The following is a 288,358-nucleotide window of genomic DNA, read 5'->3' on the forward strand; positions in this document are numbered from 1 at the left end:
GCCACACATGAGCATATTCGAACATGTTTAATGGTAGTAATTAGCTGTCGAAATTGGAGGCCTTAATCAATACTGAGCAGCTATTGATTTGCTTCCCGATAAAGATTTGTCACAAATGACATGTTATTTAATAATAATAATAATAAATTTTATTTATACTGCACTTTATATTCAAGAATCTCAAAGTGCTTCAGAGAAAAAAATACCAAAAAACTATTAAAAAAAGGGTGAACCTCAAAGAAAGTTTAGCTGAATGCTCTTTTAAAGAGATGGGTTTTGAGGTTCCGTTTAAAAAGAGCTGTAGTCTGTGGAGCCCTCAGGTGGTCAGGGAGGGCGTTCCATAGTCTAGGGGCAGCAGCAGAAAAGGCCCGATCACCCATGGTGCACAGCTTCGTATGTCGGGTTTGGAGGGTGTGAGTGGATCCTGAACGGAGTGTACGTGAGTTTGTCGGGGGGGTGAGGAGTTCCTGAAGGTAGAGGGGGGCAAGTCCGTGAAGGCACTGGTGGGTGAGGAGGGAGACCTTGTACTCAATTCTGAGTGAGACAGGGAGCCAGTGCAGTGATTTCAGTATGGGGGTGATGTGGTCATGCTTGCGCACCCTCATCAGGACCCTGGCAGCACTGTTTTGAATGTATTGGAGCCTCTGGATGCTCTTGCCAGGGATCCCAATGAGGAGTGCATTGCAGTAGTCCAACCTGGAGGAGACAAAGGCATGGACGAGCTTCTCTGCATCAGCCAGGGTGAGTGATTGGCGGAGTTTGGCGATGTTCCTGAGGTGGTATAAAGCTGTCTTACAGAGGTGTTTGATGTGGGTGTCAAAATTAAGTTGTGGGTCCATTTTAACACCGAGGTTGGTGACGGATGTGGAAAGGGGGACGTTTTTGCCAGAGAAGGTGATATTGGTGATGGTGGGGGAGCGGAGCTGATGTGGCGTGCCAACAAGGATGGCTTCCGTTTTATGGCTGTTAAGTTGTAGGAAGTTGAGCTTCATCCACGCCTCTATCTCCTCCAGGCAGGTGGTCAGTGTGGATGTTGGCAGAGGGGCAGAAGAAGTGGGGGTTGTCCTGATGTAGAGCTGTGTATCATCAGCATAGCAGTGGTAAGACAAGCCATGCCTGCTAATGACACTACCCAGGGGGAGCATGTACAGTGAGAACAGTGTGGGGCCCAACACCGAGCCCTGGGGGACACCGCAGGTGACGTTGTTGGTGTGTGATTTTGCTTTGCCCAGGGCAACGTGCTCAGATCTGTCAGTGAGGTACGAGGTGAACCAGTTCTTTACATTTCCTGATAGTCCAATGGTATATTGCAGGCGGTGAAGGAGAATATTGTGGTCAACCGTATCAAAAGCAGCTGTTAAGTCCAGGAGGATGAGGAGAGATGGGGAGCCGGTGTCTGCTGCCATCAGGAGGTCATTTGTGACCCTGACCAAGGCTGTTTCTGTACTGTGGCCATAGCGGAAACCAGACTGGAATTTTTCAAACAAGTGATGTTGTATGAGGTGATCCTGGAGTTGTGCTGCAACTGTTTTTTCCAGAACTTTTGACAGAAATGGGAGATTTGAGATGGGCCTGTAGTTGGAGAGGACTTCTGGATCAAGGGTAGGTTTTTTTAATGTTGGTCTGATGACAGCAGTTTTTAATGCAGATGGGATATGGCCGGCCAGGAGGGAGTGGTTAATGATATTGGTGATGAGTGGAGAGACAGCAGAGATGTTGGCCTTCAGCAGAGCTGTAGGGAAGGGGTCTAGTGCACAGGTGGATGGCTTTATTTTCCTGATGACGTCCTCCACCTCTTCCTTTGTGATGCTGGAGAAGGAGCAGAGGGTCTGGACAGAGTCAATCGGTGGGTCAGCAGTTTGAAGGGGCAGGGCAGTAGTGATGGAGAGGTGTGAGCGGATGTTATTCACTTTTTGTTTAAAAAAGTTGATGTGCATGTTGCACCTCTCCGTGGTGACATCAGATTGGGATGGTAAAGGGGGTTTGAGACAGTTGAAAAGAGCTGTTTGGAGTTACCAGGGCTATTGTTGATTATTGCGGAATAGAACCTGGACCGTGCATTATTCAGGGCTTCAGCATATGCCCTCCTGTGTTCCCTGTATGCCTGTTTGTGAACGGTCAGACCAGAGGCCTTGAGTCGCCGCTCAAGGACACGCCCAGCAGCCTTCATTGTACGTAGTTCACTGGTGTACCAGGGTGCGGAGCGCGAGAAGGAGACTGACCTCGATGTTAAGGGGGCGTGGAGATCCAGGAGACTGCTCAGGGACTGGTTGTATAAGTCCACTGAGTCAGCAACAGAGAGGGAGTCAGTTGAGCCAGAGGAGAGATGTTGAAGGTCCAGGGCCAGGGCATCCATGTTGATATTTTTCACATTCCTGAAGTGGATCTGCCGCTTTGGTTTGGTGTGGGAGGAAGGAAAAGGGAGCTCCATTGACACAACTCTGTGATCCGAGAGGCCAAGATCATAGACCTGTAGGTTGCTGATGGGGGCGGAGTTTGAGATGACTAGGTCAATTGTGTGTCCTCTGGAGTGTGTGGGGGCATCAACATGTTGTTGTAGGTTGAGGGAGTCTAGCAGCTGAAGAAAATCAGCAGCGGGCTGGCATGAGGGGGTGTCAACATGAATATTTAAATCACCCAGAATGATGGTATTGGCAGAGGTAGTACAGAGTGTTGTGAGGAGATCAGACATTTCCGGGATGAAAGCAGAGTTGGGTTTAGGGGGCCTGTATATGAGTAGAACAGTCATGGGATGGGGGGGCTTGAATGTGAATGCAAGACATTCAAAGGAGGAAGTTGTAGGCAGCACCATGGGGGACAACTCCAGGTCCTGTTTGTGGATGACAGCTAGGCCACCACCGCGTCCAGTTCTGCGGGCTGCCTCCAAGTAACTGTAGCCTGGGGGACAGGCTTCGTTTAGGGCAGAGTAAACCTCTGGCTGGTGCCAGGTTTCTGTTAGACACATGAAGTCAAGTCCTTTTTCCCTGATATGCTGTTCAATCAAGCTGGATTTATTATTCAAGGATTGAGTGTTGAAAAGTTCAAATTTAACCAGTGACTGTGGAGTTATTCTCTGTACAGGTCGCAGAGCCTTAAAATCCACTCCGCGCAGGTTGGAATCCACTCCATGAAATCTATCCAGCCGGGAGTGCGGGGATCTCGCGATGTTACGTCTTTTGCCCTCAGCCGTCTCAGCGGACCTAATGGATGTGATGAAGCCGGCAGGCTGACCATAAATAAAGTTTCTCCCTGAGCCTCTGTGGATATATCGAGGTCTACGCAATAGTCCTAGCTGCTTAATGGTGGAAATACAGGGTGGGATGGAGCGATTGTTGTACTTCAGCAGCTGTGGGGCGAAGTACGTCAACATCGAACCTGATGTTGAGTGATGTTTGCCTGTTAGCAGCTAGGTACGGACCCGACGCATCTGGGGAAGAGCTGGGAGGCAGTGCAGAAAATCCACGAGACAGTAGAGACAGCTTAGCAGGTTGACCAGGGCATATTCCTCACCAGGATCGCCGAAAAAAAAAAAACGCCAGCAGTGACCAGGAAAATGTCACATCGGCTACTTGTTTTTAGCCGTTGTTTTTAGCCGTTACTAGGGAAACCAAAATAACAAGTGAGCTACACGGCTCTTCACAATAACACAATAACACTGGAACAACTAAAGACAGTCCATAAGCTTGCTTTTCGTCGCTGATGTAGCTTGCAGGGAACCAAGTAGAGATAATATGTCAACAAAAAATCACTTTTTAAGTAAAATTGGCCAAAATTGGCCCAAATATTGCTTGGAAAAGCGGCGAACAGACAGCGCCAGCGTCCTCTCCGTTTGTTGCCTAGATACAACATCTACACGTTGGTAGATGTTGAGAGTCAACCAACACTTCTGCTGCAGCCACTTAAGGTCTCACTCCGAGAACCTTAAAATATGAATCAATCTATTAGAAGTATGAAAATATCTTCCCGGTGGTGCAACAGAGCAAACAAGGTGTCCTTTGACATCTACGTTTCGAGACGATTGCAACAGTGCCACACATGATCATATTTGAATATGTTTCGGGGTAGTAATTAGCCGTCGATTTTGGAGGCCTTTATCAATAATGACCAGCTATAGATTTGCTTCCCGATGGAGATTTTTGACAAATTACATGTTAATTAGCATCTACACGTTAAGCTGAGTCCAATGAGATCAAGCTCGGCCTCTTGCTACACCGAGATCATGTCCTAGACCTAGGTGTACCATGTAAAACACATGTTACCATTAGCTAGAGTGTCGTTCTTGGTGTCATTGGACTCAGCTCAACGTGTAGATGCTAAATAACATGTCATTTGTGACAAATCTTTATCGGGAAGCAAATCAATAGCTGCTCAGTATTGATTAAGGCCTCCAATTTCGACAGCTAATTACTACCATTAAACATGTTCGAATATGCTCATGTGTGGCACCGTTGCAATCTCCTGGAAGCGTAGATGTTGAAGGACACCTTGTTCGTCCTCTTACGCCACCGGGACGATATTTACATGCTTCTGATTGACTAATGAATTGATTCAGCTATTCCCCCAGAAGTCTGGGGTCAAAAGGTCAAAAGGAGACGGCACCACGCCGGGGTGGATCCAGATCTCGGGCAACAGCGCAGGGTTGCCAGGTCCTGCAAAAAACGTGCCCCCCACATACCGTTCAAAATCCACCCAAAATGTCCTAGAAGCATCCCAAATAAAAAATGATATTATTGGCCATTTTGCCCAACGTTTTGAAAGTAATAATATTTGAGGGAATATTTTTTTGTTGTTGTTTTAGCAGCGAAATGCACCGTGTGCGTGTGTGCGTGTGTGTGTGTGTGTCTGTGTCTGTGTGTCTGTGCGTGCGTGTGTGTGTGTATAACACGCTATTTTATGTTGAAATGCGACGTAATCCAGTGTTCACGAAAAGTACACTGTCAACGTATGCTTTTGGCGACTGGGTTGGCTCTCAGATATACGTGTTTCTAACAAGATGATATCATTAAAAGTTACATAAAGTAACAGTTTAATAACACAAACGCAGGAAGCACGTGAGCTGCTAGTTTAGCGAAAGCAACCTGACGTCGTTGAAACATGCGAGCGAGCCGATCAAATCCTAATAACTAGAAAACTAAAGATCAGACACAATCACTGACTGAAGATTATGCAAGTAAAAAGTATATTTCTCGCTAGAAATGTTATTAGAAACACGTTTAACGGTGAATCGGTCCTAAAATATTGCATTTCCCATTCAGATAATAAAGATTAATAAAGATCATACACATTCACTGACTGAAGATTATGTAAGGAAAATGTACATTTCTCGCTAGAAAAGTCATTAGAAACGCGTTTAATGGTGTATCTGTCCTAAAATATTGCATTTCCCATTCAGATAATAAAGATTAATAAAGATCATACACATTCACTGACTGAAGATTATGCAAGGAAAATGTACATTTCTCGCTAGAAATGTCATTAGAAACGCGTTTAATGGTGTATCTGTCCTAAAATATTGCATTTCCCATTCAGATAATAAAGATTAATATAAACTACGCCGTGTTCCGGAGCCGCGGGGGATTCTGGGAATTGGGGTTCTCAGTTGAGAAATGGGGCTTTTGTTAACTTGTTTTGTTGTTAGGATTAAGTGGGGTTAATGGGTTCGGGATGTTATGTGGTTGTGTGTTGTTCTATTAACATTGTTCGTGTGTTCATTATTGTCGACACCGTCACCGAGAGTGACGTGACCATCGTTTCGTGCAGCTGTTCCGTGTTGAAGTCTCGTTCAATAAAAACCAACTCTCGTTGTCGAGCGTGCCCCCCCCCCTACAAACGTGTCTCCCCCCCCCCCCTCAACAAACGTGTCCCCCCCCCCCCCCCCCCCTTCAACTAACGTGTCCCCCCCCCCCCTTCATGGGTCTGATTCGCCGATTTCCCATGCTGATATCCCCGAAGATTCTCGGGCATCTTCGACAATTTGGCTATAGATTGTCTCATTACACGCTAAATAATATAATTATAGCCTTGTAGTGACCGTAACATAATTCACCTACAGTATTTCGTTATGTGTTGTTCTTTCAATTGTGTTGTTGTTTACTGCATGTCATTTACGTTCTTGGTGGTTCAGGGATCGCGGTCCCTAAGGATTACGTGCGTCTCATGACGTCACAGACCATGCTGGATTTGTTTACCTTCAGCACGCTTTGTTTTCCGGTTTTATTTTTTACAAAATAAACGAGTCACACGGCTGTGTGCTCAACGTGCGAAGTTGTGTTCTTAACTTATTGCAATTTCCACAGCCTAATTATATATATAGGTTTTGGCATAAACATAACTAGGGTGCACTGTACTATCTGCGCACACCCTTTCTGAAGCCTCTCTCTCGCTCTCTCTCTCTCTCTCTCTCTCTCTCTCTCTCTCTCTCTCTCTCTCTCTCTCTCTCTCTCTCTCTCTCTCTCTCTCTCTCTCTCTCTCTCTGTCCCTCCCGCTCTCTCTTTCTCTCTCTCGTACCGTTTTGTGGAGCACGTTAATTGTCTTAGAACACTCCCATTCAGAATGCATTGGTTTACATTTCGTTTTGTGTAACACGCAAAAAGTCGGACTATCGTGCTCGGGAACACGCTTCAATAGATTAACGTTCGTGCGCAGGAGCACGCAATTGCGTGATACCGGGTTGTATCAGTATAGGTTTACTTACATGTTGAGAGTCATCTTCACGCAGGTTGCTGAAGCAGCCATCCGTGAAGTGGAGGCGACACAGAAAAAGGCTCAGTAAAGTCGGTGGAATAGGGTTAAAAATGAAATCTAGCCAACGGCTACGTGAAGACTCTGCCTTTGGCAAACCATACAAGGGAGAGGTCCCTTCACAACCAAGAAAACACCTTCTAGCCATTATTATATATATATAATATAGTATTATGTCTTTCTGTCCATCTACTTCTCTACTCAAACTCTTGTTTTACGATCCATCCCCCGACCCCAGCGTGTCCAGGAACGCAGCAAAAGGTCATTGATGACGCTCTCCCATTGACTCCCAGCAAAAGTACATGCTTACGTCACCATGTACCGGAAGTAAAAGAAAGCCGCGGAGAAAATCCCAACGAGCCGTTTCTAGGTAGCTCGGTAACAGTGATTTGCGGTAGTCATTTACTCCCCCTTGCAGGAATTTTATGGTATTGTAACTTTGCCAACCATTTATATACCCCGAAACCTATGTAAAGCGCAATAGGAGAAGGAAAAAACGGAAAAGGATAATAGGCCCCCTTTAACATTTGGGTTTTTACTGGTCCTGATTCAATACCTCTAACCGTGAACACCTCCCAATGATAGGCAATAGCTAACTGATGTTTTAATGCTAAAGACTTTGTCACATTTTTAAAGTTTTTAATGCTAGATTTGAAAAATCTGTGCTTCGCTTCATATCTCATGGTCCAGACATGAAGTAAAGGACCGATTTTTCTAATAACAGAGGGATAATGGATCATTAAATGATGTTTGGGAATAAGATTGTCTCATCTCATTTTCGTCCGCTTATCCGGGGTCGGGTCACGGGGGGAGCAGCTCAAGCAGGGGGCCCCAGACTTCCCTTTCCCGGATTGGGAATAAAATTGTGTGTGGGGTAAATTTGTTTGAATAACGTATGATGTTCGGCAGTGGCGGACTGGGACAATAATTCAGGCCGGGAATTTGATGCCATTCCAGGCCACCCTTCTCATGCAGACCACCATACCTCTAGTTGTGTATTCTAACACTATTTGATAGTTAAAAGAGATTTAGGAGTGACCGATGAGTTATCTATTTGAATATATGATTTTCATTGAAAACCCTGTTTTCAAATGTTATAGCAATGGATGAATACTCAAAAACTATTGAGGACAGCAGCCATAGGATACACAAATGTACAAGGCAAGACACACAAAACAATGGGCCTATATTTGTAAAAAGAGAGAAAAATACTAGCTTGGATGTTCAATAATTAATGACATTAATTTCTTTAAATTTAACAAGCAACAATGTAAGAACAACAAAGAAGAACTTAGAATACAATATTCACTCATTAGTGTCAATAAAGTAGATCACTAAGAGTAACCAGTCAGCGATTATCCCTAGTAAACCAGTAGGCGGCGCAGTAGCTCACTGCTCTCTGCCATCTTGTCAATAATGTCCTCTTTGTCAAGTGCCATTAGAATCTCCTTCTCTGTTGCCATCAGCATGAATGCTTCTAAGTTCTCTTGATTGAGAGAGGTTCTCAGGCGATTCTTCACAAGTTTCAAATCCGAACCCGACAAAGTCTATTCATATTTCATAATATTGTAATGACCACGGAAGAGGCAGTGAATGAAGTGATTAGACAGCTTAGATACCTAATAAACCGTTGGAACACGCAAGACCGGTCACCATAGCAACGCTGGGAAACAAACCCTCGGAGCTCGGCTTTTGGCCGAGTTTTATACCATATAAGGAATGAAGACATTTAATGGTCCAAAAATATTATTAATAAATATTCGAATATATTCGAATATTAATATTAATAAACATACAAACTTTTATCTTTGGTATACTACTGTGACTGCTTGATAAACGAACATTCCAGGTCGGGGAAGGGGGAAAATCAACAGAACTTGCGGTGGTTTGCGGCCATCCTGAACCAGAGCTCCCGGGTGTTTTCTTTTTAAATGCTCGTGTATTGCCGTAGTGCTGCTGTGGTACGCTAATGTAAATTCGCATAGTCTGCAAATAACCACCTTGTTGGGAGCGTTGAGAGTGAAAAAATCCCACACTTTTGAACACCTCAGTCAAGTTTTTTTTGCTGTTGGAGCCTCTGTGCTCCCGCTACTACTGCTTGCCGCCGCCATTGTTATGATTAAACGATTGGCGACTAACGTTCTGGTGCATATTTACCGCCACGACTGGACTGGACTGGGGGGGGGGGGGGGGGAGGCGACTAGTCGACGCAAATTATTCGAGGGCTTTACGTTCTATTTCATGTAGGCTACGCCGTCTAGGCTTCGCCTTATGGGCTTGTCCCCTGAAAATTCAAACTATGCACCTATCAGCGTGGGCACCGCCCACATTTCCCACGGTATCGTGTCTATATAACGCGGTGTAAACCGTCCCTCATCCTCCCTTTTCTTTCAGCACTTGTGCTTATCAGCGAGAAATTGAGAACTACAATTAAGAAGATGAGAACTTCAACACGGATCTCCCAAGCTGGTGGCAGCGGCTCGGGCGAGGCCGCGGACAAACGGCCCTTTTCAGGGCCACCTGAGAGCGCTCCTAGAGCTAGGTCCTTTTCAGGACTCCTATGCGCCTCCTGTCCCGCCTCCCTGGCACCGGGTGACGGGCACTTGGCGTGCTTTTGGTGCCTCGGCGCCGACCACGCCGCGGCTGCTATGGCGGCCCCCGTCTCCTGTGTCGCCTGCCGGGAGCTGCCTGAAGAGGGGATCCTCTCCAGGCATCTCTTCTTTTCCCCTGCGGTGGAAATGGCTGACGCCATCGACCTGTTCGGACCTGACGTCGACGATGGCATCATCGACGCCTCCCTGGACGACGTCTTCGGCGACTCGGCGTCCGGTTTTTCCCGCTCTCGGGTTACAACCGCCACCGTCATACAACACGAGGGTCCGCGCCGGATGCCCGATCTCTTCCGGGAGATCATGGGTGAGGCGGCGGCCATCAAAGGGATTCCCATGCCGGTCCAGCCTCTCGCCCCCGTATCTGACGATATGCAGGGTGAGTGCTTTCGCACCCCATCTTTTTCCCGGCGGGTTACCCAGTGCCCCTTGTTCCCGCCTTTGCAGCACTTGTTTATTGCTGCCGGTGAGGACCCTTCGACCCTGAAGGCTCCGGTAAGATCCTACACGGATTTCACCAACGTGGAGGGGTGGGCCGATACTCAGGCGAGGGGGATCCCTCGCCTGGAGCCTCCCCTGGCAGCGCTTCTCTGTCCGGGCGCCGGGCTCCTTAACGAAAAGCCGCTGCCCCCCGACCGCCTCCAGAAGCAGATTGTCGGCCTAACGGACAGGGTGTTTGTTTGTGCCTCTCAATCCGCGGCGGCGGTCAACAACATCGCCCTGCTCTCCTCTGCCATGGTCTCCTTGTCGGCTGACAGGGAGGCCTACGGCCCGGAGGAAGCCGCGAGATGGCTGGCGGTTTCCCGCTTTTCCAGCGCCATCCTCCAGCTATGCCAGCCGATAGCCGTTTCGGCCGGCCAGCATATGGCGTGGGCTACCATGATTCAAAGGGTCATATGGCTCTCCCACACTGCGGTGCCGGAACGAGAGCGGGCCAGCCTCGTCCAGGGTCCACTAGCGCCGGATGGCCAATTTGGTCCCAGGTTCTCCGAGGTGCTCGCGCACCAGCAGTCAGTCCGTGAGAATCGTTCCCGGTTCGGGACGATTCTCACGGGCTCCTCCCGCCAGCAGGCTGAGAGGAAGCGCGGTCTAGGCCGGTCCCAGCGTTCCATGGGACCGCCTCCGACTCCAGCCCCGGTGCAGCAGCCGCAGCCGCCGCGCACGGGGAGAGCAGCAGCGCCACGGACCGGGAAGTTCCGGACGCTTGCTCCTACTTTTTCTTTCCCTATTAAAGAAAAGAGTAAAGACCGTTCGGCCGAACGGCAGTACATGGTACCTAAAGAGCGATATTCCCCAGGCCACCTGCGTCCTACGCTTGTGGTGCGCTCCTCCATGTTGCCTATTTCCCCCTCTCAGCCCGGTGGCTGTAGGGTGACGGTCGGACGGCGTGTTCACATGGCCTCTGGTTCACCTGCTTCTAAAAAGCGGCGTCCCTTGGAGCCTCATGGACAGACTCGTTGCACGAGCCCGTGGATATGGCCGCTTGTACCGGTCTCCTGGTTCCCCACATTATAGGTGAGGAGATGGGTCCGCGCGCTGTGGCTACAGCCTGCGGACAGCGCATGCGCACAGGTGCTGCGGCCGGACGGCTCGCTCCCTGTTCAGCGGGCACGAGCGCGACGTCTAGACAGCTCGTTGTTTTTACAGCTGCTAGTTCTGGTACGTCTCCTACGCTCGCTGAGCCTCCTCCCTTTCGTGGGAAGCCCCCCTTGGTTCACACGCAGTGTGGAGGCGGTAGGGGCAGAGGAATACGGGTTATTCCTGGACGGTCTTCTTCAGCTGTCGACTCGCCCTCTCTCCAACCGCTATGCGTGTTGGCAAGAGCGGTGCGTTCTGCCATCGTGGTTGGACACCACGTTGAGATGGGGCCATCCCATACAGTTCAAGCGTCGTCCCCCACCCTTTATGGGGTTGGTGGAGACCACGCTACGGGACCCGGCTGCGAGCACGGCTCTGGCAGCAGAGGTGGCACGTCTCTTGGTAAAGGGGGCCATCACTGTTGTTCCCCCCCACGAGTCTCACCTAGGTTTTTATTCCCGCTACTTCCTGGTTTCCAAGAAGTCAGGGGAAATGAGACCTATTCTGGATCTTCGCGTGTTCAACAGATTCGTTGCCACGAGGAAGTTCAGAATGCTCACGGTCGGAGCATTGTTCCGGTGTGTGAGAGAGGGCGATTGGTTCACATCCCTGGATCTCAAGGATGCTTACTTCCACGTCCCTGTTCGGCAGGCGCACAGGAAGTTTCTCCGCTTTGCCTTTATGGGGATGGCGTACGAGTACCAGTGTCTGCCGTTCGGCTATTCCCTGGCTCCGCGCACCTTCTCGAAGTGTGTGGAGACGGCGTTGGAACCGCTCAGACGTCAGGGAAAGAGGATTCTCTTCTACCTAGACGATCTGCTTATTCTGAGCAACTCAGAAGAGACCGCGAGAGGGGACACCATGTTGGTGATAAACCATCTCTCCTTCCTGGGTTTTGCCATCAACTGGGAGAAGAGCTCCCCGCTCCCCAGCCGGCAGACAGTCTACTTGGGGCTTTGCCTAGACTCAGCCACCATGACTGCGATGCTTTCGCCTCCTCGGCGAGACGCCATCCTGTCGGCGCTCTCCCGTTTTCACGTTCGCAGAAACGTGACCGCACTGTCCACCATGCGCCTGTTGGGGCTGATGGCAGCTGCCCACCCCGTGGTCCCCCTGGGTCTGCTTTTTATGCGCAGACTCCAGCGGTGGTTTGCTCGCCAACGGTTGGACCCCAGGCGACACAAGCTCAGGGTGCTCCTCGTCTCCCGTTCGGTGTCGCCAGACCTGGAATATTGGAAAGGACCCTCCGCCCTTCTCAAGGGTGTTCCCCTGGGCAGGGTGGCGTCCTACGTAGTGGTCTTCACGGACGCCTCGTTGACGGGTTGGGGAGGAACGTGCCTCTCTCACTCGGTCGGAGACGAGTGGCGCACGCCCCCTACAGCACACATAAATGTGTTGGAGCTCGACGCTGTGAGGAAAGTGCTGTTGCATTTCTTTCACCTGGTGCGCGGCCGCCACGTTCTGATCAGGACAGACAGCGTGTCGGCGGCGGCGTACATCAACAGACAGGGGGGAGTCCGCTCCCCTGCTCTCCACCGAAAGGCGGTCGAGCTCTGGCTTTGGGCTCATCAGTATCTCCGCAGTCTGAGAGCCCTGCATATCGCGGGCGCCCAGAACTTTGGGGCGGACCTCATGTCTCGAGGCGGTCCCCGCCGAGACGAGTGGCGGTTACATCCCGACATTGTCAGACTGATCTGGCAGAGGTTCGGGACAGCGCAGGTGGACCTCTTCGCGTCCCGGGAGAACACGCACTGCAGGTGGTGGTTCTCCCTCAGCCCTCGGGATCTTCCCCCGTTGGGGGTAGATGCGTTGGCACACACACCTTGGCCGCGGGCTCTCTTGTATGCGTTTCCCCCGCTCCAGCTGATCCTTCCTCTTCTGGAACGGGTCAGACAGGAGAGACTGTCCCTGATATTAGTGGCCCCGGAGAACCGTTCAGCTCTGTGGTTTCCAGAGCTGGCCGCGCTCTCGCGGTCGGTGCCTTGGCCAGTACCATTCAGGCCGGATGCGCTTTCACAGGCCCACGGGACGGTGCACCACCCGCCCGATGTCTCGGGACGGCTGTTGGTTTGGCTCCTGAGAGGTTGATCCTGCAGGGCAAAGGTTTGCCTGAGACGGTTATCAACACTATTCAGAGTGCTCGTGCGCCTTCTACTTCTTCCCTCTATGCGGCGAAGTGGTGCGCCTTCTCTAATTGGTGTGAGACGAACCACACTGTCCCATCTCAATGCGAGGTGGGAAGCGTGCTTTCGTTTCTGCAAAACTTATTGGAAAAAGGTTTGGCCTTCTCCACTATCAAGGTCTATGCGGCAGCCGTTTCGGCTGGCCATGCAGGCTGTGATGGTGGACCGATCTTCAGCCATCCACTGGTCAAGAGATTCTTGCGTGGGGCTAGACGGGTTAGGCCTGTTTCACGCGTGCTTACACCACGCTGGGATCTCCCCACCGTGTTGCGCGGATTGTCCAGGGATCTCTCAGGCCCCTTTGGATGCCCTGTCATTTAAGACGGCGCTCTTGTTGGCCTTGGTTTCTGCCAAGCGGGCCGGTGAGCTAACCGCTCTGTCCGTCAGCCCGAGTTGCTTGCTAAACGAGGACAGCTCCTTCGCGTTGCTCAGACCTAATCCTGCGTTCCTCCCGAAGAACATTAATAGTTCTTTTCGGTCGAGGGATATTGTGCTTAAGGCTTTTCACCCCCCGCCTCATTCTAGTGAGGCGGAGGCGGAGTTGCATCTCCTGTGCCCGGTTCGGGCGTTGGCTATGTACGTGAATCGCTCGGCAGCGTTCCGCTCCACACAACAGTTGTTTGTGTGTTATAGCGACGCTAGCAGGGGCCGCGCTCTCTCTAAGCAGCGGTTTTCTCGCTGGGTATGTGAGGGTGTTTGCCTAGCCTACTCTCGGCAGGGCTTGGCGCCACCGTTGGGCGTTAAAGCTCACTCCACACGGAGCGTGGCCGCTTCAACGGCTCTACTCAAGGGCGTTTCGGTGGAAGACATCTGCGCGGCTGTGTCTTGGTCTTCCCCCGGCCCCTTTGTCCGTTTTTACATGTTGGACATGTCCAGGGGCTCACTCTGCAACTCTGTGCTAGAGTCCGGGACCCCTTTTAAGGCTTAAGAATATAGACATGTTCTTTAAAGCGTCGTGGTTGGATTTCCTCTCGCCGGCTGGCGAGTTGGACTTGATTACCAGTCTTACTCCCCCACCTTTTTTCAAATGAAAAACAGGCTAGGGGGTTTTTCTATTGGCTCGCCAATTGTCTGGTGGTTTTGTTTACCAGTGTGGCACTCCCGCCGTTTTCTTCAAATAAGAAACGGCCGAGAGAGTCCCATTATTGGAGAGCCGAATTCCGTAGCTCCGCCCCGGTGGTAGCGGACCTAATGGAAACCTAGTTGCTCTGGTTTTTCTTTTCCTTTCATGGGTTCCATGAAGCACGGAATAGAGCCGGAGTCTTTACAGACTCACTTTTTTCTCCCTTGATCATTGCCTTGCTTGATCTAGGAGGAATTAGTTTTTTATAAAGCTGTTGTGTTTTACACTTCCTTGGCTTTTTGAGTCTTAATGTGTTCTGGTGACTTAGGTCTTTTTGACTGGGGTCCAGCAGGAGTACATTGATCGGGCTCCGCTCGCAGCTTCACCTTAGCCCATAAGGCGAAGCCTAGACGGCGTAGCCTACATGAAATAGAACGATAGTTATGTTATTATAACTCTAGTTCTATGATTGTAGGCGTAGCCGTCTAGTTTCCCACCTGCTGTACCCTCCAATTGCTGAAAGAAAAGCTTGGAGGATGAGCGACGGTATACACCGCGTTATATAGACACGATACCGTGGGAAATGTGGGCGGTGCACACGCTGATAGGTGCATAGTTTGAATTTTCAATAACATAACTATCGTTTTCTGTCCCTCTCTCTCTCTGCTCCACCTTTCCTCTTTTTCTGACTCTCCATTCCTCTCGACTACTGGAATGAAGACAGCGGAGCTAATTGGTTGTTGTGTTACGCCGACAGGTCGCCGAGCGGCGTTATTACGTAACTAGATGGATCGATTTGATTGGCCCGGGCGTCAGTCACTCAGTCCGGTGACTGTTCAAGTCAGGCCAGGAGGACCATCAGGCCACCGGGAAACGTCCCGGTGCTCCCGACGGCCAATCCGCCACTGGCTCAAGGTGATCTTGGCTCAGCTTGTAGGTGAGGAGGTAACGGCAAGGTGCATTTGGCTGGATGACCACTTCAAGGAAAATATTCCATGAACTTGCGCAACTGGCAATAAAGCCAACTACACACGTTTTCCTGGGGCCTAAATGCACCAGCTTGCCTTTGCTGTCTTTCAGTTCCAAGAGTGACCTTTGAGCCTTTAGCAGGATTTCCTGTACCTCAGGGATGGGCAACTGGCGGCCCGCATCCTCACTCAGTGCGGCCCGCATCCTCACTCAGTCAGGCCCGCACATAATAATAAAAAAAAATAATAATAATATATATATTATAATAATAATAATTGATCGAGTTACAGAAAACTCGGTCAAGAAAGATGAGAAGAATTCATAGAATTCGAAGGCAAACCCATGCGTCTAGTTTGCTTAGAAGCGATATCAGTCATTAAAGATATCCACTTAAGTCGCCACTACAACTACTACAACTGCTTGTTGGGTTTGAGTTCATTGAGTTGTTGCACTTAATGTTGGGCCACTGTTTTTCAGTTTTTTGACTTCATTGAATGATGATGTATGTGAGCCCTTTGCACTGATAAAAATACTGACCATTCATGTGGCTGTTTGAGCATGGAAAACATGAAATGAATGTATGTTGGTTCAATTAACATACCGTACATAGGTTATGATTCTGGATGATTTTTTAGGTAGTGGCCATCCCCAAAATGCACCAGAATACAGGAAATAATATCTACCAAATTCAAAATTGTGTAGCTTCTCTCAGCTCACGTTTAGTTGAAGTGTGCAGTCAGGCCCTCCGATGGTTATGATGAAAAATGTGGCCCTCTTTATCATGAAAGTTGCCCATCCCTGCTGTACCTGGTCTTTGTTGGATGTCCTCATTGGGGCTTTGGACCCCTTCTTCAAAGGGTTCCTGCTGTTAAGGACATCGAAGGCGGCATCAATGATTCTCAGGAACTTCACTGTCTCCTCGCACCCGCTGAACTGTGGAAGATGCAACTGTGTGTTACAGTACTCAAGGGCATCTGCTACACTGCTGCTGAACACCTAAGCTGCAAGCTTCACCTTCATCTTCTGTTTCTCCCACCGTACATGAGCCATTTTTAACTTGTTTCCAAGTCGTCGTCCCTCCATCTCTTGAAGTTTATTCAACTCCTCAATGTATTTCCAACGAATTTCTCCGTTTGGAGTAAACCCCCGTCAGCCAATGAGTTTCTGATCAGCTTCAACATATGGCAAACATCCAGCAGCACATGGACCAATTATGATGGGTCAGCAGGATGTGCAAAAGAGGATCTCATGTTATTGACATCCAATTTTGCTCCCAGGGCTCTCATCATGGAAAAGTGGCATGATGGTCCATCGCACGTCAAGGAGACTGTACGAACTCCGGTGGCATGGAGTCGATGAAGGCATTCCCTGATGATGTTGGCACGCTCTTCACCATTCATTCCATCAATGAGGAAATAGGCAACAGGGATTTTCCAGGAGTCGTTGATGGCTACAACCATGAGGACCAAGGCATCTTTGGCTGGTGGTAGACTGTCATCAACAGTGCCACAGCCAAGGTCCACATATCCATGGAATCTTCCAGCTGCATATTCCACGTGCTTTCGAATGGCAACTTCATCCAACATGAGAGCACACAAGGTCTCCTTTCCTTCAACTTTTCTGTTCTGCACATGACATGCAAGAGCAGAAAAGGCAGGCTTTGTAAAACCGGGATCTGCAGAAATTTGGCTGTACCACGTCCGGATGGTTTCGGGGTGAGGCAGTACAAGGTCAAAAACTTTACGCATAAAACTATAAGCTTTGGCGGAATAGAAGTGCAGAGTCATCGCAAATGAACGCAACTCCTCCAACACTTTCGATCTTTTACCTTGCACCTTTCTGGAGAGCAAGGTCTTATGGACTCCACTGAAGGAGTTCTCCAGCATCTCTGCACAGCTACTAGAAATGAGCAGCTTCTCCTTGACAGAAGTGATGACCTGAGTTAAGCAGGAAACTTTTATCTTCAATTTCCTACTATTCTGCTGCACCAATCTAAGTTTTTTTCTAATAGATCCCAGTTTATTTTCAGCCTGCCTTTTGAAGGATAGTGGAGATGCCTCCACTGCATAATTATGCTCAGCACTGTCTGATGCTGTGGCTTCAGAAACATTCACCTGTACCTCATCAGCTTCATCAACATCTAAAGAGACTTGGCAGTAATTGTGCTCTTGATTCATATTACTTACCTCTGCCCTTACCTTACAGGGTGCTCCAGGGTTGCCGAAAAGGGTGGGGACCGCATCTGGTTTGAGGCTGCGGTCGATGGTAAAGCAAAAGTCATCTGTGAAATGCCTGGCACATAATCTGCTGCAGGCATTTGGTACCCAACTCTTGCGGTTAATGTTTTTCAACCACTTGTTGAGCCTTTTCTTCTTTCGGAGCGGGAAGCTGTGGAGAAATTATGTTTATTACCTTCAAGGATATTTCAAAGTAAAAAAAACTATAGGAAGGAATGCTATCATGTAGTTAGTAGTAGCTTAGCTTGAGGTCATTGACATAGTAGTACAAATATTATTAGTGCAATTTCAAGTCAATAATCATCTACTTTTTTTTTTTTTAATCCTGCCTCCTCTAAAAAGACACCCGTCTCTTGTTGTGTGAAGCACTTTGAGCTGCATTCTATGGCATGAAAGGTGCTACATAAATAAAGTTAAGTATAAGGACAATCCAATTCGACAATTCAATTGCATATGTATATCAGCTTGTAATGAGGAGGTAACGGCATGGTGCGTTTGGCTGGATGAAAATATTCCATGCACTTGCAATAAAGCCAACAAGTTTACCTCAGCATTCTTTAATATGTCCATGATTCTGGTAATCCCCCAATAGTTTACAATGGTCATTTGTACATCACTTCAATCTAAAGTTTAAAATTGCATTGCTAACATGATCGCTAAGCCTAACAAATTACTTAGCTCTTTAAGCTAATTAACTTTTTTACTAATTGTATTATTATAAAATATAAATTATTCGTTTAGAAATAATCGTTCACATACCTGTAACGTGATATATTGGAACCCGTTCGATGCACGCAGTTGATAGCAGCAAAACCACCACCAGGCATTTTCGTATTAATCGATGATTATCTTCAAGTGAGTTCGGTGGAAAAGGGAGAATGTTCGCATGATCATCAATATAGAGGTAGGGTTGCCCATCCCCCACTCCGATCCACCGTCTCTTCAATAGGTCCATGTTCCATGTGCGCAGCATCGGCTCATCGAAATCGTAAGTTTAGGCTTAAAATTTTAAAGTTTTGCATAAAATATATTTCTTAATAGACATCTATAATGTTAACTAATGTAAAACATTACAGCTCTCCAGAAATATTAAAGTATGCTACCATTGGATGTCTACAGTGGATGTTTGCTAGGTACCTTAATCCTTTTTTCTTATATTTATATTGTAGCTATTGCAAATCAAATGGAAAAGACAAGGGCTGGAGTACCAGGGCAACCCCCTATTAAAAGTAAGTATTTAGCTTGACTAAGGAGAATATATTCACAGAACTTCATTTTGTATTGTCTGTGTGTCCCCTAATATGACAAATGATTAGAATTACATGTTTACTGAATTCATACAGATATTGCATATGACATAAGCTAATGACTGTATGAATAGGATATATTAAGCTATATTGTTCTATAAGTTAATAGTCCCCTCACTCTGTATTTACATGTATAGTAATCTGTGTTTTGTAATCTTTAGGGCCAGAAGTGTGGATTATCGGGGACAGCTACGTCCGCCGTGGAGAGGAGAGAGCCAAGGAAACCTGTGGCCCCCACCTTGGCCTAGAGGCCAGGGTCAGTTGGTTTGGCTGGGGCGGGCTGAGATGGAAGACCCTCATCCCTTTCTTCCTGCAGTCCCTGAGAGGAAGAACAGCCCTGGATGTCCTGCTCATCCACTGTGGATGAGCAGACTAGCTTCCGAGTCTCATATGAAGAGCGCAAAACACAAGTCGCATGCCCTTCACAGCCAGCCGCCCATCACTCAGTTCTGCACCATGGCACAACCTCCGAATGCACCTGTAAGCACTAGCGCTAGCCACTTGACCACTGCCGAAAGACACCAGCACCGACCGAGCCAGACTTCATCGCCTCGAACAGCAACAGCACAAGGGCCAAGCAGTGGGGCCTGCCCGTAATTCCGACGCCTCATTGTTCCGACGTCTCAATGTTCCGAAATATTTCCCATTAGATCGACATGCCACTATTCGGACGGTTCAATGTTCCGAAAACTAAACCCATTGGTCCGAAGGTCCGTTCGTCCGACTTTTCAAAAAGGAGGCGCATTAGGCCGACGGTTCAATATGCCGAATAGGAAAAAGAGTTTTATACCTCGCTCGCTCCCTCTCTCTCACTCTCACTCTGTGTGTGTGTGTGTGTGTGTCCTCGTATTCATCACTGTGTGGGGACATCGTTCTGTTTACACAGTCACCATGTGGGGACCGCTGACAGTCTGGGGACCAAAAATGCGGTCCTAAAAGCCTCCAGGAGGTGTTCTAAAGGTGCCCAATTGATTTTTGGCCAAGGCCCAAAAAGCATGTTTTATCACAATTACTTGAGTGAAAGTGTGTGAAAGTTCCCCCCCTATATGTCTTTGCATGTAACTGCACTCACCGCTTCACACTCACACACCTTCCAAATATGGTTGGGACCGCCCACTTCCTGGTCCCCATTAGGGAGGTTTCAAGGAGCAAAGGAAAATGTATGCTTTTCAATGGAAATTACATTTATTACTAGTAATTTAGTCAAATTACAAGTGTAAAACATGAGAAGATTAGAATAGAATGTGACAGATGTCAACATGGAAGTATGATATATAATGTATTGTATTCCAAATGAAAATTACTAAAGAGCATTTGAAGATAAAATGATCAACACAGTCATTTGTGGACACTAAGTTTCTTTTCATTTAAAGGTGCAATCTATGATGATGTTCAGAAACACTTATACTGGGTGAAATGGTCCTTCTCTCCCGATAGTCGTCAATGCAATATGTGATCAGAAAAACTAACAAAATAAATCTGACCATGGTGGAAGCTGCAAAACATTAAAAACATTGACCAGTCGTATCATTCAGTCCGACTCAGGGCCCCCTGTGCCCCGCATGCACACGTATCAGGTTCACTGTTGCTGGAAATGCTCGCTGCTTAGCAGAGACACCGGGTAGCAGGAGAACACCTTCATTCGGACACAATGGCAGAGAAGAAGCAGCCAAAACTGGTTTATTTTCCTTTACAAGGCCATTATGCATCAACTACCAGCCTATTTGTGTTCGTTACTGACTCAAAAGCCTGTTTGTAGTCTAAATCTTCGCTCTCATGGACAAATCTTGTATCAAATTCCTCGAACTCGATCTGCTTTTGGGGAAAGAGCTTTTAGTGTCGATGCTCCAACTTCCTGGACTGAGATCCAGGCTCATTTTAAACTTGATCACTGTATCAGCTTAGACAATTTTAAAACTAGAATTAAGGATCACTTAACCAGTGTTTGCACTTGTTTCATAAATTAGCAGATGATGATTTAATCCTGGATGTAATCTTTTATGTTTGTTATTCAATGTGTGTCATTTCTGTGTAACTTTTTGTGCTGCCTTCTTGGCCAGGATCCTCTTGAAAAAGAGATTTTTATCTCAATGAGAATTTCCCTGGTTAAATAAAGGACAATAAATAAATAAATAAAATAAAAACACCTCCAGCGCCCGTGAGGGCTCAACTCCACAACCAGGCAGAGAGAAGAGACAGACACAGGCAGGAGAGGCTGCCATGAAGAAGGTTGGAAGAAGCTGGAGGACAAAGAGGAGCCAACATGGCAGCCTCCAGCTTGCAGCCTTACCTGAACTTTTTAACGTGTCTTTGAGTGTTTCTGAACAATATTTCTCATTGTTACAATAATAACTAGAAAATTCCACAGGAAATTTTGATATGTGTGCTGCCCATCTGCTGCCGCTCCCCGCTTGCCAATTGTGATGGAGATGCAGCAAAGCATCGGTGCACTACAGTCTGCTTTTTGTTTTTCGGAAGTGTGGACATGCAAGATCGCCACTGAGTGAGACATGTACACCAATGAGCCCACTCTCGAGACGTGTCAAATATGGTGTGGATACGTCAAAGCATTGATGAATCAGTGCCTACTTCCTGTTTTTTGGCTGTTGGGACATCCAAAATGGCCCCCGAGTGGGACATGTTGTGAGAGTGGGCTCATGAGTGGATGTGTCAAATATGGTGCAGATACAACAAAGTGTCAATGATTTGGGGCCTTTCTCCTGAATCTGACTCGACACACAAGGAAATCAGGTTGTCTGTGTTGTGATGGCCTGTCCTTTGAGTAGGAAACATCTCACAGGTGACACTCATTTTGCTCCACTAAGCCTCAGCCCTTCAGAAGGGCCTGAACAGACAGAGGAGACAGGAGGAGACAGAGGTCAAATCACATTTCTGCCTCAAGATATAACATCACAATCCAGCTCCTAGTACAAAAAAAGTGTAACAAAGTACAAAACCCCAAAACCCAAAAAGCGGCTCTGTGCCGTTAAAAATAATTTTACAAAAAAATACGGTCGCGTACGCGCGCATTTCCTATTTCCGGTTAAGTGATTTTATTGTGAAATCACACAGGAAGCGCGCAGTACGGTTGACAGCAGCTTAACAGCAAACTCTGTTCTCTCGGTGAAGTACAAGTCCTGTAAGAAGCAAAAGTGGAGCAGAAAGGCGATTTTGTTAGGTAAGTACCGCAGTATTTTGGTTGGCAATTCATGGTTAATATGAAGGGAGTTTTTAACCCTCTGAGACCCATTGTGGCGTATGCGCTACAAATAATCATGTTTTCTTTAGAGTGTCATAACTCTGTAATGGTTTACGCTAGAAAGATGCGGGTAATTTCCTCTTAAACTAGAGAAACGGGGCTAAACAACGGTACCCTGCTTGTGCTGATTCTGGGGATGTGTATAACTTGATGATACACAAAAAAATGACTTTTATAGGCAATACGCAAAAGTATGACAAGACAGAAAGTTCTCTATGTGGGTCTCAGGTGGACATCGGTTGTACTTCGAGTGGAGTGACTCAATGAGTCGGCCGCCGCCTTGAACTTAATGCTAGCTGCTAGCTAAGTTGGACTACCATGCTAGGCGTGTCCCCTAAAGTCACGTGGCCTGGAACACGCTCGTGTACATTGACTTTGCGTATAGGTAGACACTAATTTGTATTATTAATGAACCAACATTATGCACTGTTATCTCGTGATAACGACTTATTATCTCGTTTTCTCGATATAACAAAGGTCGTTTTCTCGTGATAACGAATTAATTATCTCGTTTTCTCGATATAACAAAGGTCGTTTTCTCGTGATAACGAATTAATTATCTCGTTTTCTCGATATAACAAAGGTCGTTTTCTCGTGATAACGAATTAATTATCTTGTTTTCTCGATATAACAGACAGACTTTTGGCGCTGGTTAATGTGATCATGCTGATTTCAGCCTACGAGAGCTTCCACTGTCTGATCCAGGTGTGTCCCAGGGAGGTGAAAATGGCAGATCACATTATTGATCAACGCATCAGGACCTACTTCAACCAAGGTCTAACACAGGCAGAAATTGCATTGTGCCTTTCTGTAAGAGATGGCTTTCAGAGGGATTATCTCGTTATCACGAGAAAACGAAGGGGAAAAAATATCTCGTTATCACGAGAAAACGATCTTTGTTATATCGAGATAACGAGATAATAAGTCGTTATCACGAGATAACAGTGCATAAAAAAATAAAATAATCGATGGCCGTTCTCGGCTTCCGTACTTAAGTGAGTAATATTGGACTACCAAACAGAGTTGGCATTACATTTTTGTCAAATTAAGTTACATTTTGAAATGTCAGGTGCTTTCATTTTACCTGTAGTAGCTTTTTACCTGTTCTGGTTCAGTTTGACACAATGTCAGTAGCAACAACTAGATTAATGATAGTTTTCTAAGTTTGGCAGATTGGACAGAGATTTTCTCAAAGTTGTTGAAATTTGTGGTCCCCGTTTTTTATCAGTTGTCAATAAGAAATGTATTGTTGTCAATAACGCTATATATATTTTTTTAGATGTATGTCTGCAGTTTCAAATGCCACCAAGGCTCAGTCCGACAAGTGATGCCATCCGTCATGTTCTCTCAAAGACGTACAAAAAACTTCAAAACTGGAAGTTAAATACATAAATGCAGAGAAAGGTAAAACATTGATGTGTTTTTTGCTTTTTATTTTCTCCAAGTAATTGATAAGTTATGTTGATGCTCTTTCCTGTACTATTGAACATATCTATTGTTTTTTTTGTTGTTGTTTTTTTCTTTAAAAGGACGAGGAGTATTTGCCACAAGCAAATTTCCCAGAGGAGAATTTGTAGTGGAGTACCGGGGTGATATGATCAATGATGTTGAAGCCCAAAGAAGACGAAAGGTTTTCCACCCATCGTGTACTGCCTTTTTTTTTGCTTTCAAGTGGCGAGGGAAATTTTGGTGGTAAGTTGCAATTAAACTATACTTGGCACTAGGGATGGGCGATATGGCCTAAAATCCATATTGCGATATACATGCAACCTATTGCGATAACGATATATATCACGATATATAAATCATAATAGAACCATTTCAGAACAGGTTACATAGACTCTAAGGAAAGCTAAACTGCTAAATGTATGTCGTTTTGAGAACATTTATTGTGCAAAACTAATCATACAACATAATGTTGTAGCTGCAGACTTTAAAAAAGAAAAAAGTCTTCTGTGTAATGACGTATACTTAATGAAATAAAAATTGGTGGTGTCTTGTTAATAAAGAAACTGATACTGTGAATTAGGGAAATACGTCCAGTATTAGGCATGGCTATTTTAAATAAAGAAAAATCTTCCAAGTGTGTGCACAGATACTTGCTATTAAAACATAAAACAATAAGTGCAAAATGAACGAATATAATTTTGAAATGAACATGAAATGAGAGCAATCACCAGCTCCTCCGTTTTCGCTTTCAGCCATATTTATTTAGATGACGATGATGCGTTGAAGCCGGTTGGAGCTCATGGCTCTTTAAATTCCGCGGGTCGCGGACGATGCGTTGCAGCTGGTTGCAGCTCGTGGCTCTTTAAATTTCGCGTGTCGCGGATGATGCGATGTAGTTGGTTGCAGCTCGTGGCTCTTTTTAAAATTCGCGGGTCGCGGACGATGCGTTGCAGACGGTTGCAGCTCGTGGCTCTTTATATTTCGCGAGTCATGGATAGATCGCGTCAAACATACATTATCGCGATAGAGCAATATAACTAAAATCTATCGTAGGCCATTTTTTATCGTTTATATCGTATATCGTTTATATCGCGCATTCCTACTTGGCACACAAAACACCAAACTCCGTATATTCAGAAGAACAACTAGGAGAATTATTAATTAATCAAATTGTACCATATGTTAACATTTATGTTGATTTGATTTCTATGTAGAGGAACGGCATGTATTAATATAAAATGGGTTTACTCGCAATACCTTCTTTTCTTCTAAGCATTGATGCCTCAAGAGAGGATGAATCATTGGGGCGACTTCTTAATGATCAGCACAAAGGCCCTAACTGCCGAATGAAAAAGATTGATGTGGATGGGATGCCGCACTTGTGCCTATTTGCTATCAAAGACATAAATGAGGGGGATGAAATCACCTACGACTACGGAGGGGATGACTGCCCATGGAGAAGTCAAGTATGTGGAAAATTGTGGTTCTGCACAATTTTCAAATCCAGAATAATTTTATACTATGTGTCTGAACTTTAAAAATGATCAATTGTATTTCATGAATTGCAACAATTTCCATGTGAAATACTTGCAGGCAAACACACATGCTAAACATGACCCTCGTGTGGATGGCTCCCATGCTGATGTCCCTCCAGGGCCACAGGTGGATGATGACTCCACATCCAATCAACAGGTACATCATGTGGAGCACTTAAGATTAATTCATAGACATCCAGAGTCACCACTTGTTGTTTTTAGCCTCATTCAAGCTGGTAGACAGAAATGGATAAGTGTATAATCATGGACTCTAAAGTGAATCTGAACGGTTAGACACTTCAATATGAGACGCATAGATGGCTAATGATAAATGGATGATCAGGACACAATTTTAACTTTGTGGAGATTTTACAATTGACAAAAAATCCCTCTAATGTACCCCCCACAACACACTTTCTTACCAGTTTGAGTTTGCAGGTTGTGTGAGGTTTTGAGTAGCTCTTTGAGTCTGGACACCCGGTCCCCACAAGTGGTGACTTGACTGTGTTTGACATGTCCCCATGAAGCTTGTTCATTCAGTTGGTGTGACAGCAGATGCTGCTTAATGAAACAGGAAGAATCTCTGCAGTTCAACTTAATGTCTTTCAAATTTGGTTTCTCTGTATCCACACATCCAAATTCATAGCTGTACCCTTGACCTGAAAATGATGATTATGGCTCATAAATTGCAATAATTTCCATGTGAAATACTTGCAGGCAAGCACACAAGCTCAACATGACCCTCGTGTGGATGGCTCCCATGCTGATGTCCGTCCAGGGCCACAGGTGGATGATGACACCCATAACGTCATGTCCATAGAACAGGTACATCATGTGGAGCACTTAAGATGAATTCATAGAGACATCCAGAGTCACCTCTTGTTGTTTTTTAGCTTCATTTAAGCTGGTGGACAGACATGGAGAAGTGTATAATCATGGACTTGAATGTGAATCTGAACTTTTAGACATTTTAGTATGAGATGTGTTGATGGCTAATGTTAAATGGATGATCAGGACACAATTTTAACTTTGTGGAGATTTTACAATTGACAAAAAATCCCTCTAATCTGGGACATGTACGGGGTCCCCACAACACACTTTCTTACCAGTTTGAGTTTGCAGGTTGTGTGAGGTTTTGAGTAGCTCTTTGAGTCTGGACACCCGGTCCCCACAAGTGGTGACTTGACTGTGTTTGACATGTCCCCATGAAGCTTGTTCATTCAGTTGGTGTGACAGCAGATGCTGCTTAATGAAACAGGAAGAATCTCTGCAGTTCAACTTAATGTCTTTCAAATTTGGTTTCTCTGTATCCACACATCCAAATTCATAGCTGTACCCTTGACCTGAAAATGATGATTATGGCTCATAAATTGCAATAATTTCCATGTGAAATACTTGCAGGCAAGCACACATGCTCAACATGACCCTTGTGTGGATGGCTCCCATGCTGATGTCCCTCCAGGGCCACAGGTGGATGATGACACCCATGACGTCATGTCCATAGAACAGGTACATCATGTGGAGCACTTAAGATGAATTCATAGAGACATGCAGAGTCACCTCCTGTTGTTTCTGGCTTCATTCAAGCTGCTGGACACACACTTTTCTATTGTTGTGAGTTGGCAGGTTGTGTGAAGACTAGCTCTGGATGTCGGTCCCGACAAGTGGTGACAAGTGGTGACTGTGTTTGCCATTCCCCCATGAAGCTTGCTCATCATATTAGTGTGACAGCAGATGCTGGTTAATCAATATTCTTCACAAATATCTACATTTTTTTCAGTGTGTGTGTGTTGTATTGCTGTTCTTCACAGAGTGAGACAAAATTCCAAAATGAAGACGAGATTGCTGTCCCAAGACTTAGACGGACAAAAAGTATCATTGTAAGTACTCAATTATGTTGGTGGATCAGTGGCAAACTGATTAAAATGTCATATGACTAGGGATGGGAATTGATAAGAATTTCACGATTCCGATTCCGATTCTGCTTATCGATCCGATTCCTTATCGATTCTCATTGGGTGAGAAAATAAGTATAAATGTGTTTGTTTGCATTACATCTCTTTAATATCTGATCAGAAGTGCTTCTAGTATTAGGAAATTGTACATTTTCAAATCAATTGGTCTAGACGAAAAAATATATCGCTTTTTAAGCCCAAATGCCATCATTATGTGCCATACAACTAAAAACACAGACTGAAAACAGCCAAGTAAGAGCTTGTGCCTTTTGGAATTCTAACAGTGCTCATTTGCATTCAACTTGTAACAAAATTAAACTGACATAAACAAAATGAAGCATTGATTAGACAGGGATTTAAGATGGGCCTACCTAATAAACCGTTGGAACACACAAGACCGGAAACCATAGCAATGCCGGTAAACAAACCCCGAGAAGCCCAATCCCTATGAGAGCTCCCCACGCTACGGCCATCCGGAGGCGACAGAGCTGTTGGCCGTGATATTATATATACAATTATAATATAGTATATAATATATTATATACTATTATATATAGAGATCCGGGAGTCGCAAACTGCAACAATCACTTTCTCCTCCATTCCGCGGTTCACCCGGACTGCACTGCACTGAGTTTGACGGCTGAACGCTGATTGGCTGTTACGTTACACATGTCACTCAGTTATCACGCTGTTGAACGCTGATTGGCTGTCATCACGACAAAAACTTGTCGCCGGTTTTCTCCCGCGACAAACTCGCCCTTATACGCGTCTCTACGTTCACTTTGTATGGGATCTTGTCGCCCCGTCGCGTTTGGTTTGAACGCACAATGCGATTCTTCCTCGGCGGCGACATGTTTGCTGCGTTCTGAACCAAATCAAAGCAGCGTGTGTGTGACATCACGACGCATTTGCCGCGACCGGAACCGATAAGCGGAATCGTTAAGCAGGCTTGCTAACGATTCCAAGGAATCGGTTGACTCGGAACCGGTTCTGAACAAGAACCGGTTCTCGATTCCCATCCCTACATATGACGATGCACCTAATGTCACAATGTTTAAACTGTGAATTGGGTGTCCAATAATGTCAACTATCGATCTATCCTCTAAGTTAATGAATTTATTTTCAGATGATAAACACAGATTTTGAAGACTTGAATGAGTTATACGACTCTACATCAGAGAGTGGCAATGAGTATGTGCCAGATTCCACATCTGAAAGTGACGAAAGTGATGTCAGCATTTCAACAACTGAAAGGAAACAAAGGTGGCCAGTGGGTGAATTATTTTCTGTGGTGACTCCAGTATGTGACTCCACAACAGTAGGTGACTCCACGACACCAGACCTTGAAAACTTGAGAACAAACATCAGTACATGTGATGTCAGTACAGACGAAGAACCCTGCTCAAGTCAAGATGCAACTGACACCATACTTGTGCAAGCTTCACAAAAGAGGCATGGAAAAAGAGTTTACAACAAACGACAGTATTGCTTATATTGCAAAAAAGCAAATGCAAAAATGGCCAGACATCTAGAACGTGCACACCACGATAAAGTTGATGTGGCTCAAGCTATAAGTTTACCAAAGGGTTCCTTGGAGAGAAGAAAACTGCTTGACTATATTCGCAACAGAGGCAACTATGCCCACAACGCTGCTGAGCTGGAGTCAGGGAGAGGAGAGTTGGTTCCATTTAAAAGCCCGAATAGAGATGCACAGGGGAAGGATTTCATGCATTGTGCATACTGCCAAGCTCTTTTCACACGAAAAGTCCTGTGGCGACATAGGCGAATTTGCAAACTTAAGCCTTCATCGATACCTGTCAAACCAGGAAAAAATCGTGTTCAGTCTGTGTACATTCATGCAGCCTGTGCCATCACACATCGGGAAACAGATGTGGGGAGTTATCAGTGCCATGGTTGCTGATCCGATCACTGATGCTGTGAAAAATGACAATGTCATCATCCATGTTGGGCAGCACCTGTTGAACAAGGGTGGGATGTCAGCCAAGAATCAACAGTGTGTGCGTGACAAAATGCGACTGGTTCATAATGCCAGAAAAGTTACCCCCTTAAAAACAGTGGAGGATTTCATAAATCCAAAGAATTACTTGCAGGTGATCAAAGCTGTCAAGGTGACTTGTGGCTATGACAGTGATTCTCACAAATTCACAATACCATCACTTGCCAAGAAAATTGGCCATACATTGGTCAAAGTCAGCAAACTCCTAAAAGCTCAGGGCTTGATCATGAACAACCATGAACTTGTGAAAAATGCCACTGAGTTTCAGGAAGTCCACAACGAAAGGTGGAATGAAATGATTTCTGCGACAGCACTACGTAACCTCAATGAAGCAAAGTGGAATGTTCCCACTCTGATGCAGTTCACAGAAGATGTGCAGAGACTGCACCAGTTTCTCAGTCAAAAGCAAGAGGAGTACTGCAAAGAACTCTCTGAAAGTCCTTCCACAAAGACCTGGATAGACTTGGCAAAGGTGTGCTTAGCACAGATCATCCTCTTTAACCGTCGCAGGGAAGGAGAAGTGGCAAGCATGCCCTTGTCTGCATTTTTGTCAAGAGACAAGTCTGATCATCACCAGGATTTGGACTGGGCACTGTCAGAAGTAGAGAAAAGAGGTAGACCGGTTCCTATTCTTGTGACTCAGAAAATGCTCAGTGCACTGGAACTCCTGGTTTCAGAGAGAGAGAGGCTTGTGAGGTACTCAAAGAGAATTGCTACATGTTTGCAAGACCAGCTGCTAAAACGCATCTCCGTGGTTCGGACTGCCTCCGTGCTTTTGCAGTAGCATGTGGTGCAAAGTGTCCCAAGGCACTGACCTTCACCAGGCTGCGGAAACATGCTGCAACACTCTCAACGGTTCTCAACATGACGGATACAGAGATGGACCAGTTGGCTAACTTTCTTGGGCATGACATTAGAGTCCATCGTGAGTTTTATCGACTACCTGAGAAAACACTGCAGCTTGCCAAGGTTAGCAAGCTTCTCATGGCCCTTGAGCAAGGAAGATTGGCTGAGTTCCATGGCCAAAACCTGGATGAAATCACAATAGGGCCAGATGGTATGTTGTTTTGTCATTTTTCTTTTGTCCATCATGCTTTTGTTTATATTTGCTAATAAAGTTTTTTATATCTCCTCTAGACAGTCATTTGTCCTGTTGAGACTGATGAGACAGCTAAAACCAGGGGACGACACTATTCATCTCAAGGTATATATTCATTTATCTCAAAAGAAGTGTTTACTGTATGTGTTTCTCAATGTCCTGTAATCTTTGTCTTTGGCAGAAGAGACTCTTCCACTGACAGAAGAAGAAGGCCCCCCACTGACAGAGGAAGAAGGCCCCCCACCAACACGCAAGAGAGATACACCATCAGCAGCAGAAGATGACCGTGTCGGAGCCGCAACACCTGTTGAAGGTTGTTTTTTTAATTCCTTCTTTGATTTTAGCAGAATAAGTACAATGGACACCAGAAAATTACAAAAAATATCTCAGACATGGCCTTCTCTTCATCAGAAAACAGCAGCCCAACTATCATAAAGGTGAATATAGCTTTGGCCACTGTAACTGTAAGCCTGAATGCATTAAACAATGGCTGGGTAGACAGTGAAAAATATCTGATACTGCTGGTTCTGTAATTCTGAACATCGACGTGTCCCTGAATCGAGATCGAGGGTCCATTTTCGATTAATTGCCCAGCCCTACTGGTACCTGGATGCACTTTATTTTTTTTATTTTTTTACCTGCTCCTTCAGGTTTCCACAAAAGCAGCCTCGTACTTTATAAAAAGTGACCTCGACACATTGCAGACACTGATTGGTTCCGAGTTTTGTCACAGACAATAACCACGCACGGGGTAAAAGTGTCTAGGCGTCAGTTGCAGCAGCCAAAAAGGGCACGCCATGCTCTTTGGGGGAGCTACAAACCTTCATGTTGCTCACTCGCGAAACGACAGAAAGGCTGGATGACTCCACTCATATCTAGCAAGTGGACCAGCAGCTTTATGGAAGTCCTGTGCGTCATCCAGGGGGTACTATTTTTGCAGTGGAAACTGACCCCCCAAAAGGTACCAGCTTCCAAAAGCGAGTAGAGCCAATACCGCGAGTGGGAACGTGGCTTAAAGGAGAGATTGAAAGGGATAAGATGTGACTTAAATAATAGAGAAATTACAACATCAGAAATTAAAGGCATATTGTACGATTTTCAGTGATATGCACTTTTTAATATGTTGTTGAAATTGGTTTATACATCCAGACAGCAATAAATAACTTATGGGCAATGAAAAAGAAGCGAAAAAAAAAAAGAATTCTGTATCTGCTATAAACCTGTTAAAATGCTTACCAATCGGAGACATTGTACCCGAATCTAAAGAACCAATCACAAGCCTGCGCGTTCTCTCCCCTCTGTGTACGAGCCTGAGCCGGCCTGAGCGCGTTCACGGAGGGCAAAGAAAGCGTTGTTATCATAGTAGTTCATGACAGTGGACTAGACCTAGTGAGCCTACAACGTTAACACGATGGAAGAAAAAAAACAGAAGTTACCACTGCCACCGTTACTTGCCCCGGTTCATCCTTTTAAAAAGGCAAGAAAAGGAAAGACAGAAAATGAAAAGGCAGCAACAAAAAAAAAGTTGGAGAATGCTCGAGGAATAACGAGAATAAATATTGGATTCGCTTTTCAGCGATGGCGACAGCTGAGGGAGTTGAATGGCCTGAAAAGTGACGCAATGGTTGCCGTTGAAGTAAGCCGTAAGCAGCATTAGCGCTCGTGCACGGCTCTGTGTCGAGGGGTTGGGGCAGGGTGTCCTGAAGGGTGGGGGAGGAGTTAAACGGAACTCCGAAGAGAAGCTAATTTCAAATCATGCTAGCTCTCTCACATCGTACAGTATAGCTTTAAGTCCACATCTTTCAATCTCATCAAGCATACAATGAGTCCCGCTGCACAAAGGCATTTCCTCTCATGTTTGTTTCCTTGTCTGTATATCTAACAAATATATCATTCATCTATTTCATAGAATCATCAGCAGAGGTGAGGAATGCAGTCCCATCAGTGAGCAAGAGGAGCAAGCCACTTTCTGGAGAGGATGACCGGCTCACAGCTGTGATGTCTGTCAAAGGTGATTTAAATATATATTTTTTTCATTACAAATCTGGGGCCGTATTCACAAAGCATTTTATCTTACCGCTAGGAGTGCTCCTAACTCGCGCTAAAACATTTTACGTAGGAGTTTTTTCTTAAAAGTTATTCACAAAGCCGCTGAGACCTACTCTTACTAAGGATGAATCACAAAGAGTGAACTAAGAGTGACGCGCCGTTGCTATGGATTACGTCAATTCTCATGCACGAGTTTAGAAGCAGTCAGTTCGGTGATTGGTTGTTCAGACGAGCCCACTGAATCACCGAAAAACAAGGAAATAGCCTAGGCTAGAAATGAATTCCTATTAAGTAGTTATAGTGCAGTTAGCAGAATACACGCATGATGACAATTTTGTGCAGACCACGATAATGACGTTGTAGCCTGCACGTTCAAGAGAGAGAAAGCAAACAATACAAATACGTACAATTTAAAAGAAAATAAATGTGTTGACTGATTTGTGCCAAGGTGTTTACCTAAAATGTGTTTTCAAAGTGATCCCTAAATGCCGGTCCACTCGGTTCCACGCGGCCAAATTCATTGTCATGTTGATCGCCATCATCATCATCATCATCATCATCACCATCGTCTGGCTGTGGAATGTTCCTCCGCTTGCAGAGGTTGTGTAGAATGGCACATACAGTAATGACTGTGCTTGCCCTCTCTGGGGTGAGGCGTATTTCGCCGTGGAGGACATGAACCGACGTTTCATCTGCCCAATTCCTCTCTCCACAACATTTCGTGTATGTTTGTGTGCTCTAGCATATATGGAAGAAATCAGTAAACAATAATAAATATGGATTCAACAAATAAAAGGCGTCAAAGAGCCAATACGATGTGTTTTACACGTAGGACTAAGCGTAATATGCGTAATCACTTACATGTTATACTTTAACTGTGCTCCCGGTTGTGGATTGAGGTAGGGTGTCTAGAGCCACGTCTTGCATGGATAGTCACTGTCTCCCAGCAAGTGACACCCAGCTGGTACATCTCAAAAAGCTGCCTCAGACCGCTCTCCATTAAAATGCGCGAATCATGGGTAGCTGAAGATCCAGGCCACTTTGCAACAACATCCAGTAGGCTATGTTAAAATTTGCATCAAAAACAACCTGCGTGTTGATGGAATGCACTTTCGTCCTATTGACGAACACGTCCTCGTCTTTTGATGGCGCAATTATTTTTATGTGCGTCCCGTCAATAGCACCGGGCATACCTGCAATTGACATGAAGTTGGCTTTGATCCTGTGTAATTGTTGAATGTCCAAAGGAAAGTTTATGGCACGGCTGACTGATGGTTGCGATATTTTTAAATCGTCGGCATTGCAAAGTTGCATTTCCCCTGTTGCTAAATAACGTAGTGTGGCCAAATTTTTTATTTCGGGACTAATCTGATTATTCCTGTTAGTCGGGGATGTTATTGCATTGCGATTAACTCCACAACAAGTTTAATACCCTAACATTTCGTCTCGCAGGCATTTACGATTCTTTGTGAATAGGTCTTACTGAGTTAGGAGTCCTCTTGAGGACTTTTAAGCTCTCCTAGACTTAGGTGCTACTTTTAGGCCTAAAATACTTTGTGAATTGCCCTTAGTGAAAAAAGTTAGGAGTCCTAAATTTAAGAGCGACACGCCCATTATTTTTAGGAGTTACTCCTAAATTCGCCAGTTAGGACCTACTTTTAGCCCTAAAATCCTTTGTGAATACGGCCCCAGATCAACTCAAATGTGAATTGCAACAGCAGTACGCTCTCAGTGCCACTGCTTAAAGCTAATGGGTCTGGTGATGTTCCATGGTGGCATAAATCACTGGGTGCCAGAACACAGTAATAATCTCTAGGCCTGGGTAAAAAAATCGATTTAATCGATTTTGGATCGATTTCGTTTAAATTTCACGCTATCGATTCACAGGGCATGAGATCGATTTTTTTTTTTTTTTTTTTTAGTAAATATGTTGAAAAAATATGAATTTAAGGAGTTTTATAATACTTGAATATTTTATCTTAAATGGTATAATCTTTACAATGGTTATATTTATATATTTTAGGAAGATGGAGGCAGTTTTGTTTATAGTTGCCTGGATTGTCATTAATGTAGCCTACAAAATAAAAACATGTCTTTTGCAGTGTGTTGCATGGAGATAATTTCATTAATATATTGAATTAGGCAGGCCATCACGTTGAATAGAATGTAAAATCTTGCTAAGGATGTTAATTAACAGTCGCAACTACAAGATTTTAGTCACAATTAATGATTTTAGTGATGAATTAATGATGATAGCCTATAAAGAATATTTCCTTACAACTTAAGAAAATTATCATTCAATCTAGGAGCAGATGGAACCGATTCGGATCGAATCGAATCGTGATTAATCGATTTAAAGCCTTCAGAATCGAAATCGAATCGATTCAGGAACTTGGCCGTGATACCCAGCCCTAATAATCTCTGAACATCGATGATCTTGTGTGATCAGGTAAACAAGATATGTACTACATAAGTGTAAGGTCTATGTGTTGACATTTTTTTCACCCACTCACAGGTAAAGCTCCCAGGAAAAGAAAACCAAGGCAGGACGAAGAGGTAAAAGCCGTTGAAAAGCATATGAAGCGGTTCATCACTTCATGCATCGTCCCTTCAAAGAGAGACTGTGAAAAGTGTCTAAGAGCTGAGCCAGCAGCTCTCAATAATCGGGATTGGCAAATGTTAAAATATTATGTATACAACCGCATCACAGCGTACAAAATGAAAGTCCAGCATTCCTAATGTTTAAAAAAGGCTGATTCTGCTAGTTTTGTGAGCAGTGCTTTGCTTATGTCTTATGTTATGGTTATTTTCACTGTTTTTCTTAGCTTGATACTTGAAAGCTTAAAGTTGGGGCCAACGTGGCAGGCCATCTGTTTATTAAACAGTGACAATTATTTCAATTGATCGGGAGTTGGTCCTTATTGATAGTCATTACAAAGAACTACATCACTCAATGATGGTTTGAAGCAATATCACATGAAGAGGTCATTATGTGCTAAATACTACTGTATTATTATTCTGTGCTATTGCCATTATACAGCGCATAAAAGAGTATAAAGAATTAGGACAGAAAAGATTTAAGTATTTTATTTTATGACAAACAAAAAGGTACAACCATTGGTTACTTGACGTGGCTCCATCTTTTCCTGGAGCCTCCAGTACCTCCTCCTTGCTCTCTAAGCCCTGCAAGACAGTCTTATTTGTTAGGTCCAACTATTATTGGTTCTAATAAGATAGTATCACTAATTGACATTATGACTCTACAATTATGTAACATTTGAAGCAGCGTCTTACTGTCATGAATTCCCTTGCTTCAAGTCCTTCATCCAACAGCTTCAATGTGGTGATGGCCATGAGGCTGTGGTTGTTGCGAACAGCTGCCTTCTTGCTTTTTTGTACAACCTTGGAAGCATCTTTGCAGTGGACCACGCACCATCATGCCAGTTGTGAGGTACAAGGTTCTTGCGTCAAGTGAAAGGTTGCACAGTAGTTTTTTTTCCAGGGAAGTGACTGAGGAGATGCCTGACTCTCCTACATGGCACCTCTTCCATTTTTTGTCCTCCTGATGTGTCCTTGCGGTTTTTAGTTGATTAAATGTACTAATTTATGGTTTGAGTATGGCATATTAAAATCAAAAGTAAATTTAAGATTTTTTTAATGATAATAACTGATAATAATAACGATGGACATGACTTTTTGGGTACCAGTATGGTCCCCAAAAAGTCAAGTATGAAGGTGTGAATTATGTAAATTCTTTGCAAATTCATGCAAATTCGGTCCCCTATCAACACATTGACTTGATTTTTCAGTGGTCCCCATATATGATGGGGAAAACATTTTAATGGAAATTTGCAGGTTTTAAGGCATGTATAGGCTAACTAAACAGTAGTGAGTGTGCTGAATTTTTTTCACACCTCTAGCACCTCTAGAAAGGGTGGTCCCCACCAGTGATGATTAAAAAGTTGGTCCCCAGTAGCCATGAATACCAGTATGTGTGTGTGTGTGTGTTCGTGCCCGTGTTGAGAATTAGACCTCCGCTCTCTGTCCATGGTGCTGCAACACCGTGTCGAAATGAAGTGAAGCGTTGTCTTTTTGCCCTCCAAAATTCATCGTGAACGTGATATGTAGGCCTAGGTTGTATTTTGGAGACAGAGAGAGAGTGAGAGTGAGAGAGAGAGAGGGAGCGAGCGAGGTATAAAACTATTTCCTATTCGGCATATTGAACCGTCGGCCTAATGCGCCTCCTTTTCGAAAAGTCGGACTAACGGACCTTCGGACCAATGGGTTTCGTTTTCGGAACATTGAACCGTCGGAATAGTGGCATGTCGATCTAATGGGAAATATTTCGGAACATTGAGACGTCGGAACAATGAGGCGTCGGAATTTCGGCATGGCACCCAAGCAGTGGCGTGATACATGTCAGTGCCACTGGAGCCCCGACACTTCGGGCAGAGGTGTTATGGATTCTAAAAACAATTAGCGACCACCACTCTTATAGCTCGAATGAAGGGATAAGCAAACTTTTCAAGGCTATGTTCTCGGACTCTGAAATAGCTGCAACGTTCACCAGTGGCAAGAACAAGACCTCGTACATAATAAAATTCGGGCTGGCTCCATACATTACGAAGGAGTTAGTAAAAGAGGTCAACGAGGCAAGTGGTGGATTCATTGAAATGGTTGAGGAAATTTGAATGCTGAGAAACTACAGCAATTTGAAAAGAGTTTGTTTGTTTATATTTTATATTGTGTGTTGAAAGTTTGATATTTAAACCAAAAATACAGCTACACTTTCACACCATCACTTTGTGTATTGTTTTTTTAATCTTTTATCATTTCTGGGTACATGGTCTTAAGAGACATCAGGGGCCGTATTCACAAAGGATTTTAGGGCTAAAAGTAGGTCCTAACTGGCGAATTTAGGAGTAACTCCTAAAAATAATGGCCGTGTCACTCTTAAATTTAGGACTCCTAACTTTTTTCACTAAGAGCAATTCACAAAGTATTTTAGGCCTAAAAGTAGCACCTAAGTCTAGGAGAGCTTAAGGCCGAATCTCGATTCTTCCCCTTGCCCCTTTTGCTTTGTCTTTGTCTTTGACAAAGACAAAGCAAAAGGGGCAAGGGGAAGAATCGAGATTCGGCCCAAGTGAGCTCTCAAATCATCTTAAAAATAAGGGGTTCATAGCACTCAATCTTATCCCTTAATCTTGATCAAATTGGGTATTGAGACACCACTAGCTCTCACATGAACGCGCAACTTCAAGGGTAAGGGGGAAGATAAGGGGTAAGGGGAAGTATTGAGATTGGGCCTAAAAGTCCTCAAGAGGAATCCTAACTCAGTAAGACCTATTCACAAAGAATCGTAAAATGGCTGGAGACAATGGAAGACTGTGTTAATGAAGAGATATACGCGTGGCTCTTGACGTGGCTCTTGACACCCTACCTCAATCCACAACTGGGAGCACAGTTAAGTATAACATGTAAGTGATTACGCAGATTACGCTTAGTCCTATGCGTATAACACATCGTACTGGCTCTTTGACGCCTTTTATTTGTTGAATCCATATTTATTATTGTTTACTGTTTTCCTCCATATATGTTAGAGCACACAAACATACACGAAATGTTGTGGAGAGAGGAATTGGGATGAAACGTCGGTTTCATGTCCTCCACGGCTAAATACGCTCACCCCAGAGAGGGCAAGCACAGTCATCACTGTATGTGCATTCTACACAACCTCTGCAAGCGGAGGGACATTCTACAGCCAGACGATAATGATGATGATGACGACGATGAAGAGGACGATGACCACGATGGTAAAATGGTAAATGGTCTGCATTTATATAGCGCTTTATCTGTAACCAGTGGCCACCCAAAGCGCTTTACAATATTGCCACAATCACCCATTCATACACACATTCATACACCGACAGCGGAGTCAGCCATGCAAGGCGACAGCCAGCTCGTCGGGAGCAGTTAGGGTTAGGTGCCTTGCTCAGGGACACCTCGACACACGCTAGGAGGAGCCGGGGATCGAACTAGCAACCTTGCGGTTACCAGCCAACCCGCTCTACCTCCTGAGCAAGTGCCGCCCTATACTATGATGATGATGGCGATTAACATGACAATGAATTTGGCCGTGTGGAACCGAGTGGACTGGGATTTAGGGATCACTTTGTGAATACACATTTTAGGTAAACACCCTGGCACAAATCAGTGAACACACATTTGTGTAGTTCATAACATTTTTCTTTAAATTTTTCAATTTTACGTATTTTTATTGTTTGCTTTCTCTCTCTCTCTCTTGAACGTGCAGGCTACAACGTCATTAGTCTGCACAAACTTGTCATCATGCGCGTATTCTGCTAACTGCACTATAACTACTAAATAGGAATTCATTTCTAGCCTAGGCTATTTCCTTGTTTTTCGGTGATTTAGTGGGCTCGTGTGAACAACCAATCACCGACCTGACCGCTTCTAAACTCGTGCCCGAGAATTGACGTAATCCATAGCAACGGCGCGTCACTCTTAGTTCACTCTTTGTGATTCATCCTTAGTAAGAGTAGGTCTCAGCGGCTTTGTGAATAACTTTTAAGAAAAAACTCCTACGTAAAATGTTTTAGCGCAAGTTAGGAGCACTCCTAGCGGTAAGATAAAATGCTTTGTGAATACGGCCCCAGGCCTCTAGGCTTTGAGTTAGGCCCTCAGTTTGGCTCTTTGATTGGTGAGTGCACACTTATCCTTTGGCACATTCATTAATGTATTGACATGAATGTTTCATATGTTCCAAAAAAACATGAATAACATATGCACTGGTGTTTTACGACCGCTTAATGGGTGCGATGTAGGTCTTAATTTTCATTGAAGTGGTCTTAAAAAAGTCTAAAAAAAGTCTTAAATTTGGGTTGATCAAACCTGGGGAAACCCTGCATAATAAACTGATACCTTCCAAAATCAACAATGTCTGTCAATTGCATGTAATCATGCATAAAAGCTATTCAAATAGACATTTTTAAAGCATAAATGTGGAAACGAACGTTTGTTAGTGCCTTTCTTATCACTCCGCAATTAGTCCGGTAACTTATCAACCCCAGCGTGTCCGGTTTTTAAGCGACGTCAACGTCTTTGGTGGACTATTTGGCCGGCGTTCTGTACTTTATCCCTTACATAACAGCACTCTCTCTCTCCCAACAGTCTTCGCTGCGCACTCTCATCCAAATACGTATTGTTTGCGGCGGAGGAGGGGGTAGATGTAAAGACCGGACGAGTCGTTGTGCTGTCCTTCTTCTTGATTGAAGGAGCAGGCAGAGAAAAGCTCTCCCCTGCTGGGCTTTCATTAAAATCAAATACACAAAAATGTTGCAGCCAGTCCTTATGTGTCAGGTGTGCGCGAGAGACACACGAACGTACGCTTACCACTTTTGTAAATGCCATTCGGATCGCATGATAGGAATACTTACTGATAGGAAATCTATCCCGATTAGAAATCGGATCAAAAGTGTCCATATAAACGCGGCTAGTGTGTTGGATTCATGTTAATGTGTATTTAAAGACATTTCAATTTGTGAAAAAAATTGCGGGGGGAATATAAAAGAATTGTCTGATCAACCAAAACTTTCGCGACCCCCCTGCAGTACCTCCGCGGACCCCCTCTTGAAGACCTCTGAAATAATGAATTGTAATACACCAACATTGTTAACTGTCATACATAGCTAACCATAACCCTGTCATACATAGTTAAACAAGCAAATTAAAATGAAATTCCTACCAACGCAACTGAAATGTTAATATTAGACAATTAACAATGTTATGAAAATTACGTAGATCTCCCATAATCATTCAGGTAATCAATACGTCCGTGCCTGTTACAGCTATTTCAATGATATGTGTGTTATATATCCGTGTTCAACGCCATTCATGTTAAGTAAAAGGACAAATCTCAGACTTCGGAAGTTAATGGAGTTATTGGAAGTTAATTTGGAATTTAATTCGGAAGTTAATGGAGCCGTGCACTTCAAAATAGGTCCATAGCAAGGAGCTTTTTGTTTCTGTTTCAGTACGACTCCTTTCAGCTGCCCACCCAGCAAAAAATAAATACATAAAACTGCTAATAAAACGCTTGAGGAGGCGTTTTGAAAAGAAAAAACTTATATTTTTTTAGAACATGGTAGAAATATAATTATGAGCCTTTGATTGATATCCAGACATTTTTTGCGGAGACACAATCCTGTTCCCCACTTGTATTGGAGTGGACGGCGATATCTACTTCTGGGCCACATGAAATGACGGACCCCCGTCCACAGCCAGCTTAAACAGCTGCAATACCAGGCTTGGCCTCTTAGCACTGGTGGATTGCGGAAGTATGCACTGCTCCTTGGGGCCTGGCACCGCCGCCCCTGAAAAAGCGCTTTTTAAAAGCTGGTTTGTACATCCCGGGTCCCGTAGGCACCTCCATATCTACCCCTCACCACTGGATGTCGCCCTCTTTCGTTTGTGAGAAACAATTACGAGAATGGACGATGAGAGACTGGTCGTCGAGGTGGAAAAATAGGTTGAATTGTATGACCAAAGTTCCTGTCATTACAAAGACAACTCCAAAAAGGACATTGCCTGGCGAGCTCATAGCTCTGGAGATTGGCCCTTCAGGTGAAAAATCAACAATGGTGGACTAAGTACCCAAACCATTTACCATAATGGGAAATAGACGATATGGCTAATCATACCATGTAGGTAGAAACCAGATTACTTGTAATATATCTTTTTTTGTTTAAGGCAAGGCAACTTCATTTATATAGCACTTTTCATACATGAAGCAGACTCAAAGTGCTTCACATAGAAATACAATAAATATACAATACAATAAAATAGATAGGCTAAGTAAAAGAAAACACAGGCAAAGTTAAAATGCATTGTTAACTGTCTCTGGGTTTAAGGAAAAATAACATTAAGTGTCTTGAGCACTCAACTAAAATAGACTGCTGAGTCCAGCACAGCAATAACATCACTGTATTTATCCCGAGGGATCAAATATATGTATATATACGTGTATATATATATGCAAAAGAGTATTTATACCAGAGAGGGATAATAACTAAATTATAGGTCATCATGACTAGGCTACACCATGTGGTTCTGCTTCCTAGTGGCGAATTGAAATATTGGCGGTGCCTCTCAGGATCTGCACGGAGCTCCTGGACCAGATTGTGGTATACCCCCTGTTCTTGTCTCCGTTCATTGATGGGGTGCACCCAAACCCTTCGTCTTCTCCTTGCCTGCCTACGGCGCAGCAGAAGAAGGGCAACCACCCTCTGTCTGGCAACAATTGTTCTGTTGAAATAAAAAAACTCAATAAAATGTAAAATAGCTTGTGTTCAATTAAAATAACTACTGGCTGCATACATGTAAATGTGTGGCTATGTTAAGGCTATATAGATGGATAGATAGATAGCTACTTTATTGGTCCCAATGGGGACCAATAAAGCCATCCAGTAGCTCAATACAATAAATATACGCAATAACAATTGGCCTTAAAAGGTGTCTGCACTATATACTAAAAAGGCGTAATAGAAGGTCCTGCACTTATTGAGATTGTTGATGCATTAGATGAATAAATATAAAATAAATAAGAAATGACAGTAAATAAAACGATAAAGTGCCCTACAAACTAAGTTGGTAGATCTGCTGCTTGAAAACATACTTTCACTGCGCAGATTATAAATTTTTCAAATTATTCAGCCAAAAAAATGGAAAATAAATAAACTAGAATACAATAGGCTACTCACCCATTGCGTTTCGTCTCTCTGTTGCGGTTGATTGACAGGTGACTTCCTGGTTTTATATTGCAGCGCGACCGTCGCACCGCCTCCTGTTGGTGCTAAGTGCGGCTTTTGACGCGCGTGAAATGCGCGCCTCTGCACTTCGGCGCCGGTGTATTTAGGCCTTACTGACTAAAGGCTCGATTCCACCGGAGGCGTACGCGCCGCGGTCACCGCTGCAGATCGCTTCCACTCTAATCAATGAGACCATTTCCACCGGGCGCGCCGCGGAACGTTTCAGCAGCTTCCCAGGAGCGGCGTGCCGTGGCGCGCCGCTATCTTTCCGTCGCACTTCTATTTTTGCCGCGAGCCGCTGCTAAACCGCGTCAATTTCAACAGAGCAGATCGAGCAGGGCAGGAAGTGAAAAAGTAAAAGCCATAGAGCATCCGGTCAATTTTCAAAATAAAACACAATACTCAGCTCATGTAACTTCACATCAACATTATTACGTCATGACCGGTGGCACCAGGTCAGCAGTCAACCAATCAAAGGGTCTCAGAGGGTCGGCAACATGGACGACGAGAGACTCATTGTTGAAGTTCAGCAACATGAAGTCATTTATGTACCAAATCATCCTTGGTACATCAAGGAAAATGTCAGAAAGGACAAAGCGTGGCATTTAATTGCAATAGTTTTGGGAGTGGAAGGTGAGTACATTAGGTTTAGGATTATCGCGTGATCTCACGTGAATACGGCTGGCTCGCAAGGCAGCGCTACGCTGCCGTTCCGCGCCCGGTAGGAATGGACGCAGGGCAGAGGACGCAGCCGTTCCGCGGCGCAGCCGTTCCGCGGCGCAGCCGTTCCGCGTCCGGTGGAATCCTGGTGTAATGCTGCGGTCGAGTATCCTCGGAGCTCAGAAACTCCCGCAAATGAGGGACTAAACTGGGTGCTATCCATTTGTGTGGTACGCCCACCTGTACGAGTCGTAAGGTGTGAATCTCCCAGCTTTCCGCATTTCACGGAGGCACGCCTCCTTTTGGTCGTAGTATAAACCTTCCCACTTGTAGTTCTGAGAGTATCAGGGATGGGAATTGATAAGAATTTCACGATTCCGATTCCGATTCTGCTTATCGATTCTCATTGGGTGAGAAAATAAGTATAAATGTGTTTGTTTGTATTAAATCTCTTTAATATCTGATCAGAAGTGCTTCTAGTATTAGGAAATTGTACATTTTCAAATCAATTGGTCTAGACGAAAAAATATATGTTTGGCTTTTTAAGCCCAAATGCCATCATTATGTGCCATACAACTAAAAACACAGACTGAAAACAGCCAAGTAAGAGCTTGTGCCTTTTGGAATACTAACAGTGCTCATTTGCATTCAACTTGTAACAAAATTCAACTGACATAAACAAAATGAAGCATTGATTAGACAGAGATTTATTAGATGGGCCTACCTAATAAACCGTTGGAACACACAAGACCGGAAACCATAGCAACACCGGTAAACAAACCCCGAGAAGCCCAATCCCTATGAGAGTTCCCCACGCTACGGCCATCCGGAGGCGACAGAGCTGTTGGCCGTGATATTATATATACAATTATAATATATTATATACTATTATATATAGAGCTCCGGGAGTCGCAAACTGCAACAATCACTTTCTCCTCCATGCCGCAGTTCACCCCGGACTGCACTGCACTGAGTTTGACGGCTGAACGCTGATTGGCTGTTACGTTACACATGTCACTCAGTTATCACGCTGTTGAACACTGATTGGCTGTCATCACGACAAAAACTTGTCGCCGGTTTTCTCCCGCGAAAAATTCGCCCTTATACCCGTCTCTACGTTCACTTTGTATGGGATCTTGTCGCCCCGTCGCGTTTGGTGTGAACGCACAATGCGATTCTTCCTCGGCGGCGACATGTTTGCTGCGTTCTGAACTCAAATCAAAGCAGCGTGTGTGTGACGTCGCAACGCATTTGCCGCGACCGGAACCGGAATCGCGGAATCGTTAAGCAGGCTTGCTAATGATTCCAAGGAATCGGTTGACTCGGAACCGGTTCTGAACAAGAACCGGTTCTCGATTCCCATCCCTAGAGAGTATTGTGCTATCCATTTGTTTGCATGCTCAACTGTACGAGTCGTGAGGTGAAAAAGTCCCACTCGGGATTCTGAGAATCTACTGTGGTGGATTTCTATTAACGACTTTTCTAATTCACTTCGACTAGCTATATGCAAGAGGAATCGGAGAGTTCAGGTCAAGTATAGATGGAGAGTTTATTGCCACCCGCAAACGAGAGACAACAAAGCCGAGTGGTATCTGCAAATACACACCAGAATGACTCCTGTACTGCTCCTTATATCCCCAATCCTTACACAATACAAAGTTGGACTTTCATCAAATATTGATGTGCATAGCATGTTTTTCTGGGTCATACTGTGTGGATGTCAGCTTATTCTCATGTCTTAATTCTATCGTATGGGTTTTCTGTTGACAATGTGTTCATTGAGCACAACCCTGGCTCGATGACACAACCCGCTCTCTCAGGCAGGCTTGTCGACGAGCTGAGCGGAAATGGAACAAGGATAGACTTACCATCTCTCTTGACATTTACAGGAATTCATTAGCAGCCTTCCAGACAGCGGCTAAGAAAGCCAGAGCCAAACATTTCTCAGATATGATTGACAAACACGCCCACAGACCGAAAATCCTTTTTAGCATCTTCAACTCAATTATTAACCCCGAAGTGTCCCCAGAGGTCGAATCATCCACAGGGATTTGTGCAACTTTTTAAAGGTTTTTTATTGATAAAATAGAAAACATAAAAACTGTCTTTTACCCCCTCTGCTTCCATCACTTTACCATGTCCCCCAGATGTTACAGCTATATTTGATCATTTTTCACCGGTGACCATTGTTGACCTGAGAGATATTATCAAGCACATGAAACCCTCTACATCTCCCAATGATGCTATCCCCTCTCAGATAATCAAAGACGCCATTGAAACCATCGGTCCAAGTATTCTGATTATTATTAACACATGCCTTGTCTCTGGCACTGTTCCCTCTTGTTTCAAGCACGCGGTTGTCCAGCCGTTGCTTAAGAAACATAACCTGGATGTTAACTGCCCAAATAACTACCGTCCCATATCTAAATTACCATTCATTTAAAAAATTCTGGAAAAGGCAAGTACTCTCAAGTACTGCCATTTCTCAACTCTGCCAATGTCTTGGAGCCCTTTCAGTCCGGCTTTAAGGCACGCCACAGCACTGAAACGGCTTTGCTGAAAGTGTCTAATGACCTACTCCTCACGCTAGACACGGGTGAGAATGCCATCTTAGTCTTATTAGACCTAAGTGCTGCCTTTGACACTGTAGACCACCCCACTCTTCTAGCCCATCAGTGGGTTGGTATTAGGGGCTCAGCTCTGCAGTGGTTCTCCTCCTACCTCTCCCATAGATCGTTTTCAGTGTCTATAGGTCAGCACTCCTCCTCCTCGGCCCCTCTGTCTTGTGGGGTCCCCCAGGGGTCCATCCTGGGTCCAATCCTGTTCAGTTTATATATGCTCCCACTGGGGAATATAATAAGAAAATATAACCTGTCGTTCCACTTCTTCGCCGACGACTCAGTTATATCTCCCTCTGGGATCCAGGGGCTGCCTTCAGAAGCTCCTAGAGTGTCTCAAATAGATAAATTACTGGATGGGGGATAATTTCCTCCAACTAAACAATAGCAAAACAGAAGTTATCATCATTAACCCCTCCAAATTCAAAAAACCCATCTTCACTGACCTAGGTAGTCTAACCTCATTCCTTAAACCATCTGCAAGGAACCTCTGCTTCTACCAGCTCAGAATCATCTCGAAAATAACGCACTCCTTATCATACCACAATCTGGAAATAGTCATCCATGCTTTCATAACATCACGGCTGGATTACTGTAACTCCCTCTACCTTGGTCTCCCTCAGTCCCTCATATCACGCCTCCAAAATGCAGCAGCAAGGCTGTTGACTGGGTCAAAAAAGTGGGAGCATATCACTCCTGTTACGTATTTTAAGAATCTAAGCTACCCACACATAGACCCAATGAAGCAGGACCAAACATATAAGCCGTAAATACTATACATAGCCACAAGGGGAGCAAGACCTTATTGAAGGCTGCTCCACCACAGAAGGCATCACCTTTAGTTGGGTGAAGAAGCCGAAGCCATTACGTCACTTGGCCACGCCCACTGCATAGGCCACGCCCACTTGACGGTCTCTACCTGTGGACTCGAGGTGGAGAGCGCCAGAGATTTTCAGCCCCACCCACGGAGGGTCACGGGCCTTTGCCCGTGGCTCGAAGTAGCTAAAGTTATTATCTCTCACACGTGTTAAACACGATTCCTCGACTTTCGTTCCATAGTCAGTTACCATACCGAAACATGCCTACTTTAACAATAAAGTGAGTTAAAAGCAATCCCGGATTTGAACCCTTTCCTTGAAGAACTATTCAGCACTCCTGTTCTTGCTTCCCTTCACTGGCTGCCAGTACAACAAAGGATCATTTTCAAGACTGTTCTTATGGTGTTCAAAGCCATACATGGTCAGGCCCCATCATACATATCAGACCTTTTACACCCCCATTCAGCCACCAGGTCCCTTAGATCCTCTAATAAGGGTCTTCTACACATCCCCCGCTCCAGACTGAAACAAAAAGGTGACCGGGCCTTCGCTGTAGCTGCTCCGCACTTGTGGAACCAACTGCTACCCGACATACGTGATACCCCCTCCATTTGGTGGTGGTTAGTGAGGTCCCCCCTTCACTTTAGGCGTCTTTGAGTGTTATTAATTATTATCATTCTTCATGTTTAACCTCTGTTTTCCTTTTATTCCTAGTCTGTTTTACATAGTTTTGAATGATGACTATATGCTCTGTAAGGTGACCTTGGGTGTCTTGAAAGGCGCCTCTAAATTAAATGTATTATTATTATTATTTATGCCTTTAAATCAAGGCTCAAAACCCATCTGTTTTGCCTTCCCTCCCCATTAACTACCTGACCTCTGCACTATTGCCTTTGTTGTGTGTGGATGTCCGGTTTCATGTATTTTAGTTGTATTTTATTCTGTTGTTATTTTGCCATATCTTTGCCTGCTGAATGCACTATGTACAGCACTTTGGTCAGTGCAAACTGTAAATGTGCTTTTATAAATTAATTTTACTTACTTTTTACTTACTTACTCTAGGTCCCAACTGTGACTTTTGAACATATATTATCTTTATACAAACAGAGATGATGCACACGTGTGAATGTCAGCATTGTCTTCAGAGAGTACATCAGATAGGAATAGACTGGACCCACTCACTGGTGCCACATGGCACCTAACATCTAGGGGAAAGGTGATCAGCTATTTTCCACTATTAAAGTATCTATATGATATGTAGGCCTAATAATAATCATAGTTTAACATACAATGTAAGGTTAATTTCTACCACACTACCGACCTCAGTGATGCTGTACGTACAACTCGACAACAAAAATGGCTGCACCGTAAAGAGAATTAGTTTCTTTGTAGCAGGGGCGCAGATGGGATTTTTGAACTGGGGGGGGGGGGGGGACCAAGCTGTCAGCAAATGATTTCAACTGTGTAATTTGGGAACTAGCGCTCAAGTAGGCCTAGTTACTTTCGTAATAGCCTATGGGCCAATGGTTTGCACTGAAACGCCATTGGAGAATTCTTATTTGAAATCATGGATAAACAACAGTGAACTGTAACATAAATCATACATTCATACCTACAGGCCACATATGCCCTAGAGAGGCTTCTTTCCCATCCTAGTGAACCGTCCGGCCCATACAACAAGCCATTCATTCATGTACCAATTCTAGAGATACGAGCGACCCATGTCTTCGAGAGACCCAGCAGCTCTGGAAACCACAGAGCTGAACGGTTCTCCGGGGCCACTAATATCAGGGACAGTCTCTCCTGTCTGACCCGTTCCAGAAGAGGAAGGATCAGCTGGAGCGGGGGAAACGCATACAAGAGAGCCCGCGGCCAAGGTGTGTGTGCCAACGCATCTACCCCCAACGGGGGAAGATCCCGAGGGCTGAGGGAGAAACACCACCTGCAGTGCGTGTTCTCCCTGGACGCGAAGAGGTCCACCTGCGCTGTCCCGAACCTCTGCCAGATCAGTCTGACAATGTCGGGATGTAACCGCCACTCGTCTCGGCGGGGACCGCCTCGAGACATGAGGTCCGCCCCAAAGTTCTGGGCGCCCGCGATATGCAGGGCTCTCAGACTGAGGAGATACTGATGAGCCCAAAGCCAGAGCTCGACCGCCTTTCGGTGGAGAGCAGGGGAGCGGACTCCCCCCTGTCTGTTGATGTACGCCGCCGCCGACACGCTGTCTGTCCTGATCAGAACGTGGCGGCCGCGCACCAGGTGAAAGAAATGCAACAGCACTTTCCTCACAGCGTCGAGCTCCAACACATTTATGTGTGCTGTAGGGGGCGTGCGCCACTCGTCTCCGACCGAGTGAGAGAGGCACGTTCCTCCCCAACCCGTCAACGAGGCGTCCGTGAAGACCACTACGTAGGACGCCACCCTGCCCAGGGGAACACCCCTGAGAAGGGCGGAGGGTCCTTTCCAATATTCCAGGTCTGGCGACACCGAACGGGGAACGAGGAGCACCCTGAGCTTGTGTCGCCTGGGGTCCAACCGTTGGCGAGCAAACCACCGCTGGAGTCTGCGCATAAAAAGCAGACCCAGGGGGACCACGGGGTGGGCAGCTGCCATCAGCCCTAACAGGCGCATGGTGGACAGTGCGGTCACGTTTCTGCAAACGTGAAAACGGGAGAGCGCCGACAGGATGGCATCTCGCCGAGGAGGCGAAAGCATCGCAGTCATGGTGGCTGAGTCTAGGCAAAGCCCCAAGTAGACTGTCTGCCGGCTGGGGAGCGGTGAGCTCTTCTCCCAGTTGATGGCAAAACCCAGGAAGGAGCAATGGTTTATCACCAACATGGTGTCCCTTCTCGCGGTCTCTTCTGAGTTGCTCAGAATAAGCAGGTCGTCTAGGTAGAAGAGAATCCTCTTTCCCTGGCGCCTGAGCGGTTCCAACGCCGTCTCCACACACTTCGAGAAGGTGCGCGGAGCCAGGGAATAGCCGAACGGCAGACACTGGTACTCGTACGCCATCCCCATAAAGGCAAAGCGGAGAAACTTCCTGTGCGCCTGCCGAACAGGGACGTGGAAGTAAGCATCCTTGAGATCAATGGATGTGAACCAATCGCCCTCTCTCACACCGGAACAACGCTCCGACAGTGAGCATTCTGAACTTCCTCGTGGCAACGAATCTGTTGAACACGCGAAGATCCAGAATAGGTCTCTTTTCCCTTGACTTCTTGGAAACCAGGAAGTAGCGGGAATAAAACCCTAGGTGAGACTCGTAGGGGGGAACGACAGTGATGGCCCCCTTTACCAAGAGACGTGCCACCTCTGCTGCTAGAGCCGTGCTCGCAGCCGGGTCCCGTAGCGTGGTCTCCACCAACCCCATAAAGGGTGCGGGACGACGCTTGAACTGTATGGGATGGCCCCATCTCAACGTGGTGTCCAACCACGATGACCAGCGAGCGTAGGAGACGTAACAGAACTAGCCACTGTAAAAACAACGAGCTGTCTAGACGTCGCGCTCGTGCCCGCTGAACAGGGAGCGAGCCGTCCGGCCGCAGCACCTGTGCGCATGCGCTGTCCGCAGGCTGTAGCCACAGCGCGCGGACCAGTCTCCTCACCTATAATGTGGGGAACCAGGAGACCGGTACAAGCGGCCGTATCCACGGTAGGGATGGGCGATATGGCCAAAAATCCATATTGCGATATACATTGCAGCTATTGCGATAACGATATATATCACGATATATACTGTAAATCATAATAGAACCATTTCAGAACAGGTTACATAGACTCTAAGGAAAGCCAAACTGCTAAATTTATAAAACAAAAGAAGAAAGAAACTTAGTATGTCGTTTTGAGAACATTTATTGTGCACACATACAATTTTGAAATGAACATGAAATTAGTATAATACATTTTTTGAATAAAGAATACACTTCCAGTATAAGGGACATATATGTCAACTAAAGAACATGTTTACTTTCAAGTATAAAATTTCTTAACAGTAGTGCCATAGACAGTAAAAAGTGCAAAAACCGTGCAGAACGCACCAAATGTAGGTAAAAAAAGATGCAAAGAACAGAAAAACAACAAACCTTAGGAATGGGAACTCACTGAGATTTTGTGTTTACACCGTTTTTCAGTTGTTACAGGTCTAAAGATTATTCGCCAGGAACACAAGCTTGTCCACAGTCTCTGGCTTCAACAGAGACCGATGGCATGTGACTATGTTACCACCAATGCTAAATGCCCTTTCAGAAGGAGCACTTGTGGCCGGGATGCAGAGATATTTCTGGGCGAGTCTTGCCAACCTTGGAAAATTAGTTTGGTACAGCCGCCACCAGTCCAGTGGGTCAGTTTCTCCATCAACCTGCATTGTCTGCAGGTAACTTTTTAGCTCCACTTCGATGGCCTTTCTGTCAGCGAGAGCGGCTGTGCCATCGGAGGCCTTTTTGAAAAAGCTTCCCAGGCTCCGTTTCACCCTCTTGGCTTGCCTCTCAACAGGTACATCAGCAGCTTCAGCACCGTCAGCTGCAACTTCTGTGTTTGTGTGTGGCTCTGTGACCATTGGAGCTTGCACCTCCAACAGTGACTGAATTTCTGCCACCGCTCTGGTCTTCATGAACTCCTGGCGGTCATCAGCTATATATGTATCTTTGAACCGTGGGTCGACCAAGGAGGCCATATCCAGAAGGTCAACCGTTTCTGGGTCCGAGTACTTCTCGTTGAGGTACTCCAGGATGATTTTTTTCATGTCCTTGGTCAGCTCAGTGTCATCTTCAGCTGCAGCAAGAACAGTGTTATTAAAAAGATGGAGAACAGGTTTGATGTAGGACACACTGACATACTGTTCCCCAGACAGCGCGTCTGTGAATTCCAGCAGTGGGCCGAGGGTCTTGCTTACAGATTCCAAGACATCTGTATCTTGCCAAGTGGGTACCAGGTGCCTGGTTTTCCTGTTTGCCCTCAATACCTGTGATAGGGGCTTCTCTTGTTCTAGCACCCTCTGGATCATCATCTGGCGTGAACCCCACCTTGTTGGTGTTTCTGTGATGAGTCGATGTAAGGGAAGATTGTGCTCTGCCTGGGCTTTCTTCAACTCTTTTCTTCTATTCCAAGAGTGTGAAAAGGAACTCACAATCTTCTTGCACAAGGCTACCGCGCGGTCGATTCGGGGGTCTTTCACGCTTTTTTCTGTTGACAAATTTGTAAGATATTAGTTAATTTAATCTATAATCCACACCCACACACGCTATTTAAATGCAACATTAAAATAGCATTGGCTATACAACTGAACAGAGGCATAATCTACATCTCTCAACGCAAATGCAACATTACTATTAGAGCTATAACTTTTGAGAAAAATTGCGGCTCTCTTTTTTTATTCATGATGTTAGCTGCGGTGGAGAACACGCGCTATTTGCGGACTATTTCTCTGCTGATCATCACTACGAATGGTAATTGTAAAAAGACACACCGTGTGAAGATATTTTTTCGTTTTGGCAATTAGCCTTGTAATAAGCGGGATAATATATAGAACGTCGCCGGTCTTTATCGAAAATAATACCCTTCAGGGTGAAGCGCACCTCCGCTGCGCGTCGGGGTCCGGTTCGCCCTGTCAGTGCTTATTTTCCCGATAATGACCGGCGTTCTGGACAACATTATCCCTTACATATATCATATAAGTCAAGACCAACATAACAGCGCGAGAGACATACGAACGTACGCTCACCACTTTTGTGAATGCCATAGGCCTACAGTAGCTTACATTAAGATTGATTGATAGGAATAGATCTATTCCGATTAGAAATATAGGCCTAATCGGATCAGAAGGGTCCATTTAAATTTTGCCATCTCATGTTAAAATATTATTATATCATGGACAAAATGTTTTAACCTACCGATGGCAAGGTGCAACCTGTGTCCGAAGCATTGCAGCCTGGTCCAATCATTCAGAGACGCGGCCTTGACCACGTTCGATCCATTATCTGTAGTGATGCACACTTGGCGTTCTTCTTAAAAACCCCATGACTCAAGCGCTTCCTTGAGTCCTTGTCCTATCTCCTCGGCCGTATGTTCAGAGGGGAAGTACGACGTCTGCAAACACCGGCTGCCAAGATTCCAATCGTCCGTTATATAGTGAATGGTCAGGCTGAGGTAAGGCTCCATGGTACGGCTCGACCACAGGTCTGTTGTAGTGGCGAAGTATTTCAAGTCACACAGCTCTTTTTCAACCTTTTCGCGGAGCTCGGCATACAATTTTGGCATCTCTGTTTCTGTAAAGTATTTGCGGCTAGGCACCTCGTATCGTGGATCAATAGCTCTGATCATGGCGTTAAAGCCGCGCCTCTCTACTGCTTGAAAGGGGACCATGTCCTTACACAAGTAGACAATTATGGCCCTTGTAATTTCCATCCATCGCGGGCTCTTCCTATTGTAAGGTGTTCCCTTTGAAAATGATTGTTGGATGGAGGACTGGATCGGTTCCTGTTTTTTCTTTACTGCATTCTTCAGACTTGAGCTTGGGGTTGGCTGCATTGCCTGGCTCTCATGGTATTCACCGATATGTTTCGTTTTGAGGTGGTAAAACAGGTTAGTCGTGTTACCGCTCTTAGCCAGAATTGTTGCCCCACACACTCTACAGAGTATAGCTTGCTGCTGCTCGTCGGTCCGCTTAAATCCGAACCAATTCCAAATGATGGAAGTTGCACCTTTCTTTTTCACCAGCTCCTCCGTTTGGCTTTCAGCCATATTTACTTAGATGATGCGTTGATGCCGGTTGCAGCTCATGGCTTTTCAAATTTCGCGGGTCGCGGATGATGCATGCAGCTGGTTGCAGCTCGTGGCTCTTTTTAAATTTCGCGGGTCGCGGACGATGCGTTGCAGACGGTTGCAGCTCGTGGCACTTTATATTTCGCGGGTCATGGATAGATCGCGTTAAACATGCAATATCGCGATAGAGCAATATAACTAAGATCTCTATCGTAGGCTATTTTTTATCGTTTATATCGTATATCGTTTATATCGCGCATTCCTAATCCACGGGCTCGTGCAACGAGTCTCTGATCCGTCCACGAGGCTCCAAGGGACGCCACTTCTTAGAAGCAGGTGAACCAGAGGCCATGTGAACACGCCGTCCAACCGGCACCCTACAGCCACCGGGCTGAGGGGGGAAAAGAGACAACATTTGAATCATGGTAGCCCACGCCATATGCCGGCCGGCCGAAATGGCTATCGGCTGGCATAGCTGGAGGATGGCGCTGGAAAAGCTGGAAACCGCCAGCCATCTCGCGGCTTCCTCCGGGCAGTAGGCCTCCCTGTCAGCCGACAAGGAGACCATGGCAGAGGAGAGCAGGGCGATGTTGTTGACTGCCGCCGCGGATTGAGAGGCACAAACGAACACCCTGTCCGTTAGGCCGACAATCGGCTTCTGGAGGCGGTCGGGGGGCAGCGGCTTTTCGTTAGGGAGAGCCCAGAGAGAGAAGCGCTGCCAGGGGAGGCTCCAGGCGAGGGATCCCCCTCGCCTGAGTATCAGCCCACCCCTCCACGTTGGTGAAATCCGTGTAGGATCTTACCGGAGCCTTCAGGGTCGAAGGGTCCTCACCTGCAGCAATAAACAAGTGCTGCAAAGGCGGGAACAAGGGGCACTGGGTAACCCGCCGGGAAAAAGATGGGGTGCGAAAGCACTCGCCCTGCATATCGTCAGATACGGGGACAAGAGGCGGGGCCGGCATGGGAATCCCTTTGATGGCCGCCGCCTCACCCATGATCTCCCGGAAGAGATTGGTCATCCGGCGCGGACCCTCGTGTTGTATGACTGTGGCGGTTGTAACCCGAGAGCGGGAAAAACCGGACGCTGAGTCGCCGTCCAGGGAGGCGTCGATGATGCCATCGTCGACGAAAGGGCCGGCCCTGAACAGGTCGATGGCGTCAGCCAGTTCCACCGCAGGGGAAAAGAAGAGATGCCTGGAGAGGATCCCCTCTTCAGGCAGCTCCCGGCAGGCGACACAGGAGACGGGGGCCGCCATAGCAGCCGCGGCGTGGTCGGCGCCGAGGCACCGAAAGCACGCCAAGTGCCCGTCACCCGGTGCCAGGGAGGCGGGACAGGAGGCGCATAGGAGTCCTGAAAAGGACCTAGCTCCAGGAGCGCTCTCAGGTGGCCCTGAAAAGGGCCGTTTGTCCAAGGCCTCGCCCGAGCCGCTGCCACCGGCTTGGGAGATCCGTGTTGAAGTTCCTCATTTTCTTAATAGTAGTTCTCAATTTCTCTGATAAGCACAAATTCTGAAAGAAAAGGGAGGATGAGCGACGGTATACACCGCGTTATATAGACACGATACCGTGGGAAATGTGGGCGGTGCCCACGCTGATAGGTGCATAGTTTGAATTTTCTGCGCGCGCACGGGACAAGCCCATAAGGCGAAGCCTAGACGGCGTAGCCTAACCCTAACCCTGAAATAGAACAACTGTGATTCCCGCACATAGCCACAAACCAAGTTGCAATGCCATTGCCAACACATAGCCACAAGAGAGAAGCATAGAGAACACATGTGGGTATCCAGGAGGCGGGAGTGCCATGCTTAGCCAATCAGAGCACATAACTGAGTCCACGCCTGCCCAGTATTAACCCATTTATGCCTAAAACGCCTGCTAAAAACGCCTGCTAAAATCCTATGCTATTCTAGGAAAAAGAACCTCATTTCCTGAGGGTTTTCTGAAAAAATAGTAAGAATTGTCAACGTCTACATAAACCTTAATATCTAAGCCTCTGGAGCACCTAGAAACATGAAATAAAAAGCATTGTAAAGGTAAGAACTACAGGTTTTATTAAAACATGCTCCCTGAGCACAACCATAACAGCAACATTTTAAAAACATTCTCAAAACAAGATTAAGAAGAAAAAACAGTATAAATCAATGATATAAAATACAACAAATAACATTTTAACCAAAGCATTGTAAAGGCACACCCCTGACCTACAGATCCAGCAACAACTTCACGCTGGTGTAAAAGTTTGACCCAAAATACGGTTTAGCCAGGTCTGACACAATCCGGTAAGCCTGTCTCGGTCTTGCCTGCAATGGCCCCTGTGTAAACTTGAAAATTGTTTACGTAGCCTGTATTGCTCTCTGCCATGACCCACACCTTTATCCCCCACTTCACCGGCTTCATGGGGAGGTACTGCCGGAAGGCAAGGCGTCCCTTGTATTTTACCATGGACTCATCCACGCTCACAAACCCATTGACCTCATAGAGGGCCTGGAACTGATGCAAGAGGAGGTCCATGAACCGCCGGATCTTCCACAGCTTATCGGATTTATCCAAGGCAGGGTCCAAGTTATCTTCTAGATGGAGATATCTGAAAATGCATATATGACAAAGAATTTGAGCCTGACATTTATTTCCATCATTGTGTTTATTTGTATTATGTTATTTATAGTATTTATATTTATTCATGATTGTATTACTATTTATTCATTATTCCATTATTGTATTTATAACTAACATTATTGTATTTATTCAATATCAACCATCATCACCGTTAGTAATTGCCAGGGCCGGATTAGCAATTTTCTGTGCCCTGGGCAACAAGGCTCAAGCCCCCCCCCCCCCCACCTCCCCAAACCCTCTCGTAATCTGTCCTTGTCCCCGTATAATTCTTTATGTTTTAGTATATGTTACATGTCTGTCGCACGTATCTGGGTTTTGTCGTGTTATGTGGTGTCTGTAGATGTATGTTTGCACTTTAAAAAAATAAATAAAAATAAATGTCACGGGCCCTGGGCAAGTGCCCAGTTGCCCTAATGGTTAATCCGGCCTTGGTAATTGCTATAGCACCACTATCATTACTGGCCATTCCGTTTTCTAAGAGAAGAGAATGGAACTCGGAAGAGAGCACAAGAAAAGAAAACATAAATAATTACCTCCAGATTATGTCGAAACGGTCCCTTGACATTTGTTTGGTAGAGCCACTTAGTTTGCCTCCAGTAATCGCGGCGTGCTGGTATCTTTAAAATTCCAAAGCAAAGACACAGCCCGAGGAATGTTTTCATTTCTGTTTTCGGGACCGGGGTCCACTTGAGGTCGTGGGGGTCTGAGCTCGTACCTGTTCCGCGTACCGATTCGTTTCGGTCAATAACGTGTCCCACAGCTGATCGGTAAAGATCCTGGAAAACACATCGAGTGGGCTAGCATCCAAGGGGATCGGTTGTTTCACCCCCGGTGTGCGAGAGAATGTCTTTGTTTTCCGAGGCTGGTAATTGCCGGTTCTCCAGTCCACCTGGAATCCCCGAAAGTCATCCTCCTCCTCTCCTTCGGTGTCCAAAAATTCCCACTTCTGTGCCCGATCCAGTGGATCAACCGGCACAAAATCATTCTCGTCCTCATTCTCATACTCAAATCCCTTGAATTCTATGTCAATATCACTGCCATCGCTATCAAAATCCTCCATGTTCATTGCAACTTCTCGGTCGCCAGCTAGACGCGTCGCTAAAAACAAAAATAGAAAATCACGTGTATATCTGATTGATTGACGTGATTTTCAGCCAACCAAAGTGCATTTTGGTGGTCTCCTGATCTTTACCAAAGCCTTAAGACCCACCCCATGTGTATTTTTAACCAACCAGAGTGAGTTATATGCTGCATTCGTCATGAAAACAGCACGTGTACAAAATGCTGCGCTACGCAGCAACCGGCAGGAAAGCCTATGTTGCGCTATGCAGCAACCGGCAGGAGGGGCTATGCTGCGCTACGCAGCATCCGGCGCCAAAGTCCCGACACATAGGCTGTGTCCCAATTCCTAGGACGCATCCTTCGAAGGCTGCATTCGAAGGATGCGTCGACGCCGATTGCGTCACAGCGACGCGCCAAGTGCTGTCCCAATTCCAAGGGTCCTTCAAATGCGGCCTACGAATGCAGCCTTCTTTTCCCGGATTTGAAGGATGCATCGGCTGTATCCTTCGCGGCCCAACGTATCCCAAGATCCTTCACGGCCCAACGTATCCCTCCCAAGATTCATTGCGCATTCAATCCAAAAAATAAAACAACAATGGCGGAGAATGTGGATTTGACTTTTTCATTTAAATGTAAGTATTTGGTTTCCAGTCACTCGAGTATTTAACGATACAAATGTTAAAATACTAATTTGTATCGTTAAAAACACAAATAAGTTATCCTTAAAACTTATTTCATTAAAGTAATAGGCAATATAAGTAAGGTAACAGTTAGTGAAGCTGTAACGGTAACTAAGAACACCCGTTAAGCCCTATAGTTTTAAATTTAAGCGGTCAAAATGGTTTTATTTACCGAAATTGGGGCGATTATATAGATAATTTGCTATTCTGTAACGTTAGATAAATGGACCAACGCGAACACAGGTTGTGGACCCTGGTTTTCAGACCGTAACGTTACAGACGTTGGGATTGATTACACAGCTAACTTGGTTATTTTGCTATTTAAGCTGCTTTTGTTTGTTAGTGTAAAGTAAAACTAATTCTAACATTTGGTTTTGCTTTAGGGAGCAAGGAGCATACTGCTCAATTTATCAAACTCAGGGGGGAGAACGACGAGCTCTTCACCGGGGTGAAACATTCGGCGAGTGTGGCTTGGGGGTAAGGAAACAATCGTTTATTTATATCGTAAGTTAGTTTATAAAAATTATTATAGGCCATTTGTATATCTACATTTGACCATCTTGTAAAGGTTAGTTAAATTAGCCCTCATTGAAAAGCAGGACAGATACAACATCCACAGAAATCGTTTACTACGATGTCCTATTTTGGGTTATTAAAGACAAAAAAAAGTCACAGCTCGCATCAGTACTAGACAGCACTCGAAAAACACACAAAGAAAAAGGGTGTTTTGACTTCTACTGGTTGTCTTATTATTATGGGCTTCATATAGGATGAGGGCTAATTTAAATGTAACCTTTACAAGATGGTCAAATGTATATATTATAAATGGCCTATTGTTAACATGGGCTATTAACATGATCGATAAATGTGTCTCTTGTTTTCTCTGATTAATAATCTCTCTGTGTTTAGGACAATTCTGGAGAAAATAGGCCTGCAGGGGAATGTGACTCCCCTGCAGGCAAAGAAAAAATGGGATAATTTAAAAAAAAATATATAAAGTATGTACAGGTCATTTTAAATATACATTATTTGTTTTAACCATGCAAGTTAATAAACACTTTTGCTGAAATTTATTTTGATACTGCTGTTGTTGTTAACTGCCATGATTGATTTCCTCTGCCTTAGGATTGCAAGTATCCAGGGTCAGGAGAGGGGGTAGGTGGGAAACCCACTGCTGCCACTTGGCCCTGGTTTGTCCTCATGGATGAGGTATTGGGACAGAGGCATTCCACCAACCCCCCTGTCCTAATTGCCTCCATCCCTGAGGACACACCAGGGCCAAGTATGGCAGTGGTGGATTTGGAGGTGGATGATGAGGAGAGCAGGTCCAGGAGGAGGTCCAGAAAGAGGGACAGAGAGGACGAAATGGTCGAATTGATTAAAGAGGACATGAGGCTGAACAGGGAGGCAGAGGAGAGAAGAGCACAGGAGAGCAGGGAGAGAATGGACCATTTTTTTTTCAATTTTGGAGCGTATTGCTGACAAATAATTTCAGTTCTGTTAACATTGTTTATTATTATTATTTAACTTATTTTACTATTTATTATTTAACTTATTTAACTATTTATTAACTAACTTTTTTATTAACTATTTATTATTAACTAATTTATTTGTATAAAACATGTATAAAACAATAAAACTATTTACAACAAAACATTCATGTTTTGTTGTAAAGGAGAGAAGAGCACAGGAGAGCAGGGAGAGAATGGACCTTTTTTTTTCAATTTTGGAGCGTATTGCTGACAAATAATTTCAGTTCTGTTAACATTGTTTATTATTATTATTTAACTTATTTTACTATTTATTATTTAACTTATTTAACTATTTATTAACTAACTTTTTTATTAACTATTTATTATTAACTAATTTATTTGTATAAAACATGTGTAAAACAATAAAACTATTTACAACAAAACATTCATGTGACTATTTACAACAATTATTATAAAACTACTATATAAACTTATATATATATATACTATATACTTGGAAAACTACTATATACAAAAACAATGATTCAGCAGAGCAGGGAGCCCCTGGTGGTGCTGCTGGACCCGGATGGGCTGCCACATTAAAGACCCTGGTGTCTCCTGTCAGTGGGACATCCAGGGTTGGTCTCCAGAGTGTACTGGATATGCCTCTCCACTGTCCACCGCACCGAATGGGTTTGCAGGGCTGACTCAATCAACGGCTGCCATGTCACTAAAATATATTTGGAAAAGGGCAAGAATAAGAGTGCATACTAAATACTACACAACCTTATTTTGACAAAAGAAATCTTGCCACAAATTATTTGAACGGGTAAAACTATTCTACAAAACATTTTAAATAAATAGAAATAGCTTTTCAATTATATTACTTGCCTGTATATATTGGTGGTCAGGGTGGGCCTCCTCCAGGGCAGACACCTCTGCAGACAGCTGGTCCCGCCAGGGAGCACCACTGACTGCCTCCAAACCATCGCCCCCCTCATCCTCCTCTACATCCTCCTCAGGCTCATCCTCCTCCTCTGGGGCCATGATGTCATCGGCCCCAAGGCAGATGTTGTGGAGGATGGCACATGCTGTTATGACCTGAAATGGTAAAGAAAAGAAATGAAAAAATGATATATGCCTCCTGAGAAAATAATAAATGTTTTTTTGATTTACTCTTAGTATTCTAAAAAATCCTGTTGAGTGATTACTTACGTGAGGTACGAAGGTGTGGTGCACCTCCAGCGCTTGCAGGAAGATGGCCCTGAACCTGGTCTTCATCATTCCAAAAGCACGCTCTATAATGGAGCGTGCCCTGGAATGATGCCAGTTGAAGCGCTGGGCTCCCACACCTCGCACTGGCCTCTTGTAGGGAGTGATGAGGGGTAGTGGGTGTTGGAGGCAAGGGTACCCGCCGTCTGCAAGGATGAAGTGCCCTGGAGGAGGGTAGAGTGACCTATACAGTGGGCTGTGGCGGAGGACTCTGGAGTCATGGACTGATCCAGGCCAGCCCACGTACGTATCAAGAAAGCGGCCCTGATGGTCACAAACAGCCTGCAGAATTATGGAGGAAAACAGTTTCCTGTTCCTGTAGCAGTGACCATCAGGGCCGCTCGGTGGCTTGATACGGACATGGCAGCCGTCGATTGCTCCCGCTGCTTTCCCAAAAGCGCGGTGTCTTACCAGCCCTGCAAACCCATTGGTCACTGCCACCAGGTCTTCAGGGGTCTTCGGGAGGTGGATGACCTTAAGATAGGATAGGATAAGATCAACTTTATTATCCCACACAGGACATTTACTTGTTACTTGTAACTCAAGAGTCAAAGATAGAGGAAATTAGTGATAAAATAAATATAAATATACTTTGTGGCGAATGGCCACCACCTCCTCAGTGACCCTGTGGACGATGCGGTGGACAGTGGAACGAGGCATCCCGAACACTCTGGAGACCACCCTGTATGATGTCCCACTAGCCAGCCAGAATAGAAACACCAGGGTCTTAATGGTGGCACCCCATCCATGGCTCCGCTCCTGGCCGAGAAGGTCCAGCAGCACTGCCAGGGCCTCCCTGCCCAATCGGAAATCCGTTTTGGTGTCCTGGCCATTAAAATAACGGTCCAGGACAGGAACCGTTGGATTGATCCTGCAGTACACGGGTCTGGGCTGTTTAGTGAAAGAAACAGAAGTAAAACTGTTGAACAATAGCTGGATATAAAGTGTGGAGAGTTTAGATAGATAATGCTTAAATATATATGTATATATCTATCGTTATCTATCTATGCAATATATATATATATATATATAATATAGTTAATAGTTATATATCAATCTAAGTTACTCAACCTTTATTTAGCTGATTAATGACAGAATTTAAGAAAGGTAAAAGTAAGGTAACACAGCTTTACCAATCTGTGGTCGTCTCTTGCTCGGAGCCGAAGATATATCCCCCGTCGGCTCCGGCGGTGAATATTCCCAAACTCCTCCAATAAAAAATAAAAGATAAAAAATGAAATTATAATTTCTGGCTCCATTTCTGTTGGTTTCTTTGTTAGTTTATTGGGTTTCTTTGTTATTTTTTTTTCGCGCTGTCCGGTATAACTTCTGTTTACTAACAGGTCAGGTCAGCTGTCAGGGTGGCGGTGACAGGAGCAGCGCGTGGTGGTCACGTAAGGTAAAGGGCGGTAACGGTTTGTTACGTAAACCGGAAATGCTCCGAAAGCTAGACCGTCCCATTTCTTCGGCCTTCGGAGTGTCCTTCGCGGTCTACGTAGACCGCATCCTTCGAAGGACGCGGTCTACGAAGGATGCGTCCTAGGAATTGGGACACAGCCATAGCCCAGGGGGTCAGAACGCTCGAAGGTAACACATCTATCAGATGCCCTGCTAAGTGTATCGCCATGCGTGCATGATACAATTCCTCTACTTTTGCTTCATAGAGACTATTCCAAACCTTTACCAAATAAAGTGAGTTAAAGCGATCCTGACTCGGCAGACTTTTTCCAAAAAGAATACAGCAGAACATTGTTAAACAAAGGCCTACTTATCAACACTAGCCAATAGCCATATATGATGAAACTGTTATTTGTCTGGAATGCCAATCACCCACAAAAACGTCATGCCTTATGCACAAAATGTTTTATTTAAACATTTGTGTATACACTCAGAAGTGTAAACAACAACATATATACATAAATGAAAAAAACAAAAAAAATGTTTACTGTCTTAGCAGACTCACTGAAGGACCCCAAAACATCTCTCCTTTCATTACCCTGAACATACTGCTGGGCAATTTCTTGTCTGTCCAGTCTGTCAATACTCTCTTGGTGAATATGGCAAACAGCAATGCCATTGAGTCTTTTTAGTGTCATGGTTGATCCCAACCATGTCTTCAATCTGCGTTACCCACTAACAATCTCTAGCTAGCTAAAGAGAATGACAAGTTTTTATTATATGGGCCGGAGCCAGGCACACTCAACATTTCTTTAGGAATTGTCTAGTTAAAATAAGATTATACATAAAAATAAAAAAACAAAGCTATTCTACGGTGGCGCTGAGCATTCACCAAGTTGCACACCTTATGTAGCCGTTAGCACACCAGGATCTCATAATTACGAGATTTTTTTTTTTTAAATCCGAACTAGATGAGAAATTTGGGATTTCAAGGTTTTACCTTAGCACAAAGTGTTACACAGACATATCTGACACAGACAAGGAAAGCATAGATAGAGAGAGATGGTGACACTAAAGGAGAGCAGTAGAAAGAGACTGATTCTGATGGGGACCAGGAAAAGCCAGCTAGTATTGTATCACTCACAGAAACATCTGGTAAAGCTGAAGACTCCACTGTTCCTTCAGCTGCTGGTGAAGTTGATCTTACCTCTCAGTCTTATGATTCAGAGGTGTTCATCGGGGGCCTACCTGTTGTATCCTCTGCAGGGCACCTTGATGACACTATTCCAGTTTTCCTTTCGTAGAGGATATCATCAGTGTTGCTTTTTCCACATCAACTCTTGTTTTAGGAGATTGTGCTGACCATGCTTTCCATTCAAGTGGTAATACACACTATGATGCACTCTCGGAGGTCCAGCTGGATGACGCTGTTCCAGTTTTTACAGCTGAGGAAGTCATCAACGTTTCCAACTACACATCAACTCCTTTCTCAGAGGACCATACTGACCATTCAGGTTTGGATGCAGGCTATGAGCTACTTTATGTCACTATTAAACTTCACAGAGTAAATCTTTTTGAAGAAATGATTTCTCAGTTCAAGTATGAGTCGATTCTTAACTTATCTCTAAAGTATAGCTTTATTAATGGGAAAAGGTGCAGATGCAGATGGTGTGGCCAAGGATGTTTATGCTGCATTTTGACAGAATTCTTGGATTGTGCAGCAGAGGGGACAGAAATGAGAGTGCCATGCATGTCACCAAAATGGCAAGAGGAGGAGTGGAAGGCTGTGGGAAGAATATTGGCAAAGGGATTAATGGAGCAAGGATACTTTCCTTCGCGCCTTGCCCCAGCATTTACCACAGCACTTATATTTGGAGAGCATGCTGTGTCTTCTGATATTCAGTTTGAATCTCTGCTCTTGTACCTGAGTCATTGCGAGAGAGATCTTTTAGCCACCACTTTGAAGGAAGACATGGACAGTGATGGCCAGGATGAGTTGTTAGATTTACTGGTTTGAATGGGAGTGAAAACAGTTCCATTGAGAGACAACCTCAAAGCAGTCCTCCTTCAAGTGGCACACAAGCAGTTAATTCAGACACCAAAGTATGCTCATGACAACATGTCAGCTGTGGCAGGAAAAAACCTGAGAACCAACTTAACTACACCTGAAAAAATACAGTATGTATGCTGCAGACAAGAAACTGCAGAGTGGTACTATGGAGCAAAAGGAGAGGAAGCGTGTTGAACACGTGTGAGAGATATAACGTGAGCTACTTCGAGCCACGGGCAAAGGCCCATGGCTCTCTGTGGGTGTGGGTGAGATCTCTGGCCTGTTTCCTGACTCTAGTCTGTTTTGTTCAAATCCACGCGGCCTTTGGGCAGTGGGCGGAGCCGGTGTGACGTAATAGCCTCGGCTTCCTCACTTGTCTGAGGCATAAGCCGTTTCTCAATTCCTAGCACACGTACTACGGACTCGATGACTTGCAAGCACGTACTTGGCAAGTCTGTACTTCAAGCACAGACTTGCGGAGTAGGGTCCGACTGCGTCCTGCAAGACGGGGGCGTGTATTTTGAGGAGGCGTGTTTTGTAAGGAGGGCGTGTATTTAGTCGGCCCTGATTGGTCTGATTCACGACGGCGTCTGGCGTCACACATAGCCTCGTGCAGAGCCATAATCTATTCTATTTGACATTTGCGGATCTCTTCTCTTGTCGAACCTAGAGAAGACCACGCCCGACCTGTTTGTATTGACTTGATTATCATCATTTCGCCGTGTTACCGATTTGAAGTTGTCATCCCATGGCTATGTGGTTAGCCGCTAACTAGTAGGAGCGGGAAAGGATCTGCACACTGCTTGCAAAGGACTTAATTAGATCAAAGATGCCTGAGGAAGATCTGTCTGTTTGTGTGAGCCATGTTACAGCATCTATGTCTCACCCTCTTCTCCGTCCCCTTAATTTTGTACTTTTTTTTGTGTTAACTTATACCTGCCAATGCCTCTTGTGTTTCCCATTTTTAATAATAATTGTATCCCTTAATGTTATTGCACATATTTTGTATTTACTTTTTTATTTACTTTAAATGCTTTGTGTAATGACCTTCCCTTTCTCTATAATAAAAAAATGTAGCCTACCCTTATGGCCTGAGTCATGTTTCCCTTACTAAGAATTCCCTATCGTATGCATAAGTATTGTCTGTAAACAATACAAGTGGAATAGGGGCGAAAATGTACAATTCTAAGGCTTGTATCCTTTAAGTAACTTTACTTTGTACCTCTGTAAAGCCAAGTATATGCATTTGACATCACAGTTATCAGTAAATGCAAATTTGGTTTCTCTTCATTACTCTTTGGTCAGCCTGACATTTTCAGAGTAAATTCCAATCAATATTTTTGTGAATATTAAGAGCCAGAATTTAAATGACACCGCCCATGAGCAAAATATTACGCTAACTTTTTAACTCCACTGTTACAGTAAATTGACTCCCTCCCGTAGCCTACAAACACCAGGCAATATCTGGACTTACAGAAGTTAACTGAAATATTGAAACCCCATTTTGTGTACCTATGGTGTGGCAGGCTGTGTAGCTGTATGGCAAAGATAACTACGTTTTGTAGGTTTTGACAAAAACGGAACAGCTTCGTAACAGAAGAGTTAACGATGTTGTTGCTCAACAAGACAACTGCTGGAGCTCCAATAAAGTTGCTTACAAATAAACTCCAACATCAGAGTAAGGAAGGACGGGGGAATCGCTATTTTTTACCCGTCTCTGCTACGTTGGAAAATTACGTATTACGTCATCACGCTGAGATTGGTCAGTCGTTGTATAGGCGTGTATTTCACACGAGGGGCGTGTATTTCACACGAGGGGCGTGTCTTTGTACACGGGGCGTGTCTTGGCAGGAGGACGCAGGACGCAGTCGGACCCTATTGGACTTGCGAGTACGTACCTGCAATTGGAACAGCAGCGGACTCGATGACGTCACCACCTCTGCTCGTCCGTTAACTGTGCTACGGCCTCATTTAGGCATATACTACTGAACAATAGTATGTAAATATTCTGAATGAATAAAAATTGAAAAGATATGCGTGTCCTGTCATGTGTATGAGCTATACACACACGACTTTATATATATATATTTATATATTATCTTATATTATTATTATTATATTATATAAATATATATATAAGTTAAGAGTAACTTAAGCTACAGTTGTGCGTCTTCTCCATATTGTCCGCCATCGTACTGCTGCGAGTGCGAAATGCATCCTGGGATTTATAGCGATTGCAAGCACACACGGGCTGTTTCCCAAAGTGAAGGCTGCAGCCTTGCTAGGACGCGTCCTTGCTAGTCGCGTCCTATGGAGATGAGACTAGAGTGCTAGCTCGAGTACTTCCTAGCGTTTGTAACGTTCAGACTTTGGAACGACTTGGTAGTGTGGAAGCGCTTCCGCTTTTTAATACTGCGTGTCCGCTTGTAAACACATGTGCGCTTATGAATAAAACATGGCAGCAATCAAGCTGATCGATATTTATTTGACTTTTGTCTGTTATGAATGCGGTCATGTCTCCTTCGCATGGAGCCTCTTTGGGGAAGTCACAAAAGCTTTGTTGCGGTTGATAGAATCGTCTTTATTAAAATGAATATCCATTCAATTTTTATAAAACTAAGTGAAATTGTCTGAGAACTTAATTCATGCATCACATTTACAGTACGTTTGATTACTATTATGCAGGGGGCAAAAAGACAAAGAAAGAGATGATAAACATGTATTTATTTGGATATATTATTTAACTGATCTGATTCATTCATTCATATATGCCTACAATCTACCAGTGGTTTGAACACATAAGTATATCATATAAAATACAATTATATACGTTCATTAAAAATTACAAACATTGCAAATGGGTTGTGCATTAATTTTACAACATTGGATAGTGGCACTATCCCTTCCACCGGTAAACAAATGTTTGTGCGCCACCCTAAGGCGCACAAAAGCCTCAGTTTGCTGGGCTGACCCTAAAAAAAAAGATTCAACACAAACATAAATAGGTACCGTATTTTCCGGACTATACGTCGCTCCCGAGTATTAGTCGCATCAGTCAAAAAATGCTCCATGACGAGGAAAAAAACATATATACGTTGCATCGGTGTATAAGTCGCATTTATTTTTAAACATTTAAACAAGAACGTTTAGTCTGGAGAGACTGAATATAATTGCAATAGCAATATAGGCTATTCGCCAGTCCCGGCTTTTCGCCAGTCCCGGACAAGTTTTTCACTCACCCCAAACTTTCTTTCTGTTGCTCGATTGCCGTTTTCGGCTGCATACTTTATAATCTGCAGTTTAAATTGTGCAGTATAGCTTTTTCTTTTTGGCGGCATTTTATTTTGTGTTCTCTTTTGTTTTGTCTACGTCCTCATCCTCATCCTCATCGTCATCCGCTTATCCGGGGTCGGGTCGCGGGGGGAGCAGCTCAAGCAGGGGGCCCCAGACTTCCCTTTCCCGGGCCACATTGACCAGCTCTGACGGGGGGATCCCGAGGCGTTCCCAGGCCAGTGTTGAGATATAATCTCTCCACCTAGTCCTGGGTCTTCCCCGAGGTCTCCTCCCCACTGGACGTGCCTGAAACACCTCCCAAGGAAGGCGCCCAGTGGGCATCCTTACCAGATGCCCGAACCACCTCAGCTGACTCCTTTCTAAGTAAAGGAGCAGCGGCTCTAATCCGAGTTCCTCACGGATGGCTGAGCTTCTCACCCTATCCCTAAGGGAGACGCCAGCCACCCTTCTGAGAAAACTCATCTCGGCCGCTTGTACCCGCGATCTCGTCCTTTCGGTCATCACCCAGCCCTCATGACCATAGGTGAGGATAGGAACGAAGATCGACCGGTAGATCGAGAGCTTTGCCTTGCGGCTCAGCTCTCTTTTCGTTACAACGGTGCGGTAAAGCGAACGCAATACCGCCCCCGCTGCTCCGATTCTCCGGCCAATCTCACGCTCCATAGTACCCTCACTCGCGAACAAGACCCCTGTTTTGTCTACGGTCTAGTTTATTTATAATTTATTCGGTGGTGCAGTAGGCTTGCAGCGTTCAGTTGTAGGCCTAATGAATGACGGTGCCATCTTGCGGCCAAAGATTATGTACGCACAATTTTGGCATATAAGTCGCTTCGAAATATAAGTCGCAGGGCAAGCCAAACTACAAAAAAAACGCGACTTATAGTCCGGAAAATACGGTATACATAAATAATGTAATCTTGTGAGCGAGTAAATTGACATTGGTGACAGTGGTGTTTAACACCAGCTACGTCCATGCAAAATATAGCAACGTATCATTAGGTTGCAAAAACGTTTGAAAAGTGGCACAGGTCTTTAGGCTTGATTATTTGCATTAACATGATGAATCTATAAAAAGCAATACGGCACAAAATATTTCTGAAAACTAATATAACTTCACTTCATTTGAACGTGTACTGCGCTGCCATTTTCAAGAACCCGCCCAGTGAACGCAGAGGATTGTGGGTAGTTTTGGCTCGTCTAGGATGCAGCGATGCATCCTTGAAAAATCTCGGAATTCTCAAAAACAAAGGACGCAAAAATGGCGCGGCTTTCGAGTGTCCTCAACATTGGAACAGTGCTTGTCGGCGTTCTATGACGTAGCGTCCTTAAAAGGGCGGCCGTTGAGCATGCTTCCTTGACATTGGGAAACAGCCACGAGCCACCTCCGATGCATGCTCGGTGAAACGGCGAGATCGAGCACGCATCAAGAACACTTCCGGGTTTTACGACAGTACTCGCTTGATGCGTGCTTCGAATTGGAACAGTGCTCGGGCAACGACTGATGACGTTTCACGAGTCCACACGAGCACGCACAAGTACGCGAATTGAGAAACGGCTATAGACATCTAATGATACATAGGGATACGCTTAACAGAATCAGGCCCAAGTCATTTCACCAAAATTATCCTAAAGCTACATGCATCATTGACTGTACTGAGGTCTTTGTACAAAGGCCACGGAATTTAAGAAAAAGATCACAAACTTATAGTAATTACAAACATCATAACACATATAAACTCCTATACTGTATTGCCCCCAATGGCTATGTCATGTTTGTATCGAAACTTTTTGGTGGAAGGGCCAGTGATAATTTCATCACAAAGAACAGTGGTTTTGTTCATCACCTGATCCCTGGTGATGAGATTTTAGCAGATCGCGGATTCACCATCATGGATATATTGCCTCCAGGAGTGAGTCTAGCTCTTCCTGCATTCACACGTGGACGTAAGGAGCTGTCTGAAGTTGAGGTGACATCCACGCGACGCCTAGCGAATGTCAGAATTCACATTGAGCGAGCAATTCGAAGGCTGAAAAATTTTAAGATTTTGTGTAATGTTATGTGTGGTAGGGTGCAAAGTGTTGATGAGATTGTAAGTATTTGTGCAGGGTTATGTAATTTGCAACCTCAGTTAATCCGTAACAGTACTGAATGAAGAAGAAACACCTGAACTGTGTACAGTATACCAAATATAAATTTGTGTTTCAACAGAAAAATCAACAGAGCAAACAACAGTTTCAGACAACAATGTAATTAGTTAAAATGTACAGGTTTAAACTGTGAACAAATGTCAAACTCTTTATGTGTATTACCGGTAAGAGCACATATGTAGAGCACATATGTATATATATGTGTATGTGTATATGTGTGTGCATGTGTATATGTATATATATGTTTATTTATGTTTACATTTATTTATTTATATTTATATTAATCCTCTATACAGTTCTCTACATTTATCTTTTATTTTACTTGAATCCTGTTTTACTTCTATTATCATCTCTACTTTCTATATTAGCTAAGGGTTTATTGTTTACTGTTTTTGTTTACTTTTTATAGTTAGTTAGTTAGTTAAGGGTTTATTGTTTATCTTATATTATTATTATAATTATAATTATTGTTTACTGTTTATTTTACTTTTTATAGTTATCTAAGAGTGTATTGTTTATCTAATATTGTATATAATTTAATATTGTGTTGTGTTTCTTTCTGTTAACTACTGGACAATCAATTTCCTTGAGGGAGTCATCCCAAAAGGATCGATAAAGCCTAATCTAATCTCTAATCTAAAGTGTAATAGCTACTTGAGCCCACAAACTTTCATGACCCCGTGTGCAATTCTTGTTGCTACTGCTGGTAGCAGATGCTGAAAGTACACCCTCTTCAGGTGGCAGATTTTGTTCATTGTCCACTCTTCGTTGTAGGGTACATCTACGATCACATTTTCATTTGGGGTCCACACCATAAATTTACAATTCCTTTTTTTTGCACAGTGCATTGCCACCTGGACCTGATAGTAGTACCCTAACCCAGATGCTGTTTCCCTCAGAATGTACTTTCCATCACTCAATCTAACATCGTATTTGTTGGAATCTATCATTTTTAGTAGACTGCCACCATGTGCTTCAAGCTTTTTTGCTGTGGGACACTTAATCTCTAGAATAGTATCTCTGACAGTATCTTTGATTATGCCATCGAGACTGGCACCAAGCCAATTTTCTTGATCATGCACAACCAGGCCTGTAGTCTCCACTGTAAACCCTGTTGTCTGCTCGAAACATTGTCTAGCCAAAGGCTCAGCTTGTTGACCGTACCTAGTAGCCTCATTTCCAGAAAACCTTGTGTTCAGTTTTCTTTCAACCCAGTTTGTTGGGTCTGCCTTTTTTGGTACCTCAGATGCCTCACTACTGGTGATTCTTACTTGTCTTTGGTCGTTTCTAATCTCTGCCTGTCCTGTTCCCCACATTTTATATAAGTTTCAAATATTGTGTTGCAAAGGGTGCATTTTTGTTCTGCACACATTGTATGCTCAATAGGTGGACCTATTGCAGTGTGTGCAGTCTGTGGCTGAGCAGTAAACACATGATTCAAAATGGTTCCAGGAATCATACATAACCCAACCATGTCTGGTGCTGACAAATGTGCAATAACATGTTCATCTGTCTCAAATGCAGTAGAAATTACACTCATACATTTTCTGGGACCTGTTTGCATATTTTCCACAGTCTCTGGCACTACATTGTCACAGGTAGACCGGTTCCAGGCACATGCTGTGTCTGTGCAGGCCAGGCCTGTGAATCCTCTTGCTGTTGCATCTTTAATTTTGTACAGTAGTCCTGCTGTATGGCTACAACACTTCCCTCGGCCGGCCACGCAGTCACACACACATTCAAGAATTTTGCCATCTTCTCTCTGTATGGTTACTGATACCTTATGGTACGAGTTCACTGCCTGTGAAAACCTCACGACACATTTTAACATGATGAGCTGATCTGCGATGACGTGTAGTATCTGGCCAATCCATCCGGAGCTCAAATAATTCTGACCTTCAATCAGTGCCCTGAAGTTTGAGTTCTGCAGCCCATCGCATGCCAGACGATTAATGAAATAATCCTGAATACCTGTAAGAACATGTATTTTATTCCTACAACTGCTACAACTGGTCATGGTTAGCTATTTGCAACTTGTGAAGCTTGTGAACATATTAGCAAACACAGTTAATAATGGCAGCTAGGTTTTATTGTTGTCATCAATCAATACACATCTTAATACATTACGTTGTCAATAAATTACCTTCATCGGTAAGTTTTGGCCAGTGCCTGACATCATCTACCCAATTGTTCATGTTGTTTCCACCTGTCACTACGAAAATTCCCCGAGCAGGATGCTTTTCACTGAAAAACCGTTAGAGGGCAGCGGCAAGTAACATTCCAGCAACGCAGCAATGGCGACAGGCAAAGATGGCGGCCCCCGTAGATTTCGCGGCGGATTAGTGTATAGCATAGACGGAGCATTTGCTGCTGGGACGCGAGAAATACGGCCGCCATCTTGGAGTGGTCAACCGGGAGCAGCAACAGCAGCAGAAACAGGATGCTGGGCTGTTGTTCAGCGTATTCCTGCTCAAATCGGCGGACCATCCACAATAGTAATCAGGGGATTACTTTTCACAAGTAAGATTTAACATTAACGCACTATTGGTATAATTGGTATTGAATAATAAAACACGCCAAACCATGTTGCCTTTATCATAGCTACACGTATAACAAAAAACTGCATGAAAATCAGTGGTATTCAGTGAGGTATGATTAATTAAATGCGCTGACAGTTCATTGCTCCAGCCAAACGGATTACACTGAGTGGGGCGGATGACCACTCCAAGATGACGGCCCCGCGTCTCGTCAGCGCCAGTCAGGCCCCCAGGATAGGCGCATACTTCCGCAATCCACCAGTGCTCAGAGGCCAAGCCTGGTATTGCAGCTGTTTAAGCTGGCTGTGGACGGGGGTCCGTCATTTCATGTGGCCCAGAAGTAGATATCGCCGTCCACTCCAATACAAGTGGGGAACAGGATTGTGTCTCCGCAAAAAATGTCTGGATATCAATCAAAGGCTCATAATTATATTTCTACCCTGTTCTAAAAAAAATTAAGTTTTTTCTTTTCAAAACGCCTCCTCAAGCGTTTTATTAGCAGTTTATGTTGGGTGGGCAGCTGAAAGGAGTCGTACTGAAACAAACGGCTCCTTGCTATGGACCTATTTTCAAGTGCACAGCTCCATTAACTTCCGAATTAAATTAAATTCCGAATTAACTTCCATTAACTCCATTAACTTCCAAAGTCTGAGATTTGTCCTTTTACTTAACATGAATGGCGTTGAACACGGATATATAACACACATATCATTGAAATAGCTGTAACAGGCACGGACGTATTGATTACCTGAATGATTATGGGAGACCTACGTAATTTTCATAATATTGTTAATTGTCTAATATTAACATTTCAGTTGCGTTGGTAGGTATTTCATTTTCATTTGCTTGTTTAGCTATGTATGACAGGGTTATGGTTAGCTATGTATGACAGTTGACAATGTTGGTGTATTACAATTCATTATTTGGGTAGGCTACTCCAACTTCGTTGCTGGTCGATATGTAAACATTTACTTTTATATAAATTATTGATTGCATTTTTCGTAAATAGTTAGTTGGAAGGAATCTGTTTCTTAAGCAATAACATTGAACTGATTTTTTTAGGCCTACATACGTTTACTATGTTACTATGGTATTATATGGAGCAATCTTACATATTTATGAAGTTTCCAGATCAATAAAGTTCTATCTCTTTTTATTTGAACTGCCTGTATGTCCTCTTGATTATAGTATTACAGTGTGTACCTTGGTTATCAGCTATCATAGAATGGTATCCAAATGGCTGCATGTGTAAGAAATAGGATTTGAACCAAGTGTTACAATAAAAAAAGCTTTTATTACAAGACCCCCCACCCCAAATTTTAACAAAACACTTTTTTTGGCTGTTTGGCTGGGGCAGAAGAGTGGAAGGGGAAACAAAGACAGGTAGCCTAAAGAAGAAGTAAGGAAAGGAATGAGAGGAAGAACAGTGAAATGAATGAACAGTGTGATAGACGCAAATGATTACCAAAAAGGTTATAATTACTGATTTATCAAATACGCAGAGAAGAGCATCATCGAATAAAGATTAAGGACCTGGATTATATTTTACAGTATTGAAAACTGTTGAAATTACAATTCAGAGTGGAGAAGGCTGAAGGCATTGGTCCTAAAAGTGTCAGTTTCTCTGGATTATCGCTTCAAGAGACTGTGAAATGCTTTTTAAAAAAATGTCATTTCCCCTATTGGTGAAATGAACCTTGTCTTTTAAGTATAAACCACAGCAGTTAAACCTTATTCCAGGATGCTCTACGCTGTTGCCTCCTAGCTCTACACTAACAAATGCGTTCATCACACTGTTCACCCATTTCCTAGCGTGATTTAGCTTCCCCCGATGGTCAGCCCTCCACCGGCGTCTCTCGTTGACGTTAGAGTAGACGATCTGCATTGCTGGGAACTGCAGGTCCTGCTTCATTGCGGCAACAACCTCAACTCCCTCCAGGCGTCCAAGGTCGTTGCCGCCACAGTGGATGAGCAGGACATCCGGGGCTGTTCTTCCTCTCAGGGATTGCAGGAAGAAAGGGATGAGGGTCTTCCATCTCAGCCCGCCCCAGCCAAACCAACTGACCCTGGCCTCTAGGCCAAGGTGGGGGCCACAGGTTTCCTTGGCTCTCTCCTCTCCACGGCGGACGTAGCTGTCCCCGATAATCCACACGCCCTAAAGATTACAAAACATGTAAATACAGAGTGAGGGGACTGTTAATTTATAGAACAATATAGCTTAATATATCCTATTCATACAGTCATTAGCTTATGTCATATGCAGTATTTGTATGAATTCAGTAAACATGTAATTCTAATCATTTGTCATATTAGGGGACACACAGACAATACAAAATTATGTTCTGTGAATATATTCTCCTTAGTCAAGCTAAATACTTACTTTTAATAGGGGGTTGCCCTGGTACTCCAGCCCTTGTCTTTTCCATTTGATTTGCAATAGCTACAATATAATTCCAGCCCACCATGGAATATATGGCAATGAAATTGCTGATAAATTAGCTAAAAGATACTAACCTAATTAGAAGAATTTAACCTTAAGTATATGTATATATATTTTTTATTTATTCATTTCTTTTGTTAGTTTGTTTTATTTTGTTTATTTTGTTTCGTTAGTTTGGTTTTTTCTTTGAATTTATTTTTATGATTTAAAGTATCATTTGCCAACGTCCTTGTCACAAACTCCTGTGTAGTAGTCCAGTAGGTGGCGGTATATGGGGAAAAACTATGATCCTCCACTAAACTAGAAGAAGAAGAAGATCTCTGCATCCGGTACGTCACGGACTAGAGCTGTGTTCGAAATCGTTCCCTATCATGGATGTAGTGCACTAAATAGGGTGCACGCCATTTTGTAGGGTGTTCGAATTCTCAGTGGTCCACTATATAGGGCACTATATAGTGGACTTAAAATAGGGTACATACGATGTTCCCTACATGTTACTCCCGTATACCACAATGCAATGCGGTTGTATTTTTCCAGGGGAGAAGAAGAAGCCGAATGACCGCGAAAACTAATACATTTAATGATGGAGTCTCCTGCTTTCGTTTAGAAATGTCAACAATTTATTTGGGATTTGACATAGAATATTGAACATTAAAAATTAATTAAACAAGGAAATGTAACATTCAACATCAATACAACCTCCAGCTTTCGTCGTGAGTGCCAGGTTTGTTTACATGATGTGGGCGCATCTGTCTGCGTCACACAAATACCCGGCGCATTTACTGACGCAAATGACGTTTAGAAATGTTCAGCGTAGTGTCCGAATTCTCGTTCCCTATTCCCTATATAGTGCACTATATCATGTACACTATATAGGGAATAGGGAACGAGTGTATAGGGAACGATTTCGAACACAGCTTAGGTCACGTGTCTTGGCCCCATAACGCGGAAGCAAATCGCTCCTGTATGTTACCCTGCGCCACTGAGCAGTTTGTATAGGAATGAATGGGCGGCCATTTTCCAGTCTGTGGTCCATCCTTTATTATGTCCATGGCGCCAGTAGGCGGTAGCATTCGATGCTCCGTCTATCATATAAGATGTCTATGGTCTGAGGTGCTGCCTTCTGTGGCTAAAGTAGTTATTGCAGCTTAAGTGTTCGATCCTGCTTCCTAGTGGCTATGTGAGGGTAATGCAGATTGTGTGTTTGAATCTGCTTCCTAGAGGCTATGTGGAGGCAGCTTATGTTCTTAAAATACGTAACAATCCCTCCTTGGTCATCTCAGATGACCATACAATAATATTTTAAATCATAAACACCATTTACCACACCGAAAACATAGTCAAAGTAGGATAAATCATCAACACCACCAACCGAGTGGAAAAAACTCCATATTAGAGATAAACCACCACGGATTACCATAATACTGAAACGGCATTTGCCTTGATGGGTCTCATAGGTAATACAAGTCATATTAACAATACAACAATGAACATATATCCTGGTTATCATACAATCATATGGTCAAACAGCACATAAACAAAAGTATCCATAGAAATCCTAAGCTAATACTTTTTGGTTATGTGTAACAAGGTCATACATTTTCAAAAGTAAAGTACAAAATTAGTAGTCATAATAAAAATTTAAAAATTTCAAGATTATTGATGGGCTAGCATGGATTTGGGTGGTTCAGGTGATCTTCGTGTATTGGTGCGCTGTTGCATGTGGGTGGTTTTGGACATTGTTATTATCGCAGCCATTGTTTCTTCTGTCGCCGTCGGGGCCTGTAATTCATGAACCCAAGACTCGTCCCTCCTTGTCAAGGGCTCAGCTCACAGAGAGGTTACTTTCACATCATGGGAGCCTCCTTCAGGCGTTCAATCGTCGTCGTGTCAGCAACAGGAAACCTGTAAACAACTGTCTCAAAGAAGATCAACCGCCCCATTATCAATGCAGTGATACAGAAATAACGGGTTGCACTCGCAACCAAGCAACACCACACAATAACAAACATAGTCTGGTATGGTTGTTTAAAAAATTGTTATTCAAGTAAATCCGGGATATTGATTATCTTATATACAGGCGCTTCTACTAGAATAGTATAGGTGTTGACTATTCTACATATTAGAACCTGAGGGATTGTAATCATGCCAGCGCCCTGGCCACCAACCCGTCCGGAACTGTGTTATTGGGGATAAAAGTATAACATGTTGTGCCTATCATCGCATTCACCCCTCCTTGCTCTGTCAATAACATATCCATATCTATATATATTCCTTTTAACCTTATCTGGTAAACTGAACGAACTGTTGCTGATTATGATACATGTAATTTATCCAAACAATATATGTATACATATCATTTTTTTTTTTTTTATATGGTGGACAACCAAAACAGAACCGATTCAAATCCTGCCGTTATTTGATTTCCTCATGTGACGGTTACTCCTTGCTCGGCGGACGTAGTTTGTAGGCTCCGGGTGTGTCTGCATCTGGTTCTGGAACTTTTGTTTATTGTAGAAATACAAACTCATGTTTGTGAACAACTCAAGTTGTTCAAAAACATATTTCCTTTAATTCTATTTTTAATTGTTCGAATGGAAGTCCATTATGGGACCCTTGAAATGTAAGTGTAAGCATGAATCTAACCGTAAGCATTGCGTGCAAAGTTAGCTGTGTCAGAGTGATACACGGTACTCATCTTGCTTCTGGAAACATTGGACCTGCACTGCAAAAAGTCGGCTTTAAAAAATAAGAAAAAAAAGTAATAAAATTAGGAATATATTACTTAAAATAAGCAAAATTATCTGCCAACAGAACAGGAAGATTTGACTTAACAAGATTTTTAAAAACAAGTGAATATATCTAGCCTTAAAAACCCAGGGATATCTTAAAACTAGTGTGTTTAGACTAATAACAAGTAGATTTGTATTGGTTCAAGGAAAATATTTAAGAATTATTTTCTCAATATGTAGGACAATGTGCTTAAAATCAGCATATGCTAGTGCCATCATCTTCAAATAAGGTTTCATGCAAGTAAATATATCTTAAAGTCAGTACAGCCAAACTTCAAACAAGTACATTTGTCTAGATAAGCAAACCAAATTTAAGAATAGTTTTCTTGATATATAGGAAAATATACCTTTTATTCAACATATGCTAGTATTATCAGCTCCAAACAAGGACTTATGTTAGGCAACATACACTGCAATCAAGTATATTCGCCTAGATAATGAGAACAATTTAAGAATTATTTATTCTAGTATGTAGAACAAAATCACTTAAATTTAGTATCCAATGCTGCTGTAAAATTCTTTAAATAAGAGTAAATTCCCTAACACTTAAGGGAGAAAAAACATTCATCAGGCTTGGTACTTAGTTAAACAAATACATGAATCTAAATTTTTTTTCAAAGTCCGTATTGCCTTTCAGTAGAAACAGTAAAAGCCTAAACTTACTATTACAGGAAAAATCAGACGATTTTTCATATAGTTCTCCGTTTTGAGGTCAAGGAGTACTGTCGGTACGAAAGCCCCCCAAAAACAATCGGTTTTACCTAGCAAGAGTTGCATCAGCCAGCAGCTAACACAGACAGGCAGCTACAGCTCTTCACTCTGGGGGCATGGCAGCCTCCATGTACATGCAACTCTTGCTAGGTAAAACCGATTGTTTTTGGGGGGCTTTCGTACCGACAGTACTCCTTGACCTCAAAACGGAGAACTATATGAAAACTTGTCAGATTTTTCCTGTAATAATATGTTTTGAAGATCATGTGCCGAGCTGGAGTGTTTTATTGGAGAAATCCGACGAGTTTTTACATAGATCTCCATTTCAAGTCACAGAGTACTGTCAATACAAAAAAAACAAAAAACTGTTTGGTCTTACCTAGCTCGAGTTGCATCAGCCAGCAGCTAACACAGACAGGCAGCTACAGCTCCTCACTCTGGGGGCATGGCAGCCTCCATGTACATGCCCCCAGAGTTTAGCACTGTAGCTGCCTGTCTGCGTTAGCTGCTGGCTGAGCTAGGTAAAACCAAACAGTTTTTTTCCGTACTGACAGTACTCTTTGACTTGAAATGGAGATATGTAAAAACTCATCGGATTTTTCCAAATAAACACTCCAGCTCGGCGCATGATCTTCAATGAAGATTTTTTAAAGAGCAAACTAAAAAGTGAAAAACATGCATCTATCTACATGAGGAAGTCATGTCCTGGCTGTGGATAGTATCCAAGAGAACTTGCGCAGACAGAAGTGTGCACACTTAGGATATCTAAGGTGAAAGATAATGCATGCCATTTTACATTGTGCTAACATCAATATCCTCTTTTGGGAAGGTCATGCAGCTGAACTTAACAGCAAACTAAAAAGTAAAAAACACGTAAGGCAAAAAAAAAAAAAAGCCACAGCCTCAAAACAAACCAAAACAAGATTATCCACTCTCATTTCCACTTTAAGCTAAGAATTTCTTCCACTCGCCTATAGCCTTCCTATATGAGGAAGTCATGTCCTGGTCGTGGATGGCATCCAGGAGAACCTCGGTCTGCAGCACAGACATGAGTGTGGCAACGCACTTGGGATATGTAAGGTGAAAGATGTAATAGCATGCCATGAGATACATTACGCTAGCATCGATATCCTCTTTTGGGAAAGTCAACACAGGCGTGGTTCCAATAGATAGTATGCAGTTAGTTTCACTGACAACAACGACCGGGCTGGAGAGTGGTCTTGCTCGTAGAAAGGTGTTGGGGTCTTCTGTAGGCTGACAAACACAAAAAGAAAAATAAATACCACAATGCACTTTTTGTATTGTATGGTAAAGTAAATGTGAAAATTCTTATGCATATACATTTTCTTACCTTAAGGATGTGAAGCAAAGCCTCACTTGCATGTCCCAACTTCTTGGGTAGAGCCACAGGTGATGGAAATAAGTCTGGCAATGCCTTCATCAGGGCGATTGACTGCTGTGCTGTTAAAAAACAAGACAAAAAAGTAATTTTTAAAAAAGTAGTTTTTCTGCAGCCAGTTATTAAACAAACATTAATACTTCTGTGGGATTCTCAATTGTTATGTTCTGTAATAACCTTTGTCCAACAGTGGAGGCCTCATGACCTTCTTGAAAACACCATAAAACTGTGCCCTCTCAAAAAAGGTCGCCCGCCGGGTATTTAGTTCAGGTAGGAAGTGGGGGTTCCCTTGATCGAGGATCCGCCGGAGTTCATCCATTAGCTAACACACAGGGAGACAAAAGATAGAGAAGAGATGTAAAAATTAAAATTTACATTACAATTCAAATCTAACAGATTTAAACTTTAACCTTCGGATGAGACATTAAACCGAGGTCACGACTCACTGTGGTCATTAAAGATCCCATGGCACTTATTGCAAAGAGTAGGGGGTTCCCCAGTGTCCTGGCTAAATTCCCAACCTGGCCCCCTAATCATCCCCTCACTCTAATTGACTCATTCAGATCCTCACTCTCCACCTCAAGCTGGTGTGTGGTGAGTGTTTTGGAACATAATGGTTGCCGCATCACCCAGGTGGGTGCTACACATTGGTGGTGGTTAGCGAGTGTTGTAATTCCTAGGCTTAGGAAGCAGAGGGCTGCATAAAATGAATACATATGCTTACATGGTCTAATCCAAAGCAGGGATACGCCTCAAGGATCTTGACAGGCCTGTCCTGCTCCTTAGTCACATCGGAGTCAATGAAGGCGCGTCTTGACTGGAATTCAAGGTCTAGGAGCTGGGCAACATCCTTCTTGTTTGGCCTGGCCTTGGTTTTATACATGTCCTGCAGAGTTTTATAATGTTTTGCCTGATACTGCAGGCTGTCCGAAGTGTCTGATGCTAGAAAAACTAACTTCATCAATTAACATTTAAACATAGCCATACCAAACATTAAAGCTGCCGTCGGCAGGCCTTCAAAATTTCACGCACGGAGAATTTTCGTGCGCATGAATGGGGTGCGGGCTCGATAGCAGCGTGTGCACAAGCTGTGATTGACAGGTAGCAATTCCTCCCCCCTGGTTGGTTAAACAAAACCAGGAGCTCTCGATTTTTGCAAGCACGATTACAGGCTGATTACAGGCTTTAGAGGGAGCTAGAGCATTCGGGATTTTTTCTAAACAGCCTATTTAATATTCTACTTCCAGAATCCCATTACAGTTCAAGCTAATATGACTCAAAACATGCTGCCGACGGCAGCTTTAAGACCATAATTTCCATTTCAGACATTACAGGTTAACTGGGCCATTAACACGCAAATACACACGTCACCATTTTATAAAATTGGATTATTCGCCATCTCCCCTAGAGTTAGATAAGTGAACAAAAACATTTTTGTCTCCGTGCATGCATTGTTGTAGTGTGGCAGCGCCCCCGCTAGGTTAGCTTATGCAAATTTAGACGAGGCGAAGTCAATACGTGCCTAGGAGATCACCTCGTCTTAATCTACATTGCCATTTGTACTGGTTGTGAAGACAGAGGCTCACTTTTACTCATGACATACTATCTGGCTACAAAGGATTCCATTCACTATGCTAAGCTAAGCTAACCTAGCAGGTGCGCTGCCAGACTATGACATTGCATGCACTGAGACAAATGCGTTTGCCCACTTATTTACCTCTAGGGGAGACGGTGAATATCCCAATTTTATAAAACGGTGGCGTGTTCCTTTAAAAAAGGACACTAATAGATGAATAATCCAGAACAAAAAAGGTTTGAAATTGCATGATAACATTGCTGAATTTACTTAGACATGGAATTGTCCTTGTTCAAAGTAATAATAGAAGCTCCATTAATACTGAAAAAAATATCCACCATTTCAATTTGTGCACTTACCATACGATTGTTCAATCTCTGGAGTGCTACAGCGTGGTGGTGATCTCTCCAAGATCACAGTAGAGGTGGTGGAGTCATCAGTCTCATCAGTGGACGTCTCCTGTCTGGACTGAAAGCTAAGTCTCTGTGCCTTCTTTCGCAAAGGAGTTGCTCCCTGCTGCTTTTTAGGAGTTGAAACATTTTGGACTCTTTTTAGGAGCTGTTTCTTCAGATATTCCTGACAAGACAGACACAGAACAGGTTGTGTAATAAATAACATTAAATAAAATCGTATACAGTAATGAAGGCGTACAAGCAGACACGACTGATGAATAGTGTCTTACCCACTCAGCCCCACTCTTGGCAGATTGGTCCCGAAGCATTGGGTAGTAGTCCACGAGGCGCTTTGCCATAAATGTGAGCTCCCGGTTGCATGGATATTTAAAATCATCCTCTGTTGCTCTTTTGATTGCAATCATGCTTGTGGTGGTATTTCTTATTAATCTGCAACGAAGATCTTTGGACAGGCTAAAGTCTCCCTCTTTTCCAGCACGCTGTTGGTCAAAGAAGGCACTCCTTGCAAGCTCTAATTCTGTGTCTGTGTATATGACATACGTTGGGCTGACAAGTTGTACCATTCTGCCATGTTGGGGTCTTGGGCTTGGAGAGGGGAGGGAGGATGGAGAAGAAATGGGGGATGGAGAGGGGAGAGGGTTGGAGGAAGACAAAGAGGAAGGAAATGGATGTTGGGGAAGAGGAGGTGGGTGGGTGGGGCTGAATTCACTGCTTCCTGGTCTATGCAGCTCTGATTCTTGACCCTGTATAAAAGATACACGTATTTATTGGTAATTATAAAAACAAGGAGCTGACTGACAGCCTGACAGCCACCAAACAAGAAATCTGAAATCTGCTGAAATCTATCATTACCTCATTTTCATCATGACTGAGTCTCCAAATGGTTCTCCTTCTCAGGAAGTGTTCTGGACCAGGAAAAAGGTCACGCAAGTCCTCCTTTGTGAGGCTTGGCAGCATATCTTTGCTTATATTAGCAGCAGAAAAACAAATATTGCCACACATTAAATATTTGTTAATGAATTTGCTAATACGTTGTCCATTGAGAAAATATGTCATATGAATATTGTTAAACTGTTTTTAAAACGCCTTGCGTGTTGCGTGAAAAGTAGGCAAACTGTCCCATTTCTAGCATGCACATGTTTTTGTTGCGCGTATCACGCAGGCAGCGTGCAAACACTCAAACCTGCTAACATGGGAGCCGGTGTCGTGCCAAAAAGTGATCGTCTGCCAGAATCTGATTTGTGGCCGCGGGAGCGCACACAGCAGCCCGTTGAGCGGTAGCGCTATAAAACGTCTAATTTTCTTTTGATTAAACGGTCATAATATGCATACACAAACAATTATCACACATTATCACAACTGTGGCCAAAAGAAGTGTAGTTTGTCGCGAAATAAGGCATGGCAATTACGTGATAGACATGTCTCTACAGTATGTTTGATTTATGGGTGTGTTTTCAATAAAGAAATGATCACTTTTGCAATGATCCTCGTGACTATGCATAGTTTTTTATCTGATCTGGGCCCTACGTAGTATTTGCTTCCCATGTTTGGATGTGTTTTGTATATTTAATATTATTGTTTATGCCTACTATTAAAATAACAAACAGTTTTCACCTGCCAAAAATTGATTGGAAGCCAAATGCATTTACTGAATGGTTATTTCTGCCTAAATATGACTTGATCTCATTCATAAGCTTCATAATATAAACACTAGAGCTCACAGGACAGTTTGGAACTCTTTTAAAGGACCATTACAACACAAAATGTGCATTTTCACCTGCCAAAAATTTATTGTAGGCCACATACAGTTACTGAATGGTTATTTCTGCCTAAATATGTCTTGATCTCATTCATAAGCTTCATAATATAAACTCTTTATATTATGAAGCTCAATGTAACTGTATGTGGCCTACAATAATTTTTTGGCAGGTGAAAATGCACATTTTGTGTTGTAATGGTCCTTTAAAAGAGTTCCAAACTGTCCCGTGAGCTCTAGAGTTTATATTATGAAGCTCAAGAATGAGATCAAGTCATATTTAGGCAGAAATAACCATTCAGTAAATGCATTTGGCCTCCAATCAATTTTTGGCAGGTGAAAACTGTTTGTTATTTTAATAGTAGGCATAAACAATAATATTAGATATACAAAACACATCCAAACATGGGAAGCAAATACTACGTAGGGCCCAGATCAGATAAAAAACTATGCATAGTCACGAGGATCATTGCAAAAGTGATAATTTCTTTATTGAAAACGCACCCATAAATCAAACATACTGTAGAGACATGTCTATCACGTAATTGCCATGCCTTATTTCGCTACACTACACTTCTTTTGGCCACAGTTGTGATAATGTGTGATAATTGTTTGTATATGCATATTATGACCGTTTAATCAAAAGAAAATTAGACGTTTTATAGCGCTACCGCTCAACGGGCTGCTGTGCGCGCGATCACTTTTTGGCACGACACCGGAAAAAAACTGACACGCCACGCAGCTGACACGCTCATGCCATGCACTCAGTCTGAATTAGCCCTAAAGATTCTTTATTTTGACCAACTGAAAATAAGAACCTGGCAAACTGCATGTAATATGTATTATATAACTATAATAGCTACCGGAGAAATCAACAAACAAATACATCTTACTTTATTCTTACTTTAAATCATTAAATATTAGTAGGGGGGAGGAAAGTCTGCATCTTTACAAAGACAGGTTACCTTAATTTCAGAACAGCCACTTAACCTTGAAAACTTAAAACACAGATATCCCAATCATACTAACGTCAGAAAATGTCACCGAAATTAGTTTCACTAGTTCACAGTAACGTTAACAGTATATTTTAAAAGTGATAACGTCAACGTTAGAGGTTGATAATAGAAAGGGCGCCAGAGAGTGCTAACGTTACCTCTAAGCTAAACAGAGATGTCCATTATCGAAGGCTAATTGAAAATAATTTGCACCATAACACTGTTTCTGGCATTAAAACACAATTAATTACGTCAACTAGTATCGTTTGTGCTATTATTAGCAGTTTACAGTGGACATTTAGGGGCATACGTTCTAGCTAGCTAGTTAGTTAGTTTGTTTAAATTAGCATGTTGACGTGAATGTGTTGACCAATGTTCCAATTCAAATAAATGTTAACTTCCAGAGGACAAGTTTGGATATAAACGAACATACAATACCTTTTAGTATTTCAGCTGCTACTTTATCCATGCCCGCTTCGTCCATAGTGTAGGCTAAAACAAATTGCTCTGAAGTATTTGTGTGTCAACCTTTTCCCAATTTCAAGTCTTCCACACTCCCAGACTGCTTGGTCACATCCAGTATTAAAGTGTTTTAAACATCCATCCCTAGAAAGGTCTTCAAAATTAGGTGCTAGGTAGAGAGAGAGAGAGAGAGAGAGAGAGAGAGAGAGAGAGAGAGAGAGAGAGAGAGAGACCGCGTCTCGGTGGCCGCGAGTCCCAGTCCCGGGACTTTCCAAGAACGTCCAGGGTCACCAAATTGCAGAGTTCTTCCAAGAAAGTGTTCCAATCCAGGATAGCTTTTAACAGTACTTTATTTGTTAATCTGTTAAGCCCTAGGCCTATTTCACAGGCCTCCTGCCCGAAATGACATGCCCATAATGAATAGAGCATGCCTCCACAACTACAAGGGCTATATATCAAAAAGAAGGTAACACCTGTGAGGTGGCTGCAGAAGTGTCAGAATCAATATAGATGTTACTGTGTCAGAGTAAATTCAGCTAGAACATAGTAATAAATGTCAATTTTCAATTTTCGCCTAGAGAAAACACATTATTTAGAGTGAATACCACCTTGAAACTATGGGATAGTAGCCCATAACCTTTAGGGAAACATATAACAACATCTGATGAGTACCCTGTTCCAGGATAAATGCTAATAAAGTGAATAAAGTGATTTTAGAGAGGTTTTAGTACAGGTAGGTCCAGACGGACTAAATGGTGCCATTTGGGCACTTTTGGGCACCATCAGTGCCATTTGACCTTTCTAAGGTACCAGACTGTAAAACTAATTTTATTTCACTGACATATCACTATAGGTATTCATTTCATCCAAATTCAACAGTTTTGACTTGTTTTGAAAATTCAACCAGACCTCTATACATTTTCCCAGTCAAAGAAAACCATACAATCGAAATGAAGTTTGACTCCAACTGGAGCAGATATATTTGAGAACAACATATAATAAAACCAAACTGTAAAAACACAGCTAAAACTACAATCACTAGGGATAAAGATATATATAATATATATATACATATATAATTATATATATAAACAGAGGTGGGGGGGCTGACGCTGGAGCAGGAGCAGTCTATGAAGGTGGCTCATAATCAGCATCATCATCACTGTGGAACCCAAGAAGAAGAAAGAAAAGAATGTAACTTCAAACAGACAAGTAACAATATGTTGGGGTAAACAAGACCTGTACTGGGGAAGTCAACTAACAATCCAGTTTGCACCAGTTTGAGTGTGTGCATTTACTAAATTCATTGCAGGATAATAAATCAAATCCAAGTTTATTTATCACTTGCACAGCAATGCTTGGTTTGCTAGGTCCTCTCAACAATGAAAAAATGAATAAAGAGAAGAAAGGATAGAGATAGTATCAAATAAACTATGCACAAAATATTGATAATGATAATTGATGCAAATAATATCATGAATATAAATATAAGGCAAAGAGTACCGGTAGTGAGTTTGTGGAATGAGTAGAGTGAGTAGGTTGATCGATAGATAGATAATATCTAATAAGGTGATAGATCGTCAATTTGACACCAAATCAATAAGTAATCGAAAACAGAGATTACATACCTTTCAGGTGATGGAATTCGATATTCTGAATCACTGTTGTCCGTGTCCAGTTCTGGCAACAGCAAGTCACTGACGTCAGACGACGACTCGAGAGGGACTACAGTAGCCCCACTGTCGCTAATGATAGCGAATGCCTCCGCAAAAGTATAGGTCTTTCTCCCGCCTGCCATTATTTATTTTAAAATAATAACAAATAGAAGAAAAAGGCAAGAAAATACAAAATAACTAGCTAACTACTAGCTAACTAGAAATGCAAACAATGTAATAAGCGTGTAGTAGGAGCGTATGTCTCTATCTAGCCGGAGTGTCTGAAGAGTGCTCAGAAAGTTCTCTGCGCTTCTGGCGCGAATTATGCTGACCTTCCAGTCAAACCCTGGAAGATATCTTGGGTATCCATTGGTCAATTTGGATGATTGACCCCTCTATCGAACCGTTAGAGCCAATAGAGTCGAGGGACAGTCAAATCGAGGGACCCAAATTCATGCAAAAAAACACTATTCGCCAATCAAAAGTATCACATTGTATAACGTTTTTTATTTGTTTATTTATTTTGCTCTTCTTTGGCTGCTAGTTCAGTGGTTTTCGTCGTAGAGTGATGACAGTGATATCATTGAAATCTGTGAAGCCTCAGCTTTCATATGACATAGAGTTTGTTTGGGTGGCATGAAGTAGCGAAATCGGCGGTGGCCAGTATGAGCGCATGCACGTTTTGCGTGTTTTGCTATGGGCTCATTTAGTTGCTTGATGTTAGAATTGTATTTTGTTTAGGTAGAAATGGTTATCATGGGCTTTTAGCCGAGCTTCTTCCCGTTACGTGGGTATGCACCATGGACATGTTGGAGCATGGTGGTGCTGTTTACAGCTGTTTACAGCACACGTTGGCGCAGCTGCCCCCGCCCCCAGGGGCGCTCGGGTTTAAGAGGTTAAAGTATTTCGGTATGGTACTATGGAGCAAAAGGAGAGGAAGCGTGTTGAACACGTGTGAGAGATATAACGTGAGCTACTTCGAGCCACGGGCAAAGGCCCAAGGCTCTCTGTGGGTGTGGGTGAGATCTCTGGCCTGTTCCCTGACTCTAGTCTGTTTTGTTCAAATCCACGCGGCCTTTTGGCAGTGGGCGGAGCCGGTGTGACATAATAGCCTCGGCTTCCTCACTTGTCTGAGGTGCTGCCTTCTGTGGCTAAAGTAGTTATTGCAGCTTAAGTGTTCGATCCTGCTTCCTAGTGGTTATGTGAGGGTAATGCAGCTTGTGTGTTTGAATCTGCTTCCTAGAGGCTATGTGGAGGCAGCTTAAGTTCTTAATATACGTAACAAAACCAACCTGCAGGGAAGTTTTAAAGCTGATAGACGCTGAAGACCCCTTCACTTCGAATCACCCGCTAGAGGCCGTCAAGTGGGCGTGGCCTATGTAGTGGGCGTGGCCGGGGTGACGTAATGCTCCGCCCCTGTCTAAAGGTGCTGCCATCTGTGGTTAAAGTAGTTATTGCAGCTTAAGTGTTCGATCCTGCTTCCTAGTGGCTATGTGAGGGTAATGCAGCTTGTGTGTTTGAATCTGCTTCCTAGAGGCTATGTGGAGGCAGCTTATGTTCTTAAAATACGTAACAATCCCTCCTTGGTCATCTCAGATGACCATATAATAATATTTTAATTCATAAACACCATTTACCACACCGAAAACATAGTCAAAGTATAACAAATCATCAACACCACCGATCGAAGTGGAAAAAACTCAGGTTGATGATGCAAGCGATGGAAAAGGGTCCAACAAACCTGGGAGCCAGCTTGCAGTTCTCCACCTTTAGGGGCAGGTCACGGGTGGAGAGCTAGATCCTCTGGCCAACATGGTAGGCAGGAGCAGGCGTACGGTGCTTGTTTGCGGCGGCAGCGTAGCAGTCAACCGACTTGAGGAGAGCAGTACATGCCTGATCCCAGGTACGCCGGCAACAGTGAACGAATGGGCATGCAGATGGGCTTGTGCCGATGGGCAGGCAGCCTCCCTCTCTTGGTTGGCAAATAATGGGGGTTGATACCCATAGGCGCACTGGATGAAAGGGTGAAAGTCCAGTGGAAGAGCAGGTGAGGGTGTTGTGGGCATATTCTACCCAGATCAGTTGTTCAGACCAGGCCCTGGTTCTTTCTCTCAGTCTGCCCATTTGACTGGGGGTGGAATCCAGAAGACAGACTTAGACATTGTCAGTGGGCAGTCCATGGGGACGAAAGATGTTCTGGAGAACCAGTTCAGTTGTCTCTTTGGCAGAGGGAAGCTTTGAAAGGGGAATGATGTGGACCATCTTGCTAAAAGGATCGACAACTGTGAAGATGGCAGTTTGGCCTTTGGATGTAGGTAGGCCAGTTACAAAGTCCAGGGAGATGTGAGGCCATGGGCAATGAGGAACAGGCAATGGGTGCAGGAAACCGGCTGGTGGAAGACAAGAGGTCTTGTTCTGGTTGCACACAGGACAGGCGTTGACATAGCCTCGGACATCCTCCTCCATTGATGACCACCAGAAGCGCTGCTGCAGGAAGTCTCGGTCCGCTGAATGCCAGGGTAGCAGGTGAGCCGGGAAGCATGCCCCCACTGGAGAACATCGGAGCAGAGGTGGGCTGGAACAAGGGAGAATAGGGGACAGGAAATAGGACCAGGCTGGTCCTCAGTGGCAGCCCGCACCCTCTCCTCTATCTCCCAAGTGACAGAGGCAACGAGACAGGAGGCCGGGACGATGATCGAGAGCTCAACCGTTTCATCAGGACACTCTCTGGGGAAAGTGCATCTGGTTTAATGTTACGAGACCCGGGTCGATAGGACAGTGTGAAGTTGAACCTGTCAAAGAACAGTGACCAGCGGGCCTGTCTGGAATTCAGTCTCTTGGCAGATCGAATATATTCCAGGTTGCGATGATCAGTCCACACAATGAATGGCACCTTGCTCCCTGTTACCAACATCATAGTTCCTCTCTGTGGGAGTTAGGCGGCGAGAGAAAAAGGCGCAGGGGTGGATCTTCTGGTCGACGGAGGAGCACTGAGAGAGAACCGCCCCCACGCCGGATGCGTCCACCTCCACAATGAACTGACGCTCAGGTTCGGGGATCTGGAGGATGGGGGCAGTGGAAAAGCGAGTCTTGAGGGTGTCGAAGGTGCCTTGCGCTTCGTCAGTCCAGCGGAAGGATGTCTTGGGTGAGGTGAGGGCCGAGAGGGGAGAGGCAATGGAGCTGAAACCTCTGATGAAACACCGGTAGAAATTGGCAAACCCCAGGAAACGCTGCAGTTGCTTGCGTGTCCCCGGGACTGGCCAGGAGGTCACTGCTGAGACCTTAGCTGGATCCATCAGTAAGCAGTCTTTGGCAATGATGTATCCCAGGAAGGAGACTGAGGGTTCATGAAATTCACATTTCTCTGCCTTGACCTACAGGGAACTTTCCAGTAGGCGGTGGACGACAGATCTGACATGAGTAACATGCTCCTCCTGGTTGAGAGAAAAAATCTGGATATCATCCTGGTAAACGAAGACAAACTTGTTCAGCATATCCCGGAGCAGGTGATCAAAGTTTGGTCAAACCAAAGGGCATCACCAGATATTCATAATGTCATGTTGGTTTGTTGAAGGCCGTCTTCCACTCGTCTCCCCCCCGGATACGGACCAGATGATAAGCATTCCTCAAGTCGTGCTTGGAGAACACTTGCCCCCTGGAGCAGGCTGTGGAAGGGGGTAGCGGTTCTTAACTGTAATGTCATTAAGTCCACGATAGTCTATACAGGGCCACAGAGACTTGTCCTTCTTCTTCACAAAAACCCCCCCTGCATCAGCAGGTGAAGAGGAGGGACGGATGATCCCTGCCGCTAAGGAGCCTTGTATGTACTCTTCCATGGCCTCTCTCTCAGGGACAGAGAGAGAGTACAAGCATTCCTTGGGAGGCGAAGTGCCCAGGAGTTGGTCTATGGCACAGCCATAGGGGCGGTGAGGTGGCAGGGAGGTAGCCTTAGTTTTGTTGTACACCTCTTTCAGGTCATGATAAACTGCTGGAACTCTGGTGATATCTGAGGCTGGAGCAGGAACAGGAGAAGCAGGCGACAGCGATGGTGTCATGAGGCAAATCTGCTGGCAGGTCTCTCCCCACTCCCGGACGGAACAGGTAGTCCAATCGATGTTGGGGTTGTGCCTGCGAAGCCAGGGGTACCCCAGGATGACAGGCTGGCTTGTTGTAGACAGGAGCAGGAACTGGATGGTCTCACTGTGGCCCCCCGGCAGGAGCATACGCACAGGGTTGGTTTGTGACGTAACCCTCTCCAGCACATGTCCATCCAGGGCACTGGCAGAGATGGGCAATGATAGTTTCTCTGGGTTGAGTCCAAGCCTGAGAGCGAGGGTCTGGTCCATAATGCTCTCGTCGGCCCCTGAATCGACGAGGATGTCGATGGTGTGGGAGCCGGAAGGCAGCAGGAACTCACCGGAGAGGGTGGGTCTTTCAGGGGAGGCAGGGCCAACGATGGAGCTCACCAGTATGCCTCCGTTCACTGGTGAGCTCTGGCTTTTACTGGACACCGGCTGACAAAGTGTCCTGGCTGGCCGCAGTACATACAAAGGTTTTGTCTCTGCCTTCACTCCCTCTCCTCAGGTGAGAGGCGGGTGCGACCCAGAAGCATAGGCTCAGTATCCTCCACACTTACAGGAGCGGTTGAGGCAAATGAGGCGGCAGTTCATAAGCTACTAGTTCATCCATAATGTACCCAGCCAGCCCCCGCATAAAGACATCACGGAGAGCGGCCGGGATCCAGTCACACATGGGGACCTTGGTGCGGAAGTCTATGACACAGTCCGTGACTGGGCGGCTCCCCTGGACCAGATCCAACAACTCTCGTCCAGCTTCGGCCCCCAGAGGTCCAGTACCAAAGAGCCTCCTGAGCTCGTTGGCAAAGGACTGGAAAGACAGGCAGGCATGGCTCCCCCTCTGCCACTCAGCTGTGCCCCAAAGACGCGCTCGCCCAGTGAGATGGTTAATAGTATAAGCCACCCTGGCTTCCTCGGAGGAAAAGGTGAGCGACTGCAGGGTGAAGATGATGGAGCAGTTGCAGAGAAAGGCGTTACAGGTGACAGGATCGCCATCATAACACTCACGTGCTCCTACATTAGGGTCACGGATGGAAGGGAGAGGAGCACCGACTCCTGCCGAGGAGGCCGCAGTAGCAGCAACCAGCTGATTTAACATGTCCTCCATCCGAGATATCCGGTCGTCAATCTGAGCTGGGTCCATTTCTGGCCAGATTGTACTGTAATGGGGCGTGAGGTTGGACCCAAGAACAGCACAGACCGAGACCAGTGTTGGAACAACAGTTTTATTGTCCAAAACGGGAATCCAAGTTTACTGGAGAGAGAGAAGGGGTGAGCAGACAGAGGGGTCAGGGACAGAAGGCTGTTCAGGTTACCAGGGCAGGAACGACGAGGACGGGTCAGGGACAAGCAGGGTCGAAGCCAAATAAGCAATCCGGGAAATAGAACTAGAGAGCTTTGCATGCTGCTAAGACAATCTGGCAGAGACTGAGTGGAAGGAGTGGGTTTAAATAAGGTGAGGGAACACAGGTGAAGGTGGTTGCACTGATGAGGTGGGGAGTGGCAGGCAGGTGATCCGGAATAGTACTGGCAGGCCTGGCAATGGGATGGAAAGCCAGGTGCGGATCGTGACAGTTATCCTCCATCTCTCACGTCTCTCCCCATTCCGCAGTCGTCTCAAACTCTCACCCCGACCTCTTATTGGTTCTTACTCCAAGTACATGAATACAAACACATTTGTAATGCATGTAACCATTATTTAAACGTATGTAGCATTCATAAAAACACGTATGGAAGTAAAATAAACAAAATAAAATAATAATAAAATAAAAAAGATTGTTAAGGAAATACCCCAAATTCCCATAGGGTTACATCCTCCCCTTACTAAATGTTTTCATAAGACGTAAAACACACTCCCAACATTACAACTACTGTATAAAAGCAAACTATTGTAAAGCAGAGCTCTAAGTTCCTATCGTGAACTAAGGATTAACTAGATTTTACCTTGCTTGATGATAATGCCTCTATGAACTATGGTAACTGGTTGCTCACTGTCCTTTCCAGGTTCATCATGAGTTATACTTAATACTGGTTTTACTTGTCTTTTTTCTGTTGTTCTTGGTCTAAGTACTCTATTTACTTCTGTTTCAGAGCTCAGTTTTTCTATCGGTGCAATTTTTGTTTTAGAGCTCAGTTTTTCTTTTGGTGCAATGCCGACATCTCTTCTGGCATCCAGATCTGTTTCGGAATCATAGGAGTCCGACTCTGCATTACCTCCTTCGTCTCCTCTGTCGGCCTCCAGGTCTTCAGCTAACTGGACAGGACTTGGATCTATGGCGTCTTTATATTCTGAGCTCACAGAGAATTGATCTGACTTCTCTCCTCTTCAGTAGGCTTTCCAGATACTCTCGGTTTTGTCTACGAAACTGGCCACACTCCACATAAGACGAGGAATCTTTCATCTCTAGGGCTTCTTCTCTTTGACTTGTGAAACGTGTTCTTGGTCTCACAGGGGTTTCTTCACAGGCTTGATCAACTGGTATCCTGACAGACTGCCCGATAGGTAAGATGTGGTTACGATGGATGGTCCTTACTCTGCCTTTGCCTCCTTCAGGTTTTACACGGAATACAGCTAATTTCGGCATCTTTCCGACAACTGAATGTGGTATGGAAATCCAACGGCTTCCTTTTCCCTTTTAGTCCTAGATTCATCAGAAGAACACGGTCCCCTTCCTGTATGTTCTGAAAGCTGACCTCCTGATCATAGGCTTTCTTGTTCCTCAAGTGAGTCTTGTCTACAGTTTGACTAGCAATTGGTATGCTCTTTGCAGGTCATGCTTCAGGCCTTCCACATAGTGGAAATGGTTAGTTTCCTGAGTTCTATCTTTGGAGATTTCAAAGCACAAAGGAAGGCGATAGGACAGCACACTAACGGTAGTCTTGCTTCCCTACCGAACATCAAATAATGAGAGTATCCCGTCGCATCACTTTTTGTGCTGTTGTAAGCATGCACTAATGAAGGTACATGCTGACTCCAGGATCTCTTCTTCTCTTGGCCTAAAGTACCAAGCATGGAGAGCAGAGTACGGTTGAAGAGCTCTGGCTGGGGATCCCCTTGAGGATGATACAGAGTCGTTCGTGATTTCTGTAGGCCCAAGGTTGACAGCAGCTCTCTTATCAGTCTCGACTCAAAATCTCTCCCCTTGTCAGAATGAAACCTAGCAGGCAAGCCATAGTGGACAAAATACTTCTCGACAAGGATTTGGCTACCATCAGAGCTTTCTGATTCTTTGCAGGAAAGGCTTGAGCATATCTGGTATAGTGATCGGTCACGACCAAGACGTTACAAATGTCTCTGGAATCGGATTCCATTGACAAAAAGTCAATGCACACCAGGTCCATAGGACCACTGCTGTTGATCTGATGTAAGGGAGCGGCTTTCTTGGCAGGTGTTTTGCGAGTGATGCACCGCCCACAGTCTCTCACATATGCCTCTGCATCATTAGACATTTTGGGCCACTAGAATCTTGCTCTTAGGAGTTCAGTGACCCTTTCCACTCATAGGTGGCCCACTTCGTCATGAAGAGAATGCAACACTACTTCTCTAAACTCTGCAGGCAGCACAAGCTGCAGTGCCCCCTCTGCAGCTTTCTTGCTTCTTGCAGAAGTCCATCTCTCATCACAAGTTTGCCAACTTCCCTCTTCATCAGAAGCATCTCTGGGTGTAGCTCTTTGTTGCTAGTCCAGACTCCCTGTTTCACTGCCTCAATCACACGTCAGATCACCTTATCCCTCTTCTGGGCAGCCATCAAGTCAGCTTTTGACAGTTTCTCCAGTGAGTTCAGGTGTATCTGAGACGGAAAGGCATACACATCGGGAATACAGGCTGGCAAAGCTCCTAATTGTTCCACATATCTGGGGGAAGTATACAAGGATTCCTCAACTTGTATCCGCCGACATATGGACTTCACCACGTTTGGAGACATGCTATCCCACTCCTCACCATCTTTGCGAAAGTTGCGAGAGAGCAGGTCAGCATCTATGTTTGCTTTACCAGGCTTATACTTTACGTCAAAGTCATAGGTGGCCAGGGCTGCAAGCCACCGATGACCTGTCGCACTGAGCTTGGCCGTGGTAAGTACGTGCGTCAAAGGGTTATTATCGGTGCGTACCTTGAACTTGGCTCCATAGAGGTAGTCGTGGAATTTATCCATGACAGAAAAAATTAAACACCTTTTTGTATTTTAAAACAAAAATCTTAATCACAACTACTTTTTTAATTTATTTTTCTGTTTTTCTGTTTCTGAAATGAGAATCAAATGACCAAATATAAACACAGACCCATCAGATCTGAATGACGGAAATACAATTGTGAGAATTTTTTTATTTCAATATTCAGAGGAAATCCGGCCTACTGTATGTAAATACGATTAAGGATGTCTAGGTAGTATAACTGATAACTGTATAATAAAATATATTTCATTTATGGACACCTTTCAGGCCACTTAAGGACACCTTACATGTATAATTAATAAAAGTTTAACCAACACTTGCACAACATCAAAACAGAGCAAAGATAAATACAAAGCAATAAAAACGCAATAGACTAAAATACTAGGAATTACATAGAATATGACAGTTTGGATATGTAGGTTTTAAGACCTGATTTGATTGTGGGGAGAGAGAGTCAGTGTCACGGATGGAATGTGGGAGGGATGTCCAGAGACGGGGGTCTGCGCGGCTGAAATCTCGGGATCCCCATTGATGACAGCCGTGCAGGAGGTGTGGTGAGGAGCATGGAGGAGGAAGAGCGGAGAGTACCGGTAGGGCTGTAGTTCTGGAGGAGGTCAGAGATGTAAGGGGGGGGGGGGGGGGGCATGACATGGGGCTCTTAAAAATCAAGGAGGAGAGTTTCATACAGTAGAATTGATGTAAATACATATATGCAGTTTTGTGTTTGAACACTGAGTGGAGCATTACCAAAGGAAATGCTAGGCGGCTGCATATATGAAAAAAAAAACCTAACCTCAAAGAAAATTCTAACAAAAGGTTTCTCAGCTATTTCTTGTAGTATTAGGTGTCCTTTGTAACATACTAAAAGTTTACCAAAGTTTGACCACTAGAAAGTTGTACATTTCAAGATGGCGTCCAAGATGGGCAGGAAGTCCTTGAAATATCCTAACTGCTTCATTTTTTTTACCTAGCAAAGTAATCTTGGTGTCTAATCCCATGTTTTTTGGGTCTAGGAATTCATTGGACTTGTTTAAATTGCCCTGGCATAATTATATACCTATGGAATACATGATTTTATGAGATTACTAGGGCTGTAACGGTACACCAATCTCACAATTTGGTTTGTATCACAATGTTTGACCCACAGTTCGATACATAGGCCTACCTTAATGTTTTTTTTTTTTTTCTTGGAAAACATTGGTATTGAGGTGATCAGTCAACTTGAATGGAAGAGTTTTTAACCAATGCTAATGATGCTAACCGGATTTAATAGCAATTGGCTAGCCGTCTTTTATATGTCCTTGCTTTCACGATTGTGAATGTTTAAATGTGCATGCTGTTTAGGTCACAAGGTAATACTATTTCTCCTTGGGACAGGCCCAGTCTTGGAAAACATGTTTGTTTGGGGTGAACCAGAGATGTAAATGATTTAGCCTATGTCATGTAACTCCTACTCAGTACGTGTTTTTAGACATTTACCTTTCTTTGCTAAAACACAGACTTGACATTCAATGTAAAAAACACTCAGTCCATCAAACAAGCATTCAGAAAAAAACAGGCAATAAAATAACAAAATACTAATTATACTGTATTACAGCACACATGTCTTATTCTCAGACAAATGCTTAGTGTCATTTTATGGGCGTGTCAAAAGAACATTGGACAGATTTCCAACACATGAAAAGGGCCAGTGTGTTAAGAGAGGATGGCATTGTTGAATTAGTTTCAAAGAGTACACTCCAAATGCAATTTTGACCATGAGTCACATAAATCAAGAAACTTGCCCCATTTGCAGTAAAAACTTAAGCGATGGCTCTGATGTGGTTGAGGTTCTCCAGAAGGGAGCTGATGGGATCAACAATGCAAGTGTACAAAGAGGCGACAATGTACACATTTCCGCTGGTGAAAAAGTACACTCAAAATGTCGACAAAAGTACATAAATAAGAAAGACATTAAAATCCAACAGGAGATTAAAGCTGAGCCACCAAAAAGAAGTTCCAGAGTAGCAACTGGTCCTTTCAACAGCCAAACCGATTGTCTTTTCTGTGGGACTACAATAATACATGGAAGTAAAGACACAAGTAGTGTAAAGACTGATACGCTCGCAGAGTCGATTCTTGAGTGTTGTGACAATCGTGCAGATCAATGGGCTTTCACAGTGAAAGGCAGGATTGAGTATTATGGCCGTGATCTACATGCTGCAGACTGTGTTTACCACCACTTATGCAGTAGTAGTTTCCGTAACGGATATAACATACCGATACAGTTCCATAAAGACCCAGAGGCAAAGCGCAGAAAGTCTGGCCGGCCCATAAATGAAGATCAGGAGCAGGCATTCATGAAAGTTTGCTCTTACCTTGAGAGTAATGATGAGGAACAGTTGGCAATTACACATCTTCGAGACATAATGAAGGAATCCTTGAGAAACCCAGATTCTGAACCATATGGAAATCAATACCTCAAGAGAAAATTGAGAGAACAGTACCAGGACAATGTACATTTCACTGGAGGGAGCGGCCTACATGACATTGTGACAATGAGAGAGAAGACATCACAAATACTACGATCTTATTTCAGCAACCAAGAAAAGGATGAGGAATCCCAGAAACAAGCAATCATTCAAACAGCTGCACGATTGATCAAAAGTGATATCAAGTCCAATGTTCAGTCCATTACGGATCACTATCCGAGCACAAAGTCACTTGAGCTTGACTCTGCCCTTTCGTTTGTTCCTGAGACTCTCCGTACACTTTTGAATGGTCTTTTTGTGGGTGAGGAGACAAGCCGAAAGATTGCAGGAATAGGACAAGCAATTGTCCAGGCAGCACGACCACGTGCTGTGGTAGCTCCATTACAACTTGGCCTTGCAGTGCAGGCACATCATATGTATCGATCACAATTCCTGGTGGATACCCTTCATGGAATGGGATTTGCTTCATCATACAAGGAAGTTTTGCGTTTTGAAAAGAATGCAGCAGATTCAGTTTCCCCAGATATGTTAGCGGATGACATAGATGTGTTGGACATGACACTTATTTTTGCTGGTGACAATGTTGACCACAACATCCTTACTATTGATGGTAAGGGGACCTTCCACGGAATGGGAATCATAGCAGCAATCACTCCAGGGCGAAAAAAGGACCATATCATTCCAAGGAGACACATTACCAACATAGATTTTGCAGGGCAAAGTAAAATCCCAATCATCGAATATCGCTTTGCGAAACATGTGCGCCAAACCATCGCGTTCAACAACCTCCCAACACTGATCAACTGTGACAGAACAGTTGATGTCCTGTGGGAGCTCTCACTGAACTTCAAACAAGAAACCCCTGGGTGGCAGGGAATGATGCATATCATTCATCAAGGACTAGAACATCCAGGCCAATCATCAGTTGTGTTCCTGCCAATGATTGACCTGTACTCTGGAGACAAAACGTGTATTTTGTCCACCTTGGATTTTGTTTGTGACCTGGCTATCAAACACAAAGCTCCAACCATTATTACGTTTGATCAGCCATTGTACTGGAAAGCAGCAGAGATCATCATGGATGCACCACAGAGTAGTCCCCTGAAAAGCATAGTCTTAATGCTTGGAGGTTTTCATACTTTTTATGAACCTACTTGGTGCAATAGGCACACTGATGGAAGGAACAGGACTCAGGAATATTATGGAAGTTGTCTATGGATCAAATGCCGTCCAGCACATGATGACTGGAAAGTCAGTGCAAAGAGCTTTTCGTGGACATTTGCTGGTGGACAGATGTCTCAATCACATGGTTGTGTCAGAGCTGCAGGAGGATGACTCACAGTTTGAGTCCTTGGTGAACCAAGCTGAAGAGATGTATTCATCCATGGTAGCGAAAGAAACAACTTTGGAGAGTGCTGCAGCATCAGATATGCTGAACAAAATCAAGGAAAAGGTGGACACGAAGAGGTCAGACCTTAGCACAAGGTCAAAAACCAGCCGGCTGTGGGTGAACTATCAGAAGATGCTGCAGACAGCCCGAGCTCTGATTAAAGCAGATCGTACAGGATCTTGGAAGATGCACTTGCGCACAATGTTGGACTGTCTGCCAATATTTGCCGCCGCTGGGCACTACAACTACCTGAAATCAGCATATTTCTACCTCCAAGAAATGTGCCAACTCGACACCAGACACCCTGATGTACTTGACAAGTTTTCCAGGGGTTTCCATGTGATCCGCCGCAGCAACCAGTTCTGGGCAGGCCTTAGCTCTGACCTTGTCATCGAGCAGACACTGATGAGATCCTTGAAAAGCAGTGGAGGCTTGACCCATGGAAGTGGAATGACTGATGAAATGCGAGCATTGTGGACCATGTCTACACCCATCACATCGGAATACAACCACGCCATGCAGGAATTTAATGACCTCACATACACGACCAGCGAGCAGCACCGAGAATCCTCTGAAGCAAGGATAAAAAGAGATCATTCTGATCTAGAAAAGATCAAGGAAAAGCTTAGCTCTTGCACACCATTCTCTCCAGACCCATCCCTGAGAAACATAGTAACTGGTGTTGTTGCCAAAGAGGAGGTGAATGTGCATGAGTTGGAGACTGTTGGCAATGAGATCATTGAAAAGATGATTGGAAAACCTGTTTTTGGAATATCCTTCAAACGGAAAGACCGGGCAAAAACCCTTGCAGATGACTCCAGTGTCAAAGTTGCCCAAGACCGAACCATTGATCCTGCTTTGCTGTTCCAACGGTTCACTGGAAGATGTAATGAGCTATGAGCTCTGCTCATTTCCTGCAGCCCTGTTTGAAGGCAGGGAAATCTTCCGTAAAGCCAACAAGCCCGAACTAGAGCAGGCTATCATTGAGTTCTCAAGCAAGAAATCAAACAAAACGGTCCTGGATTCCATCCCAGCAACTGAGCATTATGTCCTTGATGGTGGTTCCCTGGTTCACCGCTTGGCATAGAAAAAGGGTGACAGTTACGGTGCCATTGCACAGTCATATGCAGACTTTACCATACGCCTTTACGGTAAAGCAACAGTCGTTTTTGATGGTTATAGAGAAGGTCCATCCATCAAAGACAATACGCATCAGAGACGTGGTGAAAACACTCACCCCATTGTTAACTTCAATGCAGAGACTGAGTTTGTGGGAAGAAAGGATGATTTCCTTTCCAGATCTTGCAACGAACAAGGACTTATCCATCTTATGACCGAGGAGCTGGAGAAGAAGGGCTGCTCTGTTATCAATGCTCCAGGTGACGCAGACGTGGACATTGTCAAAGCTGCAGTCAAGGCCTCAGAACATCAGCCCACAACCTTGATAGGGGAGGATACAGATTTACTAATTCTTCTCCTCTTCTATGCTGGGACGAAAAATAGAGGCCTCTATTTTCGTTCAGACAAGTCCAAAGCTACTAAGGTGTACAACATCAGTGAGATGAAACAAGTCCTGGATAGTGACTTGTGTTCCCAGTTGCTGTTTGTTCACGCCTTCACAGGATGTGATACAACTTCACGCATTTTTAGTGTTGGCAAACAGACAGCATTCCAGAAACTCGTGAATGGCGAGTCAACCATCCAGTCCTGTGCAAATGTGTTTCTGCTCAAACATCAAGCAAGGAATGTCATAGAGGACCATGGGACCAAGGCAATGGCAGTGTTGTTTGGCGGAAAGAGTAGCGATTCACTTGCCTCTTTGCGTTACAATCTTTTTAGCAAGAAAATCGCCACTGCCAAATCATTTGTTGGCCCAGAACGTCTGCCTCCAACTGAGTCCGCAACCAAATACCACTGCCAAAGGGTTTACTTCCAGATCATGGTGTGGATTGGAAAGGAAGGTGACCTGAACCCAGTGGATTGGGGATGGAAACTGGTGGACAACCGATTCCTGCCAGTTATGACTAGTAAGACTGCTGCCCCAGAAAGCCTCCTGCAGATGATACACTGTAATTGCACAACTGCCTGCAAAACACAACGGTGCAGTTGCAGGGCATATGGACTACCATGCATGCCTGCTTGTGGACCATGTCAAATTGGGAATTGTGAGAATCACTATAATCAACCTCAATGGGAGGAAGAGTGTGACGACTAATGGTGAATTAAGGTCACACTAAGGTGTATAAATAAGAAAAGTATTTAAAAAATATATAAAAGACAAAAAAAAATGCATTATAAAAAAGGTAAAAAAAATATATAAAAAAATAAAACACACAAAATGAAAAGGGGTTAGCGGTACTGAGCCTTCACGTGGCAGCCCTGTTTTGACTAATTTTACAGTACCACACAGTTCTTATTAGTTTAGTGTTTATTGGAAAAAAAAAAAATGGTTATGTACCACAGAAACCACCAACACAAGGCAAAACAATATGAAAAAAGAGAAATATGCAATTACTTAAGGGGAATTTGACTTATTTTTCGCATATATATGCTTGTAACCAATTACTTTAATAAATAAATGTACTTGTTTTCACTTATCTATCATGCAAATATGCTAATTAGAATATTAAATGGCCAAAACATGTATCAGGCACCAGTATTCCTGGTCTAGGAGGTTAACAAAGGAGTAATGGTCATTTTAAAGGACCTGACGGCGGCCATTTTGAAAATGGGGCCTTTCTTGGAGTCAAACTTTGGTAAACTTTTAGTATGTTTTTAAGTACATCTGATACTACTGTAAACCACTGAGAAACCTTTTGTTAGAATTTTTTTGAGGTCAAGTCATATTTGCAGCTGACTATATAGTTAATCACCTGGGGAGGTACAGGTGTGTTTTACCTTTATGTTTGCCACTTTTGTGAAAGAGCTGGAGTAACGGAATATGACTCAGCTGGGCATAGCACTGAGGGGTGATGCCTGCACACAGCAACTATCCCGGCAGATGGTTTGGCCAAACCTCCACGATTCTTCAACAGAATGAAGGGATGTACGGTGGATGAAGTAAGAGCGTCAGTGCTAGGATTGCAGGTATGCCTTTCCTTTAGCTTTTTGACCACAAACCCAGCAATGTAGTTGATTGCAGTATCTTTGTCGTCGGACAAAGTATCAACATTTGGGCAGTGCTGGTATTCATGGACAGCAAGCTCCACAGGCTTCAGGTCAAACCTGCGCAAGGTGTTTTCTGCAGCAGGTATGACATCAATGATGGTGGTATTATCACGTAGGATGCAGTGGCCTGTTCCTGTCTTTACTTGTGTAGGCAGCTGTAAACTGTGTTGACGTGGGATTGTTGTTGAATCCACCACGTGCTCTCAGATAGGAGAAGAACAGATCAAGGTGATCTTGGCTCAGCTTGTAGGTGAGGAGGAAACAGCATGGTGCATTTGGCTTGATAACGGTGCATTTGGCTTGATTCCATGCAAGTGCATGGAAAATATTCCATGCACTTGCGCAACTGCCAATAAAGCCGACTATGCGAGTTTTTCTCGGGCCTAAATACACCAGCTTGCCTTTGCTGTCTTTCAGTTCCAAGAGTGACCTTTGAGCCTTTAGCAGGATTTCCTGTACCCGGTCTTTGTTGGCTGTCCTTATTGGGGCTTTGGACCCCTTCCCCTGTTAAGGACATTATAATAATAACAATGATAATTTTATTTAAAGGCACCTTTCTCGGCACTCAAGGACACCGTACAGAGGTACACAAAAGTAATTTGAGAAGAGCACAATTAAAAAAAAACACAGACATAGTAATTGGCATCAGGTGGAATAGGCAGTTTTGAACAGATGGGTTTTGAGATGTGATTTGAAAAGTGGAAATGAAGTGATGTTTCTGAGTTCGGGTGGTAAAGCATTCCTGAGATGGGGAGGAGAGCGGCTGAATGCTCTGTACCCCATGGTGATGAGACAGGCAGAGGGTACAGTCAGGTGTACGGAGGAAGAGGATCTGAAGGAGCGGGAGGGAGTGGGTACGTGGATCAGGTTGGACAGATATGGGGGAGCAAGTTTGTGGATGGCCTTAAATGTAAACAGGAGGACTTTGAATCTGAGACGGAACTGAACCGGGAGCCAGTGGAGCTGCTGGAGGACAGGGGTGATGTGGTGGATGGATGGGGTTCGAGTTATAATGCGGGCAGCTGAATTTTGGACCAATTGGAGCTTATGGAGGGGTTTGTTAGGGAGGCCGAGAAGGAGAGAGTTGCAATAATCTATACGGGAGGTGACGAGGCTGTGGACAAGGATGGCAGCAGTGTGGGGGTTCAGGGAAGGGCTTTTCTATGGTCATTGAAAAGCTGTTTGTTTTTGATAGGGTAGATTTTGTGCCAATGAGTAGAACCTCGGTTATACTGCTATTTAATTTGAGGAACTTGAGAGTGAACCAGTTTTTTATTTCAGTGATGCAATTAGTGAGGGAGGAGAGTGGACCCTAGTGGACTAGGGTCTAGTGGTGAGGTAACAGTGGAATTGAATCTTACATTTACGGAAGATATTGCCGAGGGGAAGGAGATACATGATGAAGAGGAGGGGTCCCAGGACAGAGCCCTGGGGCACACCTGAAGTGACGGAGGAGGGGAACGACTTCAGTTGGATGAACTGAGTGCGGCCAGATAAGTATGATTTGAACCAGTCCAACGGAGTGTGGGTGATGGCAATGGAAGCTAGTCTGTTGAGGAGGGTGGTGTGACAGAGTGTATCAAAGGCTGAACTGAGGTAGAGGAGGGTGAGGATGGTGAGGAGTCCAGAATCAGCTGCCATTAGGAGGTCGTCGGTTATCTTGATGAGTGCTGTTTCAGTGCTATGGAGTGGGTGGAAACCGTACTGGAACTGATCATATAGGTTATTGTGGGATAAGTGAGAATGGAGTTGGGAGGCAACTGTTTTTTCAAGGATTTTAGAGATGAATGGAAGATTGGACGGAAATTGTTGAAGTTGGAGTGGCCGGCACCAGGTTTTTTCAGTATTGGTGTAATAGCCGCGGTTTTGAAGGTTGTAGGGAAAGTTCCAGTGGTGAGATTGGAGTGGATGATGGCAGAAATTAGGGGGGCCAGAGAAGGGAGGCAGGCTTTAACTAGTTGTGTGGGGAGGGGGTCCATTTGACAAGTGGATGGTTTGGATTTTTGGATGAGTTCTGTGATTTCTGAGAGAGTGGGGAGCTGGAAGGAGGAGAGTGAGAGTGACGATGGGTGAAAGTCTGTCGAGATGCTGAGGTGAGGGAATAATCCAAGGTGCTGGTGGATATTCTAGATTTTTGAAGTGAAAAATAGAATAGAATAGAATAGAAAGCTTTATTGTCATTGTACAAGTACAACGAAATGCAATGAGCAGCTCCATACATGCATACATGTAATCGAATATAAATATATAATAATTACAAAAGCAATGTATAATATAAATAAATAAATAAATAAAAATTTAAAATACACAGTAAAACTTAAATACACAGTAAAGACTACCAACAGACCGAAAAAAAAAAAAATTAACATCAGTGCAGAACTGAGTTCAGTAAGGTGACAGCTTTAGGAAAGAAGCTGTCCCTGAGTCTATTTGTTCTGGCATATATGGACCTGAAGCGCCTGCCAGAGGGCAACAGGTTGAAGAGATGGTAGCCGGGGTGGGTGGTGTCCTTCAGGATGCCTCTGGCCCTGCTGAGACAGCGGGAGCCGTAGATGGTGCTTAAGGAAGGCAGAGGGCAGCCAATGATTTTTTGAGCAACGTTTGCCACCCTCTGCAGTCTCTTCCTGTCGGCCTCCGTGCAGCTGGAGTGCCACACTGACACAGCGTAGGTCAGCAGGCTCTCGATGGTGGAACGGTAGAAGGTCACCAGCAGCTGTGCGTTTAGATGCTCTCTCCTGAGCACCCTCAGAAAGTGTTGCCGCTGCTGGGCCTTCTTGACCAGCGCTGAGGTGTTGACCGACCAGGAGAGATCAGCAGAGATGTGGACTCCGAGGAATTTGAATGACTGCACTCGCTCCACACCTTCACCGTTGATGTACAGGGGGGCATGGGGGGCTCTGTTCCGTCGGAAGTCCAGGATGAGTTCCTTGGTCTTGGTGATGTTCAGTGCCAGGTTGTTAGAAACACACCACTCACCAAGTTTCAGGACCTCATCTCTGTAGGCCGCCTCGTTTCCCCCTGTTATAAGGCCCACCACCGTTGTGTCATCAGCAAATTTAACAAAGATGTTATCTGGGTGGGTGGGACTGCAGTCTGATGTGTAGAGGGAGTAGAGTAGTGGGCTCAGCACACAGCCCTGGGGAGAGCCAGTGCTGAGAGTCCGGGAGGAGGAGAGGTGAGGACCCAGTTTCACCTGCTGGGGTCGGTTGACCAGAAAGTCTTTAATCCAGGAGCAGGTGGATGGTGGGAGCCCCAGGTTGATTAACTTGGGGATCAGAATGTCTGGCATTATGGTGTTAAAAGCTGAGCTGAAATCAATGAAGAGCATCCTGACGTAGCTTCCCTCTTTCTCCAGGTGACTCAGTGCTGAGTGGAGAGCGATGGCTATTGCGTCGTCGGTGGATCTGTTAGTCCGGTATGCAAACTGGTGTGTGTCCAGGGTGGGGGGGAGACAGGCTTTGATGTGTCTCAAAACCAGTTTCTCAAAGCACTTGGTGATGACTGGGGTGAGTGCTACGGGGCGGAAGTCATTGAGGCTGGTAGTGGGTGACTTTTTAGGGATTGGGATGATTGTGGCAGATTTCAAGCAGGATGGGATTACAGCTTGTTCCAGAGACAGGTTGAAAATGTCAGTGAAGACCTGTGATAGCTGGTTGGCACATGCCTTGAGCACCTTCCCAGGTACTCCATCTGGGCCTGCAGCCTTCCTGGGGTTAACTGCACTGAGCACCCGCCTCACGTCCTGTACCTCAAGAGTGAGTGGGGGGGTGCTGGAGGCTGATGGGGGTTGTAGTGGTGGTTGGACTGATGTGACTGAGTGCTGTGTGGAAGACTCAAAGCGGGCAAAGAAGCTGTTCAGCTCCTCTGCCAATGCCGCATCTGAGTCCCCGGGTGTCACAGCACAGCCTCTGTAATTGGTGATGGTCTGTATACTCTGCCACACCTGCCGGGGGTTGTTGAGCTGTTCCTCTATCCTCCTCTTGAATTCTACTTTGGTCCACCTAATGCCTCTCCTCAGGTCGGCGCGAGCGGCGCTGTACAATGCTCTGTCACCTGATCTGAAGGATGAGTCACGGGCCCGGAGGAGCGTGCGGACCTGGCTTGTCATCCATGGTTTCTGGTTTGGGAACACCCGGATGCACTTTTCCACAGTGACATTCCCAATGCAGTACTTGATGTAAGACAGTACTGTGTCTACGAATGTAGCCAGGTCTTCATGGTAGAAGGCTTCCCACTGTGTTTGTTCAAAGCAGTCCTGCAGTCGGGGGAGGGCATCCTCAGGCCAGGTGGTAATGGTCTTCTTTGTGGGCTTTGTTTGTCGACAGAGGGGGGTGTATGCGGGGGTGAGGAGCAGTGAGAGGTGGTCTGACCGGCCCAGGTGGGGGAGGGGTACGGCTCTGTATGCACGCTTGATGTTGGAATACACATGATCCAGAGTGTTTTCTTCTCTTGTTGGGCATTTTACAAATTGATAGAATTTTGGTTGAACAGTCTTGAGATTTGCTTTATTGAAGTCCCCTGCAATAATGTGGGCGCCATTGGGGTGGGCGCGCTGGTGGTTATTGATGGCATTATGCAGCAGAGAGAGAGCCGTGTTTACATTAGCGTCCGGTGGAATGTAGACTGCAGTGACGACAACAGCCGCTAGTTCTCTAGGTAGAAAAAAGGGTCTGCATCTCACTGACATGAACTCCAGGTCAGGAGAACAGTGTTTGTCCAGAATAGTGCTGTTGTTACACCAACCTCCATTCACGTAGATGCAGAGCCCTCCTCCTCTGTTCTTTCCGGAGTCTCATCTCATCTCATTTTCGACCGCTTATCCGGGGTCGGGTCGCGGGGGGAGCAGCTCAAGCAGGGGGCCCCAGACATCCCTTTCCCGGGCCACATTGACCAGCTCTGACGGGGGGATCCCGAGGCGTTCCCAGGCCAGTGTTGAGATATAATCTCTTCACCTAGTCCTGGGTCTTCCCCGAGGTCTCCTCCCCACTGGACGTGCCTGAAACACCTCCCAAGGAAGGCGCCCAGTGGGCATCCTTACCAGATGCCCGAACCACCTCAGCTGACTCCTTTCTAAGTAAAGGAGCAGCGGCTCTAATCCGAGTTCCTCACGGATGGCTGAGCTTCTCACCCTATCCCTAAGGGAGACGCCAGCCACCCTTCTGAGAAAACTCATCTCGGCCGCTTGTACCCGCGATCTCGTCCTTTCGGTCATCACCCAGCCCTCATGACCATAGGTGAGGATAGGAACGAAGATCGACCGGTAGATCGAGAGCTTTGCCTTGCGGCTCAGCTCTCTTTTCGTTACAACGGTGCGGTAAAGCGAACGCCGGCCAATCTCACGCTCCATAGTACCCTCACTCGCGAACAAGACCCCGAGGTACTTGAACTCCTTCACTTGGGCTAAGGACTCATTTCCTACCCGGAGTAAGCAATCCATCGGTTTCCTGCTAAGAGTCATGGCCTCAGATTTAGCGGTGCTGATCCTCATCCCAGCCGCTTCACACTCGGCCGCCAGCCGATCCAGTGTGTGCTGAAGGTCACAGGCCGATGATCCAATGAGGACCACATCATCTGCAAAAAGCAGTGACGAGATCCTCAGACCACCGAACTGCAACCCCTCCCCACCACGACTACGCCTCGATATCCTGTCCATGTATATCACAAACAGGATTGGTGACAAGGCGCTGCCCTGGCGGAGACCAGCACCCACTGAGAACGAAACTGACTGGCTGCCGAGAACACGAACACAGCTCTCGCTTTGGGAGTACAAAGATTGGATGGCCCTGAGGATAGACCCCCTTACCCCATACTCCCGCAGCACCTCCCACAGTTTCTCCCGGGGGACCCGGTCATACGCCTTCTCCAGATCCACAAAACACATGTAGACCGGATGGGCATACTCCCAGGCCCCCTCCAGGATCCTTGCGAGAGTGAAGAGCTGGTCCGTAGTTCCACGTCCGGGGCGAAAACCGCATTGTTCCTCTTCAATCTGAGGTTCGACGATCGGCCGAACCCTCCTTTCCAGCACCTTGGAGTAGACTTTACCAGGGAGGCTGAGAAGTGTGATGCCCCGGTAATTGGCACACACTCTCTGGTCCCCCTTTTTGAACAGGGGAACCACCACCCCGGTTTGCCACTCCTTTGGCACTGTACCCGACTCCCACGCGATGTTGAATAGGCGTGTCAACCATGACAGCCCCTCAACACCCAGAGCCTTTAGCATTTCTGGCTGGATCTCATCAATCCCTGGGGCTTTGCCACTGCGGAGATGTTTGACTACCTCAGTGACCTCCACCAGGGAAATTGACGACGAAACACCATCAACCTCGAGCTCTGCCTCCAACATAGAGGGCGTGTTATTCGGATTCAGGAGTTCCTCAAAGTGTTCCTTCCAACGTCCGACGACCTCCTCAGTTGAGGTCAACAGAGTCCCATCCTTACTGTACACAGCTTGGATGGTTCCCCGTTTCCCCCTCCTGAGGTGCCGGATAGTCTTCCAGAAACACTTTGGTGCCGACCGAAAGTCCTTCTCCATGGCCTCTCCGAACTTCTCCCACACCCGCTGCTTAGCCTCCGACACGGCAGCAGCTGCAGCCCTTCGGGCCTGTCGGTACCCTGCAACCGAGTCAGGAGTCCTCCAGGATATCATATCCCGGAAGGCCTCCTTCTTCAATCGGACGGCTTCCCTGACCACCGGTGTCCACCACGGTGTCCGAGGGTTACCGCCCCTTGAGGAGCCTAAGACCCTGAGGCCACAGCTAGCCACCGCAGCTTCAGCAATGGAGGCTTTGAACACTGCCCACTCCGGCTCAATGCCCCCAACCTCCACAGGAATGCCAGAAAAAATCCGCCGGAGGTGTGAGTTGAAGATACCTAGGACGGGGGCCTCCTCCAGACGTTCCCAGTTCACCCGCACTACTCGTTTGGGCTTACCAGGTCTATCCGGAAATTTCCCCCATTCCCTGATCCAACTCACAACCAGATGGTGGTCGGTTGACAGTTCCGCCCCTCTCTTTACCCGAGTGTCCAAAACATGCGGCCTCAGATCAGATGACACGATCACAAAATCGATCATTGATCTTCGGCCTAGGGTACTCTGGTACCAGGTACACTTATGAGCACCCTTATGTTCGAACATGGTGTTTGTTATGGATAATCCATGACTAGCACAGAAGTCCAATAACAAACGACCGCTCGGGTTTAGATCAGGGAGGCCGTTCCTCCCCACCACGCCTCTCCAGGTGTCTCCATCGTTGCCCACGTGGGCGTTGAAGTCTCCCAGCAGAACTACGGAGTCCCCTACTGGAGCCCCATACAGGACTCCATTCAGGGTCTCCAAGAAGGCAGAGTACTCTGAGCTGCTGTTTGGTGCATACGCACAAACAACAGTCAGAGTTTTCCCCCCTACAACCCTTAGGCGCAGGGAGGCGACCCTCTCGTCTACCGGGGTAAACTCCAACACCGCGGCGCTCAGCCGGGGATTTATGAGTATCCCCACACCCGCCCGGCGCCTTACGCCCTCGGCAACTCCGGAGAAGAATAGAGTCCAACCCTTATCCAGGAGTACGGTACCAGAGCTGAGACTGTGCGTGGAGGTAAGCCCCACCAGATCTAACTGATAGCGCTCCACTTCCCTCACAAGCTCCGGTTCCTTTCCCCACAGCGAGGTGACGTTCCATGTCCCCAGAGCCAGCTTCTGCCGCCCGGGTCTAGTCCGTCGAGACCCCTGACCTTCGCTGCCACCCATGTGGCTGCGCACCCGACCCCAACGGGTCTTCCCACAGGTGGTGGGCCCATGGGATGAAGAGAGGGGGGGTGCCACGTAGTTTGTTCGGGCTGTGCCCGACCGGGCTCCGTGGCAAACCCGGCCACCAGGCGCTCGCCATCGAGCCCTCCGTCTGGGCCTGGCTCCAGACGGGGGCCCCGGGCTTCCTCCGGGCCGGGTCACATCTCCTCTTATTCCGATATTCATTCATATTCAGCACAAGGCTCCAGACAACACTGCCCTCAAGTTTACAGGGACACGCAAACCTCTCCACCACGATAAGTTGACGGTTCCATGAGAGGAACCGTCACTGTCCGGAGTCACTGTTCCTATCCCATCTGTGTAGCGCGCGTCCTGCTAGTTGCACCGTGGCATCAGGGATTTGTGTATGTAGCCATGTCTCTGTGATGAGGAGCACGCAGCATTCGCGGACATAGCGATTTCCAGCCAGCTGTATTTCCAAATCGTCCGTTTTGTTTACCAGGGATCTGGCGTTTGTAAGGTAGAGGCTCGGCAGTGGAGGTTTGAGAGGCTGTTTCCTTGGCCTATTCAGTAGCCCAGCCCTGCAGCCCCGTCTTTGTTTTCTCTCACGTCGCCGTCTGCGTCGCCTGCCAGACCCGATAACAATCCACGGAGATCCCGCTGGTCTCGCTATCTCTTTAGGAATGTTGTGAGTGCGATGAAAGTCACTGGAGATGGTCATCTTCTCCATAAACTTCAGTTGGAAACCGATATCCAGTAAATCCAGACGACGGTAGTGTTTAGTAGAGAAAGTAACCGCTGCGTGCGCCGCCATGGCAACCAATTTGCAACAATTTGCAACTGATTAACCGAAAACCGAAAAGACAAATGTGATAAATGTGACAAACCGACGGGCGCCCTGCAAAGGTCCGCTCCAGAAACCGATATTCAGTAAGTCCAGACGACTGTAGCGTTTAGTAGTGTTGGGCAAAATAACCTGCTGAGTACATCACATGTACATTATAAATATAGCTAACTCCTACCCTAGCCTGATGAGCACATCACATGGCAGGCACATTACAATATAGTCAACTCTTGCTCTAACCCAACGAACACATAACACAAACATGATAATATATAGTCAGGTCAAGGCCAGAGCCGAAGGCCCCATTTCTCAGCCAGGCAAATGGTGGACACTCAGACAATGCACCAGTCATCCTCAAGAACGGGAGAGCCACATTAATTTATCACACAGGAGACACTTCGAAGAGCTCTCCCCCGTTAGGAGGACACATGCATATACCAGGGCCTGAGAGCCAAGGTCAAGCAAAAACACACAGAACCACACACACCTCAAACGCACACACCTCATCGAGAGGAGGATACAGCATAAGACTGTATCACACAGGGACTCTTGATCTTCTTCTGAAGCAGACCTTCCACGGAGGCGAAGCTCTGGACGAACCATCAGCGCTGATTAGGGACTTAGACATATTCGATCTCTCACGCTTTATGACTCTGTATAACCGTTGCCACTTTACTTAATAAATCCAAGGTCCTCGTGCCGACAGACTTTATTACCTCTCCGTCTCATTTCATCTGGTCCAGTAACTAGACAGACCGTTTTTCCCCTCAGTAGAAAAAGTAAACGAACACACGAAAAAAAACACAAAAAAGGCGAGAGTAGGGAGAGCTGTGAGCCGCTGCGTCTGTGTGTGTGTGTGTGTGTGTGTCTACACACCGCCATGGCAACAATAGAAAAAAGGACTAGTAAGGAATAGTAAAAGGACATAATGGAGTTACAGAAAGAGGTTGTGTACAGGTGAGGGGGGAGAGAGTCCTGGGGTTTAGTGATATTATTGAGTAGGGAGAACCGTGAATTGGAGTTTCCTTTATTGGCAGCGATTATACTGGAGTAGTAGTGGGTTTAAGTGCTGGCAATGGAGTCCTTATAGTCTAAGATGTGATTATTGTACATTTCTTTGTGAATGGTGAGGCCGGTTTTTCATGGAGCCGTTCAAGTTGCCGACCTTTGGCTTTCACATAGGCGTCGATTACGGGGGGGACGGGGGGGACATGTCCCCCCCACTATTTGAAATACGAATTTTGTCCCCACCAGTTTTAAAAATGTGCAAATCAATTGCGACTGAAAAAATCCCCACATACTAAACCGGAATCGTCTAGTCTAAAATCATGCGATAGGCGCGCTCGAAGACATCATTTATTAGATAGGCCTACCTAATAAACCGTTGGAACACACAAGACCGGAACCCATAGCAACGCCGGTAAACAAACCCCGACTCCCGAGAAGCCCAATCCCTATGAGCTCCCCGCGCTACGGCCATCCGGAGGCACACAGAGCTTTTGGCCGTGATATTATATATACAATTATATTATATTCTATACTATTATATATAGAGCTCCGAGAGTCGCAAACGGCAACAATCACTTTCTCCTCCATGCTGCAGTACACCCCGGACTGCACTGCGCTGAGTTTGACGGTTGAACGCTGATTGGCTGTTACGTTACACATGTCACTCAGTTGCCACGCTGTTGAACGCTGATTGGCTGTCATCACGCGAAATTCGTGTCAAAGTTTAAATTTGTCGCGCCACAAATCCTCGTGAACGCGCTCGCCTGTGCACGGCGAAAGTGTGGCGCGACAAATCAAAAAAATTCGCCCGATACGCGTCTATACGTTCACTTTGTATGGGATCTTGTCGTCCAAATAAAGTTTTTTTGAATTTGAATTTTGAATTTGAATCGATATGGATACGTCATCTAGCCTGCATGTGGAGGGCCACATAAGGTAAGAAATTGGTTTACGTAAACTTTGCTGCTGGTTCTGTTTGCTCGTGAATCGTGATGACCTGGCCAAAGGTTACCCACGGTCCTAAGCGATTTTGATCTGATTCTGGTTGGTGCTCCAGTTAGTATGCATTGTATATATATGCATGCATTGTATATATAGATTGCAGCTAGTAGCAGCTACACACGATGCGATTGCTATGCCAATGTGGTTATAGTGGGTTTTGTCTGATTGAGATATGTGACGACTTGGAGCCCGGTAGGCCTATCCTGACATAAATATGTTCTCGCATAACCTGTGTGATTATCCTAAACTGAAGGGGATTTTATTTGCGGACAATTTTCTTATGATGTTGTACGAGTGAAGTCTACATTGGTCCTTCGCAAGTGTTTACTGGTGGTCAGGATTTGGCAGATGCAATTCTCTGGGTGCTTGTATTTTTCTTCTTTTTTTAATGCAGCATAACATATGCTACCAGCAGCCCTTGCTCGTCTTCAAAAGGCTGATGCTCAGTACCTCTTTTCATTTCGTACCCCCTTCACAGTCTGGCATTGTTTGTCTGGTAAACGTTGTTGAAGTCAAGATAGGTGTTAAATTGCCAACACTGTTCTTTGTCCTGTGTGTATTAGTATTAGGCCTACATATCCCGAGCCAATACCCTGGTGTTTCCAACGCCGTTTTGCAAAACAAGCCAAAACACAAACTGTGGTTTTCAACTTTTATTGTTCGAATAGGATCTTCATAGGGCTGGCCCGAATGCCATTTTTCAGGCTTCGAATACTCGTTGGTTTTTAAGTGCGAATATTCGAATACTCGTTCCAGAAAAAAACACCATCAAAAACAACATTAATAATCCTTATATACTCCCTGGAACCGATTTTGACAGTATCTGCATATTTTGTTGAAGATTTAATAGCTTTTGAACATTAATTAGTAGGCCTAAGTAGGTTGAAGTTCCTTCGTTTTTCCCCGTGAAAGCGAACAGCTGTTGCTCCGTTCCAAATCAGCTGTTCTCTGCCATCTCAGCCCTTAGAGGAGCTTTTCAATTCATCCTGGAACGTGCATCTTTTCAGGGAATTTGTACAATAAATCCATAACAAATACCGAATATTGATTGTCTTATGTGTCCATATTATATCCATTATATTGACCGGGTATTCCCAAGACGCTCACGCTCTGCAGCAAGCCAGTCACAGTTGATTGGCGCGGTGCTGTACAGCGAACGTAAACAAACAACTAAGCTAAGGTTTTAAGTATTACTTTTCCTCCAGAGATCCCGCTAATGTTGTGTTATAAAGTAAAGGGAAACAAGATATCTATTCTTCCTCCACCTCTCTCACTTCTCTGCTTGGTGTCGCTGACGCTTATAGTTTGCCTCCCTCGCTCGCTCTGGTAAAGTCACGTACGTGAAAAAAAAAAGCTCTGAATACTGATTTAAGCTTCAAATACTAATTTTCCGAACCAGTATTTGAATAATTTCAACACCTGACAATACACTGTACAGCATATTGTAATGCAGCGTTGAATGGATGAATAGCTTACATAAGGGTACCCAGCACTTTTCAGACCACACTCAAGCTTATGGTTAGTGTCCCCACCACTTCTAAAAACAAACTGACGCCCTTGGGCTTTCAGACGAAGGTTGGGGGTGAACCAAGGGGCGGAGACAGAGAAAGAAACAGATCTGTTTTTTAACGGAGCAAGAGAATTGAGAATATTGTGGAGTCGAGTGTTGCAATGAGAGACCAGATCATCAGGGGTGGATACGTTGTGGATGTCAGTGAGGCAGAAGGAGTGGATACTTGAAGTGAGAGTGGCAGGGTTGATGTTCTTTATATTCCGGAATGAAATCAGGCGTGGTGTTTTAGAGACGGAGAGAGTGAGTTTCACTGTGAATGACAGGAGAAAGTGGTCAGTTATGGGGAGTTCATCAGCTGTAAGATCAAGAGGGGTGATTGTTGAAGTTAGATTGAAATTGGTCATACGAATATTTTATGTGGTAATGTGTTTTGCATAGATGGTCAATGATGTTCTTCAAAGAAATCCAGGAGGAGAGAAGATTATTGTGGAGTATCATAAAACACAGACACTGTGCGATGCAACCAGAAGACAGCTTGTGAATATCTTGGTTGCCGACATGTTGGAGGTGCATGGGTATGTTTCAAGAGCTTTTGACGGTTAAAATGCCTGTATGATGTCCCAGTACCTTATTTCAACGTCTTATACTTGTATCAGGCAGATCTCTTCCAAGGCTGTACGAGTGAAATGCGCCCAAGGCATTGTGGCCTTATTTCCATATCTCAAGGACCCGATTTCAAAGCATGGATATGTAAATTTGTTATTTTAATCTGAATTGCAGTTGTTTGCCTAATTATGAATGCAACTGTAATCTGAAAGTGGAGTATACTCCTTTCCCCTATAGTAGGGTGACCAGATTTGAGTTTGTGAAAAAGAGGACACTTCGTCGCGGGGGGGGGGGGGGGGGGGGGGGGGGGGGGGATAATGTCCGAAAACCGGACATTATCATCAATCAATAAAAAAAACCCGGACGCCCCGGATGGGACGTAAAAAGTGGACATGTCCGGGGAAAAGAGGACGTTTGGTCAGCCTACCCTATAGGAACACTTTTATGATCCTGCATCAGGCTCTGGATACATTGCATGGCACATTAAAAATGTGCAGCGAAGTCAATCTGACTACCCAAGGTCTCGGATAGCAGTGGAGGAATTCAGTGGTGGTCCAAAGGCTGCAAGAGACTCACCTTCTTCTACCATAGAACAATCGACCGGTGAAGAGTGTGAAGTGGCTATGTCTATGAAGAATCATTCGTCTGACAAAGCCTTAGTCATGGACAAAATGAAGGCCACATTTGAACACAGACAGATACTTGTTCGAGATCACGAGAAGTCAGTAGATGTTCTGGACACCATCCCAAGATTTCTCGAAATACCTGGCCTTGTGAGTTTACAGTCTTGGTGAAATATAATTGTGTCAATTGTAAATATATGCCCAGACATTTCAAATTGACACTGTAATGCAAATGTTTCTGTTTGGTAATGCTGTAACTAAAGTATCTATCTATCTAGCTCTATCTATTCCATTAATGGTTGGTTTCTGTGCGAAGTGTGGGTGTGTAATGTCATGATTGTATGTATTTACCATTATATTAATGTTGTACTGTTTTGATGTTAGATTGAGCAGGACTTTATGTGTAGCCCTGTGCTATATTTTCCTTTAATTTTCTTTAAGTTAAAAGGTGTTAATAAATGTTTAATGGTTTTGAATGCATTATGCCGAATGGTTTATTTTCCTATGGCCTGTATTTTATTTTCATTTGAGTATGTACGTTTTGGTTGTTTTCTTAATGTCACCTTTGAACCGGAGGGTTCAAAGGTGAACCAGGAAGAGTACGGACGGCTAGTCCGAGCTCGTGATCCATGTACCTTAGATTTATACAGGCGAATAATACTCTGTCTAGGATATAGACTAGAGGTATACTGTTTCCGGTTGTCGGTTAGATAACCACCAGATCAGTGATCGTGTATAGTATTGATGTTCTTCTGAGGTTTGCTGGAGATGCTGAACCTGCCTCCAGACGTGGACCAGAAGGCTGAGTGCGGCTAAGTGAGATACGTGCCCAAATAAGGATCTTGCCGGTCGTTTTGGATAAAACGCCAGCGTGGACCAGTCGACACGAGGACCGCGACTTTCCGCTCGCTTCCACACGCACACACACACGCCTCCAAGTGAGGTGAAAGGTACATTTGATTGTTTGTTTGTTTGCTCCTGTGAGTGAAGCGGCCGTTCTGTTTTTGGCCTCCACGTACCCAAGCGACGACACAGGCCTGCAACGTGGGGATAAATAGTTCGTGCCGGCATAGGACTTAAATATTGCTTTGTACATTATCTTTCCAAAATGCATTTGATTCCTTGTGTGAATTGGTTTACCTGTGGGTCGATGCACAGAATGATGATTCATGTTGATGTTTAACGTGTTAATACAATGAAACCTTTCTTTCATACTAAATGATGTGTGTTTTTATTGTAATTACCATGCCAGTGATTCCTGTTCATTAGGGGTTTAGTTATAAAATACTCTACGAGACACTACAATATAACTAACATAAAATCGTGTAGATTACCACATAAAGCAAAGTTGCAAACTTGTCGCTTTTCGGCGACAATCGCCGTTTTCTTGGTCAATTTGGTCATTCACGTGAATCGTGTAGAACCGGAGAGTTTTGTTTATGGGGGGGTCCAGAATTGCGAAAAATTATTGGATCATTCTTATAATTGACATTTCTCTGGGCCAATCGGAATCTCAGCACTTGCTTCAGAATCTTTCTTATAATTGAAATTTCTCTGGGCCAATCGGAGTCTTGAAGCACACAGCTCCAACTGAGCTCGCCATTGGATGAGACGGTCGCCTGGCTACCGCGCATGCGCATGCATGCGGCCAGACAACGCAAGAGAGCTTGTTGCGAAACACTCGTCCAGACTAGGGGTGTTCCACAAACGGAGGTTTAACAAACACTGAGTTAACGCTGAACTCTAGTTTGATTTACCCTGTGCCGACTAACCCAGAGTTTTCGGTTCCACAGCAGCGGTTATGCATTAGTTCAATCAACTCGGGGTTGGTTAACACAGGGTCGTGCGCGTCACCGCCAAACCTAAAAAGACGTGATGTATGGATCATGGAAACCCTGATCGAAATGGTGAAACGGGCCGCTTATTTCAATGAAATGGAACTTCAGGTTCTCCTGGAGAGCTATGACGAGGAGAAGGACATTATCACAAGAAAAGGGAACGCTAAAGCCTCTGCAACCCGGAGAACCAAAGCCTGGCAGCGGATCGCTGACCGCGTAAATGCGTTAGTTACATGTCAAAAGATTAGATTAGATTCAACTTTATTGTCATTGCACAAGTAAGGACAACCAGTACAACGAAATGCAGTTTAGCATCTAACCAGTAGTGCAATCAATAAAACGTTTTTGTTAAAGCAGCGCTATAAGAATAATAATAATACATAAAACACAGATAGCAGATAGCAGCTGGTCAACAAAGTTAAAAATATCCAGTCCGTTTTTAAAGTGCATATAGCTCTGAGGGTCCATAGAATGCACTATGAATATAAAGTGCAAGTAATACATAAATGGTTAATACAGTTGATCCACATTAATTTTAAAGTGCATATAGTTCTGAAGGGTCCATCGAATGCAGTATGAATATGAAGTGCATAAGTAAAGTGCATATGTGACCGGTTCGTTCTGCGTTGTCTTTCTTTCTAGCAATGAATGACGTGACCCACGATGTGTCTGGACTCGGGCACTCCGACGTCCATTTATTCGATCTGAATACACACATATACAAATAGCTTCCTTAGCCCTTGTGCCCTTACTCCAACTCTCTTCCCAAGGGTATTGCAACAAAGGCCCAACTACATACAATATTACAACAGAAATGATTGAAATAAAAGGAATAAAAGACCCTTGTGCCCTTACTCCAACTCTACGAAACACACAGGGGGGGAAGGGGAACTAGCATGACTACACGAGGGTCAGTTATATGCTAGTACATCGCAACAAAACACAAAGTTCCCCATAACACAGAAATCTATCTAATAACTATGGATAGATTATAAACCCCAGACTTCCAATTAAACAATATATAATCAAAATAACTAATATAAATAATGATAAATTATATGATGGTCAAAGATTTGATTACAATATAAATGTACACACGTCTTCCCAAGGGTATCGCAACAAAGGGAAGAGGGCAGGGGGCGCGGGAAACTTATCGGGTTCTCTGGAATGTGGGCGGGAGTATAGAAGGAGGTGGAGCCAAATCAAAAAAATAAATAAAATAGAGCTTAAGGCGGCATGGAAAGCTAAACTTCAGGTAATACAGAAAAACAAAGGCAATTGTGTAATTATAATTTAAAGGATATAACACACCCTGTTACACATAGGTAAAGTGCATAGGTGGTTTGAGGTAGTCAGATTGACCATAGTCCATGTTCAAGAAGAGGGGGGGGGGGGGGGGGTGGGCTAGTGTAGGGTCTTTGTGTTGACCAGTGTTGTAGTGTTGTGGAAAAAGCTGTTTCTGAGCCTGCTGGTGCGACTCCTGAGGCTCCTGTAACGTCTCCCGGACGGGAGGAGAGAGAACAGGGCATGACTGGGGTGAGTGTGGTCCTTGATGATTTTGTTTGCATGTTGCAGACACCGAAGATCAGTGAGGGCAGGGAGTGATGTGCCAATTATTTTCTGAGCAGTTTTAACGACTCGCTGTAGGGCTTTCCTATCAGCCATAGTGCAGTTACCATACCACACCGTGAAGCAGTTGGTGAGGATGCTCTCAACGGTGCAGCGGTAGAAGTTCCGGAGGATCTGAGAGGAGAGTCCAGCTTTTTTCAGTTTTCTGAGGAAGAAGAGGCGTTGTTGAGCTTTCTTGATCAGAGTGGAGGTGTTGAGTGACCAGGAGAGGTCTTGTGAAATATGGACACCCAGAAACTTGAAGTTGGTGACCCGTTCCACTTCAGCCCCGTTGATGTGAATGGGTGTGTGTATGCTTGCCTTTGATTTCCGGAAGTCAACAATGAGTTCTTTGGTTTTGGTGGTGTTGAGCACAAGATTGTTACTAGCGCACCAAGCTGCCAAGTGCTGAGGCCTGTTTCAGGTAGCTGGTTTAACATACTCTGAGTTTAATCCTGCGCTCTGAGTTGGTTGACTCAGAGTTCAGGGTTGAAAAGCAACTCTGGGTTTTCGGTTTCAGAACAGAGGGGTGTTCCACAAACTGAGGTTTAACAAACACTGAGTTAACGCTGAACTCTAGGTTGATTGACCCTGTGCCGACCAACCCAGAGTTTTCGGTTCCACAGCAGCGGTTATGCATTAGTTCAATCAACTCGGGGTTGGTTAACACAGGGTTGTGCGCGTCCACGCCAAACTTAAAAAGACGTGATGTATGGATCATGGAAACCCTGATCGATATGGCGAAACGGGCCGCTTATTTCAATGAAATGGAACTCCAGGTTCTCCTGGAGAGCTATGACGAGGAGAAGGACATTATCACAAGAAAGGGGAACGCTAAAACCTCTGGAACCCGGAGAACCAAAGCCTGGCAGCGGATCGCTGACCGCGTAAATGCGTTAGTTACACGTCAAAAGCATGATCCTTAATATTTGAGCCATGAATATATAAATATCCCAGTTAAGCATTCTTAAAGATCCTACCACATAACCCCTTTCTTCTAAAACAATATGTAGCCTACTCCGATTGCTTCCAAGTGGTCAGAGGATCAAGTATAAAAATGAAGTATAAAAAACATACAAACTGGTAAGCTTTTCCCACCATCGTATTGGTATAAATTTAAATAAGCCATTTTTTTAAGCCAATCGTGAAAAGGCCGACAGTCGGCAGACTGGATCTGGCCCTCAAATTGTCTTGACCCCGGTGGAGGAGCTGTTAATAAACATAAATTCAGGGCGCCCTGGCATGGAGGGGGTACCTGGAGGTACCTACCACCTCAGAGAGTCATGGGCCATACCCCACACTGGTTGAATGTAGGTTTTTGTGTTTTCTTGCATTTTAGATTTTTTTTGCCTTCGAAGTAACACATGCAAACCGTGTGCTTGCCACAGCGCATACTATTCCAAATGTTTCTTTTTTTGGTAACTGGGTAGAAAACCTAAAAGTGACAATTCATCGACTTCACAGATCAAGATGGATCAGTGCTTGTAATGAAGCCGCCGGCTACGATCGAACATTCTCCAGTGGATGCAAGTCCGTTGGGACTATTTTATACTTTATGTTGTAAATGCCTCTCGGCATAGTACTCAGACAATATTGCTCTTTGTATGATAGGAGGCCGATACAAATCTTGGATGGGTCATCTGAAACGACTGTGATGTGCTCAGCATCTCCAGCATTATAGCCATTATAGCCTATAGATAAAACTACCATTTGAAAAAAACGGAGGGCTACGCAAATAGTCTGGAGTGAACTGAGGCCAGGTCCTCGATTGGTAGTGTTGGCTATGTAAGGCTATTTAAATATATTAAAGATTTGCGCGAGAATCTATATCTCTCCACTCCAGCAAAAAGTCATCCAATATGCCAAGATGTCGAGCCGTGGTCTTATCAATCGCTCCCGGTGGATTGCACGTATAATTTGCGCTCTGATATCAGCAGTTCTTTCATCAAAAGGGCATGCCATTGTGAACACATGAAATCTGCGGTGAACGCCGGTGGAAATACCCAAAACCGGGTTATGTTTCAAACTTAACCTGCGCAAAACCTGGTCCGACCAGGTTTGATTCAGAGCATATGTTGCTATAGCAACTAACATACCGTGATCCTTTTGGAACGGAAAACCTAGGGTTACAGCAAACCCTGGGTTAAAGGTCCCATGACATGCTATTTTATGTATTCTTTAATATAGGTATTAGTGGGCAACTAACACAGTATTCAAAGACGTTCCCTAAATTCAGCCGTGGTGCAGAGTTACAGCCACTCTGAGCCAGTCGCACATTGAGCTTCCCCCAAATGCGCTGTTTCGGTGGGCGTGTCAAGGAGGAGGGTGGGGGTGTGGCCCTGAGCAGCTTGCAGCCACCATGCGCTCTGTTTACAGTGGATGTATCACAATGGCGAGCCGCACACAGCCTTTAGCCGTGTTCTGTAAATATTCTAGAACACACAGGAGTCCTGGAGCTCCATATCTAAATATTATCATATAGCCTACACATATCTATATCATATAATATATATTATCACGGCCAAAAGCTGTGTGAGCCGATATTATGAATCTCAAACGACCGCGTTGGGTTCTCCAACGTTCCTGGTTCTTCAACGTCCACATCAATGTGAATACACACACTGTAACGCAAGTGTTTCTTGTCGGTTCTTTGACGTGTCTTGTATTTCCACAACGAGACTGTCGTGGGGGTTATCTGAGCCATGGTTGAGAATGAATTGGGGGGAAGGAACTTTGGCTTTGACTCCCTCAAGAACATGAACCACGACATGGAGGAGAAAGGGATTGTTGGCGGCGAATGTCTCCCGCTTGAGCCCCGCTGAGGGACCACCGCCGGCGGCGGAGGTGCATAAGCGCTGCCCGGCAAAGATCCCTTTCTCCTCCTTGTCGTGGTTCATGTTCTTGAGGGAGTCAAAGCCAAAGTTCCTTCCCCCCAATTCATTCTCAACCTTGGCTGAGATAACCCCCAATACGAGTCTCGTTGTAGAAATACCAGAGACGAGAGTCCGACGTGTTATGAGCCATCACACCAACAGCAGAACGGTTATCCAAATAACAAGGAAGTGTACAACACTTGCGTTACAGTCCTGGAGCTCTATATCTAAATAATATCATATAATACATAGATATCTATATCATATAACATATTGTGTGCGCCTCCAGACGATATTATGAATCACAAACGACTTTGTCGGGTTCAGCGACGTCTCTGGTTCTTCCACTTTCACATCAACCTGAAGTCGACTGAACCGCGCGCTGCCTGCGGCCGGCTGCCCGCTGCCGGGCGATGGTGCCTCGCGGCAACCGGCGGCATGTCGCAGTTCATGTACTTCAGCGAGTCAAACCAAAGTTCCTTTCCCCCAATTCCTTCTCAACCATGGCTTAGATAACCCCCACGACAGTCTCGTTGTGGAAATACAAGACACGTCAAAGAACCGACAAGAAACACTTGGTTACAGTGTGTGTATTCACACACACACATGTGGCGCTCGCACGGTCGAGTCTCATTGGCGGGCCAACGTCTCTGGGCGGGCCAGGCAGAGTAAGGGGAGGAGCTGAGATTCCTCATGACGTCATGAGCACAGATTTCCAAATCAGCGCGCTTGAGCCTCCATTTTTTCAAAGGCGAGCAGAACAGCTAGTGCTCGTTTTACACCAAACGCAAGTTTTAGCCACTGGGGGACCATAGGCAGGCTAGGGGAACTCATATTTATGTTAGAAAACCTCATAAATTGAGATTTTCATGTCATGGGACCTTTAACTTACCCGGTTATGTGATAAAACCGGCTTTGTGGAACACCCCACAGGTGATCAGCATTGGGTTAATCAACTCTGAGTATGTTCACTCTGGGTTGAGGGCGTGCCTGTGGGGTGTTCCACAAAGCCGGTTTTATCACATAACCGGGTAAGTTAACCCAGGGTTTGCTGTAACCCTAGGTTTTCCGTTCCAAAAGGATCACGGTATGTTAGTTGCTATAGCAACATATGCTCTGAATCAAACCTGGTCGGACCAGGTTTTGCGCAGGTTAAGTTTGAAACATAACCCGGTTTTGGGTATTTCAACCGGCGTTCACCGCAGATTTCATGTGTTCACAATGGCATGCCCTTTTGATGAGAGAACTGCTGATATCAGAGCGCAAATTATACGTGCAATCCACCGGGAGCGATTGATAAGACCACGGCTCGACATCTTGGCATATTGGATGACTTTTTGCTGGAGTGGAGAGATATAGATTCTCGCGCAAATCTTTGATATATTTAAATAGCCTTGCATAGCCAACACTACCAATCGAGGACCTGGCCTCAGTTCACTCCAGACTATTTGCGTAGCCCTCCGTTTTTTTCAAATGGTAGTTTTGAGGCTATAGGCCTAATGCTGGAGATGCTGAGCACATCACAGTCGTTTCAGATGACCCATCCAAGATTTGTATCGGCCTCCTATCATACAAAGAGCAATATTGTCTGAGTACTATGCCGAGAGGCATTTACAACATAAAGTATGAAATAGTCCTAACGGATCGTAGCCGGCGGCTTCATTACAAGCACTGATCCATCTTGATCTGTGAAGTTGATGAATTGTCACTTTTAGGTTTTCTACCCAGTTACCAAAAAAAAGAAACATTTGGAATAGTATGCGCTGTGGCAAGCACACGGTTTGCATGTGTTACTTCGAAGGCAAAAAAAATCTAAAATACAAGAAAACACAAAAACCTACATTCAACCAGTGTGGGGTATGGCCCATGACTCTCTGAGGTGGTATACCTCCAGGTAGGCTACCCCCTCCATGCCAGGGCGCCCTGAATTTATGTTTATTAACAGCTCCTCCACCGGGGTCAAGACAAAAGACTGTCGGCCTTTTCACGATTGGCTTAAAAAAATGGCTCATTTAAATTTATACCAATACGATGGTGGGAAAAGCTTACCAGTTTGTATGTTTTTTATACTTGATCCTCTGACCGCTTGGAAGCAATCGGAGTACATATTGTTTTAGAAGAAAGGGGTTATGTGGTAGGATCTTTAAGAATGCTTAACTGGGATATTTATATATTCATGGCTCAAATATTAAGGATCATGCTTTTGACGTGTAACTAACGCATTTACGCGGTCAGCGATCCGCTGCCAGGCTTTGGTTCTCCGGGTTCCAGAGGTTTTAGCGTTCCCTTTTCTTGTGATAATGTCCTTCTCCTCGTCATAGCTCTCCAGGAGAACCTGGAGTTCCATTTCATTGAAATAAGCGGCCCGTTTCGCCATATCGATCAGGGTTTCCATGATCCATACATCACGTCTTTTTAAGTTTGGCGTGGACGCGCACAACCCTGTGTTAACCAACCCCGAGTTGATTGAACTAATGCATAACCGCTGCTGTGGAACCGAAAACTCTGGGTTGGTCGGCACAGGGTCAATCAACCTAGAGTTCAGCGTTAACTCAGTGTTTGTTAAACCTCCGTTCGTGGAACACCCCTCTGTTGACTATAAAGAGCCATCATCAATGGATCTCTGATAACATGATCAAACATGGAACAAAAGCGTAGATCCACTTACTTTTCCCCCACGGAATTGGAAATTCTAATGAACGCGTATGCCGAACAGTTACCCATTTTAACAAAAAAAAGCAATTCCGCCGCGGCAGCGAGAGCGCGAGAGAGAGCTTGGCAGTAAATAGCTGAACAAGTCAATGCGTCAGTAAAATAAATTAGTAAAATAAAAGAGGAAAGTTTAATATCTTCCACTTATTCAATAAATCTAATTGAATCTTAGTCTAATCATCTGATGGCGTCATCGCCCTACTTGAACCAGATGCCCTCACCAACTTCCATGCAATTGTAACAATTCAAAAGATGCAAAAGGATGCTTTGGAGATCCAAATTTTGGAACATAAGTTAAAGGTGGGGGAGGTGCAAACTGGGATACTGTTCCCTGCTCTTAAAACATACCCAATATAAATTACTTAATTTTTTTTGTGCTTTCAGGAAATAAAGGAATCCTCATAATAAGTAGATTGTCTTTATTAGAACACGGGCTGTGGTGGGACAAGTTATTTTGTTGAACAGTTTACTCAAAGGGTTTTATTTCAGTGAACAATGCAGACGATTATGCTGAGCATGTGCATGTAGAGAAGAACAGCATCTGGTTAAAAGCAGTACCAGGGTCTTTTCTGCCTTGCATTCTTAAAATGAGTTTCTTGACTTGCAGCAGTTATAGGTCCGTGGTTAGTCAGCTACTCTGATCATGGGAAAGCCACAACGTTGAAGTGACTGTACAGAGCGGGTGGGATGCACGGGGCGGATCATTCTGCACATGCGTTAATTGCGTTAAAAAAACAAAACTTAAACTTAAAGCATGCCCCCGGTGCGTTTGACAGTTAACATGGGGGCTGAGAAGGTGGTTTAAATAAATGATCGATTGCGCTGAAAAACGATAGCGCTCGGGAAGAAAATTATCAGGAAAATAAATTATATCCAACCGGGGTCTTAATAATCGTTCCTCACGGAGATTCCTTCTGAGGATCGCAGCCTCTACGTCCACAGGCTCTCGTAGAAAAGGACATGCCATTTCTAACACTTCCTTCTGTCGGAGAGCTGCCTTCAGCCTTATAGACAACAAACTCAGAGTAGGTCTAACCACCTCCCGAGCAGGTTAGACCCACGGCGTATGTTGCCGCAGCAACTAACTCTCGGTTGCGCTGAACCTGCTACCTGAAACGGAAAACCCAGAGTTTCCACTAACTCAGAGCGAACAAACTCGGGGTTGCCTCAAAACCAGCTACCTGAAACAGGGCTCAGGTGATCAGCGTTGGGTTAATCAACTCTGAGTATGTTCACTCTGGGTTGAGGGCGTGCCTGTTGACTATTAAGAGCCATCATCAATGGATCTCTGATAATATGATCAAACATGGACCAAAAGCGTAGATCCACTTACTTTCTCCCACGGAATTGGAAATTCTAATGAACGCGTAGGCCGAGCAGTTACCCAGAGAGAGCTTGGCCTGAAATAGCTGAACAAGTCAATGCGTGAGTAAAATAAATTAGTAAAATAAAATAAAATAAGAGGAAAGTTTAATATCTTCCACTTATTCAATATGTAAATTGTGTGTATGTGTGTGTGTCAATTTACGCAACCCCGAGTTGCCCCAAGAGGACTTGGCAGCAAATGAAGATGAAGTACAAAAATATAGTTCAAACAGGTAAACTAATGTTGAATTGAAATCAAATCAATTGTGCTGTTTTGCCTGCTGTACCTAATTTAACAGCTATATTCAACATGTGATGGGCCTTTATTTAAGCAGTAAATGTAAGTAGTACATTTCCCAGCCACCCCCAACAATGCCAATATTTAATAGGATTTAGATATATTAGAAGGCTACACCTAGGCAAAATGCATTATATATATATATATATATATATATATATTGTCTTCAAAATAGCGCTTACTGAATATTAGGGTAACATTTTCCTCCATGTTAGCAAATCGAAAAAAAGCAGAGGCCCGGAAGAGTGGAGGGGGTCCACCTCTGCAGCCCTCACAGAGGCTGAGGAGATGGCCCTCAGACAACAGAGTATGCGTCCTGTGGCTGAGGGCATCCCTGGGGGGAGCTCCTCTGATCCCCCCCCACCCCCCAGGATAGAAGTGCCTTTATAAGAGGTTGGTTATTCAAAATAATTAAATATGTACACGCAACCCAGCATGTTGCAAATTAGATGGGGCAATATTCTGCGCTCAAGTAGCCTAATAATTTCACTGTCTAATCATCTTCTTCCAGTTACTGATGGCGTCATCGCCCTACTTGAACCAGATGCCCTCACCAACCTCCATGCAATTGTAACAATTCAAAATATGCAAAAGGATGCTTTGGAGATCCACATTTTGGAACATAAGTTAAAGGTGAGTGAGGTGCAAACTGGGATACTGTTCCCTGCTCTAAAAACATACCCGATATGAATGACTTTTTTTGTGCTTTCAGGAAACAAAGAAATCCTCATAAAAAGTAGATTGTCTTTATTAGAACACGGGCTGTGGTGGGACAAGTTATTTTGTTGAACAGTTTACTCAAAGGGTTTTACTTCAGTGAACAATGCAGACGATTATGCTGAGCATGTGCATGTAGAGAAGAACAGCATCTGGTTAAAAGCAGTACCAGGGTCCTTTCTGCCTTGCATTCTTAAAATTAGTTTCTTGACTTACAGCAGTTATAGGTCCGTGGTTAGTCAGCTACTCTGATCATGGGAAAGCCACAACGTTAAAGTGACTGTAGTAGCCTACAGAGCGGGTGGGATGCACGGGGCGGATCATTCTGCACATGCGTTAATTGCGTAAAAAAACCCAACTTAAACTTAAAGCATGCCCCCAGTGCGTTTGACAGTTAACATGGGGACTGAGAAGGTGGTCTAAATAAATGATAGATTGCGCTGAAAAACGATAGCGGTCGGGAAGAAAATTATCAGGAAAAGAAAGTATATCCAACCGGGGTCTTAATAATCGTTCCTCACGGAGATTCCTTCTGAGGATCGCAGCCTCTACATCCACAGGCTCTCGTAGAAAAGGACATGCCATTTCTAACACTTCCTTCTGTCGGAGAGCTGCCTTCAGCCTTATAGACAACAAACTCAGAGTAGGTCTAACCACCTCCCGAGCAGGTTAGGTCCACGGCGTATGTTGCCGCAGCAACTAACTCTCGGTTGCGCTGAACCTGCTACCTGAAACGGAAAACCCAGAGTTTCCACTAACTCGGAGCGAACAAACTCGGGGTTGCCTCAAAACCAGCTACCTGAAACAGGCCTCTGGACTTCCTCCCTGTTGGCTGATTCATCATTATTCCTGATCAGGCCGAGCACTGTTGTGTCGTCTGCAAATTTGAGGATGGAGTTGGAGTTGTGAATGGGGGAGCAGTCATGGGTGAAGAGGGTGTACAGTAAGGGGCTGAGCACGCACCCTTGTGGTACACCAGTGTGTAGAGGAAATGTAGTGGAAGAGAGGTTGTTTAACCTCACCGTCTGTGGTCTGTTGATCAGAAAGTCCAATATCCAGTTGCAGGTGGATATGCTGATGCCAAGCTTGTGTAGTTTCATGATCAGATCAGATGGTATGATTGTGTTGAAAGCTGAGCTGAAGTCGATGAATAGCAACCTAGCATAGGAATTGCTATTGTCCAGGTGGGTGAGGGCAGAGTGAAGGGCTGTGGATATGGCATCCTCAGTCGATCTGTTGGCACGGTATGCATACTGGTGGGGGTCTAATGCAGGAGGAAGGCTGGGCTTGAGGTGAGCTAAGATTAGCTTCTCAAGACACTTGGTGATGGTGGGCAGTGGCGGCGCCAGAAATAATTTGTTGCAGTTGCTTAACAGTTGCTGTATGAATTCAAGAGGTTGCTGGTCAAAAAAAAAAACCTTGATCAAAACACCTGAATTTGGCAGAGGCACGGCCGGGAAGACATTTTCGGCACGGGTTGGGGTGGTTGCGGTCCCGTACGAGGCAAGTTTACAGTACAGTAACAACACAGACTAATCGCACCACTGTGATTGAGTGTGATCGTATCATTTGACAGTGCGCTATCTTTCTCCCTCTCCCTCACACACGCACAGACATAAAGACGTAAAGACATAGAACAATATAGAGGAAGATCTTTAAGAAGGCCAACATGAAAATAGCCCAGCGGCATGTACACATTCACTGCTAGTCCAGTGGCACTGCGGCCACACGACGTATAACAAACAACATAGTGCTCTCAATCAACAGCCCGTCAGCAGTCCCCCAACTACAAGGTTAGCTGTCCTGTCAATAGTGGTGAATTGCACATCTCAGACCCACCGTCGCCACGGTACATTCCAAAGCATTCACATTAGTTGCGCGATACGTCTCAAATGTAGGCCTATGTGGAACATTAATACAATAGTTGCTATTATTGTTGATACTATTATACTTCATAATACTTCTATTAAGGGCGGATCATACCAGGCTACGATAAACCCATCCTTTGGCATGAGCCAAACCTAGAATCTAGTTCTACTTCAAAACAAAATCACATGGGCCCCAAGTAATATGCTGCGACGGGCAAACTTAATAACCAAACGGCCTACCTTAAATCGATGTCTTGATCACAGGACGTCTTGCAATATTCCACTTTAATCCATACGGTTTAACACACCAACATTGCTAGCAAGCATGTGCTAACATTGTATTGCTAATTCAAAACTGTGTAGGCTACAATATTTTCTTCCGTTTCTTCAGACATTGCCCACATCCAAAATGTGTCATGTATAAATATATAAGCCTATGCTAATTATATTATTTTAACTAAAAGGAGGTACCGTATTAAAACAAATTAATATATCAAGACACATCGTGTGATTCACAACACAAAATGAAAAAATAACTGTTAGGAGATCTCGCGGGAGTAGACTGGATGACGATCAATCCTGTATTTAAACACCAACTAGTAGGTTTAGTTGAACTTATTTAATACCATTTTATGGAAAATGGCATTATTTCAAATATGTTGTTTGAGTTTGACAAAAAATCAGGGGTTGCTCTGGGGTTTCTGAGTAATTGCTTGGAGTTGCTATAGCAACGGCAAGCAACCGTTTGGCGCCGCCCCTGATGGTGGGGGTCAATGCTACCGGTCGATAGTCATTCAGACACGCTGGGTTAGATTGCTTGGGCACGGGGACGATGGTGGTAGTCTTGAGGCACACGGGAACAACAGCCTGGGTCAAAAGCATGATCCTTAATATTTGAGACATGAATATATAAATATCCCAGTTAAGCATTCTTAAAGATCCTACCACATAACCCCTTTCTTCTAAAAAAAGATGTACTCCGATGGCTTCCAAGCGGTCAGCGGATCAAGTATAAAAATGAAGTATAAAAAAATACAAACTGGTAAGCTTTTCCCACCATCGTATTGGTATAAATGTAAATAAGCCATTTTTTTAAGCCAATCGTGAAAAGGCAGACAGTCTGCAGACTGGATCTGGCCCTCAAATTGTCTTGATCCCGGTGGAGGAGCTGTTACTAAACATAAATTCAGGGTGCCCTGGCATGGAGGGGGTAACTGGAGGTACCTACCTCCTCAGAGAGTCAGGGGCCATACCCCACTAGTTGAATGTAGGTTTTTGTGTTTTCTTGTATTATAGATTTTTTTTGCCTTCGAAGTAACACATGCAAACCATGTGCTTGCCACAGCGCATACTATTCCAAATGTTTCTTTTTTTGGTAACTGGGTAGAAAACCTAAAAGTGAAAATTCATCAACTTCACAGAATAATAATAATAATAATTTTTTGTCTCTCCAATAATAAGAGACAAAAAAAAAGATTGACAGTTGTAAATAAAATATTTTTTATAAGACTAGGATGTTTTGACATTGATTTTTGATAAAGTATGCTGAGTTTTGTTAAGTCACGCTCAGACTAGTGTCATTTGTATATTACAACAAAAAAAAAATCCCCCAGTGACACTGTCACCTTTTTTCCTCTGAGGAGTTTGCAGGTCTGATAAAGGGTGTGGTCAGTTTAATATGAACTTGGGAGAGTCCCAGGTAACTGTTTGGTTAATTAGAAGATCATGTCCATAGCCATGGCATGGGGGCGCTACATATGCTTTTTGGCGAAGGGACTTCTGGGAAGTTCCTATCGAAATGGCCAACATTTTTCAGACCACACATCACTGGGGATGCCAAACGGCTAGTATCAACTTATCATGTCGAAGGGCTCCTGAGTTCTGCAGAAGGCAATGATGGTGGTAAGTTTAATTAATTGAAGATTTATGTCAGTCTTTATATTTGGCTCTACACTTGTAACACTACTAAAATTTGCAATGTTAAACTGTTTAGGATGGGGCCGTGACATTGCCTCACTGTGCTTGCTGCTGCATCTAATTCCTCCAACATCAAAGGGAAACAAAAAGTCTGCGAACATCAGTGCCCTCCAAGCAGAGGTGAGGTATCTGTAGGTATCTTCTTGATGTTAACAGTTCTTATGAGAAAATATGCTTATCAGAGATGCTACCCTCTCACCACCTCTCTGCACTCAAGAGATGCAGGCCTTACAAAATAGCAATTAGTTATTTACAAGTAACAATCTGTCTGAAACTCAACCTTCTCCTGGTGCGTGGTATTTCAGTGTACTGTATTTGCCACATGTGTGCTTCCTCTTGAACTCAATAAGTCTTCATAAAAGGAAATATAAGGGATTTTCCAGTAATCTTACATGGGCCTTGCAGAATTTATTGATTTGAAGGGAGAGAAGTATCATAAAAGTAATATGAGTTAAATATTAAGTAATAAAGTTGAGGTAAACATATCTTAATGCATAGGGTGTATTGTATGCATAGATTCATTTTAAAGCAGCTAACACTTTTTATTATTTTGTTTTATTTGTATTTAACAGGGTGGTGCAAGTATTCCTATCTTCTTGTCCAGTCTCAAACCTACTCAGCCCTTCCTGCTCTGCGTAGGCCAACAGAAAAACAAGATCCAGAAGTTCTACGTCATTTTGGATGGCAAGGCAATTCCATGCAGAGCACAAACATAAGTCGCTGCATTTGACGGGCTGTTTAAGACACACTTTGTTTTTGGAACGTCATATAGTGAGGCACTTGATGGTTTCTACACATTCGTACAAACAGCTGTGCACAACATCGATGTTGGTATGATCAGAGAAAAGCGTGAGGGAGCTTAGGGCTAGGTTTCTTAATTTGAAGAAGTAACCTGCTGTACAATTATCTTTACTTGTTATGTTTGTAAAACATCACATCCAAATTCATATTTCATTTGTCGGCATTTGAAATTTCATCACAGCCTTTATCCTGGAAAATACTTGTGCTTGAATTGTGCAGAGAGCGGATGTTCACCAGTGTTTGGAACTTACTCTGGCTTTAAAAAACATTTAGTTCAGGTTCATGTAAATAAGGTTCTGTCCAGTTCTAGTGACCTAAATGAAGGGAGAAAGGGAATGAGGGTCCCTCTGAGTTGCACAGTGTATGTGATGCTGACCTAGTTCCATTCCACATGTTATTGTAAGCGTTAAGAGTTTGTTTTACTATGAAGCCTTTGATAAGCAATATGCTTACAATTCTGAAGAAAACATGTATTTGATCCCTCACTGTCACCTTTTTAATTCTGTGCTATTTTGGAACCTTCATTTTCCAATAAATATGATGGTTGACAGCTAAACTTGTATGTTGTGTCTTTTTAGAGCTAACTAACAATTATTTTCATTAAACATAATTAATTGCATTCATTATTTTTGGACCATTGCAAGCTTTTGGTGGAAAGCATGACACTATTTAGAGTTAAATTAACACTAAATGTGATTTCAAGTTTAACTCTTCACACTAGTGTAATGACTTAAACCAACACTTGCTGTTGATCTTTTGTAACTCTGAACAGATTCATTTTTAACACTATGTCAGAGTTACTTTGTTAACACTCGATGCGGTGTTAACACTGACGAGATAGGGACAAAATAAACACCAGGATAGAGTTAAAATTTACTCTGACAGATTCTTTACCTTTCTTTGTTTCCCCTTCCACTCTTCTACCCCAGCCAAACTGACTAGTGTTTTGTTAAAATTGGGGTTGGGGGGGATTTTTGTAATGAAAGCTTTTTTTATTGTAACACTTTTGGGTCAAATACTATTTCTTACACATGCAGCCATTTGGACACCATTCTATGATAGCTGATAACCAAGGTACACACTGTGATACTATAATCAAGAGAACATACAGGCAGTTCAAATAAAAACCAAATAATGAATTGTAATGGACCAACATTGTTAACTGTCATGCATAGCTAAACAAGCAAATGAAAAATGAAATACCAATGCAGCTGAAATGTTAATATGAGACTGTTAACAATATTATGAAAATTACGTAGGTCTCCCATAATCATTCAGGTAATCAATATGTCCGTGCCTGTTACAGCTATTTTGATGATATGTGTGTTCCATTTCATGTAGGCTACGCCGTCTAGGCTTCGCCTTATGGGCTTGTCCCGTGCGCGTGCTCGCACGCACTGAAAATTTCAACTATGCACCAATCAACGTGGGCACCGCCCACATTTCCCACGGTACCGTGTATATAAGGCGGCGCATACCGCCGCTCATCCTCTCTTTTCCGTCAGCAATTGTACTGATCGAACGATGGTGTTTTTTTCTGGAACGAGTATTCGAATATTCGCTCCAACAATCATTGAAGCCTGAAAAATGGCATTCGGGACAGCCCTAATGGTAATTAAACATTAAAAAACCTGCGGTTTATAGTCCAGTGCGGCTTATATATGTACACATAATTAAATTTATCTGCTGCGGTTTATACTCCGGTGCGCCTTATAGTGCGGAAAATACGGTATATATTACATGAAAAATTATCCTCTTATTCCAACAGTCCAAAACATATCATTCTGTGACTAAAACTCGCAAATAACAACTTAAGAAGAAACGTCCCCTTTTCTTTTAACAACCAAAAGTGATTTTTGTCCACAAAGTTGATTCTGATCGAATAAAACCACCATAAACAGATTATCCAGTGTCTGGGCCAAATTTTGCAACTAAACATGGTGTTTTCAATCAATGAATAAGAGAAGGTTTCTTAGGAAATAGGTAAATTGCCTACAATCAGAAAACATATTCTTCAGCGCAATCTAGTGGCCATATATTTATTTGCGAGTGTTTGGCTTGGTGCATTCGATTATATTTGCCCTGAACTTTAAATAGAGGTATCAAGTGTCAAAATTGTAAGATATCTACCTTTATTTATGTCTCATAGTAAGACAGCGCTCCCAACTGATAACGACCAACTGATAATTATTTCAGGTGGAAATGTTATCTTCCACTTTATTCACCTTAACCAAGTATTATCCCCATTGAATATTTCACTTGCACAACAATCTTTCTTTTGGCACAAAGATGACATTATCGCCCTTGCAGTTGTGGAGATATACTCTATTTACTTTGGGTATGTTCTTTTCTAAAAAAAAAAATTCCCCTGATATCGAAAATGGTATAGAATATCGATATTTTTCCAGGTATAGTGTCAAAGTTAGAAAATCGAGTATCGTGACTGACAACACTGCTAGAAACGTGATTGTGATTATTCAGTTAGAGCTACAAGAAACTTGAAAGTTAAAAAAGGCATATCTTTGCTACTACCTCTGACATTTAGTTATGTACATTTGCATAAAATCAGGCAGGTCTACATATAACTTGGTGTGACCGGCTGAATCTGCGTTGTGTTTCTTTTTTTAATGAATGACGTGACCCACGATCTGTCCGGACTCGGGAGCTCCGACGTCCATTTATTCGTTGCCGAATCTGAATACACACATGAACAAATAGCTTCCTCTTAGCACTTGTGCCCTTACTCCAACTCCTCTCTTCCCAAGGGAATCGGAACAAAGGCTGCACATACAATATTATAACAAAAATGATTGAAATCAAAGAAATAAAAGACATACCTGAACACACACATGAACAAATAGCTTCCTCTTAGCACTTGTGCCCTTACTCCAACTCCTCTACGAAACACACCGGGGGGGAAGGGGAACTAGCATGACTATACGAGGGTCAGGTGCATGCTAGGACATCGCAAAAAAACACAAAGTTCCCCAAAACACTGAAATCTATCTAATAACTATGGATAGATATATACCACAGACTTCCAATTAAACAATGTATAATCAAAATAGCTAATATAAATAATGATAAACTATAAGATGGTGAAAGATTTGATTACAAAATAAATGTACACACCTCTTCACAAGGGTATCGGAACAAAGGGAAGAGGGCAGGGGGCGCGGGAAACTTATGGGGTTCTCTGGAATGTGGGCGGGAGTACAGAAGGAGGTGGAGCCAAATCAAAGAACAAAATCAAATACAGCGTAAGGCGGCATGGAAAGCTAAACTTCAGGTAATAGAAAGAAAAACAATTGTGTAATTATAATTTAAAAGATATAACACCCTGTTACACTGGCGATAGCTTTAATAGGTTAGTGGACTGAAATCACTTCATGGGACGATGTGACCCCTCGATAAATAAGTAAACAAAGATATTTTTTATTTTTTAAACACAACATGTGTGGAAGCTAACATTCAGCTTCAGTCTGAGCTAGGATGATTTCTCTGCGCCCCCCCAAAACCAGGCCGGGTGCCTGGCAAAAAGAGGCCCGTTCACGATTCTGATTATAATTTGGGCAAGTGAACATTACATTCGGGCAAGTTGAACCTGACCTGTACTTTTTTTCAAGTGCTGTTGAAACCTTAGTGTCAACCCCTGTATTAACCCCCATTTGCCACAAGGCTTATTTTTCAAATATATCATTTTAGCAATTTTCTACAATTAATGTAAAATAAATAAATAAACGTATTATGTTGCTTGACCTTTTGACCTCAAGATATCAAACCAACTGTATAACACAGATAATAATAACCCCCATGTGCCACAAGGCTTGTTTTTCAAATATATCATTTTAGCAATTTTTTACAATTAATATAAAATAAATAAGTAAACTTATTATGCTCCTTGACCTTTTGACCTCAAGATATCAAACCAACTGTATAACACAGATAATAATAACCTCCATGTGCCACAAGGCATTTTTTTTTAATATATCATTTTACATACGACGAAAACAAAATATAGAGTTACGATAGAGATCGTCAATGTTACATTTTGATGTGATTTTGAAAATAATAATAAATTAAGAGAAGGAAATGTCTGATTTCTTAGCCATTTATCGGAACTCAGGACAATCAGCCCAAATAGAAAAGGATACTTTTAAAGCCATGTGCAGAGGGTGGATAATAAGTTATTGAACTGCAAAAAATAAGAAAATGCTGGACAAAAAATAATCTTATTACTGAATTAAAGATTTTAGTAACTCAACCAATGTTTCCAAAAACGTGCTACACTATGCAACTTCGGGAATTTCTTCGCTGTTTTCTTGGTTTTGGCACGCACATTTCTCTACACAGTGCCCCCTACAGTTTCGTAGTCGATATTTCACAACACTGTCGTAACAACTCGTTGACGACCCTTCCCCATGCACTTCTACGCGAGCCATGTGCATTTGTTTTCAAAGAAGCCGGCGAATGCGTGGAGCCATGTCCGAAGTAGATGTTCATAAAGTGTAGGCAAGGTTATACATTTTTAAAAGGGTGTATTTGTATTGCAATAAACATAAATCCATCCTTTTTTATAGTTGACGGGGAGAATTTATATCCTAGATTATAATTGTTTTATCTTAGGTTGAACAGAACAATCAGTGTAAGAGGTTTGGCCAACATAATAATCGAAATAAACAAGAACCTGGATTCGGGGATTCAGTCTGTATCTGGGGGACGAGACAGACGAACAGCAAAACACCCATGGAAACAAAGGTGTTTATATGGTTGCAACCAGGCAAGCTAGAAACATACAGGGCTCACAACAAAACGGTCGATAAAACAATTTTTACAGGGCTCACAACAAAATGGTTGAGCAAACACATTTGTACAGAGACTATCAACATCAAGAATACCACGAAGACAAAGGCCACCCAAGGGTACTTTCAATTTCAAAAGCAACACGGCCGAGTCGGCGTCTGATTTGCAGTCTTCTTTTTCTTTCAGTTCAAGCTATTCCTGAAAAGCTTGCCCAACGTTTACTCGTGTCTGGCCTCTCTGCCGGTCAGTCTCCCTTTTCTCTTCTTCTGTTCCTCCGACATTGGGTTTCTCTGTCTCTTTTTAGTCGGCTGATCTATGATGAATATAACAATCCCTTAGTGACTTGTGTTGATATCGAGCCGGTTCCGTGTTTGGGGGTCTGTGCCGTAAAGCAATTCGTTACTTCGCGAGACTCCCGCGAGAGTGGGCGGCGGGTCGTAGATTGTAGTTTCGAAAGCATTTTCGAAACTACAATCTGACTATATTTTCGAGGATAATTCCGCTGCGTCACATCCGGAATGTCCCGGTCCGAGCAGATCAAGTTGCATATGCGCTTTTTCACTGTAGAGGCGACATGGGAAAATGACACACCCACCAATCGACCCAGAAATGGATGCAGAACCATCAGCATAACTCTCAACCTGCATACTTAAAGGTTGGGTATGGGATTTGCGAAACGCCAGCAGATTTTGAAAACACACAACTCAAATGGTCCTACCCCCTCTCCTTCAACGCTGACTCTGACTCCACCCATTCCAAGTACCTGGACGCGCAATCATGCACGAGCGCGAACAGAGATGCGCGAGAGCGAGCCAGGCTAGCGTAGATTTTCGTTTAACAACATGGCACTACATTCAGCTGTAAGTTGCACCCAGTACCGCGGGAAGTAGGGGTGCTGGGGGTGCTGCAACACCCCCTGTCCGAGGCCCTGTCTTATCACAGAAAACGATCATTTCTAAAAACTCCGGCCAAAGTGGAGATTTCTGAAAACGCCGGTTATGTGTTGTCGTGTCAACGGGGAGAAACGGGAAGCGTTCTGAAGCGTCACATTATGCACCAGGAAATGCTTAACGTCATGTGAGCGCCCGCTGTACCGTATTGGTCCGAATATAAACACAAACCCCATTGTAAGACAACCTATATTTGGAAAAAAGATTTGAAGACCAGATCTTGTTTTTAAGAATAAATAAATTGTATTCATTGAAATAATATACGAAAATAAAAAGGCATAGAATAAAACACTGCATTGCCACTAAACAGTAGTGCAAATAGGCCGTACCAGAGCCCGTCTACGAAGTGCCTGGGCACTCCCTATACGCCCCATTGTACCGATTTTGGTTGTAGTTCCATGAGACATCCACTGGGGGTGATCGCGGGCGAGTCCAGATTGAATGGGAGCCTATGGGGCTAAACGGCTAATTATGCCTCTTTCACCTGCTTGTCGTTGAAATATCGCAAATTTTATTGTAGATTCCGCAAGTTCAATATAGATTATGGTTCAAAAGTCAAATGAGTGAGTACTTATGTCCTTTCGATTTCTTACAGTTTGGGCCGTTGTTGGCCATACACGCTAGCATTCTGCTAATGAATGCTGATTGGTCAGGGACGGACTTGCGACTGATTACGACCAGAGACCCCTCTTACGGCATCTGAAGCTGAAGAGCAATCAGAAACGTGTTAACTCAATTTTTGAGTACTGTATTTATATTTTCCTGCAGGTCCTTTTATTTTTTAGATAGTATGTATGGTGAAAGTACATGGGCATAAATGGAATTTCTTCGATTTCTTGTGTTCAATGTGTTATATACATGGTCGGTACGGTATGACCACCTTAAATAATACAGTCAATATCCCGCTCAATATCATTTAATCTGTCATTGTCTATTTTTCGAAAATAAAGATAGTTTAAAAAAGAAATGCCTCGTAAATGTGCAATGATAAACTGCACTTACAGTGGAAACGGATTGTCCGTCTTTTCGTTTACCAAGGACAGAAAAAGGTAACGTTCTTGCTTGCTCCTGTATGAATGGTCCTAGGCTACCTGAGGCTTCACCTGGTAAGGAAAGTTGCGCTGGAGCCCGGGTAATATCACACATGGCTTATTCAAGTTGCGCGCTAGACATTCTCTAAAGTGTCGAGACTCAAGCACTTAACTTACCTTAACCGATTGTTCCATACAAATGGTTAGTTAATGATTTAACAACTTCAACATCTGCTATTACAGTCGTTATTTTTTTGTAGGACTTGGGCTAATGACCTTGCACAGAGGGAAAACCATCTACACCACTTGTCATTGATTTCCATGCATTCACTGATCCTTACAGATGGGTTTGTTTTAAGCCATTGAATATACCGTAATTGCTCTGCCATGCAACACATTATAAGCTACACATGTTTGTTAAATGAGAAATATGGTCTGGGTCACATTGAAACAGTAACAGTTGTATAACAGTAATTATACAAACATTATACCAACATTGCAACAGGCAAGTTTATTCAAAAATCACACTAACAAGAACACAATAAGAACAGTAACTAATAAAAAAAAAGATGATTTAACAACACTGAACATACTGAACAGAGGCAGGGGAAAAGGACAGAGGAAGAAGACTTGTCCGTTGTCACAGCATCAAGGTCCGACTGTAGAGATCAAGAAAGGAAGAGGCATGAGGAGAACAACAGAACACTGCTCTCTAGCAGATTGTTTACTGATGTAAACTAAATTGATGCAGTCTTAAAATTATGATTCTAATCCAGGTTTCTATTTTAGGAGAAAGAAATGGCTCATAATTGTTACTAAAAAAAAAAAGCTTTATCATCGGCACTAGTGAGGATTAGAAAAAACACTCTGTAAGTAACATACATATGTAAAACATTTGCGCATTTCTTTTTTTTTATATTAGCTCACTAAAACTCTGTAACTAGGGCAAAAAAAAAAGCCTTACCTCCAACAGCTGGTGTTATCGTTGCGGGACAAGGGAAGTGCTTTAGAAACTGCCGTAAAGCAGTACCTCTGACAGTATTACAGTGTGTGACGTCATCGCATGTTTTTAACGCCTTTTTAGAACAGATACGTGACCTTAAAAAATGCAATATTCAGTTTATTATCTTAGCCCCACCCTTTGATAGCAACTTTAAAATTACTTGACAAAAAATTACATTGTGAGAAAAGTGGATTCTGAGGATAAAATCCCGTTGGCTCCCATTCATTCTGGACTCGCCTACGAGCGCCCCGCGTGGTCAAAGATTATTACTGCAACCAGTCCAGAAAACCGGAACTAACCCGCGAGTGCCAGTTCTCCTCATATTAGACATTCTCTGGCCGTACTGATGTGTACACCAAAGACTAATCCTGACACTCCTCTGCCCCGCTGTGTTCGCTCTGGCTGTGGTCGCTCCGAACTGTTTCGGCCCGTGGCAAAGCGAGTCATCCTCGCTGCTGTCCAAGGCATTTTGAGACGCAGCATTTATTTAATGCTCATATGACCTAGTGCTGAAAAAAGGTTATTTTACATTAAACGGTCACATAAATCATTACTATTTTTAGAAAATGTATGTTTGTTTCATATAATTGTATTGGAAGTCCTGGTTTTCACTAGGGTTGCCGCGGTGTGGACATTTTACACCGAGTAATACACTCGTCTCAACACCGGTATTACCGAGTATAAACGGTATAAACTTTGAAACTAGGTCAAGCGCCACACAAGCATCGGTTTTTAGACCCTTCTCGTCCTTCAGTTGCCGCCAACGTTCGAAAGCAGCGCCTAGGATTATTCTTGATTTCAGTTTTTCTCTTTCAGCGTTTTTATTATCAATTACTCTCTGAAAAATAGTTTTCCTTCTCTTTGCTGGTGGTGGTGGTGGTGGTGGGGATGGTGGCGTCTTGTCTGCCATGGAAATTGTCTTCTACTGCTAGGTCCAAATGTGGATTAACTAGTTCCAGTAGCTACCGCAGGATAACAACAAACAGGAGCTTGCTCTGGGTCACGAGCACTGCACGAAGGGGTCGCGCGCGGGGCGCGGGGGAGGGGGAGTGCAGTACGACCGTTTCATTGACGTACTTACTGTCCAATGCAACTCGGTGGCAATGCAAATGATTGGCTGGAGTTTTTCGAGCCCTGCCCGTTCCACAGATGATTGACAAGTTTAATTTTCATGTCAGTACTTCTAACTCAGTGGCTGTAAGCGGGTTATGATAAGGATTTCAAGTAATTTTGCAAAAATGGCCAAAAAAGCGAATTCCATACCCAACCTTTAATGTAATTTTGGCTAAAAAAGTTGCATAGTGGGCCGATTTCACGATTACTGACAAGATCCGCCTTGCAAGCAGTTTTACATGGGAAGTGAAAATTTACTGTTTCAACTTGGCATGATCCATACTACCCACATACTAAAAAGCTGAAAAGATATATTTTAAAAATAAGCCTTGTGGCACATGGGGGTTATTATTGTCTGGTTTGATATTTTGAGTTCAAATGGTCAAGGAGCATAATACGTTTATTTATTTATTTTATATTAATTGTAAATAATTGCTAAAATGATGTATTTCAAAAATAAGCCTTGTGGCACATGGGGGTTAATATTATCTGTGTTATACAGTTGGTTTGATATCTTGAGGTCAAAAGGTCAAGGAGCATAATACGTTTTATTTATTTTATTTGTAAAAGAATGCTGAAATTATATGTTTGGAAAAATAAGCCTTGTGGCACATGGAGGTTATTATTATCTGTGTTATACAGTTGGTTTGATATCTTGAGGTCAAAAGGACAAGGAGCATAATACGTTTATTTATTTATTTTATTTGTGAAAAATTGCCGAAATGATATATTTGAAAAATAAGCCTTGTGGCACATGGGGGTTATTATTATCTGTGTTATACAGTTGGTTTGATATCTTGAGGTCAAAAGGTCAAGGAGCATAATAAGTTTATTTATTTATTTATTTTATTTTAATTGTAAAAAAAAAATGCTAAAATTATATATTTGAAAAATAAGCCTTGTGGCACATGGAGGTTATTATTATCTGTGTTATACAGTTGGTTTGATATCTTGAGGTCAAAAGGTCAAGGAGCATAATACGTTTATTTATTTATTTTATATTAATAGTAGAAAATTGCTAAGATGATATATTTGAAAAATAAGCCTTGTGGCACATGGGGGTTAATATTATCTGTGTTATACAGTTGGTTTGATATCTTGAGGTCAAAAGGTCAAGGAGCATAATACGTTAATTTATTTATTTAATTTGTGAAGAATTGCCGAAATGATATATTTGAAAAATAAGCCTTGTGGCACATGTGGGTTATTATTATCTGTGTTATACAGTTGGTTTGATATCTTGAGGTCAAAAGGTCAAGGAGCATAATACGTTTATTTATTAATTTTATATTAATTATAAAAAAATGCTGAAATTATATATTTGAAAAATAAGCCTTGTGGCACATGGGGGACATTAATCTGTATGTTGAACAGTTGGTTTGACATCATTCACTCAAATGGTTGAAGTGCATAATAGGTTTGTATTTTGAATGTTAAATGAATGTTGAATATTAAACTTAATGCCGGTAGCTTTACTGTGGTAAAATGGCGGCCTATGGTGACGTTCTAGACGCCGCCGTAGGGCATGTAGTTAATATATATATCTATGTTCTTTCCCATTAAACAGTAAACATGACGTCAAGCGGTTAAACTGTTGGTTCACGTTGGTCCCATAGAGCAGTGATTTTCAACCTTTTTTGAGCCACGGCACATTTTTTACATTTACAAAATCCTGGGGCACACCACCAACCAAAATGACACTCTAACACAGTACATATAATACATATTGTAGTGGCGATTTGTCCTCAATAAAACAAACTTGAAAATTAAGAAATCAAACAAAGCACCGTAATCAAAATAGCCACTGAGGCACCAGGGGGGACGAATCTTACGCAGAGCAGGGGAAAGAGTCAACTGTCCAGTCATGAATTTAGATTTCTGCAGGTTTATTTTTTCCTATCTTCCAAGATGTTACGTATTTTAAAGAATCTAAGCTACCCACACATAGACCCAATGAAGCAGGACCAAACATATAAGCCGTAAATACTATACATAGCCACAAGGGGAGCAAGACCTTATTGGAGGCTGCTCCAGCCACAGATAGCAGCACCTTTTGATATATGAAGAAGCCGAAGCCATTACGGCACCCCGGCCACGCCCACTTGACGGTCTCTACCTGTGCACTAGAGGTGGAGAGCGTCAGAGATCAATAGGTAGACGGCGCAGAAAGCTAAGCCCGGGGGGCTTGAAGTAGATCACGGTATTTTCCTCTCACACGCGTTAGATACAATTCCCTCCCTTAAGCTTCAGTCACCATACCGAAACATGCCGACTTTATAACGAATAAAGTGAGTTAAAGCAACCCGGGATTGGACAACTTTCTTCAAGAATATGCAACAAAGCAAACAAAACAAATGTGCAACAGTGTGAACTCCTTTGTCTCTCTCGTACAGCTGGTAAAAAACCATGACCCTTCCCAGTGCCTGTCTTTGCTATGCCCGCCACCTATGCCCGCCACCACCATAAATAGGCTAGTAATAACTTCAAAACAAAAGCATAAACAAACTCAAATTAACTAATTTATAGTACAAACGAGAAAATAAACATAAAAGTCATATTATTTTATATTAAGCAAACAAACTAAATAAATGTTTTACAATTAAATCTAAGAACTGCATAGCTCAAACACATATAGTTAATAATATAGTTTCTAAATGTATTTATACTCACTTAGTGTGAAACCTGGGCCTGTTTCGATTAACACAAAATGGATATCCTGGCAGGAATGGTAGAAAGACACACACGAAGCTCTTCCTCAACAGCTCTCAGTCTCTCTCTGTTTTAATGTTTAATTACCATTAGGGCTGGCCCGAATGCCATTTTTCAGGCTTTGAATACTCGTTGGTTTTTCCGAGCGAATATTCGAATACTCGTTCCGGAAAAAAACACCATAAAAAACCACATTAATAATCCCTATATACTCCCTGGAACCGATTTTGACAGTATCTGCATATTTTGTTGAATATTTAATAGCTTTTGAACGTTAATTAGTAGGCCTAAGTAGATTGAAGTTCTTTAGTTTTTCCCCTGTGAAAGCGAACAGCTGTTGTTCCGTTCCAAATCATCTGTCCTCTGCCACCTCAGCCCTTACGGGAGCTTTTCAATTCCTCCTGGAACGTGCATCTTTTCAGGGAATTTGTACAATAAATCCATAACAAATACCGAATATTGATTGTCTTATGTGTCCATATTATATCCATTATATTGACCGGGTATTCCCAAGACGCTCACGCTCTGCAGCAAGCCAGTCACAGTTGATTGGCGCGGCGCTGTACAGCGAACGTAAACAAACAACTAAGGTTAGCATTTCGTCAAGTATTACTTTTCCTCCTGAGATCCCGCTAATGTTGTGTTATAAAGTAAAGGGAAACAAGATATCTATTCTTCCTCCACCTCTCTCGCTTCTCTGCTTGGTGTCGCTGACGCTTATAGTTTGCCTCCCTCGCTCTTGTAACGTCACGTGCGTGGGAAAAAAACAACAGAGCTCCGAATACTGATTTAAGCTTTGAATACTAATTTTCCGAGTGGCCGTTAGCTGTAAAAATCCATAGATTAGCCGCACCGTTATATAAGCCGCAGAATCGAAAATGGAAAAAAAGGTGCGGCTTATAGTCCGAAAATTACGGTACATTATCTGCGACACACTATTACAGCACAGACACCCAACAATGGTTAATTTGGTGATTTTAGAAAATTTCCCACGGCACACCTGACGATCTCTCGCGGCACACTAGTGTGTGTTTTTACATATGTATGTAACTTACAGAGTGTTTTTTTTTAATCCTCACTAGTGCCGATGATAAAGCTTTTTTTTTAGTAACGATTATGAGCCATTTCTTTCTCCTGAAATAGAAACCTGGATTAGAATCATAATTTTAAGACTGCATCAACTTAGTTTACATCAGTAAACAATTTCCTAGAGAGCAGTGTTCTGTTGTACTCCTCCTCATGCCTCTTCCTTTCTTGATCTCTACAGTTGGACCTTGATGCTGTGACAATGGACAAGTCTTCTTCCTCGGTCCTTTTTCCCTGCCTCTGTTCTTTATGTTCAGTGTTGTTAAATCATTTATTTTTTTGAAATTATTTACTATTAGTTACTGTCAGTGCCGCTGCTAGCTATTTTGGGGCCCTAAGCATAACTCCTTTATGCCCCCCCCCCCCCCCCCCCCCCCCCCTCCCCCCGAATTCCCCCTACCAGCCCCCTGCGCTGAATTGTTGACGGGGGGACGGGGACGGGAGGGTGGTAGCAAACAATTGTTGACGGGGGGGGGGGGGGGGGGGGGCATACATGGCCGTGTGCGACTCCTAACACTATGGGCTGGTGGATGATTCAATATATATATTTTTTTTATTGCCAAAGGCCCCCCCTCTGCCTTGGGCCCCCCCACAACTGTCTCACTTTCCCCCATAGTCCGTCGGCCCTGCACACAAGTATTGGAATGTCCAAAATCTTTTAAATTAAATAGTTATCCATGAAGGGTTAATGGATAACCCTTCACAAACTTAAAACCAGAAGTATACAAGTAAGATTTATTTTTTTATTTTTTTGGGGTCCCCCTCAGGACTTGAGGCCCTACGCGCAGCGCGTAGTGCGCGTTATGGGAGCGGCGGCACTGGTTACTGTTCTTATTGTGTTCTTGTTAGTGTGATGTTTGAATAAACTTGCCGGATGCAATGTTGGTATAATGTTTGTATAATTACTGTTATACATCTGTTACTGTTTCAATGTGACCCAGACCATATTTCTCATTTAACAAACATGTGTAGCTTATAATGTGTTGCAGGGCAGAGGAATTATATTCAATGGCTTAAAACAAACCCATCTGTAAAGATCAGTGAATGCATAGAAATCAATGACAAGTGGTGTAGATGGTTTTCCCTCTGTGCAAGGTCATTAGCCCAAGTCCTACAAAAAAAACAACGACTGTAATAGCAGATGTTGAAGTTGTTAAATCGTTAACAAACAATTTGTTTGGAACAATCGTTTAAGGTTAGTTAAGTGCTTGAGTCTCGACACTTTAGAGAATGTCTAGCGCGCAACTTGAATAAGCCATGTGCGATTTTGCCCGGGCTCCAGCGCAACTTTCCCTACCAGGTGCAGCCTCAGGTAGCCTAGGGCCATTCATATAGGAGCCGAGCAAGCAAGAACGTTACCTTTTTCTGTCCTTGGGAAATGAAAAGACAGACAATCCGTTTCCACTGTTAGAGCAGTTTATCATTGCACATTTACGAGGCATTTCTTTTTTAAACTATCTTTATTTTCGAAAAATAGACAATGACAGATGAAATTATATTGAGCGGGACATTGACTGTATTATTTAAGGTGGTCATACCGTACCTACCATGTATATAACACATTGAACATTGAACACAAGAAATGGCAGAAATTCCATTCATGGCCATGTACTTTCACCATACATAACTATATAAAAAATAAAAGGGTCTGCAGGAAAATATAAATACAGTACGCAAAAATGAATTGCGACGGAAAGTTAAAAAGTTTGTTTCTGATTGTGCTTCAGCTTCAGATGCCGTCAAGAGGGGTCTCTGGCAAGCCCCCAGGAACACTGCATACTTCCGCAATCCACCAGTGCTCAGCGGCCAAGCCTGGTATTGCAGCTATTTAAGCGGGCTGTGGACGGGTCCCTCAAATCAAGGGACCCAGAAGTAGATATCTCCGTTCACTCCAATACAAGTGGGCAGGGACGTGCACAGGGGGGTTGCTCAGGTTGCTTGGGCAACTGCCCATATGCCCTCCTCGACTCACGTTGCCCTTCCGAGAAAAAAAAAAAAAAAAATTTAATCATTTAATGGATGCAGAATTCCATGTAGGCCTAGATAAAAAAAAAATCGCCACTCGAAACATTTCATAAAGTAAGCGTAGCCTCATTCAATTCCGTTCGGGCACTGAGAGTGAAAAAGTCAGTAGGGGGAGGGCAAACTCTGCCGCGCGGCAACAGCCGCTTTTGCCGCCTCCCCTCTGCCGCCCATCCCTCATTGAAAAGAATGGAGGCGGCGATTTGCCGTAGCTGCAGCGCTGCACGCGACCGGAACACCGGCACCTGTGAGACGACGACCTTGATGTTGTCGGAAAAGGTGAATTTGAGATGTATAACAAACAAACAATCATCATCATGTTTTATGAAATGAATTACAATCTTCATAAATCCAGGCTCAGTTTGCCACGTAACGTTTAGCCTAAATAATCAGACAGCTAGCTAGCTTGCAGACAAGCAGCCCGTTATCACTATAGTCTACACATTGTTTTTTGGTAGGCAAACTAAGCTACATGTCTGCTGATAGTTAGTTTCTAACATTTCGTTTTAACAAGAAGAATAAATGATGGAAGTAATGCATCACATGAATTCTTTCATTCAAAATGGTTCATGCCTAAATCTTATCACTATTTTGGGTATTGCTTGTTATTGTTAAGTGAAGCCGAAATGCCCAGTGAAAAGAGGAGGATTCAGGAGAGAGAGAGACAACTAAAGGAGGCAGCAAAGAGGAGCACATCACTACAGGGTTGGCTACGAAAAAGCCAAACAGCAGGTGGGACAGAGACTTTGCATGGTGATAAAAAAATTATACTGTGTAGGTTAATTGATAAATTAATCAGACTCATATTTTAGCCTACTAATGGCAATTTTTCATAATTACATTACATTTAAGATGAGGAGCAGCCACAAGCCTCCAGACACTCGGAAAATGTGGACCAGGAGGAGGCACATAGGGCAGGTAGGCCTAAGTGCTGATCACCATATATGAGAGGACCATGCTAGAAAGTACAGGGTTAAATAGCTGCATGGGGGGGGGTGCCCTTTTTTCCAGGTCAGAGCAACTGCCCCTCAAAATTCCTGTGCACGTCCCTGCAAGTGGGGTACAGGAATGTGTCTCTGCAAAAAATGTCTGGATATCAATCAAAGGCTCATGATTACCTTCATGCCATGTCCTAAAAAAATGTAAGTTTTTTCTTTTCAAAACGCCACCTCAAGCGTTTTATTAGCCGTAATCTCTAATTATTTTTTGCTGGAGAAGAGGGATGTGCAGCTGAAAGGAGTCGTAGCGAAACAATGGCATACGAGAGGGCCTAGTTCAGTGCTCCGTTAACGTGTCCGATTTTGGCTGAATCCGAATACTGATACTTGACTACTATATAGTATGCATTTTGTAGTACGCCAAAAATATAGCGCGTCCGAATGCTCAGTACGCATTGTGTAGTACGGAAGACGTTTCCGAATGCGTACTACCGCCGGGCTGCATCCGAATACCTAGTACATACTATTTATGTCTAGTGTCTACTACTTGACCATACTACACTTGACTGTGTAGTACGGTCTACAGACATGCGTAGAACGCCGCCGAAACTTCACCGGATGTTTGGAGATTACGTATCTCCCCCCAGATGGCGGCAAAATGTACCTGTTTTCCGTCTTGTTATCGTTGCTATTAAATAAAAAAAATTCTCTTTCTACGCGAATGGCTCTTGAAATGGATATCTCTGCTAGAAGGCGTCGTCGTCGGTCATCTCGTAGAGCGACTTACCGGCAGGTTATGTTTATATATATGTGGACATTTGGTAAGTCATTTTTTTGGAATAATAATAATACATTTACAGTTATTTGTTACTCCGTGAAAAAGACGATTGAAGTTAATTTTTCCTTTTTTATTGAACACACACACACACACACACACACACACACACACACACACACACACACACACACACACACACACACACACGCGCGCGCACACACACACACACACACACACACACACACACACACACACACACACACACACACACACACACACACACACACACACACACACACACACACACACACACACACACACACACACACACACACACACACACACACACACACATAAAAAGCCGCTGTTGGTGGTGTCGGGTCAGCCATCTCTTCTTCGTTTGTTACCAGACTCCGGTTGCATTGTGGGATAGTGTGGTCCGTGGTACACTTTGGCGGTAGTATGCATTCGGAAACGACTTCCGTACTACAGAATGCATACTAGAGTATTCGGACGCGCTAGATTTTTCGCATACTACAAAATGCATACTATATAGTATGCAAGTACGAGTATTCGGATGCAGCCCGGGACTCTCTAAATCGACGCCACTTCGACCTGGGCGGGACTTTACGTCCTACGTCACTCGCTATGGGTGTGCATGTGTGCGAGTAGCCGTCACTCGCGATGGGTGTGCATGTGAGAAAGGTTTTGGCTTTTAGTGTCTATGGGTTGGTAATAACGGTTCTGATGATTTTTCTGATGGAAAAGTGGTCTTTTATTTCCATAATCTTTGTTCAGTGATCGCATAAACCTGTTTGTTAGTTAGCAGTTAAACAAAATGCGATCTCTTTGTTTAGTTACCAACGACCAACGTTTAAAGACTGATGATTGGGGGTTCGATTCCCTAGTGATGCAAGGTTTTTTCTTTCATTTTGGACTGCACAAACAACGCGAGTGAGTCTGACGGATACTCGCACAATGTACACACATCACTGTCTTTACAATTTCTAGGCAACCGAAGTTTAAAGATTGTCAAGTGGTTAACTCTTGAATCGCATGTACTAAGACCTGATGGGTTAGTGGTCAGAGAACGACTCATTAACGCGGGGATAAGGGGTTTGATTCCTTAATGAAGCTAGCTTTTTTCTTTCATATTGGACTGGATGTTTGCATGCCATTTTGCGTAACTTGTAGTTTATGATGAAGAAATGTTACTGGGGTTAAGGTTAGGGTAACGGTAAGGGTAAGACACAAAGTGTTTTTGCAACACAATATTTCTTACAATAACAAAGATGACTCCAGTAGGAAATGTAAGATACCTAGAGAAAAGTCAGCAGTGTGGTACAGGGTGATCATTTCTGATATACAGTACAAAAGCTGAAACTATTAGCCAGGAGTGGGAAAGATGCAGACGCAGACGTGGGAAGCAATAAGACACACCAACACACAGTACCCTGTTGCAAAGTGGTTCAGAGTTTAATAGAAATAGTTAGGGTTAGCTGGTATGGCGTTATCTGGTATGGCTATAGTCTAATGTTAGCTTAGTTCGTGTTGTTTCGTCATGTCATTTGTAGAAATATAGCCTATCATCACAGAATGTAGGAATGTCACCCACCCTCCATCGCGTACGACACTGACGCTCGTAATCCTGTAGTGCAAGGGAGTTCGTGCACAGATCCCTGAGACAAACGGCTACACGCACACATGCACACCCATAGCGAGTGACGTAGGACGTAAAGTCCCGCCCAGGTCGAAGTGGCGTCGATTTAGAGCAGGGGTCTCAAACTCAATTTACCTGGGGGCCGCTGGAGGTAGATTCTGGGTGAGGCTGGGCCGCATCAAGTTTTCCACAAAAATTTACAAATATCCAGTCTTCTCAAGCTTTACTATATATATATTAACAGTTCTGTAACATGAATGCTTTTTTGAACATGAATGGCTCTTTTGAACATGAACGACTTTAAAACATGAACCTTCTTCAGAACATGAAGTGTCCTTCTGAACATATGGCTTTTCTTGCCTACTCCTTACTGCCAGAGACCTGGCAGCGCTTCCTCTCACACAGCTGAGCCACATTTGGCTTGAGAGAGGAAGCAGTTGAGACCCTCAGGATGGCTTGAAGATGCTCATCAGTAAGTTTGGACCTGTACTTTGACTTATTGAAGTTCATGGTGGAGAAGAGCTTTTCACAGATATGTGCTCCCAAAAAGGCACATGGTCCGCTTGAGCAACAAAGCTCAGGGAAGGTGGGGGGCAATTCTCTCAAAAATTTTCCAAGCTTGTCTACTTTTCCACTCACCTCCCTGAACTTGGCTTTGAGTTCAGAATTGCACTGCAGGTCAATGAGCTCCATTTGAAGCACAGCAGGGGCATCTTGCACATCGAAAGAGAAGGGGTCAGCAAAAATTTGAAAAGTGGCTCTGTGTGTCTTGAAGTCTGCAAACCTTTGATCAAATTCCTCCTGTAGTTTCCCAATGGCATCAGCATACTTCTCAACAGTGAATAGCGTGCCCTCATCCATGAGTGCCTTGCATGCTGGGAAATGGCAGAGGTTTGTCTGAGAGAGCTGGGCTTTCCATAAGACAAGTTTTGTGGAGAATGCTCTCACGTTGTCATAGGCAGCACTGACAAGCTGCCCCTGGCCTTGTAACTTCTTGTTCAGTACATTCAGCTCCTGTGTGATGTCAACAAGAAAAGCTAAGTCCATGAGCCATTTGGGATCACTTAGCACAGGAACAGCCATCCCAACCTTCTCCATGAAGGCAATCACTTCTGCTCTCAACTCAAAAAATCTCTTCAAGACGTTTCCCCTGCTGAGCCAACGTACCTCTGTGAAGTAGAGCACATCCTCATATGCTGACTCTATTTCCTCCAGAAAGGCGCGGAACATCCGGTGCTTTAAGCCCCTGGATCTGATATGGTTGATGCATTTCACAACCACAGACATCACATTGTCAAACTTCAGGCATTTGCTGCAAAGGGCCTGCTGATGGATAATGCAGTGCAGAGCAATGGCCTCCTCCACACCCTCCTCTTCCAGTTTTCTTTGGACAAGGGCCACCAGTCCATTTTTCCTCCCTGTCATTGATGGCGCTCCATCTGTTGTTATCCCCGCAAACCTCTTCCATGGCAAACCAGCATCAACAATGGCATCACACAGCTGGCGGAATATATCCTGAGCAGTGGTCTGGCCATGTATTGGAATCACTGTGAGCAACTCCTCCATCACTTCAAAATTATCTTCAACACCACGGACATAGATCGCAAGCTGCGCAGTGTCAGTGATGTCTGTGCTCTCATCAAGAGCGACTGAGTATGCATGGAAACGTTTGGCTTTCTCACGCAGTTGATCATATATGTTACTTGACAGGTCAGATATGCGCTCTGCCACTGTGTTGGCAGAAAGGCTGATGTTGCTTAACTGACCCTTCTTTTCCGGACAAACTATACTAGCAGCCAGTAACATGCACTTTTTGACGAACTCGCCTTCTTTGAATGGTTTTCCCGCCTTAGCAATCAACTCACTCACCAAGTAGCTAGCTTCAACTGCTGCATGATTCTCTTTGGTGGATTGCCTCAGTAGACATGTTTTAAGATTTGCGACCCTTTTCTCTCTCTCCTCTCCCTGGTGTTTTGAATACTCCTCAGCATGTCTAGTTGAGTAATGACGTCTGATGTTGTATTCCTTGTGCACCGCAACTTTCTCTGTGCATATAAGACACGTTGGGATGCCCCTGTGCTCTACAAAAAAGTATTCCGTCTCCCACTTTTCCTGAAATAGTCTGTGCTCGTCACTAACCTTTCTCTTCACGGCAGGTTTTGAGCAAGACATGACTGGGGCTGGAGAACAGGATATATTTTCCTTCCACTTTGTGTCACTCCGGAATCACGTTTCAACCTAGCGACTAATGTTGCTTATTCGCGTTAGCAAACTTGACAACAAGCCCCTCCGGAAGGGGTCACAACCCTTTCACAGCAAAGGCTTTATTTAAAAAAAAAAATATATATATATAAAGCCCATGCAGGGCTTTATATATATATTTTTTATAAAGCTTGCTGCGCCCAACAACCTTGCGAAGACGGGGTGAAATGTGCATAAGCATTTTTCACCGCAAACGTTGGTGTGTGTGTGTGTGTGTGTGTGTGTTAGGGCTTTGACTTTTGCCCAAAAATCATATTCGAAGTTTGTTTGTTTATGAATATTAATATTCGAATATATTCGAATATTTATAGGTCTTTATAGGTTTCGTGAGGTTTGTTTATCGGCGTTGCTATGGTTACCAGTCTTGCGTGTTCCAACGATTTATTAGGTTTCTAATAAATCGCTGTCTAATCAATACTTCATTCACTGCCTCTTCCGTGGTCATTACAATATTATGAATAGACTGTGTCGGGTTCTCCGACGTCTCTCCCTCTTGGCCTGCCCATAACAGGTTCGAATATTAAGGGCTGTCTAATATTCGTTCGAATTTTGATTTATTTTTTGATATTCAAATTATATTCGAATAACGAAGCTCGGAGTCAAAGCCCTAGTGTGTGTGTGTGTGTGTGTGTGTGTGTGTGTCAAGCCCGACCCGGCCCGTGCACGTTCTGTACGAGCCCGGCCCGGCCCGACACATTAACTGTAATTATGAGCCCGAGCCCGATTTCAACCCGAATTTTTTTTTAATACATGTGTAACTTATGATATATACATTTTGATTAATATGTGTCGGCCTCAACTTGACACTCTGTAACACTCTTTCACACGTCGATATTTCCTCTCCCACTGGACACACAGGAACACACACACACACACACACACACACACACACACACACACACACACACACACCTACCGACGTATCCAGGCCCGTGCAGTTATAAAATGCAATCAAACATGTCAGAAAATAGACATTTTCTATAAATAGCCTACCAACGTTTGCAGTGAAAGAAAAACTGACGCACATTTCATGCTCAGGGATATGAACTTCAGGAACTCGGTTGCTAAGCGGTTAGTTTCAGATGCTTCAGTAAGATCGAAATACATCAGAGGAGTCACACAGGAGAGAACCCGGTCAGGTGCATGGTGTTTGGAAAGAGATACACACAGAAAGGGCGTATCTCCAGCGCACACAGACTTTGGGAGAAGCCATACCGTTGGCCTAGCACATTTCACCTCCGTCTTATGCAAGGTTTTTGTGCGCAGCAAGCTTTATAAATGAGGCCAACGGGCAAGCGCAGCGACTCGGCAAAAAATTTTTTTTGAACAAAAATATTAAAACGTGCGGGCCGCACAACTTTGATATCAAGTAGAGGGCCACAAAATATCGTCCCGCGGGCCGCGAGTTTGAGACCTCTGATTTAGAGAGTCACAAAGTAAACCACGGAGTTCACTACGCTATCCCACAATGCAACTGGAGTCTGGTAACGAACGAAGAAGAGATGGCTGACCCGACACCACCAGAAAGACGTCGTAGAAAGCGGCTAAAAAAAGAGACATTAAAAAGAGTAAAATAGTAAAGTAAGTAATTAAGTAATTCATTTACATTTTTAATTTAATAGCAACGATGACAAGGGTTAGACACATTGTTCAATTGTAGAGTTGGAGCTTGCATAACGGAGCACAAGGCATAGTTTAATAGTGCATTTCTTTTTGAACAGCACATCCGATCCATGATCTCTGTAATTTTTGTACATTTAAATATATGCTGCCCATCACTAACTGAGTTTAGCTTTATCTATTATTACTTTTATTTTCTTCCCTTTATTAATGTTATGTGTATTTCGTTTTTAAGATAAAACAAGAGAAACCCAAACATATCTTATGGTCTCGTATTTATGTAAATGTTTCATGCATTTATATGTTTTTTACATGTTGTGACTGTCTGAGTTTGATGTCGGGTCTATGGGCTCGTAGTTATGTACATGTTTCATGTATTTATGTGTTTTGTTCATGTTGTGACTGAGTTTGTGATGCGAGTCTTTATTCTATGTTCCCACTCTTGGCCTGCACCTTGATGTGGTGAGTGGGCTTTAAACTAAGACTTAGTTTTATTTTTTTGTTTGTTATTGATTCTCACAGTCTAGCTTATTAATGATACAAGGCCTTAACTAAACCCCTTCTCTTCTGTTTGCAGAAGAGAAACTTCAGAGTATATTTTATCTTAAGTTAGAAAATCTTTGTTTCCTCATCAGATCCCAGTCCATCATGCTCCCCTACTTGTCTGCCGTGCCACCATCATGCCTCATGCATCACTTCTTAGCGCCCTGCCCAGCTGCATCTTATTCCGTTACTCCAGCTCTTTCCCATAAGTGACAAACACGCCTTTTTAATATTTTATTAATTATGCATGTAAGGTGTGCTTAAGTGGCCTGAAAGGTGCCCATCAATAAAATGCTTATTAATATAACATTATGGCTCCATCAAAAGCAAAGTACACCTGCCATTTACAGTTATCATTTATACTATCCTAGGCTGTTTCCCAAAGTGAAGGCTGCAGCCTTGCTAGGACGCGTCCTTGCTAGTCGCGTCCTATGGAGATGAGACTAGAGTGCTAGCTCGAGTGCTTCCTAGCGTTTGTAACGTCGGACTTTGGGAACGACTTGGTAGTGTGGAAGCGCTTCCGCTTTTTAATACTGCGTGTCCGCTTGTAAACACATGTGCGCTTATGAATAAAACATGGCAGCAATCAAGCTGATCGATATTTATTTGACTTTTGTCTGTTATGAATGCGGTCATGTCTCCTTCGCATGGAGCCTCTTTGGGGAAGTCACAAAAGCTTTGTTGTGGTTGATCGAATTGTCTTTATTAAAAGGAAAATCCATTAAATTGTTATAAAACTAAGTGAAATTGTCTGAGAACTTAATTCATGCATCACATTTACTGTACGGTTGATTACTATTATGCAGGGGGGAAAAGACAAAGAAAGAGATGATAAACGTGTATTTATTTGGATATATTATTTAACTGATCTGATTCATTCATTCATATATGCCTACAATCTACCAGTGCTTTGAACACATAAGTATATCATATAAAATACAATTATATACGTTCATTAAAAATTACAAACATTGCAAATGGGTTGTGCATTAATTTTACAACATTGGATAGTGGCACTATCCCTTCCACCGGTAAACAAATGTTTGTGCGCCACCCTAAGGCGCACAAAAGCCTCCGTTTGCTGGGCTGACCCTAAAAAAAAAGATTCAACACAAACATAAATAGGTATACATAAATAATGTAATCTTGTGAGCGAGTAAATTGACATTGGTGACAGTGGTGTTTAACACCAGCTACGTCCATGCAAAATATAGCAACGTATCATTAAGTTGCAAAAACGTTTGAAAAGTGGCACAGGTCTTTAGGCTTGATTATTTGCATTAACATGATGAATCTATAAAAAGCAATACGGCACAAAATATTTCTGAAAACTAATATAACTTCACTTCGAATTGAACGTGTACTGCTCTGCCATTTTCAAGAACCCGCCCAGTGAACGCAGAGGATTGTTGGTAGTTTTGGCTCGTCTAGGATGCAGCGATGCATCCTTGAAAAATCTCGGAATTCTCAAAAACAAAGGACGCAAAAATGGCGCGGCTTTCGAGTGTCCTCAACATTGGAACAGTGCTTGTCGGCGTTCTATGACGTAGCGTCCTTAAAAGGGCGGCCGTTGAGCATGCTTCCTTGACATTGGGAAACAGCCCTAGACATCTTTAAACTTATTTACGTAGGCCTGATTTCCTCTGAATGTTTAAATAAAAAAATTCCCTGTCCATGTCAGATCCCTGTCCATCATACTCCTGTTGTCTTCCTGCACACCTGACTGCCTCCTCCATCGATTGCGGCCACAGCCCTCTCTCTGTACAATATTTCATGTTAAATACATTTCAGGATCAAGTTTGAGATTCAGTTTCAGTATTACTTGTTTTTGAAACCTGACATGGGGCTGGCACCGCCACCATCATATCTGTCTTATTTATTGCACCCACACATAATAGGTCCATGATACCATGTGGGGTCATTTCAGACTCCTTCGCTTCCTAACACCTTGTGAGTTCTCTGGGTACACCAGCTGATGGGTCTGTGTATATATTGGGCATTTGATTCTCGTTTCAGAAACAGAAATATATTAAACGAGTGGTAATTATTTCTGTTTTAACATTCAAAAAGGTACATACGTACATGCTTTTCTTATAAAGTCAAAAAGTGTCAAACTAATCTAAAATAATAATTGTTAAACATATAGAGAATCATCGGGGGATTAGTAACCTGTACTTCCATGGTCGGTAAACAATGTGACTGCGATCGCTCAGACCTCTCGCTTTCAGGGTAGGCTATATGCAGGAATCATAGAGATGAATTTACTACCTTTTACTACCTCCACAATATTTTTTACTACCAACACGACATCAAGCAGCGGGGCGGGGGGTATGCAAAGCACCACTTACTACTTACTATAAGGTATAATGTGACACTGCCGTGATCCCTGTAGCCCTAGTGCTGCTGCTGCTAGCACCGCAAAACAACGACATAGAGAGTAGAGGTCTTCACTCCTGCGGGACTCAACGCAAAATAGTGCAGCGCGGAACAAAGAATTAAAGCTCATTGCGGGGGCGGGCGGGATGATAGAGGTGCATTTGCGGGTGCGAGATGATACACTGCACTCCCGCAAATCAAATATGAGGGTAAAGTAAAATATACAAATTATCATGAAGCCCTCATCAATAAGCAAAACCTACTTTTCCTTCATGGTCGAGGCAGCAGCTGATTCTTTTACCTTTCATTTTTCATTTAGACGTGCTGGTACTGACAGAGTTTTTAGTTTTTTAATATGTGACTGTTTCAGTTACTGAGGCCTATTTAATGTTTTGTATGGTTGAAAACATGCAGGCTTACCAATAAATATGTTACCAATACTGGTAGCCTAATGAATTATGTGCGCGCTCGTTTTTTCTAAGCAAATGGACAGGCCTTTCCTGAGACAGAAAGTAAACATCCATCATTGCGGGGCCACGTGAACTTGTCAGTCTTGTCAGGTGATTCAATGACTGCAATGACCACTTCCCTGTTCTTTTTGATGGAGGGCACAGTTGAGGTGGAGGGGGGCACAGTGGAGGGGCGCACAGTTGAGGTGGAGGGGGGCACAGTGGAGGGGCGCACAGTTGAGGTGGAGGGGGGAACAGTTGAGGTGGAGGGGGGAACAGTGGAAGGGGAGGGGGGAACAGTGGAAGGGGGACCAGTTGAGGTGGAGGGGGGAACAGTGGAAGGGGGACCAGTTGAGGTGGAGGGGGGAACAGTGGAAGTGGAGGGGGGAACAGTGGAAGGGGGACCAGTTGAGGTGGAGGGGGGAACAGTGGAAGTGGAGGGGGGAACAGTGGAAGGGGGACCAGTTGAGGTGGAGGGGGGAACAGTGGAAGGGGGCACAGTGGAGGATGGCACAGCGCACTTATGTGGAACCCTAGGCTTCTCCTCCAATTTCCCCCCTTTCTTCTGCTGGCTCCTCACATTTAACCTCCACACTTTCATCCCTATCTTGTAGATGTTGGTGGCCTTCACTTTATTTTTAATGTTTTAATTGTCTTTGTTTGAGGTCACTGTTTTTGATTGCATTTTGAAGGACGTCTGACAACTTCAGTGCCTCTTCAGTGACCTCTTCCACAGTGTTTCAGCTGGTAATAGACACTGGATGGGATATGATCTATGTAATGTTATACTCATGAATGTTATCAACTCATTTTAAGGCAAATAAAACATTTCAGTACCAAGAGAGGGCTTGAGATAATTTTCTGGCAGGAGGGAAAAGACTGAAATGTCTTATATTTGCCCATGTAAAGGTGTTTCAGCTGGTAATAGACACAGGATGGGAAACGACTACAATGTGTCATATTTTCGCTTTAAAACGTATTACAGCTGATAAAAGAGACTTGATTTGTTCTTATCTACCCCACATAGCCCACATGAATGTGATAGTGTTAGTTTGAACCCTAATCTATTGAATGTGATAGGACCTATTCATGAATGTTATCAATTCATTTTGAGAAGAACAAAACTTCTTCTTGAAAAATCTATAAGGTGGGAAAATAATGCATAGTAAGAAAATACATGTTTTATTGTATAAAAAAAGACACAGATATAATTTCGATTACAGTGGTTTAAAAACATAAAGAAGGATAATTGACTCATGGACAATAGTGCTGTAGTACTATTGACTAGTATGACTGATTAGACGTCGATCCCCGTACAACGTCGATGTCTTGTCACCTTAAAATACATATCTGTGTTAATACAGCGGACAATAGTCCTGTAGTGCAATTGACTAGTATGACTGATCAGACTTTGCTGCCGCACACACGTTTCGAGGCGATATAGCCTTGCTTTAACAAGCTGTGCGCGCTCCCGCGGCTGAAATCACTTTCTGGCAGCTGATCACTTTTTGACACAACACCGGGTCTCGGTATTCACGAACGTTACGCACTATCTGCGCGGTTCAAACGCAAATCACTAATCGCTCCTACTCGGTGTACACACTAATGAGGGAGAATGGAGTCGTTACAGTCAGCATCTGGTCATTACACATTGTTATGACGAAAAACAGGTAATGAGCGTAACAATATTTTAACAAGCGATGGAGGGAATACTACATAAATGGACCAATTACATAAGTGGTAAGTCATTTGAAACACGTAGCTAGCATGTAGCTGTTATCACTTGTGATAGAGTTTAGTTACGTTACCAAAACCAGCAGCGAGTTAATCCATCGAGCTAACGGCCGCTACGACTAAAGCACTACCTCGGGTTTAATCGACTATCACTGCCAAGTCAGCGACGTTATTCTCTCACTATTTATTTATTTATATATATATATATATATAGAGAGAGAGAGAGAGAGAGTGAGGGAGCGAGGGTTAGCTAGCTCCCACCTGTCACTGAACTCAGTCTGTTGTACATTAGAATACATCAGGGGTGTTCTTTTGGCGACATATGGAGGATTCAAAGGAGTTGTAGAAATCGAACGTCCTGAATCAACACCTATATACCTGGTTAATAGTTAGTCTGGTCTATCTGCGTTGACATACAGTCCAACTGTTAACATGGTATATCTGTGTTAGCATACCAGCTCACTGTTAACCTGGTGTATCTTTGTTGATATATCAGCCTGGTATATCTGAGTTGAAATACCAGGCGGCCCCGCATGAGAAACATTGTGGCAGTGTCAAACACAACCATGTCTTCCCATAATGACAAATCGCTTTACGATGAATACTACCATATTATATGATCTGATTTCATGCAGGTTGGCAGCCTCGGTGGTTTGTTCTGGATGGAGGGACGCTGTCTTACTATGATTCTCAAGAAGACGCTTGGAAAGGATGTAAAGGCAGCATTAAGATTTCAGTGTGTGAAATCCTAGGTTGGTAGCTTGCACTTTCCTGTGATTTGTATATGAGACCACACACTTTGTAACAAATCAAGTAACAAGACTTACTTTGCATTTAATGTTCACCACTATGGTATAGTCCATTCCACAGACATTACCCGCGTTGATCTCACAATACCTGGAGAGCAGTACTTTTACCTTCGAGCCATCAATGCAGCGGAGAGGCAGAAGTGGTTGGTGGCTCTGGGAACAGCAAAGGCCTGTCTCACAGACAACCGGACAAGGAGAGAGAAAGGTAACCTAAACGCTACTACAAGTATGTTTGAGATGTACTGTTGACTTTGTATGATCATCTTGTTTTCTATACCTTTCAGAGCTTCAAGAAAACACAGAGGCAATAAAAACCAAGATGTCAGAACTTAGATTGTACTGTGACCTCCTCCTCAAACAAGTGAACAAGATCAAGGACAGCGAGGAGCGTGGAGACTCGGCAGAAGTAAGGTTTTTTGATGAGCTAGAGAAAATAAAAGAGGCAGACGGTAAAGGGAAAGCTCTGTGGTCTACAGACGCAGTAATAAGACTAGCTCTTGCCATGTATGTCATTATGTCCGCAAACATTTTCTCCATAAGTGACCCATCACCACTGCCATGAACTTAGCATTATACCATACTAAGGCAACAACTGATTCTCTGCGGTTTTTGGATGTTAGCCTTGTGCATATGTGTACTAATACCAAGATGGTTCCTGCAGGCAGGTGAGGATACTGGAATCATGGTTAAATCCACATGCACCACATTCCTCAAAACTCTTGAGGAGTGCATGCAGATAGCCAACCACACATTCTCGTCAGACATGGTGTCACAGAGTCCACCTGGCTCTCCCCCAGTAGCTGCCATCAAACCTCAGAAGGTACACTGCTCTGGCGCTAATTGCTTCTTCGACAAAGATGTTGTGAAAATTCAATATTTGGATGTTGCTCAACTCTAATGTTAATGGCCGCTCCTCCCTCCAGATCAAACCGCTCTGTCACCTGAAACTGAATCTGGGAGAAAAGTAGGTCACACATACATGTGCCTCCAATTTTGTTCATTGACTTTAAAATATGCATGCAAGTTGTATTTTTTGTAAGAGTGAACAATAAAATGTGTAGATGTACTTGACTGGGGATCTATTGTATCTGTTCCAGATTGAGAGAGTCAGAGGAAGCACATGAAAACCAGAGCCAGGACTCGGGGCGAGAGGGAGCAGAGGAACCTGAAAAACCAGACATACCCTCCCACAGAGACCAAGCACCCTCAACAGGTTAGACGTCCCCCATTACAATGCAAATGTCACAAGTCATCAGATGGTCGCTGTCTACAGCTTTGTAATAATGATTGCCAGGCTAGTGACCAAGGATGAACATCTGGTTGCCTTCTCTGGAAAGTCAATGAGTGGATATCAACAATCTCCTGTAGAAATTAATTAGTGCAAATACAGCATACGTTCCTCAATGTGATCTGTTTTACATTATACAATTGATCAGATCTCCTGGGAATCGTGTGTGTGTGTGTGTGTGTGTGTGTGTGTGTGTGTGTGTGTGTGTGTGTGTGTGTGTGTGTGTGTGTGTGTGTGTGTGTGTGTGTGTGTGTGTGTGTGTGTGTGTGTGTGTGTGTGTGTGTGTGTGATGGAAATACCAGCCACTGGTGAGTCGTATATGCCAACTAGGTTACCAATGCAAACTTATATCTTTAATCTTTGGAAGCTTATGTCATATCCCAGAAAATTGGTTGGAGGACTGTGGTTGGTGGGGTTACATAAGAAGGAAGCCAAAAGATTGGAAAAATGTTGCTCTGTTTCAGCCACCATAGGTAGTATGCAAATCTGGAGACAAAGATGTTTTTGATTTCTTTTATCCATAATTGTTCGGGGGAATATCTTATCAACTTATCATGTAGGTCTTGTAAAGGCATGTAAGCTTTGAACCTGTTACATTATTAATATTTCTTCCCAAAATGTTTGGATCCTTTTCTCCTTCTTTGTAAATTTGCATCCAAATAAAGCTCTTGAGGAGGACGATGGGCCTCCAGCCCCTTATACTGCTGGACCTGTGACTCAACTGGAGGGAGAGGGGAGCAATCCTGAACAAGAACAAAAGCACAACATGGACCAAATCAAAGAGGATGGAGAGGATGAGGTGAGCCGAAACCAGAGGGAGATGGTCTCTGCCCTGGACCAAATCCTACCTCCTCAGGATCCTCTGCTGGAGGAGGAGGGCGTAGATACATTCTTCAGCACAATGAGTCACAGGTATGGAACTTCTCTACAAGAGGCTCACATCCTTTAAGATGATAAAACAGCTCAATGGGACATTTAGACTGATTTGAAGCTAGCCCACCCAGTGTTTAATTCTCTTTTTTTAGTACCCTCATTGTCTATACTGTGTGTTTTATGTATGGAGAGTGTGGGTGTGTGTGTTCAGGTGTTAATTCAAACGTCATATGTCTTTTTTGCACTTGCTATAGATGTTTCACACAATAGGATTATATATTTTGAAACGATGACACATTCATAACCAGTGATTCTCTCTTGGTCACAAAACACATACAGAGACGCCCTCCTCAGATTTTTCGGTTTGTAAAGTTATATTTCCTTGTTACAATTTCACTCTTTTCAAACCTAACCTCCTCTTTTAATTCAAATTTATTTATTATCCTGCCAGTGTTTACAGTGTTGCTGGAAAATATGTGAAAAGTATGATTTTACTAATTTAATTATGTATTATAATATGCTATAAATATTTTTTTTGATTTAACTTACTTTTAATTTTTTTTTTTGTCAGTTGAATGAAAGAGCTGTTAACGATTAACATTGACCAGCTCTATTACCGGTTGTTACTGGTTTGCTGTGATGTTGATACTGCATGACTCTGTCTGAACCATCCTTTTGACGCCTGTACTTTTTTTTTTCTTTTTTATGACCCAATAAAAATACTTACTTCTGGAATACATCATTTTAAACATATCTTCATGTTTGTATCTTTTCCACCTTTTTCTTTTTGTTATTTTTAGATTTAGCGATATAAGACTGGAAGACGACAGGGGTATCCCCACCCAAGACTTTTTGGACTCATGCTATGCAATAGTGCCTGTCTTAGGTAGGCCCCCTAGTTATCTCCTCGGCTCTTCATCCTGTTCTGTCTGTCACTTATTCCTTCCTTGTGTTTATGAAGCTTATGTCTGATCATTGTTCCTGCCTTTGATCTTCCATAAGTGCTTTATGATTCACGAGGGGGGAATGCATCTGTTTGGCCGATCTAATACTTGCATTCTTCCAGCTGCATGCACTTCTTTTCATAATGGTTTCATTATTTTGGACTTGGCTCTGGGATGCGTCCCAGGCAAATAATTTGCCTCACAACCCATTTCAGAGTGAAATTCTAATTTAGCATTTGTTGCTTCTTGCTTATTAAGGTAAAATATGTCAAATACCATTGTACTGCCTCTTTCTTACTATGTATTGGTATAAGTATTCCATCAGAGCAGTCAAGTGGTATTTTGTGAGGATGAATTTCACAGTGGAAGCTGCTCACTAGATTTGTATGGTTGTAAAGTATTGTAAAGTCATTTATAATGTAAAATGTTTAATGAAGAATGTTGTCCTTCTCATCTACCTAGAATCAGACCTGCTAATTATTCATCAGCTACCATACCTCAATGCAACTTTCCTCCCATTCCATTCATGTAATGCATGACCTAGATGGATAGATCATCTCTCAAAGTCATCCACAGATCACTTATTTTCCTCATGTGTGGTCGTTGTATTAATATTTTTCTTGCACATTCAAGAGGTATAAAGTTCTGATAGAATTAACCAGCAACATGAACTGAGAAGGTCCTCTCTCTCCATAGACAAGCTGGGATCCACCGTGTTCGCTCCAGTTAAAATGGATTTTGTTGGAAACATCAAGGTAGGTGTAAATGGTGAAAATACTTGGCTTGATATCTGCTTTGATATAACTTATACAAAACTGTTCACGTCCATATGGATACCTGTCTTTTTATAAACTAGTCAGTCCCTCCAGAAAAACGTGATTATGCGATCGCATAATTCAACGCATAATCAGCCTAAGTCTGCCTATTCATGCAGGGGCTGCATTTTTTCAAATATGCCGCACTTTCACTGCATAAACTGCCAATTTCCACGAAAAAAGCACCCATTTCCCCCTGTTGCCATGGGAACGTTATGAAGTGACGTAATTATGGGACGTGAACGTCATCGCAAACCCCGCGACGAAGGCAAGTTGAAGCGGTCTCATTTGCCAACAAAGATAAGTGCAAAAGACCGTGCAAAGCAGTTTCCCGGATTGTTACACGACAGTGGGGGCAAATTATTTTGCACTCCGTGCAACTGCGTGTTGGACCACAGGCGGAAGTCGACGCTGGAAAACCACTTTGCCGCAGCCAAACATGCAAGGATGGTTAAAGAGATGGACGTTGAGGGAGAGGGGATGGAGGATGAGGAATGATTGGCTAGTGTTAGAGGCTGCAGTTAGTTTTCATTTGGACTGTTGTAGTTTCATTCAATGAGTGGATTCAACTTTACAGTCGTAAGATTGCACTTTTTTGTTACTCTTTTGAAAAGCTTCCTCTGTAAAACAGGAACATTTATTTATATTTTATTTATTCATTTTTACATAAGTTTTAGCAGATTCTTTTTGTAAAGCTACAGAAGTTGTACTCAATGTTTTGTAAGTTTGAGCCATGTTTTAAGGTCTCAAATAAAACAAGACTAGAACTTAAATATTTCAATTTACAATTAGGGCATTTAGCAGATGCTTTTATCCAAAGCGACTTACATCGTTTAATACACACATTGACACACAGACGGCAGAGTCAACCATGCAAGGCGACAGCCAGCTGGTCAGGTCAAATTGTAAATTGTAAATATTCAGAGCACTTTCTGTGATGTAGTATGCTTGTTTTTCATAGAAAGTAATAAGAAATGACTCTTTACATTAAGGTAATAGCCTAGTGAGAATAGGGTGTTGGGGGAATCACTTTTTCCCCCTCTTTTTCAAACCCCAATTTTCGCCTAGTGAGAATAGGGTGTTGGGGGAATCACTTTTTCCCCCTCTTTTTCAAACCCCAATTTTCGCATGTTCCCGCATTTTTTGCAAGTTCCCGCATTTTTTCGCGAGTTACCATAAATTCATCGCATAAAATTGCATAAATACGCTGCATATTTCATCACATTTTTTAAGAAAACGTGCCGCATAATCAAGGATTTTTGGCCGCATAAATCACAAAAAAACGCCGCATTTTTCTGGAGGGACTGACTAGTAGGCAAAAAAAAATGACACTTTGACTGATAATCTTTTTATATATTTCTAAAATTAAACAACACTTTTCTATATCAGAGCCGCAGTGTATAATAAGCTAATATTAATTCACCAATAATCTGTTCGGTTTAAAACGGATTTAATGAATCCAAAAATTATTAGATTCATTATTCAATTATCTATCCAAATATTACAATTGTAATGAACGTATTAAGTGTTATTTATGTCAAGTAAAAATAAATGATAAATGATTTCAGTGTCGAGCCTTACTTTGATGATTGCCGAGTTTTTTTCTGGTCAGCATTTTAGCTGTATGCAATAGACTAATGTGATAAAAAGGGAAACCATGTTTCCTAAAGCACAAGTTAATTTCTCCCTCAGACTGTGCTAACAAACAGGTTCTGTTTGGCAGGTCTAGAAGCACGTTTATCTAGCATGAGTTTCTTTGCTAAACAAAACCGGAGAAGGTGAAATGTTGTAGTCCAGAACATTAATTGACGGGAATGGTTACAACCCAGCTATTTTCTTAGTGCATAGTATATTTATTTAAAGAACAGAGAGAATAGCAGAGCATAATTTCATGACTGCCTGGAACATACCGATGGCAGGAATAAAGGGGGCTGGCATGTGGCTCAGGAGGTAGCGCAGGTTGGCTGGTTACTGTAAGGTTTCTAGTTCGATCCCCGACTCCTCCTTGCTGAGTGTCGAGGTGTCCTTGAGCAAGACAACTCACCCTAACTGCTCCTGACGAGCTGGCTTTCACCTTGCATGGTTGACACTGCTGTCGGTGTGTGAATGTGTGCATGAATGGGTGAATGTTAGGCAGTATTGTAAAGGGCTGTGAGTGACCACTGGTTAGAAAAGCGCTGTATAAATGCAGTCCATTTACCAAAGGGAAAAAGTAACCACCACTTCTTTAGCCATTTGGTCAGCTTGACCATTTGTTTTTTCTTTGTTTTTTTGGCTTTAGAAAATTAACCAGAAGTGGTTGTCAGACCCCAACAGCTTCCCGACCCTCCAGTCCATCGTGCTGCACGAGCTGCAGACCGCTACAGCACAGGTGCGCAACTCGGCCACCGAGGCGCTGCTGTGGCTCCGACGAGGCCTCCGCTTCCTTAAGGAGTTCCTGTCTGAGGTCCACTCTGGGGAGCAGGACATCCATGGGGCCCTCAGTGAGTTAATGCTTTGTCATAGATCCATGTCCTTCAAGGGCAGATAGGAGCTAGGCATCTACAGGTCTGGGATGATTGGGCATCAAATCCAGTATCCCCTAGCCACAAAACTGTCTGGCCCTGCAGTGGCTCACAGTGTCTTATGGACACTGTGAGCACATGTACCATATGCAAATACTTGATGATCCATGGTTGATTGAGATGGTATGCCACATAAGGTCTCTTCTTTCAATCAGACAACGCCTATGGAAGGACGCTTCGCCAGTACCACGGCTGGGTCGTACGAGGCGTGTTCGCTGTAGGTATCATTTCCACTCTGGTGGCTCTTCTTAGATCAGCCCCATTGTGTTCATGACTGTAGCCTGACTGACTGTAACCCTTCCCTCCAGTTGGCCCTGAGAGCCTCCCCGTCCTACGAGTCCTTCACCGCGGCCTTAGTATCCCAGGAGGGGGACCAGCTGAAGCCGGGCTTCACCAGCGGCATGCGGCGGGACCTTAGTGTGTACCTGCCCGCCATGGAGGACCAGCTGGGCATCCTGGACGACCTGTACGACGAGTACAGCCTGGAGTCTGACGAGGTGGTATGAGACTCTCGGGGCCTTCCTGCTGCACAGAGACGGTGTTGACGTTGATTTGCTTGCAGCGAGGCATTGTGGATTGAGAGACAAGGAAGATGTAGTTTAAATATCTTGTCAGGCCTGAGAGCCGGTTTAGTTAGCTATAACCTAAAAAGCGGGTGTGGTTCAACAAATTATGCTAATGCTAACGTATTCGTTTTAGTGTATTAATTCAAGAAACCCAGAGAATCCATCTTTTCATTTTCTGGCTAAAGAGGATGGTGGTTAATTTATTCCCAAGACATTCCTGTTTGCTCGGGTTTATAAAACGGGTTGATGGATAGGCCTGCCGCTGATACAATGCACCATATTGACCAAGCTAATGTCAGGTTGTTAGTTTTTCTTTCCCCAGTATATGCCTTGAATTTGTTATTGGTTCTAATAAGGGACAACTATTTTCTGATGTGTGTTGCACTGAAGTTGTCCTATGTAACATTTGTTACTGAATGGTGTTCATCTGGCTATAATTGTAATTATAAGGCAATAGGTTTGCATTGGTTTCCTTAGTGTAACAGGTTAACAATGTATTGTCTGTGTTCTGTATAAAGACTCCATGGGACCAATAAGTGACGGACATGAGAATGCTGTTAGCGTTTGCTTTCCATCACATCAAAGAAGAATGCAATGGAGCTGTTCAAGTGTTGGCAATTGATCAACTCAAAATCAGCATTTTTGCACAAACCTATGCACAGTTTGCATTGTTATTCTGACTCTGACTTTATATATTAGCTCTAAATGGTTCACATTTTGATAATCTCAATCTTTGTAGGTGAAATATATTGGTATTTGCATCCAGCAAGAATGGATTTAGATTGCATGTTTAAATGTAACAATGGTGCCATAAGTAAAAATGAATACACTCTTACACAAAGCTCTGAATTTATTAAATGTATCGCATTTATATTGAACCATTTTCCAACGGAATGATTGGCACCATGTCCCAAAATAGAAGTTACTTCCGGTTTATTAATTATGGACCCAGATGTACACTTGCCATATATACTCTAACTTTGTGAAGCAGGATCCTCCTTGACGTGACTTTTGTAAATGTTCCTGTAACGTGCCAGTATTTAAAAGTCTATCTGGTCAATACTTTGAGTTTGCAACGTGGGTTTATTTGTTGTTACAATAACATTTTCTTCATCTCCTGTACATTAGCAAAAAGTCTTGTTTACAATTCCTCTATCAGAATAATACAATGTTGTATGTGGATAATGATAATATGCTTTTTAAATGATGAACATATAAGGGGGTATTTCATTACTACTCAATAAATGGTAATGGTTTTGAATTGGCAAAGTCATGGTCAGCTATGACATAAGCTGTTAATGTTTTCTAGTTGACTGACTTTAGACTGCATTTACGCTTTAGACCGTTCCTAGCTCATTTCAGACCAATCAGGGGATCTCTTCCATGATTGGTTTGAGGGATCCATCTGGCATGTCAATCACAGGTGTGTGAAATGCATCACTTTTCAATGGCGGAGAAACCTAGGGAGGGGTGAGAGCAGAGGGGGAGGGCAAGTTATGGTGTGTTCAAGGGTTAGGGTAACCCTGTTCTAGGCCCTGTCCACACGGCTACGATTTTTGTGTATAAACGCGGAACGACCGCCTAGAAGGACACGAGTTTTCGGTGCATGAAAACACATTCTTTTGATACAATGACCCAGGGTGAAAAAGAGAAAACTAGTGATTGGTCAATTGTGACCAAATCAGTTTGAATGACCGAATCTTTAAATGTCCCATGGCATGCTACTATATGGATGCTTTAATAAAGATATTAGTGGGCCCCTAACACATTATTTGAAGACATTCCTGAAATTCAGCCGTTGTGCAGAATTACAGCCACTACGAGCCAGTCGCACATTTATGGAAAGCCAAGAAGGCTAACTGACTGGCCCTAGAATGGCGCGGTGAAAGTGCAAAACCGCACGGAAACCGTACGGAATCCGTATATGGAAAGCCAAGAAGGCCACTAACTGGCCCTAGAATGGCGCGGTGAAAGTGCAAAACCGCACGGAAACCGTACGGAATCCGTATATGGAAAGCCAAGAAGGCCACTAACTGGCCCTAGAATGGCGCGGTAAAAGTGCAAAACCGTAAGGTTTTTGAATGACTAATAGCAGCGGCTATTAGTTATTCACTCCGGCTATAGAGCGGCGAAGTCACGCCCCTTCCGGTAGAGCTCATGGGACCTATGAGATCGAAAAATATGAATGGGTGTCAATGGAGAGAAAATAATTATTTTCTGGTCCCAGTCTTTGTATGCCCTGGATTACACATATGTTGTTTGTGGATTTAAATGATAATTTTTCATGCAAAGAAAACTAAAAAAATTTGTGAAGAAGTTTGATAATTATAGGTTTTATGTGAGGCCGCTTTGTGAACTACAGCTCTTCGCTGCTCTCGACGCATATGATACACGTCACCACACCCGCACTTGGAACTCGGCACAAAGATGGCGATCTCTGCTCCACTTCACCACATTCTTTCAAGGCGAGGATAAAAGCATAGAAAGAGGTGAAAACCACTATAAGTCGGGGCATGTGGAGAGTTTTAGTTATGTGCCATCTCTATGTGCCATCTCTGTGCCGAGTTCCAAGTGCGGGTGTGGTGACGTATATCATTCGCGTCGAGAGCAGCGAAGAGCTGTAGTTCACAAAGCGGCCTCACATAAAACCTAAAATGATCAAACTTCTTCACGAAAATGTTTAGTTTACTTTGCATGAAAAATTATCATTTAAATCCACAAACAACATATGTGTAATCCAGGGCATATAAATACTGGGACCAGAAAATAATTATTTTCTCTCGATTGACACCCATTCATATTTTTCGATCTCATAGGTCCCATGAGCTCTACCGGAAGAGGCATGACTTCGCCGCTCTATTAGGTATGCAGAACGAGCCCCTCCCTCTTCTTTGCTTGACCACTAAGTTTGAAGGCTGTCTAACCCAGTGATTTTCAACCAGTGTGCCGCGAGAGATCGTCAGGTGTGCCGTGGGAAATGTTCTAATATCACCTAATTAACCATTGTCGGGTGTCTGTGCTGTAATAAAGTGTCGCAGATAATGTACTGTAATTTTCGGACTATAAGCCGCGCCTTCTTTTCCCATTTTTCGATTCTGCGGCTCATATAACGGTGCGGCTAATCTATGGATTTTTACAGCTAACGGCTACTCGGAAATTGTATTCGAAGCTTAAATCAGTATTCAGAGCTTCGTTGTTTTTTTTCCACGTAGGCCTACGTGACGTTACAAGAGCGAGGGAGGCAAACTATAAGCGTCAGCGACACAAAGCAGAGAAGCGAGAGAGGTGGAGGAAGAATAGATATCTTCCCACACAGCAGGAGACTCCAAGGAGTCTACTAGGAGTCACCAAACCCGCGTTACTGTCACATCCGTTTTTGCGCCGCCCAGAGGACCCGTGTCGGATCCGCGAACACGGATCCAACGCGCCTTTTACTGCTGAAAGTACACCAAGAGCTGAGAGATCATATAAATTGAGATTTTCTTAGCTGGAACACGGTTGCGTAAGCTATGATTTATTATTGATTCATTATTATTTGATTTATTTATTTGATTATTTATGGATATATTGCGGATCCTGAGCGGTGTCGGACCCGTGTCTGATCCGCGAACGCGGACGCGCCATAACATTTGAAAGCCTATCACCAAGAGCCGAGACGATCATATCAGTTTTCTTTGCTGGAACACGGTTGCGTAAGTATGATTTCTTATTGATTTCTTATTAATATTTGATTTATTTATTGATATATCTCGGATCCTGAGCGGACCCGTGTCGGACCCGTTTCCGATCCGCGAAAGCGGACGCGGCAACACGTTTGAAAGCCTTTAAGAGCAGAGACGAATCAGACGATCATATCAGTTGAGATTTTCTTGGCTGGAACACGGTTGCGTTACGTAAGTATGATTTATTATTGTATTTATGTAATTGTTTCTTGATAGATTGCGACATTCACAGTAAAAATTGGCCTTTGTGTTTTTTTAATCATCATTTACGTTGTTTGATATTAGATATATTGTTTGATATTAGGACTAGCAGTAGGCCTAAATCCTTTTTCAGTTAGGCTATCATTTTTTTCAACAGGCTATTGTTAGCTGAGAGGCGATAATCATGTCAGTCTGTAGCCTATTTGATTTAAAATGGAATAGCAATTTTGGCAGAATGTTATGGTAGTTAAGTTAAGTCATCCTTCATTGTCCCTTTTTGGGGGAAATTCTTTCGCTGCTTTTGACTCATCTGGGAGCCGGTGAACAAACAAAGGGGCTTATTTTCGATAGGCCGATAATGACCGGCGACGTTCTATACATTATGCCGCTTATTACATGGCTACTTGCCAAAACGAAAAAAATAACTTCACACCATGTGTCTTTTTACAATGTATCTGTTACCAGTACCAGTAGGCCTACTCTGGGGTTGATAAGCTACCCGTAGGCCTACTTGGGGAGTGCTACGAAAGACGTTTTTTTCTGAATAAAATAGCTTTTGAGTAGCTTAGCTCTTTCATTGACCAAGTAGGGTTAGTGTTACGTTAGACATTTCTGCAGCAGCAGTGGCAGGTGGTGATCAAAAATTTTGGTGATGCACAGTAATAGATTGTACCGGCCTACGTCATCCATAGTAATCCATTCCAAACCTGCCTGGCAACAGACGATCGCGTCGCCCGTTCGCGTCGAATGACATGGGAAGGTTCTTGAACATTTACCTCGTTGCAAGCGAGAGCGGGAAATAACTTCGGTCGCACAAAACATCATTCGCGAGAGGCTAAGGCTGTTTTGTGCGACCGAAGTTATTACATGAGTGCTTTATGGCACTAATGTGTCGCCATACGTGGGAAGGTTCTTGAACATTCGCAAACTCGTTCATTGAGCGCGACAAGACAGATAACACTTATTTTACAAATTACATTTATTAGCGTTCCTAACTTTATATTTGTATTGTATTGCATTGTATTTATCTGTTTCCCTACACAGTAATAGCTAAATGTTATGGGGATAACGTATATAATAATCATAAAAAACATTTACCAGTTTTATGCCTGCTCACCTATCTACCCATCTATCTACCAATCTATCTACCCATCTATCTACCTATCTATCTATCTATCTATCTATCTATCTATCTATCTATCTATCTATCTATCTATCTATCTATCTATCTATCTATCTATCTATCTATCTCTCTCTCTCTCTCTCTCTCTCTCTCTCTCTCTCTCTCTCTCTCTCTCTCTCTCTCTCTCTCTCTCTCTCTCTCTCTCTCTCTCTCTCTCTCTCTCTCTCTCTCTCTCTCTCTTACCTATAATCTATTCTCTAAATTAAATTAAGGAAATTCAATTAACACAAGCTAGCTAGATTATGATACACATTAAACACTCAGTTTACTAGCTAAATTCGATTAAACAATTTACAAATATACAGTAAAAACAAGTGTTATCTAGCGATCCGTTATCTGTGTTATATTATTTCGTCTTCGGCAACATGAGCGCGATTGGAACCTGCCTGGCAACGGACAACCCCTTACGTAATCTGTTGTCCGTTGCCTGGCAACGGACAACTGATTAAGTACCCGGTACAATTTTAACGTGACACCTGTCATCCTCTCTTTGGTCGGGGAACTACTCGGACCGTTTATTCTGCGCATGATCACATGACATTTACAGCGCACGCTCAATGACGTCTATGTGTAGGCTATTTAACATGGCTTTGCACCTGCACTTATATTCAGTAATATAGGCCTACTTAACAGTTAGGGTTAGGGTTTGGTTTCATGTGTAGTGGTTATCTGCCATCCTCTTTATACTGAAAATTTGCCATTTTAATCACTGTTTAAGTCGGTTCAGACAACTAATGGGTATCTGGATTTGACTGTTGCCCAGGGGTTGACACTAAGGTTTCAAAAGCACTTGCCCATCGGGCAAGTACAGGTCAGGTTCAACTTGCCCGAATGTAATGTTCACTTGCCCAAATTATAATCAGAATCGTGAACGGGCCTCTTTTTGCCAGGCACCCGGCCTGGTTTTGGGGGGGCTCAGAAAAATCATCTGAAGCTGAATGTTAGCTTCCACACATGTTGTGTTTAAAAATTAACAAACTTCTCTTTGTTTACTTATTTATCGAGCGGTCACATCGTGCCGTGAAGTGATTTCAGTCCACCGTTCCAACCTATTAAAGCTATCGCCAAGTTATATGTAGACCTGCATGATTTTATGCAAATCTACATAACTAAATGTCAGAGGTAGGCTAGTAGCAAAGATATGTCTTTTTAACTTTCAAGTTTCTTGTAGCTCTAACTGAATAATCACAATCGCATTTCTAGTAGGGTTGTCTATGGAAGCATATATGTAGCAAAATTCAAATGGCAATGCAATTTGGAATTACATTATGCATTTGACAATGCATTATGCAATTTTATAATGTAATTTGTAAATACGTTATTCAAAGTGTATTTTAAAATGCAAAGTGACAATGCAATCCTCAATTAAATTTGCAAAAGTTCTAACAATACAAATAGAATAACATTTTGTCAAATTCTTTGAGTTCCTTGAAAAGCTATAGCGTCCCCGTGATTGCAATCCACTTCGCCACGCTCCGTGTGTTGCGATATTCAAATGACATTTCAATCCGCAAAACGGAATCCAAAACGGAATCCAAAGAGGGAATCCAAAGAGGAATCCAAAGAGGAATCCAAAAAGTCAATATGCAAAGTGGCAAACGTATCAGCCAATCAGCGTCTGGGCGGGAACTACGTCACTTGCTCGTAATTTCCTTGTTCACTTCTAGTTCGTATGTGTCAGGTCCATGGTCACCAATGGAGATTATTGATACGCTCCGAAGTTTGGCCGATGATGTGGAGAACAATCGTGTTGAAGACACAGATGCAGTAGATAGAGTGCGTGTTCTGGGAGATAGGATAGACGACTTATCCTCACGGGTACGTTTTGACGCCAGTGTGGTAAACACAAAGATTTCCAAAGTGCTACAGGCACTGGGTGCGAAACATAGGGTCGGGAGACCCACCGTCTCCACCCACTCCTCACCTACAAAGCTCTCCAGAACCTAGCCCCCAGTTACCTCTGGGACCTCCTCCAAGAATACACTCCCTCCCGCTCCCTCCGGTCAACCTCTGCTGGACTACTATGTATCCCCACATCACGACTCATTACGAATGGGTGCCCGGTCATTCAGCTGTTCAGCACCCAGGCTCTGGAACTCCCTCCCCCCACACATAAAACAGTGACACAATAGAAAGTGACGTAGTTCCCGCTGGTGGCTGATACATTTGCCACTTTGCATATTGACTTTTTGGATTCCTCTTTGGATTTCCTCTTTGGATTCCGTTTTGGATTCCGTTTTGCGGATTGAAATGTCATTTGAATATCGCAACACACGGAGCGTGGCGAAGTGGATTGCAATCACGGGGACGCTATAGCTTTTCAATTTGAATAAAGGAACTCAAAGAATTGGACAAAATTTTATTGTATTTTTATTGTTATAACTTTTGCAAATTTAATTGAGGATTGCATTGTCACTTTGCATATTAAAATACACTTTGAATAACGTATTTACAAATTACATTATGAAATTGCATAATGCATTGTCAATTGCATAACGTAATTACTTATTGAATTGCAAATTGCATTGCCATTTGAATTTTGCTACATATATGCTTCCATAGTTGTCAGTCACGGTACTGGATTTTCTAACTTCAACACTATTCCTGGAAAAAGATCGATATTCTATGCCATTTTTGATATCAGGGGAAAAGTTTTTTTCAGGAAAGAACATACCCAAAGTAAATAGATTATATCTCCACAACTGCAAGGGCGATAATGTCATCTTTGGGCCAAAAGAAAGATTGTTGTGCAAGTTAAATATTCAAATGGGGATAATACTTGGTTAAAGTGAATAAAGCCATGGCACACAGCATAAGTGGAAGATAACATTTCCACCTGAAATAATTATCAGTATCAGTTGGTCGTTATCAGTTGGGAGCGCTGTCTTACTATGAGACACAAATAAAGGTAGATATCTTACAATTTTGACACTTGACGCCTCTATTTAAAGTTCAGGGCAATCGAATGCACCAAGCCAAACACTCGCAAATAAATATATGGCCACTAGATTGCGCTGAAGATTATGTTTTCTGATTGAAGGCAATTGACCTATTTCCTAAGAAACCTTCTCTTATTCATTGATTGAAAACACCATGTTAAGTTGCAAAATTTGGCCCAGATACTGGATAATCTGTTTATGGTGGTTTTATTCGATCAGAATCAACATTCTACCTAAACCGTTCACGGAGGTGCTGCACTTGAGATGCTAGCTGTGTTGGCTAACCTTTAGCGAATCACTGCCAGAGACCGCACTGCGAGTGAGTGACAGAAGGCGGGGCTACATTCGCACTGAAGCGATGCGTGTCTGTTAACTCGCTTTCCGAGAGAAGAGAAGACAGCGCGCTGATCAATTGCAAATACTTCTATTTTGTGTGGTTTTGAGGAACAAAAGGTTGTTCTGCAGTTTCTAAAAACATTTGAATAAATAGCTTTTATATTAACATCCACCCAAAATCCACTTGCCCGTTCGGGCAACCAGAAAAAATCTCAACTTGCCCAAACATTTTTTTTACTTGCCCCGGGCAAGCGGGCAACCGTTGGTGTCAACCCCTGGTTGCCCATTGACTGTTCGCTTAATCAAGTAAGATACTTTCTGGTTTCTTAAAATGTAATGTTGCTGACACATTTTCTAGCAGTTGGATCATTTCCTGCAGAAAATGCGGTTAAATGGCTTAAATCAAGTGAAGGGATTCGGTTCATACAACTAATGGGTATTTGCGCCCGTTTCTGATTTCTTATGCTACTGTATCTGGTCCCCATCTTCTATTTTGTGTGTTCTGCAGCATCTGGATTTGACTGTTGCCCATCCCCTACAATTGCCTCCGCTGGGTTCGCTTCATCAAGTAAGATAATTTCTGGTTTCTTGAAATGTAATGTTGCTTACACATTTTCTAGCAGTTGGAGCATTTCCTGCAGAAAATGCGGTTAAATGGCTTAAATCAAGTGAAGGGATTCGGTTCATACAACTAATGGGTATTTGCGCCCGTTTCTGATTTCTTATGCTACTGTATGGTACTTGGTCCCCATCTTCTATTTTGTGTGTTCTGCAGCATCTGGATTTGACTGTTGCCCGTCCCCGACAATTGCCTTTGCTGGGTTTGCTTCATCAAGTAAGATACTTTTTGGTTTGTTAAAATGTAATGTTGCTTACATATTTTCTAGCAGTTGGAGCGCTTGGCCATAGAACAAATAATGATACTACTACTACTACGACTACTAATAATAACTACACAATGCATTTCCTGCAGAAAATGGCAACAAATAGCTAATGTGATCAAGTTTGAATACATTTGAAATAAAATATAGAATAGTTGTGCTGTTCTGTTGGCAATTTCCAGCTGAACTATAGACTGAAAACCTTTCAATCAACCAAAAACCCACCCAAAACGTATATCGCCTGACATCGGATAAATCATATACTTAAGCTTGACTAATATATCATGAATCAAATCTCTATTTCTATGTTCTTTTCTAGTTTGTAGCAATGAAACAGACAACACCACCATTCAACAATGTGTTTATTTAAATACAACAGTAGAAACAATGATCAATAATACATTTTACTGTCTTTTCTTTTTTTCTGAAATGTCTTTTAGAACAAAAATGAATAGAAAGACTGTGCCCGTCTCTTTATCAACCTTAAGACGAAGGACACGTGCAGATGTTCAAAAAAGGCTTAATCAAATTAGGACAGACATGACTGACATGACAGGAATAGGGGCAGATGACAGAGTTCTTTCTGAGAACACTGCCCAAACCTCTTCAGCTGCACATGCAATGCCAGAGGTGCAAGTTTTTGCTGAAGGGGACATGGAATTGGAGGCAGATTTTGATAATGTGTATTCGGATGGGTGTGATGGGGATGGTTCATCAGGTTCAGATTCTGAAAATGATGATGACCCAACATCACTTTCCGATAACATTGCCAACTGGGCAGTGAGTTTTGGTATTTCCATGGTTGCCCTGACTGCACTGTTGAGTATACTCCATATAACCCATCCCAATCTGCCAAAGGATGGTAGGACCCTTCTCAAGACAAAAATGCATTATGCTATTCAGGAGAAGGCTGGGGGGAACTACCATCACTTTGGCATCCTTTCCTCCTTGAAGTCCACCCTAAGCAAATATGCCAAAACACTGGCAGAGGGCATGACATTGGGGCTGCAGATTAATATAGATGGTCTACCTTTATTTAAAAGTTCCACTGTACAGCTGTGGCCCATCCTTGGCTTACTGGTTAGCGTCCCCATGAAGGAACCTGTGGTCATTGGGGCTTACTGTGGACCAAAGAAACCTAGTTCGGCCACAGAGTTCCTATTTGATTTTGTCAGAGAACTACAGGAGCTAGAGGCTGGGTTTTGTTTTGGAGATAAGAACCTGAAGATTCAGCTTCCCACGGTAGTCTGTGATACCCCTGCACGGGCCTTTGTGAAACAAACAAAGGCCCATAATGCTTACCATGGGTGCGATAAGTGCCTACACCCAGGGAAATACCAGAACCGGCATATGTCTTTCCCTGGACCAGAGTACCCCCTTAGAACTGACATCTCATTCAACCTGAAGGTTGATGAATTACACCACCATGAGGGGCCACATCCATTTCAGAACGTCAAGATTGGCATGGTAACACAGTTTCCCTTAGATTATATGCATCTAGTGTGTTTGGGCATTGTAAGGAAACTGCTCCAGACCTGGCTCCGGGGTCCGTTAACAGTAAGACTGCCGGCATTAATAGTGGACAGGATGTCAGGCAAACTCCAGTCCATGAGGCCCTACGTGCCAATTGAGTTTGCCAGGAGACCGAGGTCGCTTAGGGAGTTGGACCGTTGGAAGGCAACTGAATTCCGACAGTTCTTACTGTACACTGGCCCTGTGGTGCTGGCAGGATTCCTGGACCGGAACATGTACCACAATTCCATGCTCCTGTCAACTGCTATATCCATTTTGGTGAGCCCTGAACATCTCAACCTTGCTGACTATGCTGGACAAATGCTAAAATCTTTTGTAAACCATTTTGGTGAGCTTTATGGGACAGACCAGATTGTGTACAATGTCCACTGTCTGGTCCACCTGGCAGACGAGGTGAAGAGGCATGGCTGTCTTGACTCTTTTTCAGCGTTCCCACACGAGAACCACCTCGGGAAAATAAAAAAACTCATAAGAAAACCTGAGTTCCCTCTAGCTCAGCTCATTCGGCGCCTTTCAGAGGTTACAGCTACCAAATTGGATGCTGATGCGGACATTATCCTGAAAAGGGAGCATTTTGTGGGCCCAATTGTTGTTGGCATGGGAGTTCATGCGCAATATGGGGAAATGCGATGTGAAAGGTGGACAATAAAACTATCAACAGGGGACAACATGTTTCTGGTGGGGGATTAAGTCTGCCTTATCAAAAACATTATCCAAAATGATAATGGTGTGTATGCTATTTGCACTGAATTTTCCCGGCAGTCTCCATTCTATACCTACCCCTTCAACTCTGACAGAATGAACATATTTGTTGTAAATTATGCATCTGATGACCTGAAGTCGGTTGAGGTGTCAGCACTGTCACAGAAATGTGTAGCCTTGCCGTACAGGGATGGTTTTGTGGCCATACCTCTCCTCCACTAAATTAAACAAAACAACAAAAAAACATAAACAATCAGTTCAATCATTTTATCAGTTTAAACAATCAGTTCAAGTTAAAAAAAAAACCTCTAATTATATAGTTGACTACTGACTATGAATCAGTTCAATCAATCAGTTCAAACAATCAGTTCAAGTTAAAAACTTTAATAATATAGTTGACTTCTGACTATGACTTCCATTACTCTGAATGAAAATTTGCTGTAAGTAATTCACAAAGGTTGGTATTATTCCATGTATACACTACACCCATAATTTCATGTTTTCAATGCTGAAATTTTTATGCTGAATTTAACAAGCATTGATACATGTCCCACGTTTCTTGATACCATGGACTGTACATAGTCCACTATAGTATACTATTTTAGCATTATGCAATGATTTGTGAGATTATGAAACACCCAATCACACTGCCAAAGAATTGCAATAGTACCCTACTTTACGGTTGAACTGAAGTTCTGCCTGACTATTATTATGACCTGTACTTTTACCTACCTTCTTCCCACCTTGGGGCACCATTAAGGTTAACTTTACTTGCTTATTTGTAAACACTGTACACTTGTGCATGCTTTATTTTTTTATTTCTTTGACGATGAATAAATACCCCTTTTCTTTCTTTCTGCATTAAGGATGCCTTTTCATCTCATTAAATTCCTAATAAACGGGGACATTGCTGTTGTCCCAAATGAATGGTACGATGACGGGATGGCGTACTGGCCCAGCTATAAAAGCACTGAAAGGGTGAAAAGGGCAGCTCTTAATGAGGAGAAACCAGAGCCAAACTGGCCAATATACGACGTCAATGTCATCCGAACTTGTGGTATGCCAATTCATACAATTCTTGTTTAAATATAATTTCATGGTTGCTTCTCCTTCTGCTTGGAATAACCTATTCTATATATGTTCTGAAAAAATGCACATGAAATTCTCTTTGCCTTGCATTGTTTCATTTATACTATTCTTGGCCAGGTCTCTCTTGTAAGAGAGAGACCTGAGACATCATCATCATCATCATCAATAATAATAATATTCTGTGCAGCTCTACAGCTAATTTGAAACTCATCACTTCATTTTAACATAATTAAAATTCTAGACAACTACAAAGATGCCATGAGAATCTTGAAGCAGTATCAGAATGGCTGCAACACCTCAGATCTACAATCTGAGGCAGAGCTTGAGCATGAGGTTGAGCTGCCAGATAAAAGGAACAGGAAGCCAGTGTAAGTGTGTTCTGTCTTGTTTTTGTCATGTTTCTACAGTAATAGAAAGGTTATTTCCCGTAGCATTCAAAAATAGACCAGAGATGCTTGACCTATATGTATGTTTGGCAATTTTGAGATTGCAATAACCTTAATGATACGGTTACTTAACAGCCATCGTTTCGGAGACTCTGACCAGAGCGAAGAAGAAGTGGAAAATGGTGACGTAGTGTCTCAGTTCGAAGCACTACCAGTTCGAAGCCCAAGCCAATTGCCCTGGCAGAGTAAGGAATAATCTCTTAACATCTTAATAACAAATATATTAGAGATATGGTTAACATTCGTAGTACTAAAGACATTCCCCTGACCGTGTATCCATTCCTCCAGCTCCACCATCTCGCCGAGTGCCAGGCAGTAGATTCACTGCTCCTCAACCTGGAGAAAACTGTCTAGGTAAATACAAATAATAATTTTGAATACAGTGGCCCCATCTATCGTAACACAGCAATGGTCATTCATCTCAGATCTTCTGCATACTCTATTGAAATTGCAACTTTCAAAATCTCAGCCAAATATTTTGTCAGCTAAAAACTTCTGCATTCATGCAATATTGTGAAAAGTCTGAAAAGTCTTAGCATCCAGCATGTAATATCAAATTAATCATTTATCAGTATCAAATTGTATTGAAACACATTGTCAATCCATTCATGGGGTTGAAATAGGTAGTACATACCAAAATGAAACATACAAATTAATGTTCAGCATGACCAGAGATTATTTGTTTACCATTGTTTGGCCCTGTAGCTCGCAGCCTACCATGGTTAACAGATCAAACATTTAATACCAATTTATCTCCCTTAGCATCTCAGCATAGGGCAGGACTGCATCACCCTATATCCTTTCAACTCCCTGCACCCGCATTTAACATGCAGAGAGTTGCTCAAGGTAGGGACTGATATATTGAAAACTGAAATATTAATGAATAGAAAGGCCCCATGGGTATTATCAGTCATGGTTAACAGATGACCATGACTCCTGGAACCGTCACCTTATCGTGGTGGAGAGGTTTGCGTGTCCCTGTGAACCTGAGGGCTGTGTTGTCTGGAGCCTTGTGCTCCTGGTAGGGTCTCTCATGGCAGAGTGGTCTCAGGTGAGGGGCCAGACTAAGAATGGTTCAAAAATCCTCAATGAATAACGGAAGAAGAGGAGATGTGACCCGGCCCGGAGGAAGCCCGGGGCCCCCGTCTGGAGCCAGGCCCAGACGGAGGGCTCGATGGCGAGCGCCTGGTGGCCGGGTTTGCCACGGAGCCCGGTCGGGCACAGCCCGAACAAACTACGTGGCACCCCCCCTCTCTTCATCCCATGGGCCCACCACCTGTGGGAAGACCCGTTGGGGTCGGGTGCGCAGCCACATGGGTGGCAGCGAAGGTCGGGGTCTCGACGGAACAGACCCGGGCGGCAGAAGCTGGCTCTGGGGACGTGGAACGTCACCTCGCTGTGGGGAAAGGAACCAGAGCTTGTGAGGGAGGTGGAGCGCTATCAGTTAGATCTGGTGGGGCTTACCTCCACGCACAGTCTCAGCTCTGGTACCGTACTCCTGGATAAGGGTTGGACTCTATTCTTCTCCGGAGTTGCCGAGGGCGTGAGGCGCCGGGCGGGTGTGGGGATACTCATAAATCCCCGGCTGAGCGCCGCGGTGTTGGAGTTTACCCCGGTAGACGAGAGGGTCGCCTCCCTGCGCCTAAGGGTTGTAGGGGGGAAAACTCTGACTGTTGTTTGTGCGTATGCACCAAACAGCAGCTCAGAGTACTCAGCCTTCTTGGAGACCCTGAATGGAGTCCTGTATGGGGCTCCAGTAGGGGACTCCGTAGTTCTGCTGGGAGACTTCAACGCCCACGTGGGCAACGATGGAGACACCTGGAGAGGCGTGGTGGGGAGGAACGGCCTCCCTGATCTAAACCCGAGCGGTCGTTTGTTATTGGACTTCTGTGCTAGTCATGGATTATCCATAACAAACACCATGTTCGAACATAAGGGTGCTCATAAGTGTACCTGGTACCAGAGTACCCTAGGCCGAAGATCAATGATCGATTTTGTGATCGTGTCATCTGATCTGAGGCCGCATGTTTTGGACACTCGGGTAAAGAGAGGGGCGGAACTGTCAACCGACCACCATCTGGTTGTGAGTTGGATCAGGGAATGGGGGAAATTTCCGGATAGACCTGGTAAGCCCAAACGAGTAGTGCGGGTGAACTGGGAACGTCTGGAGGAGGCCCCCGTCCTAGGTATCTTCAACTCACACCTCCGGCGGAGTTTTTCTGGCATTCCTGTGGAGGTTGGGGGCATTGAGCCGGAGTGGGCGGTGTTCAAAGCCTCCATTGCTGAAGCTGCGGTGGCTAGCTGTGGCCTCAGGGTCTTAGGCTCCTCAAGGGGCGGTAACCCTCGGACACCGTGGTGGACACCGGTGGTCAGGGAAGCCGTCCGATTGAAGAAGGAGGCCTTCCGGGATATGATATCCTGGAGGACTCCTGACTCGGTTGCAGGGTACCGACAGGCCCGAAGGGCTGCAGCTGCTGCCGTGTCGGAGGCTAAGCAGCGGGTGTGGGAGAAGTTCGGAGAGGCCATGGAGAAGGACTTTCGGTCGGCACCAAAGTGTTTCTGGAAGACTATCCGGCACCTCAGGAGGGGGAAACGGGGAACCATCCAAGCTGTGTACAGTAAGGATGGGACTCTGTTGACCTCAACTGAGGAGGTCGTCGGACGTTGGAAGGAACACTTTGAGGAACTCCTGAATCCGAATAACACGCCCTCTATGTTGGAGGCAGAGCTCGAGGTTGATGGTGTTTCGTCGTCAATTTCCCTGGTGGAGGTCAATGAGGTAGTCAAACATCTCCGCAGTGGCAAAGCCCCAGGGATTGATGAGATCCAGCCAGAAATGCTAAAGGCTCTGGGTGTTGAGGGGCTGTCATGGTTGACACGCCTATTCAACATCGCGTGGGAGTCGGGTACAGTGCCAAAGGAGTGGCAAACCGGGGTGGTGGTTCCCCTGTTCAAAAAGGGGGACCAGAGAGTGTGTGCCAATTACCGGGGTATCACACTTCTCAGCCTCCCTGGTAAAGTCTACTCCAAGGTGCTGGAAAGGAGGGTTCGGCCGATCGTCGAACCTCAGATTGAAGAGGAACAATGCGGTTTTCGCCCCGGACGTGGAACTACGGACCAGCTCTTCACTCTCGCAAGGATCCTGGAGGGGGCCTGGGAGTATTCCCATCCGGTCTACATGTGTTTTGTGGATCTGGAGAAGGCGTATGACCGGGTCCCCCGGGAGAAACTGTGGGAGGTGCTGCGGGAGTATGGGGTAAGGGGGTCTATCCTCAGGGCCATCCAATCTCTGTACTCCCAAAGCAAGAGCTGTGTTCGCGTCCTCGGCAGCCAGTCAGTTTCGTTCTCAGTGGGTGCTGGTCTCCGCCAGGGCTGCGCCTTGTCACCAATCCTGTTTGTGATATACATGGACAGGATATCGAGGCGTAGTCGTGGTGGGGAGGGGTTGCAGTTCGGTGGTCTGAGGATCTCGTCACTGCTTTTTGCAGATGATGTGGTCCTCATTGGATCATCGGCCTGTGACCTTCAGCACTCACTGGATCAGCTGGCGGCCGAGTGTGAAGCGGCTGGGATGAGGATCAGCACCGCTAAATCTGAGGCCATGACTCTTAGCAGGAAACCGATGGATTGCTTACTCCGGGTAGGAAATGAGTCCTTAGCCCAAGTGAAGGAGTTCAAGTACCTCGGGGTCTTGTTCGCGAGTGAGGGTACTATGGAGCGTGAGATTGGCCGGAGAATCGGAGCAGCGGGGGCGGTATTGCGTTCGCTTTACCGCACCGTTGTAACGAAAAGAGAGCTGAGCCACAAGGCAAAGCTCTCGATCTACCGGTCGATCTTCGTTCCAATCCTCACCTATGGTCATGAGGGCTCGGTGATGACCGAAAGGACGAGATCGCGGGTACAAGCGGCCGAGATGAGTTTTCTCAGAAGGGTGGCTGGCATCTCCCTTAGGGATAGGGTGAGAAGCTCAGCCATCCGTGAGGAACTCGGATTAGAGCCGCTGCTCCTTTACTTAGAAAGGAGTCAGCTGAGGTGGTTCGGGCATCTGGTAAGGATGCCCACTGGGCGCCTTCCTTGGGAGGTGTTTCAGGCACGTCCAGTGGGGAGGAGACCTCGGGGAAGACCCAGGACTAGGTGGAGAGATTATATCTCAACACTGGCCTGGGAACGCCTCGGGATCCCCCCGTCAGAGCTGGTCAATGTGGCCCGGGAAAGGGAAGTCTGGGGCCCCCTGCTTGAGCTGCTCCCCCCGCGACCCGACCCCGGATAAGCGGACGAAAATGAGTTGAGAGAGAGGTTAACAGATGACTCTCGCACACCGCCCATCTCACTATGGGCCAGGAACGGCAGTCCCTCCTCAACTCCTTCCACCCCCGGCACCAGCCCTCAACATGGAGCCTTCTTCAAGCCTGGCCTACAGACCAACATGGCGAGGGGGAAGAATGGCCGATACCATTCCCTGCTCTGGTGAGCAATAACCGACAAATACTGGAGGGTCATTCTGTGCCACAGATTTTGGAAAAAATTCTGACAACCATCACATATTTTCCTCAAACTTTGTCTATAACTTTTGTCATTAATTAATGTCAATAGCTAATGTCGGTATTATGAGTAATGAGGATAAACACTGAAACGTGATATATTTGATATACTACATTTTAGCTATATTTCATGTTTGTCAACAGCGGCCGAGTTCCAAATCCTTAGCTTGCTGGAAACCATCAAACAGCAAAACGACCAGCTTGTGGCTAAGGTAAACCTGCTCACCAGTAGGATGAACAGCACCCCGGGGCCAGATGTGGAGATGCCAGACAGCATTCAGTTTCCCCTGGAACAATTGGAGGCAGTGGAGGCATTTGAAATGTTTTTAAAGGAACCGTCAAATGGCCCAGCTCGACAGAGAGTTTTCTTACTTAATCTGAATGGTGCCATTAGGTTTATTGATTGCACATGATTATTGCAAAAATTCTATTTAAGCAGCCCTGAACCGGCCTGTCCTGAACCGCCTTTTCCAAGTGGACAGTCAGTGAGTGACAATCTCCCTGGTTTGACATTGTGTGTAAAGGTGGCACAGGTCCATGAGGATGTGAGCCAAGTACATGTTTAGATTTTTTTCAGTTTTTCTACATTTCTGGAAGCTTTCAACAGGAACAAAAACATTTTAAATGCAACTAAGCTCAGGAATTTTTACCTACCTGTCTATTTAAAAAAGATGTCTTTGCCCTTTAGTTTTCATCTTTGGCCACCATTGGAGGCCAGGATGTGAAGAGGGTGACCTGGAACATCCTGGGCAGGCTGTTCACTGATGAGGTCTCCCATCAGATCAATTGGAAGGGTGTCAACAACAAAAAGCCTTTTAGTAGGATGGCAACAAAGACCTTGCTTTTCAGTAAGTATATAATTCACAGTAATATTAAATACGCTCCAAGTCAAGTTTGTTGGGGCAGCCTTAAAAATCGTAGCAACCGTCATACCAATATGACCGTGTAGCCTTTTTTAGACTGTAGGCTACTATACCATAGACCTTTGACGTTTGATGTCTTTTTTTTTTTACTCGAAATCAAACATAGTATGACCATGACACCCTGAGCAGCTGATGGCTACTCTACCTACGCAAATTTTCAGTCAGGTAGGCCTATGCCTGATGTTATGTTTAACACAATGCAATAGATAGCGCGTCAGTGAAAACCTGACACGGTCACTTTTTTAGTAGGGACAATATGCTAGTGAAAATGTTCCTGTTTACTATCAGACCGTGCAATAATGATAATAGCAAAAATCCTACCTTTCTGACATGCACCCTGCTGTGTGACTTCCTCTTTTTTGATTCCTTCAGTTTCCTTCGGCGTTGACCATGGGTGCGATTCTAGAAAGTGGATATGCCAATTTGGCACAATCCTGGGCAAAACAGTGGTGTACACTTGTGCACTGCTAGAGCGCGTCAAAGTTTGGTGATTGGAATCACAGTGGATTATCATGTCAAGAGAAACGCACCCCAGGTGTGGGCAACAGGCCCATCATGTTATAGAAGTAAACACCCGCAAACGTATTGGCTGCCTGGTGGTTGCGATAGCTTTCAATAATAATTCTCGGCCGTATCAGATAATACCAGCTTCGCTTTCTCGCTCTCTTCTCTCCGGCATGTTTCAAGGTGCTTGCTCAAGTAGTCTTCTCCTTGCTGCTACAGTAGACATTAATGCAGTTGACATTAATGCGCCCTGTTGTTCACCACAAATGTGTAAAAACCTATTACATAAAATCTGTCTGTTTGATTACAGGTGCTGTGAGGAAAAACTTGGTGACACGGTCAGCCACGGACGCGGAGGTCACCAAACATGCCATCAGGTGGTTCAACCTGGCGGCGGATCGGGCGGCGAGGAGACGTGTCCCTCCTCCATCCACTCCTCCACCCATTAATAATTAAACAATCTTTTGATTGAACTTCTTGTCGTTCACCAGTTATTCATTTTCTGATATTTTATATTCTAGTGACAGTTTTTAGTTTTATCCGATAGTTTAGTTTATCCTATTTTATCCTACAGCAAGAACAGAAGGGATTTTGAAAATAAGATTAACGGGTCCAAAACGGACCCGTGCCAGATGAGCCAGGATCTTTTTGAGTCCGTTGCGGTTCCGCTGCGGATGTCTGTATACATTTGCGGGTCCCAAACTGACCCGCCACGGAGGTAAGGTTTTAATCGCGGGTCCGGAGTGGATGCAGCACGGAGCCACTGCGGATCCGCGATCCGTCTTCGTAGCGGATCCGTCACTGAGGGCAAGTGGACGCCGATACGCGTCCGTTCCGCGGGTCCGTTCCGGAAGCCGCAATACCTCCACGGTGGATCCGCCGCGGAGTCCTTTTGCTGTGTGGGTTGTTTCCCTTTACTTTATAACACAACATTAGCGGGATCTCGGGAGGAAAAGTAATACTTGACAAAATGCTAACCTTAGTTGTTTGTTTACCTTCGCTGTACAGCGCCGCGCCAATCAACTGTGACCCTACATGCCCACTGCACCGTCAGTCAACGGACGTGGGAAGGCGTGGCTGACTGATGGGGGAGTCGTCTTTGCAGAGGCATCCGTCAGCCAATCAAATCGCTTCGCCGGGTTCTTCCCGCTTCTTCCTGCTTGTTGCGATGCAAGATGACCCGCTTTCCAGTATCGTCAGAGCCCGAGTCGCGTCACAGTGCTTAAATTTGCATACGCGATCTGATTGGATGACGGATCCGTCGCTGCCGAAAAAGTTGAACATTTTTCAACTTTCTGACGGCGCCGAAGGCTCCAACGGAACGGACGGATCCACAATGCATTGCGCGTCCGTCCCCATTCAAAGTCAATGGAGATCAGTCAACGGACGGAGGTAGTGGGCACGGGGCCTGACTGGCTTGCTGCAGAGCGTGAGCGTCTTTGTCAGGGTGTGGGTGTTTCCCTGTGTTTCCCTCCTGTGTTGATTGCTGTTCCCTCCCCTAATGTGTCTCAGCTGTTCCTCGTTGTGTTTGTTATTTAAGCCCTCGTCTTTCCTTTGTTCCTTGTGCTGTCATTGTGGTTTGCTGTGGTTGTTTGTGGTTGTTAGTCCTGCGTGTCCCGAGTTCCCTGTTGTCTCCCGAGTTCCCTGTTGTCTCCCGAGTTCCGAGTTGTCTCCCGAGTTCCCTGATTCCTGTGCCTTAGCCTTTAGGCTTGAATAAAGTGCCGTTTCCTGAAATACCGTCTGCGTTTGGGTCCTACCTGCCTGCCAGCACCCGCAGCTCTGTAACAGAATGACAGCACCACTATGGGACCCAGCGGACGCTCAATTTGACCGTAAGTTGGAGGATTTACTAGTCAAGATAAATAAGGCAATAGATCGCTGGGAGGGTTTGGGGTACCACCCGGTTCCTCCTGGTACTCCAGCTCCCGCACCGACTCCGGTCCCCGAGCCCTGTCCTGTTCCTGAGCCCACTCCTAGCCTTCCAGAGGGGGACCGGCCTCTTCGCCTGCTTGAGGTGGTCCGCCCTCCGCTCCTGCCTGAGGGGGCCCGCCCTCCAGACCGTCCAGGGGAGGCACGCCCTCCGCTCCTGCCTGTGGGGGCCCTCCTCCACTCCTTCCCGAGGGGGGTTCCCCTTCAAGACCTTCCACCAGAGGGGACCCGCCCTCTACCCTGTCCACCAGAGGGGACCCGCCCTCTACCTGGCCTGCCTCCTGAGGGGACCCGCCCTCTACCTGGCCTTCCTCCTGAGGGGACCCGCCCTCTACCTGGCCTTCCTCCTGAGGGGACCCGCCCTCTACCTGGCCTTCCTCCTGAGGGGACCCGCCCTCTACCTGGCCTTCCTCCTGAGGGGACCCGCCCTCTACCTGGCCTCCCTCTTGAGGGGACCCGCCCTCTACCTGGCCTGCCTCCTGAGGGGACCCGCCCTCTACCGGGCCTTCCTCCTGAGGGGACCCGCCCTCTACCGGGCCTCCCTCTTGAGGGGACCCGCCCTCTACCTCGCCTTCGCCGGCCTCCTGAAGGGTTCCGCCTTCACCGCTGCCGGCCTTCTGAGGGGGTTCTGTGCCACTGCAGGTCTCCTGAGGGACTGAGCCCTCATCGTCCTTGCCGCCGGCCTCCTGAAGGGTTCCGCCTTCACTCTGCCTCTGCTTGCCCCCCAGGCCGTCCGCCTGAGGCTCCCTGCCATGCCCTGGGGCAGTTTTCTGGCCGCCCGCTTGACGTCCCTCGGCTCTGCCGCAGTCCATTTTTTTTTTTGATTCCCCCCTCCTGGCGCCCCTCCACCCACCCGTTTTGGGTTTGACTTTCTTTGCTTGTCGTGGGTCGCCTGGGAGTCGACCCTTAAGGGGGGGGTACTGTCAGGGTGTGGGTGTTTCCCTGTGTTTCCCTCCTGTGTTGATTGCTGTTCCCTCCCCTAATGTGTCTCAGCTGTTCCTCGTTGTGTTTGTTATTTAAGCCCTCGTCTTTCCTTTGTTCCTTGTGCTGTCATTGTGGTTTGCTGTGGTTGTTTGTGGTTGTTAGTCCTGCGTGTCCCGAGTTCCCTGTTGTCTCCCGAGTTCCCTGTTGTCTCCCGAGTTCCGAGTTGTCTCCCGAGTTCCCTGATTCCTGTGCCTTAGCCTTTAGGCTTGAATAAAGTGCCGTTTCCTGAAATACCGTCTGCGTTTGGGTCCTACCTGCCTGCCAGCACCCGCAGCTCCGTAACAGTCTTGGGAATACCCGGTCAATATAATGGATATAATATGGACACATAAGACAATCAATATTCAGTATTTGTTATGGATTTATTGTACTTCCCTGAAAAGATGCACGTTCCAGGATGAATTGAAAAGCTCCCGTAAGGGCTGAGATGGCGGAGGACAGCTGATTTGGAACGGAACAACAGCTGTTCGCTTTCACGGGGAAAAACTAAAGAACTTCAACCTACTTAGGCCTACTAATTAACGTTCAAAAGCTATTAAATATTCAACAAAATATGCAGATACTTTCAAAATCGGTTCCAGGGAGTAGGCCTATATAGGGATTATGAATGTTGTTTTTGATGGTGTTTCTTTCTGGAACGAGTATTCGAATATTTGCTCGGAAAGAGAGTATTCGAAGCCTGAAAAATGGCATTCGGGCCAGCCCTAATGGTATTAAACATTAAAACAGAGAGAGACTGAGAGCTGTTGAGGAAGAGCTTCGTGTGTCTTTCTACCATTCCTGCCAGGATATCCATTTTGTGTTAATCGAAACAGGCCCAGGTTTCACACTAGGGAGCGTGTCTATGTTCCCCGGGTCCTATGTTCCCCGGGTCCTATGTTCCCCTCTTTGTATGAGACTGGGGAACATAGGACCCTTTTTTTAAAAAAGGGTTCTATGTTCCCCGGTCTGTTACTTTTTCTCACCATTACTGCAAAATTCCGGCCGAGATAACTACCATTGCATGTCTTTACCTTTTGTGGAAGAGGGAGAGACGTCGGAGAACCTGACGCAGTCTATTCATACGCCGGTAGTCAAACCCCGAGAAGCCCAATCCCTACGAGAGCTTCCCGCGCTACGGCCATCCGGAGGCGCACAGACCTTTTGGCCGTGATATTATTATACAATTATATTATATTATATACTATTATATAAAGAGCTCCGGGAGTCGAAAACGGCAACAATCACTTTCTCTTCCATGCTGCAGTTCACCCCGGACTGCACTGCATTGAGTTGGCCGGTTGAATGCTGATTGGCTGTTACGTTACACATGTCACTCAGTGGCCACGCTGTTGAACGCCGATTGGCTGTCATCACGCGAATGTCGCGTCAAAGTTTAAATATTTTTGAAGATTGATAGATTGCGGGGAACATATCCCCGCTTTTCCCAAAAAGGGCCCCATGCTCCCCGGTATGTATGGCTAAAGGGGAACATAGGACCCTTTTTGGGAAAAACGGGGAACATAGGACCCGGGGAACAAAGGACCCGGGGAACATAGGGATGACCCCTTCACACTATAGTGAGTATAAATACATTTCGAAACTAAATCATTAACTATATGTGTTGGAGCTATGCAGTTCTTAGATTTAATTGTAATACATTTATTTAGTTTGTTTGCTTAATATAAAATAATGACTTTTATGTTTATTTTCTCGTTTGTATGATAAAATAGTTAATTTGAGTTTGTTTATGCTTTTGTTTTGAAGTTATTACTAGCCTATATATAGAGGTGGCGGGCATAGTTAAGACAGGCACTGGGAAGGGTCATGGTTTTTTACCAGCTGTACGAGAGAGACAAAGGAGTGAGGCTGCTGGTTCACACTGTTGCACATTTGTTTTGTTTGCTTGGAAGATCGGAAAATAAACCTGTAGAAATCTAAATTCACGACTGGACAGTTGACTCTTTCCCCTGCACTGCGTAAGATTCGTCCCCCCTGGTGCCTCAGCAGCTATTTTGATTACATTGTTTGATTTCTTAATTTTCAAGTTATTGTTTTATTGAGGAGAAATCGCCACTACAATATGTATTATATGTACAGTGTTAGAGTGTCATTTTGTGTCATTTGGGTTGGTGGTGTGCCCCAGGATTTTGTAAATGTAAAAAGTGTGCCGCGGCTCAAAAAAGGTTGAAAATCACTGGTCTAACCAATCAGTGAAGATAAATTCCAGACTAAAGTAACGCATTGTCGAGAGCTGAAGTGCCTCCATGTTTCGCCGTAACATAAAGCTGTGTTGTCTTTATACTAGTTTCACTACAATGTAATGACCACCACTAGCTAGTGAAAAATACATTTTGTGTCTAGTACAGTGATATATTTGTATATGTTAGGCTATATATTGAGATGGCAGTGTGCGAAATACCCGTCAATATTCGGGGATGTCCTCATCCCCAGATTGTTCTCGATATGCAGTAGCCAGCTAGGCCATAACATTACAATATTTCATGGATGCAAGCAAGCCAAGACAATCAATCTGATCTATAGCCTACATGACAACACACACACACAGACACACGCACACACTTTAAACACACTGGTAAAGCAATAGGAGCCTGCATTGGCTAAAGTTGTTGGGATGCACGTTATTTTATAACAGGGAGAGGCAAAGTTGTGCATTACAATGCAAACACGACAATAATTGGCACCATTCTTGCGCACTCAGAAGAACATGAACTGAATAAATGCCAGGTATATAGCATATCGGAGAAGGGCACACAATCAGTGCACTTGCCATCTTGTGCCATTATTTAACCATCCATCTACAGCTAATACAATCAGACAGATACAACATTGATCACATATAAGCCCACAACAAGCCCAACATCACCACGGCAGGTGCGCTCTGTCTCGCAGATTCACACAATCACTCCAACTTCTCCAACTCCAAGGCAAGGTTGTTTCACTAAGACCACAAACAACCACAACTAACCAGCCTAGTGAGCCTACATATCCACAACAATGCACAACAATCAGTAGCCTACATGACAACACACACACACACACACGCACACACACACGCGCACACACACACACGCACGCACACACACGCAAACACTTTAAACACACTGGTAAAGCAGTAGGAGCCTGCATTGGCTAAAGTTGTGCGTGTGTGTGTGTGTGCGTGTGTGTCTGTGTGTGCGTGTGTGTGTGTGCGTGTGTGTGTGTGTGTGTGTGTGTGTGTGTGTGTGTGTGTGTGTGTGTGTGTGTGTGTGTGTGTGTGTGTGTGTGTGTGTGTTGTCATGTAGGCTATAGAGCTCGTAAGTCGCCATTGCTCATGGGACCTATGAGACCAAAAAAAATGAATGGGAGTCAAAGGAGAGAAAGTAATTATTTTCTGATCCCAGTCTTTATATACCCCGGATTACACATATGTTGTTTGTGGATTTAAATGATAATTTTTCATGCAAAGAAAACTATAATTTAGCGGGTAGGAGTTTGATACAGTTAGTTTTTGTGTGGGGCGCTTTGTGGACTACAACTCCCGCTGCTCTCGACGCGTATGATATACGTCACCACCACTCGCAAACAGATCCCGCAGTCGGAACCTGGTCGGAACATGGCTGTGTCTTTGGTGCACTTTACCACCTTCTTTCAAGGAGAGCACAAAAGCCTTGATCGAGGTGAAAACCACTACAAATCTGGACATGTGGAGAGTTTTAGTTTTAGCACTGTGAGTTGAGAGGTGGAGGGAATGTGTATTGATGTGACGTCACATATGCGACGTGTAGTCTTTCTCGTTGGGGTCTTTTCCACAGCCTTTAGCTGAATAATCATACAATATGCTGAGTGGTGGTGTCACCACCACTCAGCTCGTAAGTCGCCATTGCTCATGGGACCTATGAGACCGAAAAAAATTAATAGGAGTCAATGGAGAGAAAGTAATTATTTCCTGATCCCAGTCATTAAATGCCTTGGATTACACATATGTTTTGTGTGGGTCTAAATAAAAAAAATTCACGTAAAGATTTTGACAGTATATTGTATGATTATTCAGCTAATAATCAGCTAATAATCATGGTGGTGACTTATGTCACCACCACTCGCAAACTGTTTGCGAGTGGTGGTGACGTATATCATACGCGTCGAGAGCAGCGGGAGTTGTAGTCCAGAAAGCGCCCCACACAAAAACTCACCGTATCAAACTCCTACCCGCTAGATTATAGTTTTCTTTGCATGAAAAATTATCACTTAAATCCACAAACAACATATGTAATCCGGGGCATATAAAGACTGGGATCAGAAAATAATTACTTTCTCTCCATTGACTCCCATTCATTTTTTTCGGTCTCATAGGTCCCATGAGCAATGGCGATTTACGAGCTCTATAGGGGATTATCACGCTTCCGGGTTCCGTTGGCACTTCCGGCGCACAATGGCTGAAACAAAGGCTAGATGTCACTGCTCTGTTCCACTTTGTATATCTAACAAACAACACCAACCCTACTTAAGTTTTCATGGATTCCCGACTGAATTGAGTCTAAGGAAGAAGTGGATTCAAGCGGTTCGCCGGGATGAAGGGCCAAACTTTCAAATAAAACAAGGTAGCACGTTTGTTTGTAGCCGGCACTTTAGTGAATCAGACTACACTAATGGCGCGTTTCCACTGCAATGTGCGGAACGGATCGGTTCGCAAAGGTGCGGTACGGGTTGCGTTTCCACCGCCAAAAGTGGGCGTGACCCGGACTTAGCCGTACCCGTTTTGGCCTCGTTTTCAGGACTCCTCCGTTGGGGTACTGAAAACGAGACTAGACGCCTGAAAGGGTAAATTCTAGCTACACACCCCCTCCGTTGATTGGTCGACAGAATCATCACTTCCGGGCGACGTGGGGATAAAAACAAACAAACAGTAGCCTCGAGGTATTATTCTTTACAATTAACATGTCGCGTAAAACGCTTGCTTGGGCGAACAAGGAGGTGGAGACGTTCGTCTGCATTCTTGGGGAGGAAGACGTTGTTTACGATGTTTACGTAGCTGCCGCGGCGATCGACATCCGGCCTACCTTAAAGGGTACTGTCGGCGGTGGAAACGCGACCTCGGAACTGATCTGGGCTATACCGCCCCCTCCCTACCGCACCTTTGCGAACCGATCCGTTCCGCACCCTGCAGAGGAAAAGCGGCATAACGCTACAGCTAGCAACCAACCGGGGTCACACCAAGCGACTGAAAATCGGGTCTGTACCCTCCCGTTTCCAGTGGAACAACTGGGGACTGCCAAGAAGGGGGTCTGTTTATAAAAGAGCATCAACTCGCTTAGGCCATGACGTTCACCCAGCCCTTCCTCTGGAGGAGCAACCGCTGCCCTGTGAATAAGAGCCGATGGAGGAGATCGCAGCTTCGGTGGTGATGACAGAACATGATTTCGGTTCTGCTCCTAAACCAGGTTTGTCAGTGTTTGTTAGTGTTCTGAAATATTGGCCTACTACTGACCACATACTCGGGCACAAAATGTTTAGTCTTATTGATGTCCCAGCATTTGAATAAACCACAATGTGAAAAGCTTCATCACAAGTACACATTTTGCATTTTATATCTTACTTAATTAATTGTAAAGGTGAATATTGAGCTATAAAAAGCAAATTTTAAAAGCAATATTGAGCTACAAAAAGCAATTTCTTTAGAGGTCCAAACTGCTTCCAATATGCAAGTCACAGCCAAAATCTTGGTTAGATGTTTTATTTTTTTTTCCTCATCTCATACAGGTGCACTGGATGCTGCTGCTGTATGCATACAGCAATTGGAAGAAACAGTCAAGGAGCTGATGAGAGCTGTCACAGCTGAAAGTGGTTCAAGTGCCTTCTCACAGATTTTGTGTCTCAGACAAGGACATCCTTTTTTACACCAGATTCACATCAAGAGATGTTTTTTGTGACTTCTGGGAGGTTATTCAACCATCTGCCCCCATGTTGGTTTATTGGTCGAAAGCACAGAAAAAGAAACAAACATTTGAACCCATTTCTCCCAGGCCAACGTGTAGACTGCAACTGGTTGAGTTTTTTCTCTTCTTCTGCAGGGTTGCTGCAGGCCTGCAAGAGAAGGTGCTGGCTGACATGTTTCAGGTCAGTGTGTCCATTGTCTCCCATGTTGTTATACTGTGGGCCAACTACCGTTACCTGCTTCTTGGCTCCCTCCCCATCTGGAAGAGTAAACAGCAAGTCAAGAACACCATGCCAAGCAAATTTGTGCAGCACAGTCCAGATGGGTAATCATCGACTGCACATCGGTGCAGTCGATGATTACCCGAACATCATCTTACAAGAACACAACAACCTTTAAGGCCTTGATTGGGATTGCCCCTTGTAGTGCTGTGTCTTTTGTGTCAAGTCTCTTCACCGGCTCCATCTCCGACCCAGAGCTGACCGAACGAAGTGGACTGCTGGATTTACTGGAGCCAAGAGATGGCTGCATGGCAGAGGGTTTCACCATCGAGAAGCCACTAGCTGATCGTGGGGCAACGCTGATTATACCACCCTTCAAGATGACAGGTAGGCATGAAAGGAATGAACATTTCAAATTAAAACTTTGACCCAAATGTGACCATTAAGATATGTAGACAAATGTTTAAGATGGACTGAAGCACTCACAATAATAATACTAATTAACTTATCTCTAACCACTGCGCAGTTCACCGAAGAGGATGCTCTGAAAACACAACCAATCGCCCAACTTCGAATCCTCGTAGAAGGAGCAAAAGGCAGAGTCAAGGAATACTGCATCTGGGAACGCACTGTCCTTTCACCTTGTCTGCGACAGTCAACCAGCTGTGGACCGTCTGCTGTGTGATGACCAACTTCCAGGGACCACTTGATTTAAAAGGCTACATCCCTGTTGAATAGTGTTTCTACTCAAACATGTAGCTATAAATATTAAATATAATATATGAATATTAAAACTAGAGGCACTGAACATTTGGAGTGGTCCCTTCATTATTTCCGGAGCTGTAATTCTGTAAACTGAAAACATTGTATATTTTGAATGACATGTATGTAATTGAATGAGAAGTCTTTCATCTATAATCAATTTTAAAGTCCAGTCAGTCCATCCTGAAAGTATTCAAAATAATGTTAACATATAATGTAGTAAATGATGTACTCAGAAAAAGGGAATGAATTAAATCCTTTTATTCTTTCAGTTCCTTTATTCATTCAGTTCATTTCACATTCATTTCACTTTCTGCTGAAGATACACATTCATATATGTACCAAAGAAGTACAAGTCTACCTTATTTTTCATCTCTTTTATCATTTCATCATCCCTCTGGACTGAGCTGTTACGTATTTTCAGAACCTGACCAACCCACACATAGCAACTAGGAAGCAGGACCAAACATATAAGCTGTAAATACTATACATAGCCACAAGGGGAGCAGGACCTTACTGAAGGCTGCAATAACTGCTCCATCCACAGAAGGCAGCACCACAGACAAGGGAGGAAGCCGAGGGTAATACGTCACACCGGCTCCTCCCACTCCTTCCGGGCCATGCGGATCAGACCATAACAACATTCACATCGGGCAAGCTCCTCAGAATCTTCCAGCAGCGATTAGATAAGGGTTAATGTTTATGATCAGCTAGGAGACGCTCAGCACGTGCAAAGACACGCTTCCACCTCCTTTTGCTCCATAGTATTAGTTTACCATACCGAAATACTTTATAACAAATAAAGTCTCTTAAAAGCTATCCCGGATTTGATCACTTTCCTTGAAGAACTTCAGAAACAGAGCTGACGCCAAACTGACGATAGCATAAGCCAACCTACCTAGCATAAGATAGCTAGCAGACACTCACATTCGTAGTCGATATATTTCTCGAAAAATAAACAATCCCTTGTCCAGTTTGGAGCGGGCTGTTATGGAGTGTTGTTCGGTAAGTCTGTGAATGTCTGTGATGTCACAGTGCACAAAGAACACCGAATGCGGAAGTATACGTATCAGCGTGATAATCCCATAATCCCCCCAGTGGCGCAAAAAGTGGGTATGCACTATATGCGGCGCATAGGAGCGCCGCACCAGAGGGGGCGCCAAAGCGATAGAAGTAAAAAAAAATTAGTCGTCATTTTCTGTATTTAACAGCGTTTGTGTACATGATATGATGATCAATAACTGAGGAAGGAACGACACTGATAAGGCGCTGTCAAGCCAAATTTGTACCGGGTGCCAAATTTGTACCGGGCACTTCATCCATACGTAATCCATTCCAAACCTGCCTGGCAACGGACGATCGCGTCGAATGACGTGAAAGGTTCACGAACATTCGCAAACCTTCTATCTAGCGATCCGTTATCTGTATTGTGCTATTTCGTCCTTGACCTGCTTTAAACACTCAGTTTACTTGCTAAATTTCATTAAACAATTAAATACAATACAAATATAAAGTAAAAACAAGTGTTATCTAGCGATCCGTTTTCTGTATTATGTTATTTCGTCTTTGGCAACATGAGCGCGAATGTTTTTTGAAACCCGCTTTAAACACTCAGTTTACTAGCTAAATTTGATTAAACAATTAAATACAATACAAATATAGAGTAAAAACAAGTGTTATCTAGCGATCCGTTAACTGTATTAAGTTATTTTGTCTTTGGCAACATGAGCACGAATGTTTTTTGAAACCTGCCCGGCAACGGACAACCCTTAGGTAATCAGCTGTCCGTTGCCTGGCAACGGACAGCTGATGACATGCCCGGTACAAATTTGGCACCCGGTACAAATTTGGCATGACAGCGCCCCCCCCGCTCCTTCACCTCCCTCCCCCCCTCATCCCCACACGGCGCTTCAGTGTCTCTTCATTTGAACCGTATTGTCATCTGATGACACGTACCTCAATATGGAGAGGCAGAGAAGAAAGCCCTCAGGGTCACAACATAGAAAAAGAAAGATTGGGAAGGAGAAAGGGTGCGCAGGGATGAAAGAAAGCTTTTCAAAGTGGTTGTAAGACAGTCGTTTTTATGTCAGTGTATCAAGAGGAGGCTTGTAAATATTCAGGTTAGCTAAATCTACTACTAGTAAAACAACAGGTTACTGTTGTCTTGCAACTGTGTACTGATCAGAATGGAGCCTATATATATATATATATATATATATATATATATATATATATATATAATATATATAATAACAAGAAGAATAAAGGAATTTGTTTGTGGTTATTTTGTTTTACTTCAATCTCTGCAAGTCTTTGTTTTATGTCAATAGACCCAGTAAAAACGAAGTTATAAAGTTTATACTTTACAACTCTGTTAATAAACCAAAAGTTAATAATTAAAAAAAATAAAAGATTATTATCGTATCTGATTCGAGACTGAATCGTTCTACACAGTATTGCGATGCATCGAAGAATCGATTATTTTTCCCACCCCTTGGGTTAATGTACTCGAACAGTGCTAACAGTCTATTGTTTTGCATGTAAGCTTTTTGGTGAAGCTAGAGTTGCTGACATGCGCTTTGTGGTGTGGTATAATAACTGGCAGTGTCTTTCAAAGATACTGAAGCACCATGAAACAAGTGGTTACTACATAAATGCTTAGCTGATGTGGAAAGAATTGGCATCCCGCTTATGCCTAGGTAAAACTATTGATAGCGAATTGCAGAGAGCCTGTTGACTCGAGTGATCGACTGCATACTCTTCCTTGTAGAAAGAAAACTGCCACTGACGGGGACAAAATGCAAAATTTTCTGGGTATCCTTGATCTCATAGCACGGTATGATGTTACACTGGCAGAGCATCTTGGAAAGGTTGCCTCTAAAAAAAAACACCGGATATCTGTCCTGGTGCACTCAAAATGAATTTTTTGATTCAATATCAGAGTGTTTTAGGTCAAATTTGTGCCCAGATCAAAGGGGGGAGGGGCGCCTGCTATGTGTCTGCATACCCCCCAGAAAGTAGGAAGTTGTGCCCTATAGATATAGATTGATTGTCTTTCCTTGCTTGCATCCATGAAATATTGTAATGTTATGGCCTAGCTGGCTACTGCATATCGAGAACAATCTAGGGATGAGGACATCCCAGAATATTGACGGGTATTTCGCACACTGCCATCTAAATATATAGCCTAACATATACAAATAAATCACTGTACTAGACACAAATGTATTTTCCACTAGCTAGTGGTGGTCATTACATTGTAGTGAAACTAGTAAAGACAACACAGCTTTATGTTACGGCGAAACATGGAGGCACTGCAGCTCTCGACAATGCGTTACTTAAATCTGGTATTTCTCTTCACTGATTGGTTAGACAGCCTTCAAATTTAGTGGTCAAGCAAAGAAGAAGGAGGGGCTCGTTCTGCATACCTTATAGCCGGAGTGAATAACTAATAGCCGGAGTCATTCAAAAACCGTACGGAATCCGTACGGAATTTCTGCCAAACCGCAAGGAATCCGTACGGATTCTGTACGGATCCGTACGGTTACCGTGCGGTTTTGCACTTTTACCGCGCCATTCTAGGGCCAGTTAATGGCCTTCTTGGCTTTCCATAATCTGCTGTCGGAGCCACTTGCCAAACACGCCCATTGATCTGCCAAACACGCCCATTGCTCTGCCAAACACGCCCATTGCTCGGCCAAACACGCCCATTGCTCGGCCAAACACGCCCATTGCTCGTTCTGCGGTGGCCATCATGGGGGAAAACAATAAACAGCGCCACAGCGCTCCATTCACTTTGCACAGCGCTCCATTCACTTTGCACAGCGCTCCAATCACTTTGCGTAGAATGCAAACAAACTTAATAAAAACTTAATAAAACATGCCTTTCACAAATACGTTACTGTGTTTAAAGCCACGACTCTTGTCTGTCTATACGAGCAGTTTGTGTTAAAAAATAATCCACCCATTGACATCTTAACTATCCACTTTCTGTCTCAGTGATGAATTAAAAACGCAAATCGTTGAGACCATGGACCTATGGTTTAGACCTGCTGCAAACGGTACCGACCCCGAAGTCCCTTCCCATGAATGGACCTGAGTCCCTGCCCCATACCCAAATACCTCTACTACACATATAGGGGTCGTAAAGTTTTCCTCCACTTTTGTCATGCAGGCTACGGATCCTTGTGCCTCTCTTCTTATCCAGCGTTTCCTTGTTAATGTATCACAGCTTTTTCTTAGGTTTACAAACCGTTTTAATATTTGAATAACTTTTATTGAGTGTGCAGCTTAACACACAACAGCTTTTAGGAATGTTGTGACTGGTTGTGGATCAACCTGCAGCATGAACTCAGACGCAAAGAGCTTCTCCTCTCCTTCTCCTTAAGGAAAGCCACATAGCCTCTGTTAAATCTGTTAAAAGCATGTTTTTCTTAATTTTGTAAGCTTTGTAAAAATCTCATGGTTTAAGGGTGCACTCACACTAGGCCATCTGGCCGTGGCCGTGGCCGTTTTCACACCTAACCGTGCTGAAATCTGCCAGTGTGAGTGTGGCCAGTCTGGCCAGGCCAGGCCAATTTGGCCACTTGGGAGAGGTGTGCTGCTACGGTACGGGCCGCTACGGTATGCTAATGAGCCGACACGCGCACACGCACGGCTACGCAACCTGAGCTGGATGACGTATAGTCCATGCGACGACCACGGACATAGTAAAGGGGACGAGCCTTCTTTCCCATTAAACGGTAAACATATATCCAAATAAGCAACAGACAAAGTGGGAACTGTGTTCTCTGTGTTGTTGTCCATTGTTGTTAGAACTCTGACTGGCGGCAGACTTTATTATGGTCCATGCAGCGGACGCTTGGTGATGACGTATTATTTACGACGTGATGACGTATGTACAAGAGCCTACCGTGGCCAGGCCACAGTTGCAACGGCCACGGCCAGATGGCCTAGTGTGAGTGCAGGCCAGAGAACAATTGGGCCATTTGAGCACGGTTAGGTGTGAAAACGGCCAACGGCCACGGCCAGATGGCCTAGTGTGAGTGCACCCGAAGACATTTCAGACTATTTCTATCTAGAAAATAAATAAAAGTAAACCAGTGGCAACAGAGAATCAGTACTTGGACCCTTATTATTGTATTGAAAAGCTCCCAATAAATCCAAAAATATGTGTGGTAAACCACAACTCGAACATTGTGATGATACATATTGGCTAAAGGTGAAGACAGCCGATTGCACTAAAGACTTTACATGCAGATGCAGTAGCATCGTATTCTCACCTCCAAATATTGGCATAAACCTTAGAATATAAAAAGCTCCATACCAAAAGTATTTTTATTATTAAAGCCTGTAACAATAAATGACTTAATGGTTGGTTAAATGAGAGATGCGTCTTCTTTGAAGCTGAAGACATCTTTGTCCATGGTAACTCCACTGCCCTAAATGGATTAACAAATTCACATAAGTACAGCTCTGATTGGTGGACATTGTCTTTGTATGCAATTAACTTTATACTAACCATCTCCTTAGAAGGAAAGCTGTAAGGCCTCTTATTGTAAGCATGGTCCTCGTCAGAGTCCAATGGCATCTGTAATCCAAACATCATTATTGCGCCATCATGTTTAATATGCAAAGGTTTACCACTTGAAATAGCGATCCAGGTTGGATTCAGAATGACACAGTACCATGGACGCTGGAAGTGGGGGGGCTGGGGGGGCTGCAGCCCCCCCTGGTGGCGAGAGGCTGAATGTGAAATGCAAAAATCCCCGTGGAAATAAAATAAATACATAAATATATTAGACTATTATTATACTATTGTCATTTTATTGACATAACTCAAACAACATATTTGACTATAAATGTCACAAGCAGCATAAAAACCCTCACTGAAGTCCGTAGGTTCACGATACAAACCCCCCCCGCCTCTACAGACAGTAGAGGCAATCCTTCAGATTTTTTCAGATGGCCTATGGTGTTTATGTGCCTTATTACATAATAGCTCAGCATACTATACATAGTAGTTTGTATTAAGTGTCCCCGTTGTTAGGATTCTTATTCTTAACTCCATTGTTCATATTATTAATACGTGTCATTCATTTCCATGGCTGATGTCAACTTAATTTGAATGAATCAAAGTGCGGGAGGCAAAAGCTAAGCTAAGGTAAACGGGTAATGTAGTAAGGTAAATGTAGTAAGGCTAATGTAGTAGGCTAAGCTAAACGGGTAATGTAGTCACGATCTTGAGAAAGCCTAAAAAGGAAGGTCTAATTTACATTCAAGTGAAATTGTTCTTACCTCCATTGTTAATTTCCACTGAATATCAGCGGCGGCCATATTAGTTCTGTAGCGTTACGCACACGCAACGAGCTATGGGCGTGTTTGGTAGAGCATGGGCGTGTCTGGCAGAGCAATGGGCGTGTCAAGCAGAGCAAAGGGCGTGTTTTGCAAGTGGCTCCGGCTGCAGATAGACCCTACTCGATATTTCTGCCAATTTAAGAACGCATCAATACAAGAATACTTCCGGGTTTTACGACAGTACTTGTGCCGTGTTCCAATACCCGTACTTCCATGAGTATACTTAAAGGGGACCTATTATGCTTTTTCGACTTTTATGACCTATAAACGTTGTTAGAATGATTGATCATGTTTAACCATGCACAAAAAACGATGTAGATTTTCGGGAAACTCTTCCTCTCATCTGGGCGCTTTCAGCCTTCTCTGTTAACGCTCGGTTTCGTCCTTCTCCGCCCCCTCGCCCCCCTCCTGCCAGCCCAACTCCGTTGTGATTGGTTACCTTCCTTGGAACGCGCACGCGGGCAGATTTGACCAGGCATATGGGGGCGTGGCAGGAGTACGTCTACGTAGATGTTTCCCGGAAATGTGAACAAGTGAATCGCAATCGTTGTCCCGAGTGTTTAGCGCTCTGCACAGCCACCCCAGACTGTCAGCAGGGAATACGTCGAAATGCATGTACGTCATTATTTGACAATTTAGTATGGTTAAACATGACTATCAATCATTATAACAACGTTTATAGGTCATAAAAGTCGAAAAAGCATAATAAGTCCCCTTTAAAGGAAGTATACTATCCGTACTCACTGAGTACGTTAATTTTTCAGATGGTGAGTGCTGTTCCAAATCGAGTACTCCGTGGTGCACTTACCGGAAATGACGATCGCGACAGCTCCGCCTCTTCCGCTACGTAGCTAAGATGGCTGCCGTTGAGTACGGAAAGAGTCCTTCGATCCACACTTCACGATTAGCCCGTTTTGAGTACGACATCCGGGTCCTTGAAGTATACTTCTTTTCGCCGGATCTGAATTGGAACGTACTACGTACTCAAAATTTGGCTACTAAGTACGGATAGTACGGGTATTGGAACACGGCACTGGCCTGTGTACTTTGAATTGGAACATTACTTGGGCAACGACTGATGATGTTTCACAAGAACGCAAGCACACAAGTATAAAAAGAACGCGAATTGAGAACCGGCCGACAAATTGCCTCAAATAGTGCTCCCACTGCAGAATCATGTTATTTGATACCGCTACTCACCATATGTACACTGTAAGAATGTGGGGATTATATTTTCATATATTTTGTTTATAGCGTCTTTATTGAAGATTTCAGGGGTGGATAGACCAATACATACAATAAAATGAATAAATATTTATAGTTTTCTTTTATCACAGACACATATATTGGTAGATGTTATTTTCTTTACCTTGTGACACTAGGCCACATATTTAATATTTTAGGATACGCTGTAAAAATATTACCTGGTTTCAATATGTAAAGAATTAACAGGTATAATGTGGTGATCCTAAAGTACTGTTCCTACCTTAATGTGTACCTGTGGCCTTATATTTATATGTATTTATTTTATATTTATGACTGTTATTGTTTTCTGACCGGGGATCGGTGTTCCGCAAATCAGCTGACGTGCCTGTCAGCTGACGGGATGAGGTTCGAGAGGTTTTAAATACAAGGAAATGAATGAATGGGGGGGGCGGAATGAATGGAGGGAGTCTGAGAGGGACCTCTAACAAACGCCAGTCCAACGGAGAAAGCTTAATAGTGGAAAAGCTTTCAGAACCACTGAGACAAAGTCGACAACTCTTGCCGACTCTTTGGATACGTCGGTAAGAGCGATTTATACTTTTTGAAGGAGGTTTTTGTTACGACCTGGGTCATCTTGTTTTTCTTTGCCTGTCTTTTTCCCGGATTGCCAAATTTCCCCGGACGTAAGAGACCGTGGCTTGCGGAGTTTGGTTCGGGGACATCGGGGATTTCGTTTGGATATTCTTTTTTGTTTGCTTTGAACTAGAGGGAGAACGCGCGAGTGTGCGCAAGGGGCGCGCAAATGGAGGCCGCTTATTAACGCGGTTATCAGATCACATCGGCGGAAAAGACTTTTGGGGTATCTGGACTGTGGGTTTATTTGAGGGTTGTTTGGTGAATGTATATGAACTGTGTGTTTATTTGAGGGTTGTTTGGTGAATGTATATGGCCTGTGGGCTATTTGAGGGTTGTTTGGTGAATGTATATGGAGATATGAACAGTTTGAAAATATATGAGTTAATGTAATTCCCTGAGCTATCTCCTCGTTATTTGTAGTATTATTAAGTGGTCTCAAACGAACACAATCAATGTGCTTGGTTCTCAAATTAAGAAACTCGCGTTTCTATCGTAATAATTGGGCTAAAAGATTAGTGGAAGTGTTACATATGGTGGCCATTACGGGTACCAGAGTTACTTTGATTGTTGTTTGTGAAAAAAATATTGAGATACATTTAGTAATATGGCTCATAGAGAGGGAAGGACCTCTTTGCCTAATCTAAGGCCTGTATTTGGTGATCCCGATTTTACTGCAGGACCTTTTGTTACGAGAAGATCTACTTCAGATATATCTTATTTACTGAGCTCATTGTATATTAGTGACAATGACACTAGTACACTTAGCACTACACACCACATTGGTCATAGCCCTAATGATGTTCCACGCACTCCTGGTAATGTTCCAAATACTGTGGGTAGGGTTAGAATGGGTTTGGAGGATGTTGATAATGACGAAAATGATGTGGTTGGTAATGAAAATGATGTTGAAAATGATGATGATGATGGTGATAGTAATGATAATAATGGTGAGGATAACAGGGGGGCTGTTTGGGAAGAAACGGTTACACAGGAAACACAGACAGAGAGTGAGGAATTGGCAAATAACATCAATAGCCTACAAAACCAAGTGGAACAGTTAAAAGCTGAATTTAGGGAGTCTGTAACAAGTGCTGTAAATAGGGAGTTGAGTTTTAGAGGGTGGGTGGAAGAAAACCTGACTCAACTAGAAAAGCTCTTGTGTGATGGTATAGGAAAGTTGGACAGGACAGTGTACAATTGCCTTCTTCGTAGAGATGAACAATGGAGAAAACAAGTGCACGGGCTAAGGCCCACTAGCACTCCCGTACCACTGAGAACTATAGCAGTCTCCACTAATGTAAGCCCAATAGCTACCCAAGCTAGCCCAATAGCGACCCAAGCTAGCCCAATGGTTACCCAAGCTGGTCAGTATGTTGCAACACCTCCTGGCCGTATGAAGTCTGTTGCCTCTCCAATGTACCACAAGCCTCCTGTGAACCTGGAATTTCCCACATTCGGCCCTAGCAGTGAATCCTCTGATGTCTTACGGTTTATCGAACGGTGTGAAAACTTTCTAGAAATGAGACCCATTACTTCTCATGAGCTAATGGGTGCGCTATCCTCAGTTTTAAAGGGCTCAGCACTCAGTTGGTGGAAAGCTACCAAGAGTCAGGTACATGATTGGATCTCATTCAGAGAAGCCTTTCTAGCAGCTTTCCTATCCACGGATTACTTGAGTGAAGTGGAGGAGAAGTTGAGAACCACCGTTCAGAAGCCAGACCAGTGCCTCCGAGATTTCGCCTATGACTACCAGGATTTATGTCTGAAATGGAAGCAGGACATGCCTGAAGAAGAGATTGTAAGGCGTATCTTGAATAATAGCAATCCTAAAATAGCGGGGTGCCTCCGTGGGACGGTGACAACCGTGGCACAACTGGTGAAGGTGGGCTCTATGGTGGAGAAGGACTGCTCTGGAGCCAAGGAGTACTGGCAGAAGGTGCATGCTAGTTCAGATAGACAAGAAAAAAAAACATCAGATAAAAGGAGCAAGCATGGAGCAGCTGAATTAACGGTAGTTCAACATCAAACACACAGAGATAAAGATCAACAGGGTCTACTGTTAGTTCCCATTACCATCAGAGGCATGCAGGGAGACGCTGTAGTAGACACAGGCAGCACTTTCACATTGATGAAGCAGAGTCTATGGCGACAGGTGACAGCAGCAGATGAAAACTTCCTACCAGCAGAGAGACAGAGGTTCGTCATGGCAGACGGGACCACACACCAAGCCCTGGGGAAGAAAACTATTTGCCTCGATTGGCATGGCAAACAATGGCCTGCTGAAGTACACGTGATGGATGACCGTCACCTTGCTTTCCCTGTGATTCTAGGCCTAGACTTCCTAGCTACTACCGGTGTTCTCATTCATCTGGCTAAGAACAGTTATGGACTAAAGACAGATAGAGGCTACACCTATCATACCTTTAAACGACAACCTCTCACCACTACTGGGTGGAACAACAACAGTCTTAGCTCTCTAGAGGGGGTACACCTCTACTATGCCCTGCCTCCGGGTGCTTACCATCAGTGTTGGGTCTCCTCTACAACAGAAACCCCATCTCCCAGGCATGATTCTAACTGGCCTGAAGGGCTTCAGCAACTTATGGAGAACTGGCCGACGGTTACCTCTGGGAAGCTGGGAAAAACTGAGGTGGAGAAGCATGCCATCTTCCTGCAAGATGAAGTTCCTGTCCGGAGCAAGGCATATCGGGTATCTCCTCTGAAGAAGAGAATAGTAGAAGAACATGTGGAGAAAATGCTGGCTGAGGACATCATCGAACCATCACAATCTGCCTGGTCCTCACCTGTGGTTCTCGTCAACAAACCTGATGGATCCTATAGGTTTTGTGTAGATTACAGGAGAGTGAATGCCAAGACCTTGCCTGATGCATATCCAATGCCCATCATACACGACATTCTTGAATCATTGGAGGGAGCCTCTTGGTTCAGTTCATTGGATTTGCAATCGGGATATTGGCAGATGGCAATGACAAAAGAAAGCAAGCCTAAGACTGCATTTATAACATCACTAGGGCTGTTCCAGTTCAAATCCATGCCTTTCGGTCTCCGAAATGCTGCTGCGAGCTTTCAAAGGCTAATGGAGCGGGTCCTAGGGAATTTGAGAGGAAAGATGTGTTTTGTGTACATAGACGACATCATTGTGTACTCTCATTCCCGCCACAACCACATACAGGATCTGGCTGCAGTCTTCCAAAGGCTGCAAGAAGCAAACCTCAGCCTTAACATGAAGAAGTGCCACTTTTTCAAACAGGAACTTAAGTTTCTTGGCCACCTTGTCTCAGACAGAGGGGTGGAGGTGGACCCAGCTAAAACACAGGCTGTGGCTGACTTCCCTACTCCCAAGGACTTAAAGGCTCTGCAGCGCTTTCTTGGACTGGCTGGCTGGTATCATAAATTCATTCCCCGGTTTGCCGACCTTGCAGCCCCGCTTAACCATCTCAAGAGGAAAGGAGTGGAGTGGCTATGGACCAGTGAATGCCAGGCCAGTCTGGATGCCTTAAAGGAGGCCTTGCAGAATCCACCAGTGCTGGCACAGCCTGATCTATCCTTACCATTCCAGGTGCTAACAGATGCTAGTGACGTGGGCCTTGGCGCCATCTTGTCCCAGAACACACCAGAAGGGGAGCAGGTGATAGCCTATGCCTCCAGGGGACTCCGAGGTCCAGAGTGCAATTATTCCACCTCGGAAAAGGAGTGCCTGGCAGTGGTATGGGCGGTTGAAAAGTGGAGGCACTACTTAGAAGGAGTGGAGTTCTCCGTCTACACTGATCATGCTGCACTGTCGTGGGCATTCAATTGCCCAAAGACTAGCTCCCGTCTGACCCGGTGGACCCTACGATTACAGCAGTTCCATTTCAAGGTACATTACCGAAAGGGCTGTCTCAATTCAGCACCAGACGCGTTGTCCCGGGCTCACGAACCTCTCTCAATTCACCCAACACCGTGCTGGGCTGTCTCCACCAAAATCCACTCTGTGTTGCCTACTACCCTGGCAGAGATAGCAGAGGAACAAGAGAAGGACCAACGGGTGTGTGAGCTGAAGCAGGACAGTGCCCAGACAGATGTGCCTTTAACTCGCATTGGCTTTGTGGTCCAACAAGGGGTGTTGTACAGAAGAGTTCCTGTACGGGACCAGGGACAGAAGTACCAGATGGTCGTTCCACAATCCCTGGTGTCCGAATTTCTGAGGTACTTTCATGATAATCCCCTTGGTGGTCACCTGGGTCAGCTGAAGACTCTATTAAAGGTGTTGGGAGTAGCCTGGTGGCCGAATGTCCGCAAAGATGTGTGGGCGCATGTCAAGTCCTGTATACCCTGTCAGCAGTACAAAGCGGATAACGCCAAGCCATCAGGACTACTGCAGAGCACAGTAGTTGAAAAACCGGGAGTGATGCTGGGTGTTGACCTCATGGGGCCATTACCTAGAAGTAAGAAAGCCAACTGTTACCTCCTGGTGGTGGTCGACTATTGCTCTAAATGGGTGGAAATGTTTCCCTTGAGGGACAGCAAGACACCCCGTCTGGTCAAAATCCTCAGAGAGGAAATCTTCACCCGGTGGGGGGTGCCGCAATACATGGTTTCGGACCGAGGTCCACAGTTTACTTCAAAACTTCTCACTAACCTCTGCAACACATGGGGGGTTGTTCAGAAACTCACAACCAGTTATCATCCACAAACCAATCTGACAGAACGATTCAACCGGACCATTAAAGCCATGATTGCATCATATGTCGGCAAACACCACAACACCTGGGACCATTGGCTGTCAGAGTTCCGTTTCGCCCTCAACACAGCACAACAGGAGAGCACTGGACAAACCCCTGCTGAGCTGGCTTTGGGCAGGAACCTCAAAGGCCCACTGGAACGGCTCATCTACAAGTCACCATCACCTGCACAGCGAGAGGCCTACAACCTGGTGGAGAGACAACAGAAAATGCTAGAGGAGGTCCAACGGAGAGTGGGGGTGCACCAACTTAGACAAGCTAGGTATTATAATGCCCGCAGAAAAGATGCGCACTTTCAGCAGGGTGACCTAGTCTGGGTCAGGTCCCATCCTCTCTCTAGGGCCAGTGATAAATTCTCTGCTAAGCTAGCGCCTAGGTGGGAAGGGCCAGCTAAAATTACAAAAAAATTGGGGCCTGTAAACTACAGGGTAGGGTGGAACAACCCACAAAAAGAGGATACAGTAAATGTGGTAAATTTGAAAAAATATTTTGGTGTCTTACCTGAGTAGCCTCCGGCTGGAGGGGGGGTCTATGTGACACTAGGCCACATATTTAATATTTTAGGATACGCTGTAAAAATATTACCTGGTTTCAATATGTAAAGAATTAACAGGTATAATGTGGTGATCCTAAAGTACTGTTCCTACCTTAATGTGTACCTGTGGCCTTATATTTATATGTATTTATTTTATATTTATGACTGTTATTGTTTTCTGACCGGGGATCGGTGTTCCGCAAATCAGCTGACGTGCCTGTCAGCTGACGGGATGAGGTTCGAGAGGTTTTAAATACAAGGAAATGAATGAATGGGGGGGGCGGAATGAATGGAGGGAGTCTGAGAGGGACCTCTAACAAACGCCAGTCCAACGGAGAAAGCTTAATAGTGGAAAAGAACCACTGAGACAAAGTCGACAACTCTTGCCGACTCTTTGGATACGTCGGTAAGAGCGATTTATACTTTTTGAAGGAGGTTTTTGTTACGACCTGGGTCATCTTGTTTTTCTTTGCCTGTCTTTTTCCCGGATTGCCAAATTTCCCCGGACGTAAGAGACCGTGGCTTGCGGAGTTTGGTTCGGGGACATCGGGGATTTCGTTTGGATATTCTTTTTTGTTTGCTTTGAACTAGAGGGAGAACGCGCGAGTGTGCGCAAGGGGCGCGCAAATGGAGGCCGCTTATTAACGCGGTTATCAGATCACATCGGCGGAAAAGACTTTTGGGGTATCTGGACTGTGGGTTTATTTGAGGGTTGTTTGGTGAATGTATATGAACTGTGTGTTTATTTGAGGGTTGTTTGGTGAATGTATATGGCCTGTGGGCTATTTGAGGGTTGTTTGGTGAATGTATATGGAGATATGAACAGTTTGAAAATATATGAGTTAATGTAATTCCCTGAGCTATCTCCTCGTTATTTGTAGTATTATTAAGTGGTCTCAAACGAACACAATCAATGTGCTTGGTTCTCAAATTAAGAAACTCGCGTTTCTATCGTAATAATTGGGCTAAAAGATTAGTCGAAGTGTTACAACCTTGACATGTTTCGACGGATATACTTCCGTCTTCATCAGAAGGTCACACGGATGTGACACGTTCTTATCAGCTGATGTTAACGGATATGTGATCCACCTGTCAGTTTTTTGACTGGTGAACCACACCTCCTGCTGTCAGTCTGCAAACATGTCAAGGTAAAGAAAATAACATCTACCAATATACGTGTCTGTGATAAAAGAAAACTATATATATCTCAAGTGTAGACACAATGAATGCATTACAACAATAAAATAAATACTTTTGTGAATTGTATTTTCTTTTTTATTCACAAATTATACATTTATAGTGTACCATGATTTGTCTAACATAAATAGGAGTCCACACACGCGTAGTCAAAATGACAAGCAGTTTATTGCTGCTTAGCACACAAACAATACACCAAACTGAAAATGAAGCTTCTCTTCGGAGTGAACCAAGGCCAAAATAATTAAACAAAACAAACTCGATTTTAAAGGGAAGTTCAAGCTACCTAAACCCTATGTCAAAGTAAATAATAAAAAAGACCATCACTAAAACTAACATCCTAAACTATGAAAAAACATGAGAAAACAAGTCAAAAGAAAAGGCAGCTCACTCCTACTGCTTACTATATATATATTTACAACAATAACAGTGTCATGAGATTTTGCAAAGTATTCTCAAAAGTCCAACATGTGAGTAATGTCCTCTGGGCACAAACGGGTCTCTGCTCCTCTCGACGTGCAGGGGCTGGAGGACAGGCAAGAGGGACATCTGCAACAAGCAAAGATGTGCAGATATAGTGTCAAGAAGTTAAGTTTGTAACTGACATGTCCATGGTAGTTGCTTCATTCACAATTGAAAATGGCATAGGTTTTAAAGATTTGCAAAACCGATAAAGATAAAATTCAGTGTTCAATTAAAAAAAAAACAGTAAAATAAAAAAAAATTATGAAATATTGTCATTACAGGGCACAGAGTGGAGATCACTGAGGGAAATTTAGTTTTTTTTATTGTAAGGTTTGAATACTTTTGACGGCACTGTATCTTAAGGGTCCTTAAATAAGTTACATCACTCAATTAGTTTCAAGGGTCTTTTTGTAGACCTAGATACATTTCAGTGACATAATTTAGTCTAGGATTTGTGTTTGTGTTAAACTTATGTTTACCTATTGCAATTGGCTGCAGAAGTGATTGCAGTATCCCGGATCTTCGGCTTCAGAATAGATTGCTTCTAGTACTCCCCTTTTTCCTGTCCCAACATAACCTTTAAAACAAAAAGGAAAGAAAAAAAATAAATGGAGGCTACGACATAAGGCCCAGACCAGTTGCTTTCGAGTCGTCCTCCTTTTCGGCCTTCCTTTCTTTTGTTGGCTTTTAGGACCTCATCCCCAATTTGGAAGTGGAAGGACTTCACATTCCTCCCTTTGCGGGTCTCATAAGCTTTTTTTTGCCTGTCTTGGGCAATCTTTATGTTTTGGTAAATCTGAGAAAAATATAAAATGATTACAATTGAATTGTCCTTTAAAACATATTAATATTGTAGTTCTTAAGATGCATACATTGCCATTTCACCCTCACCTTTGCATGCAGATCTGCAACTTCCCTAGTCTTGGCCTCCAGGTGCTCTTCGGTCACATCAGACACAACAATGGAGTTTTCATCCTCCTCTTTTTTGTTAATGATTATGTTCAAGACTCCAGGATTGCGTGGGTGTCTGCCAAAAAGTGCAGACAAAAAGTGTGTACTTTGTTGACCTCTGTAAAAAAACATTAATAGCATTTTACCCTTTTTTTTGTCTCGGTTCAATGTTGAATGAATACATATGCAGCTGTTACACAATATTACCTGTTTAGATGTGTTGACACTTGCTGCAATACCCTTTAAATGGGCATCCCAGTCATTTTGTCCCTCCCCACAGTACTTTGCAAGTGCCTCCTTAATATTGCGGTTCGTCCGCTCATCCTGTCCGTTGGCCTGGGGATGGTATGCTGAAGGAATGCAGTGTTTCACACCCAGAGTTTCAAAAACACCACGGTTGACCTGCAGAAATATTAATGTATGCAAATTACCTTGAAAGATACAGTATGATTCAATTACAAATATTCTATGTGGGAATAAAAACTGTTTTAAATACATAACTGTACCTCATTTACAAATTCTCGTCCTTGGTCTGTTATTATCTTCTCCACCAGTCCAAAGTCAAGCAGAATGCTGAAATTGTTTTTTGTAACCTCAGCAGCTGTCTTTGTGCAAAGACATTTTGCCACAACCCACTTTGTAAATAAGTCTGTGAAAAAATCTGCATCTTAAAAAGCTCTCGACGCGTATGATATACGTCACCACCACTCGCAAACAGATCCCGCAGTCGGAACATGGTTGTGTCTTTGGTGCACTTTACCACCTTCTTTCAAGGAGAGCACCTTCCTTGAAAGAAGGTGGTAAAGTGCACCAAAGACACAGCTATGTTCCGACTGCGGGATCTGTTTGCGAGTTGTCGTGACGTATATCATACGCGTCAAGAGCAGCGGGAGTCCACGAAGCGCCCCACACAAAAACTAACCGTATCAAACTCCTATCCGCTAAATTATAGTTTTCTTTGCATGAAAGATTATCATTTAAATCCATAAACAACATATCTGTAATCCGGGGCATATAAAGACTGGGATCAGAAAATAATTACTTTCTCTCCATTGACTCCCATTCATTTTTTTCGGTCTCATAGGTCCCATGAGCAATGGCGACTTACGAGCTCTATAGGGGCTACATACTACTTTGACTATAGTATGTGTGCTACCAAATTTTTTTTTCGCATGCTAGCACCAGTGCTACCATTTTAAAAAGTAAGCATACAGCCCTGCCGCTTGAGCCCCGCTGAGGTACCACCGGCGGAGGCGGAGGTGCCTGAGCACTGCCCGGCAACAATCCCTTTCTCCTCCTTGTCGCGGTTCAGTCTACTTCACATTGATTCATAATATCGTCTCACACAGCTTGTGGCCATGATAATATATGTTATATGATATAGATATCTATGTAGGCTATATGATAATATTTAGATATAGAGCTCCAGGACTCCCGTGTGTTCTAGAATATTTACAGAACACGGCTAAAGGCTGTGTGCGCCTCGCCATTGCGATACATCCACTGTAAACAGAGCGCATGGTACCGTGGCTGCAAGCTGCTCAGGGCCACACCCCCACCCCCACCCTCCCCCTTGACCCGCCTCGCTCCTCCTCATTTGCATTATATCTACAGACACCAAAACAGCGCATTTGGGGGAAGCTCAATGTGCGACTGTCTCGGAGTGGCTGTAACTCTGCACCACGGCTGAATTTCGGGAACGTCTTTGAATACTGTGTTAGCTGCCCACTAATACCTATATTAAAGAATACATAAAATAGCATGTCATGGGACCTTTAAGATAAGCCGTCCGTGTTGCCAGATTGGGCACACCGAAACTTGACATAGGCCTACTCGCGGTCACACATGTGCTCGGCTCACTGTTGCCTCGTTTAACCGGTGAATGGATACGAGTGGCTTAGCGCTTTGCGCAGAAATAGTTTCACAAACACCCACGAAAGGAGATATATAATAATAAAAGCGTGTAATACAGCGATATGCATCGATGTTTGGGCGTTGCATCGATGCAGTTAAACCCCTAGTGTTTATGTATTTATAATAATTGGGTAGGTTATATTATGACTAAAAACAGCACCAGAAAGTCCAAAAGGCCTTGAAATGTTTCAAATATGGATTGAATTGAACAGCTAATATTACTAATAGTACTTGGAAGGAAAAAAGTAAAGGAAGAGGGCTAGGATGGCTTTTAGTACCCAGTAGTATGATAATACTTTTATTTTATCTTACATGCTACATTTATTTTGAAGTACTGTTGGAGGGTAAAGTTAAGTAAAGTTAATTCACACTGTGTGACTTACCTTTTATTGTGTATCTTATTGATGCCTTCCGAATCACTGCCTTTCTGCTCTCTGGTTTGGGGCTAGTGTTGGTTAAGGTGTGGTAAACACTAGTTTCTAGGAAATGCTTAATTTCTGCATAAAAGCTCTCCATAGCTGCTGCCATCTCCGGGAAAAAAAACTCTCCGACGTACAGTATCTAGTCACGTGGTTGCTATGACTACAGCCAGAGCTACAGCATAAAACAGCCAATCACAACTGTCTGACGTACTGCCAATCACAATGTACGCCCATTCAGGCGTACAGCCAATGATATTGTGTGACGTAATCAGCAGACGACGGACCCCGAGCCGATCTGGAAGCATGGACGTATAATGGCGCGTTTCCACTGCAGGGTGCGGAACGGATCGGATCGCAAAGGTGCGGATCGGGTCGCGTTTCCACCGCCAAAAGTGGGCGTGACCCGGACTTAGCCGTACCCGTTTTGGCCTCGTTTTCAGGACTCCTCCGTTGGGGTACTGAAAACGAGACGAGATGCCTGAAAGGGTCCCGGGACGTTCTAGCTACACACCCCCTCCGTTGATTGGTCGACAGAATCATCACTTCCGGGTGACACGGGGATAAAAACAAACAAACAGTAGCCTCGAGGTATTATTCTTTACAATTAACATGTCGCGTAAAACGCTTGCTTGGGCGAACAAGGAGGTGGAGACGTTCGTCTGCATTCTTCGGGAGGAAGACGTTGTTTACGATGTTTACGTAGCTGCCGCGGCGATCGACATCCGGCCTACCACAAAGGGTACTGTCAGCAGTGGAAACGCGACCTCGGAACTGAGCTGGGCTATACCGCCCCCTCCCTATCGCACCTTTGCGATCCGATCCGTTCCGCACCCTGCAGTGGAAACGCGGCATTATAGAATGGACAACGGATTCCAAAATGGCGCCTATTCATTCCTATGTAAACTGCTCAGTGGCGCAGGGCAACATCAAGGAGCGATATGCTTCCGCATCATGGGTCTATCTGGCTACGCCCTATTTCATGACGTACCGGATGCAGAAATATAGAACGCATGCCCAACCCCCCACTCCGGTCCAACAACAATATAAAATGATACCGTAATGCACCTGTTCTTTGTCTTTGGATCTTTTGAATAAATGGATCAATACATGATGAATCACAATGATCGCAAGCAGAGGACCGTGAGAGTTATTGAGCAGCAGATGAACCAGTCCAAAAATCTGACACGTTAACGGAGCACTTAACTAGGCCCTCTCGGATGCCATTTGTTTCACTACGACTCCTTTCAGCTGCACACCCCTCTTCCCCAGCAAAAAATTATTTGAGATAACGGCTAATAAAACGCTTGAGGTGGCGTTTTGAAAAGAAAAAACGTACATTTTTTTAGGACATGGCATGACGGTAATTATGAGCCTTTGATGGATATCCAGACATTTTTTGCGGAGACACATTCCTGTTCCCCATTTGGATTGGAGTGAACGGAGATATCTACTTCTGGGTCCCATGATTTGAGGGACCCGTCCACAGCCCGCTTAAACAGCTGCAATACCAGACTTGGCCGCTGAGCACTGGTGGATTGCGGAAGTATGCAGTGTTCCTGGGGGCTTGTCTGGAAGCCGAGCCGATGTGGTACTTACACCCAAGGCCGCCTTAATGCACGGGCTTGCCTGGGCTGAAGCCCCAGGGCCTACGCCGATCATGAGCTGCAGTAAAAAAAATATATATATATATATATTCTTTTTTTTTTTTTTATACTGGCCCATGATAGGCCCCCCGATGGCGAAGCCCCAAGACAATGTGATTTTTTGTTTGGGGCTTACAAAGATCAGAGGCCTATCATCAGCCAAGAAAAAAGAGGGCCAGTGGCCCCTTGACACCACAGCCACAGTCGTCTCCCCCCCACCCCTCCCGTCAACAACGGCAAAATGTCGGAAAAAAGTTACACGTCTTTATTGTAAGATCCCCTCTCAGGGGGCCTACGAAACCTCTCAGCCCCAGGGCCCAATGGCAGGTTAAGGCAGGCCTGCTTACACCGGTAATGAAAGGTTCTGAAAGACGGCATAACCATGTAGCTAATTACTATGGAATAAAATGTATACAAAATCTGTCTGGCACGTTTTATGAAGAAAACGTTTTCAAAAAGCATTTCTGGGAAAAGGGTCCTATGTTCCGCGCAATCTATCAATCTTTAAAAATATTTAACTTTGACGCGACATTCGCGTGATGACAGCCAATCGGCGTTCAACAGCGTGGCCACTGAGTGACATGTGTAACGTAACAGCCAATCAGCGGTCAACCGGCCAACTCAGTGCAGTGCAGTCCGGGGTGAACTGCAGCATGGAGGAGAAAGTGATTGTTGCCATTTGCGACTCCTGGAGCTCTTTATATAATAATATATAATATAATATAATTGTATAATAATATCACGGCCAAAAGCTCTGTGCGCCTCCGGATGGCCGTAGCGTGGGGAGCTCACGTAGGGATTGGGCTTCTCTGGGTTTGTTTACCGGTGTTTCAGTTCAAGTCGTGACCGTGTTAACTGGTGACCCTCAGCCGAATGCTTCGCTTGTTGTCGTGGCTACGCCAGATGTTCGAAATCGGGACCAGACACGTAGCTGTCCTTGCGAATGCCTCTTTGATTTGTTATTCAATAAAATGTCAAAAAGATTCTAATCTCATTCGTTTTTGTAGTGTAATTGGAAGAAACTTGTCACGTAGAACCGTTCTTAGCCGAAATAAATGGAAAATGAATGTTTAAAATATGATACATTACGGGATTCGAACTCATAACATTTTGGGGGAAAAATATTTCAAATCGAGATTCCATTCCATTGTGCCGTTGAGCCGGAGACTTGGTCAGCTGCAGTACTAAAATACAGAACTAGTCTTCCTCCTAAGAGCAGGCAGCCAGATCAACTTGTGACCCGACTGTCCATGCTATTACAGACCATGGTATTTTTCTCGTTTACAAAACGAGTAAACAACGTTTATTCAGATCAACAAAGCATACCAGATCGTCCAGGGGATGATAGGGCTATCTGCAGGTATGCTTTGTTGATCTGAATAAACGTTGTCTCTCAGAGTGATACTGCTTTGCGTCACATTGATTCTCGAGCTCGCTGCTTTTCTTAGAGACGATCCAGAGCAAGAGACTACGCCACATCAGGCGACCGAAATGGTAGCGAAAGAGCGCGTAACAGTGTTTTTGGCTGGGTTGTAGACAGCATTAGGTTTTGAATAACTGGTGTGTTGGCCTCTTCTTTTTGTAAACGAGACAAATACCATGGTCTATAATAGCATGGACAGTCGGGTCACAAGTTGATCTGGCTGCCTCCTGCTCTTAGGAAGAAGACTAGTTCTGTATTTTAGTAGGCCTACTGCAGCTGACCAAGTCTCCGGCTCATCGGCACAATGGAATGGAACCTCCATTTGAAATATTTTTTCCCCAAAATGTTATGAGTTCGAATCCCGTAATGTATGCTTTATTGATCTAAATAAACTTTATGTCTCAAAGTGATACCGCCTTGCGTCACATTGCATTTTTTAATGCAATTAAGATTAAGCAATTGCATTGCTTAATCCGATCTAGCTGTCATGCATGTAAACGCATTCATTTCCGAAGTCGCTGCTTTGCTTACAGAGACATCCAGTGAAAGGGGACAACAACACCACATCAGGCGACCAAAATTATAGAATGAGCGCATAACAGTGTTTTTGGCTAGTTTCAAGCAGTGGGGGGAAACATTAGGTTTTGATTAACTGGATGTAAAGGCGTCTTATTTTTTGGAAACGCGACCAATGCATGATTTTAACAACATGGATAGTAGGGTCACAAGTTGATCTGGCTGCCTTTCGTGTTTTCAAGAAGAATTTGTGAATTTTAATATACTACGGCGGGTATTTCCCCAGTGGGTCAACGGCACAATGGAATGGAATTGAGGTTTGTTATATTTTTTCCCCGCAATGGTATGAATTCCAATCCCGTAATGTATCATATTTTAAACATTCCATTTATTTTGGCTTAGAACGGTTCTACGTGACAAGTTTCTTCCAATTACACTACAAAAACGAATGAGATTAGAATCTTTTTGACATTTTATTGAATAACAAATCAAAGAGGCATTCGCACAAGGACAGCTACGTGTCTGGTCCCGATTTCGAACATCTGGCGTAGCCACGACAACAAGCGAAGCATTCGGCTGAGGGTCACCAGTTAACACGGTCACGACTTGAACTTAAACACTGGCGTATGAATAGACTGCTTCAGGTTCTCTGGCGTCTCTCCCTCTTCCACAAAAGGTAAAGACATGCAATGGTAGTTATCTCGGCCGGAATTTGGCAGTAATGGTAGAAAAACTAACAGACCGGGGAACATAGAACCCTTTTTTGGAAAAAGGGCCCTATGTTCCCCAGTCTCATGCAAAGAGGGGAACATAGGACCCGGGAACATAGGAGCCGGGGAACATGTATCCAGCTCCATGTATCCAATGTTGACAACGTGACATGATATGGCTAAGCTAACAACATAAACAAGAGGAGCTAGGAAAGGAATTTAACTGCGTGTTTAAGTTCAGAAGGGCCAAAGCTGTGGATACACACAGACACAGCACTACAAAAGTCGTCAAGATTGAAAAAGAAAATATTTGTTGCACATAATACAGAAAACGGATCAATCCGTGTATGGTTCGTTCTTTGAATATTCAGATTTAAAACAAAATCAGAAAAACCAAATAACAGAGTCGTTCTTTGGTTTTTCTGATTTGGTTTTGAAACGGAAAAAGGGCAAAAGGAATAAACAAATAAACGGCATTTCATTTGTGTTGGTGTTTTGTTTGTTGGTTTTTTAAACCCGAAACAGAAAAACAAAAATAGATACATTTGTAGGCTACACCAGAAGGCAGAACGCAGTGAGCGAAGAAAAAAGAGCCTACCACCTAAACCAGCAATAGACTGTCCAATTATATAGCCTTAGTTATGGCCGCACTTGAACCATATGGGGATTTTATTCGTGAACTATTTGACAATGGAAAGACACACGACGAGATCAGTACCGCTCTAAAGCAATCTGGTGCACCGAAGTGCTCCGTTATGACGGTGAGGAGGTTCTGTGTGAAGCACAACCTTCGAAGAAGAAATCTAGTTTCTTTCTTCTTCTATGTAGCCTATTGTACAATATTTAGGCTACTTGTCATTTAGATGTATTTTAATGTTTTATGACCAGCTAGGTTTCTTAGTAAACAGCCACCTGGAATATCATGGCGATCTTCTCCACGGTCATATCGTCCACTCGCAGACTAAGTCGCCGGCTCCCACGGAAAAAAATAAGTAGAATGCGAGACTCAATGGAAAGTTTGAAACGTCTTTATATGTATTTTTTTAAAACCACGTGCCCTTTTCCCGGCATTCATTGTGGTTTTATCTAAATATCATACGAACAAAACAAGCAACTGGATTATTCAGTATTCCCGTTTTGATTTAAAAAACAGAAAAATGCCGTTTATTTGTTTATTCCTTTTGCCCTTTTTCCGTTTCAAAACCAAATCAGAAAAACCAAAAAACGACTCTGTTATTTGGTTTTTCTGATTTTGTTTTAAATCGGAATATTCAAAGAACGAACCATACACGGATTCGGATCGCTAGATAACACTTGTTTTTACTTTATATTTGTATTGTATTTAATTGTTTAATCAAATTTAGCAAGTAAACTGAGTGTTTAAAGCAGGTCAAGGACGAAATAGCACAATACAGATAACGGATCGCTAGATAACACTTGTTTTTACTTTATGTATTGCATTTAATTGTTTAATCAAATTTAGCTAGTAAACTGAGTAGGCATTTACTAACTGGTAAATGTAGGCCTATTTTTTATTATTCACGTTATCCCCATAACATTTAGCTATTACTGTTTAGAGAAATACATTGATAATATAGATAAATACGTTTATAATATATGTATATAAAAGTAGATAAAAGTAGATGACTTAAAATAATATCCTTGATACAGTGGATTTTTGGACCAAACCTTACCATTCATTTGAGTAGGGTAAAGTTGAAAATGAAAACAAAACAAGCACAGTATGGGGAAATTTATTTATTTAACAAAGTGGCAGATATTTTGTGATCTAAGAATAGGACATCTTTGTAATGAGGCTAGTTTTTATCTCATCTCAGGAGGAGTTAAAATCAATCAACGCTGGGGCATAAATCAATTTCTGAACCTGTCTGTCTGTCTATGTAGAATATATTAACACTGTTTGCACTATTGTCCACAGCATCGCCCCCTTTATTGTCCACTGCATCGTCGACGCGATCGTCCGTTGCCAGGCAACGGACGACGCGATCATCTGTTGCCAGGCAGGTTTGGAATGGATTACGTATGGATGATGTGCCCGGTACAAATTTGGCAACCGGTACAAATTTGGCATGACAGCGGCATGGAAATCTACACTTCAGGTAATAGAACAAAACAAAGGCAATTTTGTGTAATTATAATTTAAGAGATGACACCCTGTTACACTAGCAACCTGCTCTGGTGCTTCTTACCGATGTATTCAGGCTAAAATTACTTGATTGTCTGATGCCTCATCATCCCAGCCAAAGAGTATTAGTATTATTAGTAATGGCTACTTGCCAAATCGAAAAAATAACTTCACACAGTGTGTCTTTTTCCAATGTATTTGTTATAATTCGTAGCGGAGAAATAATTCGGCAAAGTCATTGACGTGGCTTAGCAACCGAATACGAATGTAGTCTACAGCATTGAGAAGAGCCGTGTAATAAGTAAGGGATAATGTATAGAATGCCGGTCATTATCGGGAAAATAAGCCCCGACAGGGCAAATTGCTACCAGCATTCCCCCACTGAAGGGGCTTAAATTCGACCAACGAAGTTCTATACATTATCCCGCTTATTACTCGGCTACGTGCCAAAACGAAAATATGACTTCACGGTGTGGCTTGTTACAATTTATATGTTACCAGTATTCGTAGTGTTGATCAGCAGAGAAATAGTCCGCCAAAGACGTTGACGTTGCTTAGCAACCGAAGACGCTGGGGTTGAAAAGCCGGACTACTTGAGGAGTGATACCAAAGACGTCGTTATAGGCAAAAAGTCCTTTGTTTTCCTTGACAGCGGTCAATTTATATCTAGCATTCCCCGCGAAGTTGTGAAGAGCCCATGCAAGTGAACGGAGCGTTCCACGGCATTGAGAAGACCCGTGTAATAATCCATAATAATTAAACTCGATTTCTTTTTTTTTTGATAATTGTTTTTTTTAAGTGGTGGGTACAAAATGATTCTTGACGAAATCTGGTGGGGATGCATCCCCGGCGTAATCGACGCCTATGCAGTGATGTAATCTAGCTTGCTTTACTCTGTGCTGGACATCCTGGTTAGGCGAGGCACAATGGATAGCTTAAAAAACAGTGTTTAACGCTAACATTATGCATCCCTGCCCATTTTAAGTGGGTATACTCATCATGCCTTCAGTGTGTCTTGAACAACCACACATAAAAGGTTGCCCATATTATATTGATATTTTATCGTATTTGTCTAAATGCATACTTGACTGTAGATAGATTTGTGAGTGAAGTTACCAACACAATAGATAAAATACAGTGTTTAATACTAACATTATGCATTCCTGCCCATTTTAAGTGGATATGCTGACATCTTTTTACTGGATGAAGTGTGAACATGTGCATCACGTAGACTACAGTACTGTACACAGCCTAACAAACACATTATTGGTTTGTTTGCATTCAGAGACTGACCAGCTGCAATAGCCATCAGGAACCGATAGACCAAGGACGGCTTTGACAGAAGAGGCGAAGCAGAGGCTGTCTGAAGAGGTCTGCGACACCATCCTGGCTCACACCAAAGCGAGGTTCACTTTCACTGGCCACCTTGTGAGTGCTACCTTAGTACAAGGAAATATGTTTGAAAGGTACTGCCATTCATCTCCTGCTGATGCTCTGAATGCCACTGTGGAGGCATATCCCACGCTGAACGGGGCAAAGCTCAAGACGGAACTGTCTCTGATCTATGAGAATCCTGAATCAAGGCTTGCTGTGGTGCACTGGCACTGTACCAGGTTATCATGAGCTACAACCTCCAGGTGACATTCTCTGAGACTGAGTTTGTTGAACATTCTCATAACTACTCCTATGACAACAGCTGAAGCTGAGAGATGTTTCTCAACTTTGAAAATAATTAAGACATTCCTGCGAAATTCAATGGGCCAGGAACGTCTGAATGCACTGGCCATTCTCTCCATGGAGAGGGAACTAGTCCTCAACATACGTGATTTCAATGAGAAAGTCATTGACCGCTTTGCTGCACTGAAAGAGAGACTAGCAAAGTTTCAGTACAAGTAATTTAGTCTCTCTCTCTGTCTCTCTGTCTCTCCCTCTCTGTCTCTGTCTGTCCCCTGAGGATGGACACTGGGTTACAGCGGCCCTCACAACCCCACACCACCTCCCCACCCCTTTGAAGTGTATATTGTGGTAACCCGGTCCTCGGTTGGACCGGGTTCCACGGACAAAACTCGCTTGGCCTTGTGTTTTTAGCCATGGCAGGCATTTATTAACAGTCAACTTAAATAATCAAACAATGAAGGAGACGCGGTCTCTAGGGCCTCCGTGGGCCTCTATGCTCTCTCCTTGCCACGAGCCCTTCCTTCCTGCACCCGACCCGTGCTGTGCTGTGCTGTGCCTCCTTTTAAAATGGCTCCCGTGCTTTCGGCCAGGTGTCCCCCAATCACCCTGATTGGGGTGCCGAAAGGGCTGCTCTCCCTCGCCGGCTGGTGGGTGGGGGTGGTACACCCCGTCCTCCACGGTACCCCGGGCCCGTCCAGGCCGAGGACCACGTGGCGGGATGCCACACTCCTCCACCCTTTGTCCAAGCCCCAGGTAGCCGAGGGACCCGCCCAGGATGGTATCTCACCGGGGCCGGGTGTCTCCGCCGGCTGCGTCCCTCGCGTCGGCTGCGTCGTCTCCGGCAGCCTCGTCTCCGGCAGCCTCGTCTCCCGCCGCCTCGTCTCCCGCCGCTTCGTCTCCCGCCGCTTCGTCTCCCGCCGCTTCGTCTCCCGCTGCGCCGGCGGCGGCTGCCTCTCCTGCCGCGGCGGCGACCGCATCTCTCCTGCCCCGGGACTCTAGTGCCGGGTCCCAAAGCCGACGGAATATCGGGCAATCCCTACCGATTAGGAACGGCACCGGGAGGTGTGGCACGACCCCTGCCCTAGCCGTGAACACCCCCTGTGGTGTCCGGACGACCACGTGGCAGGTCTTGTATGTTCGTGTGTCCCCGTGTACGCATGTCACCTCCATGGGTGACCCTTCCCTTCCCCCCGCCAGGTCAGGCCGGAGGAGGGTGACCAAGCTGCCAGTGTCCACTATGGCCTGCGTCTGTTTGGACATCACCCTCGCAGGTACGGTTGGGCCCCCGGACGCTTCCTTTGCCCAACATGTCGCCAGCATGCAGGGCCGGCCCGTCCCCACGTCCGCGTAGGCTGACGGCACTATCACGTCCCGGTCTCGCGCTGCGGCCTCGTCTCGCGCTGCGGCGGCGGCTTCCCTCGCGGCGGCGGCGGCGTCCCTCGCGGCGGCGGCGGCGTCCCTCGCGGCGGCGGCGGCGTCCCTCGCGGCGGCGGCGGCATCCCTCTCGGCGGCGGCGGCGTCTGTCCCGACCGGGTTCAGCATACTGTCTGGGTGGGGTACTTCCCCGGGGGTCCGTAGTGGGTTCTTCCAGTGCCTGCATTCTCCACCAAGTGTGGTAACCCGGTCCTCGGTTGGACCGGATTCCACGGACAAAACTCGCTTGGCCTTGTGTTTTTAGCCATGGCAGGCATTTATTAACAGTCAACTTAAATAATCAAACAATGAAGGAGACGCGGTGTCTAGGGCCTCCGTGGGCCTCTAGGCTCTCTCCTTGCCACGAGCCCTTCCTTCCTGCACCCGACCCGTGCTGTGCTGTGCTGTGCCTCCTTTTAAAATGGCTCCCCTGCTTTCGGCCAGGTGTCCCCCAATCACCCTGATTGGGGTGCCGAAAGGGCTGCTCTCCCTCGCCGGCTGGTGGGTGGGGGTGGTACACCCCGTCCTCCACGGTACCCCGGGCCCGTCCAGGCCGAGGACCACGTGGCGGGATGCCACAATATTGTGTATAGTTCTCTGCAAACCTATGGCGGCATCATGCCTTCAGTGTGTATATTGTATAGTTCGCTGCAAACCTATGATGCCACCATAGGTTTGCAGAGAACTATACAATATACAAACTGAAGGCATGATGCCTTCAGTGTGTATATTGTATGTAGTTCTCTGCAAACCTATGGTGGTATCATGCCTTCAGTGTGCATATTGTGTATACATGCAGTTCTCTGCAAACCTATGGTGGCATCATGCCTTCAGTGTGTCTTGAACAACCACACATAAAAGGTTGCACATATTATATTGATATTTTATCGTATTTGTCTAAATGCATACTTGACTGTAGATAGATTTATGAGTGAAGTTACCAACACAATAGATTGGCCGTAACACACTCACTCCTTTTAGAATCACATTCTCTCTCACTCTCACTCTCCCTCTCTCACAAACACACATACAGATAGAGACAGAGAGAGATTGTTAACTTGTGTATAATTCCCAATTATTATTGATGTATTTGCACTTTTATTCTTGCTGAATTTTACAAGGCAAATACATTAAGTTAAAACTTAGTTCCCCGGCTCCATTCGTCTTTGTAGGGAAATGTTCTATTTTGTCTTTATTATTTTGTCAGAATGCACCAGAATGCTTCATTGTGTGTAAAAATCACAAAATAATCTTCGGGGGGAGGAGGGCCCCAGACCCCCCTACAGGGGTTTGGTTTACAAACCTTCAGCCCCCCCTAAAATAAAATTCACCAGCCGCCACTGGTTGCGACAGTTTAAAGGCTTATGAAAACCATCTTTCTAGGAAATGCAGAGGACTACTGTGTGGTTTATCTTTTACTGTTGCTGCTATGTGAATGTTGAGGAACCAAGCCTAAGATTTTTACTCTTGTGTACTGTACAATAAGATGTAATAAAAGTGATTCTGATTCTGATTCTGATTCTGGTGTGCTCCTTTGCTGAAAAAATGCAGATGAGAGCATGTTTGAAATGGTAAAGTATACATAAAACATGTCCTTTGTATTAATAATTGACACAAAAATGTGTGTGCATATAACCATACAATGTATCGCATGTAAATTGTAATTCTCTTTTAATTGTTTTTTTTTGGGTAGGTGCAGTGTTAATTGTGCAGTCGATGGGCACATTTTGAGTGCCCAATATGGCCATGACAATAGCGCTGTATATGTCTGCATGAAATGCCTCAAAATAAAATTATGATTTCAGAACCATACTTTGCTACACTTTTGTTGAAGTTATTAATTTAGACAATTGATTATTGATGTTTTTTCTTTAAGTGCTTTTTTCTTACATGACATACATTGCACATACTGTACACATACTGTACGCTTTTGGTGTGTCCGCACCTTTAAGGTGCGGACACACCAAAAGCGTATCCCGCGTACCATGTACGCGCGTAACGCAGCTAAAATGTTGCTTGACCATTTTGTGTCAAAAATGGTCCTACATACGCAGCTACGCGCCTGTGGCTGCGCTGGATTTAGGAGTCCGAGGAAGGAAACCCAAACGCCGCCGTGTCTGGGTGCATGATAGAGCTTGAATCGGGTTGGATTAAATAATCTCGGATATTAACTGATTGGCTATTGCGGCTAAGTATCACGCGTATGAGCGTAAAAAGTTCAATTTTTTGAACTCCTTGCGTACGCGCGTATATATACGCGCGTATATATACGCGCCTCATACGCCCCTAACGCGAGTAAAATGTTGCTTGGTACGCATGATACGCGTGTACGCACCTCATACGCGCGTAAACCAATGCTTCCCTATGGAAAAATTTCAGATTTTATACGCGTGGTACGCGGGTAATGCGTTTGGTGTGGCCGTACCTTTATGCGCCATAACACCAACAGCAGAACGTTTATCCAAATAACAAAGAAGTGTACAAGACTTGCGTTACAGTGTGTGTCATGGTCCGCCCCTTGTTTTCCCATTCACCTGCCTGCCACCCTGATCTCCCCTAATTAACCCAACCACCTTCACCTGTGCTCCCTCTATATAAATCCTCTCTCTCCACTCAGGCCACGTTTATACGTAGCAGGGTAGTTATAGAAACGAATATTTCCGCCCCTCCGTTTTCAAAAATAACATTGTGCACACAACATCGTTTTTGTCGTTTACATCAAAACGCATAAATACGCCGTTGGGACATTATAACTATGCCAAACCTATGGGCGGCAGTGTAGGAAGAAGGATAAAGCCATGCAAGCCAATCAGAATCCTCAGAATCAACAACAACGAATAACACGAGCGTCTTCCTGTAACAAACAAACTGTAAACATAGGGCGCTCATATGACGTTAAGCATTTCCAGGCGCATAATGTGACGTTTCAGAACCTAAAACCCCGTTTCTACCTGTTGACACAACACGTAACCGGCGTTTTCAGAAATCTCCACTTTGGCCGGAGTTTTTAGAAATGATCGTTTTCTGTGACAAAAACTGCGTTTTCGTGTAAATGAGAGGCCAAACCGTGTGAAAATATCTGCGTTTTCCCTTTGTGTAAACGGGGCCTCAGTCTCTGCCAGATCATCTCTCAATACTCACAGAGCTTTCCCGCGACTCCAGAAATGACTCCAGATCCTGCCTGTTACCGAACCCTCGCCTTTCTGACCACCCACCTGTTGTCGAGTCCCCGCCGGCCTGTCTGCTCCCCTGTTTCAGACCCCTCGCCTGCCCGACTACCCGCACGCCGACGGTACCCCCAGTCCGCCTGATTGCCTGCCGGTTCCCGAACTCTTGCCTGTCCCCGTTTACTCTGCCTGCCCGACCCTGATCATCTGTGCGACCAATAAAACCTTTGGACTGCCCTGTCACCATTGTCAGTCTGTGCACTTGGGTTCTCCCCCCCCCCCGTTACAGTGTGTGTAATCTCACACACACACACACACACACGGCTCTCGCACGGTCGTAGCTCATTGTCTCTTTGGCGGGCCACATTCTCTGGGCGGGCAGAGAAAGGAGAGGTAACTTGGCCCCTTATGACGACATATGGGGCCACATTCCAAATCAGTGTGCCTGAGCTTCCATTCTCTCAAAGGCGAGCAGGATATCTAGTGCCCGTTTTCCACTGAACGCAAGTTTTAGCCACTGGGGGACGATAGGCAGGCCAGGGGAAGTGAAATGATAAATGCATGCTGTCTTTGTATTTTCTGTGTCATGCCAGATTACTAAAATATTTTAATGTCTCATCAATCTGTCTCGTTCTTTAACGGTTCGTTCTCACGCATGCGACCCGGGACCCCCACCTTGGTGGATCTTGATCGATTCTTGAGTGGGGTTGGCCATCTTCACAATAGTGTTAAGTTACTGTTAACCCAAGAAAAATCGAATATGCCCAGCAAAAACACAAAGTGAAGTTTCTATGTTGTGTTGATTGATGACTGACTTGCACGATCGTTTGAGAATGAGAACGAGGGAGGAGCTGAGTCTGACTGACTCAGCTGAAAACCGTGCATTCCATGATTCGATTCACCGCTACCGGAAACGCGACTGAACGAACGAAAGATTCTGAACAATTCTTCTTGGCGAACTGACCGACGCAAACTGAATCAACGAAAATAATCATGAAATCCATCACTAATGAGGACCCCAGATAATAAGCAAACTATGACGTCATCGCCCCAACCACCAGGTGGGCAACGTTCGATTTTCGTCTAATTTGTTTTTGTTTGATTAGATTTGTATTATTTTTGTAGCATCCTCCGAGGTGAAACCTGTCTTGGTAAATATAATTACTAACTGTAAATTCAAAAGTATTTTCTGCTCAATCTACAAGGTTTAACAACTGCTGTTGGAGATCGTTTTCGTAGGTGTGGACATGCCGTTAAGTCTGAAAACCGTGTTCTCTTCTGCTCTCTTTAAAATAAGACCTGTTTCTAGATGACTGTTACCTTCAGGTGTTTTTTGCCTATGCTGCTGCTTTGTGCAACCTGCCTGGCCCAAAGCACCCTGCATGCCTGCAGGGTAATAATGCCTGTCATTTGTCCTGACAGCTGACAGCCCTACCTGCTCCCACACATCTCTCTCCTGAACAACGCTCCACACCATTAAACATGCACAGAAATAACAAGCTGGCAAGGGTTCAAGACGATTGGAGAGGTCAAAGTACACATAAACCATGGACCTTTGGTTTCACAAACAACAATTGAGATTATCAGGTTATTAGATTATTAATCTTGTTGTTAAATGAGTCCAAATAAAATTAAGTGGCGATTTAGTGGGGCACCCAGAGGCACCTCTCTGCACTGATCACATTATTGGATGAATAGAGATCTTCCATGGGCATCTGTGAAGACATATTACCCTGATACAGTTTCCAGATGAAATAAATCCTTATAGTCAGTGGGTTGTGCCTAACATTTTTTATCTTTCCTGCACTTGCTGCCCTGTCCCCTGACTGCATGACTTGGGCTTTATAGGCGACCGAGTTGAGTATGCATCATTTGTACGGACAATGCATAAAATACACCAGTAAACGACTATCCTCATTTGACTTAATCCAATTAATCTACTTTAATTGACTCAGTGGTCCTGTGAAAGAAGAATACTAAGCTTGGTTTCTTTGCTTCCTCTGCAAGGGACGGCACGTGTACCTGCTGACAAACCCTCCTGGAACACAGCACACAGGCAAATTGTCTTTGACACATTGAATGCATTTATTTGAATTAGTTTTTCAAACTATCCAAGGTTTAAACTCTTTGACAATGAACCAGGAGGAGCCATCAGTGCATACTGGACTTCATTAAGCAATATGTGGTTACATGCATGTTATGTTTCAACATTGTTGTATACACAGTATAGGACAGTAAGAATAACAAATAGAACATTCAACATATCATGTGATGATTGGCATTTTTTCCATTGGCTATGTGTTGACAAACTATATTCCAAACGGAATAACATACAGTCAGAACTTCAGTGTTTCTCCATAATACCACTAGCTTTGCCCTTGGTAGAGCAAGGTTGTATATTTGTAATACACTGATCACGCTGGTAATAATGCAATAATGAATTTTATGCTAACAGTACATCCCAAAAACTATGGTTGGACAATTTTGAACTCTCCAGCATACAAACATGGTAGCAGAAGCATGCACATACAACAAACTTAACTGTAGAAATATACCATTCATTAGCATGTTGTTACATTCACTTTTAGGCCAGAAGCACTTAAAAAACCTAACCCCCCTCAGCAAAGGGTATTCTTGGCCCTACATCTCATACACTTTTGTTTAATTGTAAAAATAAATAGCTTATATCAGCCCCACTACTGACACTGTGGGTTCCCCAGACACAGAACACTAAATGTATTTAAGTTCACCATTGACATGTTTCTTTGTAACACTATAAGACAGACTGAATGAAGAGGTATCAGGGTAGCGTAATATAGAATGTGGATGCAACAGTGGAAGATAATACATCCCCATCAGCAGCTAGAAACTATTCTGGTCTTGCCTGTGCAGAGGGTAACATTGAGAATGTAACAGTTTCAGGCCTGGACATACAGTATATATATATATATATATATATATATATACACACACATATATATACATAGTATATGCATTGTTGAAGCAGAGGGAAGGACCTCCTCCATTTACATTAAAGCTTATTTCCCCATATTTAACAGTCCAATATGTTCCTCTACTTACATTATCTGCCATTCACAAAGAGTAGCGTGCAGAAGGCCTATTGAACCGACTCATTGAGTCATGTGACCTGATGGTTCCTGAGTAGATCCTGGGTTTGAGAATATGAAGATCAAGTTTACCTTGTGTGCTGCTACCATAACACACTGTAACAACCTGCCCTCTTTGAGGATTCCCAGAGGCCAAGACACTTGAAGCGGGACCCCCCCCCCCCTTATAACAACTTTGTTGTTGGCCATGCATCCACCTGCCCGCCAGTACACATCATCATAATGACTTAAGTCAATCTATGCCTAAAAAGGGTCACTACACATTTCTAATGAAGGATTTTAAGAGGGCACAGGTATGAAGCGTGTCATGGCAATGTTTTAGCGTCAGTATTAGGTTACATGCCTAGAGGCAGCTGTCGCCGGGGCCATCCAAACCCTAGCCTCATGCAAATTCTGTGCATTGTCATTCATTCTATCAGCAGTAGGATAAACAGTATCCTGGTTTCTCCAAGCCTTCCTAATTTCTTTCTTTTAAACAGTACTAAGTCAGGATTAATGAGCCTCCAACCAGGACCCCGTTGCTACAAGGTTTAATGAAACCTTCCACTTCATTCACCCACTTTACCTTGAGGCTGACTGGTCCAATCAGGTGAGGCTGACTGGTCCAATCAGGTGAGGCTGACTGGTCCAATCCGGTGAGGCTGACTGGTCCAATCAGGTGAAGCTGACTGGTCCATTTAGGTGAGGCTAAGTGGTCCAATCAGGTATGGCTTGTAGAATGCTTTTCAGTCCTCACATGTTAAGACTAGTCCTCAACATAGGACTTTTTTTTTCTTTGTTTATGTATGGGCGAAAGGGTGGACTCTGGTCGAGGTCATTCGGACCCCTGCAATCTATGTGGCATGAGAGCAGCAGTACAGAAGAAGTATATATAGTAGTTTCTTTTCTTTTTTTTTGGCTTCATCTTCTTTTTCAGTCTTTTATTTGCAGTATCCTCGTCCTTTTATTGCATCAATATATTCCTGCTTGGTGTTTGGGAACACAACGACTACATTGCTCTGTGTGGCTTTGACCCTTCATGTGAAGTACTTGCAGTTTGTTGAGTCAATAACACAGTGCAGTCTGCACCTTAGACGGCCATACGACCTGCAAACACAAAGAAACACAATGCATGGTTCAGCATTACAACAACAATAGAACACTACATGCTCTTGCATATCTTTGAATGTTTGATTTATTTCTGTTGTAGTACACTCACCCTGGAAGGTATGAATTACATGTCTGGTAGCCAAAGTCTTTTCCATCACACTCCTCAGCCCCCTCATAGCGATAGCCATCCCCACAGAAGGCATGTTTACACTCTGTGTTAAAGTATTGAGAGGTCAACGTTATACCAAAACATTGATAGCATATAGTTTATATATAGCATATATAGCTACTATGGCTCACATAGCAGGGGACACTTACTAACACAGCTGTCTGTGACCACTCTGTTCCCATCGTCACACTCCTCCCCGTTTGGAATCTGTACTATTCCATCGCCACAGTAACCCTCTTCCTCTGGGGCGTTCTCCGTGGACTGGAATGGGGTCAGCTGGGACAAAATACTTTTATTTACTATTTTAAAGACTGAAGAATACAAACAATGACGTGTAGGATAAGAAGATGATATCTTAAATAACCGCACAGAAAGAAAATCCACATCAATGTACCTGAATTGGAATCCAGCCATCCACATCTTTGAAATAGAGAGACCTCTGGTCTTTGCGGAATGCAAAAGCATTGTCAGTTTGAAGACGCTCTAGTTCATCTTGACTGCCAACCACAAATATCTGAAGGGCGAAAGCATGTTGATGGCAAGTCAATAAAATTAATTTGTCTTCATCTCTTCAACATCTGACAATATCTCACTTAAAGTTTCTGTAGGCCTTCACTGATGCTTTGGATTAACGGCTCTTAGGATATTGACCATTGGACATACGGTGGGTATGTAGAAATTGAAAACTGGGCATTCATCTAAACAACAACAAGACCATGGCTTTCTCACCGCTGGCACTCTGGCTTGCTGGCCCCTGGCGCTGTCATCAAAAGGTGAGCTCATGAGAGAGTTGCAACTACATCTCCCAGGAGGCCCTGTAGGGCCGCGCTCTCCTTTCGATCCAACCATATAAAGTCCTTATTAAGTAGATAAAGGAAACAGGTTGTGTAGAAGATCCATTGTTTTTTTAATAGAGGAAGGTTAAAAGATGTTTATCGGCTGAAAATAAACCCCACAAGAGCTCAACAGAATAATAACAACCTTGTAAGAATGTGCAGTGTTGTGTTGTCAGATCTCAAGGTGTAGGCGAGTGTTACAGGATCTGGTGAAGCTTTTGTCCCCTCATCAACAGAAATGTTTAATCATGCTCTTGTCAATCAAGAAGAGATCAGAATATTCTTGATTTTTGTAAAAAAACAAGACAATGACACAAAGTTTACATAACCGTCAGTACACCACATTTTAAAAAATCTGATATGACTCAAGCCTTCAGTTTCAGACTGGAGATTGTGTCAGATTGAATCAAGGCTAAACAAAACCCACTTGTGTTGCACCCTTCACTTGACTAATGTGTGCTTCCTTTTGCTGACATTGAGCGCTACTTGTCGGTTCAAACTGGCGGTGGAAAAGCCTCTCGCTCAAGGCAAGGAACATTTTGTGCCTAGTCACAAACATAGGCCAAACAAATCATCTTCTGCCTCATCAAACCTAAGAAAAGAGTAAAGGCCCTGGACCCATGTGTTAACAGACCTGTAGCTGGGAGACCAGGGGGGCCGGGCTGGCCAGGGGACCCTTGGGGGCCAGCAGGACCTGAAGGGCCCACCCGCCCAAAGTCACCTTTCACTCCCTGAGGCACCCCAATGGAGAAAACACAACAAAGAGACATATTGAAGAAAATAAACGCTAAAGTTGAGGTGTTACAGAAATCGGTATGATACCAAAACAAAGTTGTCCTTACTTGCTTTCCTCGCTTGCCTGGCCGTCCAGTAGGTCCGCGCTTCCCTGACGTGCCAGGTTCCCCCTTGGGACCCATTTCACCCTGAACACAATGCCACACATTTGATCATATAAAGCTCAATGTTTGAACATGTGATGAGTCAAAGTCAGTGGTTTGTCTGAATGTGCGGCTGACCTTCTGCCCAAGCATCCCTGGGAATCCCATCTTTCCCTGCAGACATAAAACGGAGACGAATACAAGATGAATTACCATGTATAGGAGCATTCTCAATGGTTTATTTTTAGGCTATTAGTATTCTGATACAATGCTATCAGATCTATCTAGATTTGGAATTATATTGTTCTCACCTTATCGCCTTTGCTGCCACTCTCCCCGCGATCACCCCGAGAACCCTTATGGAATAGATTGCAATGTTATTTATACAAATATATATTGTAGATTAAACAAAATACTTTTTTAATCTTTATCTGATACCATCTCATAACGTCCTGTTTGTTTGTGCTGCCTCACTTACCTTTTCTCCTTTATATCCTGGTAAACCCTAAAACCAACATAAAACATAATGATGTGAACCATTGTTATAATAAGGCTGTTACTATTTAGTAAGGAAATAACCAAGGTCACACACTTTGGGCCCCATCGGTCCTCTTGCTCCAGATAAACCCATCAGTCCAGTGTCTCCTTTCTCACCCTGACAAATGGAAAAACAGCAGCAATTGAAAAACACTTTCATTCCTGAAATAATCCAGTAATCCACAAGAACACTTATAAAAGGGCTACATCTGTTCTAAACCTAGATCATATTGGATACCAATCAAAATGTCTGCATAAAAAGGACTTACTCACTTTGGGCCCATGTGGGCCGGGCCATCCAACGGGTCCAGGCCGCCCCGGAAGGCCTGGCGGACCGGTCCGGCCCTGAGGGCACACAGGTTACATGACACACGCTAACACTACACTATTTTTACATTTCTCTAGATAGTTTTTCATTCATTAACTAGAAAAACTAAACTATTAAATTTAATTTTAAAAGAGAAATAAAACAAGACTATATTTATTTATTTGCGCTGGGCAGCTGTTGGTTACTTACAATTATACTATATCTGCTTCGGCTAAAGACAAGGTTTCCATATTATCACAGAATGGTAGTAAGATCTTTAAGAATCTATGATACCAAACATAAATCATTTTCTTAAAAGGAATTCAGCTCTTGAGAAGATTCAGAAATGCTAAATCCTCAAAGAACCTATGTGGTAACCACAACCAAAACATTTCTAATTTAGTCTTTCTTCAATCACAAAACAAGAAGATTGTGGTGGAAAGGCCAACAGCTATTGGATATAATAAAGGGCTACCTCCTTATTATACACATCAGACCTGATTCCAGAAGCATGTGTGGAGACAGAGTGAATTTAACAAGCCCTGTCACTCAGCTCTTTAATTAAATGATGGTCTGTATTTAGAACAAGAGCTGGTGCTTGTGGGAAATTAGATGATTTACGAGGCTAAGCACTAAGCTAGATTGCACTGCAGTGCTACCCAGCATGCTCAGCCAGCCCACCAGTCACCAAGCCTCTCCCCACGGACCTCTTCAATGAACAACAAATGACTGATCACAGCCCTGCTTCTCCTCGGACGTTAACTAGGCCAAGAGGCTCTAGTAAAGATGGCTGGATCTCGAGATACTCTCCCTGATAATGAAAACCAAAAGGGCCATCTGTTTCAGTGGAAAGTTATAGGGCTTCTTGGTCTTGTTTTCAGGTCTACTTGTTATTTTGGAGGCAGAGGAAGTTCCGACCATCCTAATGACTGTCAAGGTCTGTGTGTACAATACACAGTATGTGCTGTCAAGGTTGGTTTGTCTTTTAAAATGTCCTAATGCGCATAAGGCCTTCATGCGCACATGAATCAGACACGCCTAGAAGCAGGGGCTCATCTAAGAGCAAATCCACTTAAGTAAGGGAAGACGGAAAGTGATGAATGGGCGATCTCACCTTTTGTCCAGGTCTGCCAAGCTCTCCCTGGAAGATTGGAGGTTGAAGAAGAAAGAAAGGCAGTAGTTATGCAAATTCAAGTACATCGTTTTCCGACAATTTGGACAATGCTTTATTGCTCAATGCGATTTAATCTTCATACCGTTTATATTATTCGTAATAATTTGTGGAAGACACAGGAGGATAACACTCTCTTTCTGACTTACCATCTCTCCTTTGGATCCTCCTATTCCAGGTAGACCAGACGGCCCCTGATGGTGTAATACAGTAGAATGTGTATACATTGTAGAGCAATGCTGCATTAGAATTGGTTTATTTGGCACCAAATCCCCCGACAGAAGATTCATGGCCTTTCCCCTGATGCCTGTTCCTTTAATGCACTTTCAATTAGCAGAGAGCTGAGTTGACTGTATTGATTTTAAAGTGCTTTGCATGAGTCCAGGCCACAGTTGTGTTCAGGTATACTGACGCCCTCGTCCCAATGGTAGCGATCAAGATCAGAGAACGAAGCCGAACACGGCTAACACATCTTAACACATCTTAACCGCGTCGTTTTGTATCGACAACGCTTGCTTGTCAATGGCTAAAATACCCTTTATTCTTGAATTTGTGTTTGGCTTTCAATGCTATTTACGTGACCTGGTATGTGCTTCAGACAAACAAAGTCTTCTGACGGTTTCACAGAATGTGGTGTGGATCAACGGCTGGCCGTGGAAAAAGGCTATTTGTGTCTCACCAAATGCAGAGCGTTAAGGGGTGGCTGTGTTCAGGGGCCTGGAAGAACCCCTGATCTCTGTACTCACATCTCAACAGCACAGAGGAACCCAGATCTCTGTACTCACATCTCAACAGAACAGAGGAACCCTGATCTCTGTACTCACATCTCAACAGAGGAACCCAGATCTCTGTACTCACATCTCAACAGCACAGAGGAACCCTGATCTCTGTACTCACATCTCAACAGCACAGAGGAACCCCTGATCTCTGTACTCACATCTCAACAGAACAGAGGAACCCCTGATCTCTGTACTCACATCTCAACAGAACAGAGGAACCCCTGATCTCTGTACTCACATCTCAACAGGGGAACCCTGAACTCTATACTCACATATCAACAGAACAGAGGAACCCTGATCTCTGTACTCGCATCTAAACAGGGGAACCCTGAACTCTGTACTCACATCTCAACAGAAGAGAGGAACCCTGATCTCTGTACTCGCATCTAAACAGGCGTACCCTGATCTCTGTACTCACATCTCAACAGAACTGATAAACCCTGATCTCTGTACTCACATCTCAAACAGAGGAACCCAGATCTCTGTACTCACATCTCAACAGAACAGTGGAACCCTGATCTCTGTACTCACATCTCAAACAGAGAAAGATCCAGAACTCATTGTAGGGATGAATTCCCTCAGGAAAAAGAGCTTGTTAATAAATAATTATTAAGAACCAATAGGAGAGTTCTTACCTGGGGCCCTGGGGGGCCAGCAGAGCCCGGCGGCCCCAGGACACAGGGGCGTCCCTCCTCCTCCTCTTTGTCTATCTTCCCTCTGTCTCCGTCACCAGATGAGGCGCCTCTCTCCTGGAATAAAGATTAACACTTCATAGTGTATTGTGGAAGAATCATCTTATCAATGTCTGTGTAACACTAAAAGAGATAATTAAATTATATTTTATATCATCCATACCCTCAATATGACCTAAGGATCAAGTGAGGGGGGGGGGGGGGACGAGAGAGGTGGGCAGCTTGGCTTGTACCCAAGGACATATCCACAATCAGATTTCCCACAAGGGCAAGTCACATGACCGCCACTCACATGAGCGTGGCGTCTCCAGAGAGACGGGGGCGGGGGAAAGAGGGGCGGTGGGGGGGGACTCATCAGACAGCATGGGGTGAAGCTCCTCTCGGACGACCGGAGACCTGGACAGTGCATAGTACACACAAACACAACGCAAATGTGTTCAGCTAATGCATATGAATTTGTCTATTTGGCTATCATGGTTCACGGTTACGGCATATACCTACACTGCCTTTTCTATAAATTATGCCTTGAGCAAACAAGCAGGTAGATGACTACTCCTTACACTCAAATACCAATGTTAGACTATAGGGAGGATTAAGGAAGTATGTAAATGTATAAAGTAACAGGTGCAAACTATCAGATAAACAGCAGGGTGGTGTCTCTACTGCTGCTGGAGGAACTGTAGACGGCGCGGTTATTTATAGAGGCATGACCAGCAATTTATGGAGCAACAAGAAAATGAAAACACACCCAAAGACAGTCCTCAATAAAATAAACAAATGATAAATGATCGAATCTTGCAGGAATGCATGCATCAATAAACACACACCACACACACATACATAAACATGGATAAAGAGAGACAGAGAAGCAGACGTACACATATTTGCATGCATGTTGCATTTGTATGAAACAGGCGCGTTTAAAAAGCAGCCTTACCTTCTGGAAGTGCAAGAAGGTCCAAAAATGAGGACCGAGCCAGGACATAACAAAACAAGAGTGGAAGATACAATCCGAGGGTTAGGAAAACCATGCTGCTCAAAAAGAATGGTGTCGCACTTTGTTTATTTAGCCTATCTATTCTAGCCACAGCAAAGGACTTCACTCTCAGGAGACTCTCTTGCTGGCCGCTGTTTCTCCCTCCCTCTTCTCTCTACCGCCTATAGGAAGGGGTCTGCCAGCCAATGCCCATTACATTTTCCCTCTGCATCAGTGTCCTCTAAAATTACGCTTGTCAGCCTGCCAGCTGCTCTGAGTGCCAATATAGGATCATTACTACTGCATAGGGGAGGGCAGAGGGGAGTTGAGGGGGGAGGGGGGCGCTGCTGGTCTCACGTCGGGCCAGCGGTCCGGCTTCACTCGTTTCTTTATACACATGCAGCATGGAATTTGAACAAATGGCTGGACAGAATTAACACAAAACTTCAAAAACGTAATTTAAGACCACATATCGTACATAGTGATTAATTATTGTCATAATGTTTAATATTAGTATGATAATCTTTTTCCTGAAACTGCCAATCAGCTCCAAGATATCTAAGGCCCCGTGCACACGAAGCCGAAACGGGCGAAACCGTTCCGGTTTCGATCTAACCGGTTTCGGATTTTCTCCGTAAAGAGAGTCAAACGAAACCGGGTAGATCTGTAGAAACGCTGTAGTGCACATGCCAGGGCCCAGTTTCCCGAAAGCATCGTTAGCCTAAGTGGATCTTGAAGTGCGTCGTACGAGCATCGTACAGTTTTCACACCGTTTCCCGAAAGCATCGTTGGTAACGAACGTCGTGAAAACGCTCGTAGCTAACGAGTGCTCCAGGGTACTCGTAGGACGCTAAGGGCATCATTAGCCTACTATAGAGTGAACTCATTATTGCATGAGGGTGTCTTCATTCATAAAAAATTTAAACATTCTGGAGTATGCAATAATACAAATTATTATAAAGAGGTCAGAGACTCCGTGCACAGCCCCGCCTTCCCCAGTGAACCAAGAAACCCCGCGCCGTGACGAACGTTTAACACAGGAAACTTGAGATAAGAAGGTGAAATCGCCAGGCGTCGAGTTATGGTACGGCCACACCAAACGCGTTACCCGCGTAACACGCGTATAAAATCGGCAAATTTTCCATAGGGAACCATTGGTTTACGCGCGTATGAGGCGCGTACATGCGTTACATGCGTAAAAGCAACATTTTACTCGCGTTAGGGGCGTATGAGTATACACGCGTGCATATACACGCGTACGCGAGGAGTTCAAAAAATTTAACTTTTTACGCTCATACGCGTGATACTTAGCCGCAATAGCCAATCAGCGTGGAGCTTGACCCGACGTCACTGGCAGAGAGTAGTGACGCTTGCACAGAAGCATACGGCCGACATCTTTCTTTATTCTGGGTGGAAATAGTAACATAGTTACGCCATTAAATGCGTTTATGGAAACATTTTTAGCGAGAAATGTGCATTGTACTTTCATAATGTTCACTCGGTGAATGTGAAGGATGTTTGGTTTGATAGTTATGACGAAGAGTGAACGCTCCGTTCACTTGCATGGACAGAGTCTCTGGTTGCTAAGCAACCTCAACGTCTTGGCGGACTATTTCTCTGCTGATCAACACTACGAATGCTGGAAACACACCAGACACACCATGTGAAGTTATTTAACCCGATTATTGTTATTTATATCCGAGATTATTTAATCTAACCCGATCCAAGCTCTATCATGCACCCAAACACGGCGGCGTTTGGGTTTCCTTCCTCGGACTCCTGAATCCAGCGCAGCCACATGCGCGTAGCTGCGTACGTAGGACCATTTTTGACACAAAATGGTCAAGCAACATTTTAGCTGCGTTAGGGGCGTATGAGCTGCGTATGGTACGCGTTTGGTGTGTTCGTACCATTAGGTGGGAGCCAGTTAGTGTTGGCTCGTTCATTCGCGAACCGGTTCGAATGACTTTAGGACGTACGAACTGAATGGGTTCGTCTTTCTCGTTTGTTCGGTCTTCTCGTTCCTCATTCGATTCACCGGAAAATCGACTGAACGAACAAACGAGTTTCCGGTAGCACTAACTCCACTGAGTCTGACTGACTCAACTGAGAACCGTGCAATGGCATGCATTCCATGATGCGATTCACCGTTACCGGAAACTAGGCTGAATCGCGAACGACTCATGCACGTTCAGTTGAGTTTCCGGTGAATCGATTCGCCGGAAACTCGACTGAACTGGGAGGAGTCGTTCACGAATCGTATGTTCGTTCAGCCTGGTTTCTGGTAGCGGTAAATCGCATCATGGAATGGACCCCATTGCACGGTTCTCAGCTGAGTCAGTCGGACTCAGTGGAGTTAGTGCTACCGGAAACTCGACTGAACGAACGAACAAACAAACGATTCGCGAACGACTCCTCGTGGCGAACTGAATCACGCGAACTGGGTCACGGAAACGAATCATTGAATCCACCACTAGAGCCAGTGGGAGCTGAGCTCCCGTGTGAGAGGTCTGACTGGCTCCCATAAAAGCAGTAAACTCAATTATTCTACTTCATTTAAGAATGCTCGATTCTGATTGGCTGGGAGGGGTGCATTAATCCGGCATATTGCCCGCTGTCTTGTCGGTTCTACTTGATGCTGACTGAGCACAGTAGATCAATACGTCGCTTGTATCGTCTTTATCGTATGTGTTTTATCGTAATTTTGTTATAGCCTACATTTATTGCAAATAAAAATGATTTGGAATAAGGCGTGCATGTTTGATCGATCGTCATTAAAGCGGACTTGATACGAATGTAGCAACTACATTATTAAACTAGTGATCAGATGCAGCGTTGTGTGGTTGCTATAGAAACGAGTTACCTACAGCTGAGCTAACGTTATTCACCGTAGTTCTAAAGGGAACTACTTTTCGAGGGAGATGAATTTAAACAGAGTATACATTTAATAAGCATGCAATACGAATAAGGAAAAGGCTATTTATTAAAGTATTTGAATTGTTTTATTATGTTGGCCGGCGAGAAGTAGAATAAACGGAATAATCACCTCAAGGCAGGGCAATAAACAGTTTGATATGCCCGGCTCGTGGAAGGATACGTAGGTAAGCCGTCCACGAGCTGGGCATATCAAACTGTTTATTGCCCTGCCTTGAGGTGATTATTCCTTACATATTTACGTCCTATATCCCCCCCCCTCCCCCCACTGTCAACAACTTTAAGAGAACCCCACAGAGATGGAATCATAACTCGAACCCTGCCTATAGCCTACTTTATCCTGCCCCACAATATGGGCAGGATCATGGTTTCTCAACAGGGGCGGTACCGCCCCCTGGGGGGCGTTCGCACAACCTAGGGGGGCGCTGGGAACGTGATTCCATTTTTGGGGGGGGATTAAATTATAATTTTTTTGGGTGAAAGAATAGGCTACCTGAAATAAATAGCCTATTTTCATTTATTGGTTTCTAACCCCTCTACCGTCTCAGCTACTTTTTACTCTCTATGACCAGTGGAACGGTGATAATACAGCGCGGTATCGTCATGATCTCTATAGTAACGCTGATAAACATAACCCAAGTTCGCGGGTTAACAGTTCAATAACCAACACAACAAAATCAAACATGGCCGATAGCAAGAAAAACATATCAAATTTAGTTTCATAGCCCGTTTTCCTCCATCCTCTTCTTCAGTTCCAGCTGCTCTGAGCGTAGTCTCCACAAAAAGGCTGTTGCATTTCAAATACAAATTATATAGGCCATATTAGGCCTCTGCATGCGTTCATGTCAAGAGGAGTTTCGGGAAACGCTCCAAAGAAATTAACGATGGTTCGAAAGATCCATCGAGAGAATGATCGTACGAGCGAAGATCCATCGTTATAGGGAAACTGGGCCCTGACCTGACAACACATTATCGATGTGCAGAATATGTTGTTATACGTTAGTGAGCAAACCATTAGCTTCTGAACTGTCTGCATGTAGATCACCGTCATCTACTAGATAGGGCTAGACTTACTAAAGTTCAGGAATTTATAAGAAATGTTCAACTGTATTGTACAGCCCTTCATTAGCTGTATTATGAATGAAGGGGCTTTATAAATAAAGTTCATCATTAAACATCCTTCCAAGAAGATGGGCATCGAGAGACAGACAGACTTTTATTATGAAATTATCAATTTATATAGTTCTCTATTACTAGTGTGTTGCAGGAATTTGTCGATTTCTTACAAGCAATCAAAGAATTAGTCCCAAAACCGGTGATGAGAGGGTGTCAGAGGTGGGAGCGGGTGAGCCAGGGGAACTCCTAGGAGAAAAGAAGATACGTCTTGTTATCCCATTGTTGCTCATTAGGAATAAAACAAGATACTTCAAGTTATCCCATTGTTGCCCATTAGGAATAAAACAAGCCTCCACATTCACATATATGAAATACATCAATAGGACTCCCATCTACGTAAGGAGAACCCCCCACATAGTATAACAGATGTTGCCACACCTCTCAAAATCTCTACAGGTGTAGATACATCATATTTTTCCATAAATCATCCAGGATTTCAAATGTGAATTATATTATTAGGATTATTTTGTTATTGCAATTGTATCCCCTATCTTTAGCAGAGCCCTGTTAACAGAATGTCTTCCTGATGGAGGGACTTACCTGTTGCTTCCTGTCCGAGGCTGGGTCGATCAGGACGTTGATCAGACTGGGCCCCTCCCAGTAACTCAGACTGGCCTGCAGAGCGCTGTGCAGCTCCTCCACCGTCCGCACGAGGAACCCCTGGCCCCCGAAAGCTCTCATGACCTCATCATAACGCGCCTCTGGGAGCAGGGTCACGGGAGGGGCTCTGGTCAACACAAAAATACTAAATGTTTCATTTCATTACATTTATTTTTACCTCTCATTGAGAGCCTATGGCGGCAGATCACTGCCAGAAATCCCCACGAAAAATGACTTTTCGGGTGCGCACAACAAACACATCCATGCACAAAGAATAATATTGTGAGCACTATAACTTCACGGTGTATTTCTCTGCTTCCATAATATATCCTGTGAAGAGAAAGTCATTTATTGAGGGCCGACATGAAGTCCCGCAGCATGAAACCGACGCCCCGTGCGCACAAATGCTGCTTTATCCATCTATGCCATCAGTGTGTAATGTGTAAGTTGCGATTTTTGATTGCTGCCTTATGAGCCTCGTCGGGCATTGACAGCATGTGCATAACTTACATGGTGGTCAGATCTCCCATCTTGGCCATCTCACTCCATGTCTCAGGGTCGACACCGCTGTAGATCCCGTTGTTGTTAACCACGATAATCACAACAGCCAGCTTATACCTGGACATACAACAAGAAGCAATTATCCCTCTGTTGTATCAACCTCAAAATAATCCCTCTCGCAAAGTTATCAACTAAGTGGCTTTTACCTGGCTTAACCAGATTCAGACAGGTTGCTCATTGCCAAATTCATCATTGTGCCACCTGTGATGCCTTGCTGTCAGGTGACCCTCTGCATTGCAAATGTTAACCCTGCCAACTCTGCACAATGTTAACAGATATCTCTGTCTTTCCCTTCAAACAAAAGATGCAGTATAAAGGGCAGCGACCTGCACATGGTCTCCACCTCCATGCCGGAGAACCCAAAGGCGCTGTCCCCCTCGACACACACCACCCTCTGGCCTGTGCCCTGGCCCCGCTCCAGAGCTGCGGCTGCCATGGCAAATCCAAGACCGACTCCCATTGTACCAAAGGTGCCAGCATCCAGCCTGTAACGGAATAACATGACCAGGAATCAAAAAAAGAAAAACATCCATTTCTGAACATCACTTCGATGAATAACAGAAAATCAGCTATTTTATCTACTGCAATCAAATTCAAGAAATATATATATATATATATATATACACACACACACACACAAGCTCTGGTCCCTCCTACTCCCCAAACGCCATTTCCAACAGACATACACAGGTTACAATAAATATAACCTGTGTATGTCAGTTAACAGACCCGGGAGCAAGAGGATAGGATGAGATGAGAAGAATGAAATTAACCAGTGTCACAATGAAAGGGAGAATTAATATGGTTGTTGTTTTTTTTACAAAGATATTTCCGTATCACGTAGCGTTATCACATATCACCATATCAGGTCTATCCCGCTCTCACCACTAAACACATGGAACTGAAATGGATTTTGTCCCTCAGAAGAATGCTTAGAAGTCCCGCCCTTTCAAGCCGAACTCTGCACATTCAAGGCATCTCTCTCCCTCCCTCCCTCTCTCTCTCTCTCTCCCTCTCTCTCTCTCTCTCCCTGTCCCTCTCCCTCTCCCTCTCCTTCCCTCCTGCGGGTTGAGCCCTCAGCCTCGTCGTTCATTGGTAGAGCTTGCCTGTGTCGAGGCAGAGAGTTGGGCAGCATGGTGCGTCCTATGTCCATGGTGTTGGCGCCCTCGCTGACGATGATGCAGTCAGGTGGCAGCAGCTGGGCCATGTGGTGGAACAGTGTGTAGTAGTTCATGGGCTCCACCGCCTGAAGAGCCAGAGCCTGGAATACAGCAAGAAATAGAGATGGATAAACAATTACTATTTATTACAACAGTAGTCTTCTCAGTTCATCTGATTTATATTCAAATTATAATTACCGTAGTTCATAATTCAACATCACATCATCTACATTCAAATCATAATGCATGTTTAACCACATTGTGTGATGGACGGTGGTCGATGGGGTTAGCACTAACCTGTGATGTTTTTGCATTGGCAGCCATCTTCTCCTTCAGGCTGCTCCACCACTCCGTGTTGGATGGATACTTCCAGCCCTCTTTCGTGATCTGCTCCAGTAGCTGCAGGCCATAGGAATACTCAATTAAACACAAGCTCAACTTACCACCACAAAGACAATAGCGTTCGGCATTGATCATACAAATATGAAATTGACAAAACTCTTCTCTGTCAATTCTGAAAGATATAAATCAATGACAGGAGATTTAGGTTGGGGACTAAAACTTAAAACATGTACACAAGGATTACATTGTGACAGACGCAACTGAAAGGACCACATTGGGACCATCATACCTAAGAGGACCACAATAGGACCATCATACCTGAGAGGACCTCATTAGGACCATCATACCTAAGAGGACCATGGTACCTGAGAGGAACCCATTAGAACCATCGTACCTGAGAGGACCCCATTAGGACCATCGTACCTAAGGGGACCACATTAGGACCATCGTACCTGAGATGACCACATTAGGACCATTGTACCTATTACCGCGTTACCACTGCAGGGTGCGTTACGGTTCGGTTCGCCTCAGTCCGGTAGGGAGGGGGCGGTATAGCCCAGCTCAGTTCCGAGGTTGCGTTTCCACCGCCGACAGTACCCTTTATGGTAGGCCGGATGTCGATCGCCGCGGCAGCTACGTAAACATCGCAAACAAAGTCTTCCTCCCCAAGAATGCAGAGGAACGTCTCCACCTCCTTGTTCGCCCAAGCAAGCGTTTTACGCGACATGTTCATTGTAAAGAATAATACCTCGAGGCTACTGTTTGTTTGTTTTTACTTTTATCCCCACGTCGCCCGGAAGTGATGATTCTATCGACCAATCAACGGACGGGGTGTTTTCCGGCAGCCTTTCCGGCGTCTCAGTACCCCAACGGAGGAGTACTGAAAACGAGGGCAAAACGAGTACGGCTCAGTCCGGGTCATGCCAACTTTTGGCGGTGGAAACGCAATCCGTACTTCACCTTTGTGAACCGAACCGTACCGCACCCTGCAGTGGAAACGCGGTATAAGAGGACCATCGTACCCGAGAGGACCATCGTACCTGAGAGGACCATCATACCTGAGAGGACCACATTAGGACCATCGTACCTGAGAGGACAATCATACCTGAGAGGACCACATTAGGACCATCGTACCTGAGAGGACCATCATACCTGAGAGGACCAGATTAGGACCATCGTACCTAAGAGGACCACATTAGGACCATCGTACCTGAGAGGACCATCATACCTGAGAGGACCACATTAGGACCATCGTACCTGAGAGGACAATCATACCTGAGAGGACCACATTAGGACCATCGTACCTGAGAGGACCATCATACCTGAGAGGACCAGATTAGGACCATCGTACCTAAGAGGACCACATTAGGACCATCGTACCTGAGAGGACCATCATACCTGAGAGGACCAGATTAGGACCATCGTACCTAAGAGGACCACATTAGGACCATCGTACCTGAGAGGACAACATGAGGACCATCGTACCTGAGAGGATCACATTAGGACCATCGTACCTAAGTGGACCATCGTACCAAGAGGACCACATTAGGACCATCGTACCCGAGAGGACCACATTAGGACCATCTTACCTAAGTGGACCATCGTACCAAGAGGACCAGATTAGGACCATCGTACCCGAGAGGACCACATTAGGACCATCTTACCTAAGAGGACCATCGTACCTGAGAGGACCACATTAGGACCATCGTACCTAATAGGACCACATTAGGACCATCGTACCTGAGTGGACCACATTAGGACCTTCGGTCCTGAGAGGACCACATTAGGAACATCGTACCTAAGACCCCATTAGGATCATCGTACCAAAGAGGACCACATAAGGACCATCGTACCTGTCGTGGAAATATCAATCATAACTATAAATATTAGGGATGTCCCGATCCGATATTTGGATCGGATCGGCCGCCGATATTAGCAAAAAATGCATATCGATATCGGATCGGCCTGCACGGGAAAATCCCGATCCGGACTCCCGATCCAGTTTGTTTTCAAAACTCCGGTCCGTGTTTTCGAGCGCACCAATGTAGGTAATCCATTCCAGTTTTTTTTCAGCTTTTCCCCCTAAATCCGGTCCGCGTTGTTCAGCACACCTAGCGCACACCTAGTGACCTGTCCAGCATCCCACTTGTCTGTGCATGTCCCACTAAGGATTTAAAGTTATCGATAAAAATACCAATTCAGTGTGTGTGTGGTAATTTGACTATTTTCTACTCAGGTTTTGTGTGTGTTGCTTTTATATATAATGTTATATTGTTTACAATATTGTTTACACTCTTGTTGTTCAAGAACAGAGCACTGATGCCAATTCAGTGTGTGTGTGGTAATTTCACTATTTATTATTTTGTCTATTTTGTGTTTATTTAACCCTGAATAAACAGGTCAGCTTCTCATTACCAACTATTGTGGATTATTCAAACTAACCTAATTAAGTTGGCTAGTTGTTCTTAAGAGTAAAACCCTTTTCAACATGAGTAGTACAACAAAATAAGTAAATATCTTTAATCTTTAATACATGCTTGGATCGGCCGGTATCGGTATCGGCCGATGCTAAAAGCTACAATATCGGTATCGGATCGGAAGTGCAAAAAGCTGGATCGGGACATCCCTAATAAATATACAATCATATACAAATTATACTAACCATGTTTATATAATTATTATGCACATTAGAAGGAACTATACATTCTCCCTGTATCTTAAAACACATCCCTTCCTCTCTCCAACTGAGAGAGGTTAAGGTAATTCGGATTTGAATTCCCACTGGAGCCAGTGAGTCTGGTATTGAGAACAGGCCAATCGACTGACTTCTTTGTTGTGTAAACTTGTTTACAGCCATGTCTTACAGACATGCAGATATGTCCAATTTCCACCTATTGTATTGCAAATTTACTTGGCCTAAGGTCACTCCCACTCCCTACCCACAATGAAAACGTTTCCCTATAAGAATCTTGTTCATCTATTATCTCACTGAATGTATCCTTTGTAACTTTGCTGCCTGTACTTTTCCCATGATCATGCTCTAAGATTAAATGAAATATTTCGCTGTCCGACGTGTCCTCGAGAGAAGTTTCTCTTCATCAGTACCCAAGTGGACCATCGTACTTAAGAGGACCACATTAGGACCATCGTACCTTAGAGAACCACATTAGGACCATCGTACCTGAGAGGACCAAATTTGGACCTTCATACCTGAGAGGACCACATTAGGACCATCGTACCTGAGAAAAACCATTGTACCTGAGAGGACCAGATTAGGACCATCGTACATTAAATGACCACATAAGGACCATCGTACATAAGAGGACCACATTAGGACCATCTTACCTAAGAGGAGCATCGTAGCTGAGAGGACCACATTAGGACCATTGTACCTGAGAGGACCACATTAGGAACTTGTACCTGAGAGGACCATCGTACCTAATTGTGCGCTCACACCAAACTCGACGGAGCGACAAAATCCCTTACTGTCCGTCCACACCAGAAGCGAATTGAGCGACCAAATCGCCGGAAGTCATTCACTTTCTATGGGCAAGAGCGACCAAAGCGACCAAAGCGACCAACGCTACCAGCGGCCAAAGTTGAGCGACCAGAGCGTCAAAAAGAAGTTGAAAACTTTTTAACTTTATGCAAATGACTATTATTCGCTTCAGCGACCAAACACTGACAGCCAATCGGAATGTAGACGCTCTTCGCTTGCGTGGATCCCAGGGAACATCGGCAGGCACTTTGGTTCCTACCTACCTTTATTCACTCACTGAACAAAATGTCGGCTGAAGTATTAATCGCGGCTGTAACTGGGCACCCGGTGTTGTACGAACCCACCCTTTTTCAGTTCAGAGATCGAAACGCCATAGTGGTTTGGATATCAAGTGATGATAAGCGGGAGTATTTATAGGCTACATCTAGAACGTTCGTATTTAAGCGGGAATCATTATAATTTGCTCTACATGCCACCAATCTAACCAACCAATCGCGTGTAGCATGCTTTAAACAAAACCGTCACATAAACAAACTAATCGACAAGACGAGGGATAAATGACAAGGGATATATCTCTTGTCTTTTATCCCTCTATTCCCCACTATTCACGGAGCCTGAGGTGAATACTTTTTAATTAAATAGTCTAGATAGATAGATAGTCAAGTCTTTATTAATACCAAACGACACAAATCGTCGGGAATCCATTTAGGTGGTTCGTCCCACACAGGACAGTAGCCTACAAGACCACACAGAACAAGTCTGACTGGACATACACACAATACATCACATTAAAACTAGACACGCGTTGATAGATAGATAGACAGAAAGACCTAGATAGATAGATATGTTCCATTATTTGCCTTGCAGAGCCAACCAGTCCTGTGCACGTATGCAAATTAGCCATGTGCGCTAACGTCTATTTGTTTTGAATGCGACGAATGAGTGCAGATCATGATTTGCAGATCCAGATCAGTGAAACATATTTCAACTACTACAGCACGCAGGGTTTTTTGTTCTCGGTTGTAATTAGCCTACATTTTAGGATTTTTATATTGGGGGGAATCACTGTCCTACTTGTTGTCGAAGCACTTTATCGAACAAGCAAAACCGTCTCGGCAATATGGCCAAGGTGTATGGGAGAGTTCAATATTTGATATGGCTGTCTGTAGGGCCTACTAAACGCATACGGCTCCTTTAAATGCGTCTGCATAATTGAATTGTACGTCATGAGCGACTTGAGCGACCAAAGCGAACAGAAAAATTCGCATCGAAAATTCGCAGCGAATTATACAGTCGCTCCTGGTGTGGACGTACAGTTACAAAGTAAACCTAGAGACGCGTATCGGGCGATTTTTTTGCGAGAGAATACCGGGGACAAGTTTGGATTTGTCGCGCCACAATTTCGGCGTGCACAGGCGAGCGCGTTCACGAGGATTTGTTCCGCGACAAATTCGCTCGAGTTGAAATATTTAAACTTTGACGCAAATCTTGCGTGATGACAGCCAATTAGCGTTCGACCACATGGCCACTGAGTGACATGTGTAACGTAACAGCCAATCAGCGTTCAACCGTCAAACTCAGTGCAGTGCAGTCCGGGGCGAACTGCAGCATGGAGGAGAAAGTGATTGTTGTCGTTTGTGACTCCCAGAGCTCTATATATATATAATAGTATATAATCGTATATTTAAGCAATAGATCACGACAGGCTGTGGTATGTGCTCATTATACCACTGTTAAGGGGCGTTGCCTAGCCCCGACACGCAGCGGAGGGCCGGCGACCCCCTTCAGTGGTATAATGAGCACATACCACTGACTGAAGTGATCTATTGCTTTTATACAATGGCTACTATTATGGCAAAACGAAAGTCATAGACACACTACATTTAAAAAGAAAGCAAGAAATTCAAAGTAGCCGTTTTATTAAAGAATACAAAAAAGTAGTCCCTCCTGGCTGCCTTCGAAATGCACGACGGTCGCTATGCAACACACTTTAGCGTCCCTCCGAGAGAAGGCGGATAGAGCGGTTTGCCGGCAATTTATCCTATGGAGCAGTTCACTCGCCGTGTGCCTAAGCTGTCGTTAGTCTCTCCATCGCCTTGCTCACTCCCGGAGTAACAACATTTACACGCTCTCCATCATCCAACATATGTTTTACTTTGTAACTGTTTCTACTTCCAGGCGCGGAGTGATATGCAAACTTTCACAAAATGATCGGGCATCATAGCAGTTATGTATACGCTCATTATACAACAGTTAGGAACCAATCAGATCGCTGGATTTAGGTCCCCCGTTGTATAAAATTGTATATATAATATCACGGCCAAAAGCTCTGTGGGCCTCCGGATGGCCGTAGCGCGGGGAGCTAGGGATTGGGCTTCTCGGGGTTTGTTTTCCGGCGTTGCAATGGTTTCCGGTGTTTGTGTGTTCCAACGGTTCATTAGGTAGGCCTATCTAATAAATCTCTATCTAATCAATACTTCATTCACTGCCTCTTCCATGGTCATTATAATATTATGAATAGACTGCGTCGGGTCCGCCGACGTCTCTCCCTCTTCCACAAAAGGTAAAGACATGTAATGGTGGTTATTTTGTTGTGGCGTGACAAATTAGACAAAACTTACACAGCGACAGATTATGATTTGTGGCACGTCAAAACTTCGGCGACAACGCGAACGGGCGACAAATGCTGCGTTTGGTGTGAACGCAAAGTAAGAGGACCATCATACCTAAGAGGACCACATTAGGACCTTGTACCTGAGAGGACCATCGTACCTAAGAGGACCCTCATACCTAAGAGGACCACATTAGGACCTCGTACCTAAGAGGACCATCGTACCTAAGAGGTCCACATTGGGACCATCGTACCTGAGTGACGATGCCGTTGACGTCACCAAGCAGAGCAGCGGCGGGCCTCACATTATTCCCCATCTCCTCGGCACAAAGGTCAACCTTCAGGTAGAACAAACATCGTTGTAAACACAGCACACTCATTACTTTCAAATTATCAGAACACATGACCTTTGAGGCTTCAACTGTAACCAACCTGGATGATTTTCACATGAGGGTTGAACCTAGGTGGTAGGCCAAAGTGCAGGATCCAGTTGAGTCTGGCTCCGAACAGCAGGATGACATCAGCGTGGAGCAGGGCCCTTGGGTACGGCAAACCACAACCCAAACAATAGGACATGGCAATAAGACAATGGCAGTGAAGGGTGACTGAAAGATGTAGACCAATACAAAACGCAATGCAGAAAGAGAGGTTACGCAGCATGCATACGGTGTGTGTGGCTGTGGATGGGGGCTTGAAGGGGACCGACCTGGATCGTGCAGCAGCCACACAGTTAGGGTGCTCGTCGGGCAGCACCCCTTTCCCCATGGGTGTGGGAAGGAAGGGAAGCCCACCAACCTCCACCAGGTCCCTCAGAGAGGCCTCTGCACGCCCATAGGCTGCTCCTAGTCCACAGAATACGAGAAACACATGTTACAGTCTAATGAGTCCATAGAGTACCAGGAACACATGTTACCGTCCACTGAGTCCCTGTTCCAGTGTGTTTTTTAAACAGTTATTAATTGGTATACAATAATTGTTCTTTTTTTCTTTCATTGAGATGGACATTTTTATAATAATCACATAAAAATCTCAGTGATTGAAACCTGATATGCTTATTATTCCCTTTTAGATTGTGACTTACATAACATACATGTTTCTGACTATGAGGTTGTATGATTGTGTGTGGGTCATTTTATGCAGCAAAGACTTTGGTTATATTTTATATACGTTTGCTTTTATTGTCTTGAATGTGTATTCCTGCAGAAGTTGTCCATTCTTCTTTTTGGTATTTTCTTTTAGGGTATAGTTGATCAAATGTAAAATAGATGTGTCAGAACAGCCCAGTGTGTTGGGGTTCAGTCTAAAGACCTTTGCCGATGACCACCAGGGGCCTTTTAGCGGCTCTGAGGACAGACAGGGCGTCTATGATGGCCCCGGGGGAAGCCAGGCTGACAGGGGGAGGAGGGCAGCATGACACAACCCTGATGGAAACGACAAGATAAGATGGAGATCTGTTGGGGACTAATGGAGAATCTGGGAACTAAACAATGAAATATATGCAATACAGATAAAACAATAGCATTACACAAGCACAAAGAAGCAACAAACAAAGATATAGACAATACAACAAAAAAAACGAATTGGGTGATCACTTTTGATGACAACAATACAAACTGATTGGGTTGATTGGTAAATGGACTACATCTATATAGTGCTAACTGTATAGTTTCCTAACCAGTGGCCACTCAAAGCGCTTAATAATGTTGAATTTTTTTTAACCTGCATTTACTGACTTTTACTACCTCCACAATATTTTTTACTACCAACACGAAATCAAGCAGCAGGGCGGGGGGTATGCAAAGCACCACTTACTACTTACTATAAGATATAAATGTGACACTGCCGCAATCCCTGTAGTCCTAGTGCTGCTGCTACTAGCACCGCAAAACAACGACATAGAGAGTTGAGGTCTACTCCCGCGGGAAGCAACGCAAAATAGTGCAGTTCAGGACAAAAACTGAAAGCTCATTGCGGGTGCAGGCGAGATGATAGAGGTGCATTTGCGGGTGTGGGCGGGCGGGATGATACACTGCACTCATTTTTTATTTAGACGTGCTGGTACCGACCTGCAGAGTTTTTATTTTTTTAATATGCGACTGTTTCGTGTTTCAGTTACTGAGGCCTATTTAATGTTTTGCATGGTTGAAAACATGCAAGCTTACCAATAAATATGTTACCAATACTGGTAGCCTAATGAATTATGTGCGCTCTCGTTTTCTCCAAGCCAATGGACAGGGCTTTTCTGAGACAGAAAGTGAACATCCATCCTTTTTTTTTTTTTTTGCGGGCGGGAGCGAGATATAATATCATAGATGCGGGCGAGAGCGTGACTAAAAATTACACTTTGCAGGAGCGGGTGAGAGCGGCACTGTACAAGGCGGGAGCGGGAGTGAATATTGTGTCCGGCGCAGACCACTAATAGAGAGCTGCTCCCCCTTCGCACAAAGCCGCTGCTGGTGAATGCTCGAAGCGTTGTGTGATTTAATCGCTTTGATGCCGTTCCATGTCACATTGATAATTCTTTTGAATAACGAGCAAAAAGCTTCTCGTCATTTCCCATCACGGGTTTCAGCCAGTCTTTAAATGTCGGGTCGTCAACCCATGTTTGTGAAAACTTGCATTTACCCATTCTCTCAGAGAGCTAGAAACTCAGCCATACAGAACTCTGAGGGGAAAAGGCTTTTTAAGACCTTTTTAAGACCAACACATACATAAATTAAGACCCTAAAAATGTCTGAAATATTATTTGATAGAAAAGGGAATTTATTGAGTCACTTATACACATCAACCGTAGCCGTAGTACTAGCAGTAGTAGTACTCTTAGTCATCTCGGAAGCGTGCGGACACGACGATACGCAAACACATGAACCCACCCGTGTCACCCATAATCACCCATGTCCCGTCGCTCAGCAACCGGACACGCTGGGGTTGATATGTTACCGGACTACTGTAACTACTACGGAGTGATAACAAAGACATGAATCAGGCAATAAATCCACCGTGCTTGACAGCGGTCAAGTTTGGTGTGCGGAGTGGACCAAATGCGAACTACTGCAGCTGCTAGTTAAACCCCAAACTAATCAGAATAAGTGTATGCATGTCGATTATAGCGGACTGCACCACCTCTTCTGTAGCCGAATAGAATTATATTCCGAGCAGATAATTGTATTCCGATTGAGGCGTATATATGATCCTTTTCTATTCCGATTGAGGTGTTCTTCCACATCTATGCGGATCAGATGTGTCCATGTAAACACGGCTGACAGTGATCACACACACACACACACACACACACACACACACACACACACACACACACACACACACACACACACACACACACACACACACACACACACACACACACACACACACACACACACACACACACACACACACACACACACCTAACTTCCTTATTCGAATATCAAAAAATATATCAAAATTCAAACGAATATTAGGCAGCCCTTAAGATTCAAACCTGTTATGGCAGGCCAAGAGGGAGACGTCGGAGAACCCGACGCAGTCTATTCATAATATTGTAATGACAACGGAAGAGTGGGTTTCTGGTGGCGACACAAAGCTGGTTAACGCCGTCTGATGTGAAGTACTAGCCACGGATGCTGAACTTTTCAGTCCACTTCTTTCAAATAATACGGGCATCGGTGTAGTCCCGCTAGCTGCCACGGAGTATCGGATATATTTCTGCGACCTCATGTGGGACTCAAGAGCTTTTGCTCCCATGGTCCCTAGTATGAATGCCTTTCGGGATAAACGACACCTTCCCTCGTAGTCACCTGCCTTCTCCAACCACCCCCGAAACTTATCCTCCTCAAACCATTTCTCATTGAATTTGCACCGTCCCATCCTGAAAGTAGCGCAAGTTGGCCTAATGATGTCAACCGTCACTAGCTTAAAGTAGCGCCAGCAAGTTAGCCTACTGATGAGTGACAGATGTCAACGTTAACGTAACGTAAAACTCCTGAAAATGCCGTAATTAAAAGACGCACTATGTGATTTGTTGTGTGCGACAATTTCCCCTAGTCTTAAAAAACCCTCTGCAAAATGTAATACCTAGAGCAAATTTACAGTAAATTTAAGACAATTTATGGCCTTAATCTCACACAAAAAAAAGTAAGACTTTTTAACCACTTAACGGTCAAATCCCACCGGCGGGCAAGTTTTCGTTACACCAGCCCTTCCCCCCAACATGCTGGGTCAATTTTCGGCATCATACAGTTGAGTGTTATAGTCATGTCATACACCGTTTGAAAGCTTAGAATCACAGGAATGTCATCCAATGTCAACCATATGGTGGAATAGATATTTTTGGCGAATATAGATCAAAAATATCCTAGTGTCTTAGGTCAAAATAGCCCCCCTCCTCCCTTGGTGCATTCTAACTTTATCGTCGTTGTGGATATCCTTAGCAATGAGTTGATACTTCATGTTGGGTCTTGAAATGTTCATAAGAGTCTGCAGAAATCGAATATCAATATTATTTTAGTGTAATTACATTGTGTATATGCACAAGCCATCTTATACAAAGCAGCCGAAAAATAGAAAACCAAAACACTACTATGTTTTTTTGTAGAAAACTGCGATTCAGGGTTTGAATTCTGCTATTTTCGTCTGATTCATTGAATCCGCTGTGTTTGCCAGGGTCTCACGGTGACATAGAGCCCTCCCACATGTCTGTAAGACCAATACTTCCTTGTTTACAAGCCAATGAGGCGATCACTATCAAAACGGGGCGTGTATACTTTGATTGACAGCTACACCAGCACACAGGAAGGGTCGGGGACGGGCCTTAGATATCCTAATAGCCAATGAAAATACCTTTCTGACGATATCCAGCATGTCAAACAACGTCTCACGTGTGGTTGAGAAAACAAATGCGCAAGGGGTGTGAGTAAACTAGCAGGCTCTTCCCCAGAGTCGGATAGCTAAAAATTTGATTTTTGTGTGGTTATACCTGTCTCATTACATATCAGAACATCTGGTATGCTATATAAATGGTTCACAAGAAAGCACAGAGGGTAACCTTTCATTTGAGACCAAGATTATGCTTCTACATGTTTGGGTGCACTTTTGTTTACAGTATGCATTTTGGGTAGCCAAAGGTCTTTTTTGGAGTATCCAAAAGGACCCTGACCAGAACGAATGGACATATCAGTACATAAAAGGAGCTGGAGACTTCATCTTTTATGCCTTGTTGATCTGCTTTTACACAAATCATCACAAGTCATAGGGATAGGGCTCAGTAGTGTTTCCAAGGGATATGGAGTTACCCAGGGTACTACAATCAGCTTGGTTTTGGAGTTGTGTGTAACCGGCCGGGAGGAAAAACAATATTAGCCTTCCCAGAACTGTGAGAGTACATGATACAGTTATTCTGATAGTTTCATAAAATTCTACAGGTTCTCAGCTTTCCAAAGGGACCAAGCATGTGATTAGAGGTCATACTATGAAGGAGCAGTGCTCTCTAGAGTAGGAGCAGTGCAAAAACAAAAAAATGGCCAAAAATGGCCCGAACACTAAGTGGTTAAGACTTTTTAAGGACCCGCGGGAACCATGATTATAAAACAAACATAAATAAAACATAAGATCTCCGGTGGGTCTTTCTTTTCTTGATACTACATTAATTCTAAACAGCATTTTACACAGTAGCCTATAATAGGAAATGCTCAAAGGTAAATCAGTGTAATTTAACCATGACTGTAGCTTTTTATGGTAAGAAGCAACGGTGAAGGACCCTACTAAACGCCCTATCCATTGTATGGGTCTGTAAAATGCGAATCAAATCAATCAAATGTATTTAAGCACCCAAATGGTTGGGGGGAGATCTTATGTTTTATGTATTTTTTTGTCATGCCTGTCTACACTTTCACCTCGTGCATATTGCAGAAAATATGCAACAGCGCCTCCTTGGGTCACACTTTTCGGTGGGTCGCAGAATTCGGTGTAACAACGCGTCGCTATAGCAACCAGCGACGCCAACTCTAACGGCTACTCAGTTCAGGTCCTGGTAGCACCGTATACTGTATTTTTTAGGGTAGATGAAGTTAAACATGTAAAAAATATTAAGCAAAAAAATGGAAACTCATTTTATATTGAGGTGGTGGTGAAAAATGTGCTACCAAGTCAAACTGCGTTTTTTACCTTTCACTACCTTTCAAGGGCCTTCATTTTTTATTTTATTTTTTACTACCGCGCGGACACCCTGTATTCACAGAGCCTGAGGTGAATAATTGTTTTAATATATACTACAAGTGAACACTCCAAAAATAAACAAAATAAAACTTTTTGCCGGGATTTATTTGGTTTAATTAGTGGTTTATTTTTTTTTATTAGCGTGACGAGACATGCTGCAATGAAAATGATATCCGGAGTTTGAGATCTCAATCATGGGATATTGCCAAATATCCAGAGAGAGCGAACCAATCAAATTGCGCCATCTTAGGAGGTTCACGTGAAGCATACACTTTTCATACAACATTCACCCATTCACAAACCGACGGCGGTGTCAACAATACAAGGCGACAGCCAGCTTGTCAACCTAGCTTAGCAGTTAGGGTGAGGTGCCTTGCTCAGGGAAACCTCAAAACTCAACAAATGCGTTGGGGGCGCCCTCTGGTGGTGCCCTTAATATACGACGCGAACGGAGAAGGGAGCAATCGCCAGGGCGGCCCGAAACCGTCACCGTAGCACCCCCACCCCCCCCCCCCCGCTCGGAAGACCTCAATGACTTTTGATAACATAACATGGATTTGTATTGCATTGTTTTTGATACAATAGCCTACTGTTAGCTATCAAATAGAGAAACAACATCAACATCAAAAAACGAATGTCTACAAAACATGGACGCATTAAAAACTGCCCACCCACGTACACAACGCTCATCCGCGGACTGGGATTCACTACACTATTTTACACTTGGAATAAAACGTGTATGAAACTCTAGTTTAGTCCTTTTAGTTGAATCTTCAAAATACATTCTGGTGAAAGAACGGAGCATACTGGTCTTCACTGGGCTACATAGGGCCGAGAGGGGGTTGATCACTGCCACAATGTGTGTGGATGTGTTGAGCTCCGCCTGACCAGACTCCAACATCCGGTTGATTCCAGATGTTGGGAGTCTGAGAGATGGTTAAGCTCCTCAGACACATATCATAACGCAACAGTGTTTGGCGCATTTCATTTATAACATTGCTCATTAAAAAACCCTGCACAACGATGGTGCTAGAAAAGTATCACAAATGGGTCGTAGGCATGGGAATAACAGGCCCCATCCTTCAAATAATTTTTGACCACAGGGTATTTTTATATCTCAGTCTTTTAATTTAAGCTGTAACAAAGGGTTCAGTTACACTTCAATTGAAAGTTGATTGAATTAAAAAAAGTGTTTTCTCCAGAGCCTGTTCTACTGAGGTAAAACAGCGGGCCCCATGGAAGAGGACCCCTCCCTATGGAGATAATAATAGCTCATTCTAAGGAAACCAAATCTAATTTTTTATGGGATTATACATTAAATACAACATACCTATAATGCTGCAACATCAATATTAAAACAGTTGCAGTTTTGGGAGTGAAAGAGTGAAAACTAACCTGACATCCTTTCTTTCAACTTTAGCGTTGACCATATCTCCTGGGATGTCTACATAACAGGCCCCTGGACGGCCGAACATACTGGTGCGAACTGCCTTTAAGAGATAAACACAACATGCAAGTTGAGCATACATTTTTGGTACATTATACAAAACTAATAACTCATTTTCTTCCAGTTGTTTGACCAATACTTTGGATCCCCTTATGACTAGACAGACTATTTTAAATATCATCTCAATACTCCACCCGTTGTTCAAAACAGCAGCAGCAAAATGGTCATAATATTAACGAATACAAAGTGAGTAAAGGCTGCATCAGAAATATTTATGCCCTAGCACGCAAACACTGATAATATAGAAACAAAGGCTTTCTTCACCATTCTTTTATCAAAACATAAGCATTTGCAATAAGATCTCTATAATACCGGTCCAAAACCAAGCTCAGTAGACATTAAATTAAAGTAACATCAATCCTATTGATGGGCCAAGGGAGATCATTACAACTGTTGATCTACAACAGACAACCTTTATGTTATACCTACCTTCTCGATGATTGAAGGAATGGCTTCCAGACTGCTCGGTCTGGCAGAGAACTTACTGTACAGGCGACAAGCTTCAACCTATGGTAAGAAACGAAAGCATTTGAAGCAGAAATAATAAATAATATTGTGTCCATAAATAAATACTGGAACAATACCTGAGGAAACTCTTGAAAGGCCCCAGATGTTTCTTGGTTTTGATCTGAAGAGCCACCTATGACAACTACTGGCCTGGAAATTATCAGACAATACAAGCTTTGTAAATAAAAAAAGAATACAAAAACACATAAATACATAATAATTTGAAAGCAACAAGCTCTTCTTTGATTTTGTTATTAAATCATACCAGCAGTTACTGTTAGCATTGGCCATTCCACCAAGAGCATGGATGAGTCCAGGGCCCGACACCACCAGGCAGGCACCAGGCCTTGATAAAATAGGAGGAGATAGGAATAAAGGTATCATTGATACAATGGATGATATAGAATTAAGTAACGGAAATAAAAAGCAGGGGAAGTGTGTGATTTACCGTCCAGTGAGGTATCCAATAGCAGATGCAGCATAGCAAGCCTGTCGTATGACAAAACAGGGTTTAAAGACTTGGAAAATGTATTCAGTAGAAAGTATTCACACTGATTATTTGCTACGCTGACCATGATGATAAGGTGCTATGGTGTGTGCAGTGGTGGTAATGCAAAAGTAAAGCGCAAAGTATTGTCTGATGTTAAATATGAAAGGAATATATATATATACAATATACATATATCTAAAAATATAAATACGGTGAGAGTATGAACATGAATTGATCATGAATGAACCTGAATTGCTTGAAAGAATTATATGCTTTAGGAACAATGATGATATACTTTAAGGACACTAGAACAACAGATAGTTAGAATACATTTTTAAGATAGAGATTGAAAGCCAGCAGGGTTTATGACCACAGCCCAGACGTAATACACACGGTGGATTATATATCTACACCTGGTGGTATAATACACACGCTGGATTTTATACACACACGGTGGATTTTATACACACACGATGGGAGCCTGTTTGTCTTACTGCCTGCTCGTTCCTCATCCCCAGGTACCGGATCCCTTCAGCCTGAGCAGCCATGGCTACTTCGATCACTGGGACCCCGACGATGCCGAACATGTATTCCACTTTCTGCGGTTGAAGAGTTTCAGAGAAAGGCGTTTCCTTTTATGTAGTGCAATTTAATAATTAATCCTAAGGTATAGTAAGACAAAGGCTATGGAGGGATTTAAGCACCCGATAGTGCACTTTCGGTGATAAACATATAACTTAGCCTACTTGTGCACTACATGCATGAAATAAACATTTATTTAATACTTTTACATGGAAGCATAACTTAAAACAGCTTCGGCACGCTGAATTACATAGCTGACCACTGAAATGGACTTTGAAACTATGACACAATATGCAGAGCAGAATGTAACGTTAAAAACATGATTACCTGAGCTTTAAGAGCTTCTGCTATTAACTGAGCTCCAGTCACCTCGTCCATAGCAGCACGAAGTTATGTGAAACTGTCTATAAAATATACTAACTATACTAAATGAACTACAATATACTGACAACCACTCGTTACAATATTGTGGCGACCGTGGTTGCCGAGTTCAGGGTGCCGCAAGGGATCCTGGGGCGGGTTAGGACCATCGCAAGTTGGACCCAAGGACCCAAGCCCCCATACTCCAATTTATCCAGCTGCAGCCCCGGAGAACAACACCCTGGCGTGACAGAACACCCAGGCGTGACGGAAGTACTGTGGCTGGACGGAAGTTACCTCCGATTATTTTACACAAATAAACGTATTTATCGCTTGAATTAACGCAACAAAGAAATAAAAAAAAATTAGTTAGTAACCATTTTTATAGCTTAGAAAAGGTTTTTTAACATTATTTAGACAAATACCTCAGGATTCTTTTTTGCGTTATTGAACTTAGACCAAAAAATGTACATGATAAAACAATAATAACCATTTTTATAGCTTATTTTTTTAACGTTATTTTAATAAATAAACTAGTTCAGTGTGTAGACAATTATTGAATGGAATTGAGTGTATTATACACTTTACTCATTAAGTAATTTACCATTAGAATTAAGTAAGTGTTTTAATATGTCTAATATAATCAAATTGAATTTTTTGTCAAGTATATCATCATAATTTGATATAAAGATACATTGAAGAATAACCACACCAAAGTTTCCTCACAATTTATTCAACAAATAATCTACAGAATCTTAAAGATATAGGTTCTTCATGCTGCCATCAGCTCCAACTCACTGTCAAAAGAATCAAACAGTCAAATCAATATTAAGCCTATACAATATATTATTTGTATTCTGTCACTGGAAACGTCATTCACTTCTCTTTTTCGCTTCAGTCTGAAGACTGGTGGAAGTAGTCCAACCGCCATTTGTTTGGCCTCCTCCGTGAAGTGTGCGAACCTTCTGCCGTGCCTGTATAAATAAGGAGAAATGATTGTAAGAATTATACATATTTAGTTCATATTGGGGTTGAGGTGTATATTCATGTTTGAAAAAATAAATAAAAATACCCATCCAGGTGGAAGTTCTCAAGCAGTACTGTGCACCACCGTTTTCTGAGGACTGGCATGTCTTTCTAAAGTAAGGGGATATTCCAAGAATTTACAATGATAAAATATGTATACAAGTATGAATTTCTCGATGTTGTAACCTTACATATGTCAAAAATCCAATCGTTATTTTAAACGTATCTTTTCAATCGTCAGCTCTTTTTTCATTTAATTTAATGTCTACTTACAACAGTGAAGTCAAATGGTGCCTCCATGGCAAGGTACCAAGCGTACTGTGATGGAAAAATGTAATTGGTGACAACATTCACACGCGTTGTTATATCTGTTCAGTACATTTTAAGTTTGCGACTGAGCATACCATAATCATGAAGATCCCACATGTTACGGTTGGTGAAAAGGTTGGTTAGGACCCAGGATGCAGAGACAGAGACAGTACGGACAATCCACGGTTTATTGTCAATAAAGGAGAACTCAGAAGATAACCAGCGGGCAAGGCGAAGACAGGAGCGGGGGACGTAGCTGGCGGAGGCACCGGAGAGAGTTGCGGTCCGGGGGTAGTCCACTGGCGAGAAACTGGCGAAAGGATAACACGACATTTAGTAATCACAGAATCCGATTAGGGAATCGATGGTCAATGTACACACGTCAGCCAAAATACCGAATGAGACGGAATAATCTGGCGCCGACGAGAAGTCCCCGCCAGGCTTAAGAAGGCGTGTGATTGGTTGATGAGGTCCAGGTGTGCCACGTTGCGGTGCCCAGCTCCGCTCGCCACGCCCCTCACCTGTCTAAAAACCAATGCCTGGAGAGCAAATCATAGAGCAATCGCGACACCACAGTCGTTCCCATATTCCTGTGGTGGAAGTCCCTGAACCATGAAGGTAAAACATAATATTAGAAACATATATAAAAACGATTTATTCCTTAAAAGTTAGACGAGAAAAAAGGCATGCACGATATCATGTCCAGTTTTCTCCAACCAAGTTCCTGGAACAAGCTGCTCCGCGAGATCTCTGTAATGTAGTGGTTTACAAAGTAGGCTACCTATTAAATTGGGACTCTCTAAATCGACGCCACTTCGACCTGGGCGGGACTTTACGTCCTACGTCACTCGCTATGGGTGTGCATGTGTGCGCGTATCCGTTTGTCTCAGGGATCTGTGCACGAACTCCCTTGCACTACAGGATTACGAGCGTCAGTGTCGTACGCGATGGAGGGTGGGTGACATTCCTACAGTCTGTGATGATAGGCTATATTTCTACAAATGACATGACGAAACAACACGAACTAAGCTAACATTAGACTATAGCCATACGGGACTCTCTCAATCGATGCCACTTCGACCTGGGCGGGACTTTACGTCCTAAGTCACTCGCTATGGGTGTGCATGTGTGCGCGTAGCCGTTTGTCTCAGGGATCTGTGCACGAACTCCCTTGCACTACAGGATTACGAGCCCTATTTAGGGTCGTTTTAGACGCAGAGACGTAAGCACGTAATTTACACAAGGGACTTGTTTTAGACAAGTTTTGATTTACGGTTCCCGTAAGGTTCCTTAAGGATTGCGCGTGTTGCAAGGGGATTCTCCGCCAGAACAGTAGGGGGAGCAACGAACGAATCTGTGGAAGTGGAAATCGCTGGCTTGTTTATATTTATAATCATAGCCGCGGAAACGTATTCTCAGCAGGGGGTGCTGGAAAAAAAAACTCAGCCTGGACTAGACTCGCAACTCGCTACATTGATAAAAAAAGATATATAGCAGCGCAGCTCAATTACACCAGTGCATGCGCGCACAGTCGAAAATCGATCGTTGTGTTCACACCATGGTTCACATCCAGCTGCTCACAGAACAAGTTTAGCGCGCCACCGCTCCCCTCACACTTTTTCATGTAACTTTTTTTCAGCACTAGGTCATATGAGCATTAAATAAATGCTGCGTCTCAAAATGCCTTGGACAGCAGCGACGATGACCCGCTTTGCCACGGGCCGAAACAGTGCGGAGCAACCACAGCCAGAGCGAACACAGCGGGGCAGAGGAGTGTCAGGAATAGTCTTTTGTGTACACATCAGTACGGCCTATTTGCACTACTGTTTAGTGGCAATGCAGTGTTTTATTCTATGCCTTTTAATTTTCGTATATTATTTCAATGAATACAATTTATTTATTTATAAAAACAAGATCTGTGCCCTATACCACGAAGCTCGCTGAACATACCCAGGCTTTCTTGGGAAAACCTGGCTCGACAGACCCGCAACTCGCAATCAGAGTTAAATGGTACCACGAAGCTCACTTTAGATTCAATTAGTAGAACCAGGTTTTCCGCTTTAGGTTCAGTGCGCGTTCACGTGAAAGGGGCGTTTTTTCGTCATTTTTCTCACCTTTACGATAGATCAAGCAGTCTATATGAGTTTAAGTGAAAAGATTCTGCATATTGTCTGTAAAATAACTATGCCAAATGCAGAATTGTTCGCCATTAATCCAAATAGAATGATGATGATTTACAAATGCATAAGCAACGTCCATCCTGCCTTATTCTATCATTTAGGGAATTCACTTTAAATACACCCTATTTAAGAAATGTATAGCATTTTTTCGACCGCTGAGAGGTAGCGGCTGTAGCGTAGTGGATTAGTATAAGACCCGAACGCCAGCGACCGGGGTTCAAATTCGCCGGTCTATCATCATGCATTTTACCCCCATGTGGTGCCAGCACGGCCTTGAAAATATGGGTTCAAGTTCGAAATAAGCACAAAAATATAATTCCATAAGCTTTAAGTATTCCATATGCATGAGAATTAGGACTTTTTATGCTTCACATAAATTTGCATCACTTGGGAGTTGAACCCCCCGCGCAGAAATTCAAGACTGACGCGCTACCTCCACTCTAGCACACTGTCACGGAGATACAATGCGCAACAATAATCATTGTCTACATAAGGTCCAAAAGGACGATCAAATAACGAACACCCTCTGATGAGAATCTGTATCTCTCATGAAGAACCCCAATTTCGTTGTTTGCACAATGACAATAAAGTCTGAAATCTGAATATCGTCAGACAATGCCAAGGGATCGGTTCTGTCCCGTAAAACCCTCTGTCTCCGGAGAGACGCCTGTACGAGAAGTGCGCCGGGGTCCACGGGAACACCCACAAATGGTGACGCCATTGTCAGAGGAGGGGCTAGGAAGCTGCGCACGCCGATTTAAGTAGCCGATCTCCGGCTAGACTAAGCCGAGCATTTGGTTGCGAGCATAAGTCACCATGGTGATACAGCGACGCTAAAAGAGATCGACTTTCGTGGTACAACTAACCCAGGCTTGGAGCTCAACATACCTCGCTAACCCTCTAAGCGAGCTTCGTGGTACAGGGCCCTGGTCTTCAAATCTTTTTTCCAAACATAGGTCGGGTTTGTGTTTATATTCGGACCAATACGGTACAGCGGGCGCTCACATGACGTTAAGCATTTCCTGGTGCATAATGTGACGCTTCAGAACCTAAAATCCCGTTTCTCCCCGTTGACACAACACATAACCGGCGTTTTCAGAAATCTCCACTTTGGCCGGAGTTTTTTAGAAATAATCGTTTGCTGTGATAAGACAGGGCCTCAGACAGGGGGTGCGGCAGCACCCCCAGCACCCCTACTTCCCGCGGTACTGTTTATAATTATCATAATTCGTTCTTGTGTTTTCTTCTTCTCCTTCTTCAAAATTCTTCATTCGCTTCTGTCACGGCATTTTAAAAATGGCGCTATTATGCTGTAAAACCGGAAATGTGAGACTCCTGAAAGGATGTGGTTAGCTGGCCAATCACAGTCTTTGCGAGCTGCGTAGGGCCGTAGTGTTTTAAGGCCGATTTATGCTCAGTTACGTAAGCGTAAGCGCAAGCGCAAGAGGCCCTTGCGCGCCCTTGCGCACCCCTTGCGCGACTTCTCACGTCTTGCGTGCGTCGGGCGATTTTTCTAGACTTGCGTCATTTTTTACGTAAGCTTTTACGCGAGCCGCGCAGCCTGCAAGGCTGTGATTGGTCTGCTTACTACTTCCTGTCTGGAGTATCACATTTCTCTGCCATAGTTCACTGAATGTGTAGAACATGACTGGGAGGCGGTTTATAAACAGCCGACGACGACACCCACACACAAATACACCATATAGGCTTCACTTAGGTAGTCTTCGACCAATACCATGAAAATCTCCTTTTCATGGTTCAATTTGAGAAACGCTGCCGTAGGAGGAAGGAGGGTGGGTGGTTTGATAGAATGGAACCCGGCCGGCAGGCTCATATACAAAATCATTAACGTGAAGTGAAGTTAACTTTGCTGCCAACACATTATGTCGTTTTAAAATGTAGAGAGATATGCACATTTATACAACCCCAATGATCAACAACTTCATCACCCCTGTTCCTCTGTCTGTTGCCATCAATCACTGTGTATGGGGAGAACACGATCTGGCACATAAACAAACCAACGACTCCCACAGACAAAGACGTCATTCTCGAGGTCGTCTTCAACGAAAAACTTCACTCCACATATTACTCCACCTACTGTTCTGGCGGTAAATTGCTTGGCAACACACGCAACCTAAAGGGAGCATGAATTGCTTTGAGTAAATTTTGCGCAACAACGTAACACCAACGCTGAAGCATGCAGCCGCCTTTAAGGCCGATTTATGCTCAGTTACGTAAGCGTAAGCGCAAGCGCAAGAGGCCCTTGCGCACCCCTTGCGCGACTTCTCACGTCTTGCGTGCGTCGGGCGATTTTTCTAGACTTGCGTCATTTTTTACGTAAGCTTTTACGCGAGCCGCGCAGCCTGCAAGGCTGTGATTGGTCTGCTTACTACTTCCTGTCTGGAGTGTCACATTTCTCTGCCATAGTTCACTGAATGTGTAGAACATGACTGGGAGGCGGTTTATAAACAGCCGACGACGACGCCCACACACAAATACACCATATAGGCTTCACTTAGGTAGTCTTCGACCAATACCATGAAAATCTCCTTTTCATGGTTCAATTTGAGAAACGCTGCCGTAGGAGGAAGGAGGGTGGGTGGTTTGATAGAATGGAACCCGGCCGGCAGGCTCATATACAAAATCATTAACGTGAAGTGAAGTTAACTTTGCTGCCAACACATTATGTCGTTTTAAAATGTAGAGAGATATGCACATTTATACAACCCCAATGATCAACAACTTCATCACCCCTGTTCCTCTGTCTGTTGCCATCATTCACTGTATGGGGAGAACACGATCTGGCACATAAACAAACCAACGACTCCCACAGACAAAGACGTCATTCTCGAGGTCGTCTTCAACGAAAAACTTCACTCCACATATTACTCCACCTACTGTTCTGGCGGTAAATTGCTTGGCAACACGCGCAACCTAAAGGGAGCATGAATTGCTTTGAGTAAATTTTGCGCAACAACGTAACACCAACGCTGAAGCATGCAGCCGCCTTTAGTCGCATAGTCAGGAATTTGGGCCGACGCACTTAAGCACGTAAGGGGGGATATTTTACCGCGCAAGGGGGGGTTATGTATCTTACGTGCTTACGCGTTACGTCTAAAACAGAGCATATATCGGCCTTGTGTCGTACGCGATGGAGGGTGGGTGACATTCCTACAGTCTGTGATGATAGGCTATATTTCTACAAATGACATGACGAAACAACACGAACTAAGCTAACATTAGACTATAGCCATACCAAATAACGCCATACCAGCTAACCCTAACTATTTATATTAAACTCTGAACCACTTTGCAACAGGCAACTGTGTGTTGGTGTGTCTTATTGCTTCCCACGTCTGCGTCTGCATCTTTCCCACTCCTGGCTAATAGTTTCAGCTTTTGTACTGTATATCAGAAATGATCACCCTGTACCACACTGCTGACTTGTTGATGTTTTGTGAGCATTTCTCTATGTATCTTAAGTTTCCTACTGGAGTCATCAAAACTTTGAACTTTGTTATTGTAAGGAATATTGTGTTGCAAAAACACTTTGTGTCTTACCCTTACCGTTACCCTAACCTTAACCCCAGTAACATTTCTTCATCATAAACTACAAGTTACGCAAAATGGCATACAAACATCCAGTCCAATATGAAAGAAAAAAGCTAGCTTCATTAAGGAATCGAACCCCTTATCCCCGCGTTAATGAGTTGTTCTCTGACCACTAACCCATCAGGTCTTAGTACATGCGATTCAAGAGTTAACCACTTGACAATCTTTAAACTTCGGTTGCCTAGAAATTGTAAAGACAGTGATGTGTGTACATTGTGCGAGTATACGTCACTCGCGTTGTGTGTGCAGTCCAAAATGAAAGAAAAAACCTTGCATCACTAGGGAATCGAACCCCCAATCATCAGTCTTTAAACGTTGGTCGTTGGTAACTAAACACAGAGATCGCATTTTGTTTAACTGCTAACTAACAAACGGGTTCATGCGTTCACTGAACAAAGATTATGGAAATAAAAGACCACTTTTCCATCAGAAAAATCATCAGAACCGTTATTACCAACCCATAGACACTAAAAGCCAAAACCTTTCTCACATGCACACCCATCGCGAGTGACGGCTACGCGCACACATGAACACCCATAGCAAGTGACGTAGGACGTAAAGTCCCGCCCAGGTCGAAGTGGCGTCGATTTAGAGAGTCCCCTATTAAATTACTGCAGCCTTTACAAAGGGATTAGCTTTATGTGATTTTCAGCTATCTCACATGTCACCATGTAAAATATTGATGTGGCCAATGTGTGTCATAAATGAACACATTTCACTGGCGTCCAATGGTATCTTAAGAGTGAATGATAACTTTCGAAAACACTTCCCATATATTTCAGATCTGATGACATGTGATGAGCGCATGACTACTTGACTAAAAGTCAGGGGAATGTGACTGCCTTTAGAAATGTCTTAAACATAGGCTCGTCAGGGGAACGCGACTGCCTTTTGAAATGTCTTAAACATAGGCTCGTCAGGGGAACGTGACTGCCTTTTGAAAAATCTATCGATGCAACAATATTTTCTGAAGAATTTACAACAAAGGCACCGAGTGCTATTAAATAATGGCAACTGGTAATTAATGTATTTTCTTAGTCCATCTATGTCAGTGCCAAAACAGGAATTGAATCAAAGTTGTAAATTTCACTGAAAAGTAAGTCAAGGGAACTTCATTGACCAAATTGTCCCAACCAAATTGCCTTATAATATTGCGATAACATGAATATTACTCAATATATTAAGCATATTGACAGTCACACTTACTTCCATGGTTCATCTTTGGTTTCCGATTTAGCGGTGTGTAAGGCCGTTTCTCAATTCCTAGCACGCGTACTACGGACTCGATGACTTGCAAGTAGCCCTACGTACTTGGTAGGGATGGGCAAAATGATTATTTTCCGGGAACTAGTTCCTTCAGTTCAGTTCACTATAACGATTCGTTTATTTGATTCGTTCGTTTTGATTCGTTCGTCACGTCAGATTACGTCATTTGGTGTCTGCCCCCCCCCCCCCTACGCGAGACGGCCGTGAGCATAATTTAAACCAACCCCCGTGAAAATCGAGAAGATATACTATAACCTATAACCAAACGTCCCACCAATATTTATACCACTTGCTTACTCTCTATATTTCATTCATGGTTTTACATTTATAATTTTATTTTACTTTACATTTAATTCTTCATTGTTCAGGCATTACAGAACTTTCATGGTCATAAATAAAAAATACGAACTGCAGTTTAATTTCTTTGTTTGTTCTTAAATTGACGCAGAATGGAGCAAAGACTCCTGAGATTGGGAAATGCGTTTATCCAATAAACAGATGGAGGTCAAGTCTATTTTCGAAAAAATGTAGGGGGATATATGAGTGGCCCCACGTCGAATGGTATGACCCAAGATACGTCAGACAGAGAAAGCGCGCATATTCGACGGTACCGCCTTGTCATTTGTTTACCCAGGTGCCATTGCAACACCATTCAAAGGTCAAAGTACTTTATTTGTCATTGCCATAAAGACAACGAGACAGTAGAGGCAACCAGACTTACACAGCTAAATAATAATAAATAACAATTAATAAATAGATTCATAAATATCATACATAAAATAATAATAATAAAATAATAATAAAAGCAATATATCTCCATATCTCCATATTAAGGTGCATCAAGTCTTAGAGTGCAGTCCATGGGGGGCAGGGAGGGCTGGGCCGGGGGCGGGGGGAGATGAAGGGGGGTGGGGAGTGGGGTGGTCAAGCTGTTGAGGAGCCTTATTGCACAGGGATAGAAGCTCTTTGCCATCCTGGAGGTGCGTGCCTTTTTTGATCTGAACCTTTTCCCTGACGGGAGTAACAGGAACAGATGATGGGCAGGATGAGAAGGGTCTGTGAGGATGCGTTTAGAGCGCTGCAGGCAACGGGAGGAGGAGATGGACAAGATGTCGGGCAGCTCTACTCCAATGATCCTTCCCGCTGTTTTAATCAGCCTCTGGATGGCTGCCTGCTCCGCCTTTGTACAGCTGTAGGACCATACATTCAGGCAGTATGTAAGCACACTCTCTATAGCGCAGCGGTAGAAGTTAAACAGCAGCCTCTGAGGAAGGTGTTCTTTCCTCAACTTCCGGAGGTAAAAGAGGCGTTGCTGGGCCTTCCCCAAAACGGAAGCTGTGTTTTTGACCCAGGACAACTCCTCCGTCAGTGTCAGACCCAGAAACTTTAGAGAGGTGACACGCTCAACCTCTTCACCGTTGATGTAGAGTGGGAGATGGTGATTATGCTGGGAAGACTTCCGGAAGTCAATGATCATCTCTTTGGTTTTCCTAATGTTGAGACTGAGGTTGTGCTCAGAACACCAGACTGCCAGGTTTCCCACTTCTTGCCTGTAGGCAGCCTCATCGTTGTTGGAGATGAGGCCGAGCACTGTTGTATCATCTGCAAATTTGAAGATGTAGTTGGATGGGCAAGAGGGAGCACAGTCATGGGTGTAGAGGGTGTATAAAATTGGGCTGAGCACGCAACCTTGTGGGGCGCCAGTGCTGATGGTCAGATTTGAAGAGTGATGCTTCCCCAGTTGTACACTCTGTGTGCGATTGATCAGGAAGTCCAATACCCAGTTACACAGTGAAGCATTGAGGTTTAAGTCCTGAAGTTTGGAGATGAGTTTGCCTGGAAGGATCGTATTGAATGCAGAACTGTAATCTATAAAGAGAATACGGATGTAAGTGTTCTTTAACTCCAGGTGCTCCAGTGCAGTGTTAAGCAGCAGGGCTACTGCATCCTCTGTAGATCTGTTCGCTTTGTAGGCAAATTGGTGTTGATCAAAGGAAGCTGGTGTGATGCCTCTTATGTGTTTCATGACCAGCCTTTCCAAGCATTTAGCAGGTATGGGGGTGAGAGCCACTGGCCTATAGTCGTTCAGGCACTTGACTGCAGTCTTTTTTGGCACAGGTATAATGGTTGATGCTTTGAAGCATGGGGGGACATGTGAAAGGGCTAGAGAGCGGTTGAAAATGTCTGTAAATACCTCTGTCAGCTGGTCACCGCAATTCTTTAGTACGCGGCCTGCCACACCATCTGGTCCTGCCGCTTTTCTGGGGTTGATGTTTTTCAGGCAGAGTCTGACCTCGTGGGGGGTCAGAGTGGGTGCAGCATCGTCAGAGGGTAGGGGCAGAGGCAGCTGACCATTGTTGTCCCTGTCGAACCGTGCATAAAACTGATTCAGCTCTTCAGTCAGGGTAGCACAGCTGGTCTGGGGGGGTGACTCAGTCCCTTTGTAGTCAGAGATTGCTCTTATTCCCTCCCATACTTGTCTCGGATTGGTGTGAGTGTGGAAAAGTTGCTCAACACGTTGCCGGTGTTTGGCTTTTGCAGATTTTATGCCTCTTCTCAGTGCTGCCCTGGCTACGCTGTACACTGCTGTTTCACCTGATCTGTAGGCTGCATCTCTGCCCTTCAGTAGTGTACGCACCTCTCTGCACATCCATGGCTTTTGGTTGGGGAACACTCTCACAGTCCTCCTTCTTGTGACATTGTTCACACAGAAGTTGATGTAGTCCATTACTGAAGATGTGTATTCCTCCAGTGCAATTTTTGGGTCGTCAGAAGCCTCCAGGCTATTAAATAGTGTCCAGTCCGTGCTGTCAAAGCAGTCCTGTAGCTGAGGGATGGCATCCTCATTCCACATTGTTATGGACTTGGTGGCAGGTTTTGTCGCTCTGATTCTTTGTTGGTATGAGGGGTACAGGAACAGCGAGAGGTGGTCAGACAGGTCTAGGTGGGAGTCAGACTGTACTTTGTAAGCCTTAACAACATTAGTGTACACCTGGTCTAGTGTCACACTGCCTCTGGTTGCACAGGTCACGTTTGGATGGAATGTGGGGAGCACAGATCTTAGATTGGCACGGTTAAAATCCCCAGCTACAATGAAGGCGCTGTCTGGGTGTTTGGCCAGTCTTTTACTGATGTAGCCATGTAGCTGTGCTAATGCTAGTTTAGCATTAGCGTCCGGAGGGATGTAAACAGCACAGATGTAAACAATGCCAAACTCCCTCGGTAAGTAGAAGGGCCTGCACTTCAGAAGCATAAGTTCCAGTTCGGGGCAGCAGAGCTTTCCAACAATGCTTGTGTTTGTGCACCAGCAGTTATTTAAGAAGACACACAGACCGCCACCGGTCTTCTTACCCGAGTCAGCTGTTCTGTCGGCCCGGTAGACGGTGCGGCCTGCTAGCTGGATAGCTGCGTCTGGTGTGGTGCTGTCTAACCACGTCTCGGTGAAGATCATGCAGCAGCAGCTAGTCAAAGTCCTCTGTGCTGTGAGTCGAAGTCTAATCTCGTCCAGTTTATTCCGTATTGAGCGAACATTGGCTAGGAAGATTGAAGGAAGCGGTGGTATGGATGGGTTAACCTTTAGCCGAGCTCGTACACCGGCCCGCTTTCCTCGCTTCTGCTTCCGCTCACAGCGTCTCCTCTGCCGGCCTGTTGAGGCAATTGCATTGGCATTGCTACCTCTCATTGGCTGAATCTTTGAGAACGTTGTAGATTCAATCAATATAAGTCGCGGGGAGACGAAGCTCTGTTCGTTTGTATATTTTATTTACGTGACCATATTTTTGGTTTATGTTAAAAAAAAAGAATCAAAGAACCAGTTCTTCTTGTTTTGGGGTTCTAGTTCTTGTCGTTCACGTTTGGGATTCGTTCGTTGTAACGAATCGGTCGCGACCGACTCACCTCTACTACAGGCGCGTCTTTGTAGCAGTGAAAAACGGCATGACAAAAACCGAGACATACGTCAAAGTTGGGGTTGACCGAAAAACGGTGGCAGCAACGGCCGCCATTTCGGAGCTACATGCTGTTGACAAGGAACTGTATGACCAGCTGAGGGCATCAATGCCCAAGGGAGAGACACTTTATCTATTGTCGGCTAAATGTAATCTAGAAATACTTGGCAGGAACCTTCAGGATAAGGTGAATGAAAAAAAAAGCAACGGGAACTGTTGCAAATTGGTAAACACCGGGCATAGGAAAGAAGAGTACGGTGGCTCTGAGCATTCACCAAATAAAAAAAAGTTTCACAGCTAATGTAGCCGTTAGCACACTCAGGATCTCGTAATTACGAGATAATATCTCGTAATTACGAGATAAGGATCTCGTAATTACGAGATAAAATATCATATTTACGACATAAGGATCTTGTTTACGAGAAAAGGATCACGCCTCTCATTCATCAATAACGTTGCTGTCTAGCTGCAGGCCGGCAAAGATGACGCTATCTAAACTCCTGCTCGGGTTGAAGCATTGGGTAATATTGATGTTCCTTAAAAGTGAGGAGGGCATTAATATAAGTATGTCAACATTGCGCAGACATCTGAAGTCATTGGCCGGCAAAGATTACGCTATCCGACGCTATCATGCTTTATTTCCTGCTCGGGTTGAGGCATTGGGAAATATGGATGTTCCTTAAAAGTGAGGAGGGCATTAATATAAGTATGTCAACATTGCGCAGACATCTGAAGTCATTGGGACTGTTCAGGAGAAAAGCCCAGTCGGAGCTGCTACAAGTGGCTCTCTTCCTGCAGGAGCAGTTGAACCAGTACGGGATGCTTGTTCCATAATTTGATGTGCCAAAGCCCCTCAAATATTGACTTAATTGTTCAGTGGAACCCAGAAGTGGAAATGTTGTTGTCGTGGTGGTTTAAAGGGCATGTGGCTGGCCCCTCACATTGCAGCTCTTAAAAGTTGAATACAGCAGTGCATTATGTGTTTAACTTTATACCATGCATTATTGTTCAGAAAACGTCTTACCTCAAGCTCTTTTCCAATTAATGAGCTAAATTGTTTTTATACAAATCAATAAAATATTGTTTTTGTGGGGAAATAGAATTTTTGTCCCACTGCCCAGATTCGATTTTGTTTTAATATTGGCTGTGACAGTATGTCACATAATTAATGTATTCAAATTAAAAATGCTATGTTCATAGTAAAGGCAAACCCTCTCAGTTGTTAAATTATTTAAAAAAAACCTTCACAGTGGTATAATGAGCACATACCGCTGACTGAAGTGATCTATTGTTTTTATACAACGGTTACTATTATGGCAAAACGAAAGTCATAGACACACTACATTTAAAAAAAACAACAAGAAAGTCAAAGTAGCTGTTTTATTAAAGAATACAAAAAAGTAGTCCCTCCTGGCTGCCTTCAAAATGCACGACGGTCGCTATGCAACACACTTTAGCGTCCCTCCGAGAGAACGGTTGTAACGGTTTCCACTTCAAGGCGCGGAGTGATACTTTCACAAAATGATTGGGCGTCATAGCAGTTATGTATACGCTCATTATACAACAGTTAGGAACAAATCAGATCACTGTATTTAGGCCCCCCGTTGTATAATATGATATAAAGAGCTCCGGGAGTCGCAAACGGCAACAATCACTTTCTCCTCCATACTGCAGTTCACCCCGGACTGCACTGCACTGAGTTGGCCGGTTGAACGCTGATTGGCTGTTACGTTACACATGTCACTAGTGATGGGATTTTCGGCTCCTTTGCGAGATGCGGCTCTAATGGCTCTTCTTACTGTGGAGAGCCGGCTCTTTTGGCTCCCAAACGGCTCCCCATACACATGTTTTACATTATTAATTAATGAATAGCTTAAACCTAATTTTATAACATTTTGTTTCATTATTGACATTGTTAAGCACTTGTTAAATTGACATTGTTAAATGCAGCATAACAATGCTTTATGAATAAAACCTTTATTACAAAATAGCACCACTTCCAAAAAAAATAACTTGAAAAAATGTAACAGTTAAATATAAATACAAACACCCACCACAATACAAAAAAGTAGGCAATCAAAGCAGCTTCATAACAGAAAAGCCACAATACAAATATCAAATAAAGTGCTTTTAAATTTAAATATAACACTATGACAAAACAAAACACAAGTTTTGAACCACTCACTCACTGTATTAAACACAGATACCCATCACAGTATGAGAAAAGTATTAAAGCAGCTTCATGCCAAAAAGGCATAATTTCAAGTATTATTTAGACCTATAGTGCTATTAAATTAAACATTTTCGACTCCTCCAGCAACACCGCTGCATGCGATGTCCGCATGTGTCTGTGCAGGTTGTTAGTGGAGCCTGCACGATAGGATATTCTGGTTTTGCAGAGTCTACACTTTGCCCTGGTGGAGTCTGACGTAGCATTAAAATGAGTCCAGATTTTGCTCTGTTTTCTGTCACCACTCATTATCACACAGGCCTATTCAATTGTCACACTGATTCCCCTTCTTTATGCCGTGTGTGCTTCTTGACTGCTGCGTGCGTGACTGTGCATTGACACCTGCCCACGAACGCTATACAGCTTGGCCAATTGCCTGCGGTTTCCAAAAAAAAAGTGGAGAGTAACTATTTTTTCAGTGTTTTCCCGGCACATTATTAATTGAAAGCTGCGTGTGATTGGTCAGATGTGTGGAGCACACGCTTGACACGAGGGCAGTGGAGACATTAAGGCACCGACGGAGGAAAAAAAAAACCTCTGCTTTACCACAGGCAGAACGCGCAAGGAGAGAGAGTGAGAGGGGGAGGGGGGGGAGAGAGAGAGTGAGAGTGAGAGGGGGAGGGGGAGGGCAGGGGGAGAGACAGCGAGGCACCGCAGGAGAAAAAAAACGAAAAGCAGAGCACAAGCACAGCGACAGGGAGGCGGAGAGAGCGAAAAAAAAAAACCGGCTCCCAAATAGGATCTTAAAACGGCTCCCATCGTAGAGCCGGTTCCAATCGTTCACGTCAAAGAGCCGGCTCTTTGAGCCGGATCGTTCGCGACCGACACATCACTACATGTCACTCAGTGGCCAGGCTGTTGAACGCCGATTGGCTGTCATCACAAGAATGTCGCTTCAAAGTTTAAATATCTTTAAAGATTGATAGTATGAGTGACTACCAAGCCTGCTTGGATGCATTTCAGATGCATCAATTTGTATCCGTGAAGCATCCCGTACTGGTTCAACTGCTCCTGCAGGAAGAGCCACTTGTAGCAGGTCCGACTGGGCTTTTCTCCTGAGCAGTCCCAATGACTTCGTCTGCGCAATGTTGACATACTTATATTAATGCCCTCCTCACTTTTAAGGAACATCAATATTTCCCAATGCCTCAACCCGAGCAGGAAATAAAATACGATAGCGTCGGATAGCGTCATCTTTGCCGGCCAATGACTTCAGATGTCTGCGCAATGTTGACATACTTATATTAATAATAATAATAATAGATTCAATTTATATAGCGCTTTTCACGTACTCAAAGCGCTTTACATAGGGGCACAAAAATAGATAAACGTCGATGGGGCTAGAGATAGTGAGTGATCTAGGGGTAGGCAGAGGAGAAGAGATGAGTCTTGACGCGGGACTGGAAGATGGTGAGGGACTCAGAGTCACGAATATGTTGGGGGAGGGAGTTCCAGAGCCTGGGAGATGTCCTGGAGAAGGCTCTGTCACCTAGGCTGTGGAGTTTTGATGTGTGGGTGGAGAGGAGACCAGCTGAGGAGGATCTGAGGGCCCGGGGGGGTTGGTAGAGGGAGAGAAGATCAGAGAGATATGGGGGGGCCATATGGTGGAGAGCTTTGTAGGTGAGGACCAGGAGTTTGTAGTGGATCCGATGTGAGATGGGGAGCCAGTGGAGATTCTTGAGGACTGGGGTGATGTGGTGCCACGCTTTAGTATGAGTGAGGAGACGGGCTGCTGCATTCTGGACCAGTTGGAGTCTGTTGATGGAGGTGGTGGAGATGCCGGCGAGGAGTGAATTGCAATAATCAAGGCGGGAGGAGATGAAGGCATGGATGAGTCTTTCTGCAGCGTGGGGTGTGAGGGAGGATCTGATCTTTGCAATATTACGGAGGTGATAGAAGGAGGTTTTGACAGTGTGGCGGATGTGGGGTTCAAGGGAGAGGGTGGAATCAAAGATTACGCCAAGGTTGCGGGCCTGGGGGGAGGGGGAGACCGAGGTGCCGTCGATAGTGAGTGTGGGGGGGTTTGCGAGGAATTGCGAGATATTAATGCCCTCCTCACTTTTAAGGAACATCCATATTTCCCAATGCCTCAACCCGAGCAGGAAATAAAGTACGATAGCGTCGGATAGCGTCATCTTTGCCGGCCAATGACTTCAGATGTCTGCGCAATGTTGACATACTTAATGCCCTCCTCACTTTTAAGGAACATCAATATTTCCCAATGCCTCAACCCGAGCAGGAGATTAAATACGATATCGTCGGATAGCGTCATCTTTGCCGGCCTGCAGCTAGCCAGCAACGTTATTGATGAATGAGAGGCGTGATCCTTTTCTCGTAAACGAGATCCTTATGTCGTAATTACGAGATCTTTATCTCGTAATTACGAGATCTTTATCTCATAATTACGAGATCCGTATCTCGTAATTACGAGATCTTTTCTCGTAATTACGAGATCCTGAGTGTGCTAACGGCTACATTAGCTGTGAAACTTTTTTTTATTTGGTGAATGCTCAGCGCCACCGTAGAAGAGAGCAGGTTTTTGTTTTGTTTTTAGGGTGCCTTTTTTTTGTTCCATTTTAAAATGCCCTATTTCTTTGTTGATTTGTTCAGTGACATTGAGAATTGCCTTGTTAAAAGTGCAGCCTTTATTTTTGTTCCATTTTAAAATACCTTTTCTTGTTTCCGTTTGTGTTTTAAATGGTTAATATTTTCTGTATTACCCTGTTATTATGTTATTATTATGTTACAAATGTTTAACTAAAGTGGCTGTAGATCCCTCATTGTAATCAACAGTGGTTTGGCGTTTTATAACTTACCCTAAAGGGCTTCACTACTGGTAAACGAATGATTCCAAAAGCTTAACTACTGGTGAACGAATGGTTTGCGAAAGAGTAAAAACTCAGTATGATGCATTACTTTACATGAAGGTACACAAAAAGCTTCACTACTGGTGAACGAATGATTAAAAAAGCTTCACTACTGGTAAACTAATGGTTCCAAAAGCTTAACTACTGGTGAACGACTGGTTCGCGAAAGAGTAACAACTCAATGTGATGCATTAACCTACTTTACATGAAGGTACACGAAAAGCTTCACTACTGGTGAACGAATGATTAAAAAAGCTTCACTACTGGTAAACTAATGGTTCCAAAAGCTTAACTACTGGTGAACGAATGGTTCGCGAAAGAGTAACAACTCAATGTCATGCATTACTTTACATGAAGGTACACGAAAAGCTTCACTACTGGTAAACGAATGATTAAAAAAGCTTCACTACTGGTAAATGAATGTTTGAAAAAGCTTAACTACTGGTGAACGAATGGTTTGCGAAATAGTAACAACTCAGTAGGATGCATTACTTTGCATGAAGGTACACAAAAAGCTTCACTGCTGGTAAACAAATGATTAAAAAAGCTTCGCTACTGGTAAACGAATGGTTGAAAAAGCTTAACTACTGGTGAGCTTAACTACTGGTGAACGAATGGTTCGCGAATGAGTAACAACTCATCAACAGTCAGATCCAGCTCTACCAGTCGATCCAGTGTGGAACCCAAGCCAGCCCTCGACAGCGCTTGAAACCAAGGGCGGCAGGTTTAAAGCGTGCCCTGCAGCGGTGGACAATTGCTTTTAAGCCTTCAACATTACTAATGCCACATAATAAACCTTAAATGTGAATATTAATATATGTATTGTGTGTATGTATTGTGAATATCTTTATTAAAATCTGACAATCATCCCGTCTGTGTCCTGTTAATTTAATAACTAATTGTGAAATCCCAGGAAAATTCAGTTGCTTTCATAATCAATTGGTCAGTTTGCTAATTCACAGAATGATTAATTAATGCAGTATCCCCTAGTCTGTTTACCAGTAACTCCTCAGTAGTTACTGAGTAACTCACTTAGGGCCCTGTCAGGGCCCCCTGGTCGTTCATCAGTCGTTACTCATTCGTTCCTCAGTAACTACCCACGTTTTTGCTTACCTTATTGTAAAGTGTTACCACAAAGGGTAAGTGTTGGAACTCAGAAACCGCTTCAGCACGCCAGAGGCTTCCCAAGAACCCACGATAAAAAGGAAATGGAATACTATCAAGACCATATACTCCGAAGCAGCACAAAAGGTCCTTGGCTTCAAACAGAAAGGGTCCAAAGAATGGATATCAGCTAATACTTGGCAGAAAGTTGAAGAGAGGAAACAGCTGAAGGAAAAGATGCTGAACACCAAGTCCCAACGACTCCTCGAGAAAACCAGGATGTCCTATAAAAACAAGGACAAGGCGGTGAAGAGGAGTGCTAGGAGTGACAAAAGGGTCTTTGTTGAACACCTGGTAAGTGAAGCCGAGAAATATGCAGCCTATGGAAAGCTGGGCACAGTGTACAAAATCACAAAGCGACTCTGTGGCAAATGTACAAACCAAACTATGCATGTTTGGGATAAAAATGGCAACATCTGTACATCAGAGAGCATCCAAATGGGTTCAACACTTCCAGGAAGTACTCAACCTCCCTGAGCCGGAACAACCAGCCAACATCACAACAACAGAAGGTACCATGGAAATCGAAAACAACACCAACCCCCCTGACTCTGCTGAGGCTAAAGCTGCCATCCAAACCCTGAAGAGTGGCAAGGCATGTGGCATAGATACTATTCATGCTGAGATGCTCAAGGCCGACATTCAGACATCAACACGAATGCTGACAGACCTATTCCAAAACATTTGGAACAGTGACACCATCCCTGAAGACTGGTCCTAACGCATTATTGTCAAAGTTCCCAAGAAAGGTACCACTAAGAACTGCGACAACTGGCGTGGAATTACCCTTCTATCTGTTCCAAGCAACGTGTTCTGCAGAGTCCTTCTTATCCGGATGGAGACAGCCATTGACACCAGGATTAGACAGGTGCAAGCAGGCTTCAGGAAGGGAAGAGGATGTATGGACCAGATCTTTAACATCATAGAACAGTGCTTGGAATGGAACACATCCCTCTTCATCAACTTCGTGGACTTCAGGAATGCTTTTGACAGTGTCCACCGAAACACCCTCGGAAGAAGCACTCCTATGGAAAACCATCAAAGATCATCTCAATCATAAAAACATCCTATGAACATTTTGAGTGTAGTGTCATCATGGGAAATGACCTCTCTGAGTGGTTTTCCGTGCAGTCCGGAGAGAGACAGGGGTGCATCATCTCCCCTATCCTCTTCCTGGTTGCCATAGACTGGATCACAACCAACACCACAGCAGACAGACCCAGAGGCATCCAGTGGACTCTGTTCTCCCAGCTGGAAGATCTTGACTTCGCTGATGATCTTGCTCTCTTATCAACCAACCAGTACAACATACAGACTAAAACTGATAGGCAGAACAACTTCGCCAGACAAGTGTGGCTCAGTATCAACACTTCCAAAACACAAGTGATGTGTGTCAACTCCATCCCCACAGCATCCATACTTGTTAATGAGGAACCACTTGAGTTTGTGGAAGATTTTACCTATCTGGGCAGTCTAATCAGCAGGGACAGCGGGGTATCAAAAGACATCAAAGCAAGGCTTGGAAAGGCTCAGGATGGAAGCTTGTAGACGATTGCCCAACCCTAATAAAAATGCCCTTTTAAAAGTATCTTCTGCCCCAGATAACATGAAAAAGTTTGGTGTGGGGCCCAAGATCCTGGGGGCCTTCTTCAGAGGCACAACAGAGAGCATATTGACTGGATGCATCACTGCCTGGTACGGGAACTGCACTGCCCAAAGCCGGAAATTGCTGCAGAGGGTAGTGCGGACAGCTGAGAGGATCAGCGGATGTGAGCTTCCCTCCATCCAGGGCACCTACAAGGCCCGGTATGTTAGAAAGGCCCTTCCAATCATTGGGGACCCCAGCCACCCCAACCAGAAACTGTTTGAGCTACTGCCGTCAGGGAGGCGGTACCGAAGCCTAAGGGCCAAAACCAAGAGGATGACAAACAGTTTTTTTCCCCCAAGCAGTCAGGCTCCTGGAGAAACACACTACCCCCAAGCCATCCACATGCACACCACAACAACAGACTGATATTTAACCACATACTTGTCTATTGTAATTAAACAGCATTTATTTATTGCACAATAACACTACCTGTGGCCGCTACTACTACTAGTTTGACGCGAACACCCACAGTTTACATTTTATTACACCTCATTATTATTGATGCTGCTACAAATTTTATATATTTTACTTAGTTTTACTTGTGGTTTCTTATCTTCATTTATTTTATCTTGTAATGTTGCTGCTATGTGAATGTTGAGGAACCAAGCCTAAGAATTTGACTCTTGTGTACTGTACAATAAGAAGTAATGGGAAATTTGAGCCAATTCTGTGGCACAGGTCTTCAGCACTCTTGATGGGATGCCATCGGGTCCTGGGGCCTTGGATGGGTTACACCGGCTGAGCTTGTGGCGAACTTCGCCCACTGTGACAGGGGCAGGCTCATTGGGATCTATTGGGGGGAGAGCCCTCAGTGCTTTCATGCACTCATCTGAGAAATCCTGTGAGTCAAACCGGTTGAAGAATGTGTTCAGGTCAGTGGCGAGAGCATCTGTGGTGTGTGATTTTGTTTTGCTCTGAGTGGGTTCATATCAGATTAGGGTTTTTACCGTCGGAAAGGCTTCTTTTGTTTTCATGTTGCTTTTGCTATAGGTTGTTTTTAAACTGTATTTTGGCGATAAAGATTTTATTTTTAAGAATACTGTTTGCAGATCTGAGACCAGCTGTGTCATTGAGCCTGAAGGCTGTGTGCTTTTCTCTCTTTCTCTCCACGTTTTGGTATTTCTTTATGACTTTCACTGGTATGGTGATATATGCAGAAATTGATGTAGTCAGATATGGCAGTAACTTTCGTGTTCAAATCTTCGTTGAAGATATTCCAGTCAGTGCATGCCAGGGAACCTGTAAGTTGTGCATAGATGTCCTCCGAACATTGTGGGGCACAGTAGGACTGTGGAAGGAGACGTTTGGGTAATTGTTTGAACAGCGGAAGTAAACAGATTGTGGTCTGCGAGTCTAAGCGTTGGATATGAGTTTCGATGGATATGAGTTATGGAGATGTTTCTGTAGCATATGTCCAATATGTTGTTTCTTCTGGGGAGGCGGATTGTGCATTTAAGTAAACCAGAGCTGGTGTACAAACTCCAATGTCATCGATAAACATTGCTTGCAAATTTGTAGACCTTTCTACTTGCCACGGGAATTCTCTGTTACCATGGTAACAGCCGTATACATTCCCCCGGATGCTAACAGGAATCTAGCACTTGGCTATTTGCTAGCAGCTATAGACAAACAGCAGAACACCTACCCGGAGGGTGTTTTTATCGTAGCTGGTGATTTTAATCATGCCAACCGTCTGTGCTACTCAGCTTTGACCAGCATGTTGAGTGTGCAACACGAGGGGATAACATACTGGACTGTTTTACCCCCCTTGCACATCTCCGCCAGTCTGATCACCTGTCACTATCCCTATACAAGACTGTTTTGAACAAACAAGCTGGAACTTGTTCTTTAATCAGGACATGAATGAATATGTATTTTGAGTGTTCTTTTAGAAAAGGTAATCAAATCAGGATCGCTTTTCACTCACTTTATTTGGTAAAGTTTCGATATGGTAACTAACTATGAAGCAAAAGGAGGGGAATTGTAGATACATGCACGGAGAGACACTAAGCTGGTCACCTATGCAAATGAGCTACCGTGTGTTTCTGCCCCCCCTGGGGTGTGCAGCTGTTTAAATATTGAGTAGGCGTGGCCTATATGATGTAGTACGTGCTCTGATTGGCTTAGGTTTTGAGAGCCCGCCTCCGGCTTCCTCATATGTGTGATGATGCTGCCATCTTGCGGCTATGTGCAGTTATTACAGCTTATATGCTTAGTCCAGCTCCCTTTTGGATATGTGCAGATATTGCAGCTTATATACTTATTTGCGTCACAATTTGCTGTCCGATGCTACATCAAGACTTGTGTTGAAAACATCACCATCACTTTGCGCATAAGGAAACAATGGATGACTATGGAGGTCCAGGCCCTGCTAAGGGAGCGCAACACAGCATTTAAATCTGGGGACAGAGCATTGTATAGCACAGCCAGGCACAACTTAAAAAAGGGCATAAGGGTGGCAAAAACCTCTTACAAGGAAAAAATAGAGGGTCATTTTACCAATAAAGATCCAACATGGGTGTGGCAAGGCAAACAATAGCTCATCAACTACAGGGGTAGCCATGAACCACCTACAAACATCAATGCCTCCTTGGCAGAGGAGCTCAACCATTTCTACGCCCGCTTTGAAACATCTGGGCTGGATGCTGCTACCTGAGCTGCTACCCTCTCTGATTAGACAGACCACAGACACATAACAACAGAGGAAGTAAGACGCTTCCTTGGGTCTGTGAATACCAGGAAGGCAGAGGGACCTGATGTAATTCAGGGAAGGGTGCTCAGAGAATGTACCCACTAGCTCGCAGACGTCTTTGCAGACATCTTCAACATGTTTTTGGCCAAAGCGACTGTTCCAACCTGCATGAAAACAGAAACCATCATTCCAGTGCCCAAGCAAAACAACATCAGCCTCCTTAACAACTACAGACCCGTGGCTCTCACCCCCATCACTGCCAAGTGCTTTGAGAGGCTGGTGATATAGAGTTTCAAATATGCCCTCCGCCCCAACATCAGTATGCCTACAGGGAAAACAGGTCCACGGAGGATGCCATCGCCACTGCTCTTCATACAGCACTGACACACCTTGACAAGAAGGGGACATATGCGTTGATTACAGCTCAGCATTTAAGACGATCATTCCCAACCAGCTGGTCACCAAACTCCTTGATCTGGGCGTCAACAACAACCTGTGCAAATGGATTAAAAGCGTCCTCACAGACAGACCGTGAGACTGGGCCCACATCCATCCTCGAGCCTTTCCCTCAGCACTGGAGCGCCGCAAAGATGCGTGTTGAGCCCACTGCTCTATTCCATCTACAAGTACGGCTGCATCTCCAATCAACTCACAAACACAGTGATAACATTTGCAGATGAGACAACTGTGGTGGGGCAAATCTCTGACAACAACGAAAGTGCCTACAGAGAAGAAGTCAGCAGCCTAACAGGATGGTGCAAACACAACAACTTCACCCTGAATGTTAGGAAAACAAAGGAAATCACTGTGAACTTCAGAAGGCATAAGTCCACACCCCGCCCCTCATCATCAATGGTGAGGGGGCGGGGTGTGGACTTATGCACTTAATGGCCCTCATTTATCAAACGAGCGTACGACAGAAAACGTGCGTAAAATGGACGTACGCTCATTTCAACGTTGAGCTTGGCATTTATCAATTTGAACGTGAGCGCAGGCTGCGATGAAATCTCACGTCAGGTCTGAGCTTGTGTACGCAAGTTTTTTTGGCGCAACATACGGGTATTTCACAGATGAATCGTGCAGCACAATTAGCCCATGTTGCACATCTGTATTAATTACTAAATAAATTGGAATTAGCCCAGCCGTTCAAACAATTACAATCAAGTCAGGCCTCATTAAAAACAGTATTGCTATGAAAATAATTAGAATATGACAGGTGAAATGTTTATTCAGCTGTCTATATAAACAGGAGCTTTGCCAAATAGGTGGTCGAGTCTCAGGGATGGCAGATCTGGCTCTGTTAGAGGACCTCAACGCACGTCTAAGACGAGAGAGAGTTTTTCGAGACCGCGCCGATTTTTTTATGGAAAGCGATGAATGGCTCTTGAGTCGTTTTCGTCTCCCAAGGCATCTCCTGATGGAGCTATTCAATGCTTTGGAGCCACAGTTAAGGCGAGAAACTAGGCGATCAAACGCAATACCTGTGCCAGTGCAGGTGTGCTCTACCTTGGGGTTTTTGGCCACCGGGACCTTTCAACGGGAGATCGGGGACAGGTCTGGTATTTCCCAGCCAAGTATTAGCCGAACCATGCCAGCAGTTTTGGCAGCTATAATGTCCCTCTCCGAACGTTCCCATATAATAACGATCAGCAAACTGGAATCAAACAGGATTTTTATGCTATTGCTAGGTTTCCAAATGTGATTGGTGCGGTTGATTGGTATACCCATGTGCGTATGAAGCCACCATCTATTAATGATTACGCGTACATCAACCGCAAAAGCTACCATTCAGTTAATGTTCCGATTATTTGCGATGCCAGAATGTCAATCCTGAACATGGTAGCCCGATGGCCTGGGGGCACACGCGATTCTTTTATTTTCGAAAATAGCAACGTTGTGCATCGTCTACATCAGGGCGCACTACATGGTCAGAGTCATCTCCTCGGTGAGTTACGCTGCAGTCACACTTTTTTTTCTCTTGAAAAACGTCTAAGACATCGCACTAAAAGTTTGATGTGATTCATCTAGGTGACATCTAGGCTATGCCCTGAACGACCTACCTAATAACTCCTCTGGCTCATCCGAACACGGATCAGGAGTGCAACTTCAACACGCGCACAAGGGCAACAGTGGAGCGATGTATAGGCCAATCATGAGACCACTGTTGCCCTTGTGCGCTCATGCGCACAAGGGCAACAGTGGAGCGATGTATAGGCCTACTCAAGGGCAGGTGGATGTCCATCGGGTCAGCGGGGGGAACGTTGCTCTACAGCCCAGAAAAGACCTGCAATATTATTTTAGCATGTGGGGTTCTGCATAATATTGCGCTGGCAAATGGGGTGCCATTTGCCGACCTGCAGCCAGATGACCCGATGCCCAGAGATCCCTGGCCACAGGCGCCACATGCTCGAGCTCTAAGACGAAGGGAGGATTTAATTCGGCTCTTCTAATATTTAAAGGGTAAGCAATAAGTTTATCTTTTGGTTAAAAACAAGACGGAGATCAAAGTACAGCAAACAAATGTATTGATTCTTCAAGTTCTCATTGATTAGTTTCAATGTTTCATGAATCGCTAATTGATGTCCACCATTGACCGGCATATCTCTGTTTGTTTGTCCAGGACCTCTGGAGTCAAGACCGATGAGTGCAGACTAGCAATTCGGCCAGACACGCGTTCCGGCTCCTTTGGCGGCGGCGGCCCTTCCGTTTCTTCAACTGGGCTTGGCTCTGTTCCCATTTTGGATGAACCTGCTTGCATTTCATCTTTAAAAATAAAAAGCAATCATGAGATTATTTGTGCCATTACTTTGTAACACGGAAGCTGTAGATATATATTTTTTAAATAATTGCAAAGGCCTTTTTACCACTTCCATGACTGGTCTGGAGTGCATCGGTGTCTCCTCCGCCACTTCTGCCCGAAATGGACGGAGACCCGATGAGACCAGCCACTCGCTCCTCAAATGCCGTCAGTTCAAGGCTAGGGTCCACCCGGCCTCCTCCCGTTTCTTGCTTGGCCCGCTTCACAGCCGCAACACGTTTTTTGGTGCTGAGCTTCATGTCGGCCAATTTTTTCTTCACCTTATTCGGAATAAAATAACTTTAACACAATGCAAACAATAGCATATATGTGAAATGTTTTAAGCTGGATAACAGAAATTTTACATTTAATTTATTATTTAATTAATTTAATTAACAAACCTCTTCCGTAGCCCGATGAACATTGGAAACACTATTCACTGCAACAGTTATTTCTTTCCATATAGCATTCTTTTGCATGCCTTTAATGCCAGCTTTTAGGCTACCAAACAAAACCAGACGATTCGCATCCACCAAAGACACGAGCGTCTCCATTTCGGTCTCGGAAAAATTCCTCTTTTTTTTTACCGTTGGACGTTTCTCCATGTCGTAAAAGTTAGGGGTGAGACTTCTGAAGACGTGCTTTTATATGGGCGTGTTACGTTAATTACGATCGATCTCAGCCGCCGTATTTATCAACACCAAGATCCTTCGTACGCTGGGATTGGTGATACGAAAGTTTCGTGAATCTCACATGGGCCCTATCGTAAGATGAATCATGCGTTCAGATTTGCGCTAATTTCTACGTTCGTTTGAACGTAAATGAGGGCCATTAAGTGGAGAAGGTCTCCTGCTTTAAGTTCCTGGGGGTCTTTATTACAGAGGACCTGAAATGGTAGACCAACACGACGGTCATGGTAAAAAGATGGCCGATGGCTCTACTTTTTAAGGACACTAAAAAAATGCAACCTGTCCTAAAAAACGAAAAACATTCACCACTGCTCAATTTAAAGTGTCATCACATACTGTATCACTGCATGGTATGCCAACTCTACTGAAAAAGACAAGTCCCTCACCCAAATCATCGGACTCCCTATGCCCCCACACTGGACGATATCTTTAATGGTCCCATGGCATACTACTTTATGGATGCTTTAATATAGATATTAGTGGACCCCTAGTATTTGAAGACGTTTCTGAAATTCAGCCATGGTGCAGAATTACAGCCACTATGAGCCAGTCGCACATTAAGCTTTCCCCAAACGCGCTGTTTCGGTGTCTGTAGCTTTAATGCAAATGAGGAGGAGAGAGGCGGGTCAAAGAGGAGGGTGGGGGTGTTGCCCTGAGCAGCTTGCAGCCACGGTACCATGCACTCTTTTTACAGTGGATGTATCGCAATGGCGAGGCGCACACAGCCTTTGGCCGTCATCTGTAAATACTCTAGAACACTCCGGGTGCTCCGGCGGGAGTCCTGGAGCTCTATATCTAAATAATATGATATTATACAGATACCTATATCATATAATTAGGGCTGTCAAATTAACGCGCTAATTTCGATTAATTAATCACAGAAACAATGACGCATTAAAGAAATGAACGCTGATTAATCGTGCTTCTATAGCGCCCTTTGACCCGGTGCGTCATTTGCGTTGGAACAGCCCCGTGAATGGAAAATTCAAGTTTAAACAACTCCCAGACGGAACTGTAGATTGGAACACCTTTATCTGCAATCTCTGTAGTAAGGAATTCTCCTATCACAGGAGTTCATCAACCCTTAAATATCACCTCAACGCAAAACATTTGGTGGCAAGCTCGCAGGTACGATCTGCCACAGCCCCTGAAGCTGGCACTAGCAGCCAGCCTCGTCGAGCCATACTCGACTAAGATGCATTGAATCTTGTGTGAGATGGAAATGGAAATTAATTTGATCTTAAAATGCACCGTATGTTAATGAAAGACATGTTTTAAATAAAAGAGACATTGAACTTTAAAGTCTATTATGTATATTATTCATTGAATCACTCAAAGAGTGATGGCATAATTTACTTGAAATAAATAATTTTGAAATACTTTCTCGGAAAAATGTAAGTATGTGATTAATTTAGATTAATTACTCACAGAGCCTTTAATTAATTGATAGATACTTTTTTCTAATCGTTTGACAGCCCTACATATAATATATATTATCAAGGCCAAAAGCTGTGTGCGCCTCCAGACGATATTATGAATCTCAAACGACACTGCGTCGGATTCTCCGACGTCTCTGGTTCTTCCACTTCCACATCAATCTGAAGTAGATTGAACCTTGACATGGAGGAGGAAAGGATTGTTGCCCGTGATTGTTGACCGCGATTGTCTCCCGCCGGAGCCTCACCTCCAGCGGGCAGCGCCGAGGCACCACCGCATTGGCAGCGAAAAGCGGCCGTGGTGCCCTGCGGCCGTGGTGCCTCGGCAGCTCGCAGCAGGCAACGGGGCAGCGCGGCAACAATCGTGGGTAACATTCCCTTTCTCCTCCATGTTGCGGTTCATGTTCTTCAGGGAGACAAAGCCAAAGTTCCTTTCCCCCAATTCCTTCTCAACCATGGCTGAGATAACCCCCACTACAGTCTCGTTGTGGAAATACCAGAGACGTCAGAGAACCCGACGTGTTATGCGCCATAACACCAACAGCAGAACGTTTATCCAAATAACAAAGAAGTGTACAGCACTTGCGTTACAGTGTGTGTATTCACACACACATGTGGCGCTCGCAAGGTCGTAGCTCATTGGACAAAGCAGAGAAAGTGGAGGTAACATTCCCCTGTATGACGACATACAGGGAAATATTCCAAATCGGCGCGTCTGAGCTTTGTTTTTTCAAAGGCAGAGCAGGATAGCTAATTCTCGCTCTACACCTAACACAATTTTTAGCTACTGGGGAACCATAGGCAGACTAGGGGAATTCAAATTAAGGTCAGAAAACCTCATTAAGTGAAATTTTCATACCATGGGATCTTTAAGACCCGCTGCCTCCGCTGGATGAACAACATTTTGAAGGATGAAACACACCCCTCACGTTCAAACTTTTGCCTGCTCCCATCTGGTAGGCATTACAGGGCCTTCAAAGCCTGCAACTCCAGACAATGTCTTCTTATTCTGACTATTAAATTGTGTCTTTTATACTGTATTTTATTATGTTTCTTATTCTATTTTTGTGCGATTGTTTGTTCGAGCATTGTTTTAGAGGCTGCATAAGCAATTTTCATTGATTGGTTCTACTGCATAATGACTATTAAAATATATTATTCTATCCGTCTATCTGTCTGTTATTATCTATCTGTATGTCTGTCGGTCTGTTGGGTTGGTTATCTATCCGTATGTCTGTCTGACTGTCAGTCTGTTGTTATCTATCTATCTATCTGTCTGTCTGTCTGTCTGTCTGTCTGTCTGTCTGTCTGTCTGTCTGTCTGTCTGTCTGTCTGTCTGTCTGTCTGTCTGTCTGTCTGTCTGTCTGTCTGTCTGTCTGTCTGTCTGTCAGGTTGGCTATCTATCTGTATGTCTGTCTATTGGTTATCTAACTGTATGTCTGTCTGTCTGTTTGGTTGTTTATCTGTCTGTTTGTCTGTCTGTCAGGCTCTCTATACTTTTCGTTTTTGTCTGTTTGTCTGGATGGTCTGGCAGTCGGTCAGAATGTGGGTTTTTGCGGGATGTGTATATGTGTGATCGATTGTATTATCTTGAGTGTGTGTGTGTGTATGTTTGTTTACAAAGCCTTTTTCAAATTAAATGTACTCAATTGAATATTGAGAAGCCATGGCATCAAAGCCTTTTGTTTTTAAAGTTCTCCTTTTGCATCTGAACATATCCACAAAAATATGTTTTTATCCACACCTCTGCAATCAGCTAACCCCTTGAGCTCTCTCCTTACTTATACACACACACACACACACGCACACACACACACACACACACACACACACACACACACACACACACACACACACACACACACACACACACACACACACACACACACACACACACACATACACAAGCATTTATTACACACATACATTTATTACAAACACACATTTATCAAAACTCCTACACACTAGCTTTGACAGATTTATCAATGTTTTTTCCAATTGTTTTGCAATATTGTCCAGCATTCAGGGGAAATGTTGTTTCTTATGCTTCTAATGTTTGTTCTTGTGTTTATTGAAGAAGATTAATATTATCCAGCCATTTCAGCTGAATGCTGCAAACTGATGAAGGCAGGCTTGTCTTTATTAAACGTCAACGCCAGTCTGCATCCTCTGATGACATCATATTCTTAAGAAGCAGCTATGTTTCCTCAAAGTAACAACAGCAAGGGGGGACTGCTAGGGTATGAGAATGCCAAGTAAAAGCAAATAAAAGCACATCAAATTCTCTTCTTGCTAGTCTTTTCATGCTCTCCAATAATTAAAACATCTTCTCTATATGAAAGGGTAGGGCTTTAGTTTAACAACATTTTGTTCATCTATTTTTT

The 288,358-nt window shown here is 44.0% G+C and overlaps 5 protein-coding genes and 5 long non-coding RNA genes across 16 annotated transcripts; 3 read left to right on the forward strand and 7 right to left on the reverse strand.

The window, feature by feature from the left end:
* Positions 1-14,907: 14,907 nt before the first annotated feature.
* Positions 14,908-147,148, reverse strand: LOC132459200 (uncharacterized). The gene is made up of 2 exons (XR_009526132.1): positions 146,775-147,148; positions 14,908-15,083 (listed from the first exon to the last, which is right to left on the reverse strand). It is a non-coding gene; the product is annotated as an uncharacterized LOC132459200 (long non-coding RNA).
* On the forward strand, positions 29,736-32,042 carry LOC132459202 (uncharacterized). The gene is made up of 3 exons (XR_009526135.1): positions 29,736-29,959; positions 30,040-30,314; positions 31,911-32,042. It is a non-coding gene; the product is annotated as an uncharacterized LOC132459202 (long non-coding RNA).
* Positions 59,293-60,494, reverse strand: LOC132459038 (putative nuclease HARBI1). Its single transcript, XM_060053422.1, has 3 exons — positions 60,426-60,494; positions 59,778-60,308; positions 59,293-59,663 (listed from the first exon to the last, which is right to left on the reverse strand). The coding sequence occupies exons 1-3, from the start codon at positions 60,492-60,494 to the stop codon at positions 59,415-59,417; spliced, it is 849 nt and encodes a 282-aa protein (XP_059909405.1). The 3' UTR covers positions 59,293-59,414.
* Positions 80,073-82,127, reverse strand: LOC132459179 (uncharacterized). Its single transcript, XM_060053567.1, has 3 exons — positions 81,445-82,127; positions 80,862-81,335; positions 80,073-80,755 (listed from the first exon to the last, which is right to left on the reverse strand). Exons 1-3 carry the CDS (start codon positions 81,646-81,648, stop codon positions 80,522-80,524), a joined length of 912 nt encoding a protein of 303 aa, XP_059909550.1. The 5' UTR covers positions 81,649-82,127; the 3' UTR covers positions 80,073-80,521.
* LOC132459180 (uncharacterized) lies at positions 123,922-125,927 on the forward strand. Its single transcript, XR_009526126.1, has 3 exons — positions 123,922-124,710; positions 124,991-125,168; positions 125,287-125,927. It is a non-coding gene; the product is annotated as an uncharacterized LOC132459180 (long non-coding RNA).
* LOC132459181 (uncharacterized) lies at positions 136,792-138,264 on the reverse strand. The gene is made up of 2 exons (XR_009526127.1): positions 137,887-138,264; positions 136,792-137,581 (listed from the first exon to the last, which is right to left on the reverse strand). It is a non-coding gene; the product is annotated as an uncharacterized LOC132459181 (long non-coding RNA).
* Positions 147,149-156,878: 9,730 nt separating the features above from the next.
* plekha8 (pleckstrin homology domain containing, family A (phosphoinositide binding specific) member 8) lies at positions 156,879-166,136 on the forward strand. 5 transcript variants are annotated; one of them, XM_060053593.1, is made up of 13 exons: positions 156,879-157,221; positions 157,851-157,967; positions 158,074-158,229; positions 158,309-158,430; positions 158,686-158,844; positions 158,948-158,988; positions 159,128-159,237; positions 159,978-160,224; positions 160,986-161,071; positions 161,826-161,884; positions 164,226-164,427; positions 164,664-164,725; positions 164,817-166,136. In XM_060053593.1, exons 1-13 carry the CDS (start codon positions 157,182-157,184, stop codon positions 165,012-165,014), a joined length of 1,599 nt encoding a protein of 532 aa, XP_059909576.1. In that variant the 5' UTR covers positions 156,879-157,181; the 3' UTR covers positions 165,015-166,136. The 5 variants fall into 5 exon arrangements, with proteins under 5 accessions (XP_059909576.1, XP_059909577.1, XP_059909575.1 ...); XM_060053594.1 differs by having other exon boundaries at positions 156,881-157,221; positions 159,122-159,237; positions 164,251-164,427; positions 164,821-166,136; XM_060053592.1 differs by having other exon boundaries at positions 156,884-157,221; positions 159,122-159,237.
* Positions 166,137-227,067: 60,931 nt separating this feature from the next.
* colq (collagen-like tail subunit (single strand of homotrimer) of asymmetric acetylcholinesterase) lies at positions 227,068-235,858 on the reverse strand. The gene is made up of 17 exons (XM_060053600.1): positions 235,531-235,858; positions 234,886-234,989; positions 234,537-234,650; positions 233,272-233,316; positions 233,066-233,092; positions 231,918-231,989; positions 231,700-231,762; positions 231,586-231,612; positions 231,419-231,463; positions 231,246-231,281; positions 231,072-231,152; positions 230,864-230,960; positions 230,123-230,250; positions 229,788-229,907; positions 229,543-229,669; positions 229,334-229,436; positions 227,068-229,221 (listed from the first exon to the last, which is right to left on the reverse strand). Exons 1-17 carry the CDS (start codon positions 235,622-235,624, stop codon positions 229,152-229,154), a joined length of 1,353 nt encoding a protein of 450 aa, XP_059909583.1. The 5' UTR covers positions 235,625-235,858; the 3' UTR covers positions 227,068-229,151.
* Positions 235,859-239,705: 3,847 nt separating this feature from the next.
* Positions 239,706-258,352, reverse strand: hacl1 (2-hydroxyacyl-CoA lyase 1). Of its 3 annotated transcripts, none has more exons than XM_060053583.1 (17): positions 258,079-258,352; positions 257,664-257,768; positions 257,128-257,168; positions 256,945-257,025; positions 256,757-256,829; positions 256,602-256,679; positions 256,061-256,155; positions 249,761-249,873; positions 249,159-249,294; positions 248,885-248,990; positions 248,707-248,790; positions 242,298-242,399; positions 241,947-242,101; positions 241,167-241,325; positions 240,790-240,897; positions 240,220-240,406; positions 239,706-239,865 (listed from the first exon to the last, which is right to left on the reverse strand). In XM_060053583.1, exons 1-17 carry the CDS (start codon positions 258,127-258,129, stop codon positions 239,833-239,835), a joined length of 1,707 nt encoding a protein of 568 aa, XP_059909566.1. In that variant the 5' UTR covers positions 258,130-258,352; the 3' UTR covers positions 239,706-239,832. The 3 variants fall into 3 exon arrangements, with proteins under 3 accessions (XP_059909566.1, XP_059909565.1, XP_059909567.1); XM_060053582.1 differs by having other exon boundaries at positions 257,640-257,768; positions 258,079-258,335; XM_060053584.1 differs by lacking the exon at positions 239,706-239,865 and having other exon boundaries at positions 240,226-240,380; positions 257,640-257,768; positions 258,079-258,337.
* Positions 258,353-258,732: 380 nt separating this feature from the next.
* Positions 258,733-259,724, reverse strand: LOC132459182 (uncharacterized). The gene is made up of 4 exons (XR_009526128.1): positions 259,542-259,724; positions 259,411-259,455; positions 259,184-259,248; positions 258,733-259,085 (listed from the first exon to the last, which is right to left on the reverse strand). It is a non-coding gene; the product is annotated as an uncharacterized LOC132459182 (long non-coding RNA).
* Positions 259,725-288,358: the final 28,634 nt, after the last annotated feature.

Source organism: Gadus macrocephalus, chromosome 6 (assembly GCF_031168955.1).
Source record: "Gadus macrocephalus chromosome 6, ASM3116895v1".
Taxonomy (NCBI): domain Eukaryota; kingdom Metazoa; phylum Chordata; class Actinopteri; order Gadiformes; family Gadidae; genus Gadus; species Gadus macrocephalus.

Bases quoted from the DNA above. Each gene is read 5' to 3' on its own strand.
- LOC132459038 (XM_060053422.1), bottom strand. From the start codon at position 60,494: ATGCCTCGTTCCACTGTCCACCGCATCGTCCACAGGGTCACTGAGGAG. The intron at 60,309-60,425 runs GTATATTTATAT...TCCTATCTTAAG, and splicing joins TGGTGGCCATTCGCCACAAA to GTCATCCACCTCCCGAAGAC. The intron at 59,664-59,777 runs GTAAGTAATCAC...TTACCATTTCAG, and splicing joins ACCACACCTTCGTACCTCAC to GTCATAACAGCATGTGCCAT.
- LOC132459179 (XM_060053567.1), bottom strand. From the start codon at position 81,648: ATGACATATTTTCTCAATGGACAACGTATTAGCAAATTCATTAACAAA. The intron at 81,336-81,444 runs GTAATGATAGAT...TCTTTTATACAG, and splicing joins TCAGTCATGATGAAAATGAG to GGTCAAGAATCAGAGCTGCA. The intron at 80,756-80,861 runs GTAAGACACTAT...CTGTCTTGTCAG, and splicing joins CCAAGAGTGGGGCTGAGTGG to GAATATCTGAAGAAACAGCT.
- plekha8 (XM_060053592.1), top strand. From the start codon at position 157,182: ATGGAGGGAATACTACATAAATGGACCAATTACATAAGTG. The intron at 158,989-159,121 runs GTAGGTCACACA...TATCTGTTCCAG, and splicing joins AAACTGAATCTGGGAGAAAA to ATTGAGAGAGTCAGAGGAAG. The intron at 164,726-164,816 runs GTAGGTATCATT...CCTTCCCTCCAG, and splicing joins TCGTACGAGGCGTGTTCGCT to TTGGCCCTGAGAGCCTCCCC.
- colq (XM_060053600.1), bottom strand. From the start codon at position 235,624: ATGGTTTTCCTAACCCTCGGATTGTATCTTCCACTCTTGTTTTGTTAT. The intron at 233,317-234,536 runs GTAAGAACTCTC...TTACACCATCAG, and splicing joins CTGGCCCCCCAGGGCCCCAG to GGGCCGTCTGGTCTACCTGG. The intron at 231,282-231,418 runs GTGAGAACAATA...TTATGTCTGCAG, and splicing joins GTGGCAGCAAAGGCGATAAG to GGAAAGATGGGATTCCCAGG.
- hacl1 (XM_060053582.1), bottom strand. From the start codon at position 258,129: ATGGACGAGGTGACTGGAGCTCAGTTAATAGCAGAAGCTCTTAAAGCT. The intron at 256,156-256,601 runs GTAGGTATAACA...TATCTCTTAAAG, and splicing joins TTCCTTCAATCATCGAGAAG to GCAGTTCGCACCAGTATGTT. The intron at 242,400-248,706 runs GTACGATGGTCC...TATGGCCTGCAG, and splicing joins TCAACGGCATCGTCACTCAG to CTACTGGAGCAGATCACGAA.